The following is a 287893-nucleotide window of genomic DNA, read 5'->3' as shown; positions in this document are numbered from 1 at the left end:
AAAAAGCTTGCTCAGTCTTGGGGCAGATGTACTGGAACATCAAAGGTGGAACAATGATTATTTCTACCACTTCAGGAAGAAAACCAAGCTGCATTTTCTTGGCAATGTCCATCTTGAGAGAAAAGGAAATAAAAAATACCTTCTCCCAAGGGAGATTCATTCAAATATATTCATATATCCCTGTGGAGGGATATATTTGCTGTGTATGAATACATGAGAGGGGAAACACTAAAAAAGTATTTTAATTTGGAATATGATATTAAGGCAAAAATAAGTGAATATGAAGAGATAAGATTACCTGTAGTTTGGTTATTCAGATGTTTCTCACTGACAGAGGGAAGGGATAATGCATGATCAGAACAGTGAAGGAGGCAAAGACTTGGTAAAGCTCAGTGAACGTATGGGGAAGATACCTAGTTGCCTAGTGAAGGTCTGTGTTTGATGAGTTGGTAATACCTTCCATCCCAGGCTCTTGAGTACTTCCTTCATACTGATGCCTCCTTTTGACTCAAATCATGAAGGTGCAACTCACTGACAAGCATCAGTCATGAGTCATTCCACGTCAAACCATCTCCCTTGTGTGGAAACTGGTGTGCAAAAAGGACCACAATATTGCCTAACCCTGTGGTCAGTCCCATGAAACATCATCTCTGCCATGTTCACAGGGTCCTAAGTTGTGGTCCTAAGTGTGATTCACTGCTGCTGCCCAGAATCTGCTCCAGCTTACTGTAGGCCACGACTTCCAGCTTGCTCTTAGTTTCCTAGCTAGGAATAAAATGTTTACTCCTCTTTGAATGTTTACTCCTCTTCGTCAAGTCTTTCTCTGACACCAGCTCCTTTCTCAACTTTGGCCCAGGGATCTTTGTGTTGGTAAGGGCTGTATAAAACTTTCCACCAGAAATTTGAATTCCACAGAATTATGTATATTGCCCTCTCTTCCTCTGAAAATCAAAAAAGGAACACGGACTCAGATTTTGTGGCAATGAAAACCACTGTAAAACCGCTAAGGAGGAAGGAGAACTATTAAACGAGCCAGTCTGTCTTTTGTCAGCCCTCAAAAGACCTGAAGCAACATCTACAGCATGAACTTAAAATGGAGGACTATGAAAACTGGGTCTCTGTCTTAATTCTGGATCATCTGTTCTAAATTAGTAGGAGTCCGACTTGTAAGTCACATACAGCTAGACCCTAGGCGTCGTACTCTGTGACTGCTTGTTTTGCAAAGCAACAGCACAGACTAGCACAAAACTGTTCCTCATCAGGATTTAATTATTAAAAAATCTGTATGCTACAGAAACTTGTGGTTTGGGATTCGGTGGTACAGACTGATAATGTGGAAGGATACTGGCCTGCCTCTGAAATACGTAATTCTGACCATTTTCTCTACCTAATGGCTCTTCTGGAGCAACTGCTGACAAACAGAAGAAATAATTCACCGTTACATGAATTAAAATGCTACAGTACATAGAAAAGAGCAATAGCATAATTTTCCTGTCCTGATAGAAGCTCAGTCATATATATGAAGTTAAGCCAGGATGTTCTGCAGATCTAGAGGTCCTTTCATACAAATAGTCTTTTATAACTCAACCTCTATATGTATTTGCTAGTCTTCTTGCTTTTTTTTTTCAGTAAACATTTGCTCTTAAGACTTAGGCAGCCCTCTATTTCACATGTATTAACGGTCACAGTTTACATGACACTCCCTTCACATTTCATATATTAATAAGGATCAGATACACTTGCTGTTTGGATAAGAGGCCTGCAAAGAAACTGTGTGTGGCATAAAAACTTATGCTGGCAATTTAGGCCTGGACTGAGGAAGATGTCTTGGTTCAGGACAACACATAGGCACATATTTCAGGCTATTAAACCTGAGATATAGTTAGAAAACACCTTTTTTTTTTTTTTTTTTTTTGAGCCTGGAGTGAATCAACTGGTTAACTATTGCGACTGGTCACACAACCAAGTCACAACTGCCTGGCTCCTCCATGAATTTGAATGCCATGGTAGATAGAAAAGGATAGGAAGGAGGTGAAAACTGTGGAAACCAGTGTTACTTTTTCACTTTTTTACATTGCCTCAGAATTCACATCCAATGGTCTGGGCCAAATAATGTTGATTGTACCAAGAAATGAGATTCTAGTGAGCTAACAAAGCCATTTCTGTGTGAGGAAAACTATTTTTTTAATGAAAACATTCATTATGCATTTTAACTAATACAGTGTTAAATGTGATTTGGCACACAGTAAGGACTCAAAATAAAAATAATCTGCAACATAAGTCATACGACACGTTGCCCATATTATTTTTTATAGAAAATGTATTTTTTCTTTTTGAAATTGCAATGAAAAATGCAAATGCAAATATTCCTTGAAGAGTATACTTATTTTTTTAAAAGCATTTAAAAAGTCAATTTATTGCATAATAGATCTGCTCGTTCTGTTTGCAGTCCTGCCTGCTGCTATCAGGTGATGAAGGAGAGATCACCTTTTTTTGCTTTCTTTCTTTCTTTTTTTTTCCCTTAGTAGTAAAGCGCTAACAAATTCACAGGAGCATCAAAGTTGTGTTCTGACCACTGTAACAATAGCACAATCAACAGAAAGATAAGAAGAAAAGGCCAGAAAGAGAAAAGAAACTAAATGCTGACACCTAAATGAAGCCCCAGAGGGGCTCTTTTAGAAGCCGTTTTGCAGGTTTATGTGCACTGATACAATAAAGCAACTGAGGAGTCTGTAAACGCCTGCTGGGGAAGATAAGATAGACTGTGACTGCAGAATCTCTCACAATAGTGATGATATGTGCGGAAGAAGAAATGTTGGTTTCTTGGTCTCATTTTGGTTTGGAGGAAAGGGTTGCATTAGCAGTCCCAGCAGTTCTGCAGCTTTTGACTTGAAAAAATGATAATGCTTAAATGTGATAAAAGCTTGAGAAAGATTTTGGTCTGGAGTCCCACCACTGATCTCCTCGCCAATGTAAGTCTGTACTAAAAAACAAAGTTTTGGTTTCTCTGAATGAGATCAGTATCTCCAAGGGGCTTCATGCACAAACGGCTTTTAAGAAGACCATTTGGAAACTGTGTAATTAGGCACAATTTTCTGTTTTCCAGAAGCCCGCTCTTTTCCCCCTTCCTCCTTTCTCCCCCTTGGTATTTGCCACCAGAGGAGGCAATCTCATAATGGCTATTTCTGAAAATGAAACACTTCCCTCTGGGCTTAAGAAAAATCTCGTTTCACTCAATATAAAACTCCATTGGTTTCCTCGGCTTTGGAGCAGGGTTACCTGAGAGCAATTTAACCTTCTGGGAAAACAACAACACCTGATTTTGGCCTTGGTGTGCCTGCTTGTGCTCCAGGGGCACCCTTCCAGTCACCACAGGGGACTTCATCAGAAGTTCACCAGAACCGGGTACTGATTACACTAATGAGTACAATATTGCTGCTGTCATTTGCACCATCAATGCAAAGAGGTAGCTTGGGTTTGTTTGCTGTGGTATATTCCTGAATACCTCATCACATGGAATATATTCACTGAGAGTTCCATGGCCCAGAGCCTTGTTTGAGATCAGTCTCTTACATGGGGACATGAACAAAAGCTAGAGTTTACAGAGCTGGGGTCTTTGCTGATTTTCTTGGTCCATCAGCTTCTTGTTTCCATTCCAGCTTTTTTTAAAGTAGTAATGATCAGCTTCCTAATTCATATCTCTTATAAGCCAAATATTTTTTGTTCTTTACTCATAACACTTTGAATCAAATTGCATTTGAGCTATTTGACTAGGGCATAACTTCCATTTTATTAAGTAACGAAAACTGGATGATGTCTGAGCCCATCTTGACATTCTCAGATTGACACATTTCAATATCTTACAGCCTAAAAGATCTGCAGATATTACTGATCAGACCGTTCAGCTCTCGAGACAGACCAGTTCATATTCCTCATCCCACAGGCCTGCCTGTGCAATGGAGCCTGCCTGACTCCGTTTCCATGTTTGCACTAGGAATGGGAGCTCTCTTGGGTTTGTGCTTGCTTTGAGTATCTTTACTTGCCTTTTGAAAGCATCCGGGCAGAAGAGTCCGGTCTCCTTGATGTTGGTGGGGTCTATGTATGTTTCAGTATTGGTCTTCCTTAAATGTGCCTCCAATGGAACTGTTACCTATTTCTAAATTGCATGGCTTGGTCCCATTTCCTATGTATATACTTTACTTGCAACAAGTCTTTCATTTTATCTTTCTGGATATTTTTGATGATTAATTTTTAAATTTTTCTTTGTAATAGAAAGTTTCAGCACAAACTAAAATAAAATATTGTCATATGTATACCTATACTGTGCAGAGAAGGATTGCCGAGAGTGATAAATATGTAAATGTTCATAATTGGTTAGTTTTTCATGGAGAAATGCCAAAAGTATGGAGATTTTATATCAATTAAATGGCATCCCATCCACATGCATCTCCTGTGTTTCAGAGATGCTCCTCTGCAACAGAATTTTTTGCAGTACTCTATTAGCTTTGTCCATCTTCATATCTAACCACATTAGCTTTGTCTATCTTCATATTTTAAAAATATTTGCTATCTGAATTCATTTTTAGAGCAAGTAATTATGAAATTATAAATCCGTGCACTTGGGGAGTTACTTATCATTTGAAATAGTTTCATTAGTGTGTTTAATTTTGTTATCGCGCCATCTTCATCAATAACTCCAATACAGCTTTTGACAGTGACAGTACCTGTATTAACAAATTAAATAACGCTAACCAGTAGAGGGGGCACACAGGTCAAAACACTGTCTAGGCTGTGCATCCAGGATAGGTATTTTTCCTTGTACATGTACATGTGTGTGTAAGCAGTAGAAGAGAAGCAAACATCTTCATGTTCTTTAATGTAACATTACTAAAGATATGTATTTTGTTTTTATTTCAGAAATGTTCTCTTGGAGACTGTTTCTTTAAATGTACTGGGGAAGAAAGAAAAGAAATGTATTTGTAAAGACTCTATGATATAGTCTCTATATAATATAATGTTGGCCATCATATGATTCGTAATATGCATTTTCCCACTAACTGAACTAATTATTTGGAAAAAGACACAGAAAAATGATTCTGAAAGTAGTCTTTACACTTTCACATTGTACTGAAGATTAGGTAGGGTAGAAGGGATTCCAAATATTTTAAGGAGACCCAGGCTCCTGATTGACAAAATACCAGTTCGCGAGTAGTCATTTAAGGAACTTATGGCCAGGTCCAAGGGCCAAGCCTTATTTTCTTCTTTCTCTAAAGGTCTATGATGTCCCCAAAGTGCAGTGTAGCAGCAGTGCCAAAACTTGTGTATATGCTGCACCAGTTCAAACCCAGAATGAAAGCTGGCAGAAAAACTGAACAGTAGCAAGAGAGGAATGCATTTCTATGCATTTGCAATGCACACAAAGTGATGACAAAAAGCCTAAGTGAAGCCTGCAGACTCAGTGGCCAGAGCCCAAAACTGAACAGAGCAATGGAGCCCCTTTCCCCCCGCCTGAATCACCCCTCAGCTTGACTTGGAGTGAGCTTAATTCAAAAAAAAAACACCTTTTAGACTTCCTATCTCACCCCCAAAAGCAGGGCTGGATCCCAGAAGCCACAGGAACAGGCATGGGCAAGCAAAACGAGCACCAGCTGCAGTGGCGGGATGGGATGAGGACAGCTGGGGGAGAGCAGAGCACAAAAGCAAAGCAGACACCCAGAAGGCAGACATGCAGGAAGGTCAGGAGGGGACAAATAAAGGATCTCATCTCTTAAAAGGGAGAGATGCTTGGAGGACAAGTAGAAACACCAACCACTGAGAGAAAATCCACATAAGTACTGACTCAGTCAGACCTGCTGTTCCACAGCAAATCACAGAGAGGAAGATAAAAGTGGTTAAGATTGAGGGGAAAAGAATCATCTAACACAGCAGTTCTTGGAGAAGCAAAATCAAGCAGGTGAGGAATACAGCAGGTGAAGGTGGGAGGCGTAGAATATTCTTGCAAACATAGTGCTTTGCTGGTCACATCTTAAGAACTTGGTGAGCACAAGGAACAGCCACAGATGGTGTTCATTAAAACCTCCTCACACAGGACACAGCAGGGTAAAGGTCTATCAGAAGTCTTTTTTATTTTATTATTATTTTTTTTAATCTTACATGAGATTTAAGCTCTGGACAGCAAACTCTGGGTCCATGTAAAGATCTAAACTTCACTAAAAGAGCAAGATGTTTGTACCCATATTTTGATTTTATTCTAGCTCTTTCTCTGCCATCCTGCCAAGTTCCCACTTCTTTCACTAGATGTTTTGCTTGAGTGAATCATGAGGTAAGGTCTGGGCCTGGGAATGCAAAACAGCATGACTGTGTGAGGGACAGACTGTTTCTTGATGTTTGCGAGAATTTCAGCAGTGATGTTAGAGTGAATCTACATTATGTATTATTTGATGGTGATATTAGCTTTAAATTTGGGGGCAGATGATGAAAGTTTCTGGAATTCTGCTTTTTTTTTTGGGGGGGGGGGCAGTGGTGGCTAATTTGGTACTTTATGAGTCTAGATATTTTCCTTCTTGGCACATACTATAAACTGAATCACCATTTTTGTAATATTAGCAACATTGCAGCTATTAGCATGAATTCTCAAACAGTTTGTTTTTAAATCCCTAGTTCCTGAATTCATTTGAATATTATAGAACCATAGAATGCTTAAGGTTGGAAGGGACCTCTAGAGGTCATCTAGTCCTACCCCCCTGCACACGCAGGGTCACCTAGAGCACGTGGCACAGGACGGCGTCCAAGCGAGCTTTATATGTGAGAATTTCAGCTTCCATTTCTTTTTAGAAGTAAGTAGCTAACTCAAGTCTGTTGGATAAAATTTGGAAGCACAGTCCTGGCAGTTCAGGAGCTAACTGTTGTATAAAATAGTCTTTTAAGTTCTGACACTTTTTCATATGTCATTATAAGCAGTACTGTCGTTGATGGGTTTCAGCAGCTCTCTGCTCTATTGGATCTCCCAGATGGTGTGTGGGGCTGGACAATACTGCTAAAAGCCTTGTCAGTATAGTCCTTATGGAGGGGAGCTGCAAATAGGGAATGCAATATTCTTACTGTGGGTGTCCTCCAGGAGTAGAAGTTGATCTGGAACATAGTGCATGATGCAGATTAAAGTTATTAATTATGCAATAATGGCCCTAGTCCTGGCAGATATTTGTTACACTACAACATGGTGCGGTTAGATCTTCTGTGTAACCTTCAGGAGACTTTCTCCATCCAGTGGTGGAGAGTCTACTGCTTCTTTTACTGAATGATTATTCTAAATCATAATGGGAGGGTGGGGGAAGTATATGCGTATTGGATCTTTTGTTTTGCATGTAATGACAAGCGATTATTTTTCTAAGAGTTTTGCAGTATTTGTTTGCTTCCTTCTATCACTATCCCATCACATATATTCCTAGACAGTACTACTTAGTTAATTCTCCTTGAAAAATTGGTAGGAGATATCATACCTTCTGTAAGGTGATGCTAATTTTAGTCTTAAAACTACTTGTGCTGCATATTTAAAGTATCTAACCCCCTCCTACCGTGCAGCTTCCTTCACTGGAAGGCCATGATCACAACTGGTTTAGTTAGTTTGTAGGACATGAATATTGCTAGTATCCCTCACTGACAACACAGTGCTCTTGCATCTAACCCCCTAAGGCTACCATGATCCCATATATCCTTTGCTTTTCACACTAGCCTCCTGTAGAGATTCACTTCCATCCAAAGTTTTGCTCCTCTGACACAACGGACCTAGCTGCAGAGTAAAGCCTGTCTGGAGAGAAGGTGAAACATTAAGGCAGGCTATAGCACAAACTATCTGAGGAATGAAGGATCACCACAGAGCTTGTCATGCAAATAATGTCTGCCAAATGCAAATAATATTTTTGATCTTGTCTTTTTGTTCCCTCGCACCCTTTAATTTTTCCTGTTAGGCTGGGTTAAACAATCTGGAGTAGGGGCTGTTCATGGTTTTATAATGCATGATTAGGACTCACAGGTGAGCAGTAGTCCAGATAAATATAAATAAGTATATTTAAAATTTAAGATTAATAAACAAAAGCAAATAAGAACAAACCAAAATTGGGGAAAAAAAAAAAAAGTCAATTGTCCAAAGATAGAGCCTCTCTTTCTCAAGCCCTTATCTTCCTTGGGGGGAGAATGACAGGGCTCCCAGCTTAACAAATGTTAATTATGAAATACAGCGTACTCGTGGGGCATGCACACAAAGCGCAATAATAATAATAAATGTAATAAAAGAACTGAACACAGCAGACGGTTGCAGATGGTGTGGGCTTGTTGCGACTTAGCTGCTTAAGGGCAGAGTCCTACAGCCGCTTTCTCTGGGTGGTTGTGAGCACTTCAGCTGCTGCCGGAGCCATTTCCTTACCCCTTCTGCTGCTTAGAGCCCCCTTTGGGGAGCTCTCCCAGGCTGTTTCTCGACCCTGTAAAACCCCGCAGCTTCGAGGCTCCTCGTGTATTTAATTTCTCCCGCTGTTCTTCGTAACTCGTCCGTGGCTGCAGTAACTAGGTAACCTCGCAGTAAGTTTGCAAATAAACCCAGAGGAGCGTTTTACGCAGGGGCCATCGCTCAGGCCAGCGCAGGGGGACGCGACCATCGCCGGCGCCTCGGGGCGGCTGCGCGGGCGCATCCGCTGCTGCTGCTGCCGCCGCCGCGCGGGGCTGCCCGGCTGCGGGGCCCCGACGTGCGGCCGCTCCGCGGGGCGCGGAGGATCCGCGGGGCGGGGTCGGGCCGCGGGAGGGAGGGAAGGGGCGGGCGGGGAAGCGCCGCCGCTGGGGCGGGCAGCCAAGTGGAGGCAGAAACTTGTGCGCCCTGCGCGGAGTCGGGCGCGCCGCGCTGGGAAGGGCGCAGGGACAAAGTCCTGGGCGCTGCGCACCCGCGGGCCAGGTGAGGAGCGAGGGGGAGCGGCTGAGGCGCCTCTCGGGGCTCTCGCCGCGCCGAGCGGGCCGGGCGGGCGCGGGGGCTGGTGCCGCGGAACAAAGAGGCGCGGGCGCGCACGGCTCCGCGCCCCGCGCAGGGGCAGCGCCGCGGCGCCCTTGGGCGCTGCGCAGGGGAGCAGCCGCGCGGCCGCGGAGCCCGGCGCGGGTAGCGGGGCGGCGGCGCCGGGCGCTGCGGGGGCCCGCGGTGACAACGCGGTGGCTGCGGCCGCCCCGTGCCCTGCCCCGGTGCTCCCGGGCGTCCCGAGCCCCTGCAGCGGGTCCCGCTGCCGCTCGCTCCACGCCGGGCTTCCCTGTGGGTGTTTACCCAAGGCTTTGCTCGGGCTCAGGTACTGGTGGCAGTGCAGGGCTTAGCCGTCCGAGAAGACCCAGATGAAGACTTTACTGGGATGGGGAGGTTTGTCGCTGCAAATCTTGCTTTAAACGTGATGGGGGACGGCGAGCTTTCAAAATGTGAGGTAAAAGGGAAATAATACAGTTAACACTTAAGATTTTTAAAACTTGAACTCATGAAGGTGGTTTGAAGGTAATTATCATACCAAATCCTTGAAGTGTGGAGTGAATTTTGCCTTTGCGTGCATGCCACAGGACTCTTGTCACTTCCCAAGGGATCTGCGCATACAAATCTGAGGGAGTCGTTAGGTCCTTTATGGGCTCCATCTAATAAGATTCTATTCACTCCCAATGAAACTAAGTTAATAATTTGCTCTAAGTTAGCACCAGGATTTATGGTCGTTCTCCTTTAATCAGCTTTCAGTAAAGTTATACAGGAAAATCCCATTGGAATTGTTGGGATCTCTGTACACGCAAAGAATATAAAAGGAAACTGGTACTTTATATGACCTTTCAATGGCACTTTACTTACAGTGATGTCCTTTAATGTTTTTACGCAAGTGAAATGTGTGGTTCTGGGCCTCAGTCTTGCAAGAACTTCCCTGTATTTTTGCATGTTCTTCTGTGAACTGCTCCTGTGGGAGGTATTCCCTGCTCCTAGGGAGGATCGCCTTTCTGGAGTCAGTGGAAACCTGGATGTGCTTGATCTGAATGTCCTTGCACTTAGACAGCTGGAGACCCTTGAACTGTCCTAATCCTATCCCACCCTAGTCCTATCCCATGCTTTCCCTGTGCCGGTTTCTCCAGCACACTGGAAGGGCAGCCTGAGGAGCTAATGTGGCAGCAAAGGAACCTAGCCCCCAAGGCCTGGTAGTTTTTAACACCTCTCAGTTTTTGGGTCAGGATCTGTGCTGTGGAGCCCGAAGGCCAAGGCAGGAGAGGGTAGGGAGATGCGGGTGGGAATGGGTCAGGGAGCGGTGCTGTTCTCTCTTCTCCATCAGTAATGGTGAGATGAGTGTCGTGGGACTGAAGCTCCAGTGTCAGGGAGTGGTGTTACTGTGAGTAGTTTCAAGTGGTGTAACTTGCTGCTGCCCTGGTTGCTCGTGCCTGTCTGTGCCTCTCGCCCTCTTCGTGCTGGCATAAATGCTCTCATTGCCCTGCGGCAAACTGGATCTAGGAACTGAGTGAAGACCAGATTTAATTTTAACCTGGATGGCTTCCATGATCTGGTTTATTGGGAGGTAAGAGAAGAGGAAAGAGGGCGTGGAGAAGGCAGGGCTGCTTTGTAAAGCTGGCAGATCTTGGCATTGCTGCCAGAACTGTGTATGGAGCCGTGGAGCGACCGTAGGTGCCTCTCTGGAGCTGGGCACAGCGATTCCACATGTCACCCAGGGAGTCCAGCCTCCCAGGGGAAAAATGAGCCTCGCTAAATGGCTCCATTAAGCTTAATGAAGTAGTTGTAACAGAAAAAATGAAGCAAGTGCCTGAATGTTTGCATAATTGTTGCTTTGGACAACAGTGTGCGCTATAGGTAGCACAGCAGAATGTGCACTGTTTTGTAAAGAGAGGAATAGTTTGTAAGCACCTCTGGGGAGCCACTGTTCCCTGCAAAGTGTCTCTGTCTAGTACTTAATACCAGGGTGAGTTAGAAGTTTTAAAGGCTGTCATGACACATGTAGGGATAATTACTTATCTCACAGTTTTGTGACGCTAATGGGTGCCAGTCCACTAAGCAAAATAGGCTGCGTAAGTTTCTCTATCCTGAAACTTGCAGAAAAGCAGAAAGTGGTTCCCAGCATAAGGCAGCGAAGCCCTCGCTCTCCCCAAAGATGGGGAATGCAGCCTTTCCCTTCCTAGTTACACCATCCCAGCACGGCCCTTGTGCTGGTTCTGCTGGTTGTGTGGTGAGTTAGGTCAGGTCACTGATCAGACTGAAAATTATTCTTTTCACAACTAAAAGGGCTGTGAGTGTGCTGCTCCTCCTGTTTTGATACCTGTAATAGTGTGACCTCGAGTCAAGCGGTGGAAACACAGGGCCGGTGATAGTCCTGTGTTCTTTTTTTTTTTTTTTTTAATAGCTAAATATGTTTCCAAAACCTGCTTTTGTTCTCCAGATCAAAGCTATTTCACAGCCACCAGCCACCTGTACATTGATTCCACTGCTGAAGCCCTCAGCTTTGTGTGGCCTGAACTGTCTTCTGCGAGGTCCCTGCAGAGGGTGGTGGGATGCTCTGTCCTCACTGCCCCTTCTACTCCAGGAGCTTCAATGCGCTCCCTCTGCTCTGCGTGCTGGTGTTTGCAGCGCTGAGTTGTGTTCTATGAAGCACAGACCTGTAGGGATCCTTCATGCTGCTCTGAAACACCGGTTTAAAGACTTGAGGGGGTTGCCTTGCCTTTTAAAGACAGCAGTTAGACTGTGGCAGCAGCCAAGTGAAATGAAAGTGGAATAATAGCATAATAATAATGGAATATAAAAGTTGCGACTGTTCCTGAAAATACTTTCAGCTTCTCTATGTGACTATTTTTCCTCCATAAACTAAATTGCAGCGTCTCCAAGTAACGCGCTGAAAAAGTTTGGACGAAGGCTAGCAGTGAGATTATATAATACAATAGCTAAGGAATTTATTATGGAGGCTGTTCTGGATTGAAAGATTTTCCCTGGTGGATTGTGGATAGTTTATGGTTTCCTCCCCCTGTCTGAAAGCTTGTGTATCTTATTGTGTAACCGCAGAAGTATATGCTTACTTCTCTTCAGCAAATGGCTTGTGAGGCCTTTAATAGCAGTTGTAATGCTTGTAGCTTATTGCTTGGGATAGCACAACTGAAAATAGGTTTTATTGTCAGTGACAATTAAAATATGAGCACTGCTCTGTTTTTGTCTCTCTTTCTGGTGGGCCATGGTGCAGTGCTACATTATCTGGATTTAGAAGTGCTTCTGCTGTCTCTAGGCTTTGAGATAATGATTTAATAAGTAATCTTATTTCCTCCCCTCTCACTTTAGAATTCTCCATTTCTTTGTTCATTTTAAAATCAATTTTAGGAAAAAGAGTAATAAAATAAGAATTATAAATAGATTGCTTGTGTTTTTCTGATTTGTTTTGTCGCATTTAGCCTGAATTAAATATGCTGTGATATGCATTCTGCAAAGGAAATAGATGATATTCAGAAGCCTTAAAAGTTTTGAAATCAAATAGTTCTCAAAATAGCCAAGGAAGTAAGTTTGCTTTGCATTAGATGTAATTCTAGTCACTCACCTTTGTTTTTTTTTTTCATTTCTTTTGTGGTTGGTTTAGGATTTCTTTTTTTTCCTTGCACAAGGTCTTATATTTTTAGGATATATGTGCTTATACCCAAAACTCCAGGAAAATAGTGTTTTTCAGCAAACAGAAGTAGTTTAGTATGAGGGGAATGAAGGGTGAGAATAAAACCCTCGCGAGGTACTTAGCAGATGAGTAAAGAGGTTCTTTTTTTGTTCAGTTTCTCACTGCTGGTACCAGCAGTGTTGTTGTGTTTGTGCTTAATATCATAATGTAGTCGGCTGCTGCCTCTTGCACATGAGCTCCTCTAACTGTATTATGTTGTCACTGTGTTTGGGTTTTAAGAGCTGTGGAGTTGCATAATAGCCTTGCTGTGCATGTGTCTATAGCTTGTCAAATTTGACTGATTAATTATGCCCTGCTGCCATATAAAGTGTAGAGATGATCAAAGAGAGCCTTGATTTTGAAGGAGCGAGCTTGCTAGGGTGTGATTTCCTTTGGCTTAGTTATTTTTCTGTTTTAATTGTATTGTTCTCAGTCACAGGAGCTTAACGCAAGTGAGCTGCGGCTGCCCATCAGCTACCGGTGGCACTGCCATTGCTTTGTAAGAGGTGGGAGAAGCCTCAGCAGCTCTCCTGGCTGTCTTGTTGCCTTGTTCTGCTGCGTGCTTTGCTAATGTGGTTTCATACTTGCTGGCCTGCATCTTAATGGAGTTTTTCAACCACGTTAACTGATTGTGATAACTTTTGCCTGTCTAGACAGGGCCTTACTGTGTCTGATTAGGTCCCTGCCTTGTGGTGTGTATCTCTGCCTGTTTCTTATAAATGCTAAGAAGAAAAAGTGCATGTTAATAGTGCATAGTCTGTGTTTTGTTTTGTAATGTTGGTATAAAATGTTTATGGATGTTTACTTTTTGCCTGGAGGAAAATAGTTTTAGTCAAATATCTCTAGAGTACATTTAGAAGTGAACTTGTTATCTTCAGTTAGGATTGAACAGACAAATATTCTCTTTAAGGATATTAAATGTGACTCTACTGAAGTCAATTGCAAAGATTTGTTCATCATCCAAGTCAGGAACCTTCTCTTGTATGTTTTAAACAAATTCCTTTCTATGTATTGTTAATAGGAATTAAAAGCAAGATAAGTAGGAAGAGCATTTTAGTTTATTTTCCTTCCTTTCTGTTTTTTTTTTTGGAAGTGAAATAAGATGAATTTCAACTTTGTAACTCAAATATTTAAGCATTGTAGAGGAATGTTTGTATAAAAATAGCTTTCGGTAATAAAAAACATTTCTTTATTTATGATTGTTTTTAGAGAAGCCAGTCTTTACAAAATATAATTTTTGACATAATTCAAGATGGGAATTCAATATGGTGATAGGGTCTGTCTGTTCCCCCTTCCATTCCTCAGAAAAAGAGACTGAAGATTTTGAAGACTCTTGAATTTAAAAAGAGAGTAAAAAAAACTTTACAGATGAGTTGTTTTGAAGTTTTGATTCTTGACATGTAGCAAAAGATAGCACAAACATACATGCTTTTTAGTTGTCCATACTAGTTAACATTTTAAACCACGTATTGCAGTAACAACAGCTTCTGTTTTCCTTGTACTCTTAGAAAAGACGTAGGGAAAGGAAACACGTCAAGAAGATAGCAGGCCCTTTTGGTCTGTTGCAGGAATGGGAAGTGAGACTGTACAAAGTACATTCTTTGGAGTTGGGAAAAGCAGTCCCAACTTAGCTTGTGTGCTGTGCCTGCCCAAAGGAAATTCCTACTTTATAGCAAGAGAGTGGCCAAGGACCAGAGCATATTATTCTAATTAAATCATTTAGATTGCATCATCACCATCCTAGAGACAGTGTGTATTTTATAAAAATAATTTATAGATGCATTCTGCCAGGGATACTGTGAAGAGTTTAGATATCTGCATGCCAAAATATCTCTTTCAGTTAATGTTGTAAAACCGAAATTGCTGATTTGTTTTGGTATTAGTCACTTGAAAATGCTCTTGAAAAAAATCTTCCCTCCTGGATAGGATACTGTAACTTTTAAAAGAAAGTACTAAATGCAGCTCTGTACAAGACTGAAGAACATCCATCTCATTTTAGTTCAAGAAACAAGCCTACTACGAAAGGATTGAGTTATGAATTTCATCTAACACTGGTGTAGGCATACTCCAGTTGTGGAGTATTTGTTTAAGCCAGATGGTACCAAGTTGATCTTGACTGTAAACCTGAGCTGTCTACAGTTATAGAGAGATCACACTTTAACCTGGTAGTGGTACCAATACTTAGCATATAATTGTCATGATCTCCAATAGAACTTTACAAAATAGAGTGAGATATTTGGCAACGTCAACTATGTAATTAACTTGTGTGATAATTGTATATATGTCAGCAGAAAGAAGAGAAACTTGAACCATTAAGATATCATTGTTTGGAATACAAAGCTTGTTAAGTAATTATATGCTTTCAAGCTTTACTAACTGACTACAAAGCATCTTCTTTATAAAAGAAATTTGAGAAACTGTTAAAGTTATTTAAATTCTCTTCTGTGGTTTTAAACCAACAGGAATGTCTTATTTGAATTAGAATATTCTGTATATGCTCCATTTTAAAAATTTTGCTTAGATGTACAGGTTTTCAGATATGCAACTAGGTTCAAACATTTCAGACTAATTAACTTTCAGTCACCCATGAAAACATGTCTGTGGTGAGTTTGACTTGCTGAGAAGATTAGTTTTCTAAAATCTTTCTGTTTGTGGTACTTGGTCTCATTAGTTTGCACCTCGTGCTTCTACCATATAAGGTGTGTGTAGCCTGATGTTCACCTCCATCCTGCACCTCACCAGGAGCAATTATGAGATAAAACTCGGATGGATTCCTTTTCTGTGAGTTTCATTTCCCCATACAAAATAAACGTATTGCTGTCTGTATATTCCCCTCCAGGTACCTATTGTATTCCACTGTCTTGTAGAAGATAGTGGAGCAGGGTATATGGGAGATGGCTGCCTTTGCTTTTTATTCTTCCTCTTATTTGAAGTCAGCATTAGTTTTGGAGGAAATGCCAAAAAAGGGGAGGAAACTCCTAGGCTGTTCTATACGTACAAGCAGAAGCATTTTGAAAGTCCAATGATTTTTTTTTTCTGTATCTTTTAGCACTTTGCTGCTCAAAATTTTAGGGCAGTTTTTGTAGGAAGAATACATTCACTGTCCTAACTGCATTGCATTTTTGCATTTGCACACAAGGACTGAAGCTCCAGTTCTGATGGTACTGCTGCTAAAGTACAGAAAGTGATGGTGAAATAAATCAGTTGCTTGGTGTTGGTTGATTTTTCTAACAAAATAAATCAGTGTCATGTACCAATAGCAGTTTCAGTGTAGCTATTTATCCGTGTAACTGGGATCCACATTTGACATACTATTTCTAGGAAGTCTTTTGTATAAGGAAAAATATTAACTGGGGTTGAGTGCTATTTTCCTTATCACAAAGCACAGAAAGCACCTGAAAAGATGAATTGTTTTAAGTAAAGTAGCTTTTTAGCTACTTAGTATAGTTACTGCGTTGTTGAATCCCTCCAAATTTTCATGGCACGGTTTTCACAGTCTTGCTGTGAATCTTTTTCCCTTTCTCTTTTCTTTAGCAAGAGTATCATTTTTGTTGCTAGAAGTAAAAGCTTCTATCTTAACTAGGTGCAGTTGGTATCATGGGATAAGAGGACAATTTTTAAGTCGCAGTCTGTGGATAACAGCAATGCAGAGAAATATCTGCATAATAGAATACTGAGTGCTTTTGCATGTCATATCATGCTTTTTTTTTTTTTTTTTTTTTTTTTAATTGCTGTGCTGTGGTTTTGAGAGCATTTGTCCCAGACCAACATCCACACCACATTACTAAGATTATAAAGATTCTTCTTACTGCTGACAGAGTGCTAGAAGTATTACTTTAAATTCACCATTGCATTGACGTTTCAAGGACATAAAGATGATGTGAACTTTGATTCTCAGCCATCATGCTGCAGGCTACTGACGCGTGCTGGCATTCCCGTCTTGGTGAGCTGATTTGTTACAATTGGTATGTTATTGCTAACAGCTATCAAATCCCATACAGTGCTTCAGTCCTATCCCTCCTGGTGTTATGGACAAGGAGTTCCTAGTCTGGCAGCAGGTAGGGAAATGGTGGGGTACAGGGTGAATAAACAGTTACATTAAAAAACACTTGGGAACATGCAATAGACAGCAGCAAGGCCTGACCAACAGCTACAATTGCACCATTGGGAAGTACCTACACGTACATAGGAGCCTTGCAGTCTGCTCAGGGTTGCTTTGATTATTTCACTGGATGTTGCGGACACCTGAACCTCAGTAGAAATATTGTGTGTCTAATTATTTCTCTAGAATCAACCTCGTAACAGTTATCCCAGGTGCTTAAATGCCCTTAAGGACCAGGTCAGGTGAGGTTTTCATTAGGTGATGAAATCTATACTTTCTTCTTCTTTCTTCTTTTTTTTCTTTTTTTTTTTTTTTTGCTTTTTTTCTCTTTCTCTCTCTCTCTCTCCTTTTTAACTCCAAAAAGAAGTAGAAAAAAATGCAGAGCTGTCCTGTTTTTTTTTCTGTTATTGAGAGACTTTATCACAACATCTATGTGAGAGTTGATCTTTATCAGTTGCTGTAAAAATTTAAAGCAGATGCACCCTTTCGTCAGTAGTGAAGACTTTGTATTTTTACTTAGTCCTCTAAACAGTACTGCTATGAACAAAACTAGTGCTTTTGTTGCTTTTTGATACTGACATAAGGTGTAAAATTGCGTTGAAATGACAAAATGAAGATGGAGCAAAATGGAAAACTTGGAAGCAGTTTCCCTCTTCTGCTTTGCTTGCTGAGGTGTAGCTCAGCTATAGTTACTGAACTTGTGGAGTGTTTGTTTCTTCAGTAGTCAAAAGCTTTGTCCACCTTTTGAAGGTGATGCCCATTTTGTAACGCAGTAGAGAGTCTTCAGAACAAAGCTGCTACATTAATGCAAGTGTTGTTTATCCTTCTCATTAAAGTAAGCAAAATTTAATTAACAATGTTGTCTGATGAAGGAAAAAGAAAAATTTAACTGTCACAGTAGCATTATTAATGCTTGATAACTAATGATAGCATCCTTATTTTTTTTCCTCTGGGCATTGTAATTTTTCATAAAACTCCTGAACCTGGATCTTTAAGAAACCTTTTCCTTCACCCTTTTTGTCTGCCGGGAGACACTCTCTTAGACATAATCTTTCTCCCTTGTGTTTCTCTTGGATCATAACAGCTTCTACATTTGGCCATGGAAAAGACATTTCCCATAGTGGAGAATTACATTAGAAAAACAAATCGCTGAACAGTTGCGGTTCTCTTATTTGACAGTTTATGGAGCAAATGCTGGCTATGCACCATTTAGCATTCTCTAAGACAAAGTACCCACACAGTGCTGCCAATTTCATTATAGAGCAGCACCAACTGCTTTTAAAACTTGGTCCTGTTTACATAGGAATTTCAGTTTTACTACCATACCCATCAAAAGGTTATTGTCTGCACACAGAGAGTCACTGTTTTTAGCAAATCTGCCTATAAATCTATGTAACTAGTAATTAAATGGAAGCCTGAATACCAGGCAAGGAATAAAACTGAGGGCTTCCCTATGGATTACAAAATTATGCTTAGCATGGGATGGTTTTAAGCTGTAATCAGCCAAAAAGTATTGTAATTCATCATTAGGACATACCTTTACATGAAACCAAAAGTTAAATTTTAACAAAAGCAGAGAGACGATTCTAGGAATGAAACAGTCACCTTGGAGTGATGATTTCTTCTTTCTTTTGAAGAAAGGTAGCTGGAATTGGCCCAGCTTTTCCAGTTCAGAACACATATGGAAGTAAAAGCTGGATGCCTGGGGACCGTGTTGGGAAAAGTGTGTTCAAAAGCTCTGAATGGTTATTTTCTCAGTTAAAGTTTCAGCCTCACACTGGTGTTCCACGTTTGTGTGCTTTCTCCCTTCGCTCCCATTTTAATGGCCCAAGTTCCACAATAGGAAATCAGCAGGTTGAGAAGCAGGGTACAGAGTTCACATACTATACACATGAATTATATGTCCACAGTGGATCAGGCTGTGCCAGAATCTGTCTACAGCCAAGACATAATGTATAGCAACACTTTTTTAATGAGGAACATGCGTCTGTTACACGTTTAGCAGAGGATATTTCTGGAGCAGTGTTAAGAAAATATGTTTTGGTTTTACAATCCCATACCCCTCTGTCTGTCTGTAGAGATGTCATTTTTGAGTCAAAGACCAGACACAAGAACTTTCGTAGTCTGCAAGTCTTATAAATGGCTAGGAGCCTGGCAGCTATACTTGCTATAAACATGGTGCAATTCTGCTCTTCCACCCCCACTTTCCTCTTCCTGCTCCCCTACCCCCCAACCAACTAAGCAGACATGCTGTTCAGAGCACTGTTGGAAATATTTCTCTTGAAATAAAAATGCTGGGGTTTTTTTAAGAACTTTTGTGGGAATGTATAAATTCCTAATTTTCACTAGAAAAGTTACTGTAAAACAATGTAGTTAAAAATTAAAGCCAAATATGTTAGTATAGTTAGACTCTTGTTTCAACACCTTTCACTGACCTGATGTGGAAAAATGTGTGATATGTGCATGAATCGAAAACTGGTCTAAGATATTTCTCATTAGATCAATATAGCAAATGATTAGTGTGAGTGGAAGCAAAACTGAGTTGAGGATTGAAGCTGAAGGCCTGAGCATGACTACAGCTCTGTCAGTATGTTACGGTTTAGCTCTGCCCAGGCTCAGAACCAGCCTGAGGCCTTGCAGACACCACCAAGCTAACGGCAGAAGGTCCAGGGTGTGATGTGCCTGCTCACAGCAGAACTTATTGGTTTGGCTCGCAGTTACTCTGAGGATTTGTGAGGCTTTTGGTTATCTCTGAGGGTGGGAAGAAATTGCTTGATTGCGGTGTGTTTTAGGCCAAACTTGGACATGTCTGTATCAGAACCTAAAGATGTAGCCTGTGAATCTGCATCTTTGAAAGGAAACTGACATCGTTTGATACCTTGTCTCTCTTTGACTGCCTCTGAAAAACAGTTTAACTGTTTTTAAATCTTACGAGGCTTGTCTTGCTATTAAAAACTATTGTAAGAGAAGAAGCAATTAATTTCTGTTTTGCTGGCCATCTGAGTGCACAATAGCAGAAAGAGATCTTCACTTCGGGTGATGTTTCAGTCTCTTCACCAAACTTATTTTTGGACTCTGTATTGAAGACTGATGATTCTCTGGCTTTAAAGCCACTTAGATGCAGCATTTCCAAGTGGCATGGGTAGGGGAGGCAAAACTTTTGAGCTTTGCTTGGTGTGATCGCTTCCTTCCCTGTCTGCAACCCTTCCTCCTGCAACCCAACCTGACCTGAGTTTGTGGAGGACCCATCCTTGGGACAAGCTACTCCTTTATGAAGAAGTATTTTCTTGAGCAGGGTGTCCGCAATAAAGATGAAGAAACTTCCTCCTTTTTCTCTATTTCCTCTGTGTTTTTATTAGCATGGACTAATTTTATGTAAGACACAGATTTATTTTAGAGCCTAAGTTGTATCAGTCTAATGTACAGAGACTACTTTTGATTTAAAAAAAAAAAAAAAAAAAAAAAAACTTATGCTACGCTACTTCTGGAAAGGATGTGGTGGCTATCTAGTAAGGAGGATGAGAAGCTACTATTTTCTGTGGAAGGAGACCATGGTGTATACACTGAGTGAAGAAGTTACTGCCACTGAGCATCAGACTTCACCAGCTAGAAACAGTATCTTCACAGATCTGTTGAGATTTCAGAGCTGAGCTTGGTTGAAAAGTGGCACTTGTCAGTTTTGAGATGTTGGGCTACTGGGGCCTTTGTCTTCTCAGGGAAGAGACATGTTGAGTAATTGGAACTCAGGGTGGCAATACAAGAAAATGGCTTGAGACTAAAACAAGCTAACCTTGCTGGCCTATATACTTTATAGGCAGTGGCAAAGATTGGGGGTTTTAATCAGCCTTACTAGATTAGGGGAATGGAATTTTGTGCAAGTATGCAACAGAAAAAAATCATGAATTTGGCTGAATCTGCCCATTGTCACATGGAGAGATGGGTGTGCCTATCCTCTTGTGCTTGTGTTCGTGGACAAAAGGATTAAATGTTAGCAAGGCTGGTGGGCTTATTTCTGGTTAGGTAGCAAAAGAAAACGCTTGGAAAACAATGTCATGAGGTTTGACTGAATACATACAGAACCACAGAATTGCATAATGGCTGAGGGTGAAAGGTATCTCCAGAGATCTTCTAGTCCAGCCCTCCTGCTCAAGCAGGGACACCTAGAGCACATGTACAGGGTCACATGCAGGCAGGTGTGGAAGATCTCCAGAGAAGGAGACTCCACAACCTCTCTGGGCAGCCTGTTCTGGTGCTCTGTTACCTTCACAGTAAATAAGTTCTTCTTCAAGTGGAGATTAAACTTCCTGTGTTTTAATTTGTACCCATAAATGTGTGTACCTCCAATTCCTGTGTCTTGTGCCTCACCATTTATTTTTTATTTATTTTCTTTTTTTTCCAAATTATTAATAATTAAAATTTATATTTGGAATGATAGCAGGGTATACCTTTTTTCGTTTGCCTAAAATGTGTTGAGCATTAAGTCACCTCCCTGATATTTTGTTCATTTTTTGTGTACAACTGTTGCAGACCAGTTCTCATTTCTCTACCATGTCTCAGCTTCCAGGCCCACTTTTGGGCAGCTTTCATTGAAGAGGTCCATACGTGCATAGGTGGTAGGTGAGCCTTGCCTGCCAACTGTAATGTACGTGGCAGTAGATGTTAGGGACAAGGTTGCCTTTGTGGTTCTCAGGAAGTAGTTCGCTAGCTGAAACTAAGGTTTGTTTTAAAAGTTGGGGTCCCACTGCCAAAACCTCCACAGCGTGTTCTTTATCTTTGGAAGCTTAAGAAATGGATGGTGATTAAATGCAATTCCCACTTTCCTCCCATCTCGCATCCTAAGCAGCAGCAGGAGAAGGAGGATGGCTTGTCCTGGCAGTGCTGGTGACTGCTGCCTGGTGTTATGGATGAAGAATCTCATAGAGGAAACTAAATAATGAGCAAGGACTCATGTCTGTGTGGCAGATGGCACACAGTGGTGCTGTGTGAGGGACAAGGTACATGAGGCAGGAGGTTGTGTGCTCTCTACCACGGATAGCAGAGACATACAACATGTATGGATGCTAGCGTTAACACTTAACGGTTTTCTCAAAAAATGTTTGCATGTATTCAAGTACGTATGAAGGGCTATTAGTTTGCCCTTTCTGAAAGGGAAACACAAGGCAGATAAAGGCCTGCACAGTGGTGACCAATGGCCTTTCCTTGGTCTTCTCAGATATTGTGCTTCATGTGGCCCGTTTCTTTTTACCTCCATTTCTCTGCCTCTCCTGTATCTTTTCATTGCCTGTCCCTAGTCACTGTGGAGTGCTTGTATTTTACAACAGCTGTCAGTTCTCGTATCTCTCACCCATCCTCCCCTAGCTGGCACAGCGATAATTGAAATCAAAATGCTTTCCCTTTGACTTCTTGTCTTGCAGTAAAATAGGTCAAAATGTTTTGATAATGCCGTTTGAATGTTTCGGAATACATCGGGATATTTTGCTTTAATAAATATTTTAAGACTTTTACACTTTAGCCCATGTCAGGGTAAAAATAAATACAGAACTATCAGACTTTCCCCGCAGGACAAAAATTCCATTTTCCAACCATCTCTAATTATTTCCATTCTGCTGTCTGGAAAGGATCTGGAGACAATTTAGGAAGCCAATTTACTGTTGACTTGGGAGAAAATAATTTACCCTCCTGAGCCTCCTTAGATGCATAGCCAGTGGCATGCGATCAGCAGAAAATCTCAAGCTCAGTGGTTTTGATGTTCACTGAAGGATTTGGAGACCATGAAAGAGCCTGAATTGTACATACCTGTAGATGCAGTTTTTCTAGCTGTGATAGACAACAATTTACAAGAGCATGTTTACAAGTTGAAGAACTCTGTGCATGGGTGAATGCTCAGTGCTCTTCATGATAAAAGCATGAAAGTTTCTGACAGGCTCTGCAAAGTGTCTCTTCATGAAGTAGGTAGAGCCCTGTTCGTTACCTGCTTCCTTCTGGTGGAAACTTAGTTGAAATTGCTGGGTTTGGACCCACTCGTGGTGGCTGAATAGCGATATCTCCAGTTAGTGGTGGGGTGTGCTCTGACCTCCTGTGATGGAGAAGGTGGTGGTGAGCCCACGGCTAGCACCTGGGGCTTCCCGCTGTGCTGCCCTGCGCCATGCCTTTGCTGTATTTATTTGGTGCCTCTGCTGTATTCGTTCCGACAGTTGTGCTGAGCGGTGTTACGTGCGAAGGCTGGAGTGACCGAACATGCCACTGTCTCAGCTGGCACATGAGAATGGAGTTGTCTGCAAACAGATAATTCTGTGTGTCAGACTCATGGGGTGAGGGGGCATGAGTATGTTTATGTGCTTAAGTCTGTGCAGCTTGACTTTATTGTTCCTGTGGTGGAGCAGCATCCATAGCTCCAGCAGTGAGCTCATTTATGGAGCTTCTGCTACTCCCAAAGCATTTCTTTCTGTTTCTATCTTTTTTTTTTCTTTTCATCACTATTCTACAGATTCAACCTTTTTTTTTCCAGCTTTTCTTACATACCAGGGTTGCATACATCATCCTGCATGCCTCTTTAATCCTCTTAAAGCTGTGTTTAACAGGATTTAGGGGTTTGTCTATAATGAGTGTGTTGAGGTTAGTAATTTTCAATTACAATTTTCTGACTCTCAATTAAAAGAGGTGGTTGACTCTTTATGTGGAAAATTTAAATCTTGTTTCTCATTTAGGCTGGCAAAAAACTGTAAAATGAAAACTCATGGATACACAGAACTAGCATTCCTAAGAAATATTGTAAAAAGTTTTTCATATTTAACCTTTAGAATTTTAAAATTTTATGTGCTTTGTATTATTCGAGCAAATCGAAGAATATCGGGTATTCAAATGGAGAGCAGACAATTTCCCACAGCCCTGCTTTTAACAGTGCTGGACACATTTCATTTTGTATGTGATTTCTCTGATTGCCAACTGACTACATCATACAGGTTTTTGGCTTATTCGTTCTCTGTCTTATGACCATCAGCAGATATTTTGAGTAGCGTGTTTTAAAGCCACAGATCCTCTTGTTGCCTTGGGTTTTGCCCATTACCTCTGGTAATGGAAAAGCTCTAGCTGATTTTGTGGTGTCAACGAGTGGTGCAGAAGACTCTTCCAGGGAGCCTTTTGGCATGACCCCAGTGGTCGCCACTGATTGTACCTTGTGTGAGCAAACATCAAAGGGGTGTCAGGGAGACTCAATTTGTTTACCAGCAAGTGCCAATTTGGAGATGGCCATGGGCGGCCAGCAAGTGAGCTAATAGCTTTCTCGGAGATGGGGAAGTGGATTGGAGAGCTGTGTGAGGCCAAGCAGGTTCAGCTGGAGGGACCTTTGTCTGTTTTCAAGTGGTCTTGAGAAGCAGCCCAAATGAAGGGGAGAGACGAGGGGTGTCTGTGGTGACCGTAGGGCCTGTAGATGTAGAGTATCCCCAGTGTGGTACACCTGTGTTTCATGGAAGCAGAAACTCACTGCTGGGAATTACGGGAAATCAGGGTGGTTGTGCTTCTTGACCATTGTGGATTTAGCAGACTGCGTCCTGGACTACTGCACTCTAGTCTGGGTACAGCAGCTTCAGGAAGTTATATGATACCTATCAGGCAATTCATAGTAGTCTAAACAATTATGGTGTTTAGAAAATTGTGTGTACGTTGGAGGAAGAACTTGGATGGTTATGTCTGCTTTAAGTGCAGTGAATTAAGATGTGTACATGGGATAGTTTATCTTGGTGATAATGGGAAGAGGGATAATAACCTGGATATTTGAAAACTATAAACCTTAGGCAGAAGGGGTTATTGCTTATGATGCTGCAAGGGATTATGAATGGTTAAAATTGGAACTTGTAAATTTAGTCTAAATATCAGGAAGAATATTTTCACAGTCAGATCTCATAAGCAGTAGAAGCTTCTTTCCAGGGAAATGATGGGTTGTCTATCTCCAGGGGTGTTTAAATTTAGGCTACACAGAACACTGGATTATGTAGTGCTGGGAGCCAGCCCTTCACTGGCAGGACCAGGATTGGCTGCAGTATCTGTCTGTCAGCAACTTTGTTATGATGAAATGTTTCCTGGAGTCATTCACAAGGGGGTTAAGGCTATAAAACACTTGGGGTTTTCTTGGTATAAGGCTTGAAAATATCTGTCATGAATTGCACAGACAAATTTCTGACCCAACTGTTTTATGTGACAATGTCTGCAAGATCTTTGTGCACACAATTATCTAAGAAGCGTGTAGCCCAACGATGATAATGATAAATTATTCACTAAATCTGTTGTTGTAAATGACGGTGAATAGATTGTAGGTTAAGAACAAGTTTAAAAGGCTTTCTTTGAGCACCCTTTAATTGCTGTTTTTGAATTTACCGTTAGTCAGTTATTTTTTCACTCCCCTACACTTTATACTTTGGATCATAGTTGTGCGGGAGGGAAAGGTTATTAAATGCCGCTAATTGAATTCAGACTAAGCCAGTTTTTAATCTTATTTGCATGGAACTGGCATAGAAATTAGAATATTCAGCCTTCCAGCTATTAAAAAGTAACAAGTAAGTCTGAAACATCACAGAAAGTGTCTTGGCTGTTTAAAGTACTTTGTTTTCATCACAAATCATAGTAAAAGATTTTTCTGGATTCTGCAATATGCTTGACCAGTAAGTATTCTTAAACATGCTTCATTTTTAAAAAATAATTTACTCTTTTTGAACAGTTTTTATTTCTTCTAATCCTCATATTGATGTGTTTCTTGTAGTATTTCTCACTGATATTTCTGGTGTATAGGAAAGACAGTCTCACAAATAGAGTTTATTTAGTAAATACTTCAACAAACTGTGTGGAGCTATTTTTTTAGTTGTCAGCATAGAAGTTAGACATTAACTTTTGTTCACTTGTATTCTTTATATGAGATAAGATATTCTTATTAGACAATTATTTTCCTGCACCAAAGATCTTTTTATGAGGACTCCATATTCTGCTGATGCTTCCTTTCCATTCCTTGTCAAAGATTTCTTTGTAGAATTGCTGTAATGGAGATTTCTTGTTAGGAAAAACTCCTTCTTAATACATAGACTATATTGCAATTAGTGTTGCAGTACAAAGTGTTATCAGTAATTTAGTCGTCATTGTTTTGGAAGAAAAATGTTTTTATCTTCTCATTTAATTGTGTGTGTGTATGTGTATATGCATATACATATTTATATGTGTGTGTACATAAATATACACATGTGTGTACAGGCACACACATACACAGATATATGTAAACACCTACATACAATCTTGCAGAGAAGACACAAGAATGAGTAAGTGATGCTTGTTCGCATCAGGTGTTTTTTGGGGAGCCATACCTGTAAAGATGCATCAAAAGTTGTCTGTAGTATGTTTTATGCTGGTTACTGTTATACCTTCTGAACTTTTTTTGGAATAGGAGCTTTAATTTCTGAAACTTTAGGCACTAAATCCTAAAAAGCTCCAAGCTAGTGGTTTAACCATGTGAGCTTTTTGCTATCACATGGATAATAGACATTCCATTTTTCATTCACAATTCAGAAAGTTAGACAACTGTTGGCGTGTTTGTTCTTAGCCACATCAGAGTCAGCATCTGAATTAAGCATATATAGTAGTTCCTTTAAGAGCAAATTTTTACACAAAGGTCTTTTTTTTTTTTTTTTTTCTCCTTAGTTCAAACATAGTTTGACAGTTCCAGTTTCTTCCTGATTTTAAATTTACTGTTTTATTTCATCTGAACAAATTGGAGTGTTGTCTGTTTGCATGCATCTTCATACACATTGAAAGCTTCCATATGGTATTTAGATCAGATAAGATTTCAGGAAATGAGAATGTGCCTTATATGCGAATGACTCTAAACATGCTCAAAGAGCCATTCTGTAAGAATGAAATAATATTTTGGAGTTTATTCTTCTGATTGCATTTCACAGAAGATAGAACAAGCAAGCAAGTTGATACTTAAAATTCAGAGACGTGTTGTTCCAGTGCTTACTGCCTGCTAATAATCCATGGGCTGTACGTGTTTGCATAGCGAGGTGATAGGCGCTGTTCAAGAAAGCCACCAAAATAGCATCTCTGACAGCCTCAGACTGCTGGACAAGTTTTTAGGGAGTCAGGATTTTGTGTCCTAGGTGATTCACAAAAGGAAATGATGCCTGCATCTCTAGGCTGCTGGTAACATATGCTGATATGCTAGTTTCTAATTACCAGAAAGTCCTACTGTGGAAAAAAATTTTAGTTGATCACCTTAAAGTGAGTGACTGTTAACACTCTTTGCTCGTCACATTGTTAACATAGCTCTTTCTGATGTCTTCTTTTACTTATTTAATTATATTAACAGCTTCAGCTGAATTAAGTGCTTATTCTAATGAGCCCAGTATATGCATAACTTTAATTATGTGAATATTTTCAGTGATTTGGATGGTAGTAGACTTGTGCCTGGGATTGTTTCAGTGTTAACTAGCCTTGCTGTATTAGTCCTCATGTGACTGCAGAATATTAGCTTGTTATCCAGTTTAACTGAGCCTCTTCTTAAGATGAGTATAAAACCAAAAGCAAACAAGTGTCACATCAAGTGATTTTTCTGCTTGTTTGGTGCATTACTATGTTTTGTATTTTTGAAGACACATAGGTATTGTAATTATAGTAGACTGCTCTGTTTCCTCGAAATATCAAATGCATTAATCTCCCAAAGCTGTTCCTCCATTCTGTCGAGTTTAACTGGCACATCTCTTCTTTCTTGATCTTGTATGTATTCTTTTTGATACACTTGTTGCATTTCTTAATCTATAGACTGTTTACCTGCTTTTATGATAATGGCAAAATGAATGCATTCAGTAAGCTTTTGTTTGATAATGCTGTAAAATGAGATAGCCCGGTAAGAGTAGTCATACTGAATGGGATTATGACAGTTTATTCACGTGATATCTCTGCAGTTCCAGCAGTACTGTCATTTTACAGATGTGCAAGATGAGATATACAAAAGTAAATATATGATTCAAGCTTGTTGGGGCACAGTTAGCAAAAGTAAATGAATAAATACTCTCACGGTCAGCCAGATACAGAATAATTAGCCATTAACATCCAGTGATCCTATTACTTTTTTCCTGTCTTCCCTCCTTGTATATGTGCAGTGTGTGTGGACACTTCACCTTCTTGCTGTTCTTCTCATGGAGACTTCCACTGCATGCATTCTGGAGAGTGATTCATAGATTTCAAGATTTTGTAAAAAATGTGATTTACTGATACTCATCCTTTCGTTCTCTCTTCTCATTACCAATTGTATTTTAAGAAACAGCATAAGTAGTCTTCTGTCTCTTGATAGTCCCATCAATTTTGAGTCCTTTTTGAAAGAATCCTGGGGATTTTTTTCTCTCTTTTACATCCTCTTGCTGTCAGCCTTATGTTACGACCTTTAGCTTGCTGATGGAAGTCTTTAGGAGAATATTAGCATTTATTATTTGCCATTAAATCTGTAGCTAGATAAGTACAAGCAATGCTCGTGGCTACCTCAACACTATCCTCCTTTTTCCTGACCTTCTGCGAAGAAAGCCATTTTGGCAGAAGCTGTGGCCTGTTTCATCAGTGGGATGCAAATGTCAAGCAGGGAGCTGGGAATATTGGTATTTTATGCCTGAAAAAGGGTCCATTCGTGTGCCATTTGAGTCATTAGGCAGTTTGTCAAACCATTATAACTCCATCTTGTGAACAGCAGAGAAACGGGGAGCACTGGGACCTAGATCTGCTTTCAAAACCAAGCCATTTACTTTCCTGGTCTGATGCATCTTTTGCAAATGCTGTGTCTTGCTTTGTGCAACAGGGGTCATCCGAAACAGGAGCTTTCCCCTGTTGTAACAGCCTGTTGGAGAGCTCATTAAAATCCCAGAAATCTTCCCGTCGGGCTCTCGGTGAGCAATGTCAGCAGCCTTTCTGCAACATGTAGACCACTTTGCCAACGTTGCTTATTTTTTATGTCGCTATTATGTAGACATCACGGGGCAACAAGAGCGAAGATACACATGACGAAAGGTTGCAGTAACAGTCGCCGTGTGTCTGTGAGCTTCCGCTTGCGGGCAGCGTGGGGAGCGCTCGGCGCTGCTGACGGGCGGCCGCGCCGCTCCGCCGGCTTGCAGCCAGCCGTGCAGCCCCCTCCGCCGGCTGCGCCTCCGCCCGCAGCAAGGAATGCACCGGATTACCGCGTCCCGTGAAGTATGAAGGGAATTTAGGAATTAAAGTGGGCCCGTACGTTGCAGATTTACATTAACTTACGGACTGGTGAGGTTATACATGCTAAGTCTAAATGCAGCCTGTGTTTAAAAGGGATTAAATGGTTAAGTTCAAAATTCCTTCTGCACTGAGCGTGGTTTAGATGGTTTAGAGCTATCAGCATACAAAATGGACTTCCCAAGTTTACTCGCAATATTGATTTATATGTTCGCTTATGTTCTTGAATATTAAGATTGGGCAAAGAATTAAGTGCTGCATGAGTTGCTGTTGCACATTTTTCACCTTATATGGAAAATTGCCTGGCAGTTATCAAGCAGAAGATTTGCTGTTATTGTCACATTCCTTAAAGTTGGAAGATATCTCATTTCTCTGACTAAAGAGTCAGCTCATAAGCTTGTATTTTTGTTATTCGAATACTGGTTTTTAGTTCGGGAATTGCTAGAATGGGCAGTTCTTTAACAAAATAGTTGTGGGCAGATTTTCGCTGCTCTGTTGCTGATTTCGTTCCTCAACTTGGTTAGAAAAGCTTACATGTATGCAGGTGAAACCATATTTCTGTTTCAAGTAACTTTGAATTCCTCTTTGCTGGATTTTATGTTATTTAAGAAGATGGCAGGAGTAGAGAGGAAGACCTGCAAAAAGTGTATACGTATAATGCTTAGGGGAGTAAACATCGATGATGATACTTTTTTCTATTGTCTTAATTCCTGTTAAAATGCCTTGTGTTTGCAGCTTTTTTGTGTACCTGCTTAGACGCTTGCCAATGAGTGTTGGTTGCGAAATCATTAACTTGCTGTGGAAATAGCTACATCTCAAATTAATCATCTTAGAGTGAGGTTAAATACGTGGAAAATGTGGAAGTGGAGAAGAGCCACTTGTTTAATCACTGATATTGTAGAATAGAGAAGTTGTATGAATATAAAATTTCCTTGTATCTCAGTTTAGTAGACTAGCATAGAAGCACTGATGAAGCCAGTGTATATCGAAACATTTGAGTTCATGCAAGAGAGATGTGGATCTATTGGAGTGGGTCCCAGGAAAGGGCTGTGAGGATGGTGAAGGGCCTGGAGCATCTGTTCTATGAGGAAAGGCTGGGAGAGCTTTGGCTGCCTAGAGAAGACTGAGGGGGAATCTTAGCAATTGCATTTAAATATCTGAAGGGAGGGTGTAAAGACAGTGGGACCAGATGCATCTCTGTGGCTCCCAGGAATGAGAGGCAATGGGCACAAACTGAAATGTAGGCAATTCTGTTTGAACCTAAGAAAAGGGTTGTGGGTGGGTGTTTTTTTTTTTTTTTTTTTTTTTTTTGAGAGAGAGAGAGAGGCTGTGGAATATCCATTCATGGAGATACTCAAAAGATGCCTGGACATGGTCTGGATCAGCCTGCTCTAGGCGTCCCTGCTTACACGGGGGTTTGGAATAGACAATCTCCAGAGGTCCCTTCAACCTCAACTGTTCCACAGCTGGTGAGATATCTGTGTCAGGTCTGACTTGTTTATTCTCTCAAAATAAAAAATAAATGCTTTCTGTATGAAATGATTATGATATTGTGGAGGGCAGTAAGTACTGCTTACTACTGCTCATTGGTTTTCTAATATGTAGCCCATAGTAAATTTTTAGAGCCGGTATTCCACCACTCATGACTTGACTTTGCATTATGATGGTGGAGATTTTCCTATGTTACTAATCGGGAAATAAAATGCTATGAAATGATAGTGATTAGGTGCAATGATTAGAAAACCTTGCCTGAAAACCTGACCTGACTTTTCTTTTGCACAGATCCAGAAGAGTTAACTGGTAAATGATACTCAGGTTTTCTTACTCTATAAAGGCAATGTTGGCTGCATTTTTTTAAATAATAAGACGTAAGGAAGAATTCATGAGCCTAGGAATGTTTTGAGCCAACAGAAACAAAAGGATAGTTTATATGGCTAAATACTTCGAAAAACCAACATTTGAAACATGTAGCCAAGTGGTTGTGTTAAAGTATCCATGCAATTTTCAGGGAGTAGGGCAAAAGATAGGGACTTTTATTTTCTGTTTGCTTGTTTGTGGTTTTCCCATTCTTCTCGTTTAATGGCTTGCCAGAAGAGAACCAGATTTCTTATCATGTATGGGTATAAAAGTTTTTAAACTACATATACTTATTTTTAGGCCTCCACCCCTAGGCTTTGAATTTTGTGAATGGCTATTTCAGTAAATTTATATCTATATGAGGAAACTGGCAAATTAAATACTGTGCAAATCCATGTTTTAAATAGAAGGTAAATGATATCATAAGAAAGCCAACTAAAAAAGATGGCATTTTTGTTTGCTATGAAGGGAATGATCAATGCTTCCTGCTGGCTTTTGCACCCTGCAATTGCAGATTCTGGCATGCAAATGACTTAAATAATGCTAGGTTTTGTGACTGGCTGGCGCTGTAAAATACTGGGACTGGGGTGACTTAAATATACAGCGCGTGGGCCAATCCCAAAGTCCTTTCTCAGGCAGAACACCCACTGAAATCACATTTAAGTGTTGTCAGTGGAAGCTTTGCCAAAGAAATCACTATGGATATGACCCCAAAGTTGTTATTGCTAAATTTCATATGTAAGCCTTTCATTATTGTGTTTTTTAAGAATGGAGCACTCCAGTGAACCCTGGAATTCATTATAACTTTCAATTTTTACCAAGGTATCAGTCCCTTAGTGGAAAACTATCTTACTATTGAAAACTAATTTTCTTCCTCTGTATTTCTTTTTTTTTTCCTTTCTTTTATTTTTTTTTCCTTTTTTGTTGTTTAAAAAGAAGTAGGAAAGTTTCTGTGGCTCAGATTTATTCTTGCTTAAGATATGCAATTTACTGAGGTGCCTAATTGAAGAGGTTTTTATCTTCCCAGTTTTCCATGCTGTCTGTGTAGGCAATGGAGAGAGTCATCTCTGGAGGGGATTTTGCTCGGTTACAATCTCTGTCATCTTCTGCGTGTGAGTTGTCCTCTCTCCCCAGTAACTACCGAGCCAGTGTATGGTGCATCCTGACTTTGGAAACTAAAGGGTGTTCAGTTGTCAAGTAGTGGATTTACTGTGAATTGTGACATATGCTATAGATAACTGGTTCGAAACTCCTCGTTAGGAGTTAGTTTTAGGAGTTGTACCCGTTAAGGGTGAAGGAAATGTGTATCATTTAGCATAGAAGATTCTGCATTATGGTAGGACCTTGTGAGGCCTTCGGTCTCTCCTCTCCTATACATTGTGGCTTTGGTCCCTTCCCACAGGCTGAGAGTTTCATACTGGATTCTGTGAAATCTTTTGGGAATCATGGTGTGAACAGACAGATTATATGTTCCATAAAACCTCCAAGTAAGGTATCTTCAGTGCATGATTGCTTCTACTGGAACTTGCTGTTTCAGGTGGTCCCTTCCATTCATTTGCTCCCAAGAGAGGGATTTTCAGCACAGAAACATGAGTATTTCATGATGTATATAGCTAAAATTGTAGGCATGCTGGCCTTTGCTATGTAGAATGTTGAAGCAATAGCTAAAATTGTAGGCATGCTGGCCTTTGCTATGTAGAATGTTGAAGCAACAACAACCAAAAGGCAGGCTGTTACTATTTTAAAGTTGTTTTTATATCCTTTTATCTTTGAAGCGGTATTATGTAGTATTATATGTAAAATGTTAAGAGACAGAGGAACACCCTTAGACATGTATCCTATATTCTGTTAAACATAATATTCTAAGCAGTGTTTAGTTTTTGCCAGTCTTTAGTCATTCATACAAAAATTTTCCATGGTATTTTTTCTGCTTCGGGCTGAACTCTTGGAAATACTTTCAACAGAAGTACTGCAAGGTACTGCAACTGTTTTAAAAAGAATGCATTACAGAAAATTAGGTAGGTTTGTTAACTTTTATTACCCAGCTGTTCTTCTGAAGACCTGCAATACCTTCAGGGAGCAGAGCAGAGTGTCAGGCTGCTTTTTACAGCCCTATGGAAATTAATCCAGATCGGCCAGCCTACCCAAGTCCTTGAAAATTGTTATTTGCACGTGTTCAAGAGAGCAGGCTGGAGGCTTGCTGATAAAATCTTTGAGTTCTGACTTTACAAAACATGATTCAATCCCACCAGCCTCTATCTATGCCTGGGGTAATGAATATGTTGGGTAGTACAGAACGTTACGTTGGGTAAGCCCCCGGTTCCAGCTGCTTCTGCTTTTTCAGAGAAAAAGGTATCTGGGTGTTTAATAGTCTTCCAAATTCAGTATTATGCCAAGATTCAGCTTTATGCCAAGAAATAGTTGATACAGTAATTGAAAAGAAGATGAAATCGCTACTGTTTTATTTATAATAAAAAAGGAATCCACTAATTTTTTTGATGAAGCTGGGTGTATGATCTGGTCTATACACTACTCTCCTAGGTCCGAAGACAATAGGCAATGCTCAAAGTTTGAGAAAAGGATCAACTTTCTGTCTTTTACCCTATTTTTTTTTTCCTCCCAGGTTGTAGTGGGGCTCTAATATTGCCAGCTTTTTAGAGTCTTTCTTTGTTATTTTGAACTCATAAATCTTGGAGTCATGGGAAAAAAAAATAGTTCAATTTATTGAACGAGATTGGTCTATCTGCTTTATTTCAAAACAGAGAAGCATGCAAACGCTACTGGAATGCTTTATGGAGGTTGAAAAAAAGAACATAAAAACCCAAGAATCTAAGACATGCTATTTTTAAGCTATTGAATAAATCTGATTAACGAAGGTTGATGACCTGAGGCTGATGAGATTAAGGGGAGGTCTGTGTAGTCCTTAAGGGTGGGAATGAAGTTGCAGCTGAGCCTGCAATTTAGCCTTGCTTAAATCAGAGTCTGAGGGCTTCATGTAGTTTGGGTTCTTTGCGCCTACATTTACTTTGTTCTTTGTGATTTGTAAAAGTATTTTTGATTCTCACCCCTCCCTATTTTAGGTCCTTATAAAAAAATCAGCTCTTTCAGAATGCATAAAATGCTTTCTGCTTGTGAGAAATGTTAACTGATAAAAGTAGAACTGGAGGGAATGTTTTTGCTTATAGTAATCAAACAATTTTTTGCTTCCTCAACTGTTAAAATTAACAGGAGATTTTCTGAAAGGTAAAGGACTATGCTTGTATTTGGGCAGGTGAGATGGAAAGGGAGAGGGAAAGCATCTTCTGTTGGCCAAGTTAACAGGCTAAAAAATAGCTCCAGATCTCAACAAATGGGTAATGGCCTGTTAGGTACCAATGGCTAGGTTGTGTTCACAATATTTCTAGTAACCTGCTGTGCTAACAGTGATGATAAGTGATGCTTTGTCCCCTTTCAGATCTGCATTTCACATTTCACACGCAGAGATGAAGGTTGCCGTGGATGTACCACGACTACTGCACCTGTGAGGGTACCATGTGGCACACCATTTTCACTCCATTCAGGCTATTAGGTCATTCTGTTTGTTCCTTAGCATTAACAGTTCTCCAAACATGCTCCAACCAAGAAGAACACCATTAATTATGTTGTGTAACCAAAACTTTATCATCAGGGCAACATTCTGCTCTTAATTTGGAGAAAGTGAATGGGTTGTAAACTAAAACAGTTAAGCAGTTCAAGACCTCCATGTTACAGAAACATAGATAAGATTTAATCAGTGTGGCAAATGATAGGCTTGCCCACAGGACATCTGGAGTTAATGGTGGATAACAATTTCAGTGTTTCTCTTTAAAGCTGCCATTCACCTGATGTGCTAAATGTTTCACAAATATAGTAAAGCAGTATTTTGGCCTATCTTTCAGAATAGTGAGGTGTTTTCCAGGCACTTCTGTTGTCTTAACTGATTCTGAATAGCCTGATGAAAATACAACATTAAAATTTCTTGTGCATAATGTCATGTTCCAAAATTATATAAGATGACTATGTGGAAAAGTAAAGTGGAGTACTTAGAACAGTATGAGACAATGTTATATGTTCATAAACATTTCCTATAATATAGTATCAGTAAATTGCACGAATCTAAGTTTGTTAAATTAGCTATCTATTGTCAAATGCAAGTGATGAGTTCTTGATAATATTGCTCAAGCTTTATGGAAATCTGAAGATCTCCTTTACCATGTGCAACTTTTTCTGGTTTTCTTTGTTAGCTTCATGGACAATTTCATAGAAATAACCATATTATTTTTTTTTTCTGAAAAATCTTCCCATTTTCTTTTGAAACATTACTTAGGAAATGAACAGCTAATTAAAAAACCAAAACAAAACACTTTTTTCCCCTCGTATTTTCTCATAAGTAGTCATTCTAATGTAAAGTTTTAAAAATTAATGGATTTCCCAAGAGTGGACTTTTCTTTCAGGCAGGCCTTTTTTTTTCCATTAACTTTTTGCATCTGCAGTTTCATTTCCAAACAGTAGTGCTGTTTGCGGATCTCTTTTGGGGTGTTCAGTCTGCATTCTGACACAGAACGACACTACTGTTGCTTTAAGCTCATAGGGTTGCTTTATGGCATAGTTTATAGTGCTACTTTAAATACACAATAAGAGAGTTCATCTCTAGTCCAAAAAACACTTATGACTGATCTCTGCCTGGCCGAGAAAGTTTATTTTCTTGAGTTGCTTCAGCACAAAAATGTTCCAAAACTGACAGAGCCAGGCTGGTGATGGGGCACCTCTCTCTGATCCCTTCACTGCTGGAAAGTTCTGGAGCTTTGTGACTGACCGCAATAGATCAGGCTCAATTCCTTTATTTCTGTGTCCTTCAATCAGTTGCCCTCTTTTTAAGTCTGTGTCACTGAGCTGATCCATGGAGGCCGACAAGGTTATCAGAAATCTTTTTAATATTTAGCTGTTGGCCCCAGTGGCTTGCAATAGTTGAGCTTAATTGCTTCTCCCTGTAACTTCTTGTTTATGAAAAAAAATGAAAAAAAGGATTTTATAAAAACCCTTTTCACCTCCAGGCATAATGACGCTAGAAAAGTGATTCACAAAGGATTGATTCTTTACACCCTTAAAATGCCATGCTGATGTTCCTAATGGTTTTCTCTCTTGACTCCTGCTAACATCACATAGTAATGATTATGCGTTAAGTTGATAGAGGCCAATGGAAAAACGCTCTAACTCTGTACTAGGAGCTCTGCAGGACCCCACTGGGTCCTGCATGCTGACTTGGACTTTGAATAAAGAGTATTAAGTGCTAGAAGAAACGCATACAAGGGAAGAGACTATGTAAAGCACATAATTACGGTTGCAGAAGAGAAAGCCCTGCTGTTGCCTCACTGTTAGCATGTTAGAGGCCAGGAAGGGATTTTCATGGAAACGGAAATTCAGCCAATGCTGCATGCTGTTCACAGCATCAGCAGGTACAACTGTGATCCTAAGGAAAAGGAAAGCCTGATCTTGGCCGAACTAAGGGCAATGTGAGCTGTGGTGTATAGACACTGTCAAGGAACGGCTGCTCGTTTTCAGGGTAAAAGATCCGAAGGAGGATATAGGCCAGGCTGCAGCTGGATAACTTCTGTTAAAGGCTTAGACCTTGTAAGAAGAAGGAAAAAAAGGTGGTGGAGGGAAACAGGGAAATGAGGAAACCTAGAAAAAAGGTTTTCTACTTTCTGTCCTGAGGTGGGACACTGAGACCCATTTCATGACTGCAATTTTTTGAATGCCTTATTTTTAAGAAATTAAATAATTAAAAAGTTAAATAGATGGCTGTGAAATGCAAGGTAAGAAGACATGAACTGTGCTGCAGAGTATAACAGTCAAGGTTTTTTGTTGCTGTGGTTTTTGTTTTGGGTTTTTTTTTTTTTGTCGTCTTTTTTTTTTTAAAAAAAAAAGTTGAATAAAGAGGAAAGCAATCTAATCCAGAACTAATTAATGCATATTTCTCTGGGGTGGAATGATCTCTGTTAAATCACACCTTCTCCCGAGTGACTCAAGTGGATTAATCAATGATCATTTTTCTAATTAAAACTGCTGAGTAGAGAGTTAGAGGATTTAGGTGATGGTCATTAGTTTTCCATGGAATCAGTGAATTAAATGGCATTAACAGGGTGGGTTTTTTTTCTTTGAATAGGATCAAAAAATGTTAGGGAAATCATATTTTTGTAGTTTTATTCAAGCGTTGCTTGAATCCTCAAGGAGTGTTTTTTGAAAATAACAGAAGACATGGGGAAAGAAGTAGTCTTGATCATCCCAAAAATATTTCAAAAGTATATACCTGCTTGGCTCAATTCTGACAGAACAGTAGAGGTAGATCCTAAAACTGTGCATTGAAGGAATGTAAAGCTTTCCAAGACCAAAAACAGGCAGGCCCAGGAAAATTCTGCTTGTGAATTGGGAAAGGTACCTCCTAGGCTTGCATACTGTGGCACATCTACCTTCGTGGATGGGCTCACCGTATGTGCCAAGTACGGGATCCGAGGAATGCTGAATTCCCATGAGCAGTCCCGGCTTGGTGTGTTGCCAGTCAGCCTGGGCTCCCAGGGCTCTTCCTGCTTATTATATATATATATATGCTCACCAACTCTTACATGTGGCCAGTGTGCTTACTCATTTGAAGTGATAGGTGTGAGAAGGGAGACCTTGTGTTTTTCATACAACACAGTGCAGCAGCAGCAACTTGAATCTCTCCTGTTCTGCTCGTCAGAAAGCCAAGACTGGATGTATTGTGTGCATCACTCCCCTGGTCAGCTGCTCGCAGCGTGCTCTGTACAAGGGTAATGTGCTTCGTTAGTTTGGTGAGCAAGTAGCTCTTTGGGGAACCACGTGAGCAATTTTCCCTCCGTGCTTCCTTCCCATCAGTCCCATGGAGGTTTGGTGGCATTGCATACCTCTCTTAGAGACAAAGGAGAGGCACCGAAGCTGGGGTGATGGACGGTGTTCACAGAGCTGTTTTCCGAGTTGCTCAGTGCCTGGTCACCATTCATTAACTTTAGCCAGGGGCTGTAGTTTGTACTGAAGATGCCTGGCAACCTGGCAAAAGAAAGCAGGCAGTATTCACTGTCTGCTAATGCAGCTAGCACCTACCCTCAAAGAGTGTGTCGAGCCCTTCCCAAATAGCACCTGAGATGCTGCCTGTGTAACTTGGAGTCTGTAATGCAAGTCAGTCACTTGTTTTACAAAAGAACTGGAAGTGCCCATGATACATTTGTTCTATTGTTTTTACTTTATTACCATGCTAGTTAGCCATTTGTTGGCATTTGTTTTTGTTTACCATCTTATTCAACAGGAAATTGAAAATGTGAGCACAAGATCAATGAACAGTTCAATTTATAGTACCACAGCACTAAAATAGTCCAACCTATCCAGTTAAAAATGTTCAGAGATATGCCTACTCATTTCTGTTTTTAACTAAATGGCAAACCTTATCCTTCTGTCATGTTAAATGTACAAGGTTTTGGCATCTTTAGTATGCAGAAAAAGAGAGTTTTATTCTGAGATATGAGCAGTCTTGTTTTTGTGAGATTTAAGTGAGAGTTGCTAAAACTTAATTGTTTTTTAATTTGTAATTGGCTTCCTCTTTTTTTACCTTCTTCATTTTTGATAATTATTTCTTTTTTAAGATTTTTTTAAAGTGATTCAATCTCAATAGAATTTTAATGAGAATATTTGATATTAAAAGGCTTGTTCTAACAAAGGGGAAAGAGGACTGAATCAGTCTTACAGTCATCAATGCAAGACTGCCGGCTTTCTCCTAGACTGCTACAAAAAGTTACTAGAATGAGTAAAGCCTTATATGTATGCAATAAAAAGCTATCACTTATTTGAAAGTCTATAGATATTTCTTATGTTTAGCCTTCTTATTCAGGCCTCTGAAGATGTAGGAAAATGGATATCACAGAGCAGGCAGCAAATTGCCAAGGAGTGTGTTCTTTGTGGCAAACTTCCTCCAACACTTGATGGACTTGTTTGGGGGAAACATTGTGACCCTGTTTTAGCGTTAGCTTGTTGGGAGCGGGGAGTTCTGGAAATATTTCAGAAAAACTGGTGCTCTTCCCTGACCAATAAGTATTCCTTGAAGAGTTGGATAGTCTATCATTAGTATTTGACTGGTAGAGGGATATTGTATTACTTTGCTATAAATTCTTTCCTTCATATCAAAAGTACTACACCACCTGCCCTCCATAAGCATTGTGCATTCATTTCTGCTGGTTCCTGCCCAGATTGAGTTGTTTCAGATGTACATTCGCAAATCTTGGATGGCCAAGTTTTACTTTTGTGAGATCACTATTGCTGCAATTAGCTACCAGTGAGATCCATTTTTGCTGTAGCTCTGTGTTGGCAGAGTTCCAGGGGAGTCATGTTTGCACGTGAGGGCAGGTTGGTCTGTCTTGTTAAAATTACGTGCCTGCGTTGACACAGGTCTGGCAGGTAGCATCATACTAGGTCTTGCAGTATGAAGAGCTGGATGTGCAGTTGCCAATAGGCAAAGAAAGGGAAGGAGAGAGTGCCCAGCGAGTTGGGGGATTTTGTAGAGATCTGTGTGGGTGAGAGCAAGTTACTGCTCTGTACTTGGGCTTTAGGTGCTGGTATGGGAATTGGGTAAAGGAGAAATGTGTCTCCTTGAAGAGCAGAGCTGTGCTGTGCTATTGGGTTGGAGAAGAGAGTATGATTAAAAAGTAAGCGGCAGCCAGAAGAGCTCACCATCCTGTCTCCCACTGAAAGGCACTGTGGACTTTGTGACCAAAGGTATTTTTTAGAGCATAAGTCAATGCAGTCTGGATAAACTCTGATGCCTTGGCACTAGCAGCCCACTCTGCAGCACTTGACTATGACTGGTGATGATGTGAGTTTTGGAGATGTGTATTAGAAATGTTCTGTGTAGATGCAACTTCTTCCCCAACAACAAGCTCTACTTTGTATTTGGAACTTTGCAAGTGGTTTTATGGTAAAACTGAGAACAAATATTACTTAAACCTTATTACTCACATTTCCTTTTGGGTGTAACTTGCAGTCTGATACTGCTTTTTACTTTGTTGGCCCATTGTTAATTTGTCCCGTTTGTATTGTGGTTTTGCAGCTTGTATTATTTGCTTTTTTGTCTGTGTTTTGTTTTAATGGGACAGCCTTGCTTTCACTGAAGTCAGCATGAGCCCACTGCAGAGCAGGAACATATTCCAGTGAATAATTCAGTAAAAAGAAACTTTTGTTATTTTATTAGCCTGGCTTTCTGCTCAAGAATTATACATGGAAAAGTAACCCTTAGTTTCAATTTCACGTGTTTACATGTGATATTTTAATTGAGACTCTATTTTGTTATATGCTGACTGCATCACCAGACTTTTCGGTAAGATCTGCTTTTTATTGCAAAAGCACAATAAAATCCTTGTGCTAGTTTTAACTCTGTAGTATGTCAGCTCAACTGTCACACGAAGAGGGATATTTTTGTGACAATGTGCTGGGCACCATCCATTTCAATTTAAACATCACAGAATACATTGTAATGCAGCTGGCGCTTTGCAGCATGAAAATTACAGAATTTGTAGAGAAAGAAGTTGTCTTTGCCAACTTCTAGGAGCTTAGTTATAGACCGTCTTAAGTGTATTTGCATTAAACAAATAGAGCATTTATATCGTCTGTCTCTGTCCTGTTGAGATCATGTGGGCAAAAGAGCTGTAGGTTAGTCTGCTTTGGAGAAGAAGAGAAAAAAAAAATGCCTTCTGTTTCAGAGTTTTATTTGGCTGGTGCAAAAAAAAAAAGTTTCATAGAAGTTCTCTGCATCTGATAAGACTTTTTTTGCACAAGTTGTTGCTGAACACACTGTTATTATCCAGAACTGGACTGTGAGAAGCTTTGAGTACGAACATGTAGGAACAGATCCAAAATGTGCTCCTGTGTTGTCTTCTACAGTCTTGTCTTCTCAAACAGTCTTCTCACCACAGTCTTCTCAAACACGGCTCTCCCTTAGTCTCTCAGTGATAGGAAAGGGACCATGATGGTGCCAGCCCTTTTCTAACACCTGTTCCCTGGCTGTTTCGGCTGGCTGAGGGATATGGGAGTAGCCACAGGATGGACCGTCCCCAGAGGAAATCGGGGTAGCTCAATACAAGCTCATGTTCAGCACATGTTGCAATTTGTTATATCACCAGTTTCTAAACTGACTTTGGATGGGGAAGGAAGCTTCTGGTTGCTAAATCTAAGCTGTCCAGGCAGAATGTGTGAGCGAATGTGTGAATTAAAGGGAGATGTTTCTAGCTGCTCTTTGAGTGTGTAGTTATTGGCTTTGTATGTGAGAAGTTAATGACTTAGCTGGCAGTGGGCCAGAAATAAAGTTATTTCTAATGTAGCTAAACATACATATACTAACAAAACTGTTTTTATTTTTTTCAGGCTGTCAGCTCTGCTAAAAAAGAGACTTCCAGGAGGAACTGTTGAGCTCACAAAGCAGCAAGGCCAGTGCTAAGAAACACACTCTGCCCTTTGAGCTCCCACTCCAGGATGCAGTGGGAAACAAGGCATGCAGTGAGCAAATAAATTATTCAAGGTTTGCTTGTTTTTATTTTATTGGTTTATATATTTTTGAATGTATAAATTGGGTTATGAAGTAGTTATAAGCCAAGGTCCAGATAACAACCAGCTTAAATTTCACTTTAATCCCTGGGTCTTAATGTTTCATATTAGTGTGGCATTTGTTTGAGGGCTTAGAGGCAAACATTAGACTTCATTTCCTTCACTGCTAGTGTCCACTACCTGAATTAGATTTATTGCTAGGTATCGATTCCACTGTTAATGCTTCGACTTCAAAATAGGTTGTATTCACAAAACTTCAGTACAGACAAGTGTTCAATCCTGTAAATAGCGTAGGTGCAGTCTTCTATACTTCGTAAAGAAGAGGGAGGGAGTTGGGATTTTTCTTGGCCAGGTATTGCAGGTGTCACAATGTGGTAGATGCCTCTGTTGAAGGAGACAGAATGGGTGAAGTTTCTGGTTATTGTGCACCAATCCAGATTTGGAAAGAAAATGACCAACAAAGAGATGCAGTATTTCTGGCCTCTCATGTCTTCAAGGCACAAACCAGTGCTAAATTTTATTTCTGGTGATTATCTGATGTCTTTCTGCTCCAGTCATAGGCATAAGTCTGCATGTGACACATGCATATATCTTTCAATCTGCAGAGAAGTTGGAAGACCTGGTACATTTGAGCTTTTGAGAGGGCAAGTTTTTCTCAGCACCATTGATTATAGCATGTGAATCAGAGGCATTGTTTTAGAGATTTCTAGAAGACATGATCATGGTATTTTAAAATAGGAGGATGGGAGACTGTCTATTCAGCTTTTCATTATTTTGATTTTTTTTTATTTTTTTGCTATCCTCAATTAAAAGAATCACAGTGTTTTCATTAATGTGCTCTGTAAAAGGACTGAAGCACTGTGCTTATACTATTTAGCGCAAAATCCATCTGTGGGCTGGATTTGGTCTTAACAGCAGAAACCTACTGCAGGGACCCTAATACATCCATCTTCTAAGGGGTGCAGCCCTCTGAGCAGTTCTGCATATCACCAAATCGTAGGAAAGAGGGTTGGATGTGTACTCCAAGAGGTTTGTCTGAAGTGATCCTAAACGCTTTCCCAGGCGGTGGGTTTAGGTTCAGAGGGATTCTGCCCTTTTCAGTGCTATGCTGGGATTGATTTTTTTGCTTCTGGAAAGCAATTTTGTGTTACGCTGAGGATGAATAAGCAAGAGAACTCTGAGTTTAGAAGCTCTTCTGAATATTGGAGGTTTTCTTCCTCAAAAATTAGATATTAAAAAAACAAACAAAAACCACCAAAGCAGCCTTTAAAAAAATATTTAATTTTATTTTTTTCTCCAAGGCTATCTGTGATGCTGTGACATCATGATATAAGTAGATTTATTGTTCAGGTGTCTTCTTCTGTACTTGTCTCAGATCAAAAATGCCACTGAGGCTTCATACACTGCAGCATTTGTAAAAGTTATAACTTGTCACGTTGATCGACATGCCAGGGTGAGTTGTAATGTAGTAAGACTAGTAGCTGCTGGGGGACTCAAGGGTTGGAAACCACAGAGAATGCTGCAGGTTTTTGCCATAGAATCACAGAATCATAGAATGCTTAAGGTTGGAAGGGACCTCTAGAGGTCATCTATTCCAAGCCCCCTGCACGATTCAGTGCTGTTGGGTAGATGTGCTCTTTTATTGACTTGTAAGTTCTTGTGATCTGTGCACGGCCTGTTCATTTTTATTGTCACCTACTGTTTTCCAAAAAGCAGTTGCAAACCTAGGCTGAGTTTGTCAGTGGCAGAAGGTGAATCTGACTAAAACTTGAGGAAAGTATAAAGACATGGGAGAAAAGATTCTGGCATACCGATCGCTAATGACAAATGTACCAAAAGCATGCGAAAAATTATAAAGCAGCATACTGTGTTAAAGCATTCATTTGCCTTTTTGGCTAAGGCGTAGCTGCATTTTTGGATTATCCTTTTAATTCGCCTGTTAATTACCTACTGACCAGTTCCTCAAGTGGAAGCGGCAGGGAGCCGTGCCTGCGGCGCTCCCCTGACGTTGTAGTTTCTGTCAGCTGGAGCAGTGGGACTCCTAAGGTTGTTTTGAAACCTGGGGTTGGTGGATGTTCACAGCAGACAAACTTGAGCAGGAATCTAATTAAAAAGTCCAAGATATTGAATAAAGATCACAAATACCATCTGTACAGCTTTATAATTTCTCCAAATTCAGTGAAATTTCTCAGTGAATAACAGTACCAAGCTTGACTGTTTTTACATTTGCTTTACAGCTGAATTTTGTTACAGTAGCTAGATCATGTATAAGAAGAGTTATGTGAAGTCTAGTAGTACTGAAAAGTATTTGGACTTTGTTAATTATTTCATCCAAGCATGTTCTGGAGATATAAATAGCTTAAAAACTGATCTCCTGAGCAAAACAGTGATACTCTGTAAGCCTTGTCTTGATTTCTCCTTAGAACTTGCTTGAAAACTGTAACATAAACTATATACTAATAAGGTCAGTAATGTTTGTTTCCTAGGACAGTCTTGCTCCAGTCAAGCTCTGTCGGAGTTCTCACGGAGAGGAGTCAAGTGCCTAGGTCCCTTCCCAGAGCAGCGATTCAGGGAATGCTGGTTCCTCTAAGGGCTCCTGGTTCCTTAGGCTGAAGAACCCGCTTTCCATGCACTTGATCTTAGCTTCAAAGTGTTGGTCTGCCCTTGGGCATCCCTCGGGCGTAAAGGCACACATGCTGTACACCAGCTTTTAAGTTGCCCTGGAGAGTGATTTGTTGTGCATACGCAAGATGTAGAAAATATGAGTTAGGAAGAAAGTTCATTATTTTGAGATATGCACGTGTTGATGATGGTAGAAATAAAGTACTTAAGTATTTTCATGCAGGATCTTCAGTGGGAGTGTAACCTAAGAAATTTGGACACTTGATTTTTCAGAGGAGTATCCTTTGAAGCAGAGCTTATGTGTAGTTGAGATAAATAGGTCACTGTGTGCTTACTTTAATGGCTGCTTTAATTATGGCCCAGTATTGCTGGCATATGCAGCAAGACTGTGGACTCAGATGTTCGATTAAGATACGATGATAACTCCATCTGTAGGCTCCTGCAACAAATTGTTCCTAGGTTAAAGTAATTAAAAACAAGGCTTGGCTCTTTATCTCCTTTCCAAGTTAAAGTCTTATTCATGTGGTTGATCAGATGAAAGAATGTCAAACAAAAAGTCTGTGAACCCAGGGAAAAACCCACAAAACTGCTTTTCAGTAGGATGATCTGGAAAGTAATCAAATGCAGAGAAGGATACATAGCAGTGCCTTCACGTAAACCAGGGGATAGAGCAGTCCTTAAAACTCTTTCCATAACGTATAATTTCAGTGCCAAGAATGTCGATTCACAATTTATGTGAAACACGCTGTGGGTGAAAGATGCTGTGGCAGTTTGGGCAGTCACCTGTGATCACCTTTCAGATATCACGTAGAAGACTGGAAAGGTTTAAAACAGGCTAAGGAAACAAAACAAACAAGAGGAAATAAACTAAAAAAACAGTTGGCTGACCCTAGTGCCCTCCAGATTGAGCTATGTATTTGGGAAATAATTTCTTATTGACAAGCAACAGTCTTGCATTGAGTTTGTCATTATGTAAACTGAATTAACCTAGAGCTGTGTTACTGATTTCCTTTCTTTTTAATTTTTCAAAGAATAAAAAAAGAGGAGAAAAAAATGTATGCATATTTTTCAGTGTAACTCACAAAAAAGCCCCAAGGAGTTTAAGTTGAAATAATATCTATATTTCCACCATTGGCTATCTGTACTTGTTATCTATCCCTCTCTTCTAGATATGCATTACTTTACCAAGTGTCTCAATGTTGCTTAGGATCTCTCTCCTGACCTGTTCCTCCATGGCTGCACAGCTCAACTTAAACTGTCAGCAGGGATCACCAGGCTTGCTAAAGAAGACAACAAAAAATAGGCACGTCTGGCAAAGTTTAATTAAGCAACCCTGTAGCAACAGAGCAGTTCACCCTGTTAATATATATTCAGTTTGACACTTTTTTTTTATATGCTGCTATTGCTGGCAAGATGTTGAGTTGAACGAAGTGGCACCTTTCTCCTGTGGAGCTGTTGGGAGTGTGCCTGGGTACGGGAGCACACATCCCCAGGGGTTTGTGCAAGGAGGGTGTCAGCCTGCAGGAGCTCTGATGGCTCTGCAGTGGTACCTGTCACTTATTTCTCCTTTTGAGGTGGCAGGGGGCCAATGTATGAGCCTGGAGAGTTATCATAGTGTAGCTGATATGCTGTAACATCACAGCAGGTTTTATTTGGTTTGCATGGCCAGACTTTGAGCACAAATCTGTAAGTGTGTGTGAGCACGAGTACAAAAGGAACATTTGACTGTGTTTATATTTCTCTGAGAAGCGTTTTAATGGAGTCTGCTGTCATTCAGGGAAGATCACAGTTTTCCCACCTGAGCACTATAATCAACAGGATATGGAAATCCTGTTTGAAATTCTGACAACTGCTGCTTTTTGTCTGCTTGTGGAGATGCAATCTTCCAAATATAATCTCCCATTTCTGCTCACTTTTTCACAATATTCTGCAAAACTGTAAGGCATAATCTCTCTTCTGCACTGAAGTACTGTCTTCGGTACAGAGTTATCATATAGATATTTTTTTCCTCCCCCCGAAAAAGTATGTGAAGAACAAAAGCACAAAATGACCACCTTTTTAAAAAGAGAAATAAACAAACAATAAAAAGGAGTGACTGTTTTCTGTTTGAGAAGCACAATAAAATCACAGATAATGCTACCTTTCTGTTTGTCTGCAAGGAGTTGCAACATTGGGTTTATCTGCCCTTTTGTCACAGAAGAACTGCATAGTTGAGGCATATCCAAGTCAGTTTTAATGTAGCTGAACCACTACGTTGGCTTCTTGTGGCAGTGAAGGTCTGGAGGCAGGGGAGCTCCAGACAACTTGCTCTGGGAGAGGAGCAGAGGCAGCGCCAAATGATATTTTGATGGGCACTGACCTGGCAGGTTTGCTTTGCTGTTCATGAAGGAGGTGGGCAGCTCTTTTCACTAGACCCCTTTTGTCTCGCTCGGAGGCAGGACATCCGCATGAAGGCGATTAGGAGATATTGGTTAGGGACCCGCTTCTAACTTCGTTTGGAAGCTGAGCAGCAGGAGGAAGTTTCCTTCCCTAGGAAACTTTTAAGTTTCTAGACTTATTTCTGTTCTGTATTTGAAAAAAGGTGGGGGAGAAGGGGATAGAGGGGGAAAGTCTTCTGAATGTTTTTGAGGACTCTGCATTATATGTATTAAAATGCCTCTCTTCATTTGGCAAAATGACATTTTCAGTTTGGAAAGTATGTGGATGGCAGGTTGGTGATTACTGTCCTAATGTTGGAGACCTATGCTTGTTGTGTCTCTTCTGATTGAGTTACATTTTTTTTATTATTTTTAATTCTGGATTGCTTAGAATTAGGCAGAGCAGTGGACTATATTTGAACTTCCTGTAACCCCTTGATTTTACACAATGTGAGACTCTCTTGAAAACTCCCGTAAAGAAAACTTCTGACAAAATTACAAGTTCTTTATTAGTAGTACATATGGTCTACAACATGAGTGCTAAAACACGTGTGAATTATCAAGTAACATACTGGACAAATGCCTGCCAAGCCTTGCCAGTAAGGACCAATTTAGAAAGCTGGAAAGTATTCAGAGGAAGGTGAATCTTCCTCTGAGTTTGTGTATAGGGACAATCTCTTAAACATGTTATGCTGTCATTTTGGAGAATACACATTTCAAGATGATTGACTATATAATACAGGGAAATGTTTCATGCTGAGATGCGCTTTTTTTTTTTCAGCATTTGACATCTTATAAAAGTATTGTGGACATTATTAAAAAGAAATTCTTTTTTTTTTTCCTCTAAAATTTAAGCAATCTGCCTCATTATTTTTGCTTGGATTTTAATGTTGCGTACCTTTTGGGGCATTGCCTCGAATTTTTTTCTTTCTTTTCTGTCAGGCCTGTTGTTGGCATTTAAAAGCTAGTTATTGATGGACCTGAACAAAAGAGTTGTCATAGATTTCATATTTTTACAAGCATAATAAAAAAGATACATTTATTTAAGAGAATTTAAAGAATAAAATACTGCTGGTGTCCAAAGTACTTCCCTGCAGCAGACCTTATTTCATATAACCATGCAATACTACACAATCTACCTTTAACTTGAGTATATCAGGAAACATAGACTCAGGTAATTCATGAAAGTATTGTGTGAAACCTATGCTTTTCACACTCCGATACAGTTGGTTTTTTTGTACACCTAAGTAGGTTGTTCTTAAACAAGTAACAGAAGAGAGTGGCTTAACACTTGCTTTTGTCCAGTATCTTGTGAAATACTTTTATTCTTCAGGTATTTTTCTCCCTTTGGTCTCACCAAGCCATTTCGTTTTCAGAAATGTGTTGCTTTGAAGTTTCTGGAGGACACCCTAATTGGTGACATTATAATTGCAAAACTCCCTTTCATTTGTGACTGGGACAGAATTTGAATGGAAAATAAATGGTGCTGCCCACTCTCCTACATTTCTGATAAAGTATCTTGCACACTAACCACAAAGAAACCTCCCATTAACCAAAAAAAAAAAAAAAAGTGGTTTAGTGGTTTTAGGAAGTTTAGTGCTCCACATTGTTGCTATGAATGAGTCACTGCAAAACTGAATTTTAAGGTTGCAGAAAAAATGAGTATTTTCCTGCACTAGTAAAATGCAACTGAATAAAATCTACTGTGAACTCTTTTGGAAGTCATTTAAAAAGGGGAAAGGGTAGGGCATGGTCCAAAGCTGTATCAGAGTGTAAGATAAATCAACTACTTAAGCATTGAACCTTCAGCTTGTTGGTATATCAGAAGGAGGGGCAGGAATTGCCTGAAGGATCAAAGACATCAGAAGAGGTGATTAAAGCAGTCTTATTTATTGTTTTAGTTTTATATTTCAAAGCTTTTCTTTGCCCTTTTCTGCTTTATGAGTTGGCACAATGGATGAAATCCTGTCCCTATTGAAGTTAATGGGAAGTTTGCCATCAACTTTAATGGGAGTAAGATTTCACCCATAATGTTTAAATATTGCTTGAGTGTTTATCCAATGTGTGTGTGTGTCTTATGATTACCCAACTTCTAGATAATAGTGTGTCAGAAGTATTTTTCTGTTACCTGGAGAAAATTATATATATTCCTACAGTGTGAAGTTTTATCTAGTTGCAGAAAATTTTGTACTGATTTTTGCAAAGCTTACTATTTTTTTTCATATAGGAAAAGAAGCTCTTACTGACAAAGACTGTTCTCACTTCTGACAAAAATTCACAATACATTTGTGGTGAAAGTATTTTTAGGCAGCTTTGTGGGGGAAAATAATGAAATCCAATGTTTTCAACATATTTTTTTTGAAAAAATAAAAAGATGAATTTCAAAAATTGTTGAAATTTACAAAACCATTTTAAAGAACAAGTCATTAAAAAAGACTTGTTTCACTTCTGAATTTCTTTGCCACTCAGCTGAAATACTTTGGGGTTATATAGCTAGTGAAATACCTGGTGCCTAATATATTGATAGTATAACTGCACATGAATTGTTTGAAGAATTGAGTTCTTTCTCAAAACAAAAAGTGTAATGGAGTGTTCTCCCAAATAGTTCATTTAAATAGCTTACCAATTCCTCTAGTGGGCAAGAGAGAATATTGCAATAAATAATTGCATTTAAAGTCTGTATCAAGGAAGCCTATTAAATACACAAAGATGTTTCAAAAGTTGCCCAGAATATTTCTGCTTTTTTATTTTCTTAAGAAAAGATCATTTTTGCTCTTTTTTTTCCCTCAGGAAAGAATAGTATAAAGATGACTCGTGCTGATTCTTAGAGTAGGAAATTGTTGTCAGATATGTTTTTCATGTATTTTATATAACTTTTTGATATATTTTTTCCATAAAATAACTGTATTAAAGGTAAGTGTAATAAGTGTAATGAGTAATAGCAGAATATTGAGTAATGATGGACTGATGTATTTCTTCATTTTCTGACTATTTTTACTGGTAAAATTTACATAAATTAAGAGCAGTTCTCCATATTCTAGGTTTCATTTAACCCTAATAATGAGATATTTTCTAGCACTTTTTTTATAGTCCACACTAAAGTTTATTGAGTTCATCTGGCTTCTAAGATGTGATCTTCTGTTGTACATTGGCAAACCTGACTAAGACATGATTATTTCTTCACATCTGTTGATATCTTGAGAACATGGACTGAATTTTACTGTTTACTGCCTGAAGCACTAGGAGATTGTGTAGCCCAAGGCTTTTTAGTGTTACCGCATAATAATAATAGTAATAATAATAAGTATTAGTGGAATGATACCTGAGAGGAACAGGGAGTATTTCATGCTGGAAGGACACAAAAGAGAAGACCAAAAAGATCTGACCTGAAAAATACTTTAATTGTTGTTTTGTTTTGTTTTTTCCCAGATACCCTTTTTCTCTATTCAGCCACTGCGTGAGCATTCCCCACACACAAATCGGCTTCCTTGTGTTCACAAATCCAGCAGATCCCTCTGTCCATAGCCACTATATGTGACTCATGACAATACTAATGGATAATTAGTAATAAAGAATATTCCTAGGTGGAAAATTACTGGTTATTCCATAGCTTATCATCTTGTTCATCTTCTTGTCCTTTCACAACCCAGATAGCGTGCTGAGGAAAGGGAAGTACTTTTGTTCCTTTTTTTTTTTTTTTTTTTTTCTTTTGGTCATTCCTCAGCATCTGGATTCTTTCAGGAACTCGGCAGATTGCTGTGCTAGAAGCTTAGGAAATGATTGTAAGACATCTATGTTGTTTTATTTCCTGTGTGTCATTTCCTGTGATATTTCTACAGAATAGTCCGTTATGTTGCATATACATAAATCACGTACAGTATACTGCTGCAATACAGGATGATGTAGTATATACATATACACAGACGCAAACTAGACTATAGTACTGCCTTTTAATGCTATGAAATATATTTAGTATGTATGTTAATGGAAAAATCAAGAGTAAATTGCTGAGGGAATAGCGAAGTAACAAATATATGGATTCTTGTGCTTCATTTTGTGGTAAGTGTAAATGTATCTTTGCCTTCTGAAATGCCTTTGGAACTTGTTAGACTTTTAGCTAATGTATGTATCCTTTAGCTTTTAGAACCTGTAATTTCTTTGCTGTCATCTTTGTTCTCCCCAAAATACTTTTCATTTCTTAAAATAATGTGAATTTAGATCAAAGTATTAGAAAATAGCACAGGATTGGCTATATAGCCAGAATCTCAAAATCAGGGCTTATCCAGACTGTATATAGCCAGTTGATTAAAAATGGTTTCAGGTTTTGTGTGAGTCAAGGAGCTATTCATGTGTATTGGAATCAAAGCAGTAGCATTGAACAAAGTTCTGATTATTCACAGAAGTTGGAAATGAAAAGAAACTTCATTTCTAAGACTTTTGTGGAGTCTGTAAAGGAAGATATATAGCAAAAGCTAGGAGCTGAAGATTGGGTTTTCTAAGTTCTTTGGACGTGATGGGGGAAGAATAAAGAGAATTAAATTACCAAACGCATAAGGTGGTTATTTTTTTAATTAATATGTTGTAAGGCCAGATATGATTACTGTGGTCATCTAGTTAGATTTCCTGAATAACACAGATCATGCAATTTCAATTTTTTCTTTGTAAAGAAACTTTGGTTTGGGGATTAAAAAAAAGTGTCAGTTTGTAATCACTGACTGATTGCTTCGCGATCAGTGTATTTCTGTAACTACGTCCAAGAAACCCTTGGCTTTGCATCTGCTGCTGGAGACTGGTTCTCCAAAATGGACTTCTGCATCTTGTTCAATGTGACCCATTGGGCTCTCAAATAACACACCATGTGAAATATTACTGCTGAATTAAGCAGGGAGCCTGTAGGAAAAGATGTAGCCATATAGATTGGGGTGCCTAGGTCCCATACTTTCCTTGTTTTGCCCAAAGAAGTTGCTATTGTCCCTGTGCCTGTGTCCCAAACTCTCTTCCTCTCTCCCCTCTGCCAGGTTGAGGTTGGAACCACCACCGCACAGCACTTGTGCCTTTTCAAATGAAAAGCCCTGTTCGTTATGGTCATATGCCCTGTGTAATTGTTTGAACAGGCTTTGCCAGGCAGTAGCAGGTGGCATTCGGCAGTAGGCAGCTTGGATTTTTGAACTAGTTTTAATAGCATAAAGCTATAATGATTTCCCTAGCCAATGTCTTGGCGTTGTTGATCACAGTGGAGATTTTACCATCAATGTGATCTGAGTTAGAATTTGTCCACTGATGCGTATGTGGTGCCTCCCTTCCCATATCAAATTTGAGCAAGAATTACGCTCATGTGATGGAGATCATAAACTGATTATATTATTGAGTGGTGCTTGCTGTAAAAAGTCATTCTACCTAACTATGTAGAATTTGACTTCAACCCTGTTGAATGAGTTTAATAATGGCCATAAATACAAAAATATTAACTTCATTATATCCCATGCCATTCAGAGCCATGCTATTTGTTAGCTAAAACTTTGCAAAAATTTAAAAGTGAGTATTTATGCCAGGAAGGATTTTGGAAAGTTTAGTTAGTCAACACTTCTCTCAAGACAATATAAAGAAAAGAGAGCAAATGCTACACCAGTTGCTTAAGAGCAGCCTTTTTATTGGCAGGGGAGTGCTGAAGTGTAGCAAAACATTCTGTATTTTACCTCATAGAGAAAACTCTGTCATGGAAGGCAGTTTTCATTAGAAAAAAGTAGATGGAGAACTCTACTGTCAACTCGTGCAGGTTTTTTTTCAGTCACTTCTGCAAAAAATATATGGGAAATGTATGCTGTCATTCTGTGATTATGATCTTTTTTTTTTTCTGCAAATCTAGCCTAAATCAAAAAGTGTTATTTTAAAGCAAATGCAGCACTGAAAATTTTCAAAGCCATTAGTCAAAAGCTGTGTAGTATTTATTCTGAAATGATTGCTCTTTCCTATTTCCTGTCAAATGGATGCAACTTGCTGATACTTAGCAGCAATTATTTTTTGTTTCATTGTGGCAGTCAGTTACTGGAGGCTTTTAGCACCATTGTAAAGTATAATATGTAATTTCCCTTCCACGTTCTCTTTTCTTGCCAATTGATCTGTACATATAGTCTTGCTTAGGTAAGTTGGTCTTAGATATCATTGTGCTTGGAACGCTTTCGCTAACATCTGTGTAAAGGTTTCCTTGCTGGAAATCAAGCTGATTTATTTCTTGTCTCTTCTTGGTGAGGATAGCTGAAAGGCCTCTTTTTAACAGCCTTTTAGTATCTTAAAGTATTCTATTTTCCATCTTTTTTTCTCTTTTCTGGACTACACAAGCCCAGTTCCTTCAACTTTTTTACGATGGTTCTTGTTTTCTAACAATTTTGTCTTTCTCTTTTCATTTCTTCAAAATGTCTACTTCCTTGTTTTAAATAACTGAACTTAGTAGTTCTTAAGAAGTCCCAGCAGTATTGATGAAAGATGAAATAATTAGCTTTGCTCATTTTAATAAATTTAAGAATATTTATTTTTTGTATGTCACACTGTTGTCATACTCCTATTTAGTTTTGTGTGTGTCTTTTTTTATAGCTCCTTGCTCACTTCTGAAAACAAAATATGATTTCCATGAGGAGAAATTATGGTTTTTTTTCCTGTGTATTTAAGGAAAATGTTCTTTTTGTAGTTATTATCAGAGACTATCACTTATTTTTGCCTATTGTCATCACCGTGATCTCTAATTCATTGAGTTATTCGTAGAGCATATTCTTGAGGCACATAGAGGCTGTGGTTCTAATTTCTGTTCTCAGTTACACCAGTGTGAAAGATTTGAGATGGAGTTGGGCCAGATTCTCATCTTTACTGTGCTGATGAGAATAAGGATGCATCGCCTGTCCGAAGGACTTTATTGCCCGAATTCAGCAATATAACCCGCTGATGAGCGATTGTGACACTCACGCGGGAGCTGCCGCCGTGCAGGGTGTGGTTCCCCTTGGCAGCTCAGCCCGTTTAAGTGCACACATGGTGCCCCAGATAGCAACAAGGAGCGGTGCCCTTGGGTGGGCTCGCCCTGAAAGAGAAGGTCGCCCTCCCTGCCTGCCGCCCGCTGCGGGTGACATGGTGTCCCAAGCTCACTGGGCTCTCCCGGGAGCCAATTTAACTTATTCGAGTTAACCATTTTTAATGCCTTTAGGAAAACGTCTGGTAAAAGTCTAGTGCCAGATTGGTTGGATTTAAAGAGTTTAGTGGAAGGTCCTGCAAGCACCAGAGCTGGGTAGGAGCTGGGAATGGGAACAGGGCCAGTAGGGCAGGCAGGGCACATAGCTCACCCTTGGGCTGCACTTTTTTGACAACTTACATCACAACAACTTTCTGCTCCTCTTAACTAGATGGTTAGAACAAGTTTGTGCCAGTCCTCCACATTATCAGAGCAACAAAAAGTAGCTCGATTGGCATGGTGCGTTTTGCTCTGAGACTTTATGTAGAGAGAGAAGCAGTTAGCTACAAATAACTTTGATGTGTGTGAACTCATCCTGATTTATCTAATTTCACAACATGAGTGCTCTATCTTTTTAATAAATACGCCATATTTTATATTTCTTAATAAACTGTTAGATGAGATTAAAAAAATTTTACTTCAAATATTATTTCCAACTAGTGTTAACCATGGTGCAAATAAAATGAAGAAATATAATAAAGTTGATGTTACTGCTACTCAGGATGCACAGAGGAACATGCAGTCTAAAGACTGCAGTAGGAGAAGGCCAACATGAAATCCGCAGGATCAGAGAATGGCCTATCTCGCTGTCTCACAGGCATAGGCTTAGATGTTCTGAATTCTCCTGTGTATAAAAGATGCAAAGTATCTTAAATATGACAGTTGCTGTTAACCATATCCTAAAGGCCAGGTTGCAAAAGCCAAGTAATGCAGCAAGATAAGCATGTTGCAGAAAACCAATAGCGGTGACAAAGTTGTTTTTGATGGTTAGAGCAATGTAGCAGATGACCTGTTCTCTGTGGGAGAGTCCTGACAGCATCTCCAAATGGTTGACTTCACACCAGGAGCTACAGCTTTAGATGGACTAATGAAGCCAGACCCAATTTGCCAGGTCACCTAATGTGGGTAAACTGGATGGATTTTGGGAGGACTCTTTCATGGGCTGTGGTAGGGAGAAGAAGACAAGGGAAGATTGAGTGAGAGAGAGTTTTTGAGAAGAGGCAAAAGGGGAAAACTGTCTAGTCTAGAGGATATTTCTGCAAGAGGGGAAGAGAAGATAAAGCAAAGTTGTTTACAGGAGGCAAGAGAAAGTGATGGAGAAGAAGGCCTAGGAACAGATGATTTACACTTGCTCCATGATCTAAAAGGCCAGTGCTGATATGGGCTCTGGTTGGCAGACCAAGCTTGCCTGTGGTTTGAACAGCTGGACGGCACCTCCTCCTTGCTCAGTTTGTAACATGCCTCAATTCCCAGGCCAAGCTACATCACTGAGAAAGACTGTTAGAGCTGTAGAAATTATTTAACTTTTCAATTAGACTTTTCCTTCAAGAGAGGTAGCTTTGGTGGAGTAATGTCTGTATGTGCAGATGTTTCTTATCTTCAGTAAAGGAAGTTGGGGAGTTATTTCAAGGCAGACAGGATTCCCTTATCTGGTGCTCTCCTTTTTTCAATTACTGCAAGATGTGCAACTTGTCACAAAAGAGGAAAGCCTTATTTCCAGGAAAAGTAGTAGCTGAAAATGTTGATGAATATATTATTGGAATGAGAAAAAAAAAGGCATCATAAAGTAGTTTGTATCTTGTACTTTTATAGCAAGAAAGGAAGGATGCATGTGTTCTGGCTGCAAGATTACTTGGAAAAGGATCAGCTAATGCAAGTAACCAGCTATCTCTGGTGCTTATTTAGGATGGGATGAATTAGTCTCTGAAATGCCTATGTCATCCCATTAACTATAGTGGGAACATAGATTCCTGGTTAAAATATAAAGTTGGCTAAGATGAGATGAGATGACGCTGCCTCCTACCCCCTGCTTTCTCTGTGGGCGATGCCTGGGGAGAGCCAGAGACTGAACGGGGCTCTTCAGAGCGCGTCCCTGCCGCTCTTCTGCGACGTGCAAGCTGTGTGACAGCCCGCGCCATCAAGGAGTGGGAACAATTGTGGGCTTGCACAGCTACGCAGATGGAGTCTGCAGCGTGAGCCGACTTCTCTGCAGTTGTTTATGACTTGTAGTGGTTTCAGGAACCCCTGTGCTATTAATGCTGCCTGGAATTCTTGGATGGTGCCATTTCCGTCGCTTTGGGAGCCATTGTTCTCGCGTGCCAAGTGCTGGGAAGCATTTGTCTGACACGGCGGCTGCACACAAACATTTTGTACTGAGACGTGCTGCTTTAAAGAAAGGCTTTGATTTTCTTATGGCTTTTTTGAGAGCTGTCATTGTGTACATTTTACAGGGATTAATCAATAAGGTTTAATAAAAAGCTTTGGTTAGCACTGCTCCCCTGCTTCCTTAAGAAAGTTTGAACATTGCCAAGGTGCTGTAGGAGGTGTTGCTAGAGCCCGCAGCAGCTTGTTAACATGTGAGCAGCAAATGTAAGGCAGTACAAATTATCGAGAATGCAATGATTAGAAACTGGTTAAGGCAATTTGTATGTTTGCAGTGGATTCAAAAAAGCAGATCTCTCCCTCTTTCAGATACAGAAGACTCATCTAGTACTAGCACTGGTTTCCTGCAGGTTGTTTTTGGCAGTAGCAGAATTATCAACCTTCGCAGTGATAGCAAAAACCTCTCAATGTGTCTGTAAAGTTGTGAATCGAAGTTTTGCCATGATATGTCTTGACAGACTGTATGGACAAGAGTATTTAGAGATGTTATTTTTATCTCATCTCTGAGATGCTGAATATTGTAGCTATTGAGCTAATGCCATTAACAGAGTTACATACTGTATTTGTACATACTGTATTGTCCAGTTATATAGCTGGGGTAGTAGACCTGCTTACTAATCAAAAAATCAAAACAACTCCTCCCTGATAGATTAAATAATATTCTTTTTGGTTTGCAGCTGAAGAAGCTAAATGTAATTGAAGTGTAAACCAATGGTAATAAATTTTGAGTTTGAATCTCAAATAAGACTGAATGTTCCTAGACTGCCTAGGCTTGCAAGGCTTTTGAGCAAGTCTATTGTTTTGTGCATCTTCTCCATTTATGTAACTTTTGTTTCTCTAATCCTCATTCCTTAAAGTCATGAAGCCAAAATTTGGGTCATTATTGTAGCTCACCAAAGACTTTTTTTTTTATTATTCATTTGCATGAAATAGATAGCTCATAGGGCAATTTTCCGTTCTGCTGGAATCCAGTCTTTCTCCTATCCGCATGTGCTATGTATTTGAGCGGATGTATAGGAACTGAATATTTCTTTTGAATTATTTTGAAACACCGACAAGGGCATTGTGAGTCTGAATAGTTGCTGTTGCTTCATGATTTTCTTCTGTAAAATAAATAAATATCAAAGCAATAGCTTTAGTAATTGTGATATATGCCTGCCTCCCTCTCCTCACCTCAGAAGATCTCAGAGACTGTGTAAGTGATGAGGTTACGGTGCTCAGAAGCATAGTATTTCTTTAGTGTGTGCCGTGACTCTTCAGCCCTTACTCTTCTCACAGATGAGCTTGTTTCCAGAGCAGCTACTGGAGGAATACAGAGTGGTGCTTCTAAACCAGACATGGTGGATTTTTCATTGCCCCAATGGCATCTGCTTTCCCATCCAAAAGCCAGTTCCCGAGTAGGGAAGTCGATACAAAAGTGCATGTGCTTGTACCTGGAGTTCACTTGGTGGCAGAACATCGCTCTGAAGTCACTGTCTGTTGACCAAGTGTCCTTGCCTGTTGCTGGTGCCTGTGGTTGGCCTGAGCTGACTTGTGCATGCTGCAAACCCTGCCCTTGCTGGGAAACTGTTCAGAATTAAATCCTGAAGGTTCATAGAGGGTGAGCGATGGGAGAGAGTAGAAAACATATTTTGTTTTCAAGACACCTAAGTTCTCATAAAAATTGTAATTGACATTTGTATGCATTTAATCAAGGGGTGGTGGTGGAAAGTAAGCTTTTATTCTTACTGGCCTAGCTTGCCATGGTGTCGTCATGGTCCCACGCATTGCCAGAACCAAATGTGTAACGTGAGGAGAGCAGGTGTGTGGCCCTCTTGATCTGCGAGGTGCGAGGAGCAGACGGTCCCTGTTGTTCTCAGGGCTTGGTGTCCCCAGGGTCTCATTGCACATCAGCTATTTGTGTGGCTCTTACTGAGTTCCTAAGTTCCTAAGTCAGACCCCTCCTACCCATTCCTAAGTTGGAGGGAAAAATGGGTCTCAGTGCTACGGTATTCAAATTCTCAACTGGGATTTCTATTCCATAGGATTTCTCCTGCTCAACACCATACAAAACACTCTTTTTTTTTTTTTTTTTTCCCCTTGCATATTTTCTTCTTCCTTAGTAAAATGTTTGTGTGCTAGTCTTGATTAGTTAAAGCACTTGGACTCTACTTAAGCGGGCTTTCCTGTTTTTTTTCAATGGCAAAATATGAAGTGGCTTGAATGGAATCAGTATTTATCCTGCTCACAAGTGAATGCTCAGGTAATACTCTGTGCAATCTTATTTTCTTTCAGTGATTTCAGGTTCATCAAGTGATTTATATTCAGCAGGCATGAGCAAAAGCTAGCTTGGCTAGTAGCTGCTTTCAGCAGCACTTGCATATACTTAATGACTTTTTAATAGACTCATTAAGTAATTTCAGCAGAAAGTCTTCGGCAGATGAAGGATTCCCCTCGCCTTTAAATATGTTTTGTGTATTTAAGAATCACCTTTCCTCTTTTCCTGACAGTGATGGAAACATGTTTTTTCTCTGGTTAGCTCTGCAATCTGGCTTTCTAAAGGAGGAGATCTGACCCTGGCAATGTTACCTCCACTATCATCACATTTGTTATCATTCACAGAATCACAGAATGGTTGAGGTTGGAAGGGACCTCTAGAGATCATCTAGTCCAACCCCCCTGCTCCAGCAGGGACACCTAGAGCACGTGGCACAGGGTGGCATCCAGGCGGGTTTGGAAGATCTCCAGAGAAGGAGCCTCCACAATCTCTCTGGGCAGCCTGTTCCAGGGCTTTGTCACCCACTCAGGAAAGAAGTTCTTCCTCACATGGAGGTGGAACTTCCTGTGTTTCAACTTGTACCCGTTACCCCGTGGCCACCACAGAGAAGAACCTGGCCCCAACCTCCCTACAATCACCCCTCAGGTACTTGTGCATGATGATCAGATCCCCTCTTCTCCAGGCTAAACAGGCCCAGCTCACTTAATTCCGTAGTATTAGTGACAGCATATTGAGATGGGTGACTTTGCGTGTCACCGCAACGTGACTTAGAGCAGAGTGTCTCAGCTGATCATCGCTGAAGGAAATCCACAGGATGGGAGCCAAATTCCCCTTGCGACAGGAACAGGATGGACTCCTTGAAGGGCTCATCCCTTCAGGTGGACATAGACGGTGTCAAGGCCTGGTAGCCTTGTGCCAGCACCTGAACTTTGAGGCTTTCTGGGTTTCCATCAGGTCATAAGGAAGCTAGGAAGCTCATCAGATGCTTCAGGGCTTGTTTTCCTTTTGCTATCTTTTCCCATTTTCCTTCCTTCTTTTCTTCTCTTCCCCCTCCCCCCCCCCCTTTTTTTTTCTTTCTTTCTCTATCCCTTCTGCAAGCAGATTTTTGTGACCTTTGTTTTGTGGCTGTGTGTCACTACAGAGGCAACTTTCTTCCTTTTTGGGACAGATGTGTGCAGGAGGAGGTCCCACGTGCTGAACTACTAGTGCACTGTTTGCAAGATTTTAATGAAATGAACATTGAGCTGGGGCAGATCACTCATGATTGTTTTCTTGGCTCTAAATTTTCCTAGATGTATGTTGCCCACAAAGTTTATGTCGTCGTTTTTCACTTTTATTGTCAAGTTAAAAATAGCTTTTTTGCCCCAGCAGTTTATTTTTGATCTGTGGAAAAATAGAGACCTTAGCCTTTTTTGTTTGTTTGTTTGTTTTTTTTGATGTTGCTTGTGCAAATACTAGATATAAAGTCCATGATGTGTATTTAAAAATTATCCCTTCCTGCCTCCATAAAAGCCCAATACCTTCATCAAGAAAGAGGACAAAACAGATAAAAACAGTGCTTATTAAAAGTCAGTGTGATTAGATTTGTGTGTTTACTTGATAAGCGGAGGTTTCAAGGCCTTATTCCTGTTGCAGGTTAGGTACCTGCGTAGCTGTGAATTATAAATATTTCCACAACTGAGATTTGATTATGGGGCCTGCCGAGACCTGCTGTCTTGGGCGCCCTGCCAGTCGCCTGGGTGGTGGCTGGAAGTGCTTACACATCCACGGATGAAATACTCCTGCCCTCAGCCACTGTGATCCCAGAGCTTTGTTTCAGGATTGAACTCTAGCAGAGGGCAAACTGCCTCTGCCGGGGCTATTCAAGTCATACCTTTATTTAAAAAAAAAAAAAAAAAAAAAAAAAAAAAAAAACCTTGGGGAAGGATGGGCCGTAAAATCTAGTTAATAAACAACATGCTTTATTGGAGGAGTAGCATGAAAAACCTTTAAAAATCTTGTAATTTCAAAGGTAGTAGAAGGTGGCCTCATATCCCCCTCCCCTTCACTTCTTTGTTAGATGATTCCTGCAAATGAAAAGGAAATAATTCTGACAATCATTTATTGAAGGTAGCTAATAAAACAATGGAAGGATGTGGGCTGATGCATAAATGGGATATTGTGACAGATGTAGATGATTATTAACCAGCCGATGTTTCCGCAAAGGCTTCTAATCATAAACACAGTGTTGAGCAGTGAATCTGGGTGTATTAATAGCAAAGGTTTTGTGGAAAATCTGAGTGCATGCTTTTACTTTAACATTCCATTTTCGCTTTTAATTGATAGAGTGTTAAGCTTTTGTACAAATAATTTGGAAAAGATTTTGTGTGCATGACATTAACTTCATGGCACAGGCCAAAAAGAACATGCTGTGGAAGGATTTCTTGAAAGGGACTCCTGTAATTATACTTTTTTAGAGAAGTGACTAAGGACAAATGCTAAACTCAGTGATACAATATAGGCAAACAACTGTGGTAGAGTAATATCTATTTATGTCCATGCAACCTATGTTTTAATGTGACTTTGTGAGAAAGAGGAAGATGATACTAGAGAGAGGTAATTATGCTGTAAAAGTTGTATGCCACACTTCTCATTTTTCTATGACTTTCTATTGAATGTCCTCTTATTTAGCTTTAGCCTTGTATTGTCCTTCATTTTTTGGAGGGAAGGGGAGGCTAGACTTTTACAATAGGTTAGATTTGAACACTTTAAATGTACATCTTTCTTTTGGAAGATCTGTAGAAACTTTGGCTTGTTGTTCTTGTTCTCCAAATGTCTGAAAGAAAATGGTTAAACAGAAATTACCCAAGTAGGCCAATGAAAGTTATATTTAACATCTCATAGCACAGCTCCTCAAATCTTATTTTGAGTCCTCATACTATTTGCAAGCATAAACAAAGTCTTTTGCTTTATAGCAGCTGGTATTCCTGATATGTAGAGTGATTGCTGGGAGTGGGGAAAAAAAGAAGAGGAAGATACTGAGGAAGAGAAATATCCTTACCTTATAAGATATTGGTTGATGTTGGCTAAAGCTTATTATAATAAGCTAGTATTAAAATAATATGTATTGGCATTTGTATTATCTTTTTAATGTATTTCATTTGCTTTTTGACAGGAAGGGCCACATCTAGAAATTCCAAATGATGCAAAATATCTTTAGCATATTCAAAAGATATGAATAAGAACTAGTATACCTCCCAATTACCTCTAAATGCAGCACTCCTGAAATGTGGTATAAAGTGTAAGCACTTAACCTGGAATAGCAGTTCTTCTTCTGCCTCTAGAAATAATAATAATGTGAATAATGGGATGTATAAGGCATACAGAATATAGGTTGAGAGAACTTATTTAATTTCTCACTTAGTTTGAGAAAGACATCAAGACTAATGACTCTTAAAATATAGTATTGTCCTTTACACAAATGCATGGCAGGACTGGCTGGCTCTGGACAGTCTGCTGTCCTTATCCCATCAGAAAATATTCCTGCCTGCTCATGCGGACAGCCAAGAAATGTTAAATATTTCTGGCCATCTACTCTTATAGTGTGCCTAGTATGCTTCTGTTTGCTCTGTTTAGCAGCTTGCCCAGAATGTAGATTTCTTTGATTAGAAACCGAGAAAGAAACTCTAATGCATTGGTGAACAGAAGAGAGGAAACTTTAGTTTTGTTTCCCCCATCCAAGCTGTTGAGCAACAGATTAAGGAGGAATAATCATGCAAAACAGAAGGGACCCAGCAGTATAAAACTAAGGCAGTTACACTGCAAAATACACTTGGCATAATAACATTGACAGGTATGCAGCAAAACAGTATTTTCTTTAATGGTGACTACTGTGCGTTTTGTCTTCTAGTTCAAGCCTTGTTTCCTGGTGGCTAATTAGGGAAACTTTATCATTCGTGGTTTTACTTGTTTTCATTTTTGTTCCAGTGCTGTTGTTCTGATACAGAAATCTGCTTAAATGAAGAGATCTGTGCCAAGTAAAAACATTTAATTATTGGTGTTTTTTTGGTCTTTCTTTTGATAAACAGAGCCCTTCCTGACGGCACAGCAGTTCCTCAGGAATTCCTTTATGGTGAATTAGACGGGACAGTGATGAATAACTCGGGGCAAAGGACGCCCTGAGCAGGGCATCGAATTGATTACATAAGCCCTTAGCTAACTTCTTTAGGGTAATTTTGGATGGGCCACTATTCCCAAAGACATAGGTGGGGCCTAATCTCACCCCCGGGGCCTGCTCTCGTTAATGTTTTCTGCCCTGGTTTGTGCGGCTCTGCATGTAGCGTGCCCGGAGAGCGCTGCAGGGATGCGCGCGGTGCGAGGGGCTTGTGAACGAGGCAGGATCTGCAGTAATCGGCGCCGCGGTGCCCTCGCCTCAGGGAGGGGTTGGCCATAACCGGGGTGTCCCAGCAGCTCTGTCAGCACCGGGCCCTCTCTGCTCCCTGCTGCTGCCGGCCAGGCCAGCAATTAACCCCACTGGCCGTTAGCTACTAGGGGCTCCCCATGGTGTCTTAGAGGAAGCCTGCAGGTCACAGCATCCCCCGAGAGGCCTGGGGAGACCGCTCACCCTTATTTGCTGTTTGCAGGAAACCTGCAACATGCTATGTCGTGGCATTGGAGATAGCAAAGCATGGGTCGTTTCTAGGCACTCTGGATTAGTAGCAGCATACTGTGCTTGCTGCTCTGTTCAGAGGCTTGTCATTGTCATGTTGCTGTTTAAAAAACAAAAACAAAAAACCCCACAATTCTGTCTATGTAGGATAATAATGGAGCATCAAACCTGTATAAAATTATATATATATATTTTGAGGGATGAGGTTTGGCCATCTTTTTATCTCCTTTAAATCCTTTTTTAGATCCATTCTAAACAATAGGGTGTTGTTACTCATTTGGTTAGGTCTGAAGGAGCCTGCTGTTTGGCACTGAGCACTGCTCTCTGAGTTTTTTGGGGATGTGAGCAAAGGTGCAGCAAGGGAAGGGAATATGAGCAGGGAGGGAATGACAATTTGCTGCACTACTGTTAGTGCTGCCAACTTGCTGAGCTGCTAAGGAGCTACTTTAGCCAACTCCAGCATTTTCATAGATTGGCCATTTGTGAAATACGCTGCTTCTCTTGGGGTGAAGGCCAGCATTTTGATTTTTAATAACTGCATGAAACCTGTACACTTTTACTGTGAAATAAGAGCTGAAGTTGATTTAGGAATATCCTTGCTGTCCCCTCTCCAGCATTGTGGACTGTGATGAGTCAGTCTGCTGTCCCTTAGCTCCCACAGTGCAGAACACTAGAAGTGATAAAGGTTTCTGTACTGCACTGTAGCAGACTCCAGATACTTATGTGTTTAACTTTTTCTCTTAAGGAAAAGCTTCCGAATGTGCCAAGTTTTGAAGGGAAATTTAATAGTTAAAGTTTCTCTGTCTCTAAGCTCAGCAGTTGCAGATTGGCATGCACATCTTATGCGTACTCTTTATTTTCAATTCCTTGCAAACAATTGCTACTTCCAGTGACAAATCTCAAAATATCAGAAAATGTCTTAAAGACTTAAGAGATGATAGAGGAAGGGGAAGGATTATAGGAAGCTGTAATTAATTATCTTGAATATACAAAACAGAAGTGACTTCTCTGTGATATTGACCCCTACTTTTGGACTTTAGTGCTCATGCTTGGGGTAAGTGTGTGGAGGGTGTGTGTGTGTATATGTATATGTATATATATGTATATGTGCGTGTGTGTCTATATATACATATATTCTTTTCTATCCTTTTCCTTCCAGTAAGTATTTAACTAGCTGTTTCATCTTAGGGATGAAACAAGGAGCTACTCTGCTATAGACTGTAAATATTTATCTTAGAATTTCTGCTTCTTATTCACTCAAATTGAGCAGAAGTGGTAGATGATGTGGAGAGACAGGAACAGAAGAAAGGCTGGTGGGAAATGAAGCTCAGAGAATGTGCAGATCCTTCCCTTCTCCCCCTGCCCCCGCTCCTTTTTTTTTTTTTTTTCCTTTTTTTTTTTCCTTGTCGTGACCTATGCAAAAATTCATTCTGATTCACAGGTTACTTGATACAGAGGTCACACATGGAATAGTTTGTCACAAGCCAAATTTTGTGTTCAGTTACTTTGCTACTTAGTGATGCTTCTTGGTGAAGGTACAGCTTACAGAAGGAGCATGGGAAGCTTGGCTGGGTTCTGGCCAAGGAATTGCAGCTGGTCCCCTAATTACAAAAAGACAAAATGATATACAGGCCTTTGGGGATCTGTCAGACACAGATTTATTGGGCAGGATGGAGTGGGACTAAAAGCTATCACCTTCTATCAGTCACCCCCTCCCCATATGGTGCACGTGCTCCGAGTTTCATGATACTTCTGCAGCCATGCAAAAGCCATCATCTGGAGCATACTTGTCATCTCTTGTCTGCTAAGTTCCTGCTTGGATCACAGTTCCCTCAGGTCCTAGTAATGGTTACATAATGCAGAAAGTAACATGTAGAAGAATTTTACCTGCTTCCAAACCAGGAAGTCTGCTCTCCAGGATTGCTAAGCAATAGTCTGACTGCTTTGTGGTCTTGTATGCCTCCTCAGACATCAGTGTGGAAAAACCCATCTAGACTGCCATTAATGCCATTAACGAAAATACGAGAGGAATCTTCACATGCTGGCCTCAGGCCATCCTAATTTGTAGTCATCGCAACTCAGACCAGCTGGAATGTTATAAAAATAATAAAGCTAGAGAATAAAAGTTTGTCGTGAAATGTGAAACTTTGTCGATTCACTCTTTCTACAAATCTTGGCTTCCCAAAGAAATTTGTGGCAGTGCTTGGGCAAGTTGCTGGGGGAGGGACAGGTTCATATGGGAAGGCTCCGCACTCTCCTGCCCAAGGACTCATGTTCAAGTCTCTTGTTTACAGTCAGGGCTGGAACTAAGGGATTCCACATCAGCTTCCTGACTCTTCTGAGAGGTTGGTAGGTGACTTCCCTTTTATGCCAAATATCAAACAGATTCTGAATTAAAAATTAGTGGGTTTTTTGTTGTTGTTTATTTGTTTATGTTCCTTATTCAGCTCTAATCATGACTTATACCTAGAGTAGGGATAACATGACAGATGTTGAGATTTGCAGTGATGCTTGCAGTATGTATGGCATGATGGAGTGAATATTGCTAGAGCAAGATTAACCTTTCGGAAGAAATCAAGTAATGATGCTTCCTGTCTCCAATTTTACCTCATGTTTTTCTTGCATGTATTTTCCCAGGTGATTTGTCATTGGGGCAGAGAGGAGAAGAAAAGGACCTTGGATGGAAAGTGGATAAAAACATGATTATTAGTCAGTTGCGCAGTTCCAAGCACAAATGTCCCCCAAAGTTCGTGTGGAAGGAATACTGCCTAGCAAAGGGAAAGGTTGGCAGTATAGATTTGTACCGCTTGTCTGGTACTCAAACAGTTCTGGGGCACAGTTTGCCACAAGCTAAGTAGGAGTGAAATCTGTTCTTTGCAGTAAAAGACCTCCTGCTAATTTCAGTATAGACAGTATTTCACCTTTAGCTAGTGAAGCAAAAGGCAAAATTGGTGGTAGGTGATGTTAAAATTATTTTTGGACTATGCAGCATCTTGTCAGATCTTTTATTCCTTCCATAAAATACAAAAAGAACTAAAAGAAACTGTTGCCTTGCTGTTTCTTTTCTGAAGAAAAGAGTTTATAACGCTAAGAATGTTAATTTATTTCTCTGTAAGCTTGTGATTTTTGACTTGTAAGTTATTTTTCTAGAATTAAATCTAGATATCAAAAAGCTCTCTGCAATCTTGATTGCAAGGTCAGCACATATATATTCCCAAAAGTTTAGAGATGGGAAGTGTGAAATTTTGTATATAAATTTTGTTGATACTTTTAATAAGGTAAACATGTTTTGGGACTTCATTTTGAGCACTTTTTTTTTTCTATAAAATTTTCGTGTCACTTTTGCTGTAGAGTTCTCTAAAAAGTGAATGTTGTGCATGCATGTGTGTTTCATGAAAATTATGCATCTTTTCAAGTGTGTCTGAAAGTATGTTTACTTTTGTCCAAAAATCACTCCATAGGAATTATCTAATGAATCATCTATTAAAATAATAAAAATCTCTGTCATAAGCGGGTTTTTGATACACCTTTCCTGTTATGCATCTCCAAGGAAATTGTAAAAAGTGCGTAATTGTAGTTTAATATCAGTAAACATAAATTTCATTGTGCTAAAACAAAAGGGAAGAGTCAGAGGAGTTTGGGAAAGGTTATCATTAAAAACAAGTGCTTTTTAGGAGTGAGAATTTGAACTGCCTTAGGTATTGATTCACTATACAGGACCTCAGTAGGATAGAGATGTGTTAAAAGTTACACTTGTGCTTAAAACACTTTTTTGAGGTTTTCACAAGTGGAAACTCTGAGCACTCTGCTTGTATGCTCTGGCGTGTATTCACCAGCCGAGCATATGTTTTTCGAAGCCAGGGGAGCTATTGCGTATTATGTCATTCTTCATTTCATGACATTGTTGATGTGAACCAGGACAGGAAGCCGGCTGTGATCACAATATATCACTTCTATTCCTTTTTTTCCTCTCTTCTTCTTGCTGTCTAGAAGGAAAAAAACATTAAAGTGAAAAAAGAATGGGCAGACGTTGAAATCTAAGTGGATAAATGCTTTTCTTGTGAGAGGGACTGTGCAAGATTTTTTTACTTTTCCATAGGAGATAACTCTTAGTGACAGAAAAAGAAATAAAATTAAAAGTACCATTAGAAATTATTTTATAGCTACAGTTCCCTTTTTGACCTTGGCTGTGATTATCAGAAAAGGATCAAGAGATCTCCAGAGTCGTGGCTTTCTGGGATTGTTTGTCACAGAGGTGAAGAACACTTTATCATGCAATATGTGCCAGTATATTTCAAAGTGTCCTTATAAGATGTTCCTTTAGCCATAACTGAGAAGAGTGAAGGATCCAAAAGGTCAGACCAACAAATAGATATAACTTTTTAAGCTATTTTTTTTCTTCTTTGTAGTGAAAGTCAGCAGCTGGTCTGTTCAAATACTAAATACTGGTAAAATACTAAATGATAAGATATTGCTTTGCCTTTTGATATTGGTTAGCTGATCTCGTTATTTACATCAGGAAATACAGAGGAGTGTACTAAAGAATTTAATACTTCTTGGTGGAAGCATTTTTTTTTTCAGTGAATATATAAAGTCCTCCCTCCTTTGCAAGCAGTTGGGAGTCGAGCAGTAGGAAGCAGTAGGATTGATCTTCTGTTTGTCTTTAATGTCCCAGTCCTCTTTTCAACTGCCACCTTACTGAGAAAGAGCTTTCTTGATTTATCTCAGGGCCAGGACGAAAGTGCTTCCCTCGATGACCTTGAATTTCTGCTGCCTCCTCCATCTGCGTGTTCAGTATTTCTGGCTACATGTGCCTGTCTCCCAGTAGCTGCCCTGCTTATGGCCTGGGTTTTCAGTTGTGGCCCTTGCCGTTCACATGCTTCACTGGAAAAGCTGTTTAGCTGCTTTAAGGGTAGTTGTTATATTCAACAGCTTCAGTTAAATTTACTTGGAATAGCAATATTTTTATTTCCTTAGGCTCCAGTGGGGTTACTGTCATGTAAATTTGGATGTATACGCTCCGCTGTAAACACGACTGGCGCCTAGAGTATTAAGATGGAGTCCTGTAATGTTCTTTTATCTGCTACTGAGTTATCAGTGAATTAGTTAATTTGTAGCTGAGTAGTTGGTGCATATTGAAAATATTTATTTTCATCTAGAAAGTGACTCATGTGCAGTTAAATTGTGGGTAGCAAAGCCATGAATTCTTCACTTCCGTGACTGTATAAAGGAGTGTAAACAGACTCTATCCTGCCCTTGAGGGGTGTTTGTGTATAACCTTTCTTCCTATTTTTCAAAATCTGGTTTATTCTGTCCTGGATAAAAGACAAATAAAAGTTATAATCTTCTTTGTGGGTAAGTTATGTCTCAATTTTAAGTGCTGTTGCATCTAACTGCCTGTTAATGGGAACTGTAAAAATGAAGAGTTGGGTGTAGGGCTCATGCAGTGCCTGCACCAAGAGGCCTCACGACCGAGTGCAATTACTGAACCAGCATTAAGCAGTAAAAGGCAGTTCATCTGATTCCTATTATGCAACTGCTTTACCTTCATGTGTGGCCTGGGGAGGGAAGTGGGGAGGACAGAGCAAACCAACCCACTTACCTCTGTATGGGAAACCAGAACTCTGAATGTGAACTGCCTTTTTTTTTTTTTTTAAATTAACAAATCAGGCTGGGATCTGATGTGTCTAATTTCAGACTTCTGCTGTTTTCAAATCCTGTGTGTGTTCATGCATGTGTGTAAACAGTACCTCATAGGCACAGCAGGTTTAGCGGTGCTTGGGTCTCCATTAAAAGGGCCACCTAGGCCTGATAGTAGCGGGTGTGTTTGCTTAGGCAGGAGCTGCAGAGGTGACTGAACCTGGACTTTTGCTTTTTCATTCTATAAAGTCAGGAATAATATTTTTTCTGTATGCTGTCTTTCTCTCTTTTTGGTATTTAATGCTAACGCTGTTGTTACCAAAGTCTGTAGGCTGAAGAAAAAATAACCTAGGATAAAATAGATTGAAATCAAGACAACGTGATGATTTGAGTGATTTAGATTATTGAGCAGGTAATGAAAATTCCGAGGAGTTAATTTTGTTTTCTTTTTTTGATTCTTTTTTGTTAATTTTTGTTTTTCTACTTCATGATACTGCTGTATCTTAAAGTTGGATTGTTCTTTGTTGTTCCTATTTACAATTAAACATTGTGTTTTGCAACAGTTTCATTTCACCTTGTTTACCTTTCTGCATATTAGTAAGAAAAATGGTATGGAGTCATTTAAACATCTTTATGATTGCACCTAAATTTAGCACATCATTATTTTTGACATCCTAATGAATGGATTGTTAATTTCTGTCAAATTCTATTTGTTGGAAATTATTTATGCATTTAAAATATTTTTTCCCTTTTAATATGGAAATTTCCATTTCCATAGTAAATGTTATATTTCTTTTAGATTGTTGACTAAAACATATTAAACATGGTGGTTGCAAGAGGACAGTCAAATAGGTTTATCAAAACATCTGGTTATTTAACTGAAGTAACAAAAGTAAATCAAAGGAAAATAATAAGCTTTCCGCATTAGTGAAAACCCATTCAGAGATGACTGACTAACTGCCTTCATTTATCATCATTTAAATCTCTCTAATTTTTGCCATTGTGATAGATAGCAGTCAGCGTGTGACTGCACGACATCCTTCCCTTTGCAGTGATGAATATCCTGTTGAAAAAAGTGTTATTTATTTTGCAGCAAAGGAGAATGATCACATTTAATGAAAGCAATTATGATACTAAGCTTCAATTTTGCATTGCTGGTGTTGTCCACAGCAGCCTGCCACAGTGGCCTCCCAGTTTGTCTCCTGCTTTTTCTCCTGGTGCCCAGTAGATTCCCGTTGCTACATTGGTAATGTAACAGGGTAAAGTCATGTTATTGCAGTAGTGAGATATGGCTCCATTGCCCTCCTTGTCAACCCTTCTCAGGGCAGTGAGTGTGCAGCACCTCTGCTGCTGTTGGGTGTCTGCATGGTGGGGCGTACGTTGGCTCCAAACTCATCCCAAAAGCAGCTGTATTGAGTGCTCTGGACTCCCACACCCTCTACAGATGTTCGCGGAAAACATTATAAACACTGAGGAGCCTGTGAACTTAGTCCAGGTCTTGACAACGGTTTTTATGGGCTGATTGATGACCTGTGTTACTGTAGGTGAACGTTTCCTCCTCTGCGTGCTGGTGGTGTAACTCAAACTCCTGCAGATGTGGCTTGTGCAGAAACATGGGGACGAGCCCTCTTAAGGCAGATCTTAAGGTTAGAAAGCAAAATGGCCTTCACCATTCCCCTTCTCAAAGCTAAAGGAGGAAGAAAATAAATGGTCTATAGGCTAATGATGTACATTTCTTAATTTTTACTTACCTTAAAAACTCAAAGTAAGGAAGAACTGAGCAGAAGCCTCTCATTAACCAGCAGAGGAAGAAGAGTTGTGCTTGTTGTTTTAATTCTTGTTTAGGGAAATAGGATAAGCTGTTCTGGATTAAAATGGTCAGATCTGAATTCTGCTTTAATATAATAAGTAAGAGCCTCGACCATATGCCTTTCGGGAACCCCATCTGGTCTCATGCATTTTTAGTGTGAGAATGAGGCAATTTTGACACTTTTATCATCTGTTGTGTCTTCTCTCCCCCTGCGCCCCCCCCCGCCACACACACACAGTTTCAGTTTGTTCAGTTCTTGAAGTTCCTGGTTGATTAATATTCTCTAAGTGAAATGTTTTGTTTTTGTTTTCTGATTTCTCAGCTTTACAGTGTGAATCTAAAGGGATAGGATCAGCCTGAAAACTGCTCATTCTGGTACACACCCACACAGAGGCTTGAAGTCCATCATTTTTCATACTTTTTTACTGACAGCACTATTAAAAAAAAAGGAAAAAAACTTTCTATTTCTTTTTTTCTTTTCTTCCCTTTCCTTAACTGATCTGCTGTCGCAGAAATCTTCAGCACACTTTAAGTTTGTCACTTCTATTCCAGAGTGCTCACAGGTTCAGCTTTTAGTTGACTTTGTAGGTGAAGCAAAGAAACACATGATATGAAACAGAGAAATAATATAGCAGCCTGGTTGCCCTTTTCTCTACCATGTCAAATGGCTGGTTAGTGAATGTCTTTGCTTCAAAAATAACTGCAATGGTTTAACGGGAATTATTCCTAACATAAGGATGCCAGTCAGGCATCATTATAGTGGTCATACTGTGTCCTGTAAACAGTTCTGTAGGTGCTACCAACAAAATTGCTTTAAAATACCGCAGAAGTGGATTTTTATTTTTTAAAGGAAAACCTACTATTTGTTTAAAAGAAAAATCTGACATATGGTCATGGTTTAAGATTTTCCAAACTTAAATCCATGAGGTTTTAAGCTTAGTTTTGCTGAGAAGGGGTTCATCTTTCTTCTTAGTCCCTCAGTTCTCCTGTTGACCTGCAGTCTCTGGGATGAAGTTATTATTTCATCTGTCACCTCATTTAGGTCCTGTATGGCTACATCACCTCATAGAGTACAGAATAACAATAGAGAACAGATAATAGTGAACAAGACTGTATTACAAGGGAAAGTGAAAGAAACTGCTGCTTCTAGTCCCAAGGGAGGAAAGAGGAAAATAGCAGCACAATGGCCCAACAGTAAAAGTCCAGCACAGGAAGAAAGTTGCTGTTTATGGGCTTCTGAGGATATATAGCTGTGTTGTATGAGAAAGGCAATCACATACAAGAAAGGAGTAGTTAATAGGTCTAAAAATAAGTACATGTGTAACAGAAGAACCACACAATGCTTTTCTCCAGAGGAATTCTGCTTCCTGATTAGTAAATGGTACTCTTGGTGTCACAGTTTTTTTTTTTTTTTTAATCACAAATTAACAATGTGATATGGTTTTACTAGTCTTTGTTGTGTTCTTGCCGGAAATACCATCCTCTGAGCCTGCTCTGAACTCATGTATTTGTTTAACCCAGCCCTGTGTGTTTTCAAAAGCCTGGTCTCTCCCTGTATCATGCCTGAAGCAATGGGTTTGATCTAACTGTTTCCTATTTTTTCCGTCAATAAGAGTAAATGCTTCTTCTGAAGTTGTTCTTAAAGTTTGCTTGAGAGATGCTTCTTGTTTATTATTTGTTTATTTGTTGTGTGGGCAAGAGCTGAGTAGTTATGGTCTCCCTTGGTCTTCTTTCTTGTGCATTCATTTATGCTGGTGCAAGGCAGGTGGAAAGTGCTACATATTGTGATCGGTCAAATTTGATCCCTAGCCTGCCTTAGCTGAGTAAGAGGCAGTCACCTACTTTTAGGAGAGCCAAATGATTCTTTTCTCAGCAGAATAAAGTTTGATTTGTAATCCTTCTTTGTATTTATGCATAACCTGTTGTTATTTGAAAGTCAGGGAGGAAAAGATATTTTTGTCTGTTATTGCCAAAAAACTGCTAAGTGCAAATACTCCCTTCTTTCAATGACCTGCCAGCTTTTTTTTCATGTGTTGTCCAAGCTGCTCATTGGGCACTTCACATCTCGAGGCAGTTTGTCTATAATGATCAATGTCCATCATAGACACCTTTAGAAGCCACACATGGAAAGGCACCAGGTAACGGCCAGCCAGTGAGCTACATCTACTAGTGTGAGTTTGCAATGGTGCTGGGCCTGGATGCTCTGTGGCAGGGAGCAGCAGCTCCCAGGGCAGCTGCTGGCACGAAAGCCCTGTCTGGGGCCTCATCCTTCCTATCAGCCCGTAGCTAGTGGTTGTTGATAAACATGTGGCTTAAGGGCTTCTCCACTCCTGCTGCCAGAGAGTGTGGAGCTGTGTTTCTGCTTCTTGACCAAACATCCCAGAGGCAGTGTGTTGTTGTGGAGCTTTGATGAATTTCGGGTCCTGGTCCTTCCCTTCCATTTTTTTTTCTGTCAGTAGGTCTAAATTCTGCCTCCACTGCCTTAATGGTTTTCTTAAGCAATGATAAAGAGAGAGAGAGAGAGAGAGAGAGAGAAAATCCCAAATCAAAAATCTCTTGTTAGTTTTACTATTCTCACTGGAGATACAGATGCTAGTTGCAAAATTGTTAACACTTTATTTATTTCTGCGTGTATTGACAAAGTAACCAGGAAGAGCAAACTCTTAAGTTTTTTGCTATCTCTACAAGTACGGCTACTAAGATCCTTGGTTTGTGTTGCACTGTTATGTTTGTTGCTGCAAGAGCTACAAACTATGTAACTAGGATTCATGTGGTTTAGCAAAAGCAACCTACTGCTGTCACCCTCAATGCAGTTTCACTGAGTTGTGTATGTATTCATCTATCAATTTATTAAGGAGCCCTTAGTAGTTTGCTGCTGGAAAAAAAAAGGGTAACTCTGCACAACATATTGCAGTCTTTTTCATGGGCTTTATTTTCAAGAACCTCACATTTCAAGAAAAACACTTTGTTAAAGATTTAGATTTTGAAGGATTTCAAGCAGCTCTGGCAGTAGAGCTGAATTAAAACATTAGCTTGGAACCATTTTGAAAATCTAGAGTTGAAATGCAGGCTGGACTCTGGATTTGATTTATTCCAGACACAGTTGAGCAAAGCCTTGAGATCCAGACATTCCTCGCCTTTGAATATTGTTCAAAATCTAGGCCCAGACATGAATCTTTCACTAGAAGCTTGGCCAATTTATTTATCACTAGGGGATATTTAAAGATTTGATTGGATCTAGAAGGTAATGACTGCCTAAAATTTCTGATGAATAGAGGATTTCCTGGGAATGACCCTGAGGTCATCCTGCATTTCACAAATACAGCTGTAAGAAAAGGTTGCAGACTGTCTCATACATTACAAAAGTTGTGTCAGCTTTGATAAACTTGGTATGTAGAGAGCATTTTAGGTGAGCTGAGTGTTAACTTTTCTGTTAGTATTATTGAACATGATGATGATGACTTTCCTTTATTCTGGAGTAATATTTTCTGTATTTTTAATTTGTTTCTATAATTTTAATTTCCAATTTGTGGAGCAGTAAAAAAATGTAATAACCTGACTTTAAGCCAAGGCAAGGTATGTGTTTTAATATTTTGGCTCAGTGTACCTTCTTAACCCAGCATAAAGTCAAAAATAAAATGGCACATTTTTAAACATCATACTGAAATGAAGTCTAAAAGCAGATCTGTGTGACTTCATCCTGTGGGTACTTTCACTGCTTTTGGCCCAATTTAAAGCCCACAGAAGTCAGTGGGAGCCTTTCCATTGTGTGCAGTTGGCTTGGATAATGCTCTATCTTAGTAATGCCATTATGTCAGCAATAATATTTCAGGAAGCTGAAAGGCCCCTTGATAAGCTAGGGGAGAACAGGCAAGGCTGTGAAATCACTGCTTCAGAATAAACTGTTCACATGGCCTGAAGTGTTGTTTGGAAAAAAGAGAGTACTCTGGAAAAGCAGATCTGCTGCTGCAAATTTCTTAGAGATGCTGAAGGCAAAGAGCATCCAAATGTTGTCTTGTGGGTTGCCTTTACTGTGAATAGACCTAATGTGTCATTATACATGAAAAAATGCTATAGAATTCCCCTCTGGGACTTGCATGGAAAGAGTGAACCAATGGGAACTTTAATTGTAACCCCTTCTCAGGTACCAGGGAAGAGTAGAGAGTCCTTGAGGCTGCCATTACCCTAACAAGATATCCTGTTGAGGTCACGATTTTTTTTTTTTTTTGTCTTCCTCTTTTCAAGCTTTCTACCTCAGGCAAGGAGAAGGAAACTCAAGACTGTTGAGAGAAAATAGGAATCAGAAAATGCCAGTGCTCCGATTCCTTAATTCACGTAAAAGTCTGGGATATCTGTGCCCAAAGACTTGCATTTTTCCTGTAGTCTTGTTGGTTTGAGGGAGAAGCCCATTGTGTCCATCCTTGGAAAGTGGCTAAGAGCAGGTGCCTGTTCTCACGGTGCAGGCTGCAGAGCCAGTTGGAGGAGAGCACACCGGAGAGGGTGACAGGCTGGGGGGTGTGGACACTGGGTAAACCGAATTTAAGAATGACCCAGACATTATGAACTTATGCACGCTGTGGTATTAAGGATTACATCCTTAAGTGGCTTAGCATTGAAGGCAGTAGTAATGGACAGTGAGGACCTCAAACCACTGTTCTCCTTTATTCCTTTGTGTCCCTGAGTTGGAACTAAATCCAAGTCTGCTGCCCTCCGTGTAGATGAGACTAGAGGGGGGAGAGGGTACCCAGTACACAACAAGAGGAAGAGGAAATCCCTGGCCACGTGAATCCGTGCAGATGGCCTTAGGCTCCCCACCTAATCCTACGCTTTTGTGTCTTGGGAGGCATCCCACCTCTCCCTTGCCTGGATATAAGCCTGTGTAGGAGGCTGTGTGTGGGGAATCTTGCAGTTTTAATTATTCCTTCCATGTTCTTTTCCTGTGTATAGGGCAGTTGAACCCATAATAATCAATCTTGCATGCTCTGAAACAAGAAAATGCTACACAAGATCTAAGCTGCAAGCTGAAATGTGGTTATTGGAAATGATTTTTATGATTGAATAGTCCTCATGGTGTCTCTTTGCTTTTTTGAGCTTTTAGTTAGTTGTTCATAGCGTCATGCCAGCAAAATATTTTATGTCTTTCCATTTAGCTAGCTGACTTAATCATCTGCTTCTGGAAATGTTTATAAGCAGATGACAAAATATAGATTTTCTATGTAAACTTGTGGCTTAATATTTTCATGTTAATTGAAAGGCTTATCTCTGTAGTATCTCTTTAAATAATGGAAAAGGAATTTCCTGAATAATTAAAGTCTTTTTTTCATGCATTAATATAATTTATCTTTGTTATTTCTTATCCACATGTTGGTTGCCTAGGAACAGAACTAATAATATTAATTTTGAAGTTTTCTCCTTCTATTTGTCCTTCCACCAAAGTGGCAATTCTGCATAGCTGTTATGTTCCATATGGTCATCTACTAAATATTTACATGTCTTCCTTTTTCCCTTTTGAATGTGCATGTAAATCCATAGTCTGTTCTCGTGCATAGTCTGTATTTGGTAGTAGAATTCTGTTGCAGACATTCCTAACTACTGCACTAATATTCCTTTAAAAGTTTATTTGAGAAACTCTGCTCAAATATTATAATTTTAAATTGATCCCAAATAATTAGAGGCCTCCTGATTCTGTATAATAAATAAATAAACAAAAATCCAGCCTTGATGATTCTGAGACTGTTGCATTTGTCCCCTCTTCGCTAAGGCTAGGATTACATGAGATAATTACTGCTGTAGAATGTGTTTGATTACTGTTAAGATAAGGGAATGAGAAATAATCCATTATCACTAAAGTTGCTGTTAGTCTGCCTCTTTTCTAGTGCTGTCCCCTTCCTTTAGATAGTAGATCTAGGAATACCTTTGAATGATCCAGATTTTTAAGTATGAGTGCTATTTGTAACCTTTCTTGCTACTAATGTAGTATATTTATACCTGTCATCTGTCATATGGTAGATGAGAAGAAAAATCAGTAAATAGCTTTTTCCCTTCCCATAACATTGTATATGTCAAGATGCTTACTGCTTTTTATTTAACATTCAGGCTTAACATTGTGTTCCCAATTTCTCTTTAATAGAATTTACTTGTAGCCACAATAGAATTCACTTTGTAGCCACAGCGCTTATCAACAACATATGCCCTCTTTATTTAAGTTTTTTTTTTTTTCAATGCAAAGATGATACTATTGTAACATCTATCCTTGCACAAGCCAGTGCCTTCCCTCCTTTATTATATTATAAGGATAAGAGCTGCTGCTTGCTCACTTAACTCATGTGATTAAAATGGGACACATTGTGATGTTCTTCCCAATTAGCATGATCGTCTCCTGGGGAGTAGGGGAACCCTGGCTGTGTTGTTTCACATTTTCCCCTCTAATGAGCAGAAAGAGTCTTTTGAGAGTTGCTAAATAATTCAGACCATTAGGAACCTGTCAACTTAAATAATGCCTCCTCCGACCAGAAAAACTGTTGTGACCAGTTAGACACCCTGGCAGATGTTGAACTTGTTCATATTGTTAGTTCTGCTTCAGGCAAATAGCTTTAGAGCAACTTACAGGATTTGTGCATCCCTCCATTTAATAAGTGCATGCAAATATAATCAACACATGTTATCCAGATTTGCTCTAGTTTTTATACACCAGTATTTCTTTTTCTTAATTTAATAATACAGTGTTAAGTTTCTAATATTGCAATTTACTGTCTTTAGTAGGTTTGCCAGATAGCAATAATGAGAAACCACAAACAAGGTATACAAAGAAATAAAATTCTTCTTTAATTTTCTTCTGGTTTGTAGATGTCTTATTTCAAAGTGCTTCTTTGCATGCAGAAAAATGAAGTGTATTTTTAGCTGCATTTGTTGCATACTCATAAAACCTTAGGTTCTGAGACTTGTGATCTGCAATATTTTTGTAACTTAAGTTATGAAACAAGAAACAACTTTATAATGAAAAGTTATTTAATGTTTTGTTAGAAAACAACACCTTAAAGCCTTTCCCCCGCCCCCCCCCCAAAAAAAAAAAAAAAAAAAAGTTTGTGCTTCTCCCTTAATTGGGTAATAGCAAATAGTCTCACACAAGCAATTAGCTGGTCTGTTGGATCAGTTAATGGAACAAGCTATAGTGGTAATGCAATGTGAAATAACATCTGTGCTTTATAAATATTTATGTTGTAAGATTTCCTAGTATATTCTTATGACAAAAGACTCCACCTTGAAATACTTTTATATGTTTAATAGACATGTACTTTTTTACAGCACATAAGAAGACTCCACTTCTATTTTTTTTTAATCTGAGGTATTTTTAAAACTCTTACACTCCTGTTTTTCAAGTTTTAGATTTTTGTTCCTGCAAAGTGACAGTGCAAAACTGAGAGAATTTTGACACATACTTGTTGTAGTAAAAGATTTTTTCATTATAATTAGGATGAACTAGTTCACTACTTGAGGAAGATTTCATGGAATTATTGAATAGTTGGGATTGGCAGGGACCTCTGGACATCATCTGCTTCAGCATTCCCTGTTCATGTGGTGTCACCTAGAGCAGGTGGCCAGGGACCAAATTTGTAATTGTCAATTGTGTATTGAGAGTCTCTCCCTGAAATGACGCGCCTGTCAAGAAGATGCATCAGTGCTGCTCTGGTGATACTGAAGGCAGCCCCAGTCTATATTTTGACCTGGTATATCACTATTTCTCTCTGACCTCATTTTTCAAAGCAAGAAACACACAAACAAAAACCCCAAACTTTTACTGTTCTAACTTGGAAAAGAAAATGTAAAAAACGTGAGCCATTTAGGACAGCGGCACGGAGACCTTCTTTGTAGCAGTAGCCGCTGCAGCTTGTGATGGCCCGGTTGGTCTTGGTTGTTAACTTGTGTGGTGGCAATGCTATAATTTCTAGTAGTGCTGCGGGGTTTTTTTATTATGTCTGTTTTCTTTCTTTCTTTTTTTTTTTTTTTCATCCTTCTTGGGAGAAAGCAGGGGACTCACAGCTCCGTGTTAGCTGGAGCTTATATGTGACCAGAGCTGGTGGAATACGTAAGGAGTATCGCTTGCTTCAGGCTGTGCATCTCTCACGTCGTGTGCTCAGTCACTTAGGCAGAGGAGATGGATTTGCTGCATAGCTCATGTGCTTTTTCCCCTGATTGATTTCCCATTTTTCAGTAACGCTTCTGCCACATGCCCTGGCATCATGTGATCATCCTTTGTCTTTATTCATTTAATTATCCTGAAATTAATAGGACAGCAACCAGAGGCACTGAGATTCTCCAACTATTTTCTATAACTCACTTAAAACAGATTGTAACTCAGAAGCAAACAGTACACCCATGTGTACAGTGGTGCTAAAGGACCACATGACATACAAGCAAAGGAAAATTTTCATATTGCTTTAGACATCAGGTATGACTGGTTCCATGCCTTATGTGTCAGAGGGTTCTCACTGTTTTGGACCACAGCAGAAGGCAGTGCTGAGGAGAGAGGTGCTTGCCGAGAGCGCAAGGGCAGCAGCCCCTCTCTGCTCAGCTGGGGAAGGGCATGCCAGCTCCGTGGGGTGGCAAAGGCAGAGACCCTTCCTGTGATCCTCTCTGTTACCACATTGCACTGATAGGAAGCTTTAAGCCATTTGGAGCACTTAGCCTAAGTCTCTGTGATAGCTGAGGATGAAATTCAATTTCTGTTGCTTGCTCGCTATTCTCACCTAAAGCCAGAGTTGCCTGTCTGGACTTGACGTTGCTGTTCAGTTTGTGAAACGTCCTGTTTGGATCTGTGAGCTCTGGAGAGAAGGAATGCACTAATGCATTTCATTCTTTTCCCAAGTTCCTCTAAACTATAGTTAAGTAAAGAATGATCTCTATTAATTTAGTCCTTGCTTATCTGATAAGTGTTTGGAATTGAGATCCGGAGATCTGGTAGATGATCGTTGTTTTTCATAAAAGTAAGAAGTTTTCTGTAATTGAATTGTTGCCTTCTGGAAGAATCTCATATGCTCCAAGGTTTCCCTTCATTATTTGCTGGATGGGACACTGCTGTATTTCTTGCCAAAGTCGCATTAGAGTGCTGAAGGTACCAAGGGTGGAGGAAAAGTGGGGAACTGGTCCTTTGGCACGAGACTGGATGGTGTCTTGTGAAAGATATTTTATGGAGGTGACATATTTTTAAAAAGTGGACTAACTACAGTAAAGGAAGTATACCTCGTTTAGCAGGCATGCTGAGGACGTCTGTGTTTTCTCTGTTTTTCTTAGTGGATTTTCATTGCTTATGAAAAAAAAAAACAGTGGTGACAAGAGGATCTCTTCGCACTTTCAGAGTGAAATCTAAATATTTTTGTAAGTAGTGTAAAACAGGAGTTAAAAGAATTGTCTATTTAAACTTGATCAATTCATTTATCTCCACTTATAAAAATAAGTCCTTGTCTTTAAATGTATGTAAGATATATATTTAAAAAGGTTAAGATGTTTGTATGTTAAAGTGTTCATATAACCAACCAGCTGTCAAAACATGTATTTTATTTTTAGCTTCATCACAGAATTTTCTATACAACCTACGGTTTGTTTTTACTGTAACACAGATGTTAAGAGCCATTAAGCTAGCAGAGACCTGCAGTAGTACAGGCTATATAGCTTCTGCATATTGTATTGGCATACCCTTTGATTTCCTTTGTGTCCAGTAGTTATGTAGAAAATGAGGTTAATGGCACCTCTCTCCTCCCCAGAATGTTGTGATGAAGGATTATGATGCATATAAATACTTTAGATAGTGATAATAGATTAATCTGTTGTGTTTAGCATTGAGCTTGCATGCTCCTTGGTGATCTGCAGATCACCTTCACCAACTTTTCATTGAGAGAATAGTAATAGAGCAGACAGTGAGAGAAGGGCGAAGTGGTGGCAGTGGAGACTTTTGGGAAAGACCTTAATGCTCTAAGCCCTCCATGGACTGATGGTGACAAAGGCCAGGGCTGCCCCTTCTGCTCTCTTGCAAGGAGCTCTCGAAGGAGGTTGGGCAGGGAGGCATGCGTGGCAGCCCTGGTGTGGTGGATGGTAAACCTCTGATGTGGCGGCCCTGGCAGGGCTGTGCAACAGCAGCAAGCTGTGCTCTTTGTCCTGTGCCATGTCCCCATTTTTGCAGATCGAACTCCCAGGTGCAAAAGCCTTCAGAACTGCATCTGATAAGAAGTATGTGATGAACTGAGTAGGTTTGTGCACTTTTTACTCTCCTAGTTCTTTGTAAATCAAGTAGAAGTCCAAATAATGTGGTTTTAACATGCAACATATCAATATCAGTATGTTAGAAGTAGTCAGTATGTTAAAACTAGTCAGTTAAGTACATTAGAGATGGAAGCAAAATGGAAGGATTGGGACTAGCAACTTGTGATGAGTCTAAATTTAATGAGTATTGATTGCCTGGTCACAAAAAGTGGGAATGTGTTAAAGAAACTGTCTGATACAATGTGGGAATGTGGTAAATACGCAGGTAGATTAGAAATAGTGTAGTAAGAGCTGAATGACCTCCAAGACTGGAATGATAAAAGACAGTGAACTTGAAAAAGGAGAAAGTACAAGATTGAGTGCTCTGCATTAATAGCAAGAATGTCTGTTGACATTTGGGAGTCACTCTCTGAAAATGAAAGAGGAAGGGAACAGACAGCTTTATTATCCATTGCTGGAAGACTGTGACCCACTAATGTGTTTCAGCTGGATCGCAGGATATGTCAGGCCAGGTACTTGCTTGAGATAGGAAAGAATTACTATTATTGGACAAGGTGCTTGAGAGGCAACTTTGGGAATAGTATTTATACTACTGAACATCCATGTTTAAGAAAGATAAATTTAAGTGAAACAGGTGCAGATGAAAGTCTTCTGAGATAGGCTGATGTTAACTTTTAGTAAGGGATCATACAGACATGCTTTATTTAATTGACTAAGAAGTGGACTAACAGGGAAGATGCAGCACTCCATATGGGAAGGGGAATGTATGCAGGAAGGGGGATGGAACCAGAGGCCAGCTATTGTTCCGGAGGAAGACAAAGTGCTATGGCTCATGAGTTGTCATTGCTCCCACCTGGCTTCTGGAGTTACTGTAAGGACTTCAAGTTGCTAAGATAGTTGGACCACAGTAATGGTAAGTGAATAAGTATACCAGGAAGAGGAAAAAGAAAATAATCTGCTTTGCATAGAGAGCAAAGTTTTCACCAAAACAAGCAGATCAAGTGTTCAGAAGTATATTTGAGCTTAAAATTAGGAGTATGGATATGAAAGTCATATACTGCTCTCTTGCAGTTTACAAAAATTAACCTATGGAACTCGCTTACAAAAAACTTAATTGAGGCCAGAAGAATTGAAGGAAAGACTTGACCTTCACATAGATGATGAGAATGTATTCAATGTTAATGGTGTTATCCTGTCAAATTTTAGAAGAGATCCAAATCTTTGTGTTTCAGTGGAGGCGTTAAAAATAATCATGCTTTGGAGATTAAATTAAACTTTCTGGAGAAAAGTATTCCAAAGCTGCTTAATTTTGAGTTTCCACGACAATGAGGCAGGATACAGAACATAATGAAACAGAGGTCTGTTTTTGGATAGCAATCCCTATATTGCTATGCCAAATTGTTATTTCATTTTGCTGGCCATAAATATTAATCTGGGGGCTTTGGTGGATTACTGATGATTTCTGTTTTTTTTTTTTAATGTGTGCATTTCTTTTCAATATCATCTGCAATTTAGCTTGACAAAAAATTTTAAACTTGGAAGGAAATACAGCCTTGCAATTTTATGAGGATTTTTGAATAAATGTTTTGCTTTCAGACTGAACTGGTCACCAACTGTTGCTGTAATCGATGAAGTGTTGCATCGTTGTGAAAGTAAGGCAATTGTTCCCATGCCTAAATACAGATTTAACAGCCTAGCTTTGTATACTGAAGCTCAGAGAGGTCATTTGCATCTAAAGAGACCCATTTCATCCAGCGTCAGTTGTTTAGAACCAATAATTCACTCCATATGAAAAGCATGACAAAAAAGAACAGCAACAATTAGAACAACAAGTTTGTATACATGATGCCGGTGCACAGGCTCATTAAATGCATCTCAGAGCTGCTTTGAGGAGGGTTTTGTTACTGTAACAGTCCTGCTGAGGTTTGGGAAGTATGATTTCTGCCAGGGCGCCTTGTGCAAGGATGTTAGCTAAATCTACTTCATGGTAATGAATTACAAGAAAGAAAGAAAAAGGAAAAAAAAAAAGGGGGGGGGGGAGAGAAGGGAAAAGGGAAGCAACAGACACTGTGGCTACCTTCAGGCAAGCAAACCTTTATTCAGCAAACTCTCTAGTAGCAGTGCTGCGGCGCTGGTGTGGTAATTGTGGAATGTGGGGTCAGACAAGAGCCCAGTCATAGTGAGTCCCCGGTGGCGTCGAGTGTTATGGCAGGCCGTCCCGGCTAATCATTTCAAGCGGCCCATGGAAAACCACTCGCTGGTTAAGTCTGCATCATCCTGTTCCACCAATGGAAAAAATTGAACACGAGGAGGGTGTGTAGCCTGCAGACAAAAATACATCCAGCCTGGGCGCAGGATCTGTTTTTAGTTCCCAACGGCTGAACTTTTTGAAGTGTTAGACGCAGTTTCCTGGCTCAGCGAGAGCAGGGAGAGTCTGTGCTGAGTCTCTCCGCAGCAGAGCTCGGGGAGAGGAGCGGGAGTGGGAGCATCGGGGCAGGTAAGCGTGAGAGGGAAGGGGGGCTGCGCCGCGGGCTGGGGAGATGCTGGGGGAGAGCAGCCTGCTGCTGCGGGCGAAACGCGGGGAATTAGAAATGGAGGAAGACTTAGGAGACCTTTGAAGGCAGAGGGAGAAATGGGCTATTGCTGGGCTTCCAGCCACTGTGCTTTCTGTACGGTCGCGTCTTTCACACAGAGTGAAAGATTTTCTTGCAGAAAACAGTTCTTGCTACTAGTCTGTCAAACTTGATTGCCTGAATTGCTAAATAAACCACTGCAAGTATCATTTTACAGCTCTGCTGTGAGAGATTTTTGAAGGGAATGTAGAAGAATCTTTTGCAGTGATCAGTGATCACTCTGGGTCTTGTTTTGGATGTTTTAAGTAACTTGCAATAAAATAGAAAGCATGCTCAAGTAAAGGTTATGCTTTTGTGAAGTGTTAGAGGAGAAAACATTTCTCCTCTACTGGTAAAGACTACTACTGTTACCGAACTGGGATAATTAGGGAAAGCAGAGCGGCTGCTTCTGGTAGAGGAGGATCTGGCATGAGTTTTGACTTTTCTATATAGATTTCTAATGCATAACTGTACAGAATTTGAGAAAATGCTGCATTCATTGGCAGGCACAGTGACGAAGAGACAAATGTCCATGAAATGACGATTTTTTTTTCTTTTTTTTTTTTGAGGAGGTGATTAATTGCCTGTGCAATGAAACCAAAGTTTGCTAATTTATTTATGCTAGTTGCTGATGTGGTCACTGAGTTAATTTTGTGTCCTGGTGACTTCATACTTCATTCTGGAAGTCATGCATTTCTTTCCCTTTCGAGTTGGTGATTTGGTTAAATTATACAACATATAGCAAATTACTAGGTAGAGACAAGGGATGGAAAAAATTTATTTCTCATCAGCTTTGATGGGAAAGGGGATCCATGTATCACAGAAAGGAGAACTCTCTCCCAACAGGGGGCTCTATGGCTGCAAAGAGCAAGTATTTTAGCAAGGTGCTTGGAAACACAGTCCTTGGTGTACGACTTTTTGTTCTTTTAGTGTGTGAGTAACATGCTGGTAGTATAGTGGTACAGTAAAGTAAGTCCTAAACTGTATTTTTGCTGTAGGGCTCTTGGAAGGCTGAAATCAAGATCTGCTTTTAATTGTTTGTGGGACAGAGTCTCAAGTTTAATGCTAGCAACTAACTCTCAGATGCCCTCTCTTTTTCAAGGAGTCCTTGGGCCAAAGGTGTGAAAGCATTTAGTTTGGAATCGACACCCTCAGGTGTTTATGAATGTGTAAACTGAGAAGTAGGAAGAACCATGCCAAGTATAGCCCATCTCCCCCCGGCACTAGGAAGTAGGTTGTGTAAGAGGAGTTGGTCTAGGAGCTCCGCTGTGCTCCTGATGCACTGTCCCCAGGGCTGAGCTCTGCTCTCCTACCAGGTGTTGCCATCAGTTTGTCTCTTGTGCCAAGGGTTAGGAGGCAGCTGGACAGGCAGGAGCAGTTACACCAAAACCAGTTTGCAGTGGCAGCAGAATGGGTCAAAATCCCTCTCTTGGGTTGCTCACCTTTGTTGCCTTTTGCACTGTGCTTTGGTGGAGTCTGCAGGGCTGCACATGGGACAGTGTGGTAAATGGGAGCCTGGTAAAAACAAATATGAAATAAAATAAAAGCCCACAAAAACCTCTCTCCCTACCCTCAAAAACTGACTTTTGGCATGCGTTTGGTACATGAGAGAGCATTTCCCTAGCTACCTAGCTGACCGTGGTTGTATTCAGCCGCATGAAACTGCTACAAATGAAGAGACGAGAGAAGATGGGCAGATGTTCCTGGTGGGGATTTTGAGAATCCCTGCTTGATCGGAAAGCTGTGGCCTCAACCTCTTGTTCGGGAGGGCTGAGGCAGAGATTTTTTCTGAGATCTGCCTAAGCTCAAGCAGGAAGTCTGCAGAAAAGGTGGCTGTGAACCGGGTGTCTGCAGCACTGCTCCGTGGTGCTGGGCAGCCGCTCGTCCACGTGCGGGCCGCGCGACTGGTGCTGAGGCCTGTCTGAGCGGTACCTCCTGGCTCTGGGGCCTGGAAATGCCTGGAAGACGCTGTGTTAATGTGCACCAGACTCTGCCCATATGGCTGCAACCAGGGCAGGTGGGGAAGAAAAAGACCTTTGAGATCACTGAGTTCATTTCCCCTTCGAGGGCAGGAAATAGATGCCCTGACGTATCAACTCCTTAACTGCTACGGCCACTGCATTGAGCCAAGATGTGAGCTGGCATTTTTTTTTTTTTTTTTTAAACAGCCTAATGGCTTTCATTTAAATGGATGTGCACTTTAGCCATTGTGTGTAAATTCAATAACATTTACAAATGGTTAAATTTGTTTTTCCTGCCAAAGAAAAATAAGTCTCCAGAGATCTAGATTGTATCAGCACTGCTGTAATAGGATAAGGATCTTCAGGCTCGACTCAACCTTCCATACTGCTCTAACTTGAAAACTATAAAGTGTAATTTAATTAAGCTGCCAATGTCTTGTATTCAAAAGAATGGTTGAGTAAAGAAGAAATCATGTCCCAGGTATGGGATATGTTATTCTATAATATATCCCTGATGTACACCTGTTGGGATTAATGCTATTTTAACAGAAAGAACCAGAAAAGGAGATTATTTTCCTCTTGCCCAGAATGTGAAATTAGAAATCTATGTGGAATGTATTTAACAGTATAGAAAAAAACATCTGGGTCACAATGGCTACATATGTTTAATGAGAAAAGCTATTGTTTTTAATTTAATCTGTGTGCTACCAAACAGTTTCCTAGTACAGTAGGATATAACTCTAAAGAGACTAGTCAGTGAATTAGAAATTCTGGCTTCTAATTGGATTTTTAGGACAAAATAATTCATTTTTTTAAGACATACTTGCGGTGTTTTGGTTATTCATTCTTTGAATACAGTGGTATATAATGTAAAATATCCTTGCCAAGAATACCATGGTGCAATTATTATGGTATATTTTTATAATAGGAATGTGATTGGGATTGCAGGAATAAAAAATCTGCTTCTGATTTGTGGAAGCATGTGACCAAAGTGCGTAGTTCTAAAAAATACAGTAAATTGTTTCCAGTAAGAAACGCCATATTTAATCCAGCTACAGCGCTGTGCTAACATCCCTCCCTCATTAATATCTGTCCACATGCAGCCATGTGAGAAGGTGAGGGCAGGTTCACATTCCAGCATTCTGTATTACTGTTGTATTAAAAAACAAAGTAGATTTAAGAAGTTAATTAAAACTGCAAACCTCTAATTCTGTATGTCTGTAAGAATTCAGAGAGGACAGTGATTCCTTGCAAAACTCAGCAAAAGAATAGTACCTGGGAGACAGCTATGAATAGTTTCTGACTTCAGGAGCCATTTATAGTGTATAGTGTTTTAACCATGAAACAGATGAGAATTTAAAAGTAGTTTGAACTGAAAGAGGAAAAATAGGAATTGCTCAGCCAATTAAAAAAAAAAAAGATTTTCCATGAAACGAAAGAAATGAAGTTGTTGATCTACATCACAGCCTGCAGCTTTTCTAGCTAGATTTGTGCATAAAAGAAAGAAAGAATTTGGTCACTCCATATAAAGGAGGGCAGATTCTGTTTCATTTTTATTGCCCTGAAACGCTTTGAGATTGCCCATTATAGCACCTCCACTAATCTCGATGACATTTTGCTGGGGTGCACCTACTCAGCGTGCACTCAGACCAGCCATGCTCGCAAAATCACTGGCACCTTACATGGCTGCAGATGACTGCACAGTGGCACTTTCTAGAGAATTGGGGCCAACGTCCACCCCAAAAGCTGCCGTGCTGCTCTAAACAGGCATTCACTGCCCTACCAGCCCTGCACAGCTCCACAGAGGTGAAAGATCCAAGAGGTTGTGCACACGTTGTTGTTGCTTAAGCAGTGATGAGAAACAAAACAGCTCGTTGCTTTCCTGCATGGTGTTTTACCCTTTTCTCAACAAAAGGCTTCTTTAAAAAGCTGGAACTCTGTCTTGGTAGCTGTTGCAATGAACTAAAAGGGTAAGGGTGTTATTTTCTGTTACTTTCTCTTACTGTTGGTCTTTTAAAAGTCTTTTTGTTTTGAGGCAGGAGAGGTTTTTAATTTAAGCACTTATGCTATGCATAAACAGTTATTGTTCCTGTTAACCCTAAAATCTATTACGATGTTCTGCACTTCCTAATGAGCCCCAACTCAATGGTACAAATTTGATGGGATAATGTTACTCTAATTCAGGCCAGTCCACACTGTTCTTTTCCTTATCATTGCTTTTATTACTTTTACGTTAATAAAGTTAGTATCAGCTTGCATGCACAGCATCAGTAAATTTTTCAGAGAAGCTTCTTCATCAGGGATTAAGTGCTTTACAGATCACTTGTATACATCCACCAGTGAAGATTCATTGTCAGCTGTCATCCAAAGGAAGAAAGACATCAAAATACATCAGAGTACTAGCTTTGGTGCATGGCTTTACATCTCATGTGGTGTCTTCTTGATCCGAACTAGAACTTAACCTTAGGTGAATTCTTAGAGCATCAGAGACACTTAGACTGTCAGCCTCAGTCACAGAAATCTGGTGAGGTACCATAATAATTTCTTGTCTTTCTGTATCTGATTTATGACAATGATTATTAGTGGTTTTTGTTGGAGAATATTGAGTCTTCTTGTGTCTTTGTGCTCACCCCCTGTAAGTCTAGAGTTTGCAGTTTTGTCTCTGTATAACTGAACAGAGAGAAGTGTCTTGAACTTTAGTTTTAGAAAGTTTCAGTCTAGCTGACATCACTGTACTGAGGGCAGTAGCTAAATCAATCGTCTGGTGCATCTTCTCACTGTAGCAGATGAGTTCAACACAAGTGTCTTGGCTCAAGCCTGCCACTAATTACAGAATCACAGAATGGTTGCAGTTGGAAGGGACCTCTAGAATTCATAATAGAAAAATTTCTTGCTGTATTTCATAAGCAAGTCTAATACCAGAAATTTACTGTTATGGTTTAGTTTTGCTTGTAATACAGTTTTCAGGTCAAGCTTCATATTTGAGAGGTTAAGATTGGCAAGAAAATCATCCTTTAAGTTGCACAGCATTGCTACGTATGCCCTCATCTTAATGTTAAAAGCAACAATTTTCCCTCTATCATTCTTAAAACAGTCTAACTGCTGTTAGATTGTCATTGTCTAATGACTGTGGTATTAATGAAGGAATATAGGTGGCAGGCTATTCTGTGGAATGTCTCCTGAGCATGCATGTTTGCTCTTCTGAGCCAAAAAAGGCTAGGGGAACATAATGTGGAGGAGCATAAAGGTGGGGAAATGCATTTTTAGCTCTGGGGTTATGATTTGCGTTAATTATTGGGTGTGGTGGTGATGGTGGGGTTCCCGGATTAGTATGTTTGCATAGCTGTGTTTTTTAAATGTGTCAAGGGGAACCAGGGTGAAGATTAAAAACTTCTTTTTTGGGGAATGTGGGTATAATTGAAAGCAAATAAACTCTTAATAGTCATCTTCAGGCACAGCAAGCTGCGTTCTAAATATATTGATTATAATTGCAGAAAATATTCATGGAAGCTGGTTTTGCTCACAAGAACTATTCATCCCTCTACCTCTGCCTGGTAACAGAGTAAAGCATGTTTTCTTCAGTGGTAATAGGTTGCTGTGAGAAATACAGGGGGCACTGAAGTTCTCTGCACAGCAATTTCCTGTGCTTCCGCAGTTAAAATAGCGTAAACTGAGTTTTCAGAGTAAGAGTAGCCCAAGGTTGTCGTAGAGTTCCTCCAAGCCGTGGCGTTGTGCTGCGTTGGAGAACAAGCCGATTCACTTTGTTTGCCTCTGTGGTCATTAGCAGGCAGCAAATTGCTCCACACAAGTGTGATGCAAGCGCTGGGCATTGCAGCTGGTTTTTCCAAGTGCTGGTCTTTGTGCAGCCTTGCAGATGCTGCTCTTGGTTATTACAGAGTGTATAGATGTTTAGCCTACCGTAGCTTTCTGAATGGCTGGGGTGCTGAGAAAAAAACCCTTGTGGCAATTTCTATGGAATTTATTGACTGCTGTGTTGTACTGCCAGCTGATTCCTACACAGACTGCGACGCTATTTTGCAGATACTGTCCCCCGAGATAAATTTATCCATTCAGGCATTATGTGATCTGTGTACCGGATCAGACACGGACAATGGGAGTTGTAGCAGTAGCTTGAGCCTTGAATTGAATGTCCATCTTCAGAGGTTCATGACAGCAGCTTGCTCACTGCCTACTCTGCTAAAAGGATTACCTAACCATTGCACAATCACTATGGAGACCAGATGGTCTTTTTGCCTGTTTCTTTAGACAAATTGGGTTCAGTGTTCCCTTATGAATAGAAATAAGCCCCTCAAAGCCCCCTTGTTGAATGGAGTTTTTGCTCTCAGATGAAGAATTCTGAACGTAAACTCCTACTTGTGTGTGATCCCTGCCTGCTAGGGTTGAGGAAGGCAGTTTTGCTGAAGATTTGCATTTGTTCTGCAACTTTGAACTTCATGAAACTTGCATGCTGTCTTTTATTTACCCGTGTTTTAGTTTTATCTTGAATTTAAAATCCCATTTGTTCACTCTGTATTGCATTGGATGTTATTAAAACTGTTTTATGTAAACGGATGTTCTTAGCAGCATAGACGAATCAAACCTACAAGGCAAGGGAATCCTAAATACCAGCGTATGTAACAGTTAGAATACACAAGCTAAAAAGATCATTTTCTGAGGGTTGGCTGAAATTTCTGTGATCTACTGGTTCCTGTCAAATGTCTTGTGATAACAGCCATGAATTTGTGTTTATAGGTCTGTAACATCTCTAGCATCTCTAGAATATCCAAAAGGATATACTTCCAAGGCATTTATTTGCAGACCTTTTCCCAGCTTCGCTTTTAATGCTAGTTTGCAAACTTTAACTTTTTTTCCTGTAAGGTTAGAAAAATACCTAGCTAACCAAGTGAACTCTAAATATCTTCAAGGTTCTTAAAGCAGTAAATATCCACAAAATGAATCAAAAAGAGCAGAACCGTGTATGCAAATTAATTAGTTAATCAATTGAAAATTGTGGACAGTAATCACTGAGTAGAATATTTTTTGAAGTAGTGTATCTATTTTATTTTTTTTTCTAGTTAAAAATCTATATTCCAAAGTTGAACCAAAAATTGTGTACTACTGCTACTACTATTTCAGCCACTAAGCTGCTGGTGTATTCTATGAAGTTCAGCTTCTGCCCTTTTGTTTTGAGTTGCATCGTTGTGTGCTGAGTGAGCAACCGATAAATTCAGCTGATCAGAAGGAACTTGTGTCGTGTTACCTTCTGATCTGTGCAGTGCTTGGTGCCTTTTTGCTGTTTTGCTGGCAGATTAATTTAAAATTAGAACAAATGTAAAGAGAGGTGTTACTGATTGGGTGGTGGAGTGAATTACCCCAGGGATCTTTCACTTCAGGACTGGGATTCAGAATTCAGGTGGGACAAGGATAAGCAGATGCTGAAATGTTTGCTCTGACCAGGTTGGCCCACACTGTGAAGGACCATTGCATAGTCTATGGATCTATTATTGATGTTTCTAAACTAAAACCGAGGCTTCTCAAAGTTGGTCCCAATCTGTCAGTAAGAAGGGAAAAGGACAGAATTAGGAAATAAAACACTTCCCCAAACAGGCATTTGATTGAATTAACCCGTTGCAAGTCGTTGAAGTGCATTTATAAAAATGCATGATTAAGAATCCTATTAATCATTTCTCTCTTCTCCATTTGTGAATTTTGTTTGTTTTTCTTTTTGTTTGATTATGCTGATAGCTCAAGTAATACATATGCATTTTATTTGACAGCGACACCTTTTGTGTCTGTTTTGATGTTTTCTAGAAAGACTGCGTGCATCTCCATCCGTTTTTTGGAAAGAGTAGTGGCTGGCCACGAAGGCAATGCAAAGCATGGTAACTGATAACTGTGCCCACATTTAGCAGTGATCCTACAGGTATGCTCTTGTTTTATACTAAGGGGTAAGGACTGAAGGAGAGGATGTTAAAGTATATATAAACTCTTAAGAGCTGAGACTTTTTCTTCACAAGGGTGTGAAGATATTCCCAAAATTTTAATGAGGCTATGGTGAATTCTCCTAAGACTGATGGTATGAGATATGATATGCAAAGAAACACAGTACAGGTTGAAAATGTATTTTGATTTTATAGTTTAAAACTTCCTTTACTGCCATTTTTGTAGATTGCAACCAGTGGAGATTGACTTCAAGTAACAAAAAAGACAGTGCTACTTTGTATAGGGCAAAACCCTTCCATCTTCTCATTCTGCCAATTTGACTACTTCAGAGTAGTAAAATCTCTGAGATCAGAGTAGAGCAGTTTCCCGTGAATTCGGTAAAAAGCTAAAGAGGTTTTTTTTTTTTTTTTTTTTTTTTTTTTCCTTCACTAAGTGGACTGTTGAACTGCCCTGTGCTGCATGAACATAATGCGGTTTTGTGCTGTAATGGAAGATGAGGCTATTTGGCTAACCAAGCCCTTTTTTGTTTGGGGGTATTTTCTTCCCTCATTTTTCCCCTCCTAAGTTGACTCCATTTAAACATGAAGTTGGGGTTTGCAGAACAGTTTGTTGAGACAACGTTTTATTGCCCAGAAGCCAGTCAAGCTGAAACTGCAGTTTGCATGTCTCCTGGCAGAAGGGATTTTTCTGAAAGTACAGTTCACTTTACATCTAAGTAATGATTATCCCACTGTCTCCCTTTCATTATGCCATTGTTCTTGGGAGCCAGAGATTTTGTAAGCTATAAGAAAAGGATGTTGCCAAGGGTGTGGGTGGAGAAAGGTGTTGACATGATTTCAATGGGGTTAGATTCCAGCTTTGTAACAGAGGGGTAATGAGCCATGCAAAGAATAGGTTTTCCTCGCCTGCCCCTAAAATAAATGCTGTTATGAACTTTATGTTGTAAATGACTATTTAATGGATTTTTTGAAGCAATTGTTTCATATCATTTTTTAAAAAGACACTTTCCTGCATAGAGAGTAAAAACGGTCTTTTGCTTTTAGCTATTTGTCTTCTGGCCATTGTTTTTAATGAAACTCTTTTTAATTTAGTGGAAAATGGGGAATTCAGAAAGCCAATACAGTCTTCAGGGATCAAAAAATCATGCGGCTGCTACAACTGGTGCCAAGCAGAAGCCTTGTACTCTAAAAATTCGCAGCATTCATGCTAAAGATGAAAAGTCTTGCTCCTTGCATGGATGGGGACATGCCAGTAGTGGCTCAAACTATAAATCAAGATCCCTTGCCAGAAGCTGCCTTTCCCACTTCAAGAGTAGTCAGCCTTATTCATCTAGACTCAGTGATACCACGCTGAAGGTCCCTAAAAGCAATGCCCACACCAAACACAGGACAAACACCTCAGAGGACTCCTGCCAAGGAAATAGTGCAGCTTTTTTGCCTGAGAATGGTTTCCACTATATCAGCCTTCAAGCGGCCTCTCGAGAATGCAACGGACACATTTTAAATTGTTATGGAAAGAATGAGAGTCTTGCATCAACCTCACCATCAGAGGACAGGAGGAGTCCAAAAGTCCTCATTAAGACACTGGGGAAGCTAGATGGCTGCTTGAGGGTTGAATTCCACAACAGTAGTAACAACAAAGTACCTACGGAGGAGTCCAGTGGACCGGTCCAGCTGCTGAGGTATTCACCTACTTTGGAATCTAAACCGAACAACCTGCTCGATGTCAGGAGGAACTCCAGCGCAGACTGCTCTTCCAGTCATCGTCTGTCACCGACTGACTCAAGACTTCGGTCTAGTAAAGGAAGCTCCCTAAGCTCTGAGTCTTCATGGTATGACTCTCTGTGGGGAAATGCTGGGGATATCAATGAGCTGGATGGTTCGTATTTGACCAGGAGCACTCCAGATACAAGCATTCATGCCAGTTTCCCACCAAGTGACAACAAGAAGTCATTCAATCAAAGTTCATCTCTTTCCTCACTCCGAGATCTGTATAAGGACGCAAATTTGGAAAGCACCCCTCCACCTGGGATCAGGTTGTCTGATGAATATATTGATGCTCATGGCAGCTTAAGCAACCGTGTGTCGTTTGCCTCAGACATTGATGTTCCCTCCAGGGTAGAGCATGGAAGTCCTGCACATTACTCTTCCTACACACTACCATGCAGAAAGTCTAAGCCCCTCAATGAGGATGCATCCAAGAAGGATACATTAAAAAACCGAATGCGGCGCATCAGTGATTGGACAGGAAGCCTCTCGAGGAAGAAGAGAAAGCTGCAGGTATGTACAGAGCCAGACCTAAGGGCCTGGAAATTGCTTTTTTGATTTCTTTCAGAAAGGTAACTGTTGCATCGTGTTTGTCTTTCTCACAGAGGAATTGGTTACTACCCTCCTTTGGTATTTTGCGGAATTCTGAGGTGGATTCCAACTCTGCAGCCATCTGAAATTTCAACAAGAATAATAATAAAAAAGATGCATTTTTGTGTGTATGCATATTCCCTTGCTATTTTGTCACCTTCTCGGTTGTCTCTAGCTTGAATTCTCTGGAGCCTAATATCTCAGTGAAATAGCTTTTGAAAATACTACATTTTTTACTTTGTTTTACCTATGAAAATAAACAGATATCGTATATATGCTATAAATCAGCATGTTTTGTCTAAGGAATATGGAAGGAGCAATAGGAGCCAATTTGAGAAACATGTTACAAATACCTTTGCCAGTATTCCCTTATTTGTATTTTTGATTTCATCACTAACTTTTGTTTCTTTGTCAGTCCATTTCTAGCTAGGAAAGCAGCTATAGACAGTGGAGCTCTCGGTTCTGCCTCTGCCTTCTATGAAGGTATTAATTGTGTGCCCTCCTTTTTCCTGTGTGTGAGCTTAGTGCACCAGATGGAAAAGCTGGAATTGCCATCTGGCCAGCCGGGAGTTGGTTGTGTGTAAAAGGAGGTGGGAGGAGGCGAGAGGGAGGGAAAGGATGTCTCTTTAGAAGAATTTAAGGCTAATCCCATTAATAGGAATTTAGGATGCCTGTGGTCAGGAATGAAATTCTTGTCTCCAGCTGCAGGCCCCAGAACTAGCTCTTTAAATGCCAGACTGTGCCTGGCCTTGTCTGTGTGAGTTCATAAGCAGAAATGGAAGGCAGAGACTTTTTTATTTTTACTTTTTTTTCCAACTTCCCTAGTGTTTTTTGTACGGAAGCAGTCACTGCACTTCTCTCGAGTAAGGGCTGGTTTCTTCCTTCATTCTGGGATGCTGGCCCCTTCAAAGGTGACCGAAGTAAGGGGAGCTCCTGCTCCATCCACTTGAACAGCAGTTGAGTAGTAGCTCCTGTTATGCTCTTTCGATGGCATGTGTAGTGAACGGTGTCTCCCCTGTTGGAAATTTTGACAGGTTTTGTATTTAGTTTGAGACCTCTGTCATTGCAATATGGAATTCTCAGGGCCACTTAGGTTCACAAATGAGGTCAATATAAGGTTTGCAAGCATAAATCCTAGATAAGAATGACAGAACTGGGAAAATGAAAATGAAAGCCATTTATTTGGATTACGAAGTAATTCAAGAGGCTTTTTGGTGGGTTGATGTTCATGTATTTTATCAGATGTTATCTTTTCGCCTTCTTACTCAGCTGTAAAATAGAAGGCAGAAAAAAAAAAACAAAATCAATAAAGAAGGCCTTAGCATTTTATATCAGGTTCTTACCTAATACAAATATCTGTAGCTTTTCTGGATTTTATAACCAGGCTTTGCATATGATCTCTACTTCACGGACCTCTGCCATGTATTACTTATGACATTTTCAGAATGGCATTTGTGGTGTACGAATCATAGCTGTTTTGAATTCAGTGTGCTGTGAACTGACTTCAGAAACAGCAAGGAAATTCTGCTGGTGAGATTACAACAAATCAGATGCTGGTAGGAGGAAATTAGCCCTAGCTCTAAAAATGGTGATTTTTTTTTTTTTTGAGCCAAGTATCCAGCTACAGGAAGGATAAAATGAGTAGCTATATGAGCAGTTTTATGATTTTGTGATTTCACCTTCATTCTGAGGTTGGGTCAGTTCCTTTCTGCCTCAAATGTTTTGGAAAAACAGTAAACTCTTCTAGGGGCTACTGTGTTGTAACTTGGTGACAATTACGCTCACTCCGGATCCTTAGGCCTAGGAAGGTGAAAGTAGTGCTCACAGTTCTCATTCCTTGTAACATATTTTTCTGCCTTGCTCTTATCACTGTGCCCCTTCATCATTACATTACAAATAACTGATTGCATTATTGTATTACTTATTGTAATTACTACTGCATTGCCGACTGAAAGGCACTTAGGTCAGAATATAGTTGAAAGCTGGAATACTTCAGTATGGATAGGCCTAAGCACTTGCTTGGCTGGATGTATAGACCCTCCACCTGTTTCTGTGGAAACAAGTTGTCTAGCCACCCTTCAACGGAACTCTGGATGAAAAGGGTCAATTTTAAGGTATTGAGACTAGTTCCCTGCTATTAGAAAGGAAGTTTTCTTTATAACAGTGAACAAATTGCAAGTCTACTTTTAGATCAGGTAAACTTTTCCCTGGTTTGGAGGCTGCTTCAGAACTTTCTTACACTGTTGCTTAGAACTTGTCTTCTAATTTGCAGACTAAATATAGTCCTGGCCAATTTGTTCTCATGCCAGTATTGTCCTTTAGTTATCCTTCCTTATTATTTAATCTGTTATGATTTACTAAAGGGAGGAATTATATCTTCTCTCCGCTTGCATTTGCTAGGCTATGTAGACCTTTTTGGACTCCTGTCTCTAAGATAGGAAATCTGTTTCCTTTTTTCATTCTGGCAGACCTTCTCTGCACCTGTTTTAAATCATTCACGACCAGAATTGGATATGGGATATTCCAGATGAGCCTTTGGCTATGGCCTTCCCAATGGCTTGGATGCTTCCTTATGTCTGGCTTGATCTAATGTTTAATCTGATATATCCTGGAACTGAGTTTGTCCTTTTAATAATGGTCTCACATCAAAGACTGGCAGTCGTTTTGTGCCGTACCCCAGCTCTCTCTGCAGGAGGATATCCTACTGTGTTCCCACTGTGCATCAGTAGTGCTCTGCTGCTTGGCATATCCTCATTTAAGTCTTTGCAGAACCAGAACTGGGAAGGTGCCGTATCACACTACATTGCATTAAACATGGGCAGCGATGACTGATGTGTGAGCAGAGTTTAGGCAGGCTTGTTGTGCAGGCTCTGCTGAGGATGGTGCCGTAGACTGAGGACGCAGTTAAGCATCTGTCTGTCTTTGCCAGATAGGCAGAGCTTGAATCAAAGAACACATGCTGTGTAAAATTAAAATCCAGCAACTGGAAACAACTGCATAAGACAAGTTCTTGAATGAAGTAAATAGACTTGGTATGAGAATTGTTTCTGAAACTTACTGACTTTTATAAGCCAGAGCACTGATGTGTTGCAGTGTAAATCCAAAGGAAGAAAATTTAAAGGAAAAGGCCACTGAAGTAACATTTTATTTGGATTAAAAACTGGTATTAGATCCTGTTATCAGCCTGGGTCTTCACAGATTTAACAGCCTTTATTAGTTCTTTCTGTGTTCTTTGCAGATATTTATTGCACACATCACAACTTGCCTAGCTGATATCTTGGTTAGCCACTTGATTGTCTGTGTCTGTAACTATTTCAGGAGAGATCTGCTTGAATGCAGCAGAGCAGAAAAAGTGACAATTTCATATTATCACTAGCGACAATAGAAATAAAGCAAATAGGAATGTTCCCAACAGGGAAAACAGCTACAGTAACAATTTGGGTCAGGTATATTTTATCAGTGGTGCAGACACTGATCCTTGAGGATCCTTGCTGATCCTTGAGGATCAGCACATTCTGTGTGACCATGTCCATAGTCATCTACAAAACCATAAGCGATATTGGCCTGATGAAGTGCATGTACTCCCAAAGTTTCATTCACTTTGGATCCTGTGTCCATTTACTAAACTCTAGTAGTTTCTCTTTTTCTCTTTCTGTGTCTATGGAGAAAACATACAATGTGCTTGGAGGCTATCCATGTATCCATGGGCAAGCTGAATCCTTCTGTTTTCATTGATGCTAATTGTTCTATAGCAGCCCTTCACAGCAGACATGCTCTTGTATAAGTTGCTCTCATTACTTTTTTTATTGGTGATTTGTAATTGAAAGAGATAGATATCTTTAATAAACTGAATGTTAACCTTTCTCTAGAGGGAACAGACAGATTCTGGAGAATAATCAGAAATAATTATTTAATTTATTTAATTTATTTAATTTATTGTTTATTATTATTTATTAAGTATTTAATATTTATTCAAAGTATTTAAATAATTAAATAATTAAATTGACACGTACATACACTGACAGTGAATTAAAAAGAGGGCAAAGAAAACTTTCAAATGTTCCATACAACTGTGTACAGCCAGTGCAATTGTAATTCTTGCTCTATAATCACTTTAGGGGCACTATATATATATATATATATATTTTTTTTTTTCTCTCCTTCAAGCCTTCCCTCAGTTTGAGTGTGGAGAATAGAAGCTGTTGTGCTTAGTGTCAGTGATGCCTTAGATTTTTTTTTTTTTTTAATCTGTTCTCAGATAACTTAACTCCGGCAAATACGAGTATATTTAGATGAGTCATTGAACTTTAAGGTCTTTTGCTTTGCCTTGTGCTGTATAGACATATTTGGCATTACTGTATAAAATACAAAATTGTTTAGGGCATTACTCTCAGAGCACATTGACTAAAAATCTGTTAAGATTTATGAAAGGTATGGAGGCCAGTGCTACAGCCCCTGGAGAATTAGATCCTTTTTGTCAGTGATTCAGAAGGCTGGAGTTGAACTTACACACTCATAATAGAACATTTTCTTCCAGTTGAATTTGGCTTTTGTGAGGCTACTGCTAGCAATGCCCTGCTGATTGAAAGGTGACTTGTCTTGTGACACTTTCAAACCTCATGTGATCTCAGTGTTGCTCTTGGCTGCTCATTGGAGGTCATTATACTATCAAAACACGCTACAGTTTTTCCACTACATTTTTGAAGAGCATCAAGCAGGAAGCAAAAAAAAACCCCAAGGTAGTTGCTCTCAAAGCTTCTGCTGAGACCAGTGCACAGGAGGCCAAGGATTATTTACTTTACCCTTGTAGAGAAGCTTGTGTGGAAATAAATGCTACTATAGAGACAATCTAAACATGAAAAGAAAGTAAAATAGCTTTGTTATTACCGAGGATAATAGCTTTGCTTCTGCTTTGGTTGTTTATCGCTATCTCTTTTTTTCTTCTCCTTAAAAGTTTTTGAGCAGCGGTTTCAAATTCTTCCTCCACTACCAAAGACATCAGACTTTGTGTTGTAGCTCTTCTATCTCAGTTGTATATAAATACCATTATTAAGACTTAAGCTGGGAGGATGATAAATGACTTATTAAAATGTATACCAGGGTTCTTGACAGTGAGTTTGGTGCAGGGAGCCCAGTCTTATGTAGCTGGAAAATCCCTCAACATCTCTGCAGCCTGTGGAAGTTGAGAGCAGACAACAGTCTAGGCCTGCTCTAAAAGTCCCACGTTGACAAGTAATGGCAGGAAATGGGCATAAGTTAACATACATGTCACAAGGTAAAGTCAAAGTCATACATACGAAATGTCATGAGGAGTGAGCATTTCAGGTAACACTGGCCTCCTTTCTTAATGCAGAAATGGAGAGAGCCATACAGGTAGGAAAAATGCCCATCAGTGTTTAGTGGGATAGTCAAACTCCTATGGGGTTTCCAGAAAGTCATAAAATCTGCATCTCTGCAGTTTGGAAATTGGATTCATGCCAGTCAGCAAATGCATCTTCAGTTAGATTGGATTTTTGATGATTGATCAATACCAACAAGCTTAAAATATTTTGAACTTTTAACCTTTTTTTATTGGTGGCGGTGGTTAGACACAGTTTATGTGGTGATTTGAAAGTAGAGGTAAAATTAGCCTAGGTGTGCTAAAGTTAAATATAGCTGCCTCACCCGAATGGAGTGTCACCGAGGTATTGCAAACACAGTAAGACCAAAGAAACCTTGCCCTGACATCGCCCCCGGCCTTGCACTCAGAGCAGCTGGGGAACCAGAAGGGTGTTCAGTTAGTGGGTGGATGTGGTTGTCTTTCCAGTGTCCGTCAAGTTCCACGAAATGGAACCACAGCCGTAGTCAGCAGATTCAGACATTTTGTGGAGGTTTCTGACTTATCACCAGGTCAGCAAGTTTGCTTAGGCGTTAAAGGGAGGCCTGTTGTGTAAAACTTGAGTGGTGGCACCGACAGTGTCAATGGCTGCTGAGATAAAGCCTGTGACGCGGTGTTGGGAAGAGACTGCCTTTGAGGAAGGAATTCACTGTGGCCAAACATGAAACAAATTTAAATGCCAAAGGAGATGTCTCTTTTCATCCTATCTTTGGGGTCTGATTTCTGGCAATTTGCTTTATGTACAGGAGCCAAAATGCAAAGATGGGAGCGAATACTTTGACACCAGGATGGACAACCTCACTACTGACACTCTAGCACCCTCCCAGCTTTCCAGTTTGCTGTGGTCACCTGGTTCCACCCATGTCCTGTCCCAGAGAAGTGAATCCACTAATGCCATCAGCAGTGATGTCCTGAGGCAGAACATCTACGAGAACTTCATGCGGGAGCTGGAGATGAGCAGGACAAACGTGGAGAACACAGAGACCTCATCGGAAACTGAAGACTCCAGCAGTGAGTCCCTCAGCTCCTTAGAGCAGCTCGATCTGTTGTACGAGAAAGAGCAAGGAGTGGTGCGCAAGGCAGGGTGGCTGTTCTTCAAACCCTTGGTGACTCTGCAGAAAGAGAAGAAACTGGAGCTTGTCACCCGGCGAAAGTGGAAGCAGTACTGGGTGACGCTCAAAGGTAAATCACGGTGTTGCTCCCTAAGCTTGACACCAGCTGTTGTCTCCGTTGTGTGTCAGCAGCTTTTCAGGTGTGCTGCTTTCCATGAGCAGTTCTGTAGCACATCTGGCTTTGCCCATACAGCTTGTTACGTCCGAGTAGCTCTTGTGTGCTGAGTATTGGGTGTGGGACCTTGCGTGTTACACCCGAGTGAGGTTTGTTTTGTCTGACTTCCCTGTTCCTGTGCTCAGGCAGAATTGGGACTTTTGTATGTTTGGAAGTCAAAGATGGAAAAAAAATCCAGAAGGTTACACCTCTGTAGTGGGGCAGTAAAAATGTAAGGATTAGAAGTCCCATGCACACAGGCCACTGTTTCCTGAGCTTACTTAAAGTTGGGATGAGTCAACATAAAAATATTCAGTTTACTGCAGTGGCATAACAGAGAGCTGAATGCATCTGTGCTGAGGCATTTGCACAAAACATTTGTCCCGTGAAGGTGCAGTTGTGGGTGCACTCACTCCCAGAGCCACAGCTCCATCTCTGGTTTCCCTTCCATCCCAGGTTGGCTCTTTCACACTGCTTGATCTTGGTGTTCCCAAACGCTTGTTTCTTGTTGCCTTTCCATGTCCCCGCTTTGCTGTCTCTCCTATCTGCTCCTGTGGTGAAAGAGCCCTTTGAGAAGGTGATCCATGTAAACAAGTGCTGCGGGTGGGCTGGCGTGTGATTATGGTGTTTGAGTGAGCAGGTCACGTTGGTGGCACAGCGTAGTGGAGGAGGTGGGTGTGCCACAAGAAGTGTATGGGTGTCAGGAAGTGTAAGGAGGAAAATAACATCTATTGTGAGGAGGAACAGGAATTTAATGGGTGAGTTCATAGGATTTTTTTTTTCTGAATTGCATCCAAAGGAATATGCCTTTCAGTAAATATAATGCTAAGTTAATGAGTAAGGAAATGATCAAACTTAATAGTTTCCTAGCATATCTGGGATGGGAGGAGAGAAAATAACAGCTTTCCCACAGGTTGCCCTTTTCAAAATTCTGTATGGGTGTAGACCTGAGGGGGAAAAAAAAAAAAAAAAGAACAGCAAACAGCAAGTGCTGAGAATGTTATGGTTGATAGTGCTGATTTAAAAGAAGTAAGCTCGAATGTAGCAATTCTACCTAATAATTCAGAGACCTGTTATCAAGGGATCAAAATGTAGGCAGTTTCAACAGTTTAAATCACTTATCCCAATCATCAGATAGCATGAATCATGCTTACAAGCACTATATACAAAAGGGAAAAATAATATCTGAGTGCCACCCGTTTCTTATATGTTTGTGTTATGGAGTGTGAATACAAGTTTGATCTACCTCTTCTAAAATACAAGTAGTTTCCTAACAATCTTGTCAAGTACCTAAACTGAAGAATGTATATACCTGTAGTCCGTGCATGTCTGATTAATGAAGCAGTGATGCTCTGGAAAGGGTAACTCAGGTGCCTCACGTGCACTTCTTTGCTATGAAATCAGCTTACCGGTGACCTTGAGCAAGTTGCATTCCTTCTTGCTACCTGTATTTCCCGATCTATAAAAGAGGGATTACAAAATTCTTTGTAAAATACTTTATTAAAGCTAACATTATAAAAAGCATTAGAATGGGTTTTACTTAGGAGGAGTGATATGGATACATTCATGGTGCAGAATGTCTTCCGCTTTGTTAGCTGTTTTAAATACACATTCCTCATTTCCTTGATCTCATACCTTTATTGTCCTGTAGGCAGTTTTGATGCCAAGATAAACTTGCCCGTCTGGATATCAAGGCGTAGTTCTGTTTTCATAATATGCTATATCAAGATCAAGGCATTTGCTTTAGTTTTCCTTATAGAGGGTTTTGAATAAATCTGTGGTTAATTTGTTCTTGAAATTTAAATAGCCAAGATATTTTAAAATATGACTTAAAATAGCCACATATGCAAATGGAGAACAGCGTGTTTCTTTGCACTCTGCTGAGATGTGTTTAATTATAAATATGCAGAAGGCTTATAACCATCTGGTTACCTGCCAAACCTGAAAGTATATATGTCCTGAGGCCTCCACTGTACTTTCAGGGCCATCAGGACCTGAGCTTGAATAGTAAGCCTTTAACAGGAGGAACTCCCTTTCCCATCTGCCCTGTCCGATTAATTAATTTTAACATGGGAAATTGCTTTCTCACCAATCTCCCCCCTCAGTTCAAGTTTTGATCAAAACACTTGGGTTGTAATCAGCCCCTGTGGGGCTATTGGAATTTATGAAACCAGCTACCTCTAGGGTTCATGTGGCTTACCCCCAGAGGTATACCTGGACGTTCCTTGCACCTAAACATGCATGCATTTCCTTCAACGTTTTCTTTTACTGAGGGGGTCTGCTGGGTACAATTAATCTGACAGGATAGAAAGCAACACACCTTTACTTACATTTCTGATAACATCGAGAGGAAACATCGGACTTTAAAACTATCATGTACCAAAATACTGCCACGCACTGAAATAGAACTTAATTTGCACTTTTCTGAGGTGCAGAAGTGGAAGCGATTGTACAGTGTTGCTGTTCGTGACTTGTTGGTTTTGCTTGACTGAAATGTGTGGAAAAAATACTATGCCTGATACACCGAGTGGAACAAACCCTCTTCCTTCTCTTGCATCTACAGGGATCTCCAAGTGCTTCTGTGTTTTATGGGAGAAAAAAAGTATGGCTGGGAAGGGTAGGTCCAATTCTAGAGGATTTGCTGCTTCCCTAAATAATCTGCCAGACTCTCTGGATAATATTAGAAAAAGGTGTACATAGGTAATTTTCAGGCATGTCTATTTTTTGGATTCTTTCCATTGAAAACCTCTGATTCGGTCACTAATTTCTGTTGTATGTTTATTTCCCTTTTCCTGTAGCTGTTCTATGGCACTGGAGAATGCAGTGAGATCCATCTTGCTGATTTTTGCTTTTCAAATTCTGTCGATTCAAGCTGTAAGAAGAGCAGTGTATTCCATCTCTTACCTTTTCATAGCAAATGTGCCCTACAAACTCAGATAGCACTATCCTCCTCCGTTATCAGGCAGAACAATCTGAAAACACTTGATTTTGGTTCCGAAATTAGATTTTTACCTCTTAGTAAGCTCTGCCTTAAATTTGCATAAATTAGGATGATGCACTTGGGATTTCTAACAATGTTAAGTGTGAGAGAAGTGTTAAAATAAAGGCTGAAATCAGCCTTTTCCTGGATGTTTTAAAATCACGTAAGAGAGAGATTTCAAAGTGTAAGCTTGGCAGCATCTCAGCTCTATGCCCCGTACAGGTGTATCTGCATGGGGATGGGCACCCACAGTCTGCTCCATAGAGACACGCCACCAACTTGAGGTTTGGCCCTGCCTTGTGGTGTGGTACCTCATTGCTGCTGTGACACCTCATGGATTTGAAGGAAAAACAACAACAAAACCAAGATTTTTTTTTAACATTATTTTACTAATGCAGTTCAGACTGTGACCTGTGGGACAGGTAAAACAGGGCATCTTAGAGCTGTGGATTGCAATATTGGACAGGAATGAATGGCTCGCAGGGGATGGAGGAGATGGGCCCTCCCTATGGGAGCTTCACTGCCAAAGACATCATGACAAGTTAATCATCCTTCTGGGGTCTGGGATCAATTCTCCTCTGTGGTCCTCCACAAATAATTCCTTTTGTTACATATGTAAATGTCATCAGCCTGGATGAAGTTTGTTTTCTGGATCCTGATCTCGAATCATGCATGTTTTGTTATCTCCAAGACTCAGCATAAACAGACCCACACCTTTAAAATGTTTTAAATTAATCATACTGAGTTCAGCGTCTAAGTCCGCGTTTTACAGGTAGATTCAAGGAAACTCAGTTTAAGCATGGCAAGTTTGGTATGGCACTTCGAATGCTGTGTGAAGCCAAAAGTTTTGCAAATTTTTTCTGCAAATACAAAGGCAGAATAGATGGTTGTTATGAGAGAGGATTAGCTCCCTTAAATAATAAAGAAACACAAAAGCTGATTTTCATAAGGAGGGATTAATGTTTTCTACATGCTTTAATATTTTAGAAGGCTGTCTAGTGAGTTGTTCTGTTTTTTTTTCTTAATTCAGTGTCTGCGTATTTGTTGAACAAACATGTCCCTATTAGAAGTCTATTCCAACTTTTCATTGGCAAAGTCATCATTACCTTGTCTATTTTTCAGTTTGGAGGAACCTCCTTCTCTTTCCAGTTAAAGAGAGAGATGGAAATGATGTTCTCTGTTGTTGAAGGAAGTCTTAAATCACAAAAATATTAATACAAGAGAACCTGAACTAATTTTCTCATTATCCTTTGTCATCCCTAACGTGAAGGTTGTACCCTGCTGTTTTATGAGACCTATGGAAGGAATTCGATGGAACAGAGCTCGTTGCCTCGGTACGCCCTGTTTGCAGAGGACAGCATAGTACAGTCTGTTCCAGAGCATCCCAAGAAGGAAAATGTATTCTGTCTCAGCAATTCTTTTGGAGATGTCTACCTATTTCAGGTAACAATGTGCATACATAACTTTCTGATTGCTTACAATTAAAGTGTGTTTGCGTGTATGACTTTATATAAATATACATATATGTATATATATATATACATATATATATGTACACACATCATGCCTGTAACTTTCACTTAAAATTGTAGTAAAGTTATCATGTTGTACTATACTATTGTAAGAGTATGGCGTGATTTAGGTTTTTGGTATTTCACTAGTGGGCTCAGTCAATTATGGGTCAGAAATAAAGAGAGCAGAGAACACAAATGAGAAAGGCACAACCCTGCAAGACACTTTATGCCTGGTTACAGACTTCAAGCAAATCAGCTGTACTGTCAGTGTTTTTATAGCTCTGTAAGCATTCCACGTTGAGACATGATAGTCTCAATCTTGAATTTGCTGGTCTCAAAGAGTGTTTGCTTGAGTGAGAATTTGAAAAAGAAGGCTAAAAATAATCTGAAGGTCTTGGCTGCTTAGCTGTATCACTGGAAATTGTAATAAAGAACAGTGCAATGTGGAACTGCCTGCATGAAAACATGTTGATTCATAGGTGCACTCATAAATATATCCGGAGACATTTTGTTCAGATGTATTCTCCTGCTTTGCTGTGCTCTTTCAACTAATTGGGCATTTCTAAGTAAGCAAGTATCTCTCCTTAGACCTTACCTTTAGAGTCATCCCATTTGCCATGTGCAACTGAAGGAATTCTGTCCTTGAAACCTGTTAGTTTTTACCTTAACTAGTGGGAGGGATTGGAAGTTACAAGTCTCATCGTTCCCACAGCTCCTAGGGCTCTTTGTGCTATGTCACCCCTCAGATCTTGCAGTTTTAGGAAGCACAGTATCGGAGGCAAGTTGCAGTGGAGTGTGGAGAAGGCTGGCAGTGCCTTTACTTCCATAATTTTAAAGATAAAATGCCCAAGACCTCAGTGAGCCTGTCACATGCTTCTGGATCTGCTAGATCTTCTAGAGCTGCTGATTCATTTTTGCTATCTCTTATTTGATTATAACGTTGCACCATGCATTTGCTTCACAGGCGACAAGCCAGACAGATCTGGAAAACTGGGTTACTGCCATACATTCAGCTTGTGCTTCCCTCTTTGCGAAGAAGCTCGGGAAAGAGGACACCGTTAGGCTATTGAAAAATCAAACCAAGAGTCTCTTCCAGAAGATTGACATGGACAGCAAGATGAAAAAGATGGCAGAGTTACAACTCTCAGTTGTTAGTGATCCAAAAAACAGGAAGGCCATAGAGAATCAGGTACTGGAAACAATGGATTTTTTTTCTACTAGAGGATGTTTTTACAGGAGCATATTTATCATTATTTATTCCTTTGGGCTCTGATGATTAATGCTTTTTAGGCCTAAGATATTTTGTCCTGGAGATAGCTGGCACAGTAGTCACCATCGTTACCACCTTTCTGTTGCATTTGAGATCAGTGCAGGAAGTAGGCCGGCTGTGTGTCAGACTGCTTTATAAGAACCCGGTTGTTTTATAAGAACCTGAGTTATTTCTTTTCTTTTCCAGAAAAATGTAATTAAGTTTTATTTCTCTGCTTTGTGAGATAGTTATTAATAATATATACCTGTTACAGAGCATACCACAGAATATGCAGTATGTTCTATGAATATTTGATTTGTTATTGAATTACAGTAGAGATGTAAGAGTAGCTACATAGTAATACCATTTTGCACCTTAAGAGAGGAATGATGAGTACTTGATCCAAATTAAATCAGAGGAAGGAATAAAGTAGCAAACTGTGTACTTCAATTGAAATATAGTCATGAATAAGATGTCAGGACCTCTTAGACTTCTACAAAAGCCCCGTGGGAGTCTAAAAGAGAACACGAAGTTAACACATGGATATTCCATTTTAGGTGGGAAAGCACATTCACGAATATCACGAGTGATGTTGGTAGCATGTTTCACTATCAGTTCAAAAAGACAAGAGACATTTACTCGGTCACTAAAAACACTTGTAGCATTCCAGTTAGGTTCTAGCTTTTTTTTTTTTTTTTAATCTCAATACAAGCCCAGGCCCATCTCAGCTTGGCTTGTGAAAGCTGCATTGTATTAACAAAAGTCAATATGAGGAAAGACTGAAAGAGCTGGGCGTGTTCAGGCTGGAAAAGACAAGGCTGAGAGGAGACCTGATCAGTGTCTATAAGAACCTCAAGGGAGGCAGTGAGGAGGATAGTGCTGGCCTCCTTTCGGTGGTGGCCACTGATAGTTTCTGGCCATCTACTCTAGTTCTAAAGCATCAAAAGTTCCACAGGAACTTAAGGAAAAAAATTAACAGTGAGGTTGACAGAGCACTGGAACAGGTTGCCAAGAGACGTTGTGGGGTCTCCTTCTTTGTAGATGATCAAAACCCTCTTGGATGCAGTCCTGTGCCACGTGCTCTGGGTGACCCTGCATGTGCAGGGGGGTTGGACTAGATGACCTCTAGAGGTCCCTTCCAACCTTAAGCATTCTATGAATATGCTCTTCACCCATAGGTGGAGCAGACAAAATGAACTTGTGTCCAGGCTAATTTTGTTACAGCCAGAATTGAGCTGAATCATCACTGACGTCTTCCTGCAAATCTGAATATAGGTTCTGAATGCCTCATGTGTTATTCTGATCACATTTTTATATTATGACTGGCATATAAATGTCTGAATTGGCTAAAGTAGCAGCTTGGAACTGAGGAGGTGTCACTAGTGAAGTTTTGTTTTTAAAACAAAAAACAGACCCCATCCCGCCCCCGCCCCCCATCAAATATAATTTTAGTGCTGTTTAGGTACCTTGGAATTTAGCCAAGCCATGCTTAAGATAGTCAGGGCCATTTAGGTTAGTAATTCTGTGGATTAAAGTAGCTGTATCTTTTATTTTGTTAAGCCATTAACAGAAAACATCTCATGATTTGAGACTGGTATTTTGAGACCCCATTTGTGCCCACCTTCCTAGTTGGAGTCACTTTTTCTCTGTCATTACTTCAGGCTGCATATTATGGCCTCATGAGTAGTTACCATGGTTTATTTCTTTTGCTCCAGTATAGCGTAATTAGGTTGCCGTAGTGTTAGGAGAACACTCCTAGTTTTGTGAATTTGATACTTACCATACTTAAAATTCTTATTATGCTGGCCTTAATTTGACTAAAGGCAGACTGACTCATACTGACTTCGCTATGAAGCTCTAGCTTAGAACAAATCTTAAGAAGTATTCAGGTTTATGCAATGATTTGAGGTGCGAGTGTTCATAGGCTCTTACATTGCTCAAATGTTTATAATTTCCATGCTACGTATTTGATAGTCTAGAACCTAGTGAGATAAAGTGAAGAGAACCCATAAACATTCCTTTATTGTAGTAGGTTCTGAGACCTAGAATATATAGATTTATAGAAATGCCGTAGTGCTTATTGTGATCTATGACATACTGAAGAAAAATCATAATTCATATTAATTGAATTAATTCATCAATTTATTAAATTGTGATATTAGTAGTTTCTTTAGGTTCATCTAAACAGTACTTGTGATAGTCTCTTAATTTCTGCTAATTGGATATTCCAGCCTTGAAGAACCACTGTTGCTTTCCAGGCCAGTTCCTGCAAGAAGTTGACCATTCTGTTATAACTGCAATCGATCACTAGAGCTGCAAAAGATTTACTCCTGTTAATCTTCTGTCTATGAATTTCTCAAGACACTGGATGAGGTCAAAACAGTGAGACAGAGGGGGAGATGGATCATTTGCAAACATCCTGTAGTTAGCAACCTATGAATTTATAATGAGCCTTTTCTCCAGTCTTTATCCTTTTGATCTCTAAAAAAAAAATCTCTTGCTACAATTGCTTAAAGTTTGTTGGCAAAGTCACTTCAAAGAAAAGTCAATAGATAACCAGGTTTCCTAATCTTTTGATTTAAATGTGAGGATTTAAAATCTTGATATAATTAGTAAACAAGAATTCTTAATTTAATTAGCAAACCATCAATTCTGAAAAAAATTTTATTCCTAGGTGAAAAGTTTGCATATATATTTCTCAATTAGTAGTTGTTTAGTTCTTTTTCACATCTTGAGAAGCGAGGAATGTAAATTTGGGCGTTTGTTTTGTTTATGTTTGGTGGTGTACTCAATTGCATGGCAGTTAGGAGTCCTCCATGTTGAAGTATACTATGTATACTGTACAGTGTACTGTAGATACTATAGTTTATAAGCATACCATATATCCTATTCCAGGAGGCTTTACTGATCATATTTTAAGTTTAGGGGGATCAGTGGAATTGCTGTGGTTGACTTCAGGGAGCACTGGGATATTCTTTGTGTGAACAGATGAAGCACAGTCTACATCTGAATATTTTTGCATTAGGGATTATCTGGGAAATTACAATTTCTAAATCATCTCTCCACTTCCTTCCTCTCTCTCAGAAAAATAATCACCAATTGAGTTTCTATTTTCTTTCACATTTGTATTCATTTAAAATCTGTATTTGCCTGTTGCAGACCTAGTAATTCACAGAGCTTACATGCGTGCAAAGCCCTTTCTTGTCTCACAGTTACTATCACTTAAAAGGCAGTTGCAGTAAGGAAACCTGGACTTTTAAAATAGCCTCATATATTTAAAAGTACACATATGTTTCTTTCTAGTGTCCAGCAGGCAGACTGGAGAGGCTGGAGTTGGATGCTGCTTTTATATCTGGTAGATTTACGGTCTAGCATTTGATAAAGTTAGTGCTAAGCAGAAGTGCAAATGAACAATTTACAAAGAAAATACTGGTTCTCTAGAGATAGCCGTTTTAGCAACTTGAAGCTAAAGAGCTGGTTGAGTTTTCAGCCTTGTAGCCCAGCTCAGATATTCCCACTGTCAGGGTTCACTGGTCCCATAATAATAGATCAAGGAATTGTGTGAGGGCAAATAGCAGTCCCACACATAACTTTTGATGTATTTGGAAGTTTAGAAGAAACCAAAGAAGGATCCGCTATAGCAGCCCCATATAGCAACTAGTCCCAATAGGCCACTGACAACGGGGCTAGAAATCCCTAGTCTGCACGTACTACCTTTGCAGCTCTGGCAGCCATGTGTGTTTCTATTACTGTATGCAATAAATATGCTGTGGGTGGTGGTATTCCCTCAGGGTGCAATTTCCCTGCAAACCCCAGGGGAACTGGGGCAAAAGGTAGCATATTTGAAAATCCTGTGATGCTGAGATTGATTTCAAAGCCCCTAGAGTCAGAGTCTTCCACAAATGTTACCTCTTTAATCTGGGGTAGAGATATCACACTATTTGGTATGAATATGGAGCCCTGTCTAACTGCCACGGAAGTTGCTGAAAGGGATTATTAGCCTTTATGCAGAGCCCTTTTAACCAATACTGCACATTAAGTCAGAAGCAGGGCTGCCTCTGCAGGCAGAACGCCATTTAATGGGATAGAAAATCTACCTCACGGCAAGGGCAATGTCACTCTTGCTGTATTTATTCCTGTACATGGTATTTTTCTCTTGTCTCCTTTTAGAACAATGATATGAATAATAGTTGCTTGAAAACATTCTGGGCTTTTCTCTTGAAATTTTAATATATTGATATAATAATGTTTTCCAAGCTATTTGGAGTTATGACATGACATGATTCATATTTTCTGTACGCATGATACTTAACTTACTTATCAGATGAGTTATGAACATAGCTATTTACTTGCAGGCACTGAAATGATGAAGCATTAATGAAAAGAACAGGCTTGGAGATAATTTTCAGTGGAGTTTTCCTATCTTTCCTCCAACCAAAAGTAGTTTATCTGCCATTGTAAAAATTCAAATAAGGAGATCAGTTAGATGGTATTCTGCTTACTCCACGTACTCATGAAATCTACTAGAACCCTTCTTCTATTCCTTGAGGTGGGCTATGTTGTTTTTACATGGTGGGGTAACTTAATTACTTATTTTGTTTAAGATGTGAGTCCTTATTTTTTCTCTCATTAAAACTTATATGATGATGACTGGAGTAGTTTGGGGCTTCAAAATACCAAATTTCATGTTTTCATTTTGTGTAGAGATGCTAATGAAGTAGCTTTTAACATTCAACAGAGAACTTGCAGCAACAGCAACCCTCAAAGAGCATCTTTTCAGAGAGCTTTGCTAGTGCTTGCCAGTTTTGTTGTCCACAAATCCAACTTTAACTTCAATGCATCATTATTTTTTTTCCTTCTGTACCTTCCTAAACTAACAAAATTTATGTAAACTTGTTATGACAGATCTTCCATTTGGGTGGTCTTTGAACTGGCTATAGAAGAGCTCTGCTTTCTTGGCCGAGCGGTTCAGTTCTGTTCTTTTTAGGCGTTACTCTTCGATATCAGAGCCATCCCATTCCAATAGCCTCTCTCCATTATTAGGAAGATCCTTCTGTTTTGGTAGTAGTTATGGAAGAGAGTGAGTCTGCAGCCAGGAAAGCTCCTTTCTCCTCACCTCTGTGACTATCTTTTGCAGATAGCTGAATTTTCAACTTTTTCAAAGATTTAGTATAAAATAATGAATAAACAGTTACTGAGTGAAGGTTTGCCCCGAGTTATCTCATCAGGTGAAGCTGGTGGGGAGGGTGCACAGAAATGGCTGGTCTTCTCTCCTTTTTTCTAGGAGAAGGGAAGTTTGGATAATAAGATTCGGGAGGTTCCTTAAGTATATCCCTAACTGTATAATGCATATGTCGTATTGCAGTTTCACTCATGTTATTGACATGATTAAAAATATATACTGAAGTTTTTCTATGCATCACATCTTGATGCTGATTTTGGAAGAAGATTTTTTCTGCCCATTTTGCTTAGATATGATGGAAACTCCGTCCTTCCAATGAAGCAGAGACACAACATTAGTAGAAAAAAACTATCATTGCCTTGTTATTTTGGGGAGTTTTCTTAACTGTTGCATTGTCACTAGGCAGCCCAAATACAAAGATTGTCACTAATTGCATGTTGTTATTTTAACTCTATTACACTCGGTTCTTTATTCTATAAAATCCTAAAATTATAGCAGTGTCTTTGTGATGGGCTTTATAACAGAGGAATTTTGGGGAGGGGGTGACATTTGTGATCCTCCCAAGTTTGCTTTAGGAAGTAATGGTACTGGGTGACTCATTTCTCCAGATGGGGACAATATGACTTGTGTCTGAGAACTGGGGACTGGAATGCGAAGAGTTTGGTGTTGTTTGTAATGTGGTTGAAAAGCTGTTCATATAAAGCTGCAGCAGAAGTTTCTTTTAGATCCACAATGTTCCTGAGATCAGCTTGCAGAAATGCTTTCAATATGGAGAGAATGGGCTTTGTAAGGGAAAATCCTGAATTTCTCATTGATGTAGATAGTGAGTTACATCAGTAAGTCTCATGCTTCTGTGTGGCACAGGGACTTGTACCTAATCAAATGGCTTTTAAAGTCTTACACACTGAGTGAATGCCCTTCTCCCTCTGCATCTTTTCTTTTTTGTTGCTTTAAATAAGTGCAAAGTACAAAATGGTATTTTTTTTTAGGAAAATGGTGGATTTTTCCTATTCCTCGAGCTATTCCCTTTTTTTATTTTTATTTTTTATTTTTTATTTTTTTCCCCTGAGTTAGTACCATGTTGCTTCTGGTACTGCTTTCAGCAGTTCTACAGTCCTGATCCTCCCTAGGCAGTGTCAGGGCCCTGTCTTTGCAGTCTGTGAACCCTGGACATTTGCTCAGGCAAGTGGAAATGCCATTGGAAGTTTAACATGCAGAGAAGATGGTGTAACACATGGGAACTGCTTCATTAATGCCTTCTTGTAACCTCCTAAGAAGTATTTAATGGATTGCCAAGCCACATGCAGGAAAACACTGACCCTGCTGTCTGTTGACCATTTGCCTTCCCCAACCTGCTACTTTAGAGCATAGCTATAGCAAACCTCACTGGGCTATTGAATTAGTAAAGGCCGATTTTCTAGAATTGTCCTTTAGCTCTTCTGTTCATGAGATTTAATTATTTTACAATGATTTCTCAATGTCTTAATGAATTTTCACGACTTATGAGATGAAACGTGTCTTTACTGCCAAAGTACTTACCATGTTGTAGTTCCTTTGCTCGTTACCTTTTGAAACTTCATTCCTGGACTAATTCACTGTTGCAAGAATTAATCCCTTCACTTACCACCTTCCACATAGTTACTAACCTGTCCCGACACGACATGTTCTTGCCTCGATTTCTTCTGGTGCAGCCCAAACTAAATCATTAATTGCCCTAATTCTTAGAACTTCCCACCTTTTAGTCCTTTATACCTCTCTGCTGTAGTCTCCTCTTTTCTCTCTACCTTATAGGGATGCTATGAATACAAATATATTAATTTTGGTGTCCCCTCCCTGTTTTTCTCCCAGGCTTTCCACATTGCCAGTAAACCCAGCAATCCTTTCTCAACACTTGTCTGTACCAAAAATGACATCATTCCTCTTTGCTGACCTAGTTTGATGCCTTTTGCATGAAGGTTTTTAAACTGTGCTTGGAACTTTAGAAGACTTTTGGATGTTCTAGCTTGCAATGCAGCAGGCAGTCTAGTGATCTTCCCCATTCTTCTAGTTACAGGAGATGATAACTAAGCAGTGCTGATCGGTGTGCCCCACATTGGGCCATATCTCCTATCTATTTGTAGGACCACTTATTATTGCTGTTAGCCTTTATCACCCATTCTCGTTCTGTCTCATGCATCCACTTTTCCCAATAGCTTTAGAACAGTTTTCAAAAATGTTATTTTGTATTTGCATGATGAAGTTAAATCCTTGAGCTTTCTTTCAGGCAGCCTCCCACATGGGTCAGAGATTTGTTTCACACAATAGCAGCAAAAGGACTGTAGCATCCAGTCTGCAGGCTGTAAATTAACTTCATGGACCAGTCGCACTGTACTTTGAAGTTGTTGCTTTTTATGTTGTGAGCTTCGCCCGTTTAGTCTTTGTGAATATAAATCTTAGGAAGAATTATCATAATTTAAAACGTTTAGACAAATAGCAGCTGGTATTGGTTCGTGGTCTCCAATTGAATCCAGATATTCCTGGTTTTGATAAGACTACAAGACAATCCCAGAAATTCCCTGCCCATAGCTTTTGCTAATGTCATTAAATGTAGCATCATGATTACTGCTGCTTTTGGATATGATTAGCTGGCATCCTGTACAACTGCTAAACACTATAATTTAATCACTTCTTTAGAATGTCTTCATGTGGGGGTCCCACTCCCCGCTCTTAGATTATCTTTATTTTAGCATACGTCTTAGTAAAAATGTTAACCGGGATTTTGAGGAAGGCCTCAGAAACACTGAAAGCTCGTGTTCAGCTTGCTTCCAGCAGGAACTGGATGCCCTACTCCAGCAGCAACCAGAGCATGTCTAGTTCTGTTCTTGAGGTGTTCAAAGTTGGGTTGGGCTCTGCACCCATGGAGGTGTCACCCCAAAGGGTAACTCTTCTCATTAGTCTGCAGCGTTTGGCTGTGTGGAAAGCTGACAACATGGTTTTGTTCTAGCTGGGTGTCAACACACAGAGAAACAGACAATGACAAACCTCTTGTTGAAACTATCCCATGCACTGGATAACTATCCCAAGGAACTGGAAAGTAGAAAAATATTCTGTTAGGGGTGTCTGAGAGAAAAAGAATACAAAATGAAGAATAATATCCCTGAAAAAAAAGAGTTATTTTGGGGATTGCATGTTTTTAGTGTTTGTGGTGAGAGATTAGATGAGGGCATCTTTTTTAGGTGTGTATTTCTATCCTTTCTCTGTGGTCTTATGTGAATTGTTAACTTTTGTAATTTCTATCTTTTAGAATATTCCTTGAAATATATATTTTTTCCTTTTCTATTAGTATAAATGCAAATTTCTCAGGTGATAAAAATGGTATATTTGCTTCCCTTCCTGGTTTTTCACCCATGCTGCCAAAAAGCTTGCTTCTTGCCATAGCTGTAACTGATGCCACAGCTTGTAAGCATGCGTGTAAGGAAGCCAGAGCAGATAGTGTCCCCATCAGTTGTAGTACAAGTCTTAGTACCATTTTGTTAACAGGGCCTTTTACACTCTTGCATCGCTCCACTTTTCCATTAGGGAAAGTAGGAGACTTGAGCCTAATCATAAAGGATTGATTTGAGCCTAGACATAAAGGCTGTTCAACTGCCCTGGGTTCCCTGCATAACATGAAAAAGTCGCTCATATACGCAGACATTCCTTGTCCCACTCACTGGAGACTTCCTTTAGTGTCCCCACTTACAAAATAGTATAATACTAAGAAGAAGAATTTAAAAAAAAATCCACCACCATGAGAAATTGTCATTTTCCAGCTCAGTAAAGTCTGACAATTAAACATTTAGAGAACACAATATGGGCTATGTTTCAAGCATAGTAACCTATCCTTTCCATAACAGTTCTTTAAAACTGATTCATTTGGAAGGCTGGGTGTCTCATGCCAGCATGCCTGTAGTAGTGCATGCCTGTTAGTCGTGTTTCTGTTGGTGGGAATATTCTTGACCTTCCATGCAGGTGTCTGCAAGTGAAATGTAGCCAAATTTTAGGCATTTGTGCAAAGCTGGCATCAGTAGTAGTGAAGAATTCACTCAAAAGTACACCTGCAGGTTAGCAATAACATGAGAAAAATAACAACAACAACAAGTTTTAAGAGAGCTAGGCGTAGTTTAAAAGAGAAGTAAAAGAGCTCCTCACAAGAACTTTAAAGTCCTAGTTACTGTATTTTTAGTGAATCATATTTTTGTTTGTCTGTCACTCATAATGTAATAAGGAATAGTGGCCCTCAAACAACACCAAAAAACATTTGAACAACCTCTTTTTATACTTTACTACTAGAAAACTGAATGCAGAGGAAGCCAAAAGATTTTCTGGAAGAGTCTGCCAGGGCAAGAAATGTGTTTAATGCTTGTGATTTTTTGGCAGCATTCTCAATTTTGGCAAATTCTCTCTCCCGTGTTGATCCTTCCATTTAAAAGCTAACATAAAACAGTGGGAGCTGACATCTGAAGAACACCTCTATCAGGGGATCTTCAACTTGAACAATCTTCAACTTATGTACATGGACATACCATTTTTCTGCCTCCTGATGTGGATATGTCTGATATATTGAACACAGATGCCCTTTTCATTTTGTCTGTAATATTTTTTTATCTGTACACCAATTTGAACTGTGACTATCTATCTGTGAAATGGGGAAATGAAAAGCAAAATCTGACTTCCGTACAGTATATAAAAGTATGTGTTTGTGTAAATACATAAACAGTGGCTTAAAATTTATCCTTGCTGACTTGATTCAGAATTTAACTCATCTAGGTATGTATTTGCATCGCTGTATTTTCCTAATTTTATATTTAAAATGTCCTAAGGTGTCCGATATATACACACATTCATGTTACATATATCTAATACTGCATAAGGGGTATGTATGCATTCTTGTTTGGGTCCAATAGTATGCATTAGGCAAATATCACTCATTTTTCAGTCTGCCTCAGCATAATCATATCTTACCTATTAAACAGATAAAGAACCATAAATGCAAGTGTTGCCTCTATCGTCTCCTTTTTACAGGTAGAGAGGCCATAGGAAGAGCATTAAAACATGAACGGAACATGTAAGGGTAGTTGCCTTATTTACAGAATTAGTGTAGCTGTGCATGCTTTCAGCCAGCCGGTTACACGACTGAAGCTCATAAAACTGAAGGAAACAAAGCTAATCTACAAAAAAAGAAAAAAAAAGAAAAAAAAGGAAAAAAAAAAGGGAAAAAAAAGAAAAAAAAAGCCTTCATGAACCACAGGGTTATGTTTTTATGTAACTGCTTTTGTGGCTATTAAACTACCCAAAGTTCATGGTATGTTCATCTAGTTAGTATGCATTTAAGACCACCAACTTCGTTTTATTTCGAGCCATCTTTTTGAGTTGTTGTAACACAATATGACTGAATGTGTTTTGGCAGGGAGTAACTAATCCATGTACCACCAGATGAAAGTAATTTACTATGGGTTTGTTGAAGAGCTCAAATTTTCAGTGTAGCCCACAAAGACATTTTTCCCTTCTTTTAATTGTCCCTTTTTTATGTCTAAACAGATCCAGCAATGGGAACAGAACCTGGAAAAATTTAACATGGATCTTTTCCGAATGCGATGTTACCTAGCCAGCTTGCAAGGTGGGGAGCTCCCAAACCCAAAGAGCCTTTTGGCTGCTGCCAGTCGTCCTTCAAAACTGGCCCTGGGGAGACTTGGCATCTTCTCCGTCTCATCCTTCCATGCCCTGGTAAGTCTGAATGCACTTTTCGTGGCTATGTAACATAAAGCCAACTTTAGTATTATATGTAGAATTGCATTAGGATAATTCATGATTGCACCCGCACATGCACTGCCCACACAGCCTCGCTCCCTTCTGCTTGTCCCTTGGCAGAAGGGAGACAGACTTTGAAACCAGGAGATACAGCCATTACTTTTTTTTTTGGGGGGGGGGGTGTCCCTGGAGATGCCAGAAGTGGCTTCTTTTGACTTCTATCTGAAAAAAGAAACAAATCACAGTACTTCTCAGATGTAAACAAGTCAATGTGTTCCACTCCATTTCACCCCTGTTCAATTCACAGGTTAAAGTGCATAGGAGCTTAGAGTAAAATAAACCTAAAGATGAAATTGCTGAGAATTGATTCTGGTACCTCTGGGTTGAGCTGATCATTTTTGGAGATCCTAGAAGCTTCATTGTTTTTGAAACAGTTTGGTATCCCTTACTTGAAAATAGAATGTTTTTAGAATAGGCCCAAACTGGAGGCAGTCCAAAATTATAAGTCGCTTTTGAGAACTGTGGCCTGCATGAGCCAAGATTAATGAGGAAGATCTTCAGCTGATGTAAACCCTTGTCACTGTGTTGGCTTCCTGTGAGCTATGGCAGTATCAGTTTTGCCTATGCTCCTTCAACCTTGAGGGACTCTGAGGCTAATATTTGCAGAGAAGGCTAGATCACACGTGCTGCCTAAGTCAGACTGAATGGTAGCCCTCAAAGTCCGTTCAGGGAATGTGTTTATTTCTGCCTCTATTTTCTTCTGCGTGGTTTGTGTCATTGCTGGTTAATAACATAATCTTGCAGCATGTTTATCTCTGATGTTTGGAAATTTTAAGAGTCTTCCTACCTCCAGGAATTTCATCTTGAAATATTTGGTTATCATTCTTTCTCAGAGTCTTTTCGTTATTTTGTTGCATGGAGAAGTATATTGTCAATTTTTCTCTTCATGTGACTTTCTAATTTTGCTCCACATTCTAACTCCAACTGAATTCCAAAAGAAGCAGCAGAAAGTTTAAAGAATGGTGCCTACATCTTCGCTTGTATTGAGGTGAACCGAAGTAATTCTCATTTGATGTCTCAAACAGAAATAGCTGGTTGTTTTGCTCCTATGAAAGTGATATAGGCAGCTCTGTGTGTGTGTTTAAACAGATCTGCTCCCGGGATGAAGCTGCCCTCAGGAAGCGTACCCTGTCTCTGTCACAGAGAGTCCGAAGTAAGAAGGGTCTGTTTTCTTCACTGAAAGGACTGGACACATTGGCAAGAAGAGGAAAAGAAAAGCGACCCTCCATAACTCAGGTAGGTGTCATTTGCTGGGATCTAGGCCAAGAGAGCATTGAAAGGCTTATTTTTAATGAGCCTCATTCCGTGGGAGTAGGTGTTGCCTGTCCACCAGAGCTGGGATTGCAATTCCAGTAGGCAAGGGAGACTCACAGTGACGGTGTCCACTGTGTAAGAGGGGTTACTATCGATCTGATTTTGGATTGCTTGGCAATGAATAAGAGTGGCCAGTGAGAGGTTTTCACCCAAATGGGCTAGTTGATTACCAGCAGTGCAAGATCTTTGGGTTTAAATCTGTAACAAAACTTGTCTTCTGGCCAGACTGCAAACCGTGTGCGAGTAGGGTTTCTTAGGAGACACCTCCTATGCACAACTCTTAAGGCAGTGTTGTACTGACTTGCAACTGGGGCTCTGAAGTACACTGCAATTTAAATGCAAAATAACTTATCTCAGTTTACAAGTGAGGAGAGACCAATGAACCTTTTGACATGACCTTTTAGGGGAAATGAGCAAAACAGCTTATGATGCTTGGAAGTACTTTGTACCCAAAAGGAGAAGACTGCTGTCTTACACAAGGCCCTTTCTCCTGTTGTTTAGATAGTTGGCTAATAAAGCTGTGTCAGTTTGCACCACACAATGGGTTTGGCACAGGTTTGTCTTGTTGGAGCACATGAGCCCAGGGAGAGAAAGGCTGTGCCAGCACCTCCAGACGGTCTCATGCATGCCCACACTGAAGGACTGGCATTGAGTGCATGCACTAGTATCTCACAGAATCATTTTCTGCTTATGAAAAAAAAATGCGTGTGCATATATTCAGTGTAAATCCCATGCCTCAGGAGTCTGTTTCCCCAATAAAAACTCAACTAAACGCAAAAAAAAAAAAAAAAAAAAGTCAACGGCCTTTCCCCATGAAATACATGAGAAGTGACATTTCCATGGTTGTTGCACAGAAGGGTGTACACATGTACTCATACTCAGAGCACTCTTCACTAGCCTTTGCCATGCCTGCAATATCTACTGCAAAACAGTATTTCATGCGTTGTTCTTTAGATAACATTGTTCCTAGGTCTTATATTTTGATTTTATTTATCAAAATTATGCTCATTTAGCAATCAAAAATTGGTGACTGTTGCATGTGTATGGCAGTATGCTTTTGGAATATTTATGCATGCCTGTCTGTATTCATATCACAATAGTCCAAGGCTGATGCAACAGCTTTAGTGTTGCAAAATAACATATCAGGGTTCTCTGGTCAAACAGTTTATATTTTTAACGGGTAAATATTTATCTGCACGTTACATTCAAATTAAGTTCTTCGGGTAGCTTTTATGCACTGTAATATATCAATGGAAAAGTGTTTATCTGATGAGGCTGAATGAGAATAAAAACTCTGCCTTATGAGAGGGAGGTGAAGCAGAAGTTTTCTCTAAATGATAATTTTCACATTGGCAGATGTACACTGGCAGATGAGGCTCGTCTGCAAGCGTTACACCTCTAGTCCTCTGTTAATGGTGGGCCTGAGGAGAGGGCTTTACGCGCCTTAGCTCTGTTCCCAGCTGGGCCAATACCTCTCGCTGTGATAAGTGCATGATATTTTCTCCTGTCTGCCTTAGAGCCCTCGGAGGGGATCCTGTGGCACTCGGGGGAAAGGCCAATCATATAATCCAGAAAGGGAAATCATATTTCCATGGCAAGGAGAGGAGATAGGCACTGTCCTCATGGGGCTTTTCAGCAGGCGGAGGAGGGAACCCAGAGCACAGGCAGAGGTGCCCCTCTGCAGACCCATGCCATCTGCCTAGGGAAAACTGGACTTTGCTTGCCCTGTTTCTTCCAAGGTTTGCAACCAGTGGGCCCCAAAAGGTGTTGGGTTTCATCCACAAGCTCAAGTTTTTATATTTTTTTAATTTGCTTTATTAAGCATCCAACGATAAAATTAAGGAAATGTAAATGCTGAGTATTACATATGAGTAACACTTGGGCTATGACTCGTACTCATAAAAGAGAAGAATGTTTAAGAGCATAAGGTAAAATACTGACTGACCCGCTCTAGAAAGTGGCTGAAAATTGAAGCCACATCATTGCTCAGATGTCTGTGTATGCACGTAACTATTTGTGTATCAAAATCAGAATGGGCCTGAGGCCACCTTTTTTGTGATCTCTTTTGACCCACTGGGAAATTAGGTTAAGCAAAAAGTAGAGTTTAATTCTCTGCCTGTTGTGCTCTGATGTCTTAAACAGTAGGTTAAAAATCTTTCTTCCATGGATTTAATTAGAGTTTATTTATCTCAAGTTGCTATAGTGTATGGTAGTATTTGTCTATACTACTCTAGCTACAAATTCAAACAGTACAGTCTGGAACATCGTTGTGTTAGATACATGTTAAATTTTACTTTAAGCTCTATTTTATGTTGTTAATAAAAATAAATAAATAAAAGATCCTTAGTTTCTATGCTGGAAGACTTTTGTAAACATTAATCAAGTGGCTTGGTCTTTATGGAAACCAGTTAATAAAACTGAACTGTAGCAGATGGGGGGTGTCTAGTTTTACATTATCCTTAGTTTCTTAAAACCTTATCTGCTTTCTTGAGTCCAAATGATAAACCGTTTTGAAAAATAATAATCAGTAAAATATTTTGACTACATCTGTGGGTAAAACAAGGAAAAATAAGTTCAGAAACAGTGCCCTTTATTCACATTGTCAGAAACAGTGTTTCTGTGGAGCATTAAGAGAGAGTTTGTAATTTTCTTGGTTTATCCAAAGTTTCTTGCTATGATGAAGAAGACTTTTTAAAAGGAAAAGAAAAACCTAAACAAGAAGCTCAGACTTAACTCTGATATTGTCCTGATCTGTTCACCTCAGAAGAAGATGAAATAAAAGCTCTTCATATTTGTGTTTCGAGAAGATAACATTATTACTTGCAAATCTCAAGATCATGTAGATATATCTGCATGTTTATATAACCCTTATCACCAGAACATCTGACTGTACCTTTAGTGATTTTTTGTTTTTTCAAATAACATTAATAAACTCAATTCCTCTGTGGGATGCTAGTAATTTTGCCTTCTAAACAGGTGGGGAACCTTAAGTCTTTGTCTAATTTCTTCACTTTTAAAGCAGACCAAGTCATAACCTATTTTCATTACTTGTTAGTGCTGGTCACATGTGCATTCAAAACTAAAAGCTAATCTAGAAGTTTTCATTGCTAGTATGAAACTAACTGCTCAGGTACAAGAAAGAAGAAAAACTATATGGAATTTCAGAGAACTGCAAAAGTGATTTGAAACAATTCCTTTAAATAAATATGAAATTCATAATATGAATCCAAAATTGAAACTACAGTTAAAGCACAGTGCATGATTTGAAGGTAAATGCTTTTTATGTTATTGCTAACAAGTAGATAAGAAAGATCAAGGAAAAAAGAAACAGGGTATGAGTGCTTGTATACACATTTCAGTGTGAGCATGCTTCAATTTTATTTATAGAAAGAGAATTGGTATTTCTTTAGTACTTTTTCTAGTCAGAATAAAATAATAAAAATGCAAAATATTTTGGGTTTAGTAGTTTGATATGTCTTTAATCATTTAACTTTCATTTTCACTTTGCCGTAATAATCTACTTAAGAGAAGAAATAGCACTATAATGTGTTTAGCTTATTTATCTGTGGTGTTTTTAATAGATTTTTGATTCAGCTGGAGGACATGGATTTGCTGGTGCCCAGAATCCAGCCAACTCTGCTGAGGTACGATGAGTCGGTCTTTATTCTTCACCATTGCGTTTTGAAATTCCTGAATATATATCAGTAAGTGTTTGTTGAGGCTGGTTCAGAAGTCCGGCTAAGACTTCAGTTGGTGTTAGATGGCAGAATTATAATTTTGCTAACAAAACCACGTAATGAACACGTATGTTTCTAAATATGTATGATAGCCTTTTTTTTTTCTTTTTCTAAAAAAAGCCCTTTTGTAGCACTCATTCCTACAGACATAGACTCTATATTTTTTAGCTTGGTTTCTGACAGAGACAGAATTGGAAATGAGCTTGACTGAAAGTTTCTTTCTTGGTGGACCAAAGCCCAAGTTGCATTGTTCTGCTTCATCTCAGATTAGTTCAACAAAACCTGTAAATTCTGAAAGACAAATAAGTGTAATTAAAGTCTACTGAGCATACCAGCAGAAAAATGTAAGTCAAGATTTGTCTTGACTGTGTATTGCCTAAGTAAAGGAAGAGGAAGTGGCATCCTCTCAACCTGCATTACCCAGTAAAGTAGCTGCCTCAGTGCCCGTGGCCAGGCATCCTACACAGGAGGAGGTTGAGTTATTTCTTATTCCTGCCAGGTAGAGAGCAAAGTGAGAGCACAAGAGTCATGATCCCTGGGGTTAATATCACTGTTCTGTGCTCTGGAAGCAAAGCAGGATGCTGTGAAACCCATAATCATATATGCGTTGGACCACCAAGTTTTATGTATGTACTGTGGAGCTTATGCAGAATCATTCTGCCTTGGTAGGCTTGCGCAGATACTCTCCAAGTAAAATATTCAAATTTAATCTTGTGAGTTGATTTATCTCCCTGGTTCCATAATTGTATCATTATTGATTAAGGAGAAAAAATTACAAAACTTGAGTTTAATTGTTCTTCTGGCATATGATATATTAACATGCCTAAGATCACTGGCATGGGATGATTCATGTTTTCTTATAGGTTTTATTTCATAGAAAAACACAAAAACTGAATTCCAAATGCCTTCCTTTTTAAAAGTGATGATAAGGGGGATCTGCAGATGGGGCAGACTTAACATCCATAAGAATTGGCAGCTGTAGTAACTGCGTACACCTTGTTCTTCATTCCCAAGAACAGATTTTTCACAGTGTGAAACAAGGAAACCAATTTTGGGATTGAGGTTTGGGTTTGGGGGAGCTGCTTGGGGGGTGACAGAATCTCCCCAATTTCTCATTCTTTGGTCTGTGGAGAAGACCTGTCCATCTGTACACATGTGTTAGTATAGTCAGACTTAGGAGCAAAACAGCTGTTGAAACTGGGGCAAACTTGCTGAGAGAGCACTGTAATAACAGTGCAGAAGAGCATCTGCCAGGCAGAATACCGAGGCCAGAAAGATGAGAATGCAGCAGTGTTACTTGCTGGGTTTCTAGGCTCTTGTGATTACAGTATAGCCAGGTTTTCATGCACCAGTCTTTCAATTTATCTTCCACCCTTCTTCATTTGTTCCTTGAACCAGAGAAATTCCTTTTATGTAGTTTGAAACTTGGAAAAAGACTTTTTTAAAAAAGAGTATACCACAGTAGTACAGAGTATCGTTTCAGCTCAATGTGTGTACCAAGCATTAGACAAAAAGTCAAAATCTGCATTTAAAATGAAATGCTATTATTGAAAATGATTAACTATAATGAAGAGCTGAAGGAATCCCATGAGAGATGTTTGGACAGATTTAATCATCTTGGGTTTTTATCTTTTTTTGTGTGTGATGTAGTACATGAGTTATTTTTCTATCAGTATTCATTTAATGGTAAGATAGTAAAGCAAAATATATACCACTGCAAATGACTTCTCCAACTGATTGCAGCTAAACCTGTAATGCTGCTTTGCTTCCTAAGAGAGCTTTGCATTTTGAGTGCAGTTTTCAAAGCAAATTTTCAAAATTTTCAAATTTTCAAAGCAAATAACAAAACAAACGAACAGAACAAAAATGTTTTGTTCATTTAGTTACCTGTTTTGCCTTCTCCCATTTGCTTTGCTAGGGAATGGGATGGGAAAGTATGTATAAAAATTGGCCCTCTCTTTTAAAAATAAAATGTTATTGTATGGGATTTCTAGATGAAATATCACCTGAGAGGAGCAACTTAAAATTCTGCCAAATGGTAGTGAGCGAGCTATGGAATTGCATAGACTTCACATCTCCAAAATAGCAAATACAGTTCATTCCTGTCAGGTTCTGTTAGACCATGGAAAGAGTCTGTTCCTCCTAACACTGAGAACAGGAGTCTCTTTGAAGTCTCTTGGGTGCCACTTTTGGAGGTTCCTGCTAAAGCGCTGTCATATGAGCTGGTTCAGTGCCAGCCCTGCAAGGTGAGCGGGTTCATGGTGCCGACTAGCTCAGCAAGCGCCACGTGCAGCTCTGCGGTCCTCTAGCGTAGCTCACTCTGGGCAACGAAGACCCGAGGTTGGGACCCCAGGCCCCGGGTAGAGGACACCGTTGTGAGGGCAATGCTGCTGCTGTAGTTTTGGGGCCAGGCTTGGGGTCGCCTGGATTCCAGACACAAACAAAGGTTAGCATGGTTGCCGTTGAAGACTAAAAAGTGGGATTTTAGGTACTGAAGTGGAGCTTCGGATCTCCACCTTATTTCTAGACTATTTTTAATGGGAATTAAATATAGCGTGGGCATTTTTAAGATCCTGACATTTTGTTGAGTCGTATGATGACTCAGAGCTCAGAAATGATTCATCGTAACACTGAAAAACGTTGTGCTGGAATCAGCCCTGTTTCATTGGCCGATTTTGAATAAAAAACAAAATTGGGATCAAAAATTTTAAAAAATGCTACCTGAGGAGCAGAGTGAATTACAAATAGTGTAGTCTTCCAGGAGGCTAAATTTTCCATGAAAACGATGATAAAAACAGGCAAAGAGTGGGGGAAATTATGAAGTAACCTATTGGTCCTTCGGCAACGCTGTGGCACAACGTGTGACAGTCTGCGAAACCTGGCGCATTTTGCTGGAAAATTGGATGGCTTGCTAGAACTTTATGTGGCAATGAATGAATGAACTATTGTAGTATTAGTCACTGCAAGTATAACAGGAAAAGAAATTGCTTTTCATGACAGATGTTCTGAGGTGGAAAATGTGGGTGAAGCAACAGTATTTTGACTAACATTAAGGAACATATTTTTGTTTAATAAGGGAGAGATGAGTCCATCTCAAGGCTTATGCTTTAGCACCAGTGTAAACAACAAAGAAATGAAACCAATAGCTTGGTTGAAGAACTATCTATCTTGTGCTTAAAAGCTTCAGGGAGGAAAGAGGTGGCCTTAAACCTATTTTCCATCACCTTCATCCTCTATGGATTTTTTTTTCTATCTTTGGTAATAGTGAGATTTATTTCTACTGGACAGACTTGAAGGGCTGCTGCAGTACAATAAACCATTCTGATAACTGGAAACCTCTGAATTGCTGGGAGCATCTTCCTAGCTCAGGCAATGTAGCTTCAGTTTTCCCTGAAGGAAGACAAAGGAGAACTAATAGTTTGACTCATTGCCTCTTGACTCTGGCAGCATGTGTAACTTTGCCTTTCTCATATCTGTCATTTACACTGCGGACAGTGTTTCCAGACACTTAATTTAGTGCTTTCTAAGAGGACCGCAGCTCTGCCAGAATTATTTTCTTAAACAACGGCAGTTTTATGAGCACACTGGAACAACAGCCTTTGAGGTGAAGCTTCACCTGCTGTAAATTTTAACACTCCTGAATTGCAGCAGCGTAACATGATTCCCTTATAGTAATGGCTGTATATTGGTGGGATTTCCATGGATGAAGGCTAATTAATATTTCATTTCCGAGCTAGTTACAATGGGTAGTTGAGCAATAGGAGTATGATTCTTTAATGCCATTAGCTGATTATTGTATTTCTCACAAAACCAGTGTTACTCTTGCATAAAATTATTACAGTGCCGTGCTCTTGTTTGGCTGCAACCTGACTTTCTGCATTGTTCAGTCATTACTCGAATAAGACTGCTTACTATATGATTTTTACAGCCACAGTGGTTTTTTTGGAAAACAAAAATAGGATTGGTTGCTTTGTTGCTACTGGTAGATTGTTGTCAATAACTTTGCTGCCTGCAGCAAGGGAGGAAACAGTCACTGTTTAGTGATTTTATTGGAGCTTTTAATTGCAATGCAGTATTGGGCTTGTGTCTCTGTAGAGTCAGGAGGAAGAGTTGCAGCATATGTGTATGCAACGCCCTCAACAAACAAAAAAACACCAGTGTGTTCAGAGATGGGCACAATTCAGCCTAAGATGTGGTATAAGTCACAGTTCTTCCACTTTAATAGGTTATTGCCCCTTTCCACTGTAAAGGGAATTCAGGGAGGCTGTGTGTAAACCTAAATGACTTGACGTGGGCAGAGATGTGCCGTATAGGTGAACCCATACAAATAGGTGAAAGTCCTAGTTCAGAACAGGTCTCAATGATTTTCTTTTTGTGTGGCTTTCTTTGAAACGTCTAGCCTGGAGCACATGGCAGAAGAAAGTGTAAGAAGGACGGGTGAGAAAATAACAAGGATTTTATTTGGGATGAGTGTTGTGTTAGATCAAGCTGAGTGGCTTTTGAACAAGTGAGAATGCAAACCAAAATGCTAAGCAAGCAAATACTTCACCTGTAAAACAATATGATCTTCAACTGTAAATAGAATAGAAACAATTTACTCCCCTTGTGGTCCTTTATTTTGCTGTTGCAAGCCTTGCTCTCCAGTGCTCTCTGCTGGAAGTTTAATGCATCATCATTTTCTGACAAAATTTTAGCATTTTTTTTTGTTATTTGTTAATTAGCTAAAATTGTAGAAGCTGGTTCTTAAGAAAAGTTACTCACTGTATACCCAAAGTATACCCATATAATATACAGTAGCTATGTATTTTCACTTAGAGTTAAATCAACAATTTGTGTGAGATAAAAATGTGAAAGCCCATAATGGGAATGCCCTGGAAATGTAATTCATTCTCAAGAAGTTCTGTATTGCAAGTCAGTGATGGAGGTAACAGACCTTAGTCCTTTCTTGGCATGAAAAAGCACATAGTACCACATCTAAAAATACGGTGGTTCAAACCACTGCAGACTGCCAGTATAATTCTGTTTATTGTGTTTGTGGGTTTTTCTTTTTCAATATCCACAGGTTTTTAATTTCTCCCTCATTTTCAGCAGCAAGTTGATGAATTCTTGAACGTCTACTGCTCAGTGCCAGAGAGCATCCAGAAGGAGAGTGCTTGGGAAACACAAACCTACGTTCATTTCTGTGATGGCCAAGGAGTGGCATTAACCCTCAAGCCAGAACACAGAGTGGAAGATGTTTTATCTTTGGCATGCAAGGTATTCAATTTTATGTGTGTTGTTAATAACTGTGGGATGTGGAAGATGTGAGGATACCTAAAGAGTGACAGCATAATACCAGAGTCTTCTTGTCCCTGTATTAAGGCATATTTTGCATGTTTGCTTTATTTCCTTCAGCAGTGTTAATTTATGTATTGTAGCCACGGTAGCAGGGTCATGGAAAACTTGTCAAGTTGTATTGCGCAAGACAGTGAGCACACAGAGAATCTTTAAGGAGTTGTGGAGCTCTGCCAGGTAATCGGGCCTTGGGAAATCTCAGCATGTGTCCAGGCCACATTGTCATTCCAACAAAGTGGGTTGTTCTGTGCAGTTTAATCATAAAGGAATAATGGTGATTGGTCGATTTAATGACCCAAGATTGACATATGAGATTTGGTATCTCTGTGACAAAGACTGTCGTTTAGGTTTGTTTCTTAACAGACCATTTTTTGCTTTCAGTGGAATCTCCGTTCTGCTTCTGAATTTTAAAGCATGCATTCTGCTGTGAAAGGCGGGGCCATAGGTTTGAGGAGGGACTTTTATAGCTCTTGTGGCAGAACTGAATCAGTGGCTAAAGGAGATCTTAACTCCAATCTGAACTACAGAAGAGCAATCAGCACCTTTAGCACATCACAATTTATGGTGCCTTTGTCTTTGTCAGTGAATGAATTTGGCCCTGACTTCATGAATCAAATCACTTCTGAATTATAAAACTTTTGGGAAAAAATAAATTTCACAAGGGAAGAAAACAAAGAGGGAGAAAAGGGAGCTCACTGTATAAAATGCAACTGTAGCTTAGACTACTGTGAAATTTCAGGTGAGTTAAATAAAAATAGCATGAAGTTAATAAGTTATGAGGCTTCTAATGAAGAAAAGGCCACAATTTCATGGCTATTTCTACCTGATAATGTTATACACAATAGAATTTATGAAATGATACTATGAACTGTGGTTTATAGATCAAAGCAAGCATGCTGATTTATTCATGTCAATCTATCTACGTAATGTCACTGAGCAGAACTGATCTACTCATTGCTCCTCTGAGTGGACTGGATGCTGGAGAAGCCAGTTATTCCCTAGTTTTATCTTTTAAAAATTTACTGTACCTGTCACAACGAAGGAATTTTGAAACAGTGTTTGACCACCAGATGGCAGAGAGGAGCCGAAATGTTTGGAAGCAGTTACGATAACGAAAGACTATAGAAAAGAGGAAATAAATTTTGCAAACGTAAAGTCAAGTTGTAAAGGAAATTTCTTACATCTCTCACTCCATCATTCCAAAAATCTGTAATTCTAAAGATTATTTTTAATCTTTTTTTATGATTGAGTCCCTTGAAAATTTAGTTTAAAATTTTTTTTTTCTTAAACTTTGTTTTCTGTTTTATTTTTTCTTTCTATTCTGCATGTAAAGCTTTTCTGCTCATCTTTCTTGGTTCTTTTACTTCTTATATTTTCATTCTGCTCTGGTGAGTGTAAGGAATCTTTCTTTTTAAGAAGATATATCCTTATATGTATGTATATGTAAAGTTCAAGGGTTGGTTCCTTTTTTCATTCATGCCTTATGAGGTTTCTACTTTTCTCACTCCTGTTCTCCATCTGTTGCTTTTGAGTAGTACAAACAAAAACCCTGCATTTTAGTATAACTGTTTTGGATATAGTTTCACATGTAATCATTTTACATAATAAAATGTTCATCTAAACACTACTTAGTCAATTTATGTTTTGAAAGCTGAAGAGGTCTGTTAAAGTGTTTCAGTGACCCTAGTGGATATGTGTGGGGTTTTTTTTCCTTCAGTTTTAGCAAAGTTGCTCTATTAATATGCTGGTGTTCAGTAGTCTCATCAGCATCCTGGTTTTCAGAGACTCCCACCAGGGGCTCGGCGCTTTCAGACAAATATCCTTTGGGAGTAGTCCCATTTCCTCTTGCCTTCCTGTCAAAACTGGATTTTTACATTGACCTCAAGTGGTGGAAAAAATAGGTGAAACTCTCTGATCATAGATGAAACCTGGCAATAACAAAGTCCGATAAAGACAAACTATTCCGCAGGGAATCTCCTTCCCATCCCAATCCTTGCTTAGCAGCCCCATACATGCATATACAATTTCTACATCAAAGGAATAAATTTCTGGGCAGAAATGAGTCATTGGGAATAGTCACAAAAAAAAAATGATTGTAAGGTACAAGTTCAAAAGGACAGGAAAGTGCTGTAATATACCTGGAAATATATAGCTGTGTTATATTCCCTTCCAACCTTAAGCATTCTATGATTCTATGTTATATTACTCTAATAGCTGAGACATGCTACTTATGAAGGGATTTGGGGAGGATTTTAAGAGAAATTGGAAATTTCACTTAAACAATGCAGCTAGTTTTGTTCCACCACAAAATCAGTTAGAAAATGACTTCCTAAGGTCTGCTTTTGTGTGATTTCTAAAGGGCTCTGTGTGTGTGTGTGTGTGTGTGTGTGTGTGTGTGTTTGTGTCATCTGGGATGCTGGAACTAGATAATGAATTCCAAAAATCCATCTTTTTATTGCATAGATGAAACAGCTGGAGCCAAGGCACTACGGCTTACAACTCAGAAGACTGGTTGATGAAAATCGTGAGTGCTGCGCTCCTGAACCGTATGAATACATAGTAGACCAGGAAAGTGTGTCTCCTTTAGATCAAACTCCTTGATGTTTATAGCTACAGTTGAATTATCACCTATGAATATGTGTGATTTAGATCTAAAATAAGGTTTCAAAGCTGTTCCTGAATTGCATTCTGCCACCCTTACTCACAGAGAGCTGAATTCATATCTGTGAAGAGATTCAGATTGCTAGGCATTACAAACATTCTCTTCAGGAACTGTTTGATGATTTAAGTGGGACTTGTGGTACAAACATGAACTGTCAGTCTCTACTCCAGGCTGGATTTTGCATGTTTAGCTTACTCTGCTTTTAGTCCCAGTGATTTTGCATAGTAAAAATCTTCCTTATGTAAGGATATCAAATCTGAGATCCTAATTGATTATAATAGTGTGGTTTTATTGCTTACAATTTCATAATTGGACTTTTTTTTTTCCTCTCTAACAGGTGTATGATGAAATAGAAATTTGTCCATTAAGTGTTTATCACGTTCATCTTACAAAGACTGAAAACATAGGTGATTTTGGTAAGTTGAACCAGAACAGCTCCCAGGGATCTCCAAGAGCAGACAGAGCCATCAATGGTAGTTCGAAGTCTATCGCAGAGACTTTACTATCTGTTTTACACTGACAAATGTATTTTTTATTTCTCCATTTGGGAAAAATCTACTTTCTAGTTCTGCTGTATGGGCCAAATTATTAAGTGTGTATCAACAGACTGATACAAATGCTGACAGGATTTTTATTTATTTATTTATTTATTAACATGGAGGAGCAGTTAAACCTAAGAAAATTGTATTTCTTGCAAATTGTGAATCTTTTTCAACCATGTTATGAGAAATATGAGCAGAGCTGTAGACCAAAAAAAAAAAAAAAAAGAATTTAGATAAAATACTCTGTCAATACGAGAGAGAGAGAGGGGGAGAGAGACAGAATGGATGATTTAGGACTGTCTTCATGTCTATTGAAGTCAATGGTGCTTTACTGACCTTGTCATTTTGATTGGGCCTTTAAACTGAAATGGCTTTCTTATTTTTTATTTATTTACTTATTTTTTAAAAAAGGCATCACTTTATTTCATCTGTTTTACTGGTCAGGCCTTGTAGTCTGCATTACACTATTACCTTTCACTATCTGGTGGGAATTTTGTTTCACTAAGGAGTTCAAGTTTTATCAAACAGATAGGGAGGAAGAAAAAGTTGAAAAAAGGAAAATGTTTTAACTGTGAACATTGAAGAGAAGCCAGGAAAAGATGAATGGGGAAATAGGAGTTGCATTTCCATACAGTTTTGTAATGTAGATCTGTGGTGTTCTTTACTTGCATGTTGGTTGGTATGAATTCCTTTTTCCTGAATAATTTCACTCCCTGTTGTAAATGGATTTGCTATTCTATACTCCGCGTTTTCATTTTTCGGAAATGTTTAAGACAACCTTAATCTGATGGAGACATTACAGAAATCCTACTGAACTATATTACTGAAATGTCATAGAGGGCTGAGGTAGAAAATATTTTTTTCGTAATACACGTTGTCTTTTCAGAGTACATTGTATTTCCTGGGAATTAAAAAGTCTTTAACTGTTTGTACAATACCAAGACTTTATATGATAATTTCTCTAAAATCTATGAGTGTGGTTTCATAACAAGTATTAACTCTCTGATTATCCAGAATCTACTAAACATGCAAAATAAAATGAGAAGTACTTCATACAAAGTTTATTTTACTGTGCTCTACCTTTAAATCTCTTCCACTTCAGGTTTTGCTGTCACAGCTCAAGTTGATGAAAATCAGCATCTCACCCATATATTCATAAGTGATGTTCTCCCTGATGGACTGGCATACAAGGAAGGTATGTATCGCCTTTTAAGTAACACAGTTCTTCGTTATTTTTTAATTCCAAAACATGAAGGAGCTTTAAAATTGCTGTCTGAAATGGTTCTTGTTTTTGACTAGTCATAGTTCTCTTTCCTGAATACCATGGAAAGTAGATAGTACAGAAAAGGTAGTTTACACAGAGTAACAGACTTACCCTTTTAAATTCTGTTTTCAGCAATGCAACCAAGGGCTTTGGCATAGAGAATTGGTCTGAAGAAATTGTTTATCATCTCAAGAGTTTAGTTGGTCTCCAGGACCCATCGCTTCCATTTTTCTCTTCATCTGCACAGCTGGGTCATATGACTTCTGACAGTAGAAATAGATTAATCACAAACCTAAGCGAAATGACCCCTTGGTTACTGCTGATCTTGAAAGACAGCAGTTGCCACTGTGTAGACTTGTTCAGAAGTTCATAAAAATTTCATCTATTGGTATTCCAATTTTACAAGAATGATTTGATCTGCTTGACTAGTTCCTTGTGCCTCCCAGACTGGGATAACAAAACACGAGCTACGGTGGCATACGCTGATATGCCGTCTTTTAAAATGATCTTGGTATGTCTCGAGTGTTGAGGGGTGTCTCCTGACTGATTTTGAAGATCTTCCCTATGCCATAATAGCTATAAAGGACACAGCTTCATTGCAGTATCATGTGTAACACCTACACAAATAAGCCTATGACCCAATTCTGTAATTATGGCACACACAAAATTCCTATCAAATCCAATGTACTGATTGTAGGATTAAGCTATTTGAACACAGAAACAAAAATAAAAAATTGAAACAACGTAAGTTTAGTTGGTGACCTTTACATTACCTTTCCATTTTATATTCTCTCCTTTTTTTTTTTTCTTTCCTTTCACATGCTTCCAGGATTACGAGTAGGCAATGAGATTTTGAGCATAAATGGAGAGGCTGTGTCTGATCTTGACCTCAGACAGATGGAGTTACTGTTTTCAGAGAGAAGTGTCATGCTCACACTGAGAATTAATCATTATGGAGCTCAGCAACCATTATGTGCCTCATGGTCAGATGGTGACATTTCTAAGGACCCCAAAAGTTTGTTGCCCCCTCCAAACCAGTCACAGCTCCTGGAGGAGTTTCTGGATAACTTCAAAAAGAACACAGCAAATGGTAAGAGGTTGATGCTAATTTTATTACTTTCACCTTTCTTGTAATATCTCTTATTTTTTTTTAATTCATGCATTTTTAAAATTTTATTCTCATGAATCGGAAAGAAACTTAAATTCAAACTGTATTAGGTGCCATTTACACTTCATATCTTTCTATTGTTGCATTGTTTTCTAGAAAATAGAAGTTAAACAGAATATGACCATTTCTGTAGGAAAACTAAATTCTTTTAATTTGTTTGACAGCACTATCCAGTAATGTATATCATTCTTAACAGTTGTGTGATGCCAGGTACTTGCACTATTTAATTCCCCAGGCATCAGTGGTTGAACTGATGTGTCTTTTGGAGACAGAAGTTTGGTTCTGCATTTAGCATGCTTCACATAAAATGAAGTACCACGCAGGGCATCTTAAATATAATAATCAACCTCACTTCAGGATGGGATCATCCAGCCCTGCTCCCTCCTCCATCCAGAGTCACTATTTCTAAGATTTTCCAGATTAAAACAGCCATTCACTGTAGAGAAGAAGCTCTATGAAACAAGTTTTCACTATAGTTCTTTTACTACCATCTACTTGTGTCTTATTCAGCTGGAAATGGGTGCTGGGGTGGTTGTGGGTAAAGGTGGCCCTGTCCCCCCTGTGCTCCTTAGCTTGGGAATTGAGCCAGAGGCCTCTAGAGCTGCCTGTTGTGGCCTGGGTGCATTAGGAAAGCTCACATGTAGCAAGACTGGCACTCCTGGAGCTATGGAGCAGGTAGAGGTGGTTGCAGGGCCAGGAGGAACAGGGAGGAAGGGAGCAGCAGTACCAGAGTGGTGCAAAAGAACAAGATTCCATTGATTTTGTGCAAAATCTTATCACTTTCCTCAAGTGAGTCTCCTTAATGAAAAGCTCAGGAGCAACTACCCTAGAATTGATCCAACTTGGTCAATTCAAAAGAAACATTTGCATTCTTTCCATTTACATCCAACACTTAAAGCGTTGCATCTTGTACTATTAAAACACTTGGAAATGCCTATCTGAAACAGCATCTGGGAATTTGTTTTCCTTCATTTTCCCACCTTGAATATTTTTTTCAGTTGAAATATGGGCATATTTGATTTTTCTTGAAGGGAAAAGGTGCAGTTTTGTCTTTGTGCCTCTGGGGGATGCTAGTAAAACTCTGCCGAGAGCTAGCTGGAGTTTGCTGTTGTGTCAGGGCCAGAGGTACAAAAAAAGGTCTCTGATTTTTATATACAATTATGGTGGCAAGTGTTTTCTGATTGGATTCTTTTTTATAATTAAAAAAGGGAGGAATAAAAGAATCACACAGGAGAGTTTGTTAGAAAGGATTTAATTACAAAGCAATTTTATTAGGTCATCTTTGAAATTAAGATAAATTGGGATACAAGATTTGTGATATAGTAAGTAGCATCTCTCTCAGGGGCCTTAGTTCAATTTCAAATGCCATTAAATTGCCTATTGGCATATAAAAGTTAGTGTCATAAAACAAAAATTATGATAGAGCTAATTAATTACATAATTATACCAGGGCCATTATTCAGCTTGTTGGCTTGATATCATAGGCCAGCATTACCTGGAGTATTCAGTATAATAAATATATGTGTCCTTTCACTAGATTTGTCATTCCTCAGGGATAAATTTGCAACATGTGCAAATAGTGCAAATATTCCATTATAATAGGAAATTGCTGGAGTATGTATTATATTACAAGCATTAGTGGATAGAGGGACACACTGTATTTGCTTTTCTGCTTAAAAGCAGCTAAGTCAGACATATTTTATTCTGAATAGGAACAAATTGTTCTAAATTAAGCTTCGTGAGAAAGACTGATGTTTACAGAATTACCAAATACTGATGCTTAGTTTCTGATCACCTGATCAGCTTCAAATTAAAGCAGAAAAAAAATGCATTGCTTTGAATTAGTAGATAATCTTAGAGGGTTTAGCTGTTCTATGTCCTTTTGCTTGCTCAGAACTTGAATTAATATTTTAGATAAGAAGAAAAGATATTTACTAATCTGAGCAGGGATTTGGAGCCAGGGACACTTAAATTCTAATCCAGCTGTTGACACTGTTCCCTCTCCTTTGGCAGAGTTGAGTGAGTCGATTTTAAGACCAGAGTTTTCAAAATAATTTCTGATGTTTGTTTGTCCATTTTGAGCCTGACCTTCCAAGGCAGTGCTTTTCAAAATCAGCTAGTTTCTGCAGCAGGTGAGATTTTCAAAGGTCAAACTCAGCTTTTATCAAGAGTACATACCTGGAATTAAAAACATTAAAGTTTCTTCTCAACACCTCCCCACTTTTAAAAAGTTAAGCAGTGCTATTTATCTTTTCAGAATATTGTGGAGATTAATACATTTAAAAACAAAGTGCTTGGAAAATGGAAATTCTTAGCATGCAGAGGGTCACATGGTAATAGCCAGTAGTGCTATTGGCTATAGTGGTGCTTAGGGGCATCATCCAGGCAAAAGCAAAACAGAATTCCCTATGAATCACTGACCTTATATAACTTGGGTGGTAATAGTTTGTCCACATTTGCTTACAGCTTTGTAACTGCTTAGCATAAATCCGAATGCCTTTTCCCACATATTTTCCTGTATTAAGAATGTCCAGTTGTACCCTGTGCCAAACTGGCAGCTTTCACCGTACAGAAGGGGAAGTGATTGACTTTCTCCAAAGCCACTAACTGCCACTCCTAAAAGTCACTCCCAGGGAATTTTTTGGAAGAATGATTCATTTTCCCCAAGAGGTTGCCATACCCCTGTGGCTGTATGTTGGACTTCTGTTGCTGCTGTGGTCGGATAATTTGACCTCCCACATGGCAAGACTGTGTGCTTGCTGCTTAGCCACTTGGCTAGTAATAAGCTTATCCTGGAAAAGAACTCAGGTGAAACACTTTTAAAAATATATTCATAAATATGGAAAACCACTTTACAGAGCAACTTGCCCAGAGTTCCAGTGCTAAGGAAACTAAGCAAATATTTGTACAGAATTAGTGTGAATGAGTGAAATAAGGGTAGAATTCTTACAACTGTGGAGGAAAAAGATGCCTCATTTTAAGATGGCATGGATGTTTGAAGAGCAAACAGCAGAGAAAGGACAAGTTATTCAATACCATAATTTCAGGGCAGCTCCATGTGTGTTAATGATTTATCTATAGAGTGCTGAGGCAGGAGGTAGAAGAGAGCATTAGTACGTGTGAAAATCTTTTGCAGAGCAATTTATAGTATGTGAACTGCTGTCAGTTGGGCTTTTTTTCCCGCCTCAGAAAGTGCTTTGTTCACCAAAAAAAAAAAAAAAAAAGCTGCCATTTCTGGTTAGCTGACACTGTTGAAATCAATCTGAATTTGTAAATTGTTTGCAATTTTTTTAATTTAATGGGGGGTGTAGGGGGAGGTATGTGGCAAGGGGGTGGCATTCTGGATATGTTTAAACAAGTTTCCATAAGGATAAGTTTTCATGTGGGAGGGTTGGGGAACTAAACTTGCAAGGGAATTATTTAAAAAAAAAAGGCGACAATGACACACCATTTTATTGATTCTGTGTGCTCCTCATCTTTGGTGTAGGGCATGTACCTTCCATGGGGGCTCTCTGTGCCTGTCCTGCCTGCCTTTCCAGAGGTGCGGTGCAGTGAAGGGCACCTCGCAGTGCGGTTCTTCAGAGGAGGGGAAGGCGCTTGCTCCTCCTCCCCTGCACCTCTTCTGCTCACCCTTCCCTCCACACGCAACCCTGCTCCCTCCCCTCTAGCCCTGCATGAGGTCATCGTGCTCACAGGTTGGGGAGAAAATTCTTCAACTTGTTTATTTCTGCCCCCAACCCCCCGGCAACTTTCCTGCACACTCAGTGAGTCGAACTGGCCGGCGCGGAGGTGTGACGAAGGGCAGAGCCAGGTAAGCAGCAGAACTGCAGCTAGGAGCACGACAGTTCGTGGGGGCAAAGGTGGCAGAAAGGCAAGTTACCTTCAGTGGCAGCAAGCTCTTCTATGGCTGGCCTTTTCTGCCAGCACTCCTGGCTAACTGCTTTGGACTACGGGATTTGCCTTGTGCCTTCCCACCTCTCAGGAGCACAGCCGGACGCCGGGGTGGCAGAGTTTTCTTGGGATGTGCCTGGTTGAGTGGCTCATGATAAAGCGATTTCTTTTCGTATAAAGCATGCCTGGAGCAAGAGTGTGAAAGTCAGACTTGATGAAATCTGACAAGCAGTTATGAAATGTGCTGGAGAGGAGCAGTGGTACTTCAGCACCCAGTATACTTTAAATTGAGACTTTTATGAAAAATGCAACTGCTGCAGGAAGATCTGTGGTTTGAACCTCACATGAGAAATGACACTTTTGTTTACTAAGAAAAAAAAAAAGCCACTTTTGTTTTTAATCTTAGTAAGCGCATTTAGAAACAAGGCACATCAGTTTGTCACAGGTTTAATTTTGCTCGGCCTAAAGTTCCTTTAAACAAGTAGTAATATTACCAATTGTTTGTGTTCAGTTCCAGGCTCTATTTAAAATAAGCAGGTAGCTGATTTCTGTGCCTCTAGAAGACTTCATTGCTACTGGCAGCTTTTCAATAAAGCAAAGTAAACTTTGTTCTATTCAGCTTCTATCAGATCCCATTGCACATAAATTTAGAGAGGAAAAGGGTAGTTATAGATTGGCTCTACAGCCAACCAGCTTTTTTCATGTCACAAAGTGTGTATCCATAAAATATTTCTTAAACATGTTCTAATATTTCAAGCATTTCATAAACAAAGCTAGAAAACCTTTCTTAAATAACCTCTAGTTATATTCCTTCCCAAATCATGCTCTGTTTGTTTGGTTGCACTTCCTGGGTGCATCATCCTGCACTCATCCTGGTGTTGGGTAAGGCCTTCATTGCCCCATGAATGTGAGCAATTAAAGTCAGGTTCTGTGTGCCAGGTATCAAAGAAGTCTTATCATTTCACATAAAACTATTTTGAAGGCTGCAGAGGTGAGTATTGCTTCTTAGCATCCTTAGTCATAAGAATACCCACACTCGTTTTAGAAGTGGGACCTGATCTGTGAGGAAGATAGGTTGGTTTTACTAAGTGCAGGCATTGCTGTCACCGGCCTGTTGGCTCTAATAATAGATATGCGGTAGCTTTGCATGGAGTTGAGGCAACAAGCTAGAAAAAACAGTATAGAGTTTTAGTGTAGCAATACAGTTTTCTTTGTGGCATGGCTGGCTATTGGATGATCAATGACTTTACCAGGGTTGTTTTTTTTTTTTTTTTTTTTTTTTTACCCCCCCCTTGTTACTGTATTTACTTCAGCAGAAAGCTATTTTTTGTTTGGTAAATATAGTAAGATGGAATGTGACCTTTTGTCAAAGTGAACTCAAAAACTGTTCACTGGCTTCCAGTCCTTTTTTTTTTTTTTTTTTCCTTGAACCATTAATGCACATGTGTCTGCACTGTCTTATGCTACTGTGAAAATAAATGTTTTGGCCTTTGGCAGTAGCATGGACTATAGTTGTGTAGATTTGTAGATTTTAACTCGAAGAAACCACCGCCTCCTCAGAAACTGGATCTATAGGAGGACTTGCTGCCTGCTGCACATTGTGTAATATGGAATATTTCCCAAGAGCGGTGGTTTAATGAGTTCTTGCTGGCTCTTGACAAACTGTCCGGTTTGCTTCCTGCTAAATGCATACACTGCAGATTAGAAGACTGTTTATACTACAGAATGGAAGTACTCTTCATTGCGCTTTTTTATGGAAGGAGCGGTCTGTTCTGTTCCCCTAAACATTGCCATGATTTAGTCCCTGTGAAGCCAGTGGGCCCGTGTGTTTCTTTCTGATGTCAAGTCCATGAAACCCTGTGGAGTTGCACCTTCTGTATCAGAGACAACACATAGGTGTAAAGCATGCCACTCCGTCCTGCTAAATCCTGTAGAGTGACAGTACAAGCAGCAAGGAGATTTATTAATAATGTTAAAGTTGTAGACTGGGATTGTTGGCAAAATTTCAAGCATACCAAACAGCAGATGGTGTCCTGTGTTTCACAGAGGTAACGTAGATTGAGTAATTGTAAAAACTAACTGCCTAAGCTAGCCACAAATTCTTGCTAAACTGTGAAGTAACAAATTCTTTTCCCCTTTTACCTTTTGTTTTCATTACTTTTGTGCCCAAGATGGAGGAAAAAAGGTGCTGCTAAGATGATACCTGGTGCAGGGCAAGCTTTTGTTACCGAGTTTTCCAAAGTGCGGGTAACTATCCATTCCTGAAGCTTCGTGAGACTCTTCTCCCCTTTCCCAGAACTCCCCCTCATCTTGTCTAACTAATGTCAATAGTTAGACATAACGGCTATTAGCCATAAAATACCACAAGTGGCTTGAAGTACTCCATTAAAGGGGATAGTTCACAATGGAGTACGATGTACTAGATACAGCTTATATTGTTCTTCTGTGAGAAGAAGGCATCATCTAATGCCTAAGAAGGCATTTGCTATTTGCTTAAATGAATATATTCAGATAACAATTTGGGAAGTTATCATTCAGTGCTAAGCTTAAAAATGAAAATTCTGACAGGTACTTTGACAGAAAAAAAAATAGCAAGTTAAATAACCCTAGAAAAACGTATCAGTGAGGTGCAGGGGGTAATCAAGCATTGCTACACAAGTGTAGGCAGCTATTTCCTGTTGCTGATTTGTACAGCCTATTGATTACTGAATTATAGAATGAATCAACTATTTCATAACCAGCAGCTGACCAGCAAAAGAACTCCCAAGAGACCTAAAGGATTCTGCTCTAACTTCAAAATGGACGTTTCTGCAGATATTTGAAAAAATTAATGAAAAGTGAGCATAAAAAGCAGCCTACAGAAAGTCACACTTGCAGAAGTAGGTGGTTGATTGGAGCTAAGCCACCGTTCAGCATGTGGTCCAACATGGCTTAAACAGGCTGTACAACCCAAGAATATTTGCATGAACATACTGTCATTTTCTAAACAAGAAAATGTGGAATATTTAAAGAAGAAATATCTCTTTCCTCACTGGAGGACAGGAACAAAGGAATCAGATCCAGGTGTACAGAGCACCTTCTGGTGTTTGATCATTTGTTCCCTGAAGACAGAACACCTGGATGAGAAAGGTTCTGAATGGAAACTTATTGTCTGGCCAGTAACTGCATTCCTTGTTGGGTAACAATTAGACTTGTCAGTGACAAGCATCTATTAATTCTGTTTTTAAGAACCCTATCTAGGAAGACTGATGTTATGACAGCTGTATTATATTTTTTTTCCAGATGCAACATCTTGAATGAATCTCTGAATGAAGTTTTTAGCTAACTCCAAAGAATCAATTGTTACTGCTATGAAGCTAAGCAGAGAATGCCCCAACCAGGCAGCACCAGCTTAAGCTACAAAATGACTTGGACAACCAAGTGATAAAATCCAAAATGTCTCACAGAGATAAAATCACCTGAATCACAGAATCACAGAATGGTTGATATTGGAAGGGACCTCTGGAGGTCATCCAGTCCAACCCCACTGATCCAGCAGGGGATACCTAGAGCACGTGGCACAGGGTGGCATCCAGGCGGGTTTGGAAGATCTCCAGAGAAGGAGACTCCACAGCCTCTCTGGGCAGCCTGTTTCAGGGCTCTGTCTCCTCCAAGTAAAGAAGTTCTTCCTCACATGGAGATGGAAGTGCCTGTCATTTTTATCTAGTGTGTTTCTCTAATAGGGTTGGTTTTAGTTTTTTAAAAAATGAAGCTTCTCCATAGTATGCTAATAAGAGATTTAAGTCATGCTAATTTAGCAATGGGAATTCAAACTAATCAGTTTCTGAGGTTAGGATAAAAGCTTTCAAGAAAAAAATCCCTTGAAAATTTCTTAGACAAAAAGAGGAAGTCTTGACTTGGTCATAAATTTACTATCTTACTACTTTTGAACTTTTGGTAAAAGCAGTATAAGAGCTGTAAACCACTGCAAAATACCAAGGGAAAAGGAACAGCTTCGCAGTTACTGCCTGCACATTGTTTTGAATTTAGCTCTGTATGGGAGTTTGAGTGCTTAAGTTGTCTGTCTGGGAGTGAGGGGGGGGCGGAAAATGAACTGACACTGTGCAGAAATTAAAAGCTTGCTTAAATTTTCCTTTAAATCATTAAATTGAGCTGACATGAGCATCCCCATCATTCTATAAAATTTATCTGGAGATTAATAAGGGTCTACCCTAATGATCCGTGCTATCTATGTCACTTGCCCACATTCAGACTTCAGTAAAAGCTGCAACAAATTGCTTTGGCTTTCAGCTTGAAGTGGTGGAAAATATGACATATTTCAAGGGATGATGCACGTAGCTGGCTGCAAGCAGGTTGCCTGCCTAACTGCCTTGCCTTGGATCTGCTTCTTTTGTGCAGAAACTTCATGGTAAAAGCTTTTGGTGTAGAATTCTAATGTAGCTGTAAGCTCTCACTGCAAATAATGCTTATCTGTAGCAAGTTTTTTTGCATATACTGAGTCTTGTAATGATGGGATATGAGAGTGCGGATTTTTTCTTCTGCTGTGTTCTGCAAAGAAAATAAATTATGAAGTTGAGGTAAAGCAGGACTTTCCAATGCAGTCTTCCTAGGTGGAAATTAGCTGTCTGCATGTCACTTGAGATGGACCATTTTTGTGTTACTGACTCCCAAATTTTTTTCCACGTGACTTATCACTAACATCATCATCATTCTTCTATAGCCAAAAAAGGTTTTGGGGATGAATAATTTGCTTCCACGTGAGATCTGTATAAAAGAACAATCTGCATGCAGACTATGGGTCTTTCTAGACTTCCTTACTTCATGATGGAAACTCTGGGTCAACTAACTGCAACTCCAGTCTGCTTTTGGACTCTGCTAAACATTTCTACCAAACTTTACCAACCCCCGTTGTTATCTAGAGCTGCCTCATTTTTACTAGCAATTTCTCCAACACGAATGGCAATTGTGGAACAGTTACTACAGCCAAATTGTCTACTGAATTTTACCTAGGAATTTGCCATTTTTTCCCAGAGCATTCTTGTTTTTCTTCTTTCTAACTGAAGTTTTTCTGTGAAGCCTTAGAAATTGGAAGGGCTGCACAGATTGCCTGGGCTGTGTGCAGGGGAACAGCAGCAGGGTGTCCCTTCCACGGAGCTGATCCTGGAGCTGACCTGAACCAAAGAATGCGAAGGTCTCATTCTGGTAAAAGTTCTTCAAATTAAATTAGTGAACCCAGAGCATCTTTATAGCCCTCTTGTGAAAATTGGCACCTTTTTTAAAGATTATGAGAATGACTCTTGCAAGCCATTCTGTAGATTCTTTCAGATCAGCAGCTTCTTTTTAAAAAAGAAATTTCTTGAAGACTTTCAGAAAAGAATACCAAAGAGAGTGCGTATGTGCTTTTTTTCTTCAACTTCATTACAGAAGATGAGATAATGTAGAAAACCTTTATATATTTAGTTTTATCAAAGCAAGAGAAGTCAACACATGCATGCAATCTGCCAGGCTGAACTGTTTAACTGAAGTTAAATAAGAATGCGAGTCTCCAAGGGAGACCTTGTTAGAGTTCACCCTGCTGATATTGTTTGTCTCCAGGCAATGTTGGAATGCTTTATCTACCACTCCCTGGTTTTCAGTAAGTCTAAAGGAATTAAGACCACCAGGGCTCTGTACCTTCCTGGGATTTGGCTCAGGCCTTGGTATTATTTACTCCAGGGATTTTAAAAACATTTGTTGTGATCTCTTGGAAACTTACCTTACTCCTGATAGCAATACCAGCCAGAAGAAATGGGTACTGCATCTTGTCATAATTTACTTATTGATGTGGAGAATTTACACACCAGTAAAAAATGTAGTTTTCTGCATTTAAGCACCTGACTTAGCCTCATTGCCCAAACATAATTTCTCACGTCTATGTTATGGAAACTCTGTAATGGAAGAATCTACAGAGAAGAAGTATCCTGCACGCTAAAGCTAGTGCTCTAGATACTGCCAATAACACAAGGGAGCCGATCAAGTAATGCATTCTTTCCGTTAGGATGGCCACTGCCTCTTAATTCCTCCTAATTATGGATTATAATATAGAATTCATATTAGCTCCACAGAAACAAATTTTCATTTAGTTTGTTGCTATTTTGCAACATCTGTCTGAAATCACCAGACAGTGCCACTGTTTAAAAATAAGTACCCGGATCAGAGAACTGAGTATTTGTCTTTTACAAACTAGACCAAATCCATCATATATTCCTGGCCAGTTTTGTAACTATTTGGCCTGTACCAGTTTTGACCTTTGTTTAAGCAGCTTTAGCTCAGAACTATGCATTTTACCCATTTCTCTGTAGTTTTCATTCTTTTGTGTTTCCAACTGATAAGCCACAACTTATAGAATGAATTGTTTGTATTAGACCCTGAAATGTTGTCCTGTTGAATTTTATCTTGGGACTGACTCCATCTTCAAGGTTGTCCTACATCTGTTTCATGCTAGTCCAGTCATGCTCTTAGTTAATGGTATGTGTTAATGTTGAATGATCAGCACATTTAATCAGTGCCCTTTCTATTTTATTTTTGCACCTACTGCAAACAGGGTTGTTTTTAATCATTAATTGCTCTCCTGACTCTCTTTTTTTCCTGTTTAAGCTCATCTGCTTGTGTGTATGTTCAGATATTGGTGGAAAAGTTTGGACTGGGTTACTCACATCCTGTGGGACTAGCTTTGCCATGGACTTTAGAATACCATAAAGGAGTCACATCTCAGCAGTTATAAGATCTTAATCAAGCCACTCTGACAATAGAGACCCAGGTTTAGTTTCCTTGCCTGAATCTGACTGAGCAGGAGACTTCATCTCTTTTTCCAAAATCATGGATGAATATCCTGGTATCAAGTTATTTCTTTTTGCTCTGTTGTCTCTTTCTTCATTTTTTTTTTGGGGGGGGGAGGGAGGAAAAAAGGTTTAATTCTGATACAAAGCCAGCAGTTCATGAAAACTCAGAAATGTCACAGAATATGAAACTTACTTGCCACCTTGGTGTAGTCACCATACTTTTTTTAAAAAATATTTAACCAAAGCCAGGACTGCTCTTTTCTGTCAAAGTGCTTCTTTACTTGCTGACGATATTTATTAAGTGATGCGTAGAACTGCTGCTGCTGCCCAAAACTGAAAATGAGAAGTGCCTCTGCAACACTTCTAGTATGTCTTGGAGTGAGAGACTGGGTGCATCCAATTTTGCTGTGTCGTCTGCTCATACAGAGCTAGAAATATATATATATATATATATATATATATATATAAATGCAATTTATTGTTCAGTAGAGTGACAGGTGGAAACACACCTTCTTTTTGTACTTGGAACGAGAGGGTGGTTACACCACCTACATAGTGCTTGACATCCGATAACACCTGATGCTTGTGATGAGCATTTGATATTTTTAAAATTGGTGAGAAAAATGTAAAACAGAAGTCCTAAAGTATTATAAAACAAACAAGACTCTTAGCTGCTCTTTGCTCTTCATGATAATCTTGCCCTTTGTTTGCAGTGAGTGGCTATAGAAGTAACGGCAGCACAGACTAGAAAGTAATTAAGGCTTCTTCTTTAATTAAACAGTAGAAGATGATAAGTGACATTTGCATTTGTTGATGGCTTCTTTATAGTAAATGAATTGCCAGATGGTTAATATTGATATATTCCAGTTGATTTCCTTTGGTTTCTTGGCCAGGATTATAGCACAGATTACTATTGTCTCACACATCTGTTGAGGATGTGTTTCCATTGAACCTCCTCACTCCCAGACGCTTGAATAACTTCCCTGTCGGCCAGTTGTACGTGTATCGCATCACAGCCCGCGTGCGGGACGTTTCCGTAGGCGTTCAGCGCTTTCGGACATGCTGCGTGCGTTTGTTTTTCTCACCGACTGCCCCGTCTGTGCGCTACATGCCCTCTTTTAAACTGAGTAACTAGTAGTGAGGAGCATGACTTAGGGAAGCGTACTTCCCGTTTTAGTGGTTACATGAGCATTTCTCTTGAATGATTGAGTTATGTATCTGCCTGCCCGCAAGACATAAGGGAGCAGAAGTAATGTCATTAGGAAGGACACTCCTCCGAGCGTTTGCATTTTTTGGTGCGGATCCTGAAGCATGCTCCACACCTTTTTTCCCCTGGTGAAGATGTTGCTACTTGAAGGTGCTGGGTAGGTTCTTAGTTGATTGTCACTAGTTACTAGAACCAAAGCACACAGTTTGGTACACACTGTGATGTAGTTAACCTTTTCACACAGTGGCTTTTTGTCCCCATACTTCCCTAAGAGTTTTGGCATATAAGGGAGATTGCTACCCTCCTACCTAGAAACAAGGTGGCATTGTATTTTAGTTTAAAGAAACTGCTGTTTGCTTTTAAAAAAAGAACCTTCTGAAGTCCCTGTCCTTCCTGGATGGAAATCATATGCATTTAAGCTGACTCTGTGTATATAAACAACAGAGGTTTGCATTTAAAGATGTGTGCTGTAGCAGATAAAAATTATATTACAAGATTTTAAGATTTTTTTTAAGGTTTTGTTTGTTTAATCCATATTCAGTCCTTTTTTCCTTGTGATAGAATTATCACAAATATGTTGATAAGATAAATGTAATGTGGAGCTGTGTAGACAGACCTAGCCATGGGATCCTGCTCTACCATGGTGTACCAGCACTACTACTATGCCAGATATTACAATGCTCAGTATATTTCCCAGCAAAGTAGCCAATACAACTAGTCAGTAATGTAATTGTAGTCAGGTAAGTAATGTTAAAGGTGATTAGAGAAAAAAAAAATTATCAAGACTTACTGAGTTATCATAATGTTTTGATGATTTTTAAGGAATGTGTATCCACTTTCATACTTTTTCTGGAGTCATTTCCAACTAAGCTCCATAATGTTATATGCTGAAATGATTTCTGTACTCTCATTGCTGTGACATTTCTCTTAATTGGATGGGCACTCTTTACAGTTTTCATTCTAGTTTTGCTTGAAGGGACAGTGATTGCCCAGTCTTACAGGATAAATTTCATACTGCTAGTTCAGATTGTCTTTGCTGGTGCAAATTCACTTGCTGAGACAAACCCAATCTGAGTGTTTGAAGAAAATAGTTTGTATGGTTTGGTTATTCTTCTTCAATTTAACGCTACAAGTAGTGAGAATCTCAGTGCTGAATTTGCTGCTGTGTTCCTGTTCTTGCCTATTACAAGGTAATAATCATTTTCTTTGTGTGGGTTAGAGGGATGCAATGGAAATGTGTGGAGATTTTTAACTATGCAGCTGATGTTGTTGACTGTCTGTTCTTTGGGAATAGTTTTGATGGCTTAAAGGAGCAAATCCAAAGGAAATATGCTTTCATAGTAAAAGGAGGAAAGGGAGACAGGATATGGATGCTAGGCTGATCAACAAGCCATACTTCCTTCCTTCCTTCCTTCCCAGTGTTAGTTTGGCATACGACATGCAGTAGGATGTCATTTTTCACCTTGGATCTCTTCTGTATTGCTTTTTTAGTTAATACTTTTTAAACTGACGTTTACTGTTGGTTGCCCTAACTACAATAAGAAACAGATTGTGCCAATAGCAAATACTGTAAAAATGCACAAGATTATATAGACCGATCTCTTACAGTCCTAGAGACTACAAATTAAAAACAAAGATGAGGATGAAGGGAGGAAAAGATGGATCATCTGGACCAAGTGATATCAAACTTTACCTACTTTGGGTGTTGTTTTCCTAATTTGTTCTATTTGTGTTATCTGCTGGTTGTTTTCCCTTTTGTATGTGTCTCACACTTATATCTTCTGCTTACTTAAGGTAGTCAGGTACTTCGGTGTTGCTTATCTAAGTTTTACTTCATGTTCTTCAAAGGACCACTAAGTTTAACGGCTACTTAATAAAATCAGAGAAATGACATAGTTTTGTTCTCATTAGATAGTCACCAGCGATCAAATTGTAGATCCTCTTTGCTACTGTGTAATCTGTCTTAGGTTTGTCTTGGTTGGAGGTGAGAGGAACAAGAGGTGTATTAAAGTGCAGGAGACCAGTAAAGAGATTACAGAAGGAGAATGGCGTTGCCTCACCCCTGAAAGAAAATCTTATTAGAGGTTGGCTCACCTTTTGTGAACCAAAGGGTTGATAGTGGCGAAAGGCAGTAAACATTCATGTGGACCTATACAAGAAGAGAAGATCAAAATTAATTTAAAAGTGAGGAGGTCAGCAGAAAATTATTCAATCATGTATGGTGGAAAAGAAGGGTGAAAGCATAAATAAATGCTGGAAAGGATACCCTTGTTGCTAAGCTCTTAAAGATGATGGGTGGCTGTTTGGGAGAGTTGTGTAAAATGTGATAGATCTGCAAAGGTGGTAACTGCTGGAGTACTGAATGATACCTAAATGTTGAACCACACCTCACCCTAGGAGGAAAAGGCACAAATGGATGGGTGAATGTTGGAGTAACCAAACCTGTGACATCTAGGGGGAAAAGTGTCAACCTTGATGTTAAACTTCCTCTTAATAACACATGGGAAAATACCAAGATGACATTATGCTGAGTTACTTCCTCCCATCAATCACAGAGAAAGACTTCTTTCTCTCTGGTTTTCCTGTGAAGTGCTAATTGCTGCCATGTTTTGTCTTCCCAGGAATGTTCTTCACTGGCTATGAAGTATCCTTTTCTGTCCATGGTCTGGTCCATGGTTGTGAACTCATGCAGGGACAGGAGGCCAGCACCCTTTGCCCCATCCTCAGTCAGATTTGAAGAATGAAATGCGGAGGCTGGGCCGTGACTGCAGAGAGATCTCTGAGCTAGCTAGGAAAGGGAATTTCAATCACTAGCTCTCCATCAAAGCAACAGGACAGAGAGGAAACAGCAACTGGCTCAGATGAAAAATTAAAACAAAACACGAGCTTCAGGGCTTGAACACTCAGGTGGTGGGGTACTGCTGCCCCTCTCAGTTTTATTATTGCTAGGTCACAGGATTTGCCTGCAAGGCAAGCAGTATTTATTTCCATAACAGCCTCAGTTTCTGAAGTCAGTGATGAAATGGAAATCTCAGTTTTCACTTAAAAGTTAAGTCTAGCATTTGTAGCGGTTCAAAGAATGTATGAGAACGTGATGTGAATTATACCATAGAGGCTTAGAAAATAGAGAACACATCAGAAAATTCAAAATTCCTTAATTTAGTACTGTTCTTCAATATGAGGTTGTTAACAGTCTTCATTGGTTTTTTGGTGGCTGCCTTAGATTTTCAGCTACTTGGACTGATATTCCTGCAGAGCCAGAATCAGAGGAGTATTCTTCTAAGACTTTAAGTAGAAGTTCCATATAGCCATCTGTATACTTTTTTAAGTAGTCAGTTGAAGAGGTGGGAAGAGAAGGTTTAGTACTCTTTAAATAAGTGTCCAGCATTGTTCAATATATCTTGACTTTACCTGTAAATATTATTGATTTCTATGATCTGTCAATAGGCAGAGTGAGGCAGTGGACACTAAAAACCACCTACTGTGGTTTTTGAATTGTCCCAGGTTGTACATACGTGTGCTGCAAACTTAGCAAAATTGGTAAACTGGTAATGACAATAAGAGATTTGTCAACATTATGGACTGTGGTATTTGTTCCAAGGCAGAATTCTTTTTAAGAGGCTCAGGACTAAGTCATGTCACAGCACGCTCATCCAAGGGGAAGAACGGAGTGCATTTAGTTCTTCTCACACAAAGTGAGCTCACTGTAGATAATGCCACGTTTGAAAGCACGCCGAAAGCAAGAACGTTCAGTTTATTTTTGTAAATCCAGTACGCACTTTGCTTCATGGTGGTGTTAGATGGTGTTACATATCCAGCTGCTGTTTTGACAGCAGAATTTCCATGCACAGCCTGAATCGTTTCTCTTTGTTCTGACTCTTGCTATATTATATTCAGGAGGAAGTGAGGATTTTGTATTCTTTCCTTCTCCCTATATCAATTCTATTGTACCTTGGAAAAAAAAACAAAAGCAAATACTTTTTCTCTTCCTATCCTATCTAAATTATTATTTTTTTCTTTCAAATGCAGATTTTAGCAATGTGCCTGATGTCACGGCCAGCTTGAAAAGAAGCAGTACTGATGGCACCCTGGACCAAGTACCTCACCGGGAAAAGGCTGATCCACCTTTCAGGGTAAGAACGTGTTTGATGTAAAAATCATAATAATTAAAAAGACAGTGTTGGATTAGTGATAACACTCTGTTATTTTGAGGGAAATTTTAATATATGGCACAATTTTGGTAAAAATTCAAATGCATATTTATAGCTTCCCTTAGTATTTTACTAACCTGAGGTCAGTCCAGGATCTAAGGACCAGCTGCTGTATTTCCAACAGCCCTGTGGTAGGAGCAGATGGCAAATAGGTGGAAATTATCTAAGTCGTTTGTATGGGTTACTTCAAGCGAGTTCTTGACAGAACTATAAAGCTGCTGCTGCTTTTTAGCTGTTTCGGTTTGCTTAGTTCTGTTTGCAGATACTTTTGTGACTTGTTAAGATTTTGACCTTTCCGTTAATGATATTAAGAATGCAGTGACATAGCAACACTTACATGTTACTGTATTTTGATGGCACTACAGAGTTTGAGCAGTTTGGGGCTTGAGTGCCCAGTGATTTGTGCAGGCCAATTTGGAGAATCTTTATGTGTATCTGGATACCATTCAGCTTCAGCTGCAGTGATGGATATACAGAATTTCCTTAGATCAGGACTTTGGAGACAGAGGCAGGGACCCCCTAAATTAGTGTCCACTTTTGATAGCATTGCTCATGAAATGACCTTTTTTTTTTTTTTTTTTTTTTTTCCTGTCCTTATTGCTCAAGTCTGCAATAATGTTTTCCTGTGTGTGGCTGTGGTTTTACTTGGCATTGCCTTTTGGCAAACGATTTTTTTTGGTACTTCTGTTGATGAGCTGGTTGTATCTCAAAGCAGATGTGTGATAACACGTTGCACCTTTGGGTTGCAGAAATTAAGTTACAGGTTTTTATGGTCCTGCTTATATGGTCTGCATGTTATTACCATATGCACTAGGTTGTACAAAGTAATCAGCTAAAAGGATGATCAAAGGATAAAGGATAAGGCAGAATGTAAAAACTGTGAAGAAGAAAGAGTGAAGAAGAAATATTGTGCCATACCTACACTGAAGATCCAGTGCTCTTCTACTTTGGGAATTTTTCTGTAATCCCCTTCAGTTCAATATAGTTCAATGTGGTTTCTCCAGTGACTGTGGACCTTTAGCCCTTTAGGGGCTTCCCACAGAGACGGTCTGTATCTGTTATACTCCCACAGAATCTTTGCAGCCAATAAGGAATAAACTGGATTTATAGACTGGATTTGTCTCCTCCAAACACCTTGTTCCTTTGAAGGCGTAATGTGGGTTTCTGTACTGTGCTGTTTTAGGAAAATACGTCATATTCTGTGGTCAAAGCATCCCTCTTCATGAGAAACCAACACAAGATCGGTCCTGGGCTGAGCGCAGGAGGACCTGGCCACCTGAGGTGCACTCCGGTGTTCAGTGAGGATCCGTGGGCATTTCCTTGGGCTCAGGGCACCCGCTCGCCCCTGGGCACGCTGCCTTGAGTGCACTGCAGGGATGTGCACCACTGAGCTCCCAGCTGGCTAGAGGGGAGAGATTTTTGTGTTTTAGCTTAGCTTTAGTAGGAAAAGCAAGGTTTTGTTTGCCAAAGTTATTCCTGGTTGTTTGTCTCAAATACACTAGATGATAGAGAACTGGAGAGAGCATGGTGGTACCTAAGTACACAGAGGAAAAATTAATTTACAGTAGCTATTGCTCTGACACTACTGTAAATTATATGCTGCAATTGTACTCCCAAAAGGGGAAAACATACAGATTTGTTCCCTGGCCTCCCCAGTCTCCAATGTGTCCTATCAGTAGTAATATATTGTGCACAATTTCTTAAAATAACTGCCCATTCCATATTGCAGTACAGTTCTTGGGTTGGCATGCAGGTCTGCTTGTATCATTTTGCCAGAAACTCTCTGAAGCTGTCCTAGTTTTCTATGTGCAAGAGGAAAAGCGGTTTGGCAGTCAGAGGCAGTTAGGCTTGAACTACAGCTGTAAACGAGTCTGCGACAGCTCTACAATTTCTGCAAATGGTTTGTAATTGGTTGCTGTCTTTCTGCTGGAGGGTGCCTATTACTGTCAGAGCTCTTTGTCTGACCCTTTTGATTTCTCCAATAAATGCAGAATTCAAAAAAAAAAATACACAGTAAATTTAGAAAGTGGTGTATACTCTGTGCTCCGGTGATTGGTTATAAAAAGAACTTAAATGATTTCTGTTTTTGTAGCTGTGATTTGGGAGTGCTCACCAGATGAACAATAGCTATTGCTAATAAAAACTAGTTTGAGGAAATTTTGCAGCCTCAAAGAGTATAGCATCTGTTGTGTTGTGAGAGGGGTTTTTTTTTTTTTTTTTTTCTTTTTTCCTTTGCCTTCTGTTTCCTGCATGTGCTAACTTGGTGCCTGCCTGTGGTGGAAGCTCGTGCAGCCACCTCAGCGTTACGCAATGTCACAGGAGTATGGGGGAGAGCAGAGCTGTAGCTACCCTGCTGCGAGGAAGACGTTGGTGGCGCTGAGAGGTCCTGAGCGCAGCTTGGAACAACAGGCAGTTGGGGATTATTTCGGGGGAGAGACAGCTAGAGACGCTCATTTCCCAGTTGACAGCAGCTGTAGATATAATCACTTGGCTCTGAGGGAACAGACTCCTTTGAAGTTTGATTTTTTTTTTTTTTTTTGCCTTATAACATGTAAGTAAAAAAAAAAAAAAACAATCTTAAAGCTTTTGCTGTAATAGTTGCATGTTTGTTTCCTATATTTTTTTTTTCTCATTTGAAATATTTTTGTTGTTGTTTTTCACTCCTATCCTCTTCATTTTATACCGAGTTAAACATCATCTTAATTGTAAGCACACTGAGGTGTTTGAGAAGTGCCTGCTAATTTGAAAAGAATAGGTATTTTGTTTCATGTGTACTACATTTCAGCATGCATTCACTCATTCATTCATCCATTCATTCTTTTTATCGTCCAAGAAATGAATGAATTCAGGATATTTTTGTTTGTCTTTCATTTTAGATCTAACTAATGAATTAGAAGTGTGATAAAGGATTATTTCAGTCCAGAATGGAAACTGTTCCTGAAGTTGTAAAAACAACACATGAACTCCAGGAACGATCCTTTCCAGATGCTCAGCAGTTTTGTCAGGTCCATAGTTTCTGAGACGCCCCGTTTATATCTTTAAAGAAAACCTCCTTTGACTTTTTTTTTTAAACCAGGACAGATGTCATCCTTCCAAAATATTCTGCTTCAATATGTTTTCAAACTGTGTTAAAATATTGTTTACGTGGCAGTGACTTGTAGCCCTTGCAATTGTTATTTCTGCACTACGTGGGTGTGGAAATCTGAGATTGCAATATGCCTGTCAATGCAGTTAGGTTTAACTGAGTTTTAATGATTTTGAGAACTAATTGTCTGTGCTCCTGGTGCTTAGATAAATGCTGATATTGACAGTTGCCAAGAATCAAGCATTACAGAAGCAGAAAGCTGAATACAAAATGGAACTTTTCATTTAGCTACAATTTCTAAATGCAAGCTGTATTAAATACCGGTCAGTATCTTTTCTTCTCTAGTTTCTTCTCTTTTCTTCTTTAGTTTCTTTTGTCAAGAAGTTAAGTATTGCGTTACTAACTTGCTTGTGTTTACTTTGTATTTTCAGTATTATTACAGCGCAGAGATGAATTTTTACTGTATAATTCAATTCTGTTCTAAGGGTTTCTCATAATACTGCTGTGATTTGACTTTCAGCTGCTCTAAATCTTTTGAGTATCATCAGAGATCAGTATTTCCCAAATGAAATTAAATTTGAACAGAAGAAAAGAAGGATGTTCATATAAATGCATCTGTGTGAAAGGGAAGACACATTTTCATTATGAATATTTTACAGATTATAACAAAACAAATACAGTAAGCTACTAATGTTTGAAATAATGTTACTGTATATTCTCAGGCATATCATACAGTTCTTTATGAAAAGATACAGTTTCACATGATTAAGAAATCCCCCCCAAAATAGCTATTTTGATGCTTTAATCATGGTAAAAATAGTCAATGAGTGCAGAATGGTTTTATGTTGAAATCTTCGAAAATTAGCATTGCAGATGCAAAAACAGAAGCTCATGTGAGGAGAAAATTTGAATGGCGACAAGATTTTTGCTTTCTGCATAATGCCCGACAAGTTTAACTTGATAAAGTTTAGAAGTGGTATGTACCATTCAAAAGGAAAAAAAATGATACTACAAATACATTGGGTATGAGAGACTCTTAGAAATTGCCTTCTCTTTGCTAAGGCTTCTGGATACAGTTAATCTGCGCTCAGAGCAGATTATTGGTCATATTCTAGTGTCTGCATTAGTACAAGTCTATCTCCATTGCCTCCAGAAAAAAAAAAAAAAAAGATAATAGTCCACACATAGCAGAGGGTGAAAAATAACTTTCCTTTTTTAGAGCAGCATTTTTAATGCTATGAACAGAAATGCTGGTTAAAAATCATTGAATGCCTTTTCTGATAATGGGCTGATTCAGATTATTTTAGCTTGCCCCTTCTCTACTCTATTCTACCGGTTTTCACATTCTCCTGATTGGGTGAGGAAATGAATAACCTGACACAAGTATTGTCAGCAGAACGCCTAGCACCTTTTGCAAGGAGAAACTGGCATTTCCTAATAGGGTGGAGTATTTCCATCAAAAATACCATTTTTTTCATAGAGGAGGTATGGGTCAGTGTATTGACCCAACTGGAAATGTCCATGCTTTTATTCTATAGGTCTAGAGATAGTTAAAGCAGAAAAAGAAAAATTGCATATACTTCTGCATTTCAGAAGTCTACTTTTGGACACGCTAGTGGCCTGGGTAGTGTCATATCCTCCTTTCCGTGTTTTTGAAGCTGTCTTATTATGATGCCAGTTTTGGACAGCCCATTATTTCCCAGGGGACCTTTGCAGGTGTAATGAGAGGTGGATGAGTTTATGAATGCTACATGCCAGGGAGCATAGTGAGAAATTTGATTTTGGCCTCCCCATGTCCCCTTATTTTTCTGGGCTAGGAATACAGTCTTGCTAGCCATTCTTAAGATGCCAACTGTGGAAATATTCCTAATCTGGATAACTGATGACTTTTTTTTTTTCTCTTCTAACCCATCTGAAATGCCTGCATGATTGAACGTCTGATTTGCACTTTGCCTGAGCTGTGTAATCTTTAGAGGCAGAGGCTGGGTCAGAAGGCAAAGCCTGCCCTCCACCACTGCGCCACCAACCACCTCCACCATGAGCTGCTGGGAGCACTGCTTTCCACAGCTGCAAAACAGAATTTCAAAAGGGATATCTTGGTGTTATGTGTTGGTTGATTTCACAATAGGCATTTCTGTAATGAAAATCAGCTAATATTTTGAACAATTTTTACATATATGTTTTTGGCTTCTTGAATACACAGCATAACCCTGTACTGGAGGGATGCTCTTCAGAAGTTGAAGAAACTCATGTTTTCTCTTCAAACTGGCTAAAACTTATGCCGAAACTCTTTCATTAGGAAGCCCTTTGAAGCTACAGACATTAATTCTCATCTAGGCGAAGTAATTTTTAAAAAAAATCCTAAGGTACCTATGTGTTGGGCTGAACTCAAACCTGAATGAAAGAATGTGCCTTCCATTGTGAGTCCAGCTGAATACTCAATTATTATAGAAAAGAATGCATTTTGGGTTCTTTTAGGAGGGAGAAAAGGGGCAAAAAGGTTTTTTTTTTGTGGAATAGTGAATGTCAAAGCAGTTGATAATCAGTGCTCATGTACTCTAATCTTAGAAGATTATTTAATGTTTCTGAAAAATAGGAATGTTATTTTATTTTTCAGAAGAAAGCAAATGAGCAGTAGGAATGATATGCTTCTCTAATTCATTCCCTAGAAAAGAGTGTATAAACATGTGATCTGGAAGAAGTTCTGTGGAATAGTCTGGGATACCATTATCCTAGGTGCAAGCAACAGTCTTCTGTTGGCACCATTCAGTGGATGTAGTTCCATGTATTCTGTTGTTTCACTTTTCCGGTAGATCATTTATTTATTTTAATCTGGTGAAGGCACTCATTCAACAGAACAGAGATAGAGATCATCACTCTAAAAGAGTACATATAAGCAGTGGGAGACTGTCTTTTAATTTGAACTTTTGCAATGGGTAAATGTCAAGAAGTGCTTTTTGCTCTTCCCTCAACAAACTCAAATTTTCCCAGTATGATTTTTGGATGGGAAGGTTAAAATTTCCTGAGTTATAAGGAAGATCTGCAGTATAAGGTGCATAAAAACTCAAAACTGACAAGTACAAAGTGTGTTTTGATCGCATTTAGGTTGTTGTGGCTGTGTACATATGTTCAGCATGTCTGGTGGTTTTTAGAGACGTATTTCTATTTGGCATAAATGGCATACTTTCTTGCTAGTCAGCTAGTGATTCCTACCCCTAAAACATCCGTAAAGAACATTAATCTTTAAAGAAATGTGATGGGTGGCAAGGAAGTGTATGGGGGAGTGATTTTGTTAAGCAAAATTTGTAAATATCTTGGAAAGCAAATGCTATTACTGATCATGTGGATGCTAATTGTTGAGTTGAATTGAAAGAAAACCAAGCAGAATGAGCAGAACTGTGACAGAGACAGAGATCCCTCTGAGGAAAGTAAAATAGGAAGAGAAAAGACTGGTTTGCCCAGATGACCCTAAACCTATTTTATGCATGGAGGCAATCCAATTAAATAATGATCATGGTGATAGCTTCTTATTAGCTCTCTTTTGCCGTGCCCAGGCAGTTCACACTTGCACAGCATGTCATTAATTGCAAGAGAACTGTCTGCCTGAAGGTTTACTCACCATCCATAGGACATTAAGGATATTTTCTCTATTTTAATCTTGAAAACTTCTCTTTAGCAGTTGATGAGACCCAAAAGCTTGGGGAGTAGTTAGCAATTAACATCTTTGTTCTGCTGTGTGTAGGAAAGGGATTTAAGTGATGAACTCCACTTAACTCCAAGCCCTCCCTACTTCTCTGCAATTCAAGTGTTGTTTCATTCCAGATATAGGATGCGTTCAGGGAGTATAAGAGCTAATGCAGGAAATAGCACGTTCATCAGCAGTGGTTTTCCTTGAGTCTGTTGTGCCTGGGAGGTACAATTTTGCATTGAAAGTGTGGAATAGCCCATTGGGGAGTTCATTTTTGTGCGACCCTTGAAGACAGTCCAGTGTGAGGGAAGTCAAACTCCTACTGTTGGCTCCAGCAGTAGGGAGCTGCAGGAAACTCTACTGGTGCTGCCAGCATGCGTGTTTTGAGCCGCACTGATCAATGATATGAGCACACCTTTAGCCTGTTAGAAGTCTATAGGAGTTTTGCTAATTCCTTTAGGTTCCTGGCTTTTATTCCATTTTGCAGAGGAAACAGCAGAATTGATGCACATGGTTACAGAAAGCTTGCTATAAAATTATCAATAAACATTTCCTAATCCAAGACTTGGATCTTACACTGTTGCATTGATAACGCATTTCTTAAAACATATCAGAACCTGTGTATTAATGGTCTAAAGTTCAAATACAGCTATTGCTGATCTTGGCTAACAATATGAGCTTTGTAGCTATGAAATAGAAAGTATAAAGAAATGCTACCTCTGGAATGAAGCCTGTAGCTGGACCCAAGCTCAGGTCCAGAGGGATTGCTACATATGTCATATCAGAGACACAGGAGAGGAAAGAGGTAATGCAATAGCTGTCTGCAGTTCTTACATGCGGAGGTGCAAACTTGTGTCGTGCCATGTTGTGCAACGACAACTGCAACCCAACTGCATTGAGATGCTGGGTTTTTTTGGGCCACGGTGGTATTTGTTGTGAAGGAAACATCCCCTCAGAAGTACTGTGACAGTTCACCAATGGAGAAAGGGGCAGAATAAGGAGAAAAAGTTCTGTTGTGTCATTGCTTGCAAGTGAAGGAAGTCGTTGAGGGCTGAATTACAAAACAGCTTTATTTTTGTGCTCTTCTGGGAAAAAAAAAATCTGTGTGGCTTACTTGCAGGTGAAGAGAAAAGCCTGTGATAGGAGTACTGCTTCCCCGCAGTAAGATGTTGTTAGCATCATCCCTGGAGATGCTTGTAACCTCCCTGGCGAAGAACAGGAAGCTGCAGCAGAGTCTGTCACCTTAGGCCTCCAAAGGCAACCCGCAGTGCAGGATGTCACGGCAGCATTTCCAACGGAAATCAAAGGCAGGGATATCTAATCGCGCTTCTGACAGGCTTGAGGAAGTGGATAACCTCTTTGCCAGCTGTATATTATTTATTTTGCTTAAGACTGAGATACTATTCACTTAGAGTGGCTGCAGGAACACACACATTTGGCCTTGCAGTGCAGAAAGATTTAAGCTCGTGCCTAGGCCTGTGATGTGCCCAGCAGCTACAGCAACGCTGCCCCCACAAGGTCACTGTGCACGGCGGGAACTTGCAGTAGAGGATCCCAGACAAAAACTGTGTCCTGAGTTTCCTCATACGCTGATTAGGCTTTGATCCCTGTTTCATGTGATTAGGAACATAAATGGCCAAAGGTGCGATGCCAAAAGTGCAAAAATCTGCAGGCAAGCAGATACTGCAGCCTGGACTTAGACCGTTATTCACATCATAATTATTCTATCAAAACAGCAAGAAAAAGCCAAGAGAAAGGTTGGTGTGGATTCCATTGGGTCTTTGTATTTACAGTGTGATAAGTGCATATTTTAGCATTTAAATTGTATCATGTTATTAATAGGAAAAGATAAGGGTTAACCTCTCCAACTCTAACGAATGCTCATTGCCAAAATATGCTGTGAAGGATGAATGCAACTGGAAAGATTAATGTCTCAGTTGCCATAGTTTCTAACTCAGCATTCAGGAAAAGTTTTGCATTCAGCATAAAACTCTTTGGGTGAGAATGCTAAAAACAGTATTTTAGGCTACAAAAATTTAAAAATTAAGTAAGGTTTCATTTTGTTTAAACGTTCAGAATGATAACTCTGTTTTTTAGTGTTGTAGTTAAAGTAGATGTTTTCACTGTGGCAAATTATTTTTTGAAAATAACATTTGAAGACATAAAGCATGTTATTAGTATAATAAGCTTAATAGAAAAGCATTCGGAAAAATTTGAATAATCCACTCACGTATATAAAAAATAAGATAGACTCCTCAAATTAACCCAGAAATCTGGAGACAGGGTTAAGCATAAATTTCTAATGCCTAGAGACCACTCGTATAACAGAGCTCACTTCGGACAGGCTGAGCCTGTGCGTGTTGTACCTGCATGTGCAGGCTCACACTTACATATTCGTGCATCCTCTGTACACAAACTCTGCTCCTCTTTCATTCGTCGTCCAGACCGATGTTATAAATTAGCTCGTGAGTGCCCAAAGCCACTCAAAGGCAAACCACCGTTTCCTTTGATTCAAGTTACATACCAACAGAGCAAATTTAGCCTTTTGCCTTCGTGCATGAAGGGCCACCGCCGGATGGGAAGCAAACTCTCTCAGATAAGCCCACCTAGACACATCGGAACAATAGCGGGAAGCCTGTAGCACGAAGGATGTTGCTGTTATGGTGACTATCAAGCCCAGTGCCACTAAAATGGAAAGATGAAAAACAGATGGCTCTACAGGGAAAAGTGTGTTACTTGGAGCACACGGGAGCAAACAACAAAAGCATGCCATTTTTTCCAGTCATTGTAAAAGCATTTCAAGGTGATCAATTATTTTAGATGTACATTTTACTTAGGAGATCTATCCTTGAGGAGGACTCTACTGTTGTGCACGTCTAAAGAAAAAGAAATACTGAAGAAATGTTTGGTTTGCTTTAGTTGTTTTTTTTTTCTTCTTCTTTTTGTTTTCTTTTCTTTCTAGATTTATCCGAGCAACTCGGTAAGAGTCGGAAGTATTACTAAACATTGTGGTCTTTCCCTAATGAATACACAATTAAAAAAACCTAATTGGTAACATCTTTCAGCTGACGTATGGTTAGCTAATAACTCAAGCTTAATTAGCAAATCTGGGGTAGAGTAACTTCCTAATATGGAATTAAAATGCCTGTGATTGTTTTTCATCAGGATTGACGATGCTGCTTGGACCAACATTTTAGCAGCCTTTTTTCCGGTCCCAGTGCATGAGCGATGCTTTTAATACACAGCTATTAAAACAGTGGAGCTTGAAGTTGCTGTGACTCATGCTGATGGAAAATGCAGAAGCAGGACCTTTTTGGCCTGTACATTTGTACTCTAATAAACATGGAGCTGATGGCTTATGGGATTTTTCAAGTGCATGTGCTGTCTTTTAAATGTTTTACTTTTAGAGACTATTTCTTTTTATTTTCAGTCTTGGTCTGTGGGTGCCTAGGGTCTGCTAGACTAGTCTACCAGCTAAACAGCAGGTTCCTACTACTTTTATGCCTTCTACCTGCGTTCTCAGTGGCCTGTTATTTCAGGGATCCAGGGTTGTCGTTGATCTGCTAGATTGCTGCTTAGCATCTGAGCTTTATGGTTTGGCAATTGCTGAGCTGTCAGGCTGCACTAATGATTTGTAAAGAGATGGATGGAAGTTTAATTGCAGTAATTAAAGGAGAGGGCTACATTATTTCCTTACTTATAGGAAGATGAATATCCTTGAAACCTGTGGAAGTAGCCCATGTATCCAAAGGCAGTGCTTGGTATATCGTTTGGGTTCAAGGAAAGGATTGGCAAGTTTTAGAATGGTATTGCTGATGGAAAGGGCAGTGTTAATGAAGCCTTATACCTCAACATCACTGCACTCTAAAAGCACTAAAAGAGAGGGAACGTGGGGGTTATTACATTTATTATTCCTCTGATGCAGCTCTTGCTTTACTAATGAATTGCTTATCAGTGTTCTAACCCTGCAGCTCTATGGTGTAATGTCCTGTAATGTTTTATTTAAAGATTTTTTTTTTTGAACAATGTATTTGTAGATGTGCTGTATTTGTGTAAATGTGTCAGCATGGGGACTGGAACTTTCAAGCTTGAATTTATTAATGAGCGCAGTTTAAATTTCTTTTTATTGATGTAATTGCAAATGGAAAGTTCAAACAAAGGACGAGCACAATTATGTAAACAAAGCATCCAGAGAGCTGCCTGTTTGTTTTCCATTTTATCGCTCTAAATGCATTTGTGCGCCACAGCATTAAGTGGTGAATATCCTTGACGGAGCATCCGTAGCACTGATAATTCGCGTTGACCTTCAGGGCAGTCAGCACCCTCTAGATATTTTTAGGTATTTGGCTAATTTTCTCAAAGCACCTGACGTTTTGTTTATGCAGTGAATTTCACGGGCACTGAGGAAGGTGCATTTCTGGGGAGGTTTGCTCTTTAAAACCCACGTTCTCTTGCTGTAGCTACGTTTTTGTCATGCATTGGCTTACCTTAAGCTATTTTTAAAAATACCTTCTCACCTGGCATTTTTTCATTGCATTTATAGTAATAAAAGGAGGCATTTTCTCCTGCCTGTGCTCCCATAGCCCAGTTAAACTGAGACGTTGACAGTGTCTTAGATTTTCAGGAGATATTCAAAATACCTCCTGCCTCTGCACGCCGGTGCGCCCCAGCCGAGCGTGGAGCGAGGTGTGTGAGGGCGAGACCTGCTTCCCCGGGACAGCCTGTGGAGGGGCCTTTACCGTTGGCGGAGTTTGCACCTGCAAGCCGCGATGCCGGCCTTCAGGAGGAGCAAAACCAGAGCAAGGAGCTTAGCGCTGGCGCGCAAAACGCAGCAGCAGGCAGCGGCCGCCTGCGGCTCGCTGCACAGGATGCTCTCCGTGGTGAGCTGGGCCTAGCGCGCCGGGGGGTGGTTCAACTAGGGTGGCTGAGGGGTGCAAACGTGACGGGCTCTTGGCGCTTGATAAATAGGCACCATTGCGGCGTGGTAATGAAATAGTCGGGTTCTGGTAACATGAGCTCAGTGGATGACTTTACACCAGCATTGGAAAAGGTGTGGGCTTTTTTGAGGTTTGGGATGGGGAGGAAAGGTGGTTCGCGGTTTGCGGTGGGCTGCTCTCTGTGAGCAAACACACTCTGTGGTCAGGGAAAGGGCCAAGGGTGGTCTAGATCCTGGCGAGAAGTATGAATGGTTTTAACAAAGATTCTTCAGTAAAAATTGGAAGTAGCTGCAGCATCAGTGTTTTACCTCTTCTATCTGACAAACAATTCAGGATTGTGAAAAAAGGGTGGAGAAAATTAAGGCTACAGTCAGTGAACTGTTTGGGGAACATAAGAAGGCTGTAAGTGACTAAGTTGTGATGTAGCAGTAGAGTAGGAATCAACTTTCTGTGTAAAGACTGACTATATTGGGGCAAAGAGAGGGTGAAGGAGAGAATGACAACACTTTGATAAGATTAGGCTTTGGGCAAAGTGTGCTTTAATGTTGCCCAACAGAAGTCTCCTTTATTTGCTTTGGGCTGTCAAGAGTTACTCACATTATTTACTTTTTTAAGCTCTTTTTGCTCATTTTTTCATTTCTTATTTAGAATTTAACCTTCCATGGTGGAAAATGATTTCTGTTTGCCTTTGACTTTGATATGCATTGGATTAGGTGGGTAGTTGATTTTCAGAGAAATTGAGCACAGCAGCTATGCTTTCACCAGGACCTGCTGGTCCATGCAACATGGTTCATGCAGCTCCTTGAGCCCAGCTCCAGTTTGCCGGACTAGGTCTATAAGCAGGTGTTTCAGTTAACCGCCTAAGTCACCAGAGGTTCCTTCTGTATGGTCAAGGAGAAAGATAGTTACATCTCTAGGAAGAGAGAGAGTGAAGATTTTCCTACATAAAATTTAGATTAATAGGTTGGATTAAGTTAGTTGGGTTGCATCTGAGTTGTTTTACAGAGCCAAGTGTTCAATTTTCTTTCAGATCTTGATCTCCTTGGTCAGGAAGGAGTTATTAGCTCCTCAAGCTGTCATCTTATTGAACTTTTAATTCATCAAATGAATTTTGTTACCGGAACACAACAGACTTCATTACTAATGTAAATGAACATTTTTCATTTACAAAAGGCAGAACAAAGAATTATGATGTTTCCTTTAAAGAAGAAGAAATAGCAGAAGGTTTAGGAGGGAAAAAAAATCTCTAATGGGAGTATTTTTTTACTGAAAGAAAATTTTGTCCTTAGCTCTTCTCGTATTGTCTGATATGACTCTTCTGTTAGAGCTGGTAGGGCTGCTCTTCATAATGTGCCATAATTATGGTACCATAGAAGGGTTGTTTCTCCATTGCTAAGCATAAATAGTTTTATGGATACAAGCCAGGTTGTGAATTTGCATTTTAAATAAATTAGCAATATTTAGCAATGTTTTAGCAATATTTTAAACATTGTAATTGAAGTCATGCAAGAAACACAGCTAAGCAAAACAGATCCTAAAATTTTCAGCCGTGTTCAGTTTTGTGTTCTCAGTGGTTTTGAAGTAAAACTAGATTTTCATCTTTAAAAAAAAAAAAAAAAAAAAAGACTGAAAGAATGAAAAAAGGAGGGGCTCAGTCAAGTGACCAAAAGGTAGGTCCAGTGATGACAGAGTTTCTAGTATTTTTACTTCTGTTGCCTGAGGCTCAGTATTTCTCAAATAGCTATGGTGAAAATCCCACATGGTAGTTTTCAGTAAAAAGGAGTTGACCTTTTTCAGTCTGAATAAACAATTTAGCAGTGCATGTGCTTTATCACTAGTACAGACCTCAGAATTTTATGGACTTTTTTGAGTGGTCCTTAGGGAAGCTAAGACCTGCAACTTCCTAGTTCAACTTTCTATTGGTTTCAGTATATTTCCCAGACTGAAGAGGAGAGCAGGAGGTCCATAGAGTGACAGAAATACACGCACAGAGGCATGGCTGCTAGACCTGCCTTTGTTCAGGAGAGAACTGCTTTCTCATACAAAAGAAAAATGATGGACATCTCAAAAGGCTTTCCTTTTTCACAGTGTGAGAGATGCAAAAAGGTCTCTGACCATTGTTCATTTCTCAAAATCCCATGTAATCATATTTCTTCTGTTGACAGGTGCATTCAGTCTTATTTCCTGAAAATACCTATATCAGACAGAGCAGAGAAACAGGACTTTTAAAAAGAGATGGGACTAATCTGTTTCTGCAGTATGCCTTATCAGCATGCTTCCTTTTGATAAAGAATTCAGATTTTTAGTGATGTCCTCGTAGATGTGGTCAATGTCCTATCAAGAGTACCAGAATCTGAAACCTAATCAAAGGACAGACATAATTTTCATCTTCCCAAGGAATTTTTGTTATGCTGAAGAGTTAAGCCTTGAGTTTTTCAAACAAGCCCCAGTAGGCTGGTGGAGTACATGGGGTGTATAAATGAGAGACAGTAAAATAAACTGCAGTGAGCAGAGAGACTGTAACACTAATTAACCTTGTGCACCATTTATGCTCAGTCAGTATCCTTTGGCAGGAAGTCACAGGGTAGCTGTGAAATTGTGGTGCTAATGCTTAACTACTGCTGATTAATGTCTTCTACTCTCTCCCCAATTAATTTTATGGAGATATTTAACTCTACTGGGGATAGCATGGCCTCAGATGATGATATGCTTGTGTACAAGGAGCAAAGAAAACCATCGAGAGGTTCCTAGTAAGCATTTCCTTTGTTCACTTTAGAGGAATAGTCTCTAGCATTTTTCTCAGGAGAATTATTGGAAATGGGACATGATCCATCTCTGTCTTACAAGAAGAAGCACAACTGTGGTCTTTGACAGCTGTAGGTGAGCTTGACAATTACGTGGAGCATAATTTCCATTCTAAAGTTACTGTAAGCAATTCTTCATTTCCAGGGCATGCTGCATTCAGAATGATGTGGGACCTAAGTTGGAAACATGTAGGGATGTGTAGGGTTTCTTAAGGCTGCTTCTGTATGTCCTTCTGTTTTTTTAGAAGGCAAGACAGTATCTGTATAAGCTTCAGATTTTTCTCCCAACTCTGCCATTCAAATTAGCAATTAGAGATTCCAAACTGGATGGTAAGAGAGCTTTGAGAAGAAACGTGGACAAAAGAGGGGAAGAAAAAAAAGAAAAATACAGAAGAAAAAAAATCCTTGTTATAAAGTTTCTCACAAAAAAAAGGGATTATTGAACCAGAACCACTGTATGCTTTGTGTACTTTGTATACAGTGTACACAAGATGTAAGAAATGTAATCTTACATCTGTCTTGGCTGTGTAGTGTGTAGGAATGAATGTGAACTACTTCTCTCCCAAGTAGCGTTTAATATTTGCTTAAACACCAGTATAAATACTGTAGTTGGTACCAGGAATGAGAAGCAGGGCTGGATGTTGCACAACCTCCCTCAGAGAGAACGACACAGGCTGTGGGAGAGGATCAGAGCGCGCAAGCAGCGCTGCAGGAAAGGGACAGGATTCTTAATGCTAGACTTGCAGGAGAAAAAAGTGTTGCCATGTTCAGGAGCATCTGAAGTTCATAACATTACAAGTCATCAGCAGTAGGGTTGAGAGGTACCTCAGCGTGTGACATGGGCTTGGATCAGGCATGCAGAACCGTTCCTGGCACTAAGGTGCTCGACTCTATGTTGACATCATCCAGTTCCCTGTGCTTTGCTGTGGAATGGCTCCTGGGATCTATTGATCCATCTGCAGCCCAGATCGAAGGGGAAGAAGGGCATGCAGCTTGTTCTCCAAAGTCTGCCTGCACTGTCACCTTCTGTTAAGAGCAGCAGGGAGGAACAGAGCACTTCTAAGTCCTCCTTGTCAAATCGTGCCTGACAGTGATGTTTATAAGTGGCTTTCAAAAGGCTGTCTCATGTCCTTGATTTAGTGTCCTTGATCAGGCCTCATGTTGATGTAAATCAGGCTGCTCACACATACCTTGAGCTGGAGAGAGCATAAAATCTGAGTCATTCTGATACTAATACAAAACTTTCTCATCTCAGAAACAAAGAAAACATAAGTACTTTGTTATTAATTTATTTAGAAGTTGATTTAAAATAAACCCCCAATTTGCTAAGTGAAGTTACAATTTATGTCCAAAACTGTGATATATTTTGGCGTATTGCAGCACAGTGAAGCAGCAATTCTAATGGACAGCATTCAATTTATATTGGATTTTATCATGTCCTGTTTAGTGCTGTAAGTATGAAGTTTATCTAAATTTCACAGTCCTGAAAGCTGTAGTTACAGAGGATTGTGAAAGGTTTTTCACTTTTTTTTTTTAACTCAGCCCTGGTAAGTCCACATCTGGAGCACTGTATCCAGATCTGGGCTCTCCAGAACAAGAGGGACATTGATCTACTGGACAAAGCCCAGCACAGAGCTACAAAGATTGTCAGGGAACCAGAGCATCCCTTCTATATATAAAGAGAGGCTGAGAGAGCTGGGCCTGTTCAGCCTGGAGAAGACTGAGAGGGGATCTGATCAGTGTGTACAAATACTTTCAAGGAGAGTGTCAAGAGGATGGGGTCAGCTATTTTCAGTGGTGGTTGGTGATAGGGCAAGAGGCAAAGGCCACAAACGGAAGCACAGGAAATTCCACCTGAATTTGAGGAAGAACTTCCTGACTGTGAGGGTGACAGAGCCCTGGAACAGGCTGCCCAGAGAGGTTGTGGAGTCTCCTTCTCTGGAGATCTTCCAAACCAGCTTGGATGCAGTCCTGTGCCTCGTGCTCTAGGTGACCCTGTGTGTGCAGGGGGTAGGCTTAAATGATGTCCAGACATCCCTTCCAATCCCAGCCATTCTCTGTGTGATATATTTGATACTAATATGTTTGCTAATACAATGTATTAGTAAGAAATAGTATACTACATAGTATATTTGCTAATACTATGTATTAGTAAGAAAAATAACTTTAATTTTTTTTATAGCTGGTGGCATCATTCAAGACCAAGGCCTGAAAAACAACCAAATAATATGGATAACATGACATAAATTTGTTCTTTTAACATTTATTTCTAATAAAATAGGTGTGAGGGATGTGTATTGCTTTGCCACATGAATGTCTGAGACCTTATGCTGCTAGTACACGTAGCCTCCACCTTACAGAAGGTTTCGCATAGCATGGTTGGATTTCAGAGTAGCCTTTAGGTTAACTCATTTGATGACCTGGTATGCTGGTGAACATAAATGCACAGCCAATCAAGGGTGCATAAAGAGATCCAAAGACAACTACTCAAAACAGCTTGTGGAGTAAATTAGCACGGATAAAGAAGCGCACTCATGTCCTGATTTCTTCATTGAATCAGGGCCTTCATTTAAATTAGGCCACATTCACGTATTCTTCATTTGAATGCATTCACTAAATTTTATTTTAGAGAGTGTTTGAAAGACAGAATTACTGAGGAAGAATTTCACTTAGTATAAAGAGGGATACCAAGAACTGTTAAGGTATATAATGGGTAATGTTGCCAGGAAAATGTCACATAAGGAAGAGAACAGTGTAATAATTTTCAGATTAATCGGTAAGCACTGTTGCATTCAAAAGATGCTTTCTGGTACTGGTGATGGTCATGCAACTACAGAATCATTGCATATGGTCAGAAAAACTCTTTCTCTTTTCCATCTTTACTGTACGAGGTTAACCGTTGTTGTTCCATCTTCAGCTTGCATCTTGCTCCAAAAACAGCTTGTCGGTGTGTGTTTTAAATATGAAAGGAAAAAAAAAAAACGCATTCCTCTGACAAATCTAAAGGATGTAGGTTAAAATTCTCTACTTCTGATATCAAAAATCTTAATACCTATTTTACTTCTTACAGAGGAAGCATCTAAGTAACTTTCAACAGTCCGGGCCTCTGGCATCTAAAATCTGAGCTCCGAGTCTCCTTTGTTAAAAAATATATATATTAAACAGATGACAAATAGAATCCATCTTCTGGATGATTGAAATAAAAGATCAATCTTTCAAAAGATTTAAAGAAAGAAAAGATTCTTTCTATTTTGGTACAGCAAATGCTGTAAAATAGGAGAAATGGAAAACAATGTGATGCTATTGTCATAAGAATCAAAGTGTATAATGTCCCTGAGCACTCTGTCACCTTTTGCATCCCACAAATCTGTATTTGATGAGTGAAAACGATCTGCATGGCGAAGGCACTCAAATGGTTTACTTTACTGTTTTGATGTCTTACTATTATAAGCTTATGCTGGTCAAAGCAATCAGGATATGTTTGGCAGAAAACAGTGGCATACTCTGGCCCCTGAATGTGGAGCAAGAGCAGAATTTGAGCAATTTAGAAATGCTTGTAGACAGTTTGTGTCCTAAATTGTCAGTGTCCCATTCTTTTCGTCTAACAGAGTGCAGAACAGATCAGTGCGTTGTGCCGAAATTTCCAAGAAGTCCAGGCAAGCAGTATGGATGGACAGAAGGACATCCAGGATCCGTCTCCACGACCACTGGCTCGGCACCTTTCTGATGCAGACAGACTGAGAAAGGTCATCCAAGAACTTATGGACACTGAGAAATCTTATGTCAAGGTAAAAACAACGACGAGTTTTCTGGCTAGCTACAGCCTTCTTTGTGAGGCTGCCCATGATTTGTGGATGGTCTTACACATTTCATATGAGCACATGTGAACTCACATGAGTACGTGTGAACTGCCCTCTACAATGGCCATAACCTACAGAATTTGCCTACATAATTTCTCCTGTTGTTTTCAGTAGGCTTGTTCCTATAAGAGAGGCTGTAAGATTTGATCTATTAATTTTAATTTTGGTCTGTTTGTATTTATGTTGGAGACTGGAAGTTCATGGCAGGTAGAAATCTGAGTGTCAGGGTCCTCTGGGGATGTTTCTGTGGTTTTCCAAATGATGAAAATATATTCTGGAAAAAGAACAAAAAAGCCTCTTACTAAGTAAAAAAGAGTTTAACTGTGGAAAACAGTGCATAATTATTTTGACTCAGTAGTTTTCAAAGCTAAAAGGTTGTTTGTAGTATCTTGCACATTATTTCTCCTTTGACTGCTAAGTCTGTAATTTTTTAGATATATGTCCCTTCTTTTTACAAATCCAAATGTTGTGGGACTGGATGCTAAAAGCGATGCAGAAACCTTGATATCATTGATCTTTGGCAAGGAGGAATCGTTTATTTTACTTGATCTCAAAACACATACTTAAAAATACCTATTCTTGCTGCAGTCATTTATGGAAAACAAGCAAAGCATTTGTCAACTTGTTGATTTTAGAGTATCCACTAATCTCCAACCCTGCGCTGTAAATCTGAGGAAGCCTTATAGAACATAAGGCCCTTCGCATGTCCAGCTGGTTTTCTTTGTAGAGGAATCACTTGAACAAAGGCTCCAACTCTGCCTTTGCATCTTTGATTGAGTCTACCTGTACCCCGGAGGAGGATGCCTGCGTGAATCTGTGATGCTACATTGTTAGTCATGTGCTAGTCACTGCTGTTCTCCCTAGGTGAAACCACACCCAATCATAACCACATTCTGTCTTCATCTTGCCTTTTTCATCTGAAGGTCACTGAAAGCATGGTAAAACTGGGGAAAATCATAGCACAGGCAAGTTGTAGAAACCCATTATGGGATTCTTAGAGATGCTCATTATTCCTCCTTCACAAGAATCCCTGCATTTTCTTTTCTTAGTCCCCAGTCCAGCTGTCGTGCTATGGCATGGGATAGTAAGTCTTCAACGGTACCACCAGCTCTTCAAAGAAGTGACTGAAAAAATTCTTATTCATGCACCCCTGACAAAATAACCAAACACTTTAGTACCTGAATTTGATTTTAAAATGTTATCTGTCCTTCTGACTATTACTACTGATGTTTAAATGAGTGGCTATTTATATGGTTTATGATTAACATGCATGATTAAAATACTTGATGCTATTCAGGTGCATGAACATTCTTTACAATATGTACATATCTGTGCATATATATTCTTTAGAAAGGCATTATCTGAAACTTTCTCTCCCTCCTTTCTCTCCCTGTACTAAAATATAATTTGTTATAATCAGGCTTAAGGATGAAACAAAAATACTACATTGAAATGATTTGTCTTTAATTTAGCAATCATTTAGTGCTAATGATTTGAAAGATTTTGTTACAGAAAAGGAATTGTATCTCTTCTTTGCTCCCAAAAACTATGTCCCTCAGTTGTGATATAAACAATTTCCAATTGCAAAATAAATTGAATAAATTCTGTTCCTTGCAGGACCTGAGCTGCCTGTTTGAGCTGTACTTGGAACCCCTTCAAAATGAAACTTTCCTTACCCAAGATGAGGTGAGGGAATATCTGAAAGGTGTTATGTTCTTTTCATTGTTTTATGGGCCTTTGAGCTTTTCCATTGCTGAGAAGCACGACTGAAAAAGCAAACAACAAACGTGGCAATAGAGTTACACCACTTAGCTGCTTTCTGTCTGGTACGTGACTCACTGCTTTTTCTAATGGTAATTGTTGTTCTGACTAAAATGATGGTAAGAATACATTGCCTTTTTAATGGCTTTTCTATAAAATCCATTTGAAAACTTCATTAATGAACATATTATTGGCCTTTTCAGTCTCTTTGTATGTCACATCTCCTTCAAGGATTGTTTCCCTATTCACAGATGGAGTCCTTGTTCGGCAGTCTGCCAGAAATGCTGGATTTCCAGAAGGTGTTTCTGGAGACCCTTGAAGATGGAATTTCTTCTTCCTCAGATTTTAATACATTGGAAACACCATCCCAATTCCGAGTAAATACTTCATCTTCTATTATACTGAAGCGGGCCTAGAAATGTGTTTGGAAGTTCCACCTCTTTTTTTTCATATGGTTGCTTTTATGTTTGAAGCTCTTCTTTAGACTACAGACATCTATTCAGTGGTTAAAGATAAGTGCTATTTGTCATGGTTTTATCTTCCTCTTTCCCATGGCAGAGGATGTAGTATGGAGGACGCAGAGTAGACTCTGAATACTCTGTAATCTCTGAACTTATCTGTTCTATAAACACCACAAGCAGTGCTTACGATTCATAATTCTTCTGCAGAAAACTTTCTGCCCCTGTGCTGAATTCTGCACTATGCCCACTTTACCCGCTACAAAACAGAAGGTTTTCCTGGTAAATGCCGCAGGAGTTTCTCGTGTTGTGAGGCCCATCAGCACCTGGGAAGTGTGAACGGTTGTACATTGCCCTGTGTGTTGTCTTACAGCCGCACCGCTCAGTCCCGAGATGTAACTGGAGGAAGTAGGTGGTCCTGGGGATGCAGCCAGTGTCACTGAAGTAGGAGGTGCTGGCAGCTCTCCCTGACAATTGCTGCCTTTTGTGGAGCAAACATTAATTAAAAAAGGAGACGAGGGCTGCTTTCCTCCTCCTCCTCCTCCCTCACTGCTCCTCTTTCTTATCTTTCCTTTGGGAAATATTTTTCTAAAAAGATCTCCCTCATGATTCAGAGTCCCTCCCACATATTCCCAACCTCCCTTTCATCTAAGAAGCTCAGATGTGCCCTCTAATTACCCCCTGCCTAAAAGAAGGAAAGCAATTGGAAAGCAATGCTCTGCACTTGTTTTATACTGTCCTTTCTTCCACTGGCAGCTTTATGCCTTCCTTCCTATTGCCTGTATCTTTTCTCAAGATATGCTGTTAGATATCTCTTAATACTGTTCCTGTGCTGAGATCCACCACTACTGTAGGCTTTTCATCTTACTCTTTCCTAATGGAAAATTGAGAAGACTTCAGGCCTTGCCCAAATAGCCTGAAGTCGTCACCCAGGGAAATAAAGAAACCTCATGGAGCTACTGCCAGTAATACATTTGTGTGAAATATGCATACACATAGAATAAAGAATATATAGAGACAGGCAGCAGATAGTCAGAGCGCTAAGCCTGTGTTATGTGGCTGAACATTTGATCATGATTCTAGTAATGAAGTAAAAATTTTGATTGTGTTGATTTCAGAAATTACTGTTTTCCCTCGGAGGTTCCTTTCTCTATTACGCTGACCACTTCAAACTGTACAGCGGCTTCTGTGCAAACCACATCAAAGTTCAGAAGGTTCTCGAGAGAGGTAATTTAGCATCTTTTTTACTGTAATTCATTTCCATAAATTTCAACTTCAGTGAACCCTTGTAACAAATCTCATCAACTTGCAGAGAATGTTGACATAAAGCAAGGTGTAATGGGGCATCAGGCAGTAAGAATAGCTAAGATCTGCAATTCTGATAGAATACAAGAGAGAACTGAAGGGGTAAGATTTCTTTTGCAACACCTAGGCATAAGGCTGCAGTCTGCGCCGCCAGCAGAAGCAGCAGCTATATTTGGTTTGTGTCTTCATGCATGTAAATGGGTGGGTGTCCATCAAAGCTGCAAAAAACTGACTCTAGTGTCATTTAGTGACTGCTCTCTCTGCCATGAGTTTATTAACGTGATGCAGAACAGTGTACTGGAAGAACTATAGCAAGGAATAATAACAGCTTGATATAATTATTGCTCTTAATGCTTATTTTCACTGTGTAAGCCACCACAAAAAGCATCTATTAAAATGTATTTTTACGACAAGACTGGGGCTTTCGGTGATGATTACAAGTTGCGGTTCTGTGCTTTCGAATTGTCTTAGCCTCTGTGATTTCTGTGCTGTTTTATTTATATTTAGCCAAAACAGATAGTGCTTTTAAGGCCTTTCTGGATGCTCGAAATCCCACCAAGCAACATTCTTCTACGCTGGAGTCGTATCTCATAAAGCCTGTCCAGAGAGTGCTGAAATACCCTCTACTGTTAAAAGAGCTCGTGTCTCTGACAGATAACGAGAGTGAGGAGCACTATCATTTGACAGGTAACTTCTTTTATGGGAATTTACAGGAATTAATAAGTTTGATATTCAAGCCTTTCTGGAGATGCAGGTTGCCACTCTGCTAGTTGTCAGAGAACTTGTCAAAGCCTAGAGGAAATTTCCTCCCTCTCATTAAAAATAATAAGCTTTCTCCTGCTTTTAGCAAAAATTTTGACCTTGCATGTCCCAATCCCTTTGAAAAGTGGATGCCCAGCATTTGCTGTGACAAACAGGTCTAGGTATCTTACTCCCTAATTTCTGTGACAGGAGCATGTGTCAGGGCAATGCAGCAATTTTTTTTTCTAGTTTTATTTTTCCCCATCCCTCACAGGGGAAATGCTGACCAAAGCTCCATCTTGTGGTTGTTACTCAATTCTTGAAATGTGTCGACGTTTAGCAGCTCCAACAAAGAAAGTATTGTGAAGCTCGCCTATGACTCTTACGTAAAAGATACCTGCCTCAAAACTTCCCACATAGAAATAATTGTGTGTGGGGCGTCATAGGAAGGAAATAAAGTCAATTGCTTTTCTAGACTCAGATTGCTGGGACTTCACATTGGTGAATTCCAGTTCAGTGCTGTCAGCACGTCAAGGAGGAAAATCTAGCAAATTATTTTGTGGATAGGTTTTCATTTTAGCAAAATGGATGCAGGCAAAATACACTGCCAGCAAAAAGTCACAAGCCTGTTACTGCCTTTGGAAGGAGCTTCTGATACTGTATTTTTGCCATTGCAACCAAACTGCGGGTGACCGACTTGCAGGCCGGAATGAATACCAGCCTGTGCAGTGAACTGCTGACAGGACTGGAGAAACTAAGTGCCCTTCTCTGACTCCTGTGTGCATTAACAGGAAAGTGCAATGAAAACCAGCGTCGTTCTGTAATGAGCTAAATTCAATATATGATCATTAAAGTTCATCAAATTACTTATTCTAGTATGATTGTAGATAAATTAGTAGTCCTAGGTTATTACAGAAAAAAATAAATAAAACCGTGTTTACTATTGTTATGAATATTCATACGTTTGGGTGGTATTTATCTCAAGAATGCTTCTTAGTCTTTTGGGGCACTTGAAACACCAGATAAGCATTTTTCCCTTGCTGATGAGGAAGCGGACCTTCCATAGCCGCTAGGAGAAAGTACTGCTCTAAAGCTAGGATGCTATCATCCACATGCTGGGAATGCTGCAGAGTTTTACCCGTCTCAAAGAGGATTTCAGAAAAGAAATTTAATGTTTATAACATACAACTTAATCTGTCTCTGTAATTCTTAAACTTTACAGAAGCATTGAAAGCAATGGAAAAAGTAGCCAGTCACATCAATGAGATGCAGAAGATATATGAAGATTACGGCACAGTATTTGATCAGCTGGTTGCAGAGCAGAGTGGAACAGAGAAGGAGGTAAGAAAAGCACCAGTCTGTTTTATTCGGTCTTGAGACATAATCCTGCAAGCCACTGAATGCCCTTATCTCTTCCTGAAGTCACTCTGGGAACTTGGGTTCTCCACTGCCTTTTAACACAGTGACTTCCATATCTGTCCTGTCAAGTTTCTTTTTGTCAGCAGGTTACTGTAAAATTTCCAGACAGCTGCCAGAGCCTTTTTCTGGACTGACAAGAATTGCAAGCAGAAGTAGATATAATTCTCAAAAAAAAGACTCCTCCTCAAATCTTTTAGAGATTATCTGTGCCTAAAGGCATTCAGATTTTATGCCTCAGAGTTCTTGAAGTTCTGAAGATTCTTTTTCCACCCATATAAATGAAAATGGCAATTCCAGGGCTTTTCACATTGAAGTCTATTATTTTCATTCTCTACGCTTCTAGCACTGCGGCATCCGTGGCTGTTTGTCAGAGCAAATACTATTAGCTGAATGGATTGTGTTTACACATCTCTCAAACTGGGGCAGCAAGATCTCCACAGGGCCATTTGCATCAAAAGTTTACTAAGCAGATCAAATCCACAAAGACTGAGATCAGATATGAGAGCTGCTAACTTGGTTATTTTATGTCCTCCTAGTAAAAGCCATATCCCCACTTTTTTTGGTCACTTGATTTCCAGCCACTTATGGGAAACAAACTTGGCAACCTGAGAGATTCTTTACAGCTTTAAATAACCACAAGGTTAAAAAAAAAAAAAAAAAAAAAAAAAAACGGGCGGGGGGGAGGTGGCAGCAAGTAAAGTAAAAGTAAAGTAAGGATAGAAAGGTATATTACAAGTAAAAGTAAAAAGTAAAGTAAAAAACACCTCCACTAATTCTGCCTTTGGCCTTGTCATTAATGCTAATTACTCTATAGAAAAGGAAGACCAAGTTAATAAGTCAGACAGCTCACAACTGGCTATAATGTCAATGACAGAGTATGAGGTCAACTTAATACTCTTCTAAGTTACTAATAATACAAACTTCTATCCAGCTTGTATAACGTGTGCTCTTATTTATGGTTATTTCCTACTTGATGCACTTTCCTATTTGAGTGCAAATCTCTTTCCCTCTCTGGTGTCTCTCTGTCCATTCACTAAATATAGAAAATGTACATCCATAAGGATCTCAACATGTACTCAATAATTAACATTTTACATCTAGGAGCTGATCACAACACTAATGTATTTGTTCTTTGTAATTGAATACAGGTGACAGAGCTTTCAATGGGAGAACTTCTGATGCATTCTGCAGTTTCCTGGCTGAATCCTTTCCCTTCTCTGGGCAAAGCAAGAAAAGATCTTGAACTTACAGTGTTTGGTAAGTGTCTTTCTTAATGACCCTCTCTCCTTCCAAATCTAAAGAAAAACAAGTTGTTATCTTCTGCTACTGAAAGTGCCCCTCCTCCTTTTGCTGTAGCCATGTGGTATCTAGGATAGCCTTGGATCTGACAACAGCCAGAGAACTGTTACATTCCCTAATCGGAGAAGAATTGTAAAGTTTCACTTGTCCATTTGCTGCTGCTGTTTGCTCTGTTAGCCAGCCTTAGCTGCTCTTCTGCCTGTATGTAAACCATGGAAATGAGTGACGTTTCAGGAGACAATAATCTCTTTAAACTGTGCTAAAGCAGACTTTCAGTGGAGGCTGGTAGGAAAACAGTGATATTTTCTACTCCTGAGAATCCAGGCTAACCTCTGATTTACAGCCATTGCAGAAAAAAAGTGTTGTCTGGAAATGCCCATCCAAATTATTTTAACTTGAAAAATGAATGAGGAAATGAGAGCATACAACTAAGGGTTTTATTTAATAATATCTATACTATTAATCATTCAATAATTATATTACAAAATAATTAAAATGTTCCAGCAAAACATTTTAGGAACTTCACTATTTCCTTAAAGAACATTTATTTAAAGTTACATTGGAAAATGCTCACAGAGGAAGTCTGCGTTGACATGAGACCAGTCTCCTCCCCAGCCAGGGTTGTCATACACTCCTCCTCTCGCAAAGCAGGATACATTAAGCGAAGAGAGTGCTCGGACCACGAACAAGAACTGCCTCCACAGGTTCCCTTGGATGAGCTTCCCAGTGATTCACCAGCACCAGGCACCTGAGCCCCAGGAGTTCTGGGCAAGACATGCGAGAATGAGAGGACTCTGGCCTGTTGCTTGGCCTGGATTTGGGTTACCTGGTGTTAGTTTCAGCTGGGGCTCTGTGGTGGCAGAGTAGGAAACGCAGCTAATATGTGGAAAGTAGGAAAGCTATGCTGAACTCTGGAGTAAAAGAGCTAACTACGGCCACGTGCTGGCTGCGTGCAGGGATGGGACCTCATTATGTGCCCCTTGCCTTCTCTGCTCCCACGCTGGAGGGAAACCGGGATGCAAGAGTAGGGGCAGAGCTAGGCTGCCCTCCAGCCCACGTCAAGGCCTGGGGAGCGGAGTCATCCCATAGGCCACAGGCAGTGTCTGTGTCTCTTGTGTTTCTGATCCCTCCTCACACCTTACAAGGAATGTGTCCCTGCCTCACTGGAGGCTGAGACTGGGCAACATTAGTGAGTCACTCCAGTCATGTGTTGTGGAATTCAGAGAATTCCTGCAGATAGAAAAGCAGGAATTGAGATGAGTGTTTCCAAATGCTGAATGGCAGGAAGAAAAGAATTGCCACCTTTAGTGGCAGTTTTCTTTTGCCTACAGCCCTTCATTCCACCTGGAGACATCCATCAGTTTGTATTTTTTTTTCTACGCAGAGAAAATTTTCTGCATCTCTGCATCTGAGCTACATCTGTTGTATCTGTTTTGTGAAGACTTACGGGAGAGAGGCTGCTGGTCGTTCTGGAAAAATACATGCTCCACTGTAAAAGTTTGGAGCAAAATCCGAGCAAAAAAATGTTGCCACTGCATAAAGGAGTGTAGGATGTAAAACCTCTGCTATTATCTTAATACAGGGCAGATCCTTTTCAATCACTTTGCTCATCATCCTTTAAATTCTAGTGATTATAATAATCAGCTTTTCCACAATAGCATTTCCAATGAATATCGCGGGTGTATTGATAGCAATTCTTTTTCTTTCTTTCTTTCTTTTTTTAGTTTTTAAGAGAGCTGTAATACTTGTATATAAGGAGAACTGCAAACTGAAAAAGAAAATGGTAAGTTTGGTGTAAGTTGACGGGGTGGATGTTTTTGCACAGGCTCCTGCTGCCTCGTTGTCAAAGATGGACCATACTGGTGTTGAAGGGGGACTTTAAAATGCCGCCTTCCTGCACTAGACATCAACTCTTTCTCTCAGACCTGAAACAAACCAAGTATTCAGTATCTGTGAGCAAAAATATATATTTTCTCATTTAGCAAGTATCATCATTGTTTCTGTGAGCCACAGGATAGTTCTGTCAGGTGAAATATGAAATATTGCCATGTAGGAATGATGGCCTACTGTAATCTGGTGTCAAAGACCTCTGGTTATAGACCCTTGATCACTCTGGATAGAAAGGTATATTTTTAATATAACCTCATCTGTTCCCATTTACAAAGTGGGAATATTGAGGTCAAGCAGGAACTTGTATCTCCTAGTACCAGAAGTACAGTATTGCAACAGGCTTATTGTAACAGATGGAGGGTGTCTAAAAGTAGTGGCAGCAGCTATGTGATTATTGTATTCTGCTAATCAATGGTCTGTGGGTTTCTTTGCAGGAAACTTGTTGCTTAGTAGTACTTACATGTAGAAGTATTATTTTTAATAGGTACTTTTGAAAGTTGAAGCAATTACAAATTTCAAGGGCTGAATCTATCACCATTTCAGCTATATCAGCTACATTTACAAGTCAGTATTAGCTTACTGTAGGGGAGAGTCTAATGAACTGCAATTTCTCTTTAGATGTATGTGAGCCTTTTAAAGGAAAACAAAGTTACACCTTTTTGCCTTCTCTTAGAAACTAAAATACCTTCTTGTTTTTCCTTTTGCAGCCCACTAATGTTCGTGCTACACATAATTTTGGTGACTTGGATCCTTTTAAATTTCGTTGGCTGATTCCTTTATCTGCTCTTCAAGTTCGACTGGGGAATACAGCAGGTAATTCCCTCGCACTGAGTACTCCAGGAATGAAAACTTTCCTGGGATTCTGCAATGCTGCTTCTTCTGTCTGTCTTTTTTTGGAGCCTCTGGAAGTAGGCAACTATAGAGAAAAGAGTATCCACTTTCAGGGGGTACTGGCTCAATACATGAACCTATTTTTTCCATTTGTTATGTCGGCATCATTCCTCTCCTTCCGTGAGCTCAGGAAGATGCAGGATGACCTGGACGCTGACTTGCAGTGATCTTACTGCCGCCACAAAGGGTTGATAAATGGCAGAATGGAGATTCCCAATGAAAAGATACCATGACCAGGAAGGTATTCCACCATGGATGATTCTCTGTTGACACGCTTGTGTTCTTTGTGAGCACAAAAACACCGACCACTGTGTTTTCCCACGTGGAAAACTTGACTGCAGGATTTATTATAGCAGGGGGTTCTCTCCTTTTTGTTCTCTCTTTAAGTAAGTTGATCTTTATTGTGCAGTGGCCGTCAGTTGAGCCCAAAGGAAATGGAGTTGAAGCAAGCAAATACTATCTTACTCGTATAAGAGTCACAAGGCATTTAATGGCAAATGCTTTGCACACCTGTAAGCAGAGCCATGTAAGGCGGGAAGACGGTGAGCAGCATTAGAGTGGGTAAAGTAACTCTCCAGAGAGGGCAGAACTAGCAAGGCTGCTTAGAAAGTGAGAGTTCAGGGAACTTTCCTCTAGGTTCTGCCTCATTTGAGATCTTACGTGACCACTCTGTACTTGTATTAACACTGTCTTTGTGAGAGGAGGAATTTTGAAGTATATACAAAAATAACATTTTATTCCATGTGCAGGAACAGAAAACAGCTGTATCTGGGAACTGATTCACACCAAGTCAGAACTAGAAGGCAGGCCAGAAACTATTTTTCAATTGTGCAGCAGGTAAGCTTTACATGGAGGTTGTATTTGTCAAGGCATAATAATGGAATTAGAAAGAATTCACACTTCTTCCCCAAGTGACCTTTGTGTCAGCACTTGTAAGGCAGCTTTCAGTTGCTGGTTCCAGGCACCGAGCCAGTACATAACTGCATAAACTGTGATGATTTGAAATTGGAGTGAATTTGGCTCAGTAAGCCTGTGTTGGAAAGCTGTAGACACATGATCGTAAATCCCGCTGTATTATGGGCAAAGTAACTAGCTTTGCCATATTCTTGGTGGGATAGCAGAAATGTTCTGATAATGACCATTAATCCCAAAGGAGAACAGGTTATCTTTTGGGCTGTTTTCTTGAAGAAAAATAATGGCAATCAAAGCGTGAAAAATGCCTAACAACACGTAAAGAGGTTAGCTGCAAGACTGCTACCAAATAAATGGCCTGAAGCAAACACTGCACTAAAGCACCCCAGAACCAAGGAGGAAGGCAGATTTTTATACCAGTAGTGTCTGTCTTCAGAGGAAAAAGTTGGATTGTCTGTTTTCAACTTGCAGTGACTGCGAGAACAAGACTAACATTGTGAAGGTGATCCGTTCCATTTTGCGAGAGAATTTCAGACGTCACATAAAATGTGATTTGCCACTGGAGAAAACCTGCAAAGATCGTCTTGTTCCACTCAAGAACCGTGTGCCTGCAACAGCCAAACTGGGTAAGGCTCTGCCAAAATGCAAAATTCAGCCTGGAATCCAGGACGCTAGGAGGTTCACAATTATGAGCGTGACCATAGTGTGTCCTGTGCCTCAAATCGTGCTTCTTTTTCAGGCTGGGGGCACAGTCACACAGCCTACTCTCATGCCAAAGGCTGGAGGACAAAAGCAAACTTGCCATCTCCCACAATGTGTCTTCACCCTTGACATGTCATTAGCTTTATTAAATGAAAACTTAATAGGTTCGAAATCAATTTTAGTGGGTAGAAATGGACTCCCTTGGCATCTAGTATTAACTTTCCTTCCTTTTGTTCTCCTTAATGACTCAGCTGTAGTAACATTAAAAGCTCAAAGAACTGATAAAAGGCAGAGGTCCCACTTCTTTCAGTGCACTAAATCTACACCCCAGCAGATGCCCTAATTAAGTGCAGGCTTCAGATTATTTAGCTAAATGAGCGAGTGGTGGCTGCTAGTCTTTGAAGTGCTTCATCTATTTAGCTGTCTGTAACGTTCCCAAAACATGATGGGGATCAGAACAGTCCCACTCAGGCCTCCACACTGGCCCTCCTGTCCCTCAAGTACCGGAACCAGTCTTGCTTTCCTACAGATAGGTGAAAGTCATTACTACAGTTTCTGCAAGATTTTGTACATACTGCACATGAAGACAAGCATAAAACCCCGGGAGTGGAATCATGGGATATATTGCTTGTACCAGAGCATTGCTTTACAGAGCCCTGGTGGCCGGTGGGGACGAGGGGTAACGGTAAATAAGTTGAAACACAGGAAGTTTAATCTCTATATGAGGAAGAACTTCTTTCCAGTGAAGGTGACAGAGCCCTGGGACAGGCTGCCCAGAGAGGCTGTGGAATCTCCTTCTCTGGCGATCTTCCAAACCCACCTGGATGTCACCCTGTGCCATGTGCTCTCGGTGTCCCTGCTGGAGCAGGGGGGTTGGACTTGATGATCTCTAGAGGTTCCTTCCAACCTCAACCATTCTGTGATACCAGAGTGGTTACTTACCTGGCCTTGGATGGTTACCAGATGAGACTATACACTGTAAATTCTAAGCTATTGAGACAGACAGTGTAGTAACAGTTACCTTTTGGCACAACAACTTGCAAGTGCTTGCACTTTACTCCCTTTGCACAGCTTCCACGAGGTCTCTGAAGGTGCTGAAGACGACCTGCAGCAGCGAGTGGAACAGCGACGCAGGGAAAGGCAACTTCCCCGATTCTGACGAATGCAGCTTGAGCAGCAGCACCCAGAGCAGCAGCTGCCACACCGCCGAGAGCACCCAGGAGCCCAAAAGTTCATCCCCGGGTAAACATTCCCCGAGTTGTGCATCAGACTTCTCCAGTGCTCTTGTCAAGGAGTCCGATATTCTCAGTGATGATGATGATGACGATGACTACCAGAGCCTCAAGAAAGGCAGCCCCACTAAAGATATAGAAATACAGTTCCAACGGCTGAAGATTTCCGAGGAACCGAGTGCTGACTCCGAACGAGATCTGGCCCCTGAAAATGAGGAAGGGGATGGCTTCAAGGCAGACAAGCACCCAAAGCTGGTGCGTGGCCATTTCTGCCCAGTTAAGCGAAAAGTGAACAGCACAAAGCGCAACAGAGGAACGTTGCTGGCCATGCAAGAACGTCACCAGTCCCTTGACAGTCACTCTGATGCTGCAAACATGGATCTGAACTCTATTTTAGAGCGAGAATTCAGTGTCCAGAGCTTAGCATCTGTAGTTAATGAGGACTGTTTTTATGAAACTGTGGAGAGGCATGGAAAATCCTAGCTTTCTCAGCACTGTATTTAAGTTATGGTTCATTTTATGTCCACATAAAATTCAACAAACTTATTTTGCTTTAAAACTAGTAAATTCATGGAAGCCGCAAGAAAACTACTATCTATTCGATTTTGTGCACTAAGGCATTTTTTTTCCCCACAAAAACAGCTGTAAAGGATTCTTAAGTTATTTTAATTTATTGTGGATCAAAAATAGATTAAGTTGGCCAAGGTCTGTAAATTAGTTAACCCTTTCAAGCAGTTATTAACATTCTGTAGTATTCTTGAGGAGGGTAGGGGAAGGATGGCTTTGGTAGTATTTTAAGTTATCTGGAAAAGATACTAGTGAGGTGATAGAGGCAGTTAGAGTGGAAAGTAGATTTATAAAATGATCTTTTAAATACCTTGGGCATTTTAATTCTTTAGTTTTCATTTTTGCTTTATTTAAAGCAGAATTAAGTTATTTTAATGTGTTTTAGTGCACAACAGTGCCGAAATTTCATTTTTGTAAGTTTCAAGATGTTGTTTATACTTTATATATATATATATATGTAAATATAAATACAAAGCTTGGACTGTAATCTTTTATTTGACTGTATTTTTTATTTTCTCTACCAGCCTGTACAGTAAAAGACAAATAAGTATTGTACTTAGCAATGTTTTCTCCTTTTTACTGTGCTGCTTTTCTCCAGTTGGAGATTAAAGCCCTGAGTTCTTTGGTTTGGCATAAATGAGAAGGAGTATTAGCAGACCTTAAAGTAATCTGTGCACTTTATCCTCCTTTAAGCTGGTCGCTTGAGTATATTTATACACAGCTTTTGTTTTTTAAATTACTCTGCACAATAGGATGTTCCAGGATGTAAAGAACACACACACACACACACACACACACACCCCCACCCACCATGTTACATGCTGGAGTACAAAAAGTGATTTTCTTCTGATTCAGTACTGCACTTTTCATACAAACCTGATCAGTTCAGAAGTTTCCCAGCTTCATTACAGGGCTCACAAAACAAACCTTAGTTTTGCCATGTGCTCTGTCCATTCCATGAAGTACACAGAACTCACAGGCACCTTTAACTGGAATGTCCTTTCATTATTTCTACAGCTGAATGTAATAAATGAATAAAACAGGAAAGCCCTCTCCTCCAGGACTTTCTCAAAAGTGTATCTTTGACATATGAACAGATGTAGGAATATATATACATCTTCTTTTACTGAATCAACATCTCTAGATCAAAGACTTGGAAAAAAAAAAGTCTGCTGAAATTACAGCTGTTTGTTAGAGCTAATTCTTCTCCTCTTCCTCCTCTTCAATCCATGCTGAGTAACTGGAATTTTTTTTAGGTAATCTCTTCTTCTGCCTTAGTTCTTCTCTGTAATTGTATGCGAAAAGGTTTGGGTCTTCATCACACATTTTCCTATAGCCATTGCACAGATTACTGAAGTGTGACATGGAGAGCTGAACAGGACGCAAAGTTGGATCAACATCTGCCGCCATCATCAGTTCTTCTGTTTTTTTCAAGCGTTCCCTTTCAGGAAACAAAATCCTAAACGGGAAAACAAAGGCAACCAAATTACTCATTTTCCCCTCAGAACGAAAGTAGTCTCTTGGGATTGTATTTAATATAGGTTTAATATTTAAGTATGTCATTACCTTAGCTGTCTCACTGCCTAACTAAATGGATACAAGAGCCTTTTTTCTACAAATGCAATTTATTTATAACACAGGAAAGTACATACATATGTCCTACATTAAACACAGCAATGAATGGTTATGCTAACATTTTGAACAGCTTACATAGCTGTATTAGAATTAGCCTATACTTAAAGAGCAACAACACAGTAGACTTTGTGCAAACAAAATCAGAGCCAAAACGCATGACTCTCAAGACAAGTGTTCCATTCCAGGGGGAAAGACATGGATATCACTTCCTTAATACTGCCAAGCGAATGCCAGGAAAAAAAAAGAAGTCAAGAAAGAAGAGAAAGGCATATTTAATAATCATTCACTTGTAATATTTACAACTTGAAAAGGGTGCCTAGAGTTAGATTTTACTTACTTTATGGTCACTGATCATAAGAAGTCCCATCACTTCCTGTACTCTATTTGCTACCAGAAGCATTAGCCCCTCTTACAAGTTCCCCAAATCTTAATGAGTGAGTGTTATTATTTCAAGTGCCTGGTCAGTGTCTCACAAAAAGTGCATTATGGAAACTACTAAAAGCACTAGGGAACTAGCTTTTTATTAGCAGTCGTCCCTAGTTGATATGAGGGCAGGGAGGCAGAAATCTGTGTGTGTTTGGTGCATAGGCTTCATCCCACTTTCAGATCATCTGCCTCGGTCGTACGTAGGTAAGAAAGAACTAAAAATGCCTTTATTACAATGCATCTTTCCCAGCCCTTTTTTCTGCAGGTTGCCTGGACAAGCTAGTCTAAAAGCTTTAGGTAAGTGATGGTTGGGCAGACAGAACTTAAGAAAGGGTTTAAAGCGACAGGAGAGGGAAGGGATTTCTCAGACTAGACTGAAGCATGTGCTACTCAAGCACATGGTCAAAATACAAAAACAAAAAAAACCCTCCACAATTATTTCAGCATGCCCGTCAGCAAGGTTGAAATGTATCAATGCTGATTTTGCTATCTCTCCCTCCCATTATTCTCACATCTGAATGAGTAGTTAAAAAATGTAGTTTGACTCCAAAACACTTAATTGTCTTTAAACCTAGGCTATGCACTAGCTTGCGTACTAGCGTGTACATAAACCCTCTTTGTGAAGAGTAATGCAAAAAATTTTTAATTCTTCTTTATAGACATGTTTAGTCTTTTACTGCCATGTTTCCTGTAGCTCATAGATGTTACACACATACTACCTTGTTTTCATACACTGTGTTAGCTATAACTAACTCAATAGCCCCTATTATAAACCAGACTCTGCCATGCTTTTTCTCAGGTCAGCTAAAGCATAAGAAGATTGTGTTCCTTAGCTGCATGCTAGACTAAAGCATGATAAGCTGCTATGGGATATGTGACGTGCAGCTTCCCCCTCTTTCCCTCAAAAGAATGTAAAGCACTTCTAGCGCTCTGACCTTACACAACGGATGCATTTGAGAAACTTTTTGACAAGCATATTCCACCTAAAGCAACATGTGCCTTCTGCTAACATTCTTTCTTTCACAAACAAAATTGAAAAATCAAATGCTAACTCACTTGGTGTTGGGGCGGCAGGTCTCTCATTTTCTGAACAAACACATATTTGAAATGAGCACATCAGCACTCATTTTAGATCAAATGTTTGACAGACACCAATGCTACCGCAAGCAAAAATCCATACTCTCCCCACAGAATACCAGAGGCAGAATTCTATGCTTGCCTTAATACTAGTGACATACAGGGCCTGTATGGGTGGTGCCCAGGCTAACTCCAGGCTGCTTGAGGACCAAATCATGCCCTGCATTATCCAGCCCACAGCCCAAATGGCAGCCAACGCCTCTCCTTCCCTAAGAGCCGCTCGGCCTGGTGCGTGTTCCTGCAGGGCCGCCCCTTACTGAGCAAGCCAGGCACGGGTGTCTGTGCTAGGGGTTAGCGAGCTATCCCTGCAGAACAGGCTGCAGTGGTCGCCCCTCAGCCAGATAGGGCTCCTTATCTGGCATAAAATTTAAAGAGGCAGTAAGAATACCATGAAATGGAAGCCTAGAGAGAGAGCGAGAGGAATTTTTACCTTTTGACATTATCCCTACATAAATAAGTACACTTTCCCACAGATCAAGTACATGCTCCCTCTTCATACTGCAAGCTTCAATTTAGAATTTTAAACTTACTTTTACTTAAACAATATCATTATGCTGATGCTCAACTTACTTACTTACACCTCAATAGCATTTGTGTAGTTGCTTGTATTTTTGTGCCTTTTTTAAGGTCTGAGAAAGACTATCACCAATTTATCTCAGTAAAAAAGTTTAACAAACAAACAGCTTCGACTTCATTAACAAAAAATGCAGTAATTGTTACATAGTTTCAGCAGAAAGCAATACATGCAACATCTGATGAACTATATTGGCTTTTAAGCAGTTACAAATGTAAACAGCATGCATAAACACAAAAATATATAGCTAAGGGTGCTTCTTGACTGATTTAACAGTTGATGCATTTGCAAAACAGTATCTGAAAGAGAATTCTTCATGAAAGGTCCTTACCCAATTCCACGGCAGCAATATTTTCTTCTAAACTGAAAAACACTTTGAACGACTTTTTCTACAAGCTTAAAGGGTTGTTGTATCTTTGGTTGCACCAGAGGAGTGAAATGCACTACGGCCACATCCACCTAATAAGGAAAAACAAAATACCAAGATATTTGATTTATACATATTCATTTGAGACATCTTCTTCCTAAATTTACAGGTTAGACATCAGGAATCCATCAGACAAAAGAAGACATTACTGTGACAGATAATATAGCTGTGTGGTGACTCATGTCACACTAATCGAATATAAAGATTTGCCTTAACTTTCAAAGTCCTGCTGAATTTTTATCTTTCTCAGTTATCTACGTATTTCTGATTAGCTCACATTCCATTAACAGTTAATACTTTTTCCCCCATGATACTTGCTCCATCTGGAACAACCTCCATGTAATCTGTAAAGTAATTAGCGTGTCTTTCTTCAGATCTTTCCACAAGGCAATTCCGACATGATATACAAATGAGACAATATTCACTCTCCAGGCTGAAGGGCAGTTGGAGAAAATTGATATTATAATTAGAAATCAAACTCATTCCCTACATGTTTTCTATTGCTCTAGGGCTTTTCTGATATGTGAGCCAAGGAATTGCTTTTCAACACATTAACATTTTAAAATTCTAGTTTAGTCAAAAGAACAGAAAGTAGAAATAAGTTCACAATCAATTTAAGTGCCAAATGAACTTTATATTTACACAGTGTATCATAGTTCACTCTAAATCACACTTGAACGTTTCTGCACAGATTGCCCTTCAAACGTGTTTTTTTTTTTATAGTTCTAAAGTCAGCTCGATTCACACACTTCCCCTGTGACTAGAGAAAGAATGAAAGAACATCCTACATATATATCTATGGATAGACATACATACACATGTATACACTCAAAGGTGCATACATGTATTAAGAAAATCCACATTTTATCATATATAAATGAAGAAACTAAACGAACTTATGCATTCACACCTCTCTATTGTAACAGGCTGGGCTAAAAATCCAGTTCAGAACAAGATTGAAAAATACGCTAAAGTGTAATCTTCCAAACAGGATAGGAACAAGTACAGAAAATTTTCTGTGGAAGAGCACACAGAAAATCTGTATAATACTGACACTGAATTATGACAAAATTTTTACATGCCCAACTGTTAAAAAAATACAGTCTCCTATCAAAAAGAAAAAAAAAAAAAGAAATCAGAGAATGATCCATCTTTTCCAAAGGTCTGAAAGGCAATACTGGCTGGAGAAAGGGAAAAAAAAAAACGGATTAAATGTGGTGATGAAAAAACATACAGCAAGTTTTCAATATTAACAGTATTACTGATAATATTATCAATATTATCAAGTATATGCTACAGAGTATTCTTCTCTATTTCACATTTTTTCTGAAAGTTGGAGTCAACAGTAAGCTTGTAAAATTATTTAAATGAATAAAATGTAAGTATTATAAAAAGGTTCTAAGAGTTTCTTTTAAAAAGTGAGGTAACAAAGCAAAACCTGACAGATGTAATCTGTAGACAGAAATGCAAATAAACACCTTCTCCAAAGCAACTTCTAAATTCTTCAGGTGCTGATAGTTCCTACACTAACTACAGCAAACTACTAGGAAGACCATGGGACCAAAAGGAAACTTGAGCTCACACTGTATGTCAGAGAAAAAAAAAAGAAATGAAATGCTGTTTTGACAAGAGGTATAAAAAAATATTGCAGGTACAAACAGAAACCTGCCCCAAACGGAGTCTGCTCCTCACTGCAATCCAACCTCCTCCAGAATGGAAGCAATACTGCTAGTGCCACCCACTAAATACCCACACTCATTAGCCTGGCTGAGATACTGCCTCTATGACCACAGATGCAGAAACCAACTCCACTTCTCTGTGGCCCAATAAATGTATCGGGATATGCTTTGCTCTGGAAAGTACTTCCTTGGGATCAGATCCTTGCTTGGAACACACTCGCTTGGGATCAGATCCTTGCTTAAACGACATTCAGCTTCAAAGCGTGCAGCTGCCCTGAAAGCAGTCAAGGATACTAGATGCCCTGCTCTGGACTGTAACATAAAATTGTTCGGAGGAAGGTACAAAAGCAGATCACCACAGATAAAATAACGAGTCCAAACACAGAACAGGATTTTCCAACAAACCTATTAAGTGCGCTAAAAAATGAGCGGGTCATAACCCGAATACTGATGTTGAAAAACCTTATCCACAACTTGGCTTTAACCAAGGACAAGCAAAAGCCGACATCTAGATTTTTATTCCAGAAAGATGATTTCATTACAGGAAAACAAACAAACAAACAAACAAACAAAAACCCCAGCTGTTGTTCTTTTAGACTCACAGCAGTGTAACGAACATCTGAATGTGGCTGCAAGTTTAGACTGCAGCCAAAACCCATGGGCACTCATGACAGGTAAATGTAAATGTAAATCACTCATATTCCTTAAAAAGAAAAGGATCCAATGATTAGGGGAAAATGCAGCACCTGGACATGCAAGTGCATACTACACCTGACCATCTAGCACCTTGCACAGAAACACAAGAGCTTATTTACACATATAAACATTTATTTACAATTTTGCCATGAAATAAAACAACACATTTGCCCACTCAAAATAGGGACCAGAAATCTGTCAGAGACTGCTTGGGATCTCCTTGTCCTCTCAGTCTGCAGAACTGTTATAAAGTGAGCTAGGAGGACTCTTGTTTTCAGGAATAGGAGCTGCATCTTCAGCAAGAATTATGGAAGGGAAACCCCCCCACCAGCAGATGCAGGGTTCTACTAAAGAGAAAAACAGCTCAATCGCAAGGCTAGTGGGCAATAATTTCTACTTCTGAAACAAAACCCAACACTTTGCAGCATTTGCTCCATTGTAGGCGCTGTTTTCTTTGGAACCCCAGGAAAGCTGCCTGGTTACTACAGCAACAGATGCAGGGCAAAGCTCTTCGCTTGAAATTGGCCGCTGCTTGAGAGCCGTACGTGCTATTTTCCCCTAACGTTTTAATATGCATAAAATAGAGAGCAGAATTACAAAAACCCATATACTGTACACAAAGGCATTTACAAGTTACTTCAGGATAATTTTATTAGTACCTTTTTATTTTTCCCAAACACTTTGGAAAACTTTACGAAATAATACTCCTTAGAAAATAATCAACAAACACATCACTCCACTGATACAGGCTGAACTCTGAATAGTGCAGCAGTAATTCTCCTCCTGCCATTCAAGTATATCTTCAGTACAATGAAGTTTTATGTTCTAAGGCTGCATGAACACATTGCAAGAATACAATTTAACTCAGAGTAGCCTGCTCCCTGGCTGATAAAATCAACACTCTAAATCACGATGACCTGAAATGAAACAATTTTTTACTAATTTACTAATTGTTGGCAGTAAAGGTCTTATGTTAGGCAATACATGCATCTCACAACAAAGCTATTTTGCAAACTATTTTACAAGCTATTTTTTCACCTATGCTTTTCCAAGCTGCCACTTCCTCTATAAGGAACTGAAATCTAAGTAGAGTGTAGTAAAACTTCATAATAACAGAGTGCTTGTCTCCAAAAGAGGTACTTCTAAGTCAGAATTTCCACAAACCAAGTGTTCAGTAGCAGAATTTTGTCCATCTACAACAAAGAGGAACATTAAGTCCAAAACCAGACATGCCAATCTCACAGCTTTCTTGTTCTGATATGAGGGTTTCATTTCGACTCACTTCTAACAGAAAATAATTGTGCCACTGCACTAACAAGAATAATCTAATCCTCACATAACAATAGCTTTGTTATAATTCACCTCCATTTACACTAGTGCAAGGCTCAAATCAGTCTCGGGGTTTAGAAAATTTCCCTAGAATATTTTGCCTTTGTAAGTTAAAACTTAAAAGAGCCAGGGGTTTTTTTTTTTTTTTTTTTTTTTTTTGGCTCTTGGTGTTTAATTTCATCCGATGTCCCTTCCTACCTCCTCCAAAACAACAGTGGTAAAATCAAAGATCAAAGGCCATTTTTAGACAAAAGTTGATTAATTCTGATGATATATCTTAACACTCATTCCCCAAATACTTTACAAATAGGGAAGGTATTGGTGAGTTTTACTGATATAAACTAAAAATATACAAATGTAACACACGTACAAGTTCAAATCAAAGCTCCATCAAGACTAAATACTGTCTCCAGCAGTGACAGGCAGCTCATGTGTGGAGAAAGGAGCACTGAGACAGGCCAAGCAAACAGCAGATTTTGTCCAGAATATCCCATCACCCTTTGTGGTCTGTGCATAGGAATGTGTTCAGCCTGGGTAAATCACACTCTGGTCCCTACATTCTCTAACTGCTCCAAAGAACTCCAAATAGATTTATGAGACCTGACACACTTTTACAAATACATCCACATTTTTTTTTAACAGTAGTGTTTAAAAGATTTCCCAGGACTGCAGAAAGTTTTTGACAAGCAGGAAAAACTTCAAGAACATCTAATCATCTTATGTCAAAATGTATACATTACATTAACTTATATGGCACTTACTGAATCGCCACACAAGAGCCAAACAGAGGTTTTAGAAACTCCCAGATGGGTCAATGGTCAAGCTATTAAATTTCACCTTGTCCAAAAGGAAAACTCCTATATGTTTCGAAGGATATCAAATGTTCTTCAGTAGAAGACAAAAATAAAGAAAATGACTTTGTTTCCCAAACCTTTTGTAAAGCAAACAAGATCACATGGAAAGCATAAATTAGGTGCAGAACGTATGGTTGTAGCACTGCTCCCGTAAGCAGGATTCCTTCCCCAAACTTCTTGATTTCACACACGCACTTGGTGAGGCCACTTACCCAATTCTCTACAGTTACTGTATAAGCCTTACCAGCAGGCTTCATTCCTTCATTCACTTGCACAGACTTGCGGAAAGACAACAGAGTAAAGGAAAACGTACAGATGGCTAAGCCTATGGGAGAGAGGGGCTCTCGTACAGATGGCTGTTAGGGAGAGAGTTCGGTAGTTGAAATGTACTGCGCTTCCAATTACAAATTAAAACATATTGCATAGCGCTTTCCTAGGAAATGTAAACTCATAAGGAGATTATCCGTGATTAAAAAAAACACCCTCTGGCTCTAGCTCTCAGTTTGGCGGAAATGATTTCTATCCCTACTTTTAAAAATACAAAACTCTATACAATTTCTGATTTCTCAACATTTTCTTGCTGTTGTCACTGTTTGCTGTTCTCATCTTAGAATCTATGTTTCCACATATCTTGGACTAATGGTTTCCATTAATATTTTTCTCTGTAATCTCTTTGCTTTCCCTTACTAAGTGTTTATCAAACAAAACTCATTAAACAAAGTAATCCTTTATTCTCTGGTGGATGGAACTAACAGAGGGAACAAGCAGCAGTACTGCACTTCGAAGAGAGAAAAAGAACAACACTCCGAGAGAAGAGAGAAAAAACAGCAGCACTCTGAGAAATTTTTGTTAATACAAGCCAATGCAGTTTTATATGAGAAGGGATAGCTCTGTTCAAGAGAACTTGCATTTTTCCAGGGCATCTACAGTGAAGAAAACATCTTAGACCTCATATCCGGCAGTAAGTGCTACACAGAGGAACGTAAAATATCTGTATCTTTTATTACACTGTATAGTGCTTATACTTGAGTTTGTCGTGCCTTTGATTTATTTCACCCCATTAGCTATAATGTATGACTACTGTTTGCAGTGCTTTGGGTTGGTGTTTGCATGTTTGAATATGCTGAAATTAAAAAAAAGAAAGCAGCAACAAGAAAGGCTCATGCTATTAATCAGCTGATCCAGCCTATGCTTCCGAATGAGAGTTTTGCACTATCTAGACCTGTCAGTTCCTTGGGCGAAAGAAGCTCCGCCACCTCTCATGGGGGATATTATGCAGCAAATTATACGTGTTCGTCCAAGCAGCTCCTCACAGTTCAAACACATTGAAAGGATTTTGAAATAACCAAACCTTTGAGACAGTATTTTAAAACTGAGTAGCTGTTAGTATCCTCACCTTAATTATAAGCCTTTTAAAAAATATATGCATGACAGAAATAGCACATCTTCAAATAATTACCTGGACTAAGGACAGTAAATAAATTCTAGTTCACTTACAGATTACTTCCTACATAATGCTGTTGAAAACTTTGTTGCTTAGAAAGAATACATATTCATCAATCATGGTCATCTTACAGATAATAAAGTGAAATAAGTACAACGCTACAGAGATTTTGTGTTCCACTTATTTCAACTTTATCCCCTACTATTTCATCTTTTTTTCCAAAAGTTCTACTACCGAAGACCATTTTAATATTTTCTTCATATTTGGACAATATAAAAAGTTAAGAATCAATTAAAACAGCAGGTCTTAGAAATCATATTTCAAACTAAAAACTTCTCTTTATCAGGCTAAAAAATATTCAATCTGTCAACTGCACACCCCAACTCCAAATGCAGGACACCTTTAGCTTATCCTAACCCACAGGTTTCAAATGATTTTACTCTATCTGCTGTCCCAAAGCCTCAACTGATGTAACAGCAACAGTTCTGCATTCCCACACGCACAGCCATTTTATAATACTACTTATATGTTCTTTCTTGTCAAAAGTAATTTGACCATTCATGTAAGAAAAGTAGAACGTAGTTTTGCAAAGAATTTTGAAAGAAATACTACGTGGCAAATTTGCTAGTGATTTCAGGCAGACAAATGACCATAAACAAACAAATAAATAAAAGGACTTAACACAGCAGAGCTTTTCCTTATCAGTGCGCTGAAGTATTTTATGTGAAAGAGAAGAATGTATTTTATTTTCTCTTGTAAGAGACTCTTGTTCCAGTTTGTTGGTCTAAGTCAAGGACCAAGAATCCTATTTCTGAAAATAAATGTTAATTTAGAACACATACTTAGATACGTGGCCACTTTACTATGAGAATAGAGCAAAACCTATACACCATCTCATTCCATCAAAAGCATTAAATTTGGAGACATTTATTAGATAGAATCAAGTTTCAACAGCTGAAATAAAAGGGTGACTTTTAACCATACTTTATAGAAAAGAAAATATTATCAATGTTCACAGTTATAAAAATAGCTAACAGGAACAGACTGCAACCACCTATTCCATGTTTAAGAAAAGGTATTTTATGAGTGATATTTCTTTTCCGTCACAGTATTTGTCCAGAATGGCTTATAAATCCGCAGGTTTTTAGTGTTCACTTACAACATGCTTTTGCAGAGCAAGCCAGCGGTCTGTGCATTGCAGCTGAACACAACTTCAGCAAAACAAGCCACGCTGGCTGGCTGGCTGGCAGTCGTGTCCACACAGGCAGCTCCTTACAATCAATTCTAAAGCACCGTCCATTTGTCATCATTTCTGTTCAAGTACCTTCTGCACAGCTGCTCAGCTGCTCTCATCTGCTACAGGGTCACGTTCAGATATTCATTCAGATAGCTCTAATTTTAAATGCAAGCTCTTTTGTTTGCTGATTTCTTTTTCTTCCCCCCGCCTTTCTCCTCCCCCCTCCCCTCTCCCCATCACACAGAGAGACGGCTCCAGCTTTGGCTGCGAAGCTACCAACCAGTTGCGCACATTTGCGAGAGAGAAACAAGGAGACAAAAGGTGACAGCAACTCATCCCCATGGCATCGGCAGGTCTGCAGTGCTTTGCTTTTATTCTAGCTTTGCTTGGCATTTTTGGAGACATCACGGCCACTCTCCTACCTAACTGGAAGATAAACGCGGATGTTGGTTCCAATATCATAACGGCCATAACGCAGATGCAAGGGCTGTGGATGGACTGCACGTGGTACAGCACTGGGATGTTCAGCTGTACCCTGAAATACTCTGTGCTCTCTCTCCCTGTCTACATCCAGGCTGCACGGACCACCATGGTACTGTCTTGTATCCTAGCAGCTTTCGGGATTTGCATCACGACAGTTGGGATGAAATGCACCAAGTTCGGAGGGGACACCGACAGCAAAGGCCACACTTGTTTCGCGGGAGGCGTCTGCTTCATTCTTTCAGGAATCTTTGGATTAGTACCAACATCTTGGTACACAAGAGAAATAATCTCCAATTTTCTGGACACAACAATTCCGGAGAGCAGCAAACACGAACCGGGAGGAGCTGTCTATATAGGATTCATTTCAGCAGGGTTTCTGCTTACCGCAGGTGTGATCTTCTGCACTTCCTGTTTTAAAAAGCAGCAAGGACCATGGATTTACCCTGCAAAACAGCAGCACTTCCCATCCACACAGCAAGAGAGCAATGCAGGTTACAACCTGAAGGACTATGTGTAAATCTGAAGCTTTTTTTGTGCTATTTTCTAAACAGGCTTTTCTAAGCCTGCTCATTTTAAAGAACACATATTTTTCTCATGTCAAGGCTGCAATTTTTAGTAAGGCATTTTTACATTTAATGACATCAGCAAAAAGAATGAGGTAGGAAAGGTAGGAAACAAAGCTTAAGTCTGCTGCAAGAGGATTTTTTCTAATGCTTTTGCAAAACTGGTTCTTTCTGGCTTTCCAAATAAAATTTACTGGAGAAAAAGGAACCATTTTAAACCGCAGTTCTCAGTACAATTAAATTGATAGTTTGTTAGAGCAAAGATGCTTAAAATACATTGACACCTATTTAGCAAATCTGACTATCAGTAATGTATGATGTGTGGTGATGCAATTTACTTTTCATTTTTTATTTTAATTGAGATGAAAGTAAAAAAGGAAGCACTCGCTGTCCAAGAAGCTCTATTCATTGGTTTTTAAGACAAATCTGCCTTGCACTTTCAGTTCTCAAATGCCTTGCCAACTAGATTTCTTTTTTAAAAAATATATTTTGAAAAAATTTCCCTCTGCTAAACAGTATTTTATATCTGCATATCAGGCTGAAGAATTAACACTATCATTCAGATATTGTCAAAAAAAATTATTCTCCTACCCAAACTGCTACCTGCTGTGAGTTTTCACTTCTAATTGTAAAAGAAATGACTATTAGGCATTCTTCAGTTGCTACAAATCTACTACACAACAAATGCTACACAAAAATGCTAGATTTGAAGAGCAACACAGGATCAGAAGTGGCACTATGAATAAGAAGACTTCTGAAAACTTCATAAGGAAAACACACAGGAAAACACACACTAAGTAACTACATACGAGAAAAATCTCTGAGTGTTCTGGCTCACACTTTCTCAAAGCAGCTTTTACAGCTGATACACTACAGCTACCACTTACTGTGTCTTGTGCATTTCTAGCCTTCTAAGGAGAACTTAGGAATATGGTAACAGTGGACAATCCTTACAACAAAGGCAACTTAAAAATTTTTCTTATTCCCATACCACTCTTGGTTGCCAGGTTATTACCTCAAGTTCACTCGTATACTACAGAACAGCAGTAATTTTATATATACAGTTAGCATAAAAGACCTGTTGCAAAAATTAAAATACTCTATCACAGCATTTGAGAAGGTGAAACTTATATTACACCCAATAATGCCAAGTCTTTGTTCCATAACCTCTGAAAGGAACTACAGCTTACTTGTACCACTATTATTAGGGAATAATTTTGAATTCCTATCTATTAATCCAATCTATTCAGCAGTTGTTCATTAATGCAGAGATTGAAATATGGGCAGAACCCCAGATTTTCTTTGTTAGACACAATGTTGTACAGCACCATTCTGTTCCATAATCAAGAGTTTATTACATCTCCACTTTTATAGGTACTGTTGAAATATTTTTCATTCCTTAGACAAACAAAGTAAACATTCCCAAAAGCACGCCTGTCAACCCTTAGTAAGGGCTCTGGCATTAACAGTAAGCTGTGATCATTGCTAACGCGAGTTCGAACTGACATTTATTAAACAAGAACCAAATAAGTTTTAATATGAAAGCACAGATAAGAGGCAGTAATTCCACTTTGCTTTACAAGCAAAAATGACCTCTTCATCTGTTACACACAGATGTGTTACACACAGAGCTCAAACTTTTATTGCTAAAACTATATGCAGTTTACACCTGAAGTTCTTTGTGTATCTATGAAATAAAATCTGAGCATTGAGCTATTTAAATTACAATACACTGCAACAACCTTCCATGACAAGAGCAGTTCTATCTGCAATTGTAGTATCTGAAGTCATATGTTAATCTAGTGCTAAAACAAATAGGTTCAACACAGAAGATATACTGAAGGAAAAAAAGGTATATTGAAACAGGTGCCAGGCCTGAGTGACTTGTATTTTCTGCTTTTGGCATGTGGTCAGCATTTGTTTATGCTCAAAGAAATGTATTAATAAATACATTCTTGCTTTTACCTTAGTGTCTTTTTTTGAGAAGTCTTTATTCAACTGATCACCAACTGACTGCAGGATTTCTATGCTAAGACATTTACCAGGACTCTATGGGAAAGGTGCTCTGAGGCAACTAAGGTCTTTTTGGTAGAGAAAGTAGGAATATTAGTCATAGCTTCCTAAGTTTGAGATTTAGTCAGCAAAAGACTTTTGACTGCACTAGCACTACCATATCCTCAAACTTAAATCCAATATTTAAAAGAAAATAGGTGAAAATTGGAACTGAACACTATTTCACAGGCTTAATGGTGAGAGGACTTCCAGAAGCTCTTTCCAAAAACATCCTCAAAAAAAAAAATTCCTCCTTTACTCTCACTAAAAACATATATTCATTTACAATATCAGATACTTAAAATAGTTCTTGATTATTGGCCTCTTAAGAAAAAAAAAAAGGCATATTGCTAGTGCTTTTCAACGACTTTAATGGCATTCTCCTAAAGAAGCGTCACTATTCATCATTAGTACAAAATTAAGTCATGACCTTACATTACAGGTCTTGCTATGGGGATCTTCTTTAAAGTGGAGAAAAACGTTACAAAGAGAAACAAGCATTTTAATTTTTGCTTCAACCTGTACTATATGTGGATGTATCATCACAACTGAATTGCAATGGTTTCTTAAAAGAGAAAATAATCAGAAATAGTAGAATTAATTTTTGAACTACTAAAACTATGTTTAATATCATGGTATAAGTTATAAATCAAAATTCACTCACAGGAAATCCGTAAGCTTGATGTATAGTTAAGTCACAGCAGAGAGGAAAAGAAAGTACACAACAGTACTCAAACTAAAATAATAAACCTGGAGTTCACTAACCCTCATCTGAGATGACTACTACTAGATTCATCAGAAAAATAACACAGCTCAAAGTAGAAGCTATATATCTATATATGTCCATGAAGGAATGATCCTCCCCACTGTTTTAGCTAATCATTCATCTATCCTCCAAAGCATGATAAATTATGATCCACTTTGACAAAATATCTGCATATCATTACCTAAAATGCTTTAGGCTCACAAGTGCCATCAATGCTTTGGCTGAGACAGTTTTTGACACAAAATTCCAGAGATTAATGCTGTTTTAATATTTCTTTTGTTAGCTTTTGGGTAATCTGTGACTCTTTGACCACAGGCACACTGCTCTTCAATTTGATTCCGTACACTACTAACACTTCCAGTTCCTAACTCCAAAGGCTTTAAAGCGAATTACACGCATTTGACACCTCTCATTACCACCCTTTATTTATTTATTTATACACAACGTCTCACCATTCAGGGAATTTCTCCACCAGATAAATCTACAGCATTCTACTACTTGACTGAAAAGTTAATCAAAAAATCAGAGAAAGACATCGATCCTTACCTGCGGCTGTGGAACAAAGGCTTCACCTGGAATTATGAAAGTGTTTTCAACAGAGCAGAGGTGCTGAGCCATGATGGACAGTCTGCTGCGTTGCCTACCTCCTGGCTTAGCTGTGAGCCTCTATGGAAGAATCAAAACATTAGAATCAGCAAAACTGAATTGACCAAGAGGAAAATATACTAAAGCCATATTTTCAGTATAATCTAAGGTAAAGACACATTGACTAAAGAAAAAAAAAAAGGAAAAAAAAGTAACAGTTAAACCAATCTTTACACCCCATCCATTTAGAATTCTTTTCTTCCCCCCATAAAATAGTATTTCCCTTATCATATTAATATACATTTCACTGCCTTGCAGTCAAATGCAAATGAAATGCAGCAAAGTCACCTTCTGTAAAACTTTGTGGAAGTCAAAATAATTTTGTATGAACATAGAAGACTAAAGCACTTCTGACTGCTGGATTCAATTCAAACGTCTCAGTTATTGACAGTATTGGTATATTCTTTCTTTACACTGCGTCTGTATCAATTCCCTATCAAGAACAAATTGAGCTCCACAAACTTGAAAAACACCTCACAAAATTTCTGCATTATAAACTACTCTATGGCTACTACCGATATAAGGACATTGTATCCACTTTATGTAATTTAAGAATACCTAGCAATACAGAGCATTTAACAGTTCAACTCAGTAATTCGCAGAATACAACAAGAAATTTCTCATGAGGGTTATCAAAAATTCTGTATGTTAGTCTTGTCGACTAAGTAAATAAATAGTGCAACACTTTTGGCAGCTGGATTCTGTGGGAATCCAGAGATGTCCCAGTCCTTCGGCAGTTCGTCACTCTGGTTTGTTAAGACTTCTGCCCCCACCGTAGAGGCAGTTGGAGAGATCATGTGTCACAGAGGGCATCTCCACTTCAAACAGGGCTTCTTAGGACGGATCTGTCCATGTTGGAGCTTTAGCCAATATGCTGGATGGTGAACTCAGACAGCTGAGATTCCCTTTTACTCAGTGGGAAGGAACTCAGACAGCAGACAGGAGCAGCAATCTGCTGAAGTACACAAAGCAGCAGCTGTCTGTCAACATCCAGGCGTGTGGAGCAAGGACACTCCAAAATGTTTTATTATATTAAGGTAAAAGAATTAAGTAATCAAGACACACAAAGTTTTCCACACTTTCATGATCTGTCAAGAAATATGTTCTGTATGTTTTGCTAACACAAACAAGTTCTAATCATAAAAGGCCCTAAGTAAAACAATCCTCAAAAAACAGCTTGATAACACTACATTAATTAAATCAAAATGGAATTTTGAAGATTCTTGTTCTTATTTACCATTCCCTTAATCACGAAGAAATGATGAAAATGCAATTTGCGTATCTGGGAACATCTGTACCTCATGCAGCTTTAGATGGAAACTGTGCTCATGAAATGCTGCCATGAGTATTAAAACTATGCCTAAAAAAGGTATTAAACCTATCACCAAAGTTTTTATTTTATTTTTATTTTTTTTAAAAAGACTCCCCTGAAAGGCAATTTAACTATTAGCACAAAGTAAATAAAGTATTTTTAGAGAGGTTGTTTTAGAAAGAAAGTGCAATGATTTTTTTTTTTTTTTTTTTGCATACAGCAGCATTTAAAAGCACCTTAAATATTGTTTCAGAGGAAATCCATTAAAATCCAGCAGGTTTTTACTCTTTGAAAAGAGAAAAAAGAAAGCAAAAAAAGGAAAGAAAAAGCAAAAAAAAAAAAAAAAAAACCAAACCCAAGGCCAAGACTGGAAAGTCTACCAGTGCACTCAGCTATGCCCTCCCCTAACCTCCATGCAATGCAATGTTTCATTTTCCTACAATGGCAAGGAGACAGACACACGGCGAGGTATTCGAATCCTTCCACTGCCAGTTTCAACAAGCCAGTCCACTTGCATTGAAACACGCTAACACGTCTCAGACAGCCAGTTCCTCCACTTCAGCTACACACGACCTTAAAAAGATCCAGCTCTGAGCAGTAACACCTTTAGAAGAGGCTAGGAATGTACTTTCGTAAGCAATTTTTGTAGGCTTTTTTACCCCACTCTGTCTCAAGATTTTCTTTGTTCTTATAGTATAGTATAGATAGCATCTGCACTAAGCTACCCATGCTACAGTTCACCTAAAGGGACAAAATATTCCTATCTATTATTAATATTTTACCAAAGCATAAAGTAGAGCAAAGATTTGGAAACCTAATGTGGACTTTACTCAAGGTGATAACTAAACATCTCTTTCAAGCCTTCTCTTTCAATCAACATCTCTTTCAATCTTTTTACTATCAACTGCTCTCAATGACTATCTCATTGACACCACAGCACTTCGTTTATTCTTCAGCTAGCAGTATCATATTACTTGGGTTTTCTTCATGAAAACATATTAAAAAGTCCATTAGCAAGTTTGCAAAATCTGTCATAGAAATTAACCTACATGAACATACAAAACCTACATTATCAAAGGCTATGAAAAAGGACCATATGAAGGAATATTAAACACACTTTAGTACACAAGCCAGTTTCTGCCAAACTGCATTTTTTTTTAAACTTGAGTATTTATATTTAACCTGTATTAGTTAGGAAAATGTAATGGTATTTTTTCATCCACTTGTTGCTGAAAAATATGTGTTCTTCTACTTTATTAGCGCGTTTTAACCAGCAGACGGCAGTGTTAATAGAGTGGTTAAATACTGAAGCTCACATTCTTCTAACATGCCTCTAGATAGCAAAGCAGTTAGAAACACACCAGCTGTGCCAATGGAAGAGGCTACTGCCCTCAACCTCACACCTAACAGGCTATGACACCTCCTGCCAGCCTGCAGAACTTTAGCAGAACAGTTAGGTGAGCTGCTATTCACCCTGATTTACTGAAAACTAGAGAGGGAATGGATATTCATTCCTCATGCTTCTGGGCCATGGATCTCCTATTTAAATTGACTTATTTTAATGGAGCTCAGGATGTACTGCTCTCAGGTGGCAGATTTGAAGGTTTTTTTTCCTTCTCCCTCCGCCCCCCCCCCCAAAAAAAAAAATCAATGCTATTTTTACCACACAGAACTGAGGAGATCTTAACTAAGTGATCTGCCCAACACTGTGTTGCTTTCACTGCTGCAGATATCTGGTCTTAGTCCTTAATAGGTCTCAGAATGCAGTATTTGATAACATAACTGACAATTTCCATCAACGGTTTTACTCAATTTAATTGAATCAGGTGAGAACAGAGAGGTCAACAGCAATAGGTCTAAACTGACATAACTTATGCTGAACAGTTGTGTTACTAGGAAACAGAGAAAAGTGTCATCAGCAAGAAATGCAAAGAAACTTTCCATTTGTTACACCAGCTAAAACGAGCCTGACCACAAAAGAAAGTCTGTTGGTTTCACTTTTCTTATTGTTAAAATCAAGATACTCCAACTAGTTATAAAGTTAATGGTCTCCATAAGGCCTCCATATATTCTTATAAAAACATAAGATTTCTTTTGAATATAAGAAATTTTCCTCTAAAAGATACAAATCCACAGATACCTAATCTGGTACTGAACTTTTATGTAATTCATTACTTGTATTAATATTAAGATATTTAGAGACACAGATTTTTATTCTCATTCCTCCTGCTAATCATAAGACAAAACAGTCTCATGTGAAAGGCTACTTCTCTCCAAAATGTATATACCATGATGTCAAATCAATTATTGAAATGTAAACCATGCACAATGAAGAATTTTGGTCTTTACTGCGAGCTCAATGTTTAAACAAACATTAAGAGCAAGAATCAAGAAGTCCCAGAATATCAACTCAACCACAATTAATGCTGACGCATTACATGAACGTGTATCATCAATTTCCTAATGTTTTTAATTTCTCAACCTTTTAAGTACAAGGAATTTAGAGTGCATGGTATTTTACATCCCATTTGAGCTATGCTCAGAAGCACTATAATCTGCATGTCACTGGTGGCACATACAGCTGGTTACAGCTATAAAAAGTACAGAGTGCATTTACGTTCTCCATGCTATATGATGTTTTTCCACTGCTATCCCAAAACTCTGCAGCCTCAAGATTTTTGTATCCTCACTTCACATTTTTTATTATACTTTTCAATGTCATACTTTGCAATGTAGTATTATCTGTAATGGCCTGAAATCAATCTGGAAAACAGAAATGCCATGCGAGCTCAGAAATGACTAAAGCAATCTCTTTTCTTACATACTCAATGTTTGTCGCTAACGCTCTCTAGAGCCACCTGGAACCACTTCACCACTTACCTTGAACCTTGACTGCAAGGTCACCGTAATAGTGGCACAGAATGGTTTGCTAAGACCACAATGTTACAACAGACATGCCACTTGCATACATAATTACTGTTAATTCCATACTGTAAAAAGCAGTAACATTTTCCTTCTAGTGCTTTTATTTTGAAAGATTAAAATTAAAACAACATATACATTTAGGTCACATAGAGAACCAAATATTTCTGAATACTGAACTAATCACATAAAAAAAAAGAACTGGCACATCAGTTTCAGAAATTTCTTTTTTTTTTTTTTTTTTTTTTTTTACACAGAACAAAATGCAGATAAAATGACAGTAGAATAGACTTTTAAGTCTGAAAGTACTTTGGAGTAAGTCATCGTAATAGCAGCTGCTGTAAAAACTCTCTCTCACAGGGCAAAGGAAATAACTTTTTGTGTAATTCTTGAGATGATTAGAACATAACAAAAAAACTGACTGATAAAATGGTATATGAATGACAGACAGTCAAAGTTAAAGATAGAAATGTGTTGTGTTATCTATTCATGTTGAAGCAGATATACTTCAAAAAGAACATATTAAGCACCTTAGGGAAATACATCCCTACAAAAGAAAATTTTAATAATAATTTTGTTTGCTGTGAAAGGAACTGAGCCGATAATTAAATATCACCTTCATGATTTATAGCCAAAGACTGACACACAAACGGAAAACTGAACCAGCACTTTATTTCTAAAGCCAACTGAGATGGTTTTGTACTTTAAATTATAAGCAAAATATTTCATGTGAACAAAGTTGTATTTATTACGTTTAAAATTTTAGTAGAAATTAACATCTTACCTCCCCAACTTCCTTCTGAAAAGTCAACGTCATCTGTGTCCTGCCATAAAAAAAAGGTCCATCCCTATTAGAAACATTTTCAAGCCATTTGATGATCAGAGGAGTTGAAACACTGAAGGGCAAATTTCCAATGATATGTATATTTGGTGGCTCTGTTAACATTTGGTGGACAAAAAGAAAAAAAAAATCTATCAAAATTTTGAATAAGACTTTGGTATGAAACAGCCTATAAATAAGAAACGTGTATATCAACCTTGACTTAAAATATGAAAACATTTTTTACTATAGCTCATCAAAATTATATATTTCAATCTATATCTATCAAGAACACTGATCAAACTGCATTACTGTTCAAAATCATCAGCTGAACAAAAAGTGTCTAGCCTTGGTGTCTAGCCATTTCATCTATATTAGAATAAATCCACAGATTTCAGCTGAGTTATTCCAGAACAGCTGAAATATATATTTTAGGCAACAGCATTTCCATGATTTTATACTATAACATTTAGGTAAAGAATAAATACCAAAATTTATCATTCTATTCAATAGTTTTATGCCAGGTTCATTATACTGACTGTTCATAATCCCCAAATAACTAGTCCAACTGGATACAGTTCTGCCTGTGCACAAGAATCCTCTGAAAACAAAAAGTCTAATAGTAACCACAAGACTGCCTGTTAGTCAACAGAAATTATGCATATTGCTCAATGAGTGGGCATTTCATTAGTGGAGGTCCTGGTCACCAATCAGAGGTGCAATAAAATGGGACAGATATAAAACCTTGTTTCTTACATACAATAGTGGTTAATAATATGAATGATAAATTATAGCGAATTCAAGTTGGATTTCTGTCAGGCCTTACTTCGTGTGTACTTGCTAGGCTCTCTCTGATACTTCTATCATATTTGTGATTGTTCACAAGTATCAGACAGGAAAGTATCTTCCTGACAGGCACCAGCCTTTCATTTGTCTAATACAGTTACGTTTCCAAAAGGGATACAAAATCAAGTCCTAAGAAAAAACGAGGCTTGAAAAAAGCCTCTGATTATATCTGATATTTGCCAGAGATAGCCTGCTGAAGCCAAAGCAGTAAAAACCAATATTATTTCTCTTCAAGTTTTAAAGATATTTAGAGAGGTTTCTTCAGTGGAAAAAAAACATAGGTGGCCTTGGGCTTATTCCAAAAGAAGAAGAACCTGGAAAGAAGGTATACTGTTTGTCTTACGTTTATGTTTTCCAAGAGTCATTATTATTGTACAGTGAGGACACGCTAACGCAAGAACAACTGCAAAGCTCTTTCGTAATTTGGACTAAGATGAATGTGACACAAACTCTGTATTTTTGGCTTAGAAGATGATTCTCTAATTGTTCCCTTCTAGAACATAAGAGAGATTAGTTGCCTTCTCTCTTCTTAACTTCCAAATGTACCAGCAGGAGAGAGTAACATCTACACTGACAGAGTGAATTCCAGCTACATTGACGAACTTAATTTAACTCAGAAACCTTAAAAATGAAACAATAAATAAACCACAATGAAATACTAACCATCCTCCCAGTTCTTTTTTAAGTGCTTTGGAAAAGCTTTCTCCATATTATAAGTAAGAATATCTCCATGAACAATGTGCACTTTTCCCGGAGCTGCTTCAGAGAGCATCTGCAGACAATCAAGCAGAAAGAGGTGTAGTTCACATTAGGTATCCAACAGATCCATTTACAGCATCAGCAGCAGCAAGTATGAAAGCATGTCCTGTGTATTTATCTCTATAATTATCTAGTATATTAAAAAGCATGACAGCAGTTAAAACTGTGTGCATTATTAATACTTACTTTCAAAATGTGAACATTAATCATCAACAATTTAAAGGTGCAATTTTGTAAAGGATTCTATTTACAGCTATGGAATCCCTTTTTCAACCTTCAATGAGTTAAATTCTGTGTAGTAAGTACAAAAAAACAACTTAATTAAAACCTAGGTCAAGAGTGTCTGGGGCTTCTTATCATCACGCTTAACATAAATAAGAACTGCATTTAATTTGTCAGCAGAAAAACATGGTAGCGTACTGTTTGCTTGAGTCAAAGGCTGCAAAACCAAACTGAAACCTTCTCAATTTTAAAACCAATGTGTATAGCTAACATTGTTTCGGGTAAAGTAAGGACCAAGTGATTTTCCATTATGCAGATGCCCTTGCTCTTCAGAGGCACCTGAAAGGACATAAAGAACACGGAAGAAAGGGAAAATTCTATATTCAATCCATTCCCTGCTGAGTGCCTTTTGCTCCTCATAAATCGTTCCTAATAGCCTAACAGCTACTGGGGCACATGACACAGGGAGGACTTTTTTAAGCGAGACAAAATAGACAGACTCTCAGCTTATGGTTCATTTTGTGTGCATACATACACTTCAGTTTTGCAGTAAAAAGGAACCAAACTTCAGTTGGTGATCGAGATCACAGCCCAAAAAACAGTGAGTGAAAAATGCTGAACGATTTACATCAGTAATTTTATAAATATCCCCAAACAAAGTGTTAAGTAACAGACTCTAACTGTTAATCTTTGACAAATTCTGTTACTTAAATCTCAGCCCTTCTAATGAGCATGTTTTTGATAGAGCTTTTAATGGGAAACTAGAAAAAGAGGCATTACAACCCACATCATTATCACAAAAGAATCATTCTTTTATGCATCATGTTATTGGGGGAGAACTTTAACCAAATTTAATATCAACAGATGTAATATATTACTTGTTCATTTACATCCACTGTTACTGAATTGTAATATCTTTATATTTAATAACCTCACCAAGGCATATTCAATAAGTAAGTTGCTAATGAAAAATGACTAATTTAATCTAACTGAATAGTAAAGCAGATTACAGACCAAAAATTCATTACAGACTCTGAAAATTATGCTTTTATTCAGAAAATCCTGCTTTAGTAGTTGTGTTTTGGAAATCCAGAAGCTTTCTAAACGTTTTTTTAAAAAAATCTGTTAACTAAAATCACTATCATTTAACCTTAAATTCTCTCCAATCCCAAATGAGACCTTAAAATAGAAAACGATAAATACACATTTGCTAACACTTAAAAAAAGTGAAAAAAACCAAAGAAAAAAGGGCATAAACAGCATGCTGTATATGATCAACAGCTAAGCCTATGAAGGTATATTTACACGTATATTCATTTTAAGGATATAAGTAGTGTCATTAACATCTTACAGTCATGCAAAAAGATAGTAGCAGTTCTCAAGTGAGCAGGCTGTTCACTACTGATTCACTACAGAAGACACAGTGAATTAATCTGTAATGTAAGGAAAGCCCTTTGAATTGCTATGACCTGAGCCTGCAGAGCCCTATGGGAACGATCAAATCTAAACAGATCCTTGAGTCTCTTTTAGTTGCTAGATTTAGCCGGCCAACTTATACTGACTTTAATAGAAAGGAATAAAGTTTAAGAGTGTTTTTGGAAAACATAAAGTACTTATTCTGCTCTATCAGGATATTAAATCTAATTGCACTGTATTAACTGAAGATATACACATGCATGCAAAATGCTACATAGTAAAGGAATAACCATTAGGATTGGAATGAAAAAATAAGATCAAAAGACATCAAAGAACGTCAACTACTATTTCATTTGCACATCTCAACCTGCAATCTAATCAATTTAAAACCCTGTTTAATTTTTTTTTCCATATGTGCTGTAATTAATCAGTTTTTTTTCAACTAACAGGTAAAGCATTCAAACAAACAATCAGATGGATTATTATGCTCCTTCCAGTCAAAGCTAAGCAAAATATCTGAACATCAGGAAGAAACGTAGGAAATATTAACACTTCAGACAGAACTTGTAAAGCTATTTTAAAATGTTCAGATCAAAACAAGACACTCTGAATCTTTAAACATTTTTAAGTGTTCTTCTTCCATGCTGTACAGAAACTTATGCAAATTACTCTGGCTGATACCTTCAATCCTGGAATAAATCGAGCATCTTTTTCAACTAAAAGGAGTTGTGCAACATCAGCATTGAGGATAGACCTGGTAATTCCCCCTGGCCCAGGGCCCACTTCACACACATGCGCATTTGTCAATTCGCCAGCTTGTCTCACTATCTTATCTGTAAGACACAAAAAAACATACCAAGCCTAATTTTTCCAAAGGATCCAGCTCACTAAGATAAACCCATTGTTTATTGTTGAAATGCAAGTGTGCTTATCTCAGAATAGACACAAACAATGACACATCCCAGTTAAAAGATCACATACATGCTAAGCTGCACAGAATTCAGATTTGTGTCATCCATACGCTCAGCTGTTTAAAATGACTATTTTCAGTATAAAGCCTTTAATGTGCAATGTCCCTAATTACAGAATTACAGAATATTATTTTTCATCTGTAAACCAGCAACACTATTCTGCTTCTTCAGGAATATACTGGTATTCATCATTGCAAAGTCTCAGTACTTTAAAGGTATTTCACTATAGTAAACCCATTTTGAGGAAAATGAGGAAGGAAAAAGGATGCAGTGAAACACTAACAATATTACAACATGCAGAGATCAATTTTATGGAGGAAGAGCTAGAGTAAAGGTAAGAGTTGGAATCAAGACAACTGGTAATTATAGAAACTGTGGCAGCTAAAAGATCATGAGGAATATCTGCACACACATAAAAAAGTAAGGCTATAATGTTAGAACACATGAAGAGATAACAGCCAGGAAGAAAAAAATAAATAATAAAAGTAAAGTAAGGTTAAAACAAAGCAGCGAATGAAACAAATTGATAAGAAGCATAAAGGGTAATGATGACGGAAAATATGCTGCTCACACCATAAGGTTCTCAAAACCAAAGATATGTGAAGTCTTGTTTGCATGTAAGGTTAGGCTGAACACATGCAGGCATTTTCATTCCATGCTGGCAGCATGGTTATTCAGGAACGGGAACTGAGTTTTATGCTCACACCCTAAAACTTCATCAAGTTTTCGTTTTCAACTGTAGTCAAATCATCAGACACATGGAAGTGTCATAATACACTGACCAGTGCAAAGCCCAGCCACCCCCAGAACAGTTAAGAGTCCCATCACAAATTGAAGAACACTGCCAGTTTTGTCACCCATTGCTGAGACAAAGCTAAAGACAACTGAATGGACCAGAAAAATCTAGTTGGCTTAGAAAGCTACAACATTCCCAGGAATCATAAACACACAAGCTTTTGAATCACAGTATACAGAAAATTAAAATACATAGTAAGTTACAGTACTTTTTAAGATACACAAAAATTTGAAAAGAAAATCTTTCCCTGTTGAATCAAAGCCATAAATTACGACAGTGCCTGAACGGTAATAATATTACTAAGGGCTGTTGTGGCATAGGACTGCATCCAAGCGGGTCTGGAAGATCTCCAGAGACGGAGACTCCACAATCTCTCTGGGCAGCCTGTTCCAGTGCTCTGTCACCCTCACTGTCACGAATTTTTCCTTAAGTTCCTATGGAACTTTTGGTGTTTCAGTCTGTGGCTGTTTCCTCTAGTTCTGTTGGTGGCCACCACTGGAAAGAGGCCACTCCCTCCTCCCTGTGACCCCCGTGCCCAAGGAGCAGCGCCGCCATGGCGGGTAGAAGTTTACCACTGCTCAGTGCCTCTCGGTGTGAGTGTCGTGCTCACAGCACTGGAAGCTTGACAGATGTCATCACACAAATGTAACACTCTCAGCTACAATCTGAGTTCTGAAGAAAACCAGGAAACATATTTTATAGAGGCTAAAATTGCATAAAACATCTCACCTGTCAATCGCAAATCCAATAGAAAGTTCTGGAAAGCTGTTTCAGTGCTCGGAGACGGAAGAGTTTAATAATCTCTCCAATAGTTGGCAGAGGAGGCAGGCGGAAAGCAGCTGCCTTTCCAGGAACAGCCATCAGCCAAAACTACTGCCTTCCTCCTACTAAGACATTGAGAAGATGAATTCGAGTATATGCAATAGATTCCAGAACACACAACGCTAAAAACTTTAAGTTCACAAACCATGGAAGACTGACACATCATTATACACGTGCTGAGCTTTAATCATGAGTATTTTCATGGCTGTATGCAGTGCTTATGTTAAGCATGTAGTCGTTGCACTTGGGTTAATAGTTATGTTACACAGGTTTGCCGAAACAGTAGGCAGAACAAAAGCCTCTCATAACTGCTCCATCTTTCACTACTTAAAATTGGAAAACATACATATATAAAGGGCAGTCTGTGAGAATTTCAAGTGTTACATATACCCAAGAAGTACTTCATGAAAATTGCCCCCAAAACAAAAAAGAAACTTCTTAAGTTTCTGAACCACAGAAGCACCTTCTCCTCCAAGCAGAAAGATAAGCAGTCCCAGGTGCGGGCCCAGGCCTTAGCTGCTTATTTTAAGGAACTCTGTTCGTTTTGGGCATGACGACAGGACATTCCGTGGACACCTTACAGACCGTGGCACTAACGAACACCGGCCTAAAGCACGTGCACGGTGCCCTATTCTCCTCAGAGCCTCCTAAGGCAGCACCTTTCAGTTTTTTGTATCTCAGCAGGTGTCTCACGACCAGGGCAAAGCCTTGGCTGAACAGGAACCGATTTTTCACGGAAAAGGGGACACAGGCGGCTCCGCCTTCCACGGTCGGTAACGCGCGCACGTTCCCGCCACCCCGCCTACCCCGCCGCCACCGCCTCCTGCGCATGCGTCGACCCCGCGCGTGCTCCTGGTGGCCGAGGGGAGGGGCCGAGCAGGGTTGGCGCAGGCGCAGAGGCTGCCAGCGCGCTCAGAGAAAGTCGGAGCGCGGCGCCGCTTAACGGGCCGGGGCTAAGGCCCGGTAAAGACGCCAAGGCCACCGCCGCGGCGGAGGAGGCTTACGAGTAGGCGGGAGGCGATGCGGGCCTTCCTACGGCGAGGATTAGGACCTGACCCGGAAAAGGAAGCGCCTCCCGTGCTTCCCGTCTGCAAAGCGCATGCGGCTGCGCGGCGCCGTGGCGCGCATGCGGGCAGGGCACGGCGGTGCGGGCGGGGCGAGTCGGAGTGGCTTGCGCGCCTGCGCAGTCAGTCGGCCGTTGGGGGGGTGTGTGCGGCGCTGCGTGGCTCTGTGTTCTGCTGGGCCCTGGTTGCTGCATCACGTTTTTAATATACTGATTTGTTTTTATTTAATATATTCTTAATATATTTAATAAGTAACTTGACTTTTCGTACACATAGTGGTTTTATCCCCATTTTCTCTGTTTTGCCGTGCTTTCTAGCATTACTGCCAAATTAGAGATCTTGCTTCCTCTGAGCAGGAGGGCCCAAAGCAGGGTCTCCCATTGGAGCTGTTGCAGCTCCACTCAAAGAGGCATGGCCCTAAAATGGCAGTGACTGTGCTTCAGTCACAGCAGCGGGGGTCTAAAGCGTAATAAACTTGTAAAACAGGGTCTAAGAAAGGAGAGTATAAGGAAAAATTTGCTATGGCATTATGGGTTAAAGTATGATTTATTCACCTCAGGTAGTTCAATTCGGCATGTTTATATGTAGGTAGTAATGCAATCTACAAAGCCCAGGGAGTAGGCACATGGGTGTTGTTAACGTTTTCAAAAGCCATTGAGCTTAACTGCCAATTGACTTCCACTTTAAGTTATATTTATAACAGATTTTGTTGTTGCTAATTTAAATGAACCGATAGCTAGACCATTTTTTAGTTACTCTTGGTAGATATTCTGTGTTTCTATGCAGAACCTAGCTTTCCTAATTTCTTTTTAAGATAGGAATGATGAGTATATCTGAAACACAGATTTCATCCTATTGGAGCCATACGGTGCCCATATTTTGCTTTTACAGCTGGTTTCTGATGCTTACGTTTTGAAGTAACATTTAACAATAGTGTTCCTATGAATGACTGCCCTATGTACATTCCAGTATAGTCTCTGTTACAAAATGTACTGACTGTGCCTACATATACATATGTGTGTCTGTGTGTATATCTACATCTCCGTGCACACTGTGTTTATATTCCTTCAACATTCTCCAGTTTTGGTCATCATAGAATTCACTGATGGCATGAGAAACCATTTTGGCAGAGTGCATATGCAGTATGTTCTGTCACAGTGGATTATGGAGGTGCCCTTCTGCACAATACTGTAGAATAATTGTTGGGTTTTAAGATCTCTTTTTTTCCATTTTCATCATTCTTTGCTTGATGATGATTTTGACAGTGTAAATGGATGTTAAGAAGGTCTTTGCAGGAAGCTAAGTAATTACTAAAAAGACACAGTCAAGAATTTTCTTACGTAGCAATTAGAAAATGATTGCCATTAAAGGATTTCCAAAAAGTAATTTCCTATCCAGGATAAATAATGTGAAATAATTCCGAATAACTTTGTGTACCAGACAAAGCTTATACTATCAATAACATATCCCTTTTTAAAGCATAACATCGGGTCCTTTAGTGCAGTCCTGCAATAAATTTAGTGGAAGAAGTCGACAACACAGAGTCTCATAATTATATCTTTATAATATCAGTTCAGTTCTGTTCTAAGATCAATCAGAGTTTGTCATAGTTTAAACCAATGCATAGAAGGTCAGTAATATACGTGAGCATTTGTGGAGTCAAAATAAATGATAATATCATCCTGAGGGGTCACATTTAAAGAAGAGTGGAAGTGGATCTAATCGAACAGTCATTAAAAAAACAAAATTTGTTTTCTAATTAATGCCTATATGATGAGTTGGCCCAGTGTTTAATGTTTAAATGCATTGGAATAGCATGTCATGGTCTTCATCCTACATAGCTGAAATACTGCAATATTGAGTGTGTGAGTTAAAAAAGGATTTGTTTCAATATATATAAATATATTGTCATTAAAATTGAAAAATAAAATGCAAGCTCCACCTGTTGGTGAAAATGTAGGATTTCTAATGATATTTGTCACTTCAAATCCAAGAGGGGCTTAACAGGAAAAAATTACGGTGTTTTCGTTTGTTTGTTTTTTACTTAGTATCTCTGGAAGAGGAGCAAGTGTAAAACTGGCATCAGATGAATCGAGTTTATGACCAAATGAGGCATCCAGTCACGTTTTTAACTCTAAAGAGTTAAAGCCACTCAGAAGGTGCCAGCTTAATACTTCTTTTCAGTACATGGAAAATGCTTTATCAGACCATTGTTTTAACAATACATTTCATACCTAACAGACAACTAGGCAGGTATTTTCCGACTCATAACCTGAGAAGTCTGCTGAGTTTTTGTATGCAAAAATTGTTCCATGTATCTTTTGTAGATGTATCTTTTGAAGTTTCTGGGTATGTAATATGGCCATAACTGTTAGTGTAATAATAGTAAGATATAATAGCGGTATACTTGAATAATTTAAATAAATACTTTTAAGAAAGAATTTGTTCTCCCAGGTTCACTGTCAGAGGAAAAACCTGAAGCGTCACTGGTGTGGATGAGGCAGTAGCCCGTGGTGTGGGAAGATTGGGTTTCCCAGCTGTTCTGCTGTGTGGAAAGACACTCCTTGGAAGACTTGCTGTCTGACTCTGTGCATTCACTGCCTTATAACTGTCTTATTCACATGGAATGTAAAGGCTTTAGTGAAAGGACTGCCTCTGTTCATTATTTTTGTAACAAGAAAAGGTTGCGAGTGGTGGAAGACAGTCCTTAAATGATCAGAAAGCAGCTAGAATATGGAGAGTAATACCATAAAAAACAATAATAAAACTACAACGATCCCTCAAATAAGACTTTAGTTCAACTACATTTTGACACTGGAGCTCAGCCCAAGAATCCATTAAAGAAAATTTTTTATTTATTTTCTCCAGAGCGAGAACTGTGGACAAATAACCAAAAAATACAGAATTTTGGAATGATGGTAAAATATGTTATTTTGGGGAGAGTGCAAATTCACCACCTGAGTCGTTTCATCTTTGAAGAAAAATTGTGTCATAACAATACAGATATAACTTACTATTTTTGAAACTGATGAGAACTTTAGCTCTTTTCTCCACAGATAAGATATCAAGGAAATACAAATACAAACTGGACACCTGAAAAAAAAATCAGATCGAGGTCCTAGCAGTAAAAAAACATTCCATATGGGATCACATGGAATTCCTTTTTTTTTTTTTTTTTTTTTAAAGCAGCTCTAGTGGAGGTTTACTTGCCTACAGTGCAGGATTGAAACAAAACTTGCAGCCATAATTATGAAAAAAAAAAAAAAAACCGTTCCAGTGAAAAAGTTTTCACAGTAACTGTGGAATTTCACTGCCATTTACAATTTTTATTTTTACAGCTTTCTGAGCTCATTAATAGATATTATTTGCTGATTCTGTGTTCTGGCTGTTGCATCTTAAAAAGTGTACCCACCCCTCAAAGTACAATATCTGTCACCTAAAATGATTGTGGTGTTTAGAGTTATTTTTGCTAATTGCTCCTGCTCTAGAAAATGGGCTTTACAGGATACTCTGGAAATGCCATCAGAATTCTCAGAAAGATTTATTTGGCAATTATGTTACATGAACTTGAGGTATGCAAGATGAGAATTTATAAATAGCCAAATGATACAGGGAGTGGTATGAAAATGTAGAGCTTAAAAGACATTAGGTAATGAAAATCTTTCATTTTCCACCCCACTGGAAGTGTTTTCATAGCACAAGGCCTCTATTCTTCAGCTTGTTCTTGGAGACACTGTTTTCTATTGTTTCTCAACACGTTTATTATTTCTGTTGCACTACTCATAAGGATCCTAAACAGATTTTTGGATTCCATTGTGCCAGGCACTGTACAAACAACACAATGATTCCTCTCCCTCAGAAAATTCTCAGAGTAGGAACTAAGTAAATTATGGAAGATAAATTAACAAATGGAAAAAAGCTGAGGTGAGGTAACTGAAGGGACAGGTACATTTGCATTAAGAGAGAAATTTTAGAAGCCACAGTTTCTAATACTGCCATGAAATGTCTTCAGTATTAATTTTACAGTTTCTTGCTCTTTGATGGTGGAGATATTTTTTTTAAATAAAGATAGTTCAATCAACAATTACATAAAATATAAAAGAGAATTAAAAAAGAGAATTAATACATCCATTTATTCAGCTAAAGCAGAAAAGTCCAGTCACAGGGGAAGTCTTCCTATTTTTGTTAGTGCGCCACAGTGGATTCGTCAGGCTACAGTATGATAAAGAACTGCATTTTCTCTGTTACCACTTCAGTAATGCAATGTAGTAAAAATTAAACACTCAAGGAACAAAGGCTTCCTGTTCGTAGGAAAACTGGCAGAAAATTCTCTTTGGACTTCTGAGTTCTTTCCTAACCTAACAGGAAATACAAAAATCCATGACTTCCAGGATTTCAACAGCATTAAGTCTAAAAATCATTATATTTACTTTAAAACATTAAAATTTCTTTTAATGCTTGATTCTTCCAATATACCTTTTGATTTACTGAGGTCACATTATCCAGCTTTTAGCCATAGTCATCCAGGCTAGAAACCTTCAATTGACAGGTTTGACTTCCAGTTGATACTATTCTATGTTTCAAGGCACTTACTTAGGAAGAATTCATGCAAAACTTGTGGTAAAGTGTTAAGAATGCGAATAGTCTAGAATAGAATAGTCTATACCAAGACTATTTTCACGTACTTTAATTGGTGGTTCTCTGCAGAACTGTTCTTTTAGGACCAGAAATAAGGTCTGAAGACATAAAGATGCAGCTCTGGGAGCTGAAGGTTTGGAGGCCAGCTTAGGTTCCATTATCAGCCATTTGTCATTTGGAGTTTTGCATGATTTTGAAACATCAGTGTTTTAGTGAGTTTGGTCATGTTCAGGCTTCCAAATACTGAGTCTCTACGTTGGAGAATTCTCACATGACACTAAGTTGTTTGCATCTTAAATGGGAGCAGTCAGAGCATTTTCAAAATGGAAGTTATTTTTGTGTTAAGTTAAAGCAGTAAAGGTAGAGAGCAGAAGTACCATCACAAAATCTTGTTTAAATACAGCTCTGAGTATAGCCACAGTATGCAATCATGTATGCTGTCTGGGTAACAATCATCTCATTTATTGTCTGTTAAAGCGCTGCCTTGTACTGGGAGAAACACAGAGCCTGTATGTTCCGCACAAGGAGGGGATCAAAAAATGAGCTGTGTCCTTGGGATTTTCTTCACTGTTGCAGCCTATTGTTTTGAGTGTTCTGCAGGGCAGTTTAGATGAAAAATATTATAATCTGTATTTGTTTTACAAGTACAGAGGTGGGAGAGGATTCGGCGAGTTTGAGCATGGAAGGATTTTTATCTTCAAAATTTAAAATGCAGAAGGGAGAAACTTCAGGGTTTACGTATTTGGAGCGAGCTCTGTGGCCGCTGGGTGCCACCCTTGTTCCATGTGAGTGCCACAGCCTGCTGCTGAACAGAAAGTTTACGGACTCCGCTGTACGCCGTTACATCGAGTCAGGCTGCCAGAATATGAATGCCATGTCTAGAAATAAAAAGCAGAAGGTCAATGATAGAAGCTTACAGTAAACAAGAAAAGAAGATTTAGCAAGCAAAATCCAAACTGCAAAACCTGGGGATTCAGATTTACTTAATGTACCACATAAAAGGGTAGGTTGTTAATCACAGTTGCTCTGCTCCTTGGAAGCTCCTAAGTAGGTTAGGTCAGAATTTACATTTTGTTCAGAAAAGAGTAAGGAAACTGTTTCAAAATCTGTTTTAAAAAAAAAAGACTTTCATTATATTTTGAGATTTTAAGTCTGCTTTTTCGTCTTTTGGAGATGGTACAGTAAAACATAGTATTATCAGCAGGGTATTCTAGATACCCCAACATTATGAGCGTGCGTTACTGAGGTGGCAAACAGCCACTGTTGTAATGCTGAGCACTGGAGAGCTGAACTAACTGCTGTCATTTCATCCACTCTTTCATTGTTTCAGTTGCTCTCATGGTCAGCAGGATGAGGTTTCTCAAACTGTATTGTTTTTTAGTTTTACCTGCCTTAAATTGTGGCAATTCTGTTAAAGTCACTGGAACTATTCTGATTTACACCATATGGGAATACATTTTAATTCTTTTAAGCCTTGATGATTGAGTTTGATTTGAAACCAAAATACGCTAACATCTGTGAAAATACAATAGTGATCTGCTCATTTCAAAATATATTCTGTCATACTGTGATCTGAAAACTAAGATTGATGGGAGATGAACTGATTTCTTTCTGGTTCTTCACCTGCGAAACTCCTGTTTGAAGTTAATTTGGAGCTATAGCTCTGCTCAGACTGCTAATGAATGAATCTGATTAGCCTCATGTATTAGGCAGACGCTATTCACCATTGTACTCAAAGCTTTTTTCATTTATTGTAGTTAAACTTAGAGTCCTCCAGCAAAACTCTAGCATGTCAAAATTTGTACTCACACAACAGAAGACATGGATGACCTCTGTCCAGAAAGCCGTAAAAGAAGGGGAAAAATAGATAGTGACAGATGAAGAGAATAAAATGTACCAAGTTAGCCTTGGTCAATGTGACAAGCTGTGGTCTCAGCAAGGTACCAGCCTAAATTCTTTCCTGTAGCATCACAGGAGAAGCATCCAAAGGACACAATAAGGCAACTTTGTAGGTGTCTACAGGGAGGGCAAGGGGAAAAAAAACATGACAGTGCTTGTTTGAAAGATGTGCTATTCACATCTCACATGAATGAACTGACATTCCGGCAGCGAATATTTATGTCAGGAAACAGACTCAGAAAGGGTTTTAAAGAGAAGAGTGAATGTGAAGGCGTGTGGCGTATGTTGCAATATAAAAGGGAAAGTAGTAGAAGATGTAAAAAGGGATCTGGCCAAAGCGACAGGTGGGTATGCGATGAAGGATGTGTGATTTTGACTGGATATGACAAGTGGGGCAAGGATGCATTTATGAAGGTCAGAGAGAAGGCAGTTTTAGTATGCAAAGCATGAAATGCTGAGGAGCCTGGATGAGAATTTTAACTATGTGAAAAAGTGTATTAGAGATGTTGTGCAGAAGGATATGCAAGACGGTGACTGTGAACAAAGTGTGATTAGAGGTTCAAGCTCATGGCGATACTCTGATTATATGAATAAATGGGAGCAGAGTGATACTGTGGTTGACAGTGGTCAGGCAAGATATTAATACGGTTGTTCAGGAAGAATATTTTAAGGTGTACCATCCCAGACCTCATTCAAGGTAATAGGTACATTGTAAAATTGGAAACCATAGTTCTTCTTGCCCCTCGGCATGCACTAAGAGTGAAGTGCTGCTCAGGATCAGTAGGCACATGGGAAAGACTCTATAATTGTTAGCAGAAGAATTTAGAAAAGCATTTGAAATATAAGAGGAGTTTTTTTTTGTAGCTGAACCTGTATATGAAAAGGTTACATTATGTGTACCTGGCTGTGATCTAGAAGGACTAATGAGCGTTAGAGAAGGAGGTCTAAGCAAGACTGTTTTATTGCTCTGAGTAGCTTGGAAATTTTGTTTCCATGTTAAATAAAATGGGCTTGAAGTCAGGAATTAAAATCAGCAGGAATCTAAAGGGTGGCTTCACTTGCATAGACAGCTCAGTGACTTGCACGGCCACAGTAGTGACCAGGAGATAATAAGAAGACTGAGACTAGGCCATCAGAGGAGTCTAAGGTGAAGTAGCTTATATTTGATGTGAGAGACAACGAGGGAAAATAGTGGTTTAATTTGATTAAAGCAACATTAATTAGACTGCACAGGATTTAAATACCTTATTAGATGATATGTAATGTGATATGATATCAGATTATATGTGATACTGTTGGAGGAAAAGTCCTAACAGACTTGAGGAGATATTTATGTGAGGAGTCAATTCACAGGGTGATACTGATCAACATATATGTCCAAATAGCCATAGTACCGGCCACAGTCTGGGCTGTGAGTCTGAAAAAAGTATTTGGTCCATTTACGGACTTCACATATTCCAAAACATCACTAAAAGTTCTGCTGTCGCATTAGTATTTCCTCTTGTGTGATACCACGGTCATGTCTGGTGTAGTCCAATAGTCAGAATAAGAATTGTCACTAGGCCTCCAGTTTCTTTACTGGTTCCTACAGCTGCTGTCCTACCAGCCATTGTGCCAGAACCATTTTGCTCATGGATCTTAATACCTAGGTGTGCCCTCCGGTAAGACTGATCTTATTATCTCCTAACTAAGACATGTGATTGGCAAAGTCATGTTGGTTTGAGTCTTAGAAGATATTTTGTTTGCATATATGACAAACTCTAAGGCAGTCAAAACATGAAATAGAAGAAACTTAATGCTCCTTCAGGATGACCTGGGCAGGCTTTCCAGCTATTCCTAGTTGAGAAGAAAACCATTCCTCACCACCAACAAATGACATGTCCTGTTACACATCCTCTGACTCTCTTTCCTTAAGGCATTTGGCTGATTCTCAGTTCCTGTATACTGTTTGCCAACACAGTGAGCCCAAAAGGCCTCATACCTTTGACACAGATTAGTATTTTCAGTAATACCTATGTCACATACATAGATGCCTGCATTCTACTGAAAGTTGATATGATTTAGTCCCCTAACTCAATTCCTTTTGAAATGTTACTTTCTTAATGCTACGTATTTGATGAGAAATCCAGTTGTAAATATAATTTTGATCTAGTTGATAAGCTTGACAAATACATGTTATGATTTTAAGCAGCTGTAGCATCTTTCAGAGACATTAGCAGATGTGGTTTTATAGCCATATACATCAGATCATTGTCTCCCAGCCTAAACACACATTGAAATCTCATTCTTGTCTCCCTCAGAAAGAAAAGCATACAAACAAGAGCAGACAGGAATGCAAATAGGCTGGAAGGACATGAAAGCTCAGTCATAGTATCATGAGTTAAAGTCATTTTGCGAAATCAGAATGTAACTTGCGAATACTCTAGATACTTACCTTTCGTAAGATTAATCTGCCCTATTTGTAATTTCTCAGGTAAAAGAATCCGCTCAATCTGCTCTTCATTTTTATTTTCATATCGTTCCAGATATCTATATGCAGAAATTATTCTGGTTTAAAAAATACTTAGTTCATGCTGTCTTCCCCAGATTCGCTTGTGTTTTACTTCTTATTGAAGCAGCTATCTGAGATTGAACCGACAAAGGTACCTTTTCTAGAGCTTCCAGACTCTAGAAACTGTAACTCTATAGACATAATTAAAGATTTTTTTTTCAGAAATTGTTTTGCAATATAAAGGCTTCCTGTATTTAAATATCTTCAGTGATCTTTGTTTTTTTTTTTAGGAGGTTTTCATTTTTATTGTTCATCTCCTTCCTTCCCATAAAAGGATTTAATCATGGGCTCAATCCTTTCAAAGTGACTGGGTGGAATTTTAAGTGGCAGCATACTACAGAAGTAATTCAGCTGTGGAGCCACTGTCATTCTGATGGTTTGGGTTCGACCCTACATGGGAGCATTAATTAGTTTCAGTTCATGAAGCAAGCTATCAGAGACTGGATTTCTAGATTGGTATTGTCTCTTAGAGTAGTTGCCATTCCTGTATTTAACAGTATGTGCAAGTGCTTCATGCTGTTGGCAGCTAGTAGAGTTGAACTTACATGTAAGGTATGAAGTAATTCTGCCCCCTCCTCCCACCAACCTGCTCAAATTTATTTTATAGAGAGGGAATTCCGAAAATGCATAGATCCATTTTCTCAGATGAGCCTGGGATTTTGTACATTAGTTAACACCAGTCAAGAGAAAAAGAAAAAAAAATCAGCATAATAAAATACTTTCTTTTCTATTCCTGTCGTCACAACTGCAGACACTTCTAAATGTTTTCTGAGTATTTCTGCGAGGTTTGAAATGTGCTAAATCCCTCTTCCCCCAGCATTAATTTAATAGAAAATATTAGCGAATGGAGTGAGGAGGATTGAATTTACTCTTGTAAATAGTATTATTACAGACACAGATTTAATGTACCTTTAAGGGGGCAGTAATCAAATACCATTAGCTTGGATTACTATGGAGCCAATAACAGAGGTGATAAGGAGTCAGAATGAAGACTTTCTATCTGATTCTGTTAGAATTTATTATAAACCACTAAAGACAGACATAAGACAAAAGAAATGAATAGGTCCACCTTTGCAATCTTAGAAAATTCTGTAAGTGAAGTGAGGTGGCAAAAATCAGAAAGGAAGTAAATGCAGTGCAGCCTCAAACAATCATAAAGGCGTAAGTGCATCCCAGGAAGCTGAAGCAGAACATTATTTATTTACTTAAGCTCTATTCTCTGTTATTGTAGGTCCTTATATAAAATATTTAAAGAGGAGTTTTAATACACTGAAAATTTTTTGATCTATCCTACATGAAAATGAAATCTTGGGCTTTCTGAGAGCCCATTGCTGTGTCATGTTGTGTTTAGCTGTATCCTGTTACTGTGCAAGGCAACAAGCATTTCCCTATGCTCTTTGCTCAAAGTAGGTTCAGGCTGGAGTCTAGCATAAGAATCTGTACTCATATATTTGGATAATACTGCATAGTATAAAACCCCAAATCTTGTTTCTTTTCTGATAATATTATTTTTTTCCATTTTGTTTTAAACCACACATTACTTTATTGTCTGTCAGAGGATCTAATTCTCATGGAAACACTTTATCATACATGTAATTGTAAAAGCAAACAGGCATATATCGTGTGTGTCCTGGGAGTGAAAATATTTGCTATTCAATTCTTGCTGCCTAATAACAATTCTAACCATTGCTATTTATTAGTAAGAAAATAATTTAATTATGTTCTATGTTCATTCAGCTTACAGGTATTTTTAAGGGCCATGTCACATAAAGGTAATGCATTTATTGGAGAGGAAGATAGCTCTAGATGTTCATGAAATAATCTTGGTTCTGAAAGACTGTTCTTGTTCTGCCATTCCTTTGAGACCCCGAGGTGAACCACTTAGTATTTCAGCATCTCAGTTGCCAAACTAAAGCTGGAGGTGATAAATTTTCCATGTGACAACAATATTACGAGAAAGCATGCATTCATAGCACTTAAATCTCAGAGAGACCATAGCATCTTTATAACCTTGATGCTTAAGTATCAGTAGCTAATAATTTGCACCCAGTTAACCTTATATTGCACCAATAACTTCCAATTAACTGATCCTAGGTTGTATGTGGCCAGCATGGATCTTCCAGAATAGCACCCAGGCTTGACTGGATGATAGCAACAGATAGAGATTTTACTAGTACCGACAGTAGTGGCTTTCCAGTAACTAATCACCTTCTCCATTAAAAGTGAGTGCCTTATTTCCTATTTGAAATTGTTATGTTTTAATATGCTAGATTAAAGAGCCTTGTAGTGCCTGGATTCTCTCCACATGAAGGTACTTGTACATTTGTGCAGAGTAATCTCTTAATCTAATTTTTGATACGTGAAGCTGAAGGAGCCCTTTAATTGCCAAGTATTTTCTGTAGTTGTAGAATATGTTTGTGGATTTTCTTTACCCTATTTTTCCAATATCCTTAAATGTACAACAGAACAACCTGCAATATAGCAATATCATAGAATCACAGAATCATAGAATCCTTAAGGTTGGAAGGGATCTTCCTTCTAGAGATCATCTAGTCCAACCCCCCTGCACACACAGGGTCACCTAGAGCACATGGCACAGGACTGCGTCCAAGCGGGTTTTGAAGATCTCCAGAGAAGGAGACTCCACAACATCTCTGGGCAGCCTGTTCCAGTGCTCTGTCACCCTCACTGTTAAAAAAAAAAAAAAAAATCCTTAAGTTCATGTGGAACTTTTGGTGCTTCAGTTTGTGGCCATTACCTCTAGTTCTGTCGGTGGCCACCAGTGAAAAGAGGCCAGCACCATCCTCCTCACTGCCTCCCTTGAGGTACTTACAGACACTGATTAGATCCCCTCTCAGCCTTCTCTTCTCCAGGCTGAACAGGCCCAGCTTTCTGAGTCTTTATTAGTCCCATCTGCCCCTTTTACGAAGAGCAATCACCTCTCTGGGTGCCTTCTTTCTCTGAGTGCTTGTGATGGGATATTTTTCCAGGAAAAAAAATCAAAAATCTTTTCCAGAGTAATTAATTTCTACTGTGCAGCATATGGCATGCCTTCCATGTTCTGAGCTGTGTAACCTCGTAGTTGGGTATGTTCAAACAGTTTTGTTTGAGAGCCTGCTCTGTGGCATTTCCCACTCACTAAAGATTTTGAGGTAGTGAGGCCGTTTGGGTAATATGGGCTATATAAAAATTAAGATTAAGTTTATATTTTTTATATCTTGGGTGAATTTCAAAAGTTGGTGGAAAAAATAAACAATATTTGCTGAGAAGGTGTGGGTAAAAAAGGAAACTAGTAAACAAATGGAAATGCAGCATAGTTGCATAAGCCTTGTTTCTTTAGGGAACCAGATTACAACTTTTATGACCAATAGCAAATCTAAGAATTGAGATTGGTTTTACCTGACTTCCCAGGAAACAGGGCATCCATTTTTTTACACTTATCTAAAGATGGTATTTATTCAGAGAAACAAACCAGGAGATTCCCAGTTTTTTCACTAATGCAGGCTTCTCACATAGCAAGCACTCCCGGTAGACGGAAGCTCTTAGATATGGACTGAGTCTTGAGAATGTATAGCCCCTTGAAACAAAGAAATGATGTTATATGCCTTAAGTTAAGCATAAACCCAAATGCTCTGCTGAACTGGAGCATAGTGTAATAACGTTAATCTCTGTATAATTGCATTCTTCCCCAAAGAGATGTCTTCCTGCTTATTCTTGGACTTCATTATTTATGGCTATTCATATATATAGCTGTAACAGGAACAACATGTAGTAAAGCCCTGGCTATTTCATTATAAAAAAAAGTCAGATAATTTGGAGTGTATTCATTTTTTTTTCTTTAAAATTCAGCATTTGATATCTTCAATATATCATTCTGCAATGACATTGAATAACTACACTAAATTCTACTGACCTGTTTTTGGCAAAACTCCAGTTAATTTCACTGACTGGACTCCTATGGTCTGGTTCTGCAGAACGTTCAGCAGCTGTAGTTTCTTCTGGTTTCAGGAGAAGCACTTTCAGCTCACCACCTCCCAACTCCAGGCCATTTCAAAATGTTTTAGGCTTCTTTGTATGTATAATGCTATAGAAGAATGATATACTTGCTATAATATCATAGGATGTCTGGCATTTCTGATTAAGCTTGAAGTCTCTTATACTCTATATATGTCATCTTTGTAATGACAACCACAGTTTCCATTAAATAATAAGATAATTGAGTTACAGTTCTACCAGAGAAATTACACTGAGGACCGCAGATGTTGCTCAAGGTGCAGTATCATCAAATCTAGCTGTTCTCCACATGGTTTATATTTAAAAGAACTTCTTGTTGAGCAGTATCACAGCACACATTTGTTTGTTTCTTCCTCAAGTTTTTGATATTACATTCAGAGTTGTCCAAATGCACATCTTAACTGTCTTCTTCTTGTCTGCATGGTAAGAATATTTTAAAAAAGTTATTTTAAATGTCTAAGTGTGCAGTGATATGCATAGCTCTCTGAATAGCCTGAGCAACACACAAACTAAGAAAATTGCATGGATTTTTTTTAACATTCATGTGAAAGTCATGGCATTGCTCAGTCTAAACATTTCTACCTAAATGCAACATAACTGTATAGTAAGGTATAATTAATGTGTTCTGTGTTGCAAGTTGATAGGTGCCTATGACCTTTTTTAATTCATTTTTTTTTCTTTCGGTTTTTTAACCTTGATCAAATCCTGAAAACACATGAATGAAAGTACTTCTTCCAGTAAGAGGGAACTGTGGATGTCACCTTGTCTCAGCTCAAAACCAGATAGGTTTCCACAAATTTCCTGTGTACATCCAAGCTAGAACTAGTGTATGTTAATTTTAGTGCTTTTTCATTTGGGCTCAAGAAGTTCCACATATATCAGTTTTGTCTGTAATGATCTCTGTATGGGTTTCTGCTTTCTTGGATAGCAACAAGAGGAAAAATGCTACTTTTGTGCAGAGAACCAATGTCCCAAGTAAAGACACAGGCCATCGTGTTGGCGGTAGGTTCAGTGCAGCAGTGCTGGGGCATGTTCAGATGTAGGCTAAAGACTGGGAATTATGCAGCCAGCAGAAGGGATATATCAGATATAATTACAGTCACTTATTTTATTTTTGGCTTATTTTCATACTTGAACAGAATAAAATGTTCAGATTTGAGTTTCCATCATTTGCATTCCTCCCTGCCTCCCCCCCGCCAAAAAAACCCGACCAAAACCCCCACATTTTTACTTAAGAATAGCTGTTAGACCACTGAAAACAATCTTACCTTAAGGGAAGCATGATTGCAAATTATATTTCATATTTCATATTCAGAATTACTGTACCAGAGAAAAACACTCTCTAGAAGAATTTCTACAAGAATTAAGAGAGTCCAGTAGTTTAATAGTTGAATAATATAGATCAGCCTTCAGGACCCAACCTTGAGCCTGACATCAGCCTTCTATGCCCGAGCTTCAAAGGGAACCATATTTAGTCCTCTAGGATAGTAAAAAGGTTGTTTGAAGTTAGTAAAGCACATGTGTAAGTATTGGCAGGCTCAGGGCTTTTATCCTCAATGAATACAAATGTCTTACCATGTTAGAAGTCATTATTGTTTAGAAATAATAATTGTGAATATTTGAAGCTGCTGGCCTTTGAAATATGCTAATTTGAGTGTTCATTATACTGAACAACTTCTGTTTGTTCCTATGAATTCCAAAAGGAAATTATTATATTTTTAAAGAGTTTAAGTCTTGTAGACCTACCTTCTAATGTGACAAAAAATGTTTCCATGTCAGCTCACATATTTGTTAATATATATTAAAACCACTGTGCAAACGAGATATTCGTTATTGCAAATTATGAACTCATGAAGGTCAAGAAGACTGAAGTTAAATAGATTTATTTGGCCACTGTTTTAAAATGCAAATCATCAGCCCACATGTTTCAACATGTTAAGAAACGTGTGAGTGGACATTTTTGGAAAATGTTTCTTCCTGAGGCAGCATCTTTAATGAAATTAACCTTATTTTATTCCACAGACACAGAAATTAACTCAGACAACTAAATAATAACAGAAAGGAATTGTTGGTACAGAATAGATACTTTCACTGATGGGAAAAAGCCTCAGCTCAGCCTGTTTTCAGTACTAAGTAGGCTTAGGCCATCTGGTCCTTGGTGGAATGACCCCCTACCATGTAATTTTTTGGTATGTCCTGAAGAGGGTGAATTCACACTTGGTATATGATTAGCTGAGAAGTCTTAAGAGAGGGGATGAAAGTGTAGGGACAATTTGTTTCTGCTGCATACAGAAATGCATTTACTAGTCCATCTCCTACTGTGCTGCTTTGACCAGAAGGGCTTTACATTCCTCATTACTCTACTGACTGTGCATTTTTCATTTAAACTTTCAGTATTTACAGGATAGCCTGAGTGGAAGCCCTGTCACATTTTTCTTCTTCTTTTCTCTGTCCATCAAGAAATTCAAGTGATATTCCCTGAAAAATAATTACTGAAATTGTTGACCAGTTAAGATTATAAATCTACCATGTCACTTAGATTATTACTTTTCCAGAGCAGCTGAGCTGCCTTTAAGGCAGTTCCTGGAAAAATTTTTGCTAACTGGAAGTACACAAATATTTGGAAGGTTTTGCACTTTTTTCAGGCAATAGGGTTTGCTATTAACGATATAGAATATTCTACATATTCTAAAATATCTATCTATAAATATCTATCTAAAAGCAAGAAAGAAGCAGAAGATTCCTTATAATGATAATAATATGATACAAGCATAATATCATGGAAGTTAAGTTAAAAGTGCAGTTTCTGTTTGATCTTTCAGTATAAGCTAAAGAGAAAACTTAAATAATTTCCACTACATGCATAACTGGAGGAAGAAGAAGAGGAGGGAAACTCAAAACATATAATTTTATATATTTTAATTTAATAGTGAATAAACTTAAATCAAGGAATCACAAAATCACAGAATTGTTAAGTTTGGAAGGGACCCCTAGAGATCATCTAGTCCAACTCCCCTGCTCCAGCAGGGACACCTAGAGCACGTGGCACAGGGTGGCATCCAGGTGGGTTTGGAAGATCTGCAGAGAAGGAGACTCCACAACCTCTCTGGGCAGCCTGTTCCAGGGCTCTGTCACCCTCACAGGAAAGAAATTCTTCCTCACATGGAGATTAAACTTCCTATGTTTAAACTTACATCCGTTACCCCTCGTCCTGTCACCAGCCACCACGGAGAAGAGCCTGGCCCCAGCCTCCCTACATTTCACCCCCAGGTACTTGATCAAATCTCTCAGTCTTCTCTTCTCCAGGCTAAACGGGCCCAGCTTGGTTAGTCTTTCCTCATATGATAGATGCACCAGTCCTTTAATCATCTTCGTGGCTCTACGCTGGACCCTCTCGAGAAGCTCAATGTCCTTCTTGTACTGGGGAGCCCAGAACTGCACACAAATTATCAGAGTACACCTTCAGTTATTGTAATAACTCTATTTTTATTGTAAGAACCAAAGTAATTAACCTATATATTTACATGCTTGTCTGTGGTTACATTTCTGTCACAGGATGTGATGAGTCTATGCTGGTATGACTATATTTTATTTACTAATAGTTTCCTACACAGTGCTGAGCACTTCCTGCTAAAGAAGCTGAACAGACAAATCCGTGAAGATACCTTTCATTTTCCTGACAGTGAATGATGTTTCTATATACAAACATAATAATAGAGTCATTACATATGCACTCACATTATCATAGCTGCTCTGTGCTCACTATTATTCAAAACAAGGCAGGAAGCCAAATCTTCCTAGTTTCCATTTTGATTTAAATTATATTTGTAATAAAGGGATTTTCATTCAACCTAAATGCAGTTTCATCCTAGTCCAACAAACCTCCCCACTTCTTTTTTATTATTATTATTTTTCTTTTATTCTAGGTCATTCAGTCCTGATACAAGTGAAATTCTCCACTGGTGGTGATAACAGCAGTGCTACTCAATGAACTATAACAAGAGCTCTAAATGCATCTCCTGTAGCATACCACAGTGATTTGCAAAAGTGGGAATAAATCAAAGCAGTGAAGAGATGCCATGTTGAGCCAGAAGCTAAATGTTACATCTTGTTGCATGAGGCTAGGGGGAGAACAGATTCTGCTTTTCTGGCAGCACAATATCTTTGTGCTTGTTACCTCCGATCCAACCCCATTAAAACAATCATTCAGAATCTGCAGGAAATTGTCACCTCTTTCTTTCATGCAATGGCAGCTGGTATTGGTGCCTACATGCATTTCTCATTTCCTCCAAGATTTTCAACACACATAAAAAAAGAAGCTTAATTTATATTAAAAAATGTGTCAGCTTACCCTGAGGCTCAGCACGGGCACCAGGGAAAAAAATAAAAGATAAATGCCTCTAGGTGAACTGGCAGAGGCTCTAATTCTCCATTCACTCTATTGCTACACAGTATGCACTGCATTAATCATTTCACATAGGCAGGCATTTAGAAAAACTTCAACAATTTCAAAACAAAAATGCTTTGCCTTAAACTCAATAATAATACAACTGTATCTTGTAAAACAGGCTCAGTTCACACACACTGTATCCCCTAATAGAAGAGATATGAAATAATTTTATAGTCTTCTGTGACAATTTTTTTATCTCGTGTTTCATTTGTCTATACAGATATGTCCCCTCCAGTGGGCATTTTCCCATGTATCGGGATAAGGATACATATGTAATGCTGTCTTTTGTCTTATTCAACTGGTGGCATGCATAGGATGTTTCCCTTTTTTACTGTGTAGCTAAATGTGTTATGTGATCCTAGTGAACTCTCTAACTTATACTTCAGTCCAAATCTAATGTAGTTTTTCTTTAAGTTTATATGCTTCCCGGGGGAGCAGAAAGGTTGTTTTAATAAGGACAAAAAATGTCATTCTTCTAGTTTATGTAAAAGTTACAAGGTTGTTATTTTGTTCTCCCTTTGCCCTCTCCATTTCCAAATTATCCTGTGTTCCAAATGCCTGACAATGTTGAAGTCCTGAAGCTGGATATAAATAACACTTGGAGTAGCAGGACAAATCAAATTCTAGAGAGGCAGTAGTGACATGCTCAGATAGACTTTGAAGATAAGCAATCCCCTCACAGGCCTGTGAGGAGAAAGACTGTTGTAGAGGATAGGAACTATAGAAGCAGCAGCTCTTGTGCCAATGAGAATCATCAGAAGGTAGGAGTAAAGAAAGAAAAAGAAATAGATTCTGGTCTCATATAGGACATTGTTTTACTCTTTTGACATACAAAATGTTGTAAGACCTAACCAGCTAGAGATCCCTCTTAGAGAAAGCTCTGCAGGTTGTACAGATGGCATGTGTAGCTTTCTTCTAGTCCCAGTATGCTGGGAGATGTGGCTCCAGGGAACCCTGGCCATGGATGGGCTGCCTGAAACACAGTTGCAAGACGAGGGTATTTACAGCAGCTCTGCAGCCTGTCTGAGTTGCTCCAGGACTCCCAGCAGCTGCCAGCAGGTGGTTTGCAGAACTGAAATGTTGACTTACTGGTTTGTATCTACCTTTCAACACTGTGTCAGTATATCAGAGAACAGATAACTGTTCTGAGTAACATAATCTGTGACCTATGAAGAAAATCTGGATCAGTTACACAGGAGTTTTCAAAACAAGAAATACAGATATGAATTAGACTTTGTTAAAATTGCTAAATAGCAATACATGTGTGGGTAGATTTTGATGCACCTTTCTCAAGGCTGTTAGCTTGGTGTAAGTGTAATGAAATGGGATGTGAACATAATTGCTCCCATTTATGTAACAACAAAACAAAAAGGCTTTTTAGAAATGATGTGGAACTCGGTGGGGGCTGGATTGTGCGAGTTAACAGCGGGATGCTTGGCTTATGTCAACAACAGGGACTTGGCTCTTGTGTCTGTGAGACATGGGCTGCCAGGAACAGGTGGGATCCACCCGCCAAGCGGGTCAAAAGCATCTTTGCCAACAAGCTTGCCAGGATGGTAAGGGGAACTTTAAACTAAAAACTGTGAAGGAGGGAGATGAGGACTCATCATAACTGGCTGGCCAGCAAAGAGCGCAGGGCAGTGTGGACAGGAGAGACCTTATAATCAACAAAGCAGGGCAGAAGACAGTCCATGCAAAGTATATGCACAGAAATAATGAGTTGCCGAGAGGAGACCATTGATGAAGGAACCTCTTAAACCTCTTTCTGGGAAATCAACATAAGTCTGGATTGCTTGTAGGCTAATGCACACAGTTTGGGGAACAAAATTGAGGAATTAAAAGTTGTATGACATTGTAGGGTTACGATCTCTTTGTGATCACAGGGACCTGGTGGGATAGCTCATATGACGGGTAATGGATGAATTACCTTACTCTTTAGAAAGGCCTAGGCAAGATGGTGTAGAAGAGGAATCACCCTTTATGTGATAAAGCCATGGGAATGCATGGAGCTCTGCTGTGGGACAGGTGAAGGGCCATCTGAGATCTTGTGTCATGGCCTGCATTAGCCTACTGGAATGAATCCAGCAGAAAGGAACTGGAGTATCATCCTCATGAGGAGATGCTGAGAGAGCCTGGATTGTCCACCTGCAAAGGGGAAGGCTATCAACATGCATAATACCTGATGCTCTACTCAGTGATATCCAAGACAAGAAGCAATGGGCACAAATTGAAATATACAGAATTCCACCTCAAAGCAGAGACTAAAGATGGGGTCCAAATCTTTAGTTGGCATAGGTTATATTTTTTCCACTGAAGTCAATGCTATTACTTCATTTTACAACAGCTAACACCTGGACTGAATACAGCAGAATCAGTAGAGGACTGGAGAAGCTGAAGAAAAAAGTATTATTTGGCAATATCTTTCACATAGTTGAGAAATATAACCTAGAAACTTTCTTTGTTGTAGTGAAATTGAACCCCTCTCGGATCAACCGATGAATATGAACCGCATGTCTTTTGTAGGATCTTGGAGAGATTCTTGGGTCCACAGAAAAATACTCCAATGCTGTTGCTGTAATCACAATAAAAATGAAACATAAAGGTAGCACAGCAAACAGAAAAATGCACCTGTTGACAGCCTCCAGCTTTGTATGCAAATTTTGAAATGGCTTTTTGAGAAATATATTTGAAAAGCTTTGTATTACTGTTACAAAGGATTACTATATAGCTTCTCCTAGCTCTTTCTTAAGACAGAGAAGACAAGGGCAAACAACACACTCCTTGTACTGAAATTATTCTATGCTTTTTCTCTAGTTATATTTTTTTATATTTACACTTTTTATATATTTATAATTTTTTTTTTCAAAAAAAGAAGGACAGAAATCTCAGTTATTTTTCTGAGTTTTCCCAAGTCTTTCCATTTAACACTTTATTTTACCTATGGACAATTTTTAAATGGTTGATTTATTTGGTTGATTTATTTTTAAAATTTTCTTACAGGTAGCTCACACAACATTTACAATGTAAAAAACAACTGTGTTTATGACTGTTTGAAATAACTGGAACCCTGGTTCTTTACTGCAAAATGCCTAGAAGTGTTCAGTTTTAAGAACAGATATGCTACACATCTTTTAATTCGAAAACATATGTTTGCACACACAGAAACACACACTTCCTGAGCTACCAAGGAATTCTGAATCCAGTTAAACAATGCTCAAGTTGCAGGTGGCAGCATGAGTTTCAAAACACTTGCTCCTGTATAGGAATGGCTATACATCTGATTTTGGTGCCAAAGGCATTGTCCCCAGAAGTAGTGCTCCAGTATTTGCTTTAGTGCTCTGTTACACTTAGTTTAACCTCAAGTTGGGTATTTCTGCTAATTTGCAGCCAAGAGAGACCCCCTGGACCTAGATGCAGGGACACAAAATTTAGTCAGTTCATAAGAGCTCATTGTTCCTTCACACAATAGAAACTCTCTAGGCTTTCTGTAACACAAATTAAGAAAACTTCGTGTGTTTTTTCCTCAGGATGCATTAGGAGCCAAATAAATGTTTATTTCATGAACTGCCTGCTTCAAAAGGTTCAAAAATAAATATGTGCATCTTGACTTAGAAGCAAAGACAAGATTTTCTATAACTATGAATAAAAGTTCTATGCTAAAAGTGTAAATACAATATGTAATTATAAATACAAGTTTTATTATAACTTTACTATCACTTTATTGCTAGCTTTCTAAGGAAATACTACAAGAGTCAGTATAGAAAGTTAATGCCCATCTTCTTCCATGAGCACCAGAAAACCAGATTTTTCTCAGCTATACTTAAGAGAAATAACAAAACAATAATGTTTCATCTGTATCTTTAAAAACTCTGTTATTATAATAGAGTCACTTTAAAAGCTCTTTCAAAAATCATATTTTCTACTCTTGGCCTTTTTCTATTTTTAATCTTTCTTATTTCCTGATTGTATTCATGTTGACCTCTATCAAGTGGTTTTTCTATTACTGTTATTTTTGCAATTTTATGGTATTCTTGTAGCTTACTGTATTCTCTTTGATCCCCCTCCCCGCTTCATCTTTTTCTTGGGTCTTTTTCATCCTTAAAAAAATGTTTTCTTCCTTTTCTTTTTGTATCTTTGTTTCCCAAGTACAGGTTTTTATTTTGTATTAAAAGGTAAATGTTTGGAAATAATAAAGAGTCACAAAGATTCTTGAGTTTTCTACTGCTGAACACAAAATATTTCAAATTCTTGCTTCAAAGGCTTTCAGGAACAAAGAAGCTTTTCACAGACCACTAGCAAATCCACCAAGTTCAAATGAACTGTCTTTGCCAGCACAGATGAACTAATAACAGAACAGCATAGTCTTACAAGAGTAGCCAAATATGTTGGGGGAACAAACATATCCTTGACATCATAAGAAAAAAATCACAGTTTATCTCTTTAATAACCATCTTCAAGGGAAATTAATGCTACTTTGTCCTTTGTGCAGAACAGTAATTGGATTGTGTGTTTCAATTATATCTGGACAAAGGCCAGGATATTGAAATACTTCTAAATATTAGATTTTCTTGTCCAAAAATTAGATTTTATTGGCATTCTCTTCCCGAGATTTCTTCATTAAAAGCTTCATTAAGCATAAATCTTCTTTCCACACAGCAAAAAACTAAATTATTTTAAAAGGGTCATTTAAAAAGGTTCGTCTTCCCTTCCTCCCACTATTTATGCTGAGAGAAGAGTTGCATAACAAGGTTAGAAGCTAACCTGTCTTACCTAGGATGATTTTCAGCTAGTTGCTTGAACTCAGTGTCCCAGTTTGGCCTTCCATAGAAGGTCTTCTGTCTTAAACCAGTAATTACATCCATCTTGTCATCATAATGTAGGGCTATGTGAGTAGCCTAAAGACAAATTTACAAAGTAATCATTTTACAATCAACATAGTGTATGCTGAGGAAGAGGAGAAAACAATAATACTATCTCTGAATGAAAGCTAGAATTATTAATTAGGGAAAGAAAATTGTGTAATTATCAAATGGCTGCACTCCAGCATAGAGGAAGAAGTACACTCTGAAGATTGCATAAAATGACTAAAAGCATAAAAAGCCCTTCCAAAAGTGAATTCGGCCCAGGATCACACAATTGTTGAGGTGAAATGTTTGAAAGAAGTTATAATTATATACTTTCCTTTACTGACTTTGGCTTTTCACAGACAAATCTTAGATTTCTAACCCTCCAAACAGCCTTTGACTACCACACCATACATTTCCTTAGTTGGAGATAGTGGAGGAACAGTAACTATTTTAAGGCTGAGTTGTAATTTAGGAAAAGGAAGAAAGTTCAATGCAATCACGTTTGATGACAAATTATAGAAATTGTGTACCTTAAGAACTCTAGGTATGTCAAGAGCAATTGTTTTCTTTTTTCCTACTGTTCATGGAGAAGATACTAGCACAAGTACCAAGTCTTCAGAGTAAAACAGACTGCTTTGTCTCTTCTCATCAGGTGGAGGGAGAAGCAGTGAGTAGACCAGCTGAGGTTGAGCTCTGAATTAAGTAAGCTGCAAGGTTCCTGTTGCCAAGAAACCAAATCCTAAGAGCTTGAAATGTATTTACAAGTGGTATGCAAGGTGTGGGGTTTGTCAAATTTTAACAGCAAAATTGTGCCACTTACTAGATGGGCTATTTCCATGCACATCAAGTGGAATTTTGTTAGGATTGTCCGACATACACCTTGCTATGTAACTGTTGCCTAGAAGTATCAAGGGCCGTGCAAGGAGGAAAGTTTCTAGGCTAAGCCGAGATATGTACCTGACATCTGTCCATCGAATGCCGACAGGTAATCCACAAAGAGCTTGAAGCATTGAATAAATATTATGACTGAAAAGTAAAAACCCTTCCAACAATGTATATATATACATACGTTCTAGATTGAAGTTGTCCCTCCTGCTTTGGTTCAGTTTGCACTGACTACTGGTCATCCTAATGAAGAGACAGCTAGGAGAGGATGCTGGTTTTGTTGTTTATTAAAGGAGAAGTAAAATTGAGCATCATTCAAATATTACTGGTGTTGAAGCTTTCATTGAGAGGAGCGATGAACTGGGATTTCCTAAAGTAGGAAAGATCTATAAGATAAGGGAGTTTTGTGGAACTCTGAAGGTAGTGGACCAGTTGCCAAGTACAATTCCTTGGCCTTGACCTGCACAGGAGAAGCAACTTTCAAAAGCACTTCTCTTCAAACACAGCCTTTTAGAAGTGGAATAACAGTATTATATGCTTGGGGTCTTCAGAGCAGGTCCAGTTTTGGGATAGACTGGCTCAGCTACAGAAGTGCTTCAACAGGCTCATAGGAGACTGGATGAAGGAGTTTGGGGAGAAGGTAGGAGCACTCTCAAAAGACATCCCAGCAAGAAGTGTTGTCTCCATACCCAACTTCTGAACTGACATTTGTCCAAGAAGGCAGTGGGATGCTGGGAGCTGAAAGATGCTGGCCGCTTTGTGATCTGTTAGGTTCTTGAATCATTTCTTTCAAAACATGTATTAGGTAGTATTCAGTGATACTTTTAAAACAGGGTCATGGCTTGTATAACATTGGTACAAGTGTCATTTACTTCACAATGGGAATATATTTTTGTCAGAGGAGGTGGGAATAGAAATGCTTTATAACATTTTCTTCTAGGCAGAAGGATTAGGATTAGGCAGTCTTTTCATTCAGTAGGAAAAGCAGGAAATTAAAAATTAAACACTAGTGCAAGGACTTTTCTGTGAGACTTTTTCTGCTCAGTAACAGTCTATTTGCAGTGTGCTTTGAGTGATCATTATAAAAAAAAAAAAAAAGAAAATCATTTGGGTCTAGATAAAGACTAGAGGTGTTGAATAAAATCCACCAGTCCAAGAATTAAAGTGCCTTATGGTGGGATGATCTAATGAAATTACAAGATGTTAATTTTAAATACATTTCTAAATAATGTGAATTAGTTCATAAAATTCATTGCCATAATGCTCTGAGTGTAGCAATGTTCAAACTGGACATATATATGAACAACAAGAGTTACAATAAATGTTAAGCATAAAAAAAGCCAATACTTTTTATACATATCTTTATAGTTCAAAGCAAAATGCCACAACCAACTTAAAGAAAGATGTGTGGACAAAATGTCCCTTCACCAACTTCTGAAAGACCTTTCCTCTAAAATATCTGGTAATCAGCACTGCCCAGAATGAGATATAGGAGTGGAAGGATTACTAGCTTGATCTCTCAGTTATTTTCATGATGATGAGATGGAAACAGGCAGTCTGCTATCTTTATATTTACAGTTCTTTGTCTTTCTGCTTCATCCATCACTCATTCAACTGTTCCTGTTCCATATGTTACCATACTGGAAAAGCAAGGTACATTAACTCAGATGCATAAGAGCTTCATTATTACCTGACTTTCATCCCAGCCAGTAAGAAATATGTGGTAACTTAGAAAATCATGTTTCCCTTTTTCAGTCATTTTTGCTTCCAAAAAGGATAGAAGATCAGCAAACCACTCAAATGATGATGGATCTCGACAAATCCAGTAAAAATAAACCTGTCAGATAAAAATACTGAGATTCAAAAAGAAGCAAACTTTCAATAAAACTTCCTAATGACTGAGTCAAATCATCAGCTGTGTAGTGTGCTACTCTTCTCAACTGCAACCTTAAACATAATCACATGTCATTTTGATGATGTAGAGTTCTTTTTAAGTTTCTTGTTTAAATTAGAGCATACAATTTCTAAAGAAACATACAAGCATGATTTTAAAGTTTCCAAAGAGGAAAAATGAACAACTATGCCATGATTTGGTGTTCTAATGTTTTAAAAACTTGCTCTCTATGCAAAAGTGCACTATATTTCTTATCCGAATTTCTCTAGCTTCGTCTTTCATCTGAAGGAGCTTATTTTACTGTTGTCTGTTAGATCGGAGAGCCCATTATTAAGCCATGGAGCTTTGTTCCCCAGTTAGAAATCAGAGGCTGGACTCAAGTCATCCTGTAATCCTTTCCATGGAAAACCAAACATTCCTGAGATCTGTCACTGTGAGGAACATTTTCCATCCTTTAATCATTTTGGTGGCTTTTCTCAGAATCTTCCTCATCTGTTTCACAGGCGTTCATAAACAGAATGTTTGTTAAAAAAAAAAAAAAAAAAAAAGGGATCTTCACATAGGGTAATGTTTGCATAGGGAATCGGACCTTTTAAACTAGTTGGTTGGGTATTTCCCATATGGTGGTGAAAGCCTCTATTTTAAGAGTCCTTGGGTGATCTTCAGCAGGATCGTATGAGAATCCCAAACACCCTTGTCTGGCTCAAGTCAAGACAGTTCAGGGACCCCTGTGACCACTCTAGCACATGCATGATCTATTGTGATTAGCTACCTACAAAGCATCCTCTAACTACTTAACTCTATGCAAACGAGTGTCCAATGTGACCACTTCTGCAGAAGCAGTTTCTACTGAACATTTACATGTCTTAGCTATACATAAATTGATCAATATTGCAGCCAGAGCCACCTGTGGAGTCTCTGGATTCACTAAATTAGCCATCCATTATCTTATTTAACACATGGAAACATTCAGTTGTCTTAGGCAGAGCAGCAGGTGCCTCGGAATATCTTCAGTATAGTCCAAAATTCCCACCTGTAAACCTTCTCCATCAGTTAGTCAAATGCTTTGCTGTGAAGATGTCTGGGATTCAGTCAATCACCATTCTTTAAGTCAGTCCACTGTCTCAAAACAGTCCGTCCATGTAGAAAACTAGATAGAATGCTCCTGGACCACCGGGGGAACAAATGTCTACAGTGCATTGGATGACCATAGGCCCTTGCCTTTTATTATACCTCAATATCAAAAGTAACCTGGAAGGTCTGATCCCAAGTCAAGCCTTCTGGGGGCTCTGGTGGTTTGGAATTTGAAGCCCTTTCCCATACGATCAGCGAGAAGATGATGCTTTTTAGACAATTCCAAAAGGAAAAATCACAGAAGACAGACACTAGGAAGCTGTAAGGAAATTTCAAGAAGATTTAATATAGTAGGTTGTCAGACTTCATGTAAGGTGATAGAAGAGAAAGATGGTAACACCAGTGGAGATTGGGTGAAAAAAGACTAACAGCAATGTGGGATGTTTCTTACTTTCTGAATGTACTGTAAGGAACCATCTGTGGTTTCTACTAGAAATATCGATGAGGTATGATTGCAGGGAACAGAATTACAAATTCCAGGTAAAGTAGAGTATTTTTATAGGCCAGGAATATAATAGTAGTATATGCAGAACTTCAATGCCTGTTCTGTTCTGTTTTTGTTGTTGTTGTTGTTGTTGTTCCTTTTTTTTTCCTTTTGTTTTTTTTTTCCCACTCTGTTTCAACGTTTCACCTTAAATATAAGATCACTGTTGAACAGGGCTGCTGATTTTCACTAGCCTAAGTTATGAGGAAAAGCTTTTCTTCTTCCTTCCCTGAATGTGCTTGGCTCCTAATCCTGCTGACTTTATAGGCTCTTATTTTTGTAACTAACAACAGTATTATTCTAAATTACCTGAATTATATAAGATTTACATCCTTAACCTTTATGTAGTATTTTAGATCCGAATTCTGAAGTCCTTGCTTGCTCCAAGTCCTCAGCACCTTGAAAATCAGGCCACAGTGTAATGCATTACCCTGTGGCTGTTGATTTGCAGTGAGAAATCTCTTCCCCAACCTCTATTGATCATCTGGTTTCCCAAGCCTTTTCAGCAGTTCATTTTATGGAAGTGTATATTTAGTATATGTGCGTGGAGAAGAGGCGTGTTCTCCTAAAAGAGTAATGTGTAGCGCTAAGGGTAGCGACTGGGAGCATGTGGGCAGGGCTAGGAGCCAAGTACGTTCAGAGAAGGAAGAAGAAAAGCCAGATGATGAACTGTGGCAATATGGGTCTTGGAAATGGGGACAGGAATATCAAGGTATGGAGCTTGAAGGAGTGATTTTAACTGGTTCCAGACCTAGCTCTCATGGTAGCAGCCAGTCCAACTAAATCAGGTCAAACTGCCTTCGGCACAGTTCTCCTGAGAAAGGATGTATCTTTCTAAAGCCACAGAAATTCCTAAAACTCATCCCTGGTGCAATTCTGCTGAAGCTATACCTAGTGCACTGCCTGTAATTTTCACATATTAGAAGTGGAGAGCATTTGGCAGTAAATAAAGACTGTCATTACAAGAAGTATTTTTGGCCATGATTATAGTCTTAAAGAGAAAGAAGAAAGCTACTGAAGAAGGCTCGCCTATGGAGAAGTATCTTCTTACCTTAGACCAAGGAGGACTTCCAGTATAATATGTTAAAATAAATGCTGTTTACAAAGGGCTTTTCCTTTTCTTTCTGCTGAGTGTCCATAGCATAGCACAATGTATGACATATATAATTACAATACAATAAACACACAGTAAAATTCATCCTTATTAACACTGTAGAATAAAGCCAACATCAGTACATTTCTATAATTAAACAATTACTCTGAATTCTTTATTTTTTCTTGTAAGCCTCATACTATTAACTGGCTGTACAATTATTTAGACCCCTTAAAAATCTGTTTTAGATTTATGTTTCATTAGTCTCCACCCACCCCACCCCCAACAGCTACATTCATCAGCTTGATGGCTTGCCCAAGTAAACTGTCTTAAATTTTCCAAGTGCTCTTTTTGCAAATTGAGTTAGATGCAATATTGCTATTAATCAGATCGTAATGCAGGGCTTTGAGTAGTCACTTATTTCTGTACTCCTCCACTCCCTTGCACTGTGTGCATATTTTATCATATGTTTTCCCTCGTCCTGAATTTTGTTCAGCAGACAAGAGCAAAAGCTTTGATGTATCTTTACTGTAAGGTGAAAGAAAATATTTTGTAGATCAGCTTCATATGGAAAATCATTAATAATTATTTGTTGATGACCATCCATTCCTTTCTCACCCTTCCCTGGAGACAGAAATGGAGCTCTGCCTCTGAGCAAAGCCAGCTCATCAGCAAAGAGGTGTAAAAGATGATGAACAAGGGTGTGTTCAGGGAGGAACCTTCATCAGTGGCCCTTGCTGCTCCTTCTTGGACATAAAGCTGGTCCTTGCTACCCTATTAAACCTACAGTCGAGCACCTCCCTGCAAAGCCCCAGTTTTGCCTGCTCCTGAATATCCCACACCAGCAAGGGCTGAAGTGTACCAAAAAAGGGTCAAAGTCCTCTCTTCATTTAATTGAGCCCCTGGGCCAGTACTGTGAGGTCACAGCAGTAGCCAAGAGCACACCAAGGAGTGGGACTTGGCAGCCTGGACAACAAGGCAGTAATTTAGAGCTATGGTGACAGCAGGACAACAGGCAGCCTTTCATATAAATGCAGGACAAGGTTCAAATTCACACTCCTGAATGAGTAGCCAGAGCCCTACACTATTCTGCCTTGATATCCTTTTCTAGCAGATACTCAAGAGAGACTAGGTCCACTGGAAAGACCAGCCAGCAACTATCAGTCAACTCTGTCGAGGCAAAAATTGCTTTCCAAATACAGCTCTCAGAAACACAATTATATTTGACAGCATAAAAAGCCTGGAGTTTTTAGCTTTTCAGACAAAAGTGATCTGCTGAAAAACCTGAGGATGGGGTGCAGCCCAAAGTAGAACATTACCTCTGGTAGGAAATGACCAGCTTGAAAGCAAATAAGATACTGCTCTTGTCTCCTATACAATATGTAGGTGAACTTTAGAAATTATTGCCACAATATGCTGTTGTCATCAAAGATCAACACGGGTTCAAAATACAAGTTCATGGAAATTTATAGAAGAAAATCTACTAAGGATTATTAAACACAAAGATACAGTTTTTGTATGAAGACATTACTGAACTGAAGGTTGCACAAAGGCAAGAAAATATTCAGCAAAGAAAGAACTGTATATGATTTTCCAGTCTGTATACTTTTCCCTAGGCATTCATGAGCAGCTACTGTTGGAGATGGGATTTTGAGCTAGATGGGTCTTTGGTAAGACCCAGTACAACCATTCTTAAGTGCTTACATAGGGTAAAAGAGAAAGTAGACGTTAGCTAATATTAGCATCTGATGGATCAGTACAATTTCATCAATTTCAACAGCAATTGATCTGAAAAATGAGCCACTAATGCAAGGAAAAGACCAGTATATGCGTAACTAAAGCCAGTAGAAACAGTCCAGCCATGACTAGTAGTAGCTTCCTTCCTCAGCTCAAAAAATGATGGGGAAATGAAGGCTCTAAGGCTATTTAATTGTGAAGAATCAATTAAATAAATGTGTACTCCTTTTGATTTGCTACATTTTTTAAATTATACAGCTGCAGACACTATGGAAGCTATGAGTATTTATATCTCAACCGTATGTGGGCAACACTAAGAAATATTAGTTCAATAAGTGTAATGATAGCTATACTCAAATCAAAATGAAGTTGTTAAAAAAGAAAAACCTCTTATTTATTTCCTTAATAGACATTTCTATGGTGCTCATCATGGCAGAAAGAGACTGCTGAACACTTTGAGGAAGATTAAATTATTCGTAATTATACCACAAGTGGAAGCTTTTAACCAATGGAAAAAAAATGTGGTGCTACCCTGAGATTAATTGTTCTCACTGAAATGACTGATAAATTTTAAAACAAGCCTGCGAACTTTCCTAGCACCTTTCATCCAGAATTCAAAATATTTTAAAAACACTAAGCAAGTTTAGTCTTGTGACACCTGTGAAAAATAAGCAGCAGTAACTATTCACATTGCACCAATAAGGAAGCAAAGATAGAGAAAATAACATATAGAAATCAATATCTATTTGTATTTTACAGGAAGTCAGGAAGAGTGAACTCCTTATAGCAAAAAACTCGAGTAGGCATGCATGCATTTAGCTCTGTAGGCACGGCTACCTGGGATTCGCCCTAATATGTGGATGAACACACTGAAGTAAACTATACTTTCATGCATAGTTAGATTCAGCTTGTTTTCTCCTTAAAATAACAACTACAATGATAATAACAATTTTACATGTTTACGTATATAATGTACCAAATATACATACATAACATATACATATAGGTATACAACTTATATACCTATATGGCATTCTTATTCCAGTGGAAAAAAACTTTTCTTGTACAATGAGGATGTTTGCAAGTACATTTCTTTTCACATCTAGCATATATTTTAATTTCCATCCCTTCCCAATGCTTTCTCAACTCCAAAGATCCTTCTGGCAAAGTGGACCCCCTCCTCAAACTCCTCAGTTACTAAAATTCCAGATGCTTTTTCAGTGGCAGCTTGTCATCAAGATACCTGTTTTAACCCTCTTTCATTTATAAATATCGCCCCCTTGGTCCTGCAATCAGCTCCATATGCAGTGACCCACTCATAGATCTGTCCTTCTAATGCAATTGCAGTATCTGTCCTTAAATATGAAAAGTTCCCACTTCAGCTTTCACATTGAAAAATGAGATTAAAGAAGCTATAAGGTCCATGAGATACCTCTTGTTGCTATGGACAGAGAATAGGACATTTAACTCTGATTTTTTTTCCATTACCTTCTTGTTTCTCATGCTACCTCACCATTATCCTTCACCTATCCTCACCCTGTGATGCTTCATGGATCTTTAACAAAAAACTTGTAATAAGTTAGCAAATCAAGAGTATATTAACTCAGTTGGTACCATCCATGCTTTATAGCCCTCAATGTTTTTCAATAAATTAAGTTGTTCACAGGCAGTAATATGCATCTTCATATACACTTCTCATGTGCATTTAAAAGGCCTTTTCATATTCCTTTTATACTGACTAATATTCTTCTGATTTTCCAAGATGACAAAAGCAGCTAATAGTTGCTGAACACTGGATCAGATACTCAGCCACAAGCCCTTCATGAAACCTGCAGCTGGACAGGGAGCATATTCTATGCGTAAGGACTATCTGAGGTGAACTTACAGAATTCTTCTGTAGGGAAGAGGACAAATTTCTAGCTCTCTACCTACTTATCTATTTGCAAGAGACATTCCCTATTTGTTTCCAATTATTACTTTAAAAAGCTGATTCCTTAATTTTTAATAAAGGAATATTTCAATTTCAATATTTTCAATATTTCTTCTATTGGGCAATGACAGTAAATTCAGGAGATTCCTCCATACAACAGCAAGAGATGGAAAGCAGAAAGGAGCTAAAAAAAAAAAAAAAAAAAAAAAAACCTGTGGTAAGGAAAAGCAGTTGCAGGTGTAGATTGGCAAGTCGGGGCTCTCCAGAGAGCTCTTCTCTGCCTGTGGAGCCCCCAGTTCCAGCTCTGTCTCCTTCTGGGGCAGCTCTGGGACCTGTGTGCTTGTCTGCCAGCACATTTCGCTCTTTGCAGCAGCAAAAATGGATCAGCTAAGATCCACCAACTGCGTTAATAGGCCAGGATGGCTCCCTGGGGGCTCGGGAGAGCAGAGCTAGGAAAGGAGAGGTGTGGAAGGAGAGAGGGGACTTGCACAAATGCATCTGCACCTGGGAGGGTGGAAGAGGTGATTCACAGCACCTCACGTGAGGTACCAGCCCTAGTGCCTAAATGAGAAAGCTCGTTTTACCATTTTTCCATACCTTGCGAGTGACTGCTGCTAGGTGTGAGTTAGTGCACTCAAGTGAGTCTCTAGCTCTGAACTACCTCTTCAGCTTTGGCAAAATAAGCCAACAGAGCTTATTTTAACAGAGTGATAAGCTTTCCCACCTACCTTCTGCAGTGTCAGGGCTGTGCTAGGATTACAGCATTTATACCAAATGGATTTTAGAATAGAGGCAAATGGTGTGACTCCTATTCCTGCTGCAATGCATACGCTCACTCGGTAGTGAAAAACATCTGTGGTTGCAGCTCCATACGGTCCATCCACGGCCAATCTACAGCAGTAAGACATTTAGTTAAGAGGCAGTAACATATCAAAGGGATGTAAAAGTTAAAATCTGTTAGGCTACATTTTTTAAAACTGGACTTCTATTGAATGTGTTGAAATGAAAGAAAGACATGTCAAAGCTGGCACATGAACTACACATATAAATGCATTTAATTTTCAGAGCTTGCCATTTAATAGCAAAGAAACTGTTTTTCCTGAAATGAGAGAACAAGAGCACCCGTGTGGTTTTGGGGCCTGGCCATCTATTTAAGCATGCAATTGCAATTTTCTGGCTTTCTGGAATGTGATTAGTCATATAAATGCATGTCCAAATTTAGCTGTGAAATTTACATATTTAATTATGAATTACTGAAAAGCATCCTCTTTTTAGAGCTTTATTTTCTATACTGTATATATCAAAGGGGAGTGGAACAGATTATATTAATCATTTTGAAAAATTCTCTGTATCTATAAAAGTAAAAAAAGAGAAAGCAAGAAAGAGGTCATCATATGCAAGGAAAATATTACTTTCTTGGCTCTTTCAGAGAAATCAGAATTCAAAAAATATATTTTTGACAATAATATTGAATAATATTGTACTTAGCTACTGGCAGAAAGGGGAAATTTGTGAGCAGAACCACTTGTTTATGTTATTTATTCCTATAATCAACATTGTGCATTTGAAGCATTGTTTTTGGTCAAAATTAGACATGAAAAAGAGAATTAAATAATCTGTTCCATTCCCACAGAAACATGGAATGTAAATACGCACTATACTTCTGAGTGCTCTGTCCAGTCTGTCTTTAAATAACATAAATGTGAGAAGTTCCATTCTCTTCTCTGGAAGATTGTTTCACAATCTGACACCCTTTTCAGAGAAAATTAGTTTTCTTTCTTCCAGATTTCTTCTTGCTTTGTGCTCATTATCACACGAATCATCTTAAAAAATGAATTGAAATAGTACAAACAAATATGCAGACATATGAAGAATGAAGTATTTTAACAAGAAAAGAAAGGGGTACCACAAGCAATGGTATACACGAGTATAGGAATGCAAAATATCTGAAACCTACTGTTGCTTTCCTTACGTATGCCTAAAATGTTAGCATTTTCTCTTTCATTTGTACTTCTCAGAAGGTTTATTTTTATTTCAGTATTTCAAATGGTCTGTAAACAGCTACTCAAGAATAAGTTTTGAAAATTTGGCCTCACATATAAGCAAAGTAAATTATTTTTGATATATGTTTATTCAGATTATTGACCAACGCTGTACTTCCTGAACTTCCAAAACTTCCTGTAAAACAGGGCTTATTTAAGATGTGATAGGAAAAGATTTTCATCAGATATCCAGATTGCACAGGTGTTACTATACATATATATATATAGGTATACATATAGGTGTATATATATATAAAGTGTTTAAGAACTGCTTTGAGGTCAACTTTATATATAGTTCAGAGTGAGCATGCTAACAATTCTTATTATTGTTAACAGACTGAGAAGGACTGAATCTGGAAGGAATTTCAAGAGATCCTTGAATCTGTCTCCATGCTACAAGACAAGATCAATTTTATCTAAATCATTCTTTACAGATAGTTGTCTAGTCAGTCTCCTTCTAAACCCTTCAGTGGCAGAGATTTTATAATCTATCTGAAATCCTTGCTGTTCCTGTAGCTAGAGAGCTTAAACTAATACAAAGATTCAGAAAAGTAAGGAAGACAATGAGGGAAAAGATAAAACCAATCTATAAAATCCATTCATTTGATCTAGAGGGCATGTAGGAAGGTAGTAAGATAGTAAATAGAGTGGCAAAAAATTACCTCTGCATATGCCAAGAAAGGACTAGAAAATAGGTATGTAAAATATTAAAAACATTTTATCTATGGTTTGATTTGTCTACATTCTCCTTCTCAATCTGCACAATTTCATTAAAAAGAAGTATTGTACATTTGGGGAAGGCACGGAAGCTATTTAGTTTGAAAAGGTAATATTAGAGGATTCTTGTGTTATTTCTGAAACTTAAACATCCTGATCAGCAGGCATTTGTAGTACTCTTGACCCTAATAGAAGGAAGATTCAGGGACAAGATGCTGCAAACAGTAATAATGTGAGACTAAAAACCCTGAGAAACATAAGATGGAATTTAGTAGTTTTTATAGCAGTAGTCTGTTCTATGGTCTTATCTCTCAAATTAACCAGAAATCACAGTTAACAGTCTGCTTTAGCTGTGTAAATGTATAAATGTATGCATATTTTATTTTAGTCCTCTTTATTAATTACAATAAACATATTTTATTTATAGAACCTTACCTTACAATTAAGTTGCTAAATGTATTTCGTTTTCTGCTCAGTTTTTGTTATATATTATTTTTTAATATAGTCACTGATTTGGTTATTATTTTAGAAATTGGTACCTATGAAAAACTTTTATTGCTAGCTTTACTATTGAATTTTTTTTTAATATATTGCAAGAAAGCAACTCATTAATGGCATTAGACACCCTAACAATGTTAAAAATAAGGATCCTCATATATGACAGTACTGTTAATTTCAACCCTGTATTGTGACCAACAATATTTGATAACATTTTTCTCTTTCTCATTCTCCACACTGTCAATCACTTCAGATCATTTCTGTCCCAGTTCTGCTGAAATGGCATACTTCCCATTCTGGTTGCCTTTAACAAAAGCACAGCTTTCATTTCTAATTCTTATTAACTGTTATAACACAAGATCTGAAACAGGCTTTCATTTCTGCCTCCACATTCTGGTATGCCTCTGTAGCTTGATGGCATCTACAAGCTTTTTAGGGGAATGTTCTTTAGTATCCAGGCCCCATTAAATTATAAATGTAGTTAAACAAGTGCCTTTTGCTGCTCAGCTTTGCTAGAATTACCTCATCAAAACCAGTCTTCTGGATGGCCTTTCAGGTCTGGGTCCTACATACTCCACAAGAATTCAAATTATTCTGTGCCAGGTCATTTTATTTCGCTAGAATTTCAGCTACAGCAGCAAATAGCTAAATGTTTTGAATTCATTACATAAATGTTCAGTTAGCTAGTGTAAGACAAGATGGCTCTATTAACTTCAGTGGAGCCCTGTTGACTTGTACCAACAAAGAAATCAACCTGTTTGTATTAGTTTGCCAAATACACAGTTCGAATGCTGACAATCCTTGCAAACTGGAACAGGTTTTGAACACCAGCAAAAGAGTTGAGAGAGACAGCTGGAAAAGAAAGTAAGGTTCTGGCAAAAGCTTGTGGGACCACAGAATATTTAAGGGGAAAAAGTGTACATTTAGATAGCAGGTGATGGAGGCCATCAAGGGAATGCTTTCAGATAGCTTCTATAGCAGATAGCTTCTAACGTCATTTCAGTTTAATTCACAAATATCCACCTATTGAAATAAATATCTACAGATATAGATAATACAAATATGGATGATACAAATATAGATAGATATAAATATGGACAAAGTCCATACAGATGGACTTTAGATCTTCAGGCTTTCTTGACTGCCATTGGCCTAAGTTCACAAGCATGTTTGTTTATAACACTTCAGAAAAATGACTTACTTATGGATCCAGGACTGTGATTCCCTGTGTCACACAGAATATGCACAAAATTAATTAACACTAAAATGTTAAAATATATTTTAAAATGTAGAACTAATATTTTGAAAAGTATTGCTTAATATTCAAACCTTGGTAACATCCACAGTTCCCTGAAAACATTTTCCTCCGCTTCAAAGGCCTTGAAGAGGGCTGCAGTCCAGTCCCCAGCTACTCTTATATGAACACTGAAAAATTCTTCCTCAGGAGCTGAAGTGAGCGTGAATGGATGCCACTCCAGCTGTGAGACAGATGAGCACTGCAGAAAGATGTACTGACCAGGTTCCATTTTAAAGCCACTTTTCTTCATATGAAGTTCAAGGACTCCAGAGGAATGCATCACCACCTAAACAGTAATAAAAGGGATGATTTAAAAATAGGACCTATAAGAAAGGCCCTAAACAATAAAAAGAGCCTATTCAAAAGGTAACTTTTTTTTTTTTCCCATTCAGTTATAGGTGACTCTAATAATTTCTACTTGATTTCAACCAAAAGTTAAAAAAATGCAATTCATAGTAATTTTTAGAAGTTTTGTAGATAATTATGCATTCTATATGTTGTAGTGCTGTTGCTGCCCAAGAGCTTAAGAGCACTTAGAGTATGTAACATACAGCAACTTGAACTTTGAGTCTAAGAAGCAGAGTAAGGGCTGTAACAAATCAAAACTTTGACTTTCTATCCTAGCAAAGCCTAGGCAAAAGTATTCCTTAATTGACTGGAATGATTTTTCCAATTTTACTCTCAAGTATGATAATTCACCGACATGGGGTTATTGTTGATTTTTCAGGAAGAATCAAGCCCAGTGAGTTCGGTTCTAATATACTTTTATTAAGAGCTGGTCTCAGTTAAGCAGTCAGCTCTATACATGCCACACATACAATACACATACTATAGAAAAATTTATCCAGCATGCTTTTTTTCACCTCATATGAGATAAGCTTAATTCTGTTCACTGGATATGTAAGGACTGGGCTGCTTCAATAGCAGCATTTCTGATTAATTCTGATGTGTATTAAATAGGTCCCAAGTACGTAAAGTTATTTACAGCTGGGATAAATTGTTACAGTTGTACTGATAGTAATGAAGCTTTGACCATTAACACTAATTGATAATACATTCCTTAATCTCCTGCAAGACTCCAGTTTTTGAAAGCAAAAACTGAAATTGATTGTTTCTGTGCCATTTACTGCAGTAGTATGTGGGTTTCACTTCAGAAAAAGATATTCCCTGGCCAGAGGTCTGTGTTATGGCAATAGAGTCTAATCAATCTGGTACTTTGTCACTCAAGTTTGATCTTAAATGGAATGCACTCAATGGATTTGCTACTGGAATAATCGCAAAACTTAAAAGCTTAAAACTTAAAAACTTAGTAGTTGACTGAAACCACGGTACTCATGGAAGAGCTGCTGAAACTGGAACCAAAAAAAAGAAGATCATGATATAGAAAAAATATTGATACAAAAAAAAATCATTGACATTTGGTTCTTTTTATGCAGTTATACAAGCTACACTGCATACCTTAGTAATGACCACCTCCTGACAAAATCTCCAAAATCGAATGATTCTTTCACAGATGTACAACAACACAGGACTTAGAATCCACTTCCAAGCCTATAGAAAGTTGTGTGTTAAAACTCTACAAATTTATTTTAATTTCTACAAAATTATTTTGCATTTTTGGCATAAAACAGTAGTTAGCCTAAAATGATTTGAATTATCTTCTGTAATTTTTGATCTACCTTTCTTAAGACAGCATTTATTATGCTATGGTAACAATTCTGGCTTTCACTTGGAACAGACATATGGGACTCCTTCACAGACACACTCCAAAAGCAGTGCTAATAACCATCTGTATTCTGGCCAAGAACCAACCTTAAAAATCTATTCCTACTAACAGACTAAAAGATTAATTTATTTAGAGGTTATATAGAGATGTCGTTGAATGCAAGGAAGTATAGATGCATACATTTATACAATATTACCCGTGGCCTTACTATTTTGTTGCTATTTAGAGTCTAAAATAATTCAGGAGAATCAGACTGGAGTAGCTCTCATTGTCAGCTGTGAATTTTCTGATGCTGCATGAAAAAGCACTACGCCCCAAATATTCAATTAGAGGAATAGGATATATTTCCATTTAATTCATTAGTCTGCTCTGTAGCAGCAAATGTGTTTTGTTGATCTAAGATACAAGGCTGATCATATTTTAAGTATTGTAGATGATTGCTGTACTTGTACGTTAATCACTCATATGTACTGATCGCATTAACAGTCAAAGGTACTTGGCTATTCAAGTGTACTAGCTGATGATTTTATTCTATATTACTATTCTATTGTACTATGATAGCTGAGATAATTAGATGCAATTCAACCTTCAGGATTAAAAATTTCAATTCTTTTTGTCTACAGAAGATACCATTTTATTTCCAGTAACTACATACATAACTCATTTGTACTAACTGAAGACTCCAAAATCATGTGGGTTTAAAAATCTCCAAAGACTAACTTTGCTTGCTGAAACATTGACTTTACTGTGCAAGCTGGGTAAGACAGGTTATAAAGTATATTTTATGAGAGGCAAGCCATAAAATTATGTGGCTTCCTTAGAAAGTGCTAAAAGGATGGAGTGGCAATTTCCCAAGGTTAAGTCTTGAAAATTAAATTTAAAAAAATGCATGATTTAATAATGGGAAGAAGCCAGCATAAGCCAGAAGATTCTGAGTTAAAGCAGAAACTCAACTCATCCGTTGTCCCTAAATACTACAGGTGTCTCTGCACAGTGGGTAATCTCACATATCTTGAATATATTAGCATATATCAAGCCACAGTAATGATGAAACCTGTTTTTCCTCCCTTCTATTTGTGCTACCTGTAAATAAAAGCACGTGATGGGAATGTTAAGACTTCAGGTTATTCTAAAAGACAGGAGCTCGGTTCAAGTTTCAGATGTACCATTGCCTAGAGCACAACAGAGCATTCAATTTGAAATGTCTTTTGGTCGGTTTAGGATAACAGGGATTGACTGGGAAGGGTGGGCTGCTAAGCAACACAGCTTCTGGTGAGATAATCAGGACATCTGTATTCTCGCCCAACTGGTGATTTCCTCCTGTAATGAGAATTTGCGGATGGAGCAGTGAAGGTTCAGAAGAGAATGCGAGAACAAAAGTCCAGATGCCCTGGGTATGACCAAAATGTGTCAGCCTCACAGAGGTGTTCACATCAGTCTCATATGGACTGAAATATGGAGCAGAGAGCAGATGTGGCCTTACTGAGAGATGAGCTTGGTTGCATTAGCCTCTCCCAGAAGCAGTGGCCAGCAGGGCTGGGATGATGTCCTCAAACACAGTCACAGCTGTGCACAGGGCTGTGCCCTCCCTGCCTCAGCCACATCTGCATCTGCCCCTGTGCGCAGGGGACTCTCCAGGGATTTTTATCCTCTGAAAGAATTTTTGCTAACTAAGTGTCTATCAGGTATCAAACCACTGTGCATTAGTCATCCAGCAAAGTACTGTTTTTATTGATGATCTATATGCCATGTGGTGATATCACAACTCATATAATGTGAGTATGGCATTGTATGTACAAGGCAAGTATGGACTTGGATATGCAGGAAAGTGTGGCATACTAACTTTAACACAGAGAAGTGGAAGCTCTCTCTGGTTAGCTTTTTAATAAGAAATGTCAAGGTATGCGGTTGGAAGCAAGCTTGTGTCTATATTCACAGTGTGTAGTCATGTATTGATTTTTATGGTGACATTGTAGCTGAAATTTTTAGAGAGGCATTCACTTTCTCATTAATATGTGAGTTGGATAGTGGCTAACAATACTTTAGTTTAAGAAAAATCTATGCCAGCCATTAAAAGAGCTACAAGACACCAAATGCTAATTATTCCCCTTAAAGATTTCTTTTGGTATTTTTTTTTCTCTTTTTGGAAGGAATAACAAAAACTTGCATATGAGCAAGCTAAATCTTTAGTTGTAAATGTTAAATGATCTTGTTTAGATGCTAGACATGTGACATGCTGTACAAGTCTGCTATTTAATTACCCCCTGTGGATTTGCAATCTTGTTGCAGCAAAACCACCCTTCTGTGGGACATTTTTCTTGCCTTTCTCCCTTTCTTTTCACAATTCTCATTTTCAAATCCTCTCCTTTTTACCTAACTTAAGATCTGAAGGCTGGACGACATAAAGTGTGCCCCAAAGGAAGGACACAATTTTATCTCCCACTTCTCTCCCTTGATATTTATAATATCCATATAAAAGCATTATTAGTTATGAAAATAGTTAATGATTTGCATCTCTAGATTTCCTGTTCCATTGTATTTTCTGTATCTCTAACATTATAAGATTTTCACCTGAAGACTATGCGTATGCAACAAACACATCAAAGATATTGGTAATATTGAAGAATGAAAAATAAGTGTGCACAACATATTTAAGTAGAGACCAATTATGAAATCCATACCCTTCAGTGTGATTTTTGCCTAACTAAAGGATCTTCCAGAAATAATAATTAGTCATGAAACAAAAATTTTATAAAGCACCCTTTATATGCATTATCTGCAGGTAGGGATCACTCTGTACAGTAGTACAGGGAGAGGTCATGGAACAAAAATGTTACATAAATCTCAAAACAGCAATAGCAACATACATTCCAGACACCTACTTACTAAGATATTTGATCTCTTGAGTAAGAGTTAAGAAGTAAGTTAAGAAAAAGAACTTACCACAGGTCTGTTGCCTGCAAACTCTGGCAGGGGACATTGAGTGGCTTTCTCCCATTCTAAATAGTGATCTTTACAGTAAGTGACATTGTGAAGCAGCAGACTCTGAGGCGTCTGACCTCGAACAAGCTGACTTAAAACAAAAATATTCATCAGTGATATGCTTCTTTCAATTTTTTCTAAGTATCTGTAGGTTTTGTACTACTGCTTCAATGCAGATATGCATTCAGCAGAATGTTCAACAGTTGGCTCTTTCAGGCCTGTTCTGCTCTCTTGTTCTAATCACATTTCCTGTAGGTTTGCCATGATTTTTCTATCAAGGGAAGGAATGGTATATATAAATAGATCTGAAGATGGAGAGTCCTTGCACAGAACACATATATTTGACTGTTTAGCAAAATTTGAATGTAAGTTCTTTGGAGCAGATGCTTTCTATATATGAGATTCTGGTATTGTTTAGAAAGATTGTAAAACTTAATAGTGATAGACCTTGCCTTTCCTTTGCTGCTTTCTAAATGTATTTTTGAAAGCTGAAAATACAGTTGGAGGACACTAATGAGATGTATGCATTCTAAACATATTAAATTCTGGCTTCTTTACTTCAGAAGATGTTAATGATGTGAATTTTCCCAAACTCATTAATCCTGACTAGTCAGTTTAAATGGGCTTCAACTATTGTTGATTATGGGTAGAGAAAGAACATTTTTATAGGAAATCCTGCCTGTTTTGTATTGTTTCTCTTTATTTTCCCTTGCATGCTTACTTTAGTTCTACCGCTTCAGCTTGTCATGCACTTGTCTTATGAGAGGCTAGAGGATAAGAAGTGCCTTCTTTTTTGTGGCCATGTCATGAATTATCACCAAAATAGAAAATGATGCAGGCTCCAGTGGGCAGTTGTCTTTGTTTAGTCACTTGGGAAGGTCGAAGAGATGGGAAGGGGATGAAACCTTGATTTTTGGCTCACTCCTTTTGATAAGTAGTAGTAGCAGAGATGAGTTGGGGCAGCAGAGGTTTTTCTATTGCTGTCTACCCCCAGCCTTGAGTAACTATCATGCTTGTTCAGTACTACTGATATTGGTGTTAAATAAGTGCCCCTTTTTCATAGAAATCAGTTTCTGGCGGGTGTTCATCAGTTGGCTATGTAGATGGTCCTTCCAGAGAGAGAGAGAGATGGCAGGATGTAGTTTACAGTGGTTGCTTCCAGCTGTGCCCCTGAAGCTTAGGACTAATTAAGTGCGCCAGTTTCAGGCACACTCAAAGCCAAACTGAATGTGACAACCCCCAAATCACAAGGGAAGAGGTGAGAAAAGTAACACACCACAAAACATTGTACAAGCCTGTTATTTGCCCTGTGGTGACTCCATGCACCTCAAGGGAACAGACACATGCACACCCAGCTGACAACTAAAATGTTCCTCTGCATCTGAGAATAATTGTCTGTATATGCTTTGGAGGTGGGCAATACCATGTGATTTTTGTACAAAATAGACACCAGAAGCACATTATGATAACATAAAGGGCTGTGTCCATAGATATGAAAAGCATTACAATAACTTGAAGCTATGTGTACTCTAAGCAAGTAGTCAATAAAAGCCCTATTCTCTGGGGACTTTGCATTGCATGCATTCAGGGGGTTACTTTGGACTAACTCTAGTTTGGTCCCATGAACTGATCACTTGTTAGTACTTGGACCACATGGGAGCATTCCTGGAGACTAATCTTCAGTATAGTTTCATCCAAAAACAGTCTACGCCATGTACTCCAAGACTCTTCCTTGGTATGAGCAAAAGCATAGTAAATGAGAAGGACTAGGAGATATGATTCAAAATTGTGCTCCCTATCTGAGTTAAAATGCTAATATTGATACACTGCAGGAGATTCATAATAACACTATTAAAAATGACAGTGGGTAAAGGAGGGAAGTGAACAAGGGAAAGGAGGAAGATATTAATGGAGCCAGAAACAGAAGGTAGAAACTTTTTTTCCATAAACAGGCGACTTCTTGCTCTTTCACAGGATAACCAAGGGACTTACTGCCCCCTGAGCTTCTTAAGCAGGTGCCCCCAAACCTGCTGTCTGTCTCTCAGTGTCAGAACCAGAAACCCTATACCAACAGGACAGATGTTCCTCTTGTGACAAATAACAGGAGGAGAATCAGTGACTTGACACCCCTCTCTCTAAAAGTCACCTTTTAAGGCTAGCACTAAGCTTGAGATGTTTCTCCTAAGGTCATTTAGACCTGGAGAACTAACATAGTTTACAATACAGTGACCACCACTACTGCATACTGTATCCTTATGGCGAGAAAATTTGCAGTTCTTTATCCCAGAGTGAAAGAGCAATGAAACCACTTTACTTTTATAGATACATAGAAGGGTGTCCACAGGGACATTCGCTACTGAGTAGTTGACATGCTGTAAACTCTCATAGCTCACTTAGTCTTCTTTGTGCCTTACAAGCATTTTACAAGGCAAAGGCCTGAGCGAAAGGTTTATTCGAACCCACAAAAGATTGATTTCTAACCTGTAACAGGCCTAGCTCCCAGCAGTGGAAGTTCTTTCACTCATTCTGATCTATTGATAAGGTGCAGTTTGTGAGAAGGGTTTGAAGGAATCAAAACACAGTTTTCGCCTTCATAAAAATGGTGTCTTTAAATTTCAAAATGCTTTAATTTTGCAGTGTGTCTCTAAGCAAAGATCCCAGCAGCTTGTTAATGGAAAGAATGCTATGGATTTGAATCATGTTTCATCTCAGACTGTGTACATATACCTGATGTAGTTCATGCAGATACTTACCCCATACCATGCAATATTAAACCAATAAAGAAAATCACAAAGAGATGGTGGGTGTACCAGAACACTTCATAGAATGACCTTCTGATGAGCTCCGTGGATGAAGTCATGATCAGAATTAAAGCCAAGGTAATCACAACTCCAGTTACCCCAGCTATGGTTGTTAGAACCTCTCCTAAAGTGTTCTAGGATAAGAAAAAAAAATATTCTTGTTGTTATTAATAATATTACATGTGATGCTGAAATCCAACTTCTATTTTCAGCACAGGTACAAAACCAGAACAAGATACACAGGCAAGGCAAACATCTTTTTTTACCCTGGACATAGCATGGGAAAACACCATTCTGTTCTTTCTCCACTTAGACTTATCCCAGACACATATGTAAGTATTTGCCACCATTTATTTGTTTGGGGAGTTGAAAGGAGGAAATTACACAATCTTAGTAGTATTTTTGTCATTTTTTTCTTATGAAAAAGTGTCTCAGAAAGAAAAAGGAAAATGATTAGACAAAAGAGAAGATTAAACTTAATGCTATAATAACCAAAATAACATTAAAAACCTGTCTATTCATGTGAGGGTGATAAAAATGAAGTGCTAAGGCACCTGCAACTATAAAACATGTGGGGCTACTTCATACTTATTTTTCTGAAAGTATATGGTTTTCTTGAAATGGTGCATAAAAATGGTATGCTGTCATTTACCTAAATGGCGTATCTCACTTATTCCTCACACTTACCTAGAGGTATACTAGAGAATACTTATTTTTATAGTTAAAAATATCTATTTATATTTACAGTTTTATGTTAGTGCTGAAACATTAGTATCTTGTGGCAGCATGACTAGCAAACACCAGCACAAGTCTGTTACCTACTTCTATCTAAACCCATCAAAATCAACTGAAGGGAGGATGAAGATGTATTTTGAACATAGCAGTCAGATGCTGATATCAGTTATAAAGTGCAAATGAGAAGGAACGGCAGTAAAAATCACATACATGAGAAGACTCAAGCTAAATATTCTGGCAGAGTGTAAATGAAGTCTCCATTTGGCCTACAAAGTGTGTCTGAGTTACCAGTGCTGATGCCTAGGAAGGAAGGGACTCAGCATGCCTCCTGAAGCCTGAGCTGAGCTAAGCTGTAACATTATTCTGAAACTTACTTAATGAGGAGAAGAAAACCATGATGTTGTACTTGTAAAGTGCGCTCATTTGATATGTAAATCCTAGAGATGATAAAATTCCACCTTGCTATCTTTACAGCCATTCTCTACAGTAAAATCATTTTTTTCAAAAGTTCTCACTTGAGAGCACACAGGGCATTTTCAAATCAGTGACTAGGAAGAGTATGTTCAGATCCTATTACATATTAACAGGATTGATCTAGGTGAAGTTTTGAAATGTAGTTTTTACTACAGTGGCTAGTTTGCATCTTGAGATGAAACAAGGGAAAATGTCAAAGACACTTAGGCATTGCTACTATACGCGTACAATGCAACTGAAAACTTGAATTATTGCTCTCAAAACTTCCTTCTTCTAAGGTAGAAACAATCTTTAATTTGCTTTCCTTCATAATTTATGAATTCTAAGTGTACCTACTAAGATACAGGTGTACAATAAAAGAAATATTAGTATTAGAAGTTATATTTATAATCTTGACTGTAAATTAGGATGTGGTTGTGGGGACCCTGAGAAGTCCGGGGAAGTATTTCAGAAAGTGCTAGTCTCTTTCCTAAAGTACCCTTTAGGGTATCTGAAAGTTAATTAGCGGCCTACCACCCAATATATCACTGGGAGAACAATTAGTGGAGAAAAAAAGGCTCTTAAGTGACCTTTGAAAGAAGGTAGGTTGCCATTCTGCAGTGTAAGCTCTACTATCTTTTAGGTGAACACGTCATGTTGATGTGGCGAGAGCGAGCAGAGGGTATATAGAAAGGGCTGTGCATTTTAGTCCTCACTTGCAGTCCTGAATGATAAACCTGACTCTTTCGACAACATTAGCATCAGGATCTATGTGTTTCTATTGCTGAGACCTTTTATTTGCTTGTTTTTCTTCAAACTTAATGATTCGATTGCTTGTTTGTTTGGAAAGATGCAAAATCACATTATCTAAACTGAAAAAGAAGTGAGAAGAACAAAACAAACAAACAAACAAAAACTCAAAAAGAACAACAACAACAACAACAAACAGGACAAAATGCTTCACAGCTGAAAAATACTGTGAAGTTGTACTGATGGCTGTCCAGCCATCATTTCATTCTGTTTCTACTTTCAGTGGAGGGCACCAAGTGACTGAAAGAGGCTGCTTCTCTGTGTTTGAGTGGCCTTCATTGCAAGCTGGATATCTGGTAATTTTCCGAAGAGCAAACACAGTACATATGAGAGTCTCAGTAGTGCTTCAGACTTTCTTTTTCAAGCCCAGAGTATGCAGCAGTATCCACAAGCAAGCAAATGGCATCTATGATGGGATGTATGGTATGATGGAATAAAAAGTAAATGATCAACTTTTACACTTCTTCTATATATATGCATTGAAGAAAAAGGTCTGTTTATTTTATGAATAGCAGAAGAAAGAGCTCTGTCCATGCTATTGTGAGGTAATCTAGGTAATGAATAACTTCTTTTTTCACAACTTCTTTTTTTTTCACCCAAACTATAGCCATTTTTTAGCAGAAGTGAGGTCTTGTTTGGCCCTGAAGAACACACACCTGTGCTAGCTTCCCAGTAAACTGCCTCCAATAAGCAGCATGCCTCCAGGTGATTTTTCACATGCAATTCCTTGTATAGCCAAGCTCTATAAGTGGCAGAGCTGACAACCCCAAGCTAGGAAGATATTGTGCAACCATGGGGAGAGCCAAATATCAGCTGTAAGAGAGATATATTTGTGGGCTATTTTTTTTTTCTTTCTGAAAAGAAGTTGCTGTGTTTATTCCGTATATCAAAAGCTGAATTTAGTTTTTACAAATTCCTTGCAGAATCTCTTCTATTCATAACACCCCTGATCCGCCAACTAATTAAAATACCACAGACATTTCTTTGAGCTTAGTAACCTGAAAATTGCAGCTCTGAGTAAGTGTTCTTAGCTGAAATGGAGGTTAACCTCTGGCAGCACCTTCTTGCTCTGGTTAAAAGGCTCTGAAATACAGTTTTACTGACAAAGGAATCCACAGAGGAAAGCTTTTGAGATGAAGAAAAGCAAAAAATGACAACTTACTGTTTCATAGGTCCTGATTGGGTTCAGGTAGCTTTCATGTGAATTCTTGCCAAGGATAGAAAGCTTATTTTGTAACCCATCAGCTTCCTTCGATTGGCTCCTATGATACCGCTCTATGTTGATCAAGTGGGCAACAATATGGATGCCTGCAGGAGAGGAAGGATGGTGTAAAATGGAAGATGCCCTTATATGTGTCCACAATGCCAGAGGAATATCAGTAAGCACATTCTGAACTATTCAAAAAGAGTTAAATTAAGACTAAGTTAAGAGTTGAGAGCTCCCCATGATAAACTAGCAACAACAGGAAAAATTTATTGGTGTCTAATGCATAGCAACTGCTTTGAATTGTGGACAGGAAGGAAAGTTCCAGTGTGAAAAAACATGTTTACTGTTTACTGCTGATTTATATAGTTCAAAATGAGGTAACTAATTAAAATCCTTAGATTTTGTTAAAAATTAGGATGTGGCTTAAATGGAGGCACAGGCCCTAGCCACTGGGCTGATGGGTTATTCACTTGGGAGCTGACTTCTGACATAACCTTCAATAAAAATAATCAAATATTTATCAGCACAGGGATCACAAGTGAATATCCCAAGTCCTGAGCACCCACACTGCAAAATCAAGTTCTCATTTTTTTCTGAATCTTGGGCCCAATGAATAATATATTATTTATACAAACTGGAATAGCTTCGATAAGATGGAAGCTGAATCCAAATGGGTATAAGCTGCACAGAGATAAAATGAGCCTGGAAATTAGAAGACAGATTCAGGCCATCAGAGGAATGAGATTCTAAAATAACCTTTCAATAAACGGGATAATGGAATCAAGCAATCTAAGTGGCTTTAGGCTGAAGGTTGGTCAGTTTTATGAAACAGATTATGTGACGTGACTACAAGCATTAGAAGGTATCTGACTTTCTGACCCAGCGTGTTCTGTGTATGCTGTTATGGATTAGCTGCTGTATGCGGAACAGTCTGGCCAACATCAGACTGGAGCACCTCCTTGGAGCTTGCCTATGTGACAGGGCTCCCAGGGACTTGGCAATGCCAAGACAGGGAGATAGGATGTGGGAGACGTGGCACGAGCAGAGAGCAAGGCATGCAGATTCAGATCATCGAAATCCAAATGCCTGAGAGGTGCTGAGCTGTAGGGCTTGATGGCAGCTGTGCGGGGGCTGTGGCAATCTGTTCCTGAGCGTACGGCTGATGGATAAGCAGTATATAAACACTGTTTATGTATTTAAGTGTAACAGTACTTTTAAGTTCAGAGTTGGAAGGGAGGGAGCTGCTCCTTGATAGAGCTCCTTTCAGAGCAGATGTTTTGGCCTGGTGAGGGTGTTATCAAATCCAGCTGGACGGGAACCAAGTTGCTGCTTGACGAGGACCTGATTTCTCTGATATCTGAAAGAGCTCGCTCAGAGGTGGGGCTGAGGGGTGGCTGCGGTAGGTTTGAGGGACTGCACACAGTCCAACACCTGACCACAGCAAAGAGGACAGAAAAGTTTCCAAGGCTGGAAGGCCTGACAGGGAATCTTGGAGTGGGCTTAGGCTGAGCAGGTTTACCCTTCCATCTGGTACTGGGCAGTGACAAAGTCAGTAGTGACACTTGTGCCTTTTGCCTTCTATACATGCATGAGGTTCCTAATAACTTCCATATGATGCAAATATTCACCATAGCATTGGACTAGATGAATTTCACAGAATTTTGCTGATGTTTTACCAAGAGTTTACTGCAACGCATAAGCTGCAGGTTATGCACTATTTCTGTTCACTTAAAATCGAAGATTTGCTATAGGTGGAAGTTTAAATCTGTTTTCAAAGCAAAACACACGTTTTTAACTGTTGAAATAAACAGATTTTAGAAAGTAAATCTGCGCATTGCGAAGTTCTAATGCACAATGATGAGACTTCTGCTGTTTAGAAGACTATGAAGTCTTGCATTTTCCCCAAAGTGTGAGACTGTGATACATACAAATTCCAGCCAGGTCAGCAGTTACAGGAAGCCTAGTGCTACTCATGTACACTGAGTGTTGAGAATTAAATGAGTTGGTAGTTCCTTCCAGACTCACAGAAATCTGTGTATCTTAACAATGCTTTTGTGTTTGAATAGAAAAAAAATGGATTGAATAGACATATCTTCCCAAGAATTACTTTAGCCCAAAATTTAATTGCAAAATATAATGTTACTTTTTTTTCCCCCTAGAAGATCAGATTCCCCAGAAGATCAGAGACTTACTAGCTTAAACTAGTAAGCTTCTGCACCTAGTCTGCAGGCTTTTAAGAGACACTTCTGTCCAACAGTATTTAATCCACTTTATTGTAAGTGTTACTGCCAATGGAAACATCATCATACTCTCTTCTTTGGGATTTATCTCTTCTTCCTTCCGGAGTGACAGTCATTCCAGTTTTCAACGATCTAGGTAGAGGGTATTACAAGTGTAGAAGTCTACCAGAATGACTAAGATTTTCTGCAAACTACTCGTGGTGGCTGTTAACATACCGAGTATAGTGAATCACAGAAAAATATTAATATTCAAACTAATGCACTTAGTATGCTGGTTTACCTGGATCTCCCATGATCTTAAATATTGCCTTGAGTGCTATTAGATTAATATTTTTGATGGGTTTCTTGTGTGCCACTAGGAAAAAATGATGCAATCTAAAAGTGAATTATAGCTGAATGGTAGGAGTAATGCAAAAATCTAATTCCATTTTCAATGTGGTTCATTTAATGCGCAATAGTTGTAACAAGCTAAAAAGTCTGGCACTGGATACATTGCCATTAGCTAAAATATTTTACATCCTTAAAGCTTATTTTCTGAAGGTCCTTTACATCTGCAGTGTACAGAACTTACTAAGCATTTCCAAAATCAATATGCAAATTTCTGAAATCTGGACTTTCTACATTTTGTACATATAAGTATATATGTATATACACATGCACACCACTAAGCCATGAATGTAAAGCTTAAGTTACTATATCTTGGCATTTTCTAGTCAATCTTTTCCTCAGTCTGTATGAGGAAATATAAATTATAGGATAAGTCACGCAATCTCTAAAGTAAAGTTCTTTTTGATACCAATTCATGAAGACTGAGGATTCAGGATGTTGTTTTTAACAACATCTGGAACTGTTAAAGCACTTAACATGTGTTAATTTGTATTTGACCCTGAGATGTTCTATCTAGTCCACCTCTGAGATCAAATAAAAGGTTTTATTGGAAGGAGGGAGGGAGAAAAGGGTTGCTATTAGAGCATGGTGTTTACTGTACATGTTCTTAAATACAAAGGGATGTAATTGAATTATCTTGAAAGTCTGGTCAATTTAGCTAGTCTTATTCAGCCAATTGTGCCTTCAGTGAAGCATGCACAACTCTCATTGAACTAAACAGAAATTGCATGTGTTTATTGGAGGGCAAGATTTCCCTCTCTCTATTCTGCATGCCTGTACAGGATAATAAACAAACTGGAGTTTGCTGCTAGGAGTTAAATGTTTTGGTTAGCCAACATATTATGAGAAAATCAAAGGGCCAAATAGTGGTCTTTCTGTCCACAGTGAAGAGAGTGGCTTTGTAGGAATCTCACCAAGGCGCTGGGTCTTCTGCGCTAAGCCAGTCTGGATTCTGGTGCCACCCACTACCTTGTGACATTTCTAGTTACATGGAACTCTTCATTCGACTTCATATTGTCTTTGTGAACAGAAAAAGCACAGATGATGTTAAAATTAGGGCAATAGTCACCACACACAACCTGCTTCATGTTTTCTAAAATGGATAATGGCATCTAAAAAGAATTTGCCATTGACTAATTTGTCATCTAGCCAGAGGTTTATAATCTTTAATTTAATATAATTTTCTTCTTTGTACTTTGTAGGAATTCCAAGAGTTAAACAATTTGACTGAAAAAAGCAGTTTAATTGAAATTATATCAAAAAAGTCTGCAAATTCTGGAAGTCCAGAACTCAGATTTCAACTAAACCTCTTCTTAAGACAAGGATCTGCTTTCCTGAAAAATTATTAGTCTACACAAAAATGCATCTTAATCCCTAGATCCCTTCACATAGCTAATTCTCTATACCCACCATTAACAGTATGTGGTTGAAAATAGAAGTTTTTTTTAGTCTTTCAGCGATAGCATTTTCAGTGCTTGGCAGAAACCAAGCATATCTGGCATCACTACTGTCTTTGTTTTTCATGTTTCTAAAGGACTACACACTACTGGAAATTTTAAAGAGAAACACCATTTCAAACAGAATAATTCCAAAAGATTTCTCTTTCCATTCCCTATTCTCCCTTAATTGCTTGAGCTTTATTCATATCATAACTCAAAGACTATTGGAGCTACGCATCTGTATAATCTTCTGCAAACATCAAAGCAATAGAAGAAACAATTAGTTCTTCAAGACATGCCAATGGAAAGACAAAAGAATCCCCCCAAATACTCCTCTCTTTAGAAAATATATGGATTTGTTTTCTCATGATGTTGAAAACAACACAGTAAGAGAAATGTGTTGTACAAAACATTGTTTACTTATCTCTTAAAGATATACTTAGCTTCAATGTAATGCCTCTCAACTAAAAGGTTCATTTGAATTAGAAAGTCTAGGATGATTTGCATTGATCAAACTGAGAAACTATGATTTCATTCAAGCTGAGTTACGGGTCTATAAGGAAGATTTATTAGAGGGTGAATAACTCCTAGACAGCTCTTATCATAGACAGGCATGCAGAACTCAGGAAGCCAAACTAAGCAGAATTCCCCTTACTGAATTTTCAATGATGCACTTGATTATAGATAGCATTGTTTACTCTCTCTTTCCTTCTTCTTTCACTAGTATCTAATTATATTCCTTTATGGCCTGACCAATTAAAGCCCAAATTTGAATTTCTATTAGAGGTGATGAAAAATTAAAGCTACAGATGTACTTTTTCCAAAGCCACACACACCTTGGCTGAGCTACTTGTAGGATCCAGACAATACTAATGTCACACTATTTTTAGTATGCTATTAAATAAATACCTTGGAATAACACCACCTGGCAAGCTGAGATGAAAACATGTTGCTTTAATAACAAAGGAGTCTACAATTTTATTTTGTGAGGATAAGATTAGTGATGTGATCTGCAAATTGGTTTAACTTCTTGCAGCCACATTTAGGCTATTGAACTCATAAGGAAAGAGCTTTAACGTAACTAAGAATGACTAAGTTGCAATAGTTCAATAGGATTTGATTATGCTTTTGTGTAAAAAAAGGCAAGACAGGTAATCCTTGCATAAATAATGTGTCAGATGAGTGGAAAATGACTTATCTGTATTTACATATCATTGTAACACTTAAATTTTGTAATAAGGAACTCTATATGATTGTAGGTACCTCTTTGCTGTGAGAAGAGGAAACTGTGGTTTCCTCATACTATGTGTTATAAATACTGAATGTTTTTTATGCATTTTAAATTTAATTTCAAAACTACTGAGTTTCTGGCCCTTCTTTATCTAAAGTTGACTATAAAATGATGTAGTGTTTTCCCAGACAAGATATTTGTTTCTCACTTACTGGTTAGAGAAGCACGTTCATAAGTTGTCATGTTTTGTTCATCAGACTCTCCGGTATTTTGTTTTTTTCATCAATAATCTTATCAGCTATCTGTCCATTTTATGTTCTTTAAAAAAAACCCAGAGCTTCATTTTCTTCCCCTCTAGAATGACAGAGTTAAATAATGATGCTTTCTGTCATTTGACATCAGCTCCTGTGTCTCTGTCTTTGGAATTACTGAAGCTGTAAAGTAATCACTTTTCTGATAAACTTGCACTTCCTAAACTGTCCACCTTAATGCACTAGCAAACATTTTATATGAATGTAAAACCCCACAACCTAAAAGCTTTGACTGTGCAGTTTTGCTTTCTTTTTGGAGCATGACAAATTATACACCAAATAGAAGTTGGTTAATTTACATTCCTGGGTTGATTTGTTAATTAAAGAAGCAATGTTGCATTCTGTAGGAATCTGCTTTATGCTGAAACTGAACTCTGATAAATGAATGGACATGACAGATTAGCAAATCATTGTAATGCATTATAAGAAGCAAATTCTCATCCCCCTGCCTTCCCCTTCAAAAGCTTTACAATGGTATATAGAAAGGACAAATTTTAGTTGTTGGATCACAATGGCATTCCTGACTCCATATACTTGTCTAACTATGTGGGCACAAGAGTATCATATACATGCAAACAAAAGCTTCCTACTTCTATACAGAGAAAAGAATATTGGAATTAAGGTCCACTCTGACAGCGGCAGAGGAGGGGAATGTTTATGTTACAGTGTATTGTGCTGTGAATAACTCTGATAAACTCATTTATCTCCTTTTCCTTTTAAACCAATCGGCTAACTCCCTTTGATATCTTTGGTTATAGAGTGACTATAGAACATGGGACTTCTCTAAGCATCTGAAGGTGCCCAAGATCAGATAGATGTTTTCAGAAATACAGGCAGAGACCACAGTCAAATGTCAAAATGTCCTAAGAGTAGTGAACTTTCTGAAATATAATTACCAAAGAGAACAACACCCTCTGTCCCAGCTACCCATCTTTACATGTTTACGTCCTGCTATCCTGCTACTGGCTTTTGTTCTTCCTTCTCTGCACATCCTTCCTTCCCTCATTGTATCTCCTCTTCCCCTCATATTGTCTAAATTCCTTCTTGTTCCAGTCCTTCCAGTTAACCACTTGGGAACAGGAGAGTACTAAGTTCTGTTCCCAGCCAGACCAGCGAACAACTCTAGCTCAGTAAGTCTGCAGGACAAACCCAACAGTCTGCATTTTTTCCCTCAAAGGAGTCATTAGCTCCCTGAATTCCTCACCTATTTTTCCAAAATTTTTAAGACCTTAATGTTTTCGAGATAACTACTTGTTTCAAACTTAGATGAAATTTTTTATCTGGATTGAAAAGTTTTTGAAGCAGGGGTTGTAGGTGTGGACAGATGAGCAGCATAACTTACAAGTGTAATTCCCTTTAAGAAAATCAGACTACAATGCCAGATCTTCTCTCCAGACATCTACTCCCAGGGGTTTAATAGAAGTTTTTAGTACTAGATGGTAAGAGGTCACAAGCTGGCCAAGATAACAACAGGGCAAATAGTAGTTGCTACCCAAGCAGAAAGTTCATCAAGTGTTGGGAAAAAAAAAAAAAGGCATAAATGATTGATCATATGGAACCTTATTTATATATATATATATAATATTATATATTTATATATTTAAAGTTGCAGTCAGCAAATGATCACACTAAAGTAGCACATGTGTCAGAGCTGATGGGGATTACAGCATTAGGCAGAATCACTGTGAAATTCAAAACATTTCAAAGGCAAAGAAGAAAAAAAAAAAAAGATAGCTTACTTGCATTTACAGCTATTCCATAGGCAACCATCTTATGAAATGCGATGTTTTTGTCAAGTTGTCTCCTCAGTGCTCCTCGACAGCACTTAGTGAAAAAGCAAAATTTGTTTTGTATCATTCCTATTTACAACTCACCCTTTGGATAGGAGAGGAGTTCAGTACATTTAAAATGAAGGAATTCAGGGAAAATTTTGGTTTAGCCGTATCTTTGGGACCTAAGCAACTATTTTCAGTAACTCCAGGATTTCTTAAACCTATTCAGCCTACATGATGGCTTAAAACCAGATTGCATAAAACTTTGCTTCAGTGAGCTGTAATTCTGCGTAGTTTATCTGGGACGGGGATTAGCTCATTTGCTGATGTAGAGGTGCTGGAGCTGGTTACATACACAGCCTGGCTGGGGCACCGCTGTGGGCAGCTCAAGTCCCTTTGCACAAACACAGTTAAACTGCTGGCAAAGGTGGCTCTGCACGAAAACACTTTGGCTGCTTTCATGAAATGCAAACCCCAGGGAAATAAGGTTGTCTAGACCTCGGGTGGTTGCATGCTTACATGTTACTGAGCCACCCTCCCCTCGCTGGACTCATGCAACGGCTGCTCCGAGCCATTCGTGGGCTGTGGTGAGCCAAAACTAACACACGCTGCTGGCATCACGACAGCTCTTGCTGAGCTGCTTCAGACCCTGAGCCGCGCTCTTGGCATCTGAGTTGCTCACTTGGCCTTGCAAGGCGTCATGCCAAAGATCCCTGTGTTTATCCACACTGCTTCCTAGCTAATAAATCTTCCTGGCAGGCAAATGCAGGTGGGTGCAGTGCTGAGACCCCATGCATCTCATCAGGGCAGTGGGTTCAGTGCTGCCGCTGGCCACCCTGCAGCCATGCAAGCTCCTATGTACCATGCTTTTCAAGATGACAGTATTGGCCAGAAAGACAAAATATTGATTATATTCAAGAAAGCTTTCTATTCTCTAAGTTCTTACACAGCACATAACTGTGTGTACAAATACTTATTGTTAATTTATGCATTGATAAATCCAACAAGCCTTTTCAGAAGTCCGGAGCCTCTTTCCTTAAACTTCTGAAAAAGCTTCCGAATTCAACCTGTTATGTTGAAGTCTAAAGTTTAAGTCTAAAGAAAGAAGAGCAAAACTGAAAAAAAATAACCAAGTTACCAAAAAAACAAAAAGGGGGGGGGGGGGAGAGAAATACATTCATGTTGTGATTTTGAAATTCCTGTTGTTTTTTGAGTTATGGAGTGACTGGTGACTTTTTCCCCAAACCCTGACTGTAATAATTCCCAGTCAGCTGAAGCTTTAGCTAAGCAGAGCTAAAGCCTTGAGCACTTCCTATGTGGAATGCTGCAGTTTAATATAAAGGTCTCTGAACAGATGACTACTCAATTACAAAAACACATGTATACAAGAAGGGGAGGAGCTGAAAGGTGGCCATGCAGCCACTCAGAAACAAGTTAACAGAAACAAGCTTAACCATGCTCCTTTTCATCCTTATGGCACTTTTAGATATACATTTCCTCACTCTGGTTTTCACTTTGCAGCTACACAGGATACATATTTTCTCCATTTGGCTAAGTTGCATTCTTATGTTCCCTTTTTGTAGCACCTCACTTTTCACTTCATGACACCATGCTATGCAGCGGTTGACAAAATCAATGTTGCGTTTAGAGTACTGTGTTAGACAAGCCATTTGTTCCTCTTCAATCATGAATATCTGGGAATTTAAACAGTAATAAGTAGGCAGTAGGATACAGACTTCGCTGTCAAAAATTAAAATTCCTTTGAAAATGTTTGATATAGACAATATTGCTGAACTGTACTGTTAAAAAGAGAAGGATAATATGACTGATAATATGAAGGATAATATGATTGAGAAGTGGTACTTACAGTGCTTACTCCTCGTAAGAGTGAAATTAGGTTTCTACTCACTGGTAACAGGATTAGCATGCAATTAAAATTAAGGCATGTTGCAGAAGCTCTCGCCCAAGCCAGTGTTGACTGTACATATAGCAATATGAAGAAATTAGATTACAAGTTTGGAATAGCAAGACCAAAAGAAAGGAAATATTATATTAACATAATATTCTTATATGTGAAAGTTACTGAAGCATCAGGAAAATTAATATAATGAAAGACATGGATAAAATCACACTATTCATATATTCTCCCTGTGGACCCCATTACAATCTAACTTGTACTTACTCCCAGCATAATCCGTGTATAAAGGTAAGCATCTTCCTCTTCATACCAGTGGAAGGTATCAATAAACAAATACAAATTCAACCCCAACCACACCACCTGAAAAACAGGCCAAAGATTAATGACAATATTTTTACTGCATGTAAAGCTGATTATGGTTATAGTTTTAAAATAATCTGAGAGATACATGAAAATCAGTGTACAATGCAGCTCTTGATCACAGATGATAGAAATCATAAATGCTTGCTTGAATGAGGCTGTCTTTTAGAAAATGTGGGGTTATACCCCCACATACCCAGTAGAGGATGTAGATGACATCTACTGTGTGATAACTAAGTTGATTTTAGAGACAGGACTTAGCTTGGTCTCTGAAAAGCTACCAGAATCTAAAATTAAAGAATTTCAGAAATGAAGGGAATTAGGAGCTGGGTAGGCCTGCCCTCCTATCCCTGTTCACCAAAGCAGCCGAAAATAATTCAGAATACAATGTGAAATACAATTCCAACTCTCTGTTCACTTTATCTGAGGGCTAAACTACATAGACTTAAAAATAATTAAAAATAAAACAGTAAAACTTTAAATTGTTTTTAAGACTAGTTATAAAAATGCTGCTGAATATTTTATAGCAAGTTTTACATTTAGCTTGGGAGTATTACTGTAAGCAAACCATAAAATGTCTTTTAAGCAAACTTAAAATATTTATATATGTCCAATTACTTTTTTTTAATGCTAAAAATACTCACTAGTAACAGGACTGACAGTTTTTCATTTAAAATCCAGCATCCCATCTTGAATGCTTCTTCCTGTGCTAGCAGCAGCTCACTCTTGCCTTCCAGTGTAACCTGAGGTCTCTGGCCATTCCTCTGGCTTTTCAACTAACTCTTTTGTCTTTAGATCTTAATGAGCACCTAGTGAGAGCTCTCTCTAGGAATTTTCTAATTAAAGACTCCCTGACAAGAACAGATCACCTAACAGACATGTCTTATGACCTAGGCAAATAAAATGCTGGTCATTGTCCAGTGCTTCCTCTTTTCAAAGTCATTTCTCAACAAATAAGAGATTCTTTCATTAAACTGTACTTGTGTTGCCTTTTTTTTTCCTTTGGCTTTTTTATTTTTGGGGTTTATTTATTTATTTATTTATTGCTTCCACTTTGCAGTTTGAATGTAACAATTCTACATGATTTGCTTTTTAATGTAAGAGCAGATGAGAGCATGCTTTATGCGGATATAAAGCAGGAGCATTGTTAAAACAACTTGGAAGCAGCAAAGTTGTTCAATCAGAAGTCAGGAATTGCCAGTTTAAATCTGAAGGCATAACATTCATCTGGATTTATCATGATTGTGGATTGTGGCAGCCGTAAAATGCAGGATAGTTTTCCATAATTCACTGCAGTCATAAAATAAGCAGTCACTTTCTCTTTCTCTTGCCCACATCATTTGGTGTAAAACTACTCATCCTACTGTCTCCTCTGCCTGGCTGGAAGAGAGAGGTAGCAGCTGGTTTCCTCGTGGATTTCTCTTTCAAGCCCCACAAACATCAGCTACATTCACCTCAGATCTGGGAGGGGAGGGTGCCTGTTTCAGAGGCAAGGAAAAGAGTCACGGAGATATTGTGGCAAATAATTATTATGGAGATATTATTGAATCCATTAGTGGTGAGCATGGACCCAGCAGCACTTTGAGATTCTCAGGACTCTGCATCCCCCAGCATGTTCCTAATGCATCCTCCACCCTTCATCTGAGGCAGGGCCACTGCATTGGCAGTGGTTATCGTACTCAAGAAATGTAAGTCTCTTGCAAATACAACCCATGAAAACTATCTAGGACCACAGATTCTGGAGGAGAGGGGGAGGGATTTTTTTTTTTAATTTATAAAAAGAGATGTGCTTGTTCCTTAAAGTTTGTCCTAAGGGCTATTGAGCCTATTTCCTTCTTTGGAAGTTTATTCCAGGGAGGATTTAACGAGCCACCTGCAAAAATAATTCAGCAGGATTCAGTTCCTCTCAGCAAGATCAAAACCTTTTGACAGGTCAGTTTATCAGAGAATGCTGTTAGCCTATTCAAGACCTTCCTTAGTAGGTAGTTATTTGAACAGCCAGCACCGTGGTGATATTCAATGCGGAGAACACATTTTCTGATTTCTTTTCACTAAGAGAGCAGAATAATTTATTGACTTTTCTGCACTCTCTAAAGGGAAATCCCTTCTCTTTTGCCTCACTTAAACTGTCGAACTGGTAGCAAAGGATCTTCCTGGGGGGAAATAGGCCAAAGTCTCACACCAAGGCTGCTTAGAAGCACTGTCAGTAGCTACTCCAGGAAGATTGCCCTGTCCTGATGGGCACTCTTGATTTATCGCTGGCCCTGCTCTGGCAGGAGCTGTGTGAACACTGCCTATGATGATCTAATTTCTTACCCAGTGAAACAATTTCCTAAAAGAAGAAGACATTTTTTTGACGAAACAGCAGACAAACTTTTAGATGTTGCTAGAGACAGTGTCTTCAAATATGAGTCTAATAATTGTTTGTATTTCTCAAACACACACAAAAAAAAACACAGGAAATAATATCGAGATATGAAATGACTGTTAAGCTTGAGTGCTTTTTAAACAAGCACCAGTGACCATTAACTTGCATTATTAAAACCACAGAGACGTGGCTGTGAATGTTCTGAATGCAACAATTTACGACAGCTTTATTTTGAGGTTGCTTTTCCTTAGACGGCAAGATTAAACATTTTTATTAACAATCTCAGCAACCTACAATTCCAAGCCTAGTGCAAGAAGTGGCCCTTGTCCATTATGTGACTTGTTATAGGCTATTGCCACAACCATTTTCTTTACATCTCTTGATAATCCAGGAGCTAGCAAGATAGTGACTAGTGCTATTTTTCAGAGAGGTCAAAAAAGAGGAGAAAAAAAGAAGAAATAAGGGAGAAGGAAAGAGGAATGTGCAAAGGGTGAGGAGAAATACTGGTCAGGTCAGATGCCAATTTTAACTACATTAAAGAAAGCTGAGTCGGGGGGGAACAGGGGGAAGGAGGGGACCAAGTATCTGGATTAGCTGCACTTCAAAGGGAAATGCTGCACTGAGATGTTCTGCTTTGAAGTTCAGCGATCCAGACAGCAATTTTCTAAAATGAGTCAAAACTGGCATCTGAAATAGATTTTTTTTTTCAGAGTACAGCAGATTCATATGCTGGTTTAGGTTCCAAAATTTGTCTGGATCAGCAGCTGTACTTCAAAGCAGCACATCTCAGTACAGCATTTGACTTTGAAGTGCATGTGGTCCAGATGCCAGTGCTCTTAAAGGAGCCAATGAATCAAATGCACTTTATTTTTTGTCTGTTGAAGCAGCTATGTTTTTTCTTGTATATAATGATAATGTGTGTGGTCTTCAATATGGTATCTATCAATAAAAACATAAAGCTAACACAAAAGCTCTTTATAGCTTCATTTTCTACAAAGGGACTGATCATCATCATTTTATTATACTGATTTGCAGTGATCTCAGCCAATTTCTAGCACAAACTATCCAGACAAGATTCAGGGAAGGATATTTTATTGATGAAAGAACTAACTGTATTTCAGTTTGTTATTGTTTTATCATTATTGTGAGATGCAACTGTCCTAAAAAGGATGTGGAATAAGGATGAAAAGGGATTTGTTCCGGTGGCTCAGGAAAAAGCAACACTAAGCATGCTCAGTGCCCCTGCAAGAGAAAGGCAAAGCTGTCATTAGCTTAAGAGGTCACTTTTTGCATAGAAAGAGGTCTATGAGGTGGTGAAATCTTCCATGTGAGTATCAATGTTTATGTCAATTACTTCTGCAGATCCCTACTGCAGTTAGTTCTATTTGATGGCAATTTCTGTCTGAGGTCTGTCGCATGTTTTAAAGTCCTTTACACAGTGCTTACCTGTTACAGGATAAAGTAATTATTCATATTAGATTGTATATACATACATGCATGCATATATATGTATAAATATAAATTTTCTAGTCCATCCCAATGCTAATATCAGATATGTATGCATTGTTTCTCAAAGACAAAATCATTTCAATTGACTCTGAACTCTGCCCAGGTTCTCTTATAGTTCTTGTGTGTCTGTCTGCCTTTATGTTTGTTAGTAACCTGGATGAAGTCAATATCTCTCTGTGCTACACATATAGATGGATACATGTAAAAAGTGAGCACCCAGAGGGCCAAGCTCTTTTCATTTAGTTGATCACCTGACAGCCATTTACTTGCTCATTATGTCAGAGTGTACACTTTGAGTTAGGCTATACAAAATGGTGGAACTGATGTATTTGCCATTTTTATATTATATCCCTATAATATTTAAGATGTGAGGGCAGGATTTGTCTCTGTTGAATGGATGAAGAAACTCCAGAGTTTATTTGATAAAACATTCAACTTTCATGGAAAGAAAGTCTGCTGATGCTGATTAGAGTGCAAAGGTTTTTTTTCTTCTTTTTTTTTTCTTTTAAAGATAATTCTAAAGAAACAGAGGCCAAGGTTCAGTGTTGGCTTATTCTAGCTTTGTAAAAGAAACTTATTGAATTTCTATAAACAGTGACCGAGTGAGTAGTAGTAGAGAAAAAGCTATATCATTTTAGAGATTTTCTTATAGTTTTTTTTTAAGTACCTCATTAATGTTAATGGATTTTTTAATGAACTGTACTCACATTACAGATGGAGGAACTGTTTTGCAGTTTGAGAACGTTCAAAAAATCTGCAAAGCTCTGCTCTGAAAGACTAATGCAATATTAGCTTTGTCAGTGCCAAAGATTCAAAAATTATCAAATTGTTCTAAAATTTATAAAATTAAAAACAAAAGTGTGTGGTTGGCAGGGGATTGCTGACTGAGCACTGAGATTTCAAGGGCATCTGGCTCCTCGCTTCCAGTTTTTCTCTCTAACCATGTGCTTATTTTTTAATAAAAAGCATGAATTCTATTAAAAATCTTGGCCATAGGAAGTGGGCTTGAACAAACAATTATGTTTATCAAAAGACTTGTGATACGGTTGCTAGTATTAGCAATGATATAGTAAGCGTTGACCTCTGTTCTTCTCTGTACTCCATGATCAGTTGCCTGAAATGTGAAGTTCTTAATTTTGAAAATTTCTTTTTTTGTACAACAGCTGAAAGAATCTGTTGCAAGCATTATGTCCGCAAGCTTAGCCACTGATTTTGATGTTAAATAACAAAATGCAGAGAAAGACTTCTATCTTTATTCAGAAAAGAAAAAATAAAATTTTATTCTAACAACAAATGTTGACTGTAGTTCCAACTTCTCCTTAAACTCCATAAGCCCATGGAATAAAGGAAACACACAGGTTGAATTCTTTTTTTTTCGGTGTTAGCAGACCTGATAATAGTGTTAAGTGTCAATTGATGGGCTTTGCCAAGGTCTAGAACCGTATCGTACACAAGGGATTGAGAGGAATGAAAAATGGGAGTCAAGAGGATGGTGGAACATATGGGATCTGGAATCAAAATGAAAAATCATGTTGGAAACTAAACAGAAACTGTGGTAACAAGAAGAGATTTACATTACTGACCAGTGTGGAAACAACTGTTGGTTCTATCTGAAGATAGAATCTGCACCCTGTTTGCAGAGCCAACCCCAACTCTGACATTTTCCACAAGCAGGCAGAAGAGTTTATCAACTGAAAAAGTATTTAACAGCTTTAGCTAGGGAGATAATCTCTTCCTAGCCAAATGATACTAATATCTGTAATCAGATCTTGTATCTCTCAAGGGACTCTATTATTACTATACTCACATTGTAATCAAAATATATTCAGGAGCAATTTTGGACCCTCAAAAGCTATTTATTTCACTAAGTGCTAAAACCTCCCAACTCTTGACTGTGCATCTCCAGAAATAGTCATCCTGTCCTACCTTCTTCATTACATGTGCAAAATACTGTTTTTCACACTGTTTTCCAGCTTAGAAAAACAAACAAAAACCAACTAACCAACCAACCAAAACCCAGCCCAAACCAAAAAAAAAAAAAAACCCTCCAAATCAGCTAAAATATTGTACAAATAGGTGATCCAACAGGTTAAAAGTTGGATTTTCCTTTTAGTGTCTCTGTACGTAGTAAGATATGGGAAACAGGTTAAAAGTTTCTCCACTGGTGACCTGAGAAAGGAGAACAGGTGCAGGTGGAAGAGAATAACAGGAGCACCCATGATATCTTCTCTGTGTCACCAGACCTGAAAAATGCCATAATATGGAAGATATTTTTAATCTGGCCCTGTCTTGTATATTCCTAATACATGAACAACTTGTGCATCTGTTGACATCCCTTCAGCTCTTCACCACAGGTACCAGGCACAGCTACTAAGCCCACTGATTCACAATCTGTGGGGAACATTTTTTGCAGAACTATAGTAAAAGGACAGGGCACCTGCCTCCCGCTCAGTCCCTTACAAGTGCAGGCCCCTACAGGCTGGCAATAGCCATGGCCTGCCAAGTCAGTTGTGGTAAGGGGAAAGCCAAGTTATGTCCTGGTGTGCGAGATGGTGATGGGAGTAAAATTTCCCCTTCCAGCAAATTTCTTCCATTTTTGGCACCAAACATAGTTATCTTGTCCTCTCTGATCCTATCTGCATGGCTCCTCCTTGCTCCATGAGGTTCCTCCATAGATTTGAGGGCATTGCTCTTCTGCCCCATTCCCAGGCCAGCCTTATCCTGTGGGAGCCTCAGCTGAATCTGCATAATGCTCCCCAAGGAGCAATCCCCACACTGATCCAGACTCCAACAGGACAGATCATGTGGTTAAAAATGCCAAGAGTGAACCAAGAAGAGCAGGTCCAACTCATGGATTGTACCTATGAATGTTGCAGGAGCTGGCTGATGTCTGCATTAGCCCTCTCAGTTACTTCGGTCATGAAGATTGGAGGAGGTTCCTGAGGACTGGAGGACAACAAATGCCACTTCTTTCTTCAAGAAGAGTAACAAAGAGGATCTGGAGAACATGCTGGTCAGTCTCACCTTGATTGCTAGGAAGGTGATGGAGCAAATATTCCTTTAAACATATGAAGGAAAAGAAAGGGAATGGGAGTAGTCAACATGGATTTCAGAGTGTAGATCATGCTTAAACAATCTGATGACCTTCTGTGATGAAATGAGTGGCTTGGTGGACAAAGAAGAGCAGTAGAAGTTGTTTATGTCAACTTCAGTGAGGCTGTCTTCCACACTATGCTCATAAACAAGCTAAAGAAGTACAGGCTAGATAAGTGGGCAGTGAGGTAGACTGAGAACTGGCTGAGTTGCTGGGTTGTGATCAGCAGGACAAAATACATCTGGAGGCCAGCTGCTAGTGGTGTCCCCAGGGGTCAAGACTGGGACCAATACTACTCATTAATGACCCTTGGCAAGCCTGCAGTTGATACAAAACCGGAGGAGTGCACCAGATGGTTTTGTTGCCATTCAGAGGGAGCTTGCCAGGCTGGAGAAATAGACCAAGAAGTATCTCGTGCTGCGTCCAGACCTGGGCTCCCCAGTACAAGTGAGACGTCAGCAAACTGGAATGAACCCTGTGGAAAAAGACTGGAGAATCATCCTCATATGAGGAGATGCTGAGAGTTCAACCATTCTCACAATAAAAAATATTTTTCTTATGTTTAAGCGGAACTCCCTGTATTTCAATTTATGCCCATTGCTTCTTGTCCTGTCACTGGATGCCACTGAGTAGAGCCTGGCTCTCTCTTTGTTTATACACTTTTCATATTTATCCATTATGTATTTATATGTAATGATAAGCTCAGGGGGGATCTTATCAATCACTATTCACTTAAATGTAGGAAAATATCTCTTTTACTGCGAGGGAAGTTGAGCCCTAACATAGGTTTCACAGAGAGGTTGTGGAGTGTCCATTATTGGAGATATTCAAAAGCCAACTGGACATGGTCCTGAGCAAATTCTTCTACATGACCCTGCTCTGAGGTGGGGGGATGGAGTGGAGTAGCCGTTTTCCGGAGGTCCCTTCCAACTCAGCGACCTTGTGGCATTTATAATTCTGTGATGTCTTCTTAGTTTATTAAAACAAAGCAGATTAAGTATTCTGAAGGTTTCTTAACCTAGACTACGAACATACATAATTTCACTAAATTAATTTGTCCTTTGTTAAAAATTTTAAGAAGAAGCTATTGGATTAAGCAGATTTTATTTCTAGCTGTTATTCAGAACTTTGTGATCCCATTAGCAGTCAGCTTTTATGAGGATGAAATATTTTCAAGTGCTATGTTGAATATTTTCAGTGAAATATTTTATAGCAATTTTGGTTGATACAGTCTTAAACTCTTTCACAGAGTACATGAAGAATAATGATAAGGTAAGAACACAGATGTTTAGGTGACTATATATACTCTTAAAAGAAGTAGCCACAATATGAGTAAAGACTTTTGTTACATTAATGAAAGGACTTATATTTAGGTATGCTTTCTAAGACTCCTGGTTCCAAGTCATTTTTTTTCCAAAAGACACATCATAGCACAATTTCCTCATTTGCATAGCAGAAAAAATACCAGAGTTGATAAGACTGTATGTTATCTGAATAGTTTTCAGACAGTGAATCATTTCCTCTCATTTGGACTTTATATTACTTCCCAAATTCGTTCTGAGATTATTATTAAATCTTTTTCCATGTTAAATTAAAAATGAAATATTATTTGCCCAGCATAGGAGCATTAAAGAGTCCTTTCTAGGCACTCCTTGATGTCAGTTATCATATACACATGCAGGAAGAGCAGTATTGCATGAAACCTTTGCAGATGGCTATTCAAAACTCCATGAAGTTTTGACCTGCGCACAGGTCAAGCACTAAGCATTCACATACTAGAAAGCATTTTCTAGCATGTTCAGAGTAGGAATTGTATTTTCAAGTAATTGCAGACCATCATTTTTAACATTGCAGTATGGCAATATATAAAAGTGTAAGCTGTAAGTATTCTGGACTCATTTCTCTGCCACTAAAATGTTATTTGCTTCCATTACCTTAAATTCAAATAAGCCAGTGGCACTGTCTATAAAGTATCTCTGTATTGTGAGAGCAAGCCATGAGGAGCCATAGGCATCAGCAGATAATAAAGAAAAAAACTCACCAAGAAGAGATGAAGAAAGAAAGAGGATGACATAGTTAAACATTTTTTTCTTATTTTAAGCAATAGGAGGACCCCTATGTGTAAAGGTAGAAAAGTGATGCCTGATTTTAGTTGTTTCTCCTTTCAGTGTTTTTCTCCTCACATCCCTATCTGCTCACCCAAAGTCCTATTTATAAAGGCCTGTCATTTTTAGCAACTAAAACTATTTAGTTTTACGTCAGACTTCACCATCTCACAGTGATAGAGTGCCTTAAATAGAAAAATATCTTTTATTTAAAAACTCTACCACCCGAGATTAAACTTACTGTGAATGAAGTATCCCAAAATGTGCAGTGGTTGCAGGTGTTGGACACCCGCATGATCTGGTCCTTGAAGTCTAAACTGAATTTCGAGCAATTCCTTTCAAATAAGTCCCAAGATTTACTCTTTCTCACCTGTATCATCCTGGTTCTCAGTCAGTGGGTTGGAGACTGAACAAGGAGAAGATGAAACCAGACCAAGCCACCCTTTTCTTACTGGTCCTCTCTGAGGAAAAACATGAGGGGTTTCTTCCTCTTCTCCCTGCTTCCATGTAGGCAGTGATCTACTGATGGTCCTTCTGACCTGTCACTGTCACCAGTGCCATTCCGAGGCCCTAGACCCTCTCTACCACCCTGGTTGTGCTTGCTTGCCATGGCCATCTCTCAGCCACTACCAGACAGCACCAGGTCTCTGTGAAGGGCATCTTCAGTCATTTTGCAATGAGTTTAAACTAAATGTTGCACGTATCTTTTGGCTTTGTGCTGCCTATGATTTCTATAGAGCTGCAAATGTATTGTATTTTTATTTTAAATATGAATATAATGGTAACTGCAAGAACATGTTGATTAAAGTATTTACTGTGTGTATGCCTGTTTATGTTTTAGTTACAGCTTAATCTAATGAATTCAATTTTGTTGAAGGTTTTCCCAGAATAATGTTTTAAAATGGAAGAGATTCAAGTGGGTTTGTGTAAAGATATTGCTTTTTTCATAGTTCTACCTGTTGACTGTGTTTTGCGAATAAAGTCATAAATTTTATTCACAAACAGGAACGAATAATGCACTCTAGATTAAAAAGATGAGTAACACATTTTTTAGTTTGTTTTTTAGAAACAAATTCTTGAGGGTAGTCCATTTACAAATCATGCTGTTAATAAATTGTTTTAACAGCAATTTTGTTAAAATGTTCTGTTGCATGTACTGTTTTTCTCAATGAATATGCTAAAATAATGTTTTTTTCATTTTAAATAATACATGCCACTTTCTTGGTAGCTCTTGCTAAGATGAGGGTAAATAATTATAAAAATAAAATTCAGAAGAGAAGGTTAAGTGACTTGCCAAAGGAGACACAGCAATTGCCAATAGGTGCATAACTAAAGTAAGGAAGTTTTAGGCACCTGCCCAGACTTTCAGATCATGAGACTTTTATTATATTTGCTACTGTATATAAGAAGCTCAGAACACCAATATAAAATTAGCAATGTTAATTGCTATTGTAGCAGAGAAAATAATATCATGTGATCCCAAAAGACAAATATTTTTGCTGTGATATGATAGATTATTTGAGAGAACAGTAGTGAGAAGCATAGAAAAAACACGGAAAGAAGTTATTGTGTAATTCATTGCATTTATTTTAAAGTTTCTCTTGCCCTCATGCTATTTATACTTTCCAAATTGGAAACTGCTACCTCATCTGGCAGCACTGTCCTCATATTACAGTTGATACTGGCTCAAGTCTGAATGTGGGACTCTGTGTCTGAAGTGATGAAAGTGTAGACCACATCTCCCTTGTCTGCTGAGTCACAGGAAGGACAGAGCAGCTGCAACTGCAGTTCACTTTCCTCTACAGTCTTGAGCATTTCACAGATGAAATGGACTTTGAATGCTGGTATTTATGGTTAAGGATGAAGCTCATGTATACAGAATGGAGGTTTGGATCCTGAAAAGCAATAACTTCAGAAAGATTAGTAGATTTAAGTAAGAAAGTGACTCACTCTGAATTCCCATTACAGTGAGTTGGCTGAGCAAGATAATGGCCATGTAACTGTGGGAGTCCTGAGGATGAGCAGGAATAGTACTTCCTTTATAGCATTGAAAAAACCGGTATATGAAAATTCGTCCAGGCCTGGTGTGCAAAAATGATGTAGAAAAATGAGAGGGATAAAGAATATCCTCACAAATATCAGGACTGAATAAAATACCATCCTCTGAAAATCCTTGATGTGTAGAGAGTCTCAAATTTTGTTCACCACTTGCCCAGGAGCAATGCTCAAGACTCTCAGCTTTCTGTTGACAAGCAACTTTCCTAGACCTTGTTGTTGTGGAGATAGCCTTGAAAATATAAATCAAATGTAAAGTGACCTGGTGATGCTTTCCAGAACTTAAAGACATCGCAGAATGACTGCTGAGGAACACGAAGTGTCCTACTCATATTAATGAACCATTAACTCAAACCTAAAAATGATTATTTATATTAAAAGCTGAAACAGTAGAGACAATCTGAAATAAATGTAACATACACCATATAAATCATGCTGTTGCATTGTTGCATATATCATGCACAATACTCTTTAGAAATAAATATTTACATTTGTAAAATTTGCACTAGAGTTCTTGAAAAGTGTAAAGCGCTTGCCTCATATCATGCTTCCAGCACAAATAAATTAGGCCTGAGATAAGTGAGTGAATCTTCCATTGGAACCAGCCAAACTTTAGCATAAAGAGTGACAAGCTCTAGAGTGAGCCTGTCAAAAACTGGGTGTATTTATTAAAATACGTAATTTATCCTTGAACTCAGGTGATGCACTAGACTGGTGTAGTTTGAATAAGATGAGGCAGAAATGTGTATAAGGGAAAAGCAATGATGAGGGCGGCTAATTAAAGTTCTAAGGGAACAGATTTTGACTCACACTATCCAATAATTTGCTTTTCTTTAATGACTTCCCTCTGTCTCCTATACATGTAAATTACACTGTCTGAACATTCACTGAATGCCAATTTGTGTAATTTTTTTTTACTTCGATTCTCTTTCATCCAATTTCTGATCCTCAAAGTCATTAGAAAATTTGTTGATATTCAATTTTCCATCAGAGAATACTATTTGTTCCTATCTGCATTACTGAAAATGTGGTACCAAATTTGACATTATCTTTATACACTGGGGCATAATATTTAAAATATGTTAAAACAACCTTTTCTTGTACTTATTTTTTGAATTTTCTCTTTGAAAAGAAAACTTATCAAGAATTAAATTGAAATAGTCAGACAGTCAACTATGTGTTTGTTTCACACTCTTGCCTCAAAGTTTATGAATATTTTATCTTTTTTTCTTTTTGTATGATGAGTGAATGCAAGAAGTCAAGATAAGAGACTAGTTGTGCCCCGTGTTGCCTACTTTCCTATTGACACTGAATTGTCTAATATTCTCTATCTTTTCAAAGGTTTTCCAAGATGTATTGGGTTCGATGAGAAAACATTTTAGCTAAGTACACAAATGGGGAACAGGCCATATGGGGAAGGTTTGACCTTTTTATTTTAAGGGTGTCTGTTAAGCTGCAGGTCTCTTCAAAGACAAAGTAGAAAATCCATGAGTTTCTTGCATCTATTTCTAAACCTGAGTGGCCAAACAGTGGCACAGTTTTTTTGAAAGTTTGCTTTTGAATGACTTGGGTGCTTTTTCTTTCTAACTAAAAGGTAATGATGCAAGCAAATGCATTTCATTAGGGCAATCTACTGTGCAGCTATACCTACCTTTATTTATTTCCCTATTTACTACATACATTTATAATGTACCTTCTAGGGAGATGAACTACAAAGAAGACAAATGTCTATTATGGTGCATGGATGATGCAAAGGACGAGGTGCGAGAGATAAGTCAGGAAGAAAAGGAGTGTCCTTTGAGAGGAAACTCAAGACAGGATCCAAAGGAGCACAGCAGCATCCCCTGAGTGAGCCATACAAAACACGAGACAGTGCTGGGGCTCTGGTGAGGCTCTGGAGGCTTAAAATATTTGGATCATGCAGTCGCTGCTCACTCTGACAGTAATCTGGTGAAGCGCTGACAAGGAGTGCTCAGCCAGATGCTTTCACAGAGGCCCTTTCAGTGAAATCTCCAGAAATGTGCTCGTGCTTAATTAATGGGAACTGTTTCTGAAGCTGACATTCTTTAGTCTTTATTTCTATGCCTTTCATAAATATATTGTGAAAAGTTACCATACTTTTTTTTTTCTTTATTTTTTTCACATTAGGGATAGTGTTTGCCACTTTTAAAAACTATTGTCTTCTCATGGGAAAATTTGAAAACATTTTATATAGAAAAAAATCAATTTCTAGACCATATATGTTTTTATCACTTTTCCCTACTGATTGCTAGAAATATTGGCATAAAAATGCACACATCGGAATTGGTCTGCTGCTGCTGTTTTTTTTCTAACTTGAAATCAAAATCCCTGTGGAATAAATGTACTCCTAAGCAGCAGAAAGTATTTTTTTTTAAATGAAAACAAGCGGAGGAAAAAGAATACTGAAAATATGACTTACTACTTTTGGAAAACAGTTTTACTAATGGCTTCTATGAAGCTCTTCATACAATAAGCAAGCTTTTAAAGCTCTCTTCTAATTTAGTTGTAACCAGAATAGTTTAATGCAGAAAAATTGATAGCCTGTCCCATCTTAGAACTGTTGTGGCCTCTTCTGGAAATCTTGCTCTCCTTGCCAAGATGCTCTTGAAATTAAATTTTGTCCTACATCCAAAGCTGGTCAAACATGTCATTTTGCAAAAATGATCATGCTGGATGCATAAATGGAGTTTCATTTTATGAATATTTCCCCATGATGCATCTTCAGTATTCTCATGTAACCAGCAAAGGAAAGTCATTAAGTTTATGTGAGATCATTTTCTTGTCTGAGAGGCTCTTCTAATCTTCTAATTATTTTATTTCTTTTGTTGCTTTACTAATAATGAACACAAAAGGAAATTCCTATCTAGCCAAGCTATTTTTAAATCCCTTTTCCTTGTCACCCATCACATTTTTTTCCCCTTATCCTAAACAGGGTAAATGGGGAATTTCAGAAAACATTCCTCCTTGAAGAAACCCATAGCTCTAAAAAAAGTTGTTAAACAATATTTCAATCTACCCATCCTGGCAAGGGTCTTGTGTGCAGATGCATTCATTAACGACAATGAGAAAGCTTTTCCTTCTTGCCTCTCCACCCCAGATTTTGTGCAATTGGTCTCATCAGCATGAAGGGTTGTCTCAGGGCTCGTTTGTGGGTAGCTGCCAGGCACAGTTAGAGGACAGAGTGCCAGTGCCTGGCAATGTGCAGGACAGAGGAATCAGACCATGGTTTAGGCACAAGTTCTCCTGAGAACTTACCTTGATTAGAAATTAAGGCTGAATCACTATAATACTCCTTTACTACTACTGACATGATGAAGTTTGACCCTTCACAGAAATTTCAGTTGCCTCTAGTCTAAAGACTAGAGAAACATGAAGCAAAATATCCTGAGAAGGCACAGCTTTCTCACAAAAAGTAAGAGGTTAAGAAGAACAATTTCTTTTTCTCCATTTGTTCTGTATAGGATGTATTTGCTTTATTTGGATATTCTTTGTATACTAATAAACAATTGTAGGAGTTTCTTCTAATGATGTAGCATATTTACACCTTAAATTCAACAAGTCTGAAGCACGGCTAATATCCTCTGTATATCTTTGAAGGTAGCTTCCATCAAAGAGGATAAACCAGCTGGATTGAACTAGTAAGGGAGAATTTATCTGGCAGTGTGTTTCTGTCAGCAGAACGTGCACACAATTTGATGTGCTTCCTCTACAGCCATGTCATTAATACCAAGATCATTCTTGTTTTGGTGACCACTGACAATTTTATTGCCCTACTCCTGTTTGTTTGCTCTATAGAGTAGAAAGAAAACAGAAAATCTGTCCAAACTTAGTCTAACAACAAGGCCTGGGAGGGATAATGGTTCAACTCACCCAGCTATACAGTAGCTACCTCAGCAGCTTGACTAAAAATGCCTGTTGTGTGATTCACATTTTTTTCCCCCTAATGTTCTTTCTAGCTATGTGGGAAATAGTGGCTCTTGGATACTTGGTGCATTCCTCAGCTCATAACAGCAGCTAGAGCTGAAATTATTTTCTCACAAGACACTGGAAGATGGAAAGATATCAAAGACTTTTTCTAATTAGTATTGCAGATGCAACTTTTAAAAAGATGTTTTACAGCCATTAAAAGAACTTCTATTTTTCTCAGAAAAAAGATTGTAGAATTCATAATGCTTGAGAACAACACTGCAACTCAGTGGTTCTAATAGGAAAACTGATTCTTTTTGTTTTATTACAAAAGTATCCATATGGCTTTTATCTGATCATTAATTATACGTAAAACAAAGTGTAATTGCATTTTTTTCAGTTAGATACAATGATCAGAAAATCTTATTTTAGTTAATTTCTCTAAAAGGACAGTATGTGCTTTCCTTCCATTTTGACTGAGCAATAATAAGCAGCTCTATGCATTTCAAATTTCTACTTTATGGGCAGTTGTCAGTATCCATAGACAATGTATGAACGCATATATGATTTTATTAGAACAGAACTTCCACATGATATGTTTGGTAAATAAATAAATGAAATATTTTCACCCATTTTTCCATCATTCCACAAAGTTAAAGTCAAATATGTAGCTCTGTATGTGAGACAAATATTTGGTATTGTTGTAGATGTTTTTATAGTCTGCTACAGCTAAAAATAAATAAAACCTGCAAAACTTAGACTTTGTGAAGAATCTTATGGAATTTCTTAATACTATACACAATACTCCACCACGTCTGTGAAAGCAAGGTAACACAAGAAGTCTTCTCCCCACATTTTTGTTCAAGGCTTTAGAATCAGTCATGCAATACAGATAGGATTCGCTTTGCCTAGGTTTAGTCATCTGAAGTGATCTTTGTTTTATTAGTGCCTAATCAATTTGAGAAATTTAGACATGTGAAGATATTTTTTTTTCTCTTCATGAAATAAAGACCTAAATCTTAGATGGCCAAAGTCAGATGGGAAAGAATATGCCTATGATTTATGCCACTATACATGTAACGTGGACAGTTTTTTACTCACATGAATTATTTACTAAAGAATATCATCTGATTTTACAACTGTACTTCTCATTCTTTATGCATTGTGGTAAAGAGCACATAGTAAATACAGTTATTCATTCTCTGATGAACATAACAGTATACAAGCTGCAAGGCCAAACTATAAATAAACACTGATGAATTTGCTGGATTTTGGTACCATCTGTGTAGTACTATACAGCCAGTGTAGTACTGTCTCTAAATGCTTTCACGAGAAGCAGCCTAGGTAGGTGGGAAAGCTTAAGTTTCATTTATTTAGCATTACAGCTTACAAGAGAGAGAATCAAAATGACCTATCTGACGGACAAATCAGGATGTTATTTCTAAATAATGAGAGAAAAATACTCTGACAATAAAGGGGTCAAATCAACCTTGAATTGTTTGCATAATTTAGCACCAATCTCTCCACACACTTTAATCAAATTTGGGCACTGAATTACTCAAACCTTATTTCATTATGTTAGCTTTATCTTGTGGACTTTCAAAATGAAAAAAAAAAACAAAAAAAAAAAACAAAAAAGAGAGGCATTCCTTTTCATTCATAATTTAATGGCATTATGAAGTGGGGAAGAGTTAAAAAGGAAGAAGAGGAAGAAAAAAATGTGCAAGTAATGGTGGGCCAAATACTTTGTTTCAGTTATTACATTAAAACTGAAAATTTAGTTAATGCATTTTTTCATATTTGAAAGTGCAAGATACTTAAAGCTTGTGCTAAGAACCTGTATCTGTCTGTATAGAGGAGCATAACTTGTCTCACAACCTTTCAACGATTTAATCATGCAGAGGGATATTCATGAAACACTGCATTAACAAACACAAGGTTGTATTACTATCTGTATGATTTATATATCATGAATTATGGTATGGAATTATGGAATAAGTCAATTATGCTTTCTGCCAGTTATTGGATATAAACATTGAATTTAGAAGCACATCCCTACAGACAGTGCTTCAAATTCTGGTAATTTAGTCATTAACTTCAGCAAAGCAAAGATGTCACCCAGTGACTTGCAGAAGTCACTGGAAGTATCTGTGTTGTAAGAGGAGACAATTGATGGAAACTGATGGAAAAACTGCATATGAAACAGCAACAGTTTCCCTATTGGTTATAGAAGAAAATCAAAATATAAGAAGTCACATTTGTAAGCCTCTTAATTGCTGAACTGCAAAGCCTTTCTCTTTCAAGAAAAGAGGTAACAATAATAAATTAAAAGGTGCTTTACAGTGTCTCTTGAATCTGATAATTCAGCTACATAGTATTTCACAGAATAAATCTGGTGGATAAGGCTACGTCTGTGGTCTTTCTGTTTTATATTATGTGCCACATATTATACTTTCATTTTGGCATTCTTGATATTCCAAAAGATAATAAATCTTTAGATCAAATATCTTGCCAAGACAGAAAGAAAATATTAGCTAACAAACCTCAAAAAGCAAAACATACAGACCTAGCTTTGACATTTTAATGCAATATGGAGACTTAGATTGTACAAGTACTGAGCTTATTCCTGAGCATTTCCTGTACTTTTTTGTTTGTTTGTTACTGTTCTTTAATATTAATATTTTGGTAATGTTAATCTGATTATAAAATGACATCTCTGGCTTGCACAACATGCTTTAAGTTAAGGTAAGATTAATGCGAAATATAGTGAGAATCATAGAATCATAGAATGCTTAAGGTTGGAAGGGACCTCTAGAGGTCATGTAATCCAACCCCGCTGCACACGCAGGGTCACCTCGAGCATGTGGCACAGGACTGTGTCCAAGCGGGTTTTGAAGATCTCCAGAGAAGGAGACTCCACAACCTCTCTGGGCAGCCTGTTCCAGTGCTCTGTCACCCTCACTGTTAAAAAAAAAAAAAAATCCTTAAGTTGCTATGGAACTTTTGATGCTTCAGTTTCTGGCCGTTTCCTCTAATTCTATTGGTGGCCACCAGTGAAAAGAGGCCATCACCATCCTCCTCATTGCCTCCCTTGAGGCACTTATATACACTGTATAAGTGTATAAGTACTTATATACTTATAAGTACTGGTCCCCTCTCAGCCTTCTCTCCTGCAGGCTGAACAGGCCCAGCTCTCTCAATCTCTCCTCATAGGGCAGATGTTCCAGGCCTCTGATTATCCTTGTAGCCCTGCACTAGACTCTCTCCGGCAGCTCCACATCCCTCTTGTACTGTGGAGCCCAGAACTGGACACAATACTCCAGATGTGGCCTCACCAGGGCTGAGTAGAGGGGCAGGATCACCTCCCTCGACCTGCTGGAGATGCTCTTCTTAATGCACCCCAGGATCCCATTGGCCTTCTTGGCCACGAGGGCACACTGCTGCCTCATGGTCACCATGACACCCAGGTCCCTCTCCGCAGAGCTGCTCTCCAGGAGGTCGGTCCCCAGCCTGTACTGGTGTCTGGGATTATTCCTCCCCAGGTGCAGAACCTTGCACTTGTGTTTGTTGAATTGCATGAGATTTTTCACCGCTCAGTTGTCCGGTCCATTCAGGTCCCTCTGGGTGGCAGCGCAGCCCTCTGGGGTATCAGCTACTTTTCCCAGTTTCGTATCATCATCAAACTTGCTGGGGGAGCACTCTGTGCCTTCATCCAGGTCATTGATGAATAAATTGAATAGGACTGGACCGAGGACTGACCCCTGGGGGACACCACTAGCTGCAGGCTTCCTGCTAGACTCTGCACTGCTGATTACCACCCTCTGAGCTCTGCCATCCAGCCAGTTCCTAATCCACCCCACTGTGCACTCATCTATCCCATACTTCTGGAGCTTGTCCAGGAGAATGTTATGACGGACGGGGTCAAAAGCCTTGGTGAAGTCAAGATAGATGACATCCACCGCTCTCCGTGCATCTATCCAGCTGGTCATTCCATCATAGAAGGCTATCAGGTTAGTCAAGCAAGATTTCGCCTTGGTGAATCCATGCTGACTACTCTTGAGCACCTTCTTGTCCTCCATGTGCCTGGAGACAATGGCCAGTATGAGCCGTTCCATCACTTTTCCGGGGACAGAGGTGAGGCTCACTGGCCTGTAGCTGCCTGGGTCCTGCTTCTTGCCTTTTTTGAAGACTGTCATGACATTGGCTTTCTTCCAGTCTTCCGGCACCTCCCCCATTCTCCAGGATCTTTCAAAGATGATGGAGAGCGGCTTAGCTATGGCATCTGCCAGCTCCCGCAGCGCTCTGGGGTGCATCCCATCAGCGACCATGGATTTGTGGGTATCTAGTTTCCTTAGGTGCTCTCTGACCCAGTCTTCCTCTAACGAGGGTGAGTCTTCCTCTCTCCAGGCTTCTTCTCTTGTCCCTAGGGCCTGGGGCTCTAAAGGGCTGCCCTTGGTAAACACTGAAGCAAAGAAGGCATTCAGCAACTCTGCTTTTTCTGTGTTATTTGTAACCAGGGTGCCCATCCCGTTCACCATGGTTACGAATAAGGAATCTTAAATTTCTCCATCACCGATAACTAGAAAAAAAAGACAACTGTGGTTTATGGAGTTTAAATATTGATGTCAGAGAGAATAAGCTTGAGATGTTTCATTGCCTAAAAAAAGGCATAGATCTACCTTTAATGCTCTATGTTTATACATGAAGTCATTTAGAAAGAAACATTTTCCCTTTCAGGTGTCCTCATAACAAAAGACTGAAAACATCAGATCCATGGGCCAGCAATAGAGGCTGGCACTTCAAAAGACAGAAATTAGTTTATCTGGCTCTCCCACTGCAGAAGTGGGTCCCTCAAACATCAGGTTTGATGTTATGACTGAGAATCTTGCTGAGATTTACAGAGAGCTTTATTCTGGCTCCTTGTTTACCTTTCTCAAATACTCCCAGACAGGAGTTACAATAAATGAATAATATTACAGATAATCCATAATGCTTATAAATTCATCACAGTCTCTACTTCCTTCTCTTCTAACTTCATCCCTTTTACAGAACATACATATGAATATCCCCCAGGTAGAAATAGTTTTGTTAATTTTACCAGGAGCTCAGAAAAGGTGGCCACTGCTTCCTTCTCACCCATCCACTTCTGTACTTCAGAAAAAAAAATAGGCAGGAAGTACATCTATCACACTAGTGACTTAGGCACACTTCATTATTTATGTAGCTGATCTTGGGGTTCAGGTGGTTACTTTTGCTTCAGTGATGGCCAGTGTATACCCTACTAAGAGTCGATATCAGCAGCTGCATTCACAAAATGCCTCTTCTTAAAAACAGCTCACTTGCTTAAAAGGCTGCTACAAAGTACCTCTAATTCATGCTTTGGCTGTTTGGGAAAATACCACAAGTTTCTTTAGAGACTGAATAGTACTGTTTTCTTTGCTGGGATTTAAAGTCAATATGAACAAATCACATATAATGCCTTATCAACTAATCCAATCTGCAAAATAATTATAAATTCCATCAGCAAATGTCTTAATTCACAGAACAGATTTCAAGCCATATGTCTGTTGGTGATGCAACTGATAATTCATCTTTAGTTCTCAGACAGGCGTGTTTAAAATTATTGTGTCATATGGCTTAATATGTTAGGCACTTCTAGAACAACATTGTCATGGCATTATTTCAGATGCTTTCAATCATAGGTCCTATCTATCTACTGACCATACATTCGCGGCATGACATTTTAGGTGTAAGAATGTGCCAGGATGGGATCCTACTTCTCTGAAAATTTTCTGTGTGGAAATAAGGGCAAGAAAAGATGAACTAGTTCTGTCAACAATCTTTGTGCTTCTGCACGAGGAGTGCATGGCGAACATGGCATTGGGGTATGCTTGGAACTTCAGGAAGCACTGGAATCAATGGAGTAGTGGCAGATTTAAGTCCACTTTATGTCTGCAAGTGAGAAAATAATTCAAGTACTTCTATAACACAGTAATGAGATATTTAAGAAGGGAAAAATCTTGTACCAGCAGCTATTCTGCTGTGGGATTAGTAAGGATAAGTCTTTTCATTGACAGATAAGCTGCTAGTGTCTCTGAGGAGAGAAAGTTTCTGAGAGGTGAACAATGCTAGAACTTTATTTTTTTTTTTTTTTTTTTTTTTATGGTGAGGAGCTGTCCAGATTTCTGTGAAAGATAGTACTCAATATCTTGCATGGAGCTTTTGATGGGAATCCCTTTCTTTGATTTTCAGGGAAGATGAAATACAACGACTGAACTCTTCTGCTCAAAAACATCTTTATCAATTTAGATTTTAAGAGCTCCTACATTATCCAGTCATTGTTTCCTAATTTTACTGAAGGAAAAAGAAAATAATCTTTAAAATGGAGCTAATTCTATACTTGGAACCAAGATTTGACATGCCAAAATCTATGTGTATATAGACAGAGACATAAAGTGGTTAGAACTTGCTCTGGACAAATTTCAGTCAGTTTGGATGTGGGTTTCTAAGACCTTAATTTTCTTGGCAATTGGAGGAAATCTGATTCATGTACCTAGCAGTCTATTCTCGTTTCTCCTCATGCTGCTAGTGATGTTGCTGTCAATTATATTAAAGGCAGATCAAATCCAAGAAGTTAAATCATGAGCCGTTATTTTTCAGCACTTAATGTAAAATATTCTTGTGTGCAATACTCTGTAAAATATTTAATGTGAAAACAAATTCCTGTGTTGGCCCAATGAAAAAGTAAAGGATTAAACTGGTGCATATTGCTAATTCTTGGCATTTTTCTATAATCTGGTTTATCTAACAGTTGCTTCTCAATTGATTTTGAATACATGTGTTTGAAATATAATAAAAATTAGTTGTGATCAGCTCATTAACAAAGGTAAGGGATTATTTTTATACTTTTCTTGATAATTATCACCAATTCACAGTCATTTTACTAGCATGCATTTTAACTTAAATAGTACAGCTATTACTGGGTAAGTGTGCTCAGAATAACTGCATTTGAAAACTAGCAATTTCTTTGCACTTAATAGCTGCTTTGCTTGATCACCGAAAAGGAGCTAAAAGTAACATGTTCTAAGCTCTATTTATAGTTATAGTTTATAGTTATAACTTCATAACTTTTCTGTTCGCTAAATTTTTTTCCTAGTAGTTTCTGAAATATGGTGTTTTATTTTGAGTATTCTGTTAGTGGACACTCTGTTTATAAGCCAAAAGAAGTAGCTGGTACCTCAGATGGACATGATCTCATTCATATAGTGTAGTAGTCTAACCAAGATGTCTGCATAGTTTTATTGTTTGCTTTTCCTATTTATTTTATTTTAAAGAATTATCATGACTTCCCTATACAGTATAAGCTAGATTTGCTATTAAATGATTTCTGTCCTTTGTATAAAAATACGTTGTTTACCAATTTTCTGTTACCTAGAGAACAGAACACGTTTAAGCATGCTTTTAGTTCATTGCATGGGACTAGCAAGGAACCACATCCTTTCTCTATTTTAGGACCATTTCTTTTAATCAGGAAACAATAGCTTCAGATCTCTGCATGCACTGAAAGCCACTTTGTCTCACTTGCACTTAATGTATCTAGATTTAGTTGTGCAGCAAAGATCCAGTTTCAGGCTCTAATGCTGACTGTAAGGGCTCACCTCAGTGACAGATTTAGGCAAGGGATGGCCCTCCTGCAGGACTCTTTCATTGCTTCCCTAAGAGATTAAATTTTATATCTGAGACTCTATTTTATTTTATTTTATTTTATTTTATTTTATTTTATTTTATTTTATTTTATTTTATTTTATTTTATTTTTCATTGAATAGTAATACCTCACTTTGAGCAGGCATAATTTAATAGTCATTATTTTTTTTTTTTTTGGTGAGAACTGGGGTAAAGAGTGAAGTCTCTTTGACCATATCTACATAGCTATTTAGGTCACGTAAGTCTTTGTGAA

At 38.8% G+C, this 287893-nt stretch overlaps 4 protein-coding genes across 5 annotated transcripts; 2 read left to right on the top strand and 2 right to left on the bottom strand.

The window, feature by feature from the left end:
• The first annotated feature begins 90902 nt into the window (after nt 1-90902).
• TIAM2 (TIAM Rac1 associated GEF 2) lies at nt 90903-181053 on the top strand. Its single transcript, XM_088519601.1, has 26 exons — nt 90903-91022; nt 92134-93321; nt 99523-99958; nt 104293-104465; nt 105501-105725; nt 116527-116712; nt 117886-118032; nt 121692-121754; nt 126936-127103; nt 129645-129755; nt 130181-130259; nt 131488-131580; nt 132479-132739; nt 148766-148869; nt 167070-167249; nt 168939-169007; nt 169334-169459; nt 170659-170767; nt 171353-171532; nt 172809-172927; nt 174154-174262; nt 176029-176087; nt 176902-177007; nt 177835-177922; nt 178469-178623; nt 179771-181053. Exons 2-26 carry the CDS (start codon nt 92140-92142, stop codon nt 180412-180414), a joined length of 5172 nt encoding a protein of 1723 aa, XP_088375727.1. The 5' UTR covers nt 90903-91022; nt 92134-92139; the 3' UTR covers nt 180415-181053.
• A 566-nt stretch (nt 181054-181619) lies between these two features.
• Nucleotides 181620-207382, bottom strand: TFB1M (transcription factor B1, mitochondrial). Of its 2 annotated transcripts, XM_010211991.2 has the most exons (7): nt 207239-207382; nt 205424-205575; nt 203009-203117; nt 201464-201615; nt 196347-196466; nt 184602-184729; nt 181620-181957 (listed from the first exon to the last, which is right to left on the bottom strand). In XM_010211991.2, exons 3-7 carry the CDS (start codon nt 203115-203117, stop codon nt 181696-181698), a joined length of 771 nt encoding a protein of 256 aa, XP_010210293.2. In that variant the 5' UTR covers nt 205424-205575; nt 207239-207382; the 3' UTR covers nt 181620-181695. The 2 variants fall into 2 exon arrangements, with proteins under 2 accessions (XP_010210293.2, XP_088375731.1); XM_088519605.1 differs by lacking the exon at nt 207239-207382 and having other exon boundaries at nt 203035-203117; nt 205424-205447.
• On the top strand, nt 192208-192936 carry CLDN20 (claudin 20). Its single transcript, XM_010211988.2, has one exon. It carries the CDS (start codon nt 192277-192279, stop codon nt 192934-192936), a length of 660 nt encoding a protein of 219 aa, XP_010210290.1. The 5' UTR covers nt 192208-192276.
• Nucleotides 207383-228392: 21010 nt separating the features above from the next.
• NOX3 (NADPH oxidase 3) lies at nt 228393-265566 on the bottom strand. Its single transcript, XM_010211990.2, has 13 exons — nt 265522-265566; nt 264782-264877; nt 264467-264577; nt 262567-262651; nt 255175-255320; nt 251967-252148; nt 249175-249304; nt 245964-246056; nt 244538-244791; nt 240680-240842; nt 233370-233516; nt 230718-230842; nt 228393-228519 (listed from the first exon to the last, which is right to left on the bottom strand). The coding sequence occupies exons 1-13, from the start codon at nt 265564-265566 to the stop codon at nt 228393-228395; spliced, it is 1704 nt and encodes a 567-aa protein (XP_010210292.2).
• Nucleotides 265567-287893: the final 22327 nt, after the last annotated feature.

Source organism: Tinamus guttatus, unplaced genomic scaffold, assembly GCF_059628265.1.
Source record: "Tinamus guttatus ecotype Peru unplaced genomic scaffold, ASM5962826v1 Tinamus_guttatus_pri_ptg000063l, whole genome shotgun sequence".
Classification (NCBI taxonomy): Eukaryota; Metazoa; Chordata; class Aves; order Tinamiformes; family Tinamidae; genus Tinamus; species Tinamus guttatus.
The sequence above is the reverse complement of the archived record's forward strand: the minus strand, read 5'-3'. Positions and strand labels throughout refer to the sequence as shown.

Bases quoted from the DNA above. Each gene is read 5' to 3' on its own strand.
- TIAM2 (XM_088519601.1), top strand. From the start codon at position 92,140: ATGGGGAATTCAGAAAGCCAATACAGTCTTCAGGGATCAAAAAATCAT. The intron at 130,260-131,487 runs GTAAGTTGAACC...CTTCCACTTCAG, and splicing joins TGAAAACATAGGTGATTTTG to GTTTTGCTGTCACAGCTCAA. The intron at 177,008-177,834 runs GTAATTCCCTCG...TTCCATGTGCAG, and splicing joins TCGACTGGGGAATACAGCAG to GAACAGAAAACAGCTGTATC.
- CLDN20 (XM_010211988.2), top strand. From the start codon at position 192,277: ATGGCATCGGCAGGTCTGCAGTGCTTTGCTTTTATTCTAGCTTTGCTT.
- TFB1M (XM_010211991.2), bottom strand. From the start codon at position 203,117: ATGCTCTCTGAAGCAGCTCCGGGAAAAGTGCACATTGTTCATGGAGAT. The intron at 201,616-203,008 runs GTTAGTATTTCA...AAATGTTAACAG, and splicing joins AAAAAAGAACTGGGAGGATG to AGCCACCAAATATACATATC. The intron at 184,730-196,346 runs GTAAGGATCGAT...TTTCCTTATTAG, and splicing joins CCTTTGTTCCACAGCCGCAG to GTGGATGTGGCCGTAGTGCA.
- NOX3 (XM_010211990.2), bottom strand. From the start codon at position 265,566: ATGGGATGCTGGATTTTAAATGAAAAACTGTCAGTCCTGTTACTA. The intron at 264,578-264,781 runs GTAAGTACAAGT...CTATATGTACAG, and splicing joins ATACACGGATTATGCTGGGA to TCAACACTGGCTTGGGCGAG. The intron at 262,652-264,466 runs GTAAGTACCACT...TTTTTCACTAAG, and splicing joins TCTTACGAGGAGTAAGCACT to TGCTGTCGAGGAGCACTGAG.